At 35.9% G+C, this 288,358-nt stretch overlaps 1 protein-coding gene and 2 pseudogenes across 3 annotated transcripts; 1 reads left to right on the top strand and 2 right to left on the bottom strand.

Annotated features, from left to right (window-relative positions):
• The first annotated feature begins 6,554 nt into the window (after positions 1-6,554).
• Positions 6,555-7,402, top strand: LOC122683656 (annotated as a pseudogene).
• Positions 7,403-65,525: 58,123 nt separating this feature from the next.
• On the bottom strand, positions 65,526-247,965 carry CDH10 (cadherin 10). 3 transcript variants are annotated; one of them, XM_043887864.1, is made up of 12 exons: positions 247,679-247,965; positions 178,915-179,270; positions 115,415-115,709; positions 113,785-113,904; positions 113,192-113,359; positions 92,764-92,951; positions 91,192-91,445; positions 86,397-86,533; positions 80,950-81,071; positions 76,491-76,599; positions 72,279-72,530; positions 65,526-66,573 (listed from the first exon to the last, which is right to left on the bottom strand). In XM_043887864.1, the coding sequence occupies exons 2-12, from the start codon at positions 179,143-179,145 to the stop codon at positions 66,089-66,091; spliced, it is 2,361 nt and encodes a 786-aa protein (XP_043743799.1). In that variant the 5' UTR covers positions 179,146-179,270; positions 247,679-247,965; the 3' UTR covers positions 65,526-66,088. The 3 variants fall into 3 exon arrangements, with proteins under 3 accessions (XP_043743799.1, XP_043743798.1, XP_043743800.1); XM_043887863.1 differs by having other exon boundaries at positions 65,526-66,579; positions 247,679-247,964; XM_043887865.1 differs by lacking the exons at positions 178,915-179,270; positions 247,679-247,965 and having other exon boundaries at positions 65,526-66,579; positions 113,785-113,930; positions 115,415-115,500.
• LOC122684000 lies at positions 143,313-143,493 on the bottom strand (annotated as a pseudogene).
• Positions 247,966-288,358: the final 40,393 nt, after the last annotated feature.

Below are 288,358 nucleotides of genomic sequence, written 5' to 3'. Positions count from 1 at the left end.
AGACTTATAGGGCCCCATGTGCCCAGGGAGATCCCCTTCATTGGGCCAAACCTCCTGCAGGCTAGAAGAATGCAATCTAAAAGGAAGCGAATACCTTGAACCCCTGAGCACTATGCTGGAATGCCTGAGAGCACGGTGCACAGTAATATTGCTCATTTTCCGTGCTTCCTGCCCCAAGTCAGAGAAAAGCTGTCACCACGCCATCCCCACCCCCGTCAGGTATCCCATAGCCTCGCTAACGATGCCTGAATGCTTTTCCTGGCCTTTTGCTAGAACACGGGGGCAATACCAACAAGTTCAGTGGGAATACATTCTCTCATCATCACCATTTCCTGAACTGGGAGTTGCCCCGTTGACTGGGATTGTTGCTGGTATCTTGGTTTCCTTTTGTACTGGGGATCAGACAGTACGGAATATTTTGTCCATTTCACTGTCAACGCTCACCATATATTCCTTCTTGCTTTTCTCACTTTCCAAAGAATCCCTCTTCTCAGTGTCCCACAGGCTTTGCCACAGTGGCCAAACCTGAATCCAAAGCAGATTGTGCTCTCCATATGCTTCCAACTCCAGTATTCTTGGCTTCCCTGGTGGCTTAGATGGTAAAGAGTCTGCCTGCAATTCTGGAGACCTGGGCTCAATCCCTGACTTGGGAAGATCCGCTGGAGGAAGGCATGACAACCCACTCCAGGATTCTTGCCTGGAGAATCCCCATGGACAGAGGAGCCTGATAGGCTAAGTTTATGGAGTCACAAAGAGTCGGACATGACTGAGTGCCTAAGCACAGCACAGCCTCGCAAAATGGCAAGCTGAGGTCTCAGACATAATATCCTACTCTCCCATCTTGTTTGTCAGCCCCAAAGTTTGCAGAGTTCCCCTCTAATCTTAGCTCTTCTTCCAACTTTCTAACTCAGCCTTCAACCTCTAGCTGAGGATCTGTGGCCAGCCGAATAGCCTGTGGCAAAGGCCAGCTCCTTGCACAGGCCTTTATTTCCTCTCTTTGCCACAGCGTACAGTTCCTCACACACAGGCATCAAACCAGCCAACATTTTTAGAGCATCCACATAGTCTACAGACATCTATCCTAGGTGTCACAACACCCCATGTAGAGGTTCATGGCCTATTTGGGCTTCCCAGGTGGTAAAGAATCTGCCTGTGAAAGCTCGAGACACTAGAGATCCATGTTTGATCCCTGGGTTGGAAATATCCCCTGGAGTAGAAAATGGAAACCCACTCCAGTATTCTTGCCTGGACAATTCCATGGTCAGAGGAGCCTGGAGGGCTAGAGTGCATAGGGCTGCAAAGAGTTGGACATGGCTGAGTGATTGAGCACCACCATTGGGATATCCCCTGTGGATGCCTCTTTCCTAAGACCCATTTCTTCAGTCTCCTGGCTTACTTCACTATTGCTGGTTTGACACCAGTGTGAAATTCAAAACTGGTCCCTGTATGAGAAGGGCAAGAAGAGACCAAACAAAGAGTAGAAGAGGCAGACCAGTCTCGGTTAATAAGTGGCAGGCTTAATAAGCAAGGGAACTTTACACATGAAACTTGTCTTGGCAGCCACAAGACAAGTAGTTCTCAGCATCTGCCTATCAGAATCTTAAAAGTTTATACAGAGGCCTTAATTGGGTTTGGTCACATATTCAGTCCAGATGGTCTCAACAACACTTCACTCTCTCAACTCTCAAAGCTGTGTCTTTTAAATAGCTCTTAGCATTGGAATGATGGGTGGGAACATACATTCTGCGGGGAGGGTGGGGGGCTGGTGGGTGGAGAGAATCTCTGATTGCCTGGGTCCAGCTTGCACATCAACCAGCAGTCAAGTCCTCGCCATGACCTCCTCCAACAAGAAGTTTGGGAAATGATGAATACAGTGAGGGAGTGAGAACTTCAGAAGATCAGATTTAAAGTGAATATATGCTTGCTGAGTGCTAAGTCAATTAGGTTGTGGCCAACTCTGCAACCCTATGGACCATAGCCCACTAGCCTCCTCTGTCCAGTGGATTCTCCAGACAAGAGTCATGGAGTGGGTCACAGTGCCCTTCTCCAAGGGGATCTTCCTGACCCAGGGATTAAATCCATGTCTAGTATCTCCTACACTGGCAGGTGGGTTCTTTACCACTAGCAGCACCTAATATGTACAATTAGTGCAGAAATAAACCAAACATAAAGGAAACAGAATCTCAAGCCCCAAACCAGTATAATGTTCATTCATTAATTGTCTAACTTAAAATATCAAACTTGTGCTCTTGTTCATAATATGTTATCATCAGAGGGCCAAAAATGGACAGTTCCTTTCTTTTATTTTTTTTCCACTCTATTCCTAAATCCTCACTGCTATTTCCCTAACTCCAGGAGCACTAAGTCAGTCTCTTCAGTGTTTGCAACCCTATGGACTGTAGTCTGCAAGTCTCCTTCATCCATGGGGAGTCTCCAGGCAAGAATGTTGAAGTGGCCCACCACGTCCCTCTCCAAGGGATCTTCCCATTTAGACGTTCTGCTAAAAAAATGTTGTATGTCTATTCATATAGGCATTTGAACACACATATTTAGTTGTGTGTTTTAGCCTGTATGTAACATTTAATTTACACGAATATATTTTTCACTTCTTGATTTTTCTCATTCATCATTATGTATGCTAGTGCGACCTATGCTGCTGTGTATACATCTAGTTTGTTGATGACTATATTCTGTAGTGTATGTCTGATATTTGCATAAGATGAAATCCTAGGTTATTGCTAAATGACCTTGAAACCCCCAAATACATTACAGTTACCAATGCGAAGTGTTTTAAAGTACTTTTGTAATAACTTCTCTTGGATGTATACAATGGAGATTAGATAGATGATGGAAAATTTTGGTGAGTCTTGTGGTATACAAATAACCACTTTCATTGCATACTCTCAGATGACTTTCCAGGGTTGTTGACAAACTTATACTCCCATTAGAGATACAAGATGCTTTCTTTTTCTTTTTTTAATGATTGTATTTATTTATTTATTTTTTACTTTGAGGCCTTTTCTCTAGTCGCAGTGAGCAGGGCTGCTCTTTGGTTGGGGTGTGCAGGCTTCTTATTGTGGTGGCTTCTCCTGTCGTGAAGCATGGACTCCAGGGTGTGCAGGCCTCGGTATTTGTGACTCTTGGGCTCCAGAGCACAGGTTCAGTAGCTGCGGTTCATGGGCTTAGTTACTCCATGACGTGTGGGATCCTCCTGGACCAGGGATCAAATCCAAGTCTCCTGCATTGGCAGGCAAGCAGTATCCAGCACTGAGGCGCAAGGGAAGCCCGCAGGATGCTTTCTGTTTTCCAAATCGTCATCAGACTTTTGTGTAACTTAACTTTTTTAGTATTTGGGTCAATGTCATGAGTATAAAGTTTTCTCTTTTCTCAAATTTGCATTTCCCTGATTACTTCTGAGATTAAGGAGTTTTTATACTCTATTCATAAATTATGAGACAGCAAACAATTTAAGATCCACTTCTCCATTAATTATGTACAGTTTAAAAATCTGTCAATTAAATCACATGAAACAATAAATGTAAGCTACATGCAAATTGCAGGGATGATAGAAAGTGAAAACAATAATTGTGTATCCTTTAATGTGCTTTACTTATTAATTATCTGTTTCCCCATCTATGAATTGCCTAATTATATCTGTGGTCATATTTTTATTTGTTGTCTTGTATTTATCTTATTGAATTTAAATATCCCTTTGATGATCTAAATTATATGCCTTTGTCGGTAAAAGATGATAATATAAATAATAAGACTTAAAATAATAGCTTATATTTTAATGCATATTAATAACTGTATTTATTTAGATGTTTATATTCCATGCACTGTTCTAATATTACCCCATGCATGAACTTGATTAATTTCCATAAAAGTACAGTGATCAAAATAACACTGGAACATCAAAAAAATCTGATCCACAAAGACATTAAGAAATATGCCTATGACAAAAACGACAACAATAAAAATCAGGCATGTGCCAATATTTGAAAACAGGCAATGACCTATAGTCTGTGCCATTTTGCACTGCATTCCAATTATTTTAGACATTGTACGGATGCTTTACATATCATTTAAATTGTGTGACTATCTGGCTTTAATTAACATACTATAGAATTTTACATTGAATACAGTCACTGGTTTTTATACACTCTAATCATTATATTTTCTTCTTATGAATTATTCTTTTTAGCTTTCTAAAATCTGTTTTCCTGACTCAAGATTGCAGTTATTTGTCGATTTATCATCTGGAATTTTCTATAATTAGCCCCACAATCTTAATTCTTTTTACTTTTTTTTATAACAAAATATGGGCCATTTTTTTCTTGCATGTGGTGTGCCAGATTGTTCTAAATCAAATCCTAAATATTCCACCCCTCCTCACTTATTTCAGGTACCTTTATTGCTGTATCTTCCTGGGTGCATCTGTTTCTGAACTTTCTAGTGTGTTCCATCAGTCTTATTTTCCTGATTTTTTGGCAAAAAAAAGAAAAGAAAATGTTTTAAAAGATATGGCTCTGTAGTATATTTGTGTACCTGCTAAGTTGATTTCTGTTTCTGTTCTTATAAGAAACTAATTATCAAAGAACCTTTACTCTTTTAAAATTCCAAATGTACAGAGTTTCAAAAATACACAGTTAAATTTTTCTCTTGAATACAAACATGTTTACCTATTACTGGAAAAAGTGATTACAAACTTAACAATGTTAAAATTTATTATTCATGAGCTGATTTATCTCTGTTTTTATTTAGATTTTTTTATGTTACTTATTGACAGTTCTTCATAATCTCTTGTGACTTGTTTGTGTATCAATTCTTAAAAAATGCTTTCTTGATTTTTAATTATATTAATCTTGCTTTTGGTTTTTATACTAAGTAATATTCTAAATAAAAATCACTAAATTTTATAAGTTGATATTATATTTAGCAATTGTGATGAAGTTTCATCACTTTTTAATTTCAATTCTGATGTATTTTTAAGACTTTTATAAAAGATAAGTTTTAAGCAAAATTGGGAGGAAGATAATGAAATTTCCCATATGATTTCTGCACCTACATACATACATATTCTCCTCAATTATCACATCACTCACCTCAGTGCTAATTTTTACTAAGGATGAACCTACATTGATATATCATTATCATCCAAAAAACATTAGGGTTCACTCTTAGTGTTGTAAAATCTATCATACATCAACACTCACTGCTTAGATAAATGTATAAGGACATATATTCATCATGATAATATGAGAGAATATTTTCACTGTATTAAATATCTCTAGTGCTCTACCAATTAATTTCCCCATTCCTCCAACCATACCAGCCATTGGTCTTTCTAATATCTCCAAGCTTTGCCCTTTCTAGGGTCATACATTTGGTATCAAACCATATGTAGCTTTTTTAGGTTGGCTTCTTTCACTAAATAATGTACGTTTAAGATTTCTCCATGTTGTTCCATAACTTCATAGCTCATTTATTTTTAGTGCTGAATAATATTCCATCATCTGGATATACCACAGTTTATACACTCAACTACTGATAGACATCTTGGTTGCTTCCAAGTTTTGGAAGTTACAAATAAGGCTGCTATAAATATCCATGTGCATGTTTTTGTACAGACATAATATGTAACTCCTTTGAATACATATGAAAGAGCTTGACTGCTCAATAGTATAGCAAGAGTATGTTTAGTTTGTTCAGATGTGTCTTCTGTAAACATTTTAAGTCTTGACTTGTCTTTTGATATTGTCTTTTACGGGTTAGAAGTTTTCGATGTCAATGAAGTAAATCTTATTATTTCTTTCATGGATGGTACCTTTGATTCTATATCTAAAAAGGAATCGACAGAACGTCCCTGGTGAGAGCCCTTTAGACAGCAAGGAGATCAAACCAGTTAATCCTAAAGGAAATCAACCCTGAATATTCATTGGGAGGACAGATGCTGAAGCTGAAATTCCAATACTTTGGTCACCTGATTCCTAGAGCCAATTCATTAGAAAAGACCCTGATATTGGGAATGATTGAGGGCAGGAGGAGAAGGGGATGACAGAGAGCGTGATGCTTGGATGGCATCACTGACTCAATGGACGTGAGTTTGAGCAAACTCTGGGTTAGAGGGAAGGACAGGGAAGCCTGGCATGCTGCAGCCCACGGAGTTGCAAAAGGTTGGACACGACTTAGCGACTGAACAAACCACCACCAGTGGTTAAGAATACACTTTCCTAGGAGGGTGGGGTGGGGAGGGAGATGAGAGGGAGGTTCAAAAGGGAGGAGATATACGTATACCTATGGCTGATTCATGTTGAGGTTTGACAGAAAACAATGAAATTTTGTAAAGCAATTATCTTTCAATAAAAAAATAATAACGAGGAAAAAAAAAAAAAAAACACCTTTCCTGGTTGAGCGCTCGCTGCACTGAGGAGGTTTCCTCGGCGCCGCGCATCCCGCCAACGTCTCAGGGCTGCTCTGCCCTAACAGGGATGCGCCTCCGCCCTCCTCGCAGCTTGCGCCCTGCCGCTCCGCTCGCAGTAGGCACACACACCATGAAGAAGAGAGGCAAGAAGTCCTTCAACCGGAGCCTGCCCAAGTGGAAGCTCTTCATCCACAACCAGACCACCAGAGAGTTCCTGGGGCGCAAGGCCAAGAGCTGGGGTTGATCTCGATCTTCTACCCAGTCTTTTACACGTTCTTGGCTGCGCTCTTTTCATTCAGAATGTGGGCCATGCTTCAGACTCTGACGAAGATGGTTCCAAAATATAGTGACCAGATTCCTAGTCCAGGACTTATGGGTTTTCCAAAACCGGTGCCAGCGTTGGATTTTTCATTCAGCCTGTCTTATTCAGAATCCTATCAAGGGTACATGGATGACCTTAAGAAAGTTTTAAAGCCGTATGGCTTAGAAGAACAGAAGAATCTCACAGATCATACCAATGGAAGTTTTTGGAGCAGAAGGGTCCAGCATACACAGCATATGTTTCCTCTTTCTTTACGTGAAGCGTACGGTGGTATGGATGAGCCCACCTTTGGCTACCAATCAGGAAACCCTTATATTCTTGTGAAAATGAGCAAGATAATTGTATTAAAGCCTCAAGGAGAACCAAGGATAGACTGTATTACAAAAAGTGAAAACACAGCAGTTCTATCAACTTATCCTCACAATGGAAAGATAGATTTAAAATATTTCCATATTATGGAAAACAAAACAAAACTGCATGGGTGCTACGCGCAGCCACTAGTTGCTGTCCAGCTCAGCTTTGGTAGTGATGGTGATGTAAAAGAAGTAATAGTTGAGTGCAAGATTGATGGATCACCCAACCTAAAAACCCAGAATGACCATGACAAGTTTTTAGGACGAGTTGCATTCAAGATCACCATGCATGGAAGGAGTTAAGATATCTCCACAGAGTAAACGTTGTGTTGTCTGTCTTCATTTTGTATCAGCCGGACCTGCCATTCCAGAATTATGAGACCGCCTTGGAGAAAAAGGTGGAGTGGTACGTGACACTGGGATCACATAGTGTGCTTCCAGATAACAGAGGTCCGTGTCCTTTGAGGTAACTGCCTGTTGCCTCTGCTGCCTTTTGAACCATGTACAGTCACCAGGTAGGGACTGTGAACACCTAATTCTGAACATGTAGGTTGGGGGTCCTGTCCAATTTTTATGTGGTTTGATTGCCAAGTGTCTAAAACTTAATGTGCTGTGCTATGTAAATATTTTTAGAGATTTAACACTGGTTAACTATCATATTTTGATGCCAGCAAAGTTATTTTAGGGGATAAAATGGTACCTGACCAGCATCAAATGACTTTACAGATGCAAGAAATTCAGTGTGTAGAAAAGTTCCGTATGTGAGGAGGAAAAGGAAAATAAAAGTGGATTAAAAAAAAAAAACAAAAACATACACTTTCCAATGCAGGGAACACAGGTTAGATCCCTGGCTGGGGAATTAAGATCCCACATGCTGTGGGGTAACTAAGCCTCTGCCACAACTAGAGAGAATCCAACATGGTGCAATGAAAGGCAATGAGACATCCTGCCTGCTGCAACTGAGACTGACACAGCCAAATAAATCATACTAAAAAATAAATAAGTAAAAATAAAAAGGCATCCCTATACCTAAAATCACATAGGCTTTCTCTACTTCTAGGGGTTTTACAGTTTTGTATTTTACATTTAGGTCTGTGCCCCCTTTTGAGTTAATTTGTGAAGAATATAAGGTCTTTCTACATTCATTTTTGTCTCATATGGATGGCCAGTTATTCCAGCACCATTTTTTGCAAAGATGAAGAGACTATCTTTGCTCCATTTCATTGCCTTAGCTACTTTACAAAAATCAGTTCACTATATTTATGTGGGTCTACTTCTTGGGTCTCTAGTTTGTGACACTGGCCTATTTGCCTGTTCTTTCGTCAGTACTGTACTTAGTCACTCAGTCATGTCTGCCTCTTGGCGACCCCATGAACTGTAGCCCACCAGGCTCCTCTGTCCATGGGGATTCTCCAGGCAAGAATACTGGAGTGGGTTGCTATGCCCTCCTCCAGGGGATCTTCCCAATCCAGGGATCAAACCCACGTCTTCCGCATTGAAGGCGGATTCTTTACCGTCTGAGCCACCAGGGAAGCCCTCATCAGTACTACATCATCTTAATTACTATAGCTTTATAGTAGGTCTTGGAGTATGGTTGCATCTGTCCTGCAATTCCATTCTTCTCCTTTGATATAGTATTGGCTATTCAGGATCTTTTACTTCTCCATGTAAACTTTAGAATCAGTTTATCAGTATCCATAAAATGACTTGCTGCACCTGATGGATTTATAATGTGGCTGATAAAGTTTAAAAATAACAAAAAAAGTTAATTCTCTTCTCATTCTAACAGGTATTACAGCATTCTCATACAGCATTTTTTTTGTTTTAAAATATTCATAGGACTTAACTAAAAACAATAGCAGTAGTGACAGACATGCTTTTTTTATAAATTATTTTTTTCAAGTTTAAGGGAAATACATTTTAGTAACTTCATGAATTTTGATGATTGTTTTCAGTGTGTGTAATATAGACATCTTAAGGTATTAATAGAATGTTCCTTTGCATTCTTTCTGATTGAATATATTTTTAAAGTCACAAATATGAAATGAAATTTATTGAGATATTTTCTTAATATATTGAATTATTATCACTCCAATATTTCATGAATGTAACAAAATATATAATGGATTGCAAGTGGTTATAGAGCAGTCCAAAATTTTAAAAGTGCACAAAAAGATTTTCCATTGTATGTTATCTTCTTTTGTCAGCCCCTCAAACATGCACACTGTATCCTAGGATGACATTTTTTTCTTAAATGCCTTCTATTTCTAAAGAACTTTCACACAGATTTTTGTGTCAGTTTTGCAGATCCACATATTTCTATGTCATCTCAAGCCTGAAGTATCCCTATTTTGGGGGAAAGCCAGCAACTCATACTAGTTATTCTTTTCTTTTTTCCACCTACATGGAAATTTATTATGTCATAAATTTAACATTTCAGATCTGTGGGATAAATATTAGTTACTCAGAAATTCATGTTGTGTAATAGCTTCTGCATATAGGAAATGAAATTTAGATTTTTATTTTGAATACACAAAAGTCAATTGAAATTACAAAGCTAATAATCATAAATAGAAAAACTCAAAAAGTATGGGAAAAATGTGTTGTTGAACACACCCAGATTTAACTATATCAATACAAAAAGCAACAGTATAGAACAAAGGACTTACATATTCAAAGGCTTACAAATCTATATTTGAAGAAATAATTTGCAACGTATATAGTACTGAGAAAGGATTATTATGTAGGCCAAAGGTAAAAAAAGGAAAATATATCACGAGTCATTTATTAGTAAATAAAATAAGTAACAGAACTAAATTCCCAATAGCCACAGATTATAGAAGTATTTGATAGCCTTTTAAAGAAGAATGCTTAATTTATTTAAAACAAATAAATTAATTAAACATACAAGAAAAGCAAACATAGAAACCGAAAGAGAAAAGATCATTTTAAATTCATTTGTGATATATCTAAGCATGTTATAGATAAAACTTATAAGCTTATTACATTTAATTCAGTGGATTCAATTCAGGTGAAAAAAATAGAAATACCTGAGATTGCGATGCATATTACAATACAAGGAAAAATAGAAAAGAAACTATAATGAACTAGGGGAGAGCCTAGCAGGTGTTATTGAAAGCAGGAGGAAACAGAAAGACTGGAGAGAAGGCAAAGGAATAATTTGTCGAAAGAAATGACCTCTCAGATTCAAAAGGCACAAGAATTCAATAGGATAAATCTTCATGTGGGCATATCTTAGTGAAACTGTAGGTAACTAAATATAATGAGAAGTTTTTAAAAGCTGTTAGATCCTGGTATATCAATATGTAGACTAGTTATTGAAACATTAATCTTAGGGATTGGTGAGGAAAGAAATTGGTTACCTATTGCACTGTATCCAAGTCTGTGCTGCCCTGGAGTAGATTATTTTAGGATTGCACACATCATTTTTAAAATTTGTTAGCTCTAGGACTCTGCTGTGTTCTGCTCAGTCTGTGTGTGTCCAACTCTCTGAAATCCCATGGATTGTAACCCATTGTCCTACAATCCATGGCTCCTCTGTCCATGAAGTTTTCCAGACAAGAATACTTAGTGGGTTGCCATTTCCTACTCCAAGGGATCGTCTCAATTTAGGAATCAAACCCGCATCAGGTGGATTCTTTACCTGCTGAGCCATTGGGGAAATGATTTTAAAATTAGACTTAAAAAAAAATAAAGAACAAGAGTGTGTAAATTTTAAACCAGTATGTGAATGGGTGGGAAACTAAAGAAACATCCAAAATCCAAATATATCAGGGAGAAAAATAGCATAAATGACTGAGTATAGGAAGACACAAATTATGATAGTAGAAATTAGTCCTTAATACACTGAAAAGTATAAACAGTAAAATGGTCTAAATTGCCCTGTAGGAAGTAGTATTTTTAAAATATTATACTAAGAAAATTCTAAGTAAAGGACATTTTTCATTGTTACCATTAGAAAAAGCAACTTTAAATAAAAAATCTATTAAAAGATAAACTGAAGAATATTAGAATTCCTAGGATTTTATTTGAGCAAATATAATTCCAACCAGGCAAAGCAAACTGAATTTGGTTAGAACTCCACAGACAGAAACGAGATGAAAGTCTTTTACAAAGAAGACTAGAAGGCAAAGCAAACATTAATAAATTATTTGATTCACTATTGCTTAAGTGGTTGCCTTATTTAGGAAAGCCTAGTTGGCTGTCTGTACTAATTGCTCTTAAGTTTTGTTCCCTAGGATTCAAGTGTATTGACTCTAGCTTAGATTTTGTTTACGTAAGCTACCAATGGATTGGACCACTTTGGTCTAATGGCCTCTTTGCTTAATTGTATTCTTACATATCAGTAATACACAATTAAAATGTGTACTGAAAAATTCCATTTCAAATAATATTTAGAAATATTTCAAATGTAAACTGAGAAATCTATATGCAGTTCGAGAAGCAACAGTTAGAACCACATATGGAATAACGGACTGGTTCCAAATTGGAAAAGGAGTATATCAAGGCTGCATATTGTCACCTTGCTTATTTAATTTATATGCAGAGTACATCATGTGAAATGCTGAGCTGGATGAAGCACAAGCTGGAATCAAGATTGCCGGGAGAAATATCAAATATGGAGATGACACCACCTTTATGGCGGAAAGCAAAGGGGAACTGAAGAGACTCTTGATGAAGGTAAAAGAAGAGAGTGAAAAAGCTGGCTTAAAACTCAACATTCAAAAAAACTAAGATCATGGCATCTGGTCACACCACTTCATGGCAAATAGATAGGGAAACAATGGAAACATGGAGAGATTTTATTTTCTTGGGCTCCAAAATCATTGCAGATGGTGACTGCAGCCATGAAATTAAAAGATGATTGTTCCTTGGAAGAAAAGCTATGACCAACCTATACAGCATATTAAAAAGCAGAGATATTACTTTGCTGACAAAGATCCATCTAGTCAAAGCTATGATTTTTCCAGTAGTCATGTATGGATGTGAGAGTTGGACCATAAAGAAAGCTGAGAACTAAAGAATTGATGCTTTTGAACTGTGATGTTGGAGAGATGACTCTTGAGAGTCCCTTGGACTGCAAGGAGATCAAAGCAGTCAATCATAATAGGAAATCAATACTAAATATTCATTGGAAGGACTAATCCAATACTTTGGCCACCTGATGTGAAGAACTGACTCATTGGAAAAGACCCCGATGCCGGGAAAGATTGAAGGCAGAAGGAGAAGGGGATGACAGAGGATGAGATGGTTAGATGACATCTCCAACTCAACGGACATGAGTTTGAACAAGCTCCAGGAGTTGGTGATGGACAGGGAGTCCTGGTGTGCTGCAGTCCATGGGGTCACAGAGAGCTGGACACGACTGAGCGACTGAACAGAACTGATGCAAGCTTGTTGACAAAATAAGATAGGAACAGGGTATTAGCAGTCTTTACATATAGAACTATTTTGTGTACATGCAGACACTGGCCATCTAGGAGAAGAGATGATATGTAACTAGAATTTACATGCACAGTGAGTCAATAAAATTTATTCCAAAAAGGAAAACTACGTCAGTTTAGAAATTAGAAATTTAGATGAGTCAGGTAATGATTGGCTTGTTATATCAAGTTACCAGAAATGGACCTTATTTTCTTTTCACTACTGAATGAAATGGAACTTCAGCAATTTGGAAGACTGATTTAATACTTTCCAAGCTATATTTTAGGAAGAAGAGAATTCTAGTAGATGGATTGAAGCAGGGCTAGCCTGATGACAGGGAGCCCTTTTAAGTATATCTTTCTTCTATATAATTTTAAATTTATTAGACATTAAAATTATTTTCCAGTGAAATGACTTTTTTAATCTATAACCATTCAAGCTGTGTTACTCTTGGAATATGCATTAGGACAGGGTTTTCCTTTAGCATATTTATTTCTTTTGTAGCCTATAAACTTCTTCATATATCTTCTTAAAATGGCAATCACCACTAAGAATATTCTTTCATACCTTATTAATATTGCAATAACCATTAAGACTATGCAACATATATTTCAGTAATATAGCAATAACCATTAGCTTTTTAATGCTAATAAAATGTATAAACATGTCACTGTAATATACACTGCTAAGTTCATGCACATTCATTGGTTGATGACTCTAATAGTATAATGGAAAAGGAGATAAGTCAGAGAGAGAAAGGCGTGACCTTTGGAGTCAGGCCTGAACTTAATTCCTGACTCTACAGTTCTGTAACTGAGAATCTTTTTTTTTTTTCCTTAGATTTATCGATTAATCTCTTTACCACTGTGGATGGTGATGCCAACCACTCAGTGTGTTGGGAGGACTAAATGAGATGACATGTGTGAGATTCTGAGCCCAGTTACAACATATTATAGGCTCCAAATAAAATGAGTTCAAGTTTCCCTTAACATTACAGAATATAGTGAGAGGGAATAGAAGGCATGATAGCAAAGCCTCTGCTTCTGTTCCTGTGTGTGTGTGTGTCTGTCTCACGGAGGGAGCAGAAAATTTCTTCAAGCTGGATAATGAAAAATATTAAAATGAGAACTAAAAAAATTAATTATTCATGTCCAATATATTCAAATAATTGAAAGCATACCAATGATTGACTAAAGGTTTCAGCAGTTCTTATAAATCTTCATTAATATCCTCATGAGTTAAATGAAGTTTCTGAAAATAAAGTCTGCAAACTGATACAAATACTGAGAGAAGTTATCATTGTTCATGCCTATATTACTCACATAGTAATATACAATCAATAAAGTATATATCTACTTTCTTGTAACACCTGTTTTTATGGTAAATATGGTATTTATCTTTAGAATCACCTTTGTTTTCACAGGAACTTTAAGAGGATGCATGCTGTAACTCTTTTAAAAGAGGATTCGTAAGCCTGTGTGTGTGCATGTGTTTCCAGTAGGAAGATAAGAAGAATAAAGTTTGAATACAAGAAGACCATTGCGATTGATGAATAAGAAGGTAGCATGGAATGATGGTAATGGAGATAACAGTAATAACTAAAGCTACTGACTTATTGTTCTAAGGGCTCCAAGGTAAGAGGACCAGTGGGAACCGAAATGTTCACCAAGCTCATTCCTGCATATTGCTGTAAGACCCTGTTATATGTAGCCTCCCTGCTAGACAGAATTTGTCACCCCTCCATTGGAAGGACTGAAACTGAAGCTCCAACACTTTGGTCACCTGATGCAAATGATTGACTCATTGGAAAAGACCCTGATGCGGGGAAAAATTGAAGGCAGAAGGAGAAAAGGGCAACAGGAGATGAGATGGTTGGACAGCATCACCGATTCACTGGCCGTGAACTTGGACAAACTCCCAGAGATGTAAGGGACACAGAGGCCTGGCATGCTGCAGTCCCAGGGGTCGCAAAGAGTAGGACATGACTGGGCAGCTGAAGAACAAATGACAGTGACTCCTATTTTTACCTGCTGTCCCTGGACACAGGGAGTCCAGGATGTTCAAGCAGCAGCCAAAGTTTATAGTCTAAGGAGCCCCTTGCTCCTTTGCTAACATCATGCCCTTTTTGGGGGACCAGAGACTCCAACCTTATGGCGAAGACAATTCCAGGTACACAGACCACAAAACACTCCAGAGGTTCAGTGAATGGAACCACTGTTGTTTCTCCCCTTTGTTTCTAGGATCCAAGCATTCTTCCCGCTGATAACACATTAAGTTCTCAAATTCAATGCATTCACTACATCCTAAAGGATGGTGGCACATCTTTCCATGCATGCATGCTAAGTTGCTTCAGTTCTGCCTGACTCTTTGCGACCCCATGAACTGTAGCCCATCAGGTTCCTCTGTCCATGGGATTCTCCAAGCGAGAATGCCGGAGTGGGTTGCCATTCCCTTCTCTAGGGCATCTTCTCAACCCAAAGATCACCTGGGTTGATGATCTTGCATCTGCATGGGCAGGAGGGTTCTTACCACTAGCGCCACCTAGGAAGACCACATCTTTCTATAGTATGAAGTTTCAGCTTTAGAAGGTTGCTCTAGTACTCTGAGAGGCAGGCTTCTTATGAACAGTTCTGTGTATGTATTGACCAGTGGAGGCAATTTCCATCACTTCTTTGCTGTCAAGTAGCCCCTCATCTCAGATGCTACAGTGTGTCGAATTATATGAGCATGGATCAGGCAATTGCTAAGCCCCTAAGTAGTCAACTATTGCAGGCTCTGCAAGCAAGATGCACAAATTGCAAGTTTGTAAGAATAAACCCTTAGCTTGTCAAGGTCAGATGGAGCCCAAAGCAGTCAACTTGCAGAAAGTGGCTGGTTGGTCTCTCCTGTTTTAAAGAGGTACTGCTTTCATTTTTGGAGTTTTTATTTATCTCACAGTGATGGTATGTATGTATACCCTCAAATAAATATTTTCCTCAATTAGTGTTAGCCTAACAAACTCAGTAATGCTAAAACATAACTTAGTAAAACATTATTGGAAGTGTGTGTCCATATCAGCAATTCGAGATAAAGAGACTTCAAAACTAAAAGTGCAGTCTCTTGGAAATAAACCACTTTTAAACTGTTAGTCTTTTCTGGTTTTTTTGCTCAATATTTTATCTAAACCAAATTATCCATAACATTTTTTTATGCACAAAATAGTCTTTGTTAGTGCTTATTTAGTTAGGAACTGTGATCTACAATATAAAATCATGCTGGGATCATCATATTAAATCACTCTTAAATATTGCATTTGCTTTCATTCTAAAGGCAACATCTCCAAATTCAAAAAGATAAAAAGGCATACTTAGAAAATTGAATATTATGGGTTTCAATTGAATATAAATGCTATCATATATTTTAGAGTACATATATCAGTGTTTTTTATAATTGTGTGACATTTATTTTTCAGTACATTTATTAAATTATACAGAGTCTACAGAAAAAAAAAAAAACATATCATCTTTTTTCAGGTTTCACAAAGTGAGCTCACCATTGTAAGCAGAACTCAGGCATAAAAACATTTCCAGTCTTCCAAGGACTCTTACTTCCTCATTATGGTCACCCCCTAGCTCAACAAATTCTGTCTTAAACAATATTTAGTCTTGCATGGCTTTTCAAATTCATGTAAATGAAATAGTGCATGATGTAGTGATTTGTGCAGGTTGTTTACTCAACATTATGCCTGTGAGATTTACCCAAGTCATTGTGTATAGTCATATGTTATTTATTTGCATCTCTGGTGGGTATTTAGTTATGTAAATAACTACAAATTATTTATCCATTCCATAGTTATGGACATCTATTAACTTCCTGTTTGAGCAATTAAAAATAAGTTGCGGTGACACTTAGGTTCAAGTTTTTAGTGAACACATATTGGGGACACAGGCCGACAATTCAGTTCAGTTCAGTTCAGTCACTCAGTCGTGTCCGACTCTTTGCAACCCCATGAACCACAGCACGCCAGGGCTCCCTGGTGTGGACCAACCCCCAGAGTCCACCCAAACCCATGTCCATTGACTCGGTGATGCCATCCAACCATCTCATCCTCTGCCGTCCACTTCTCCTCCTTCCCCCAACCCCTCCCAGCATCAGGGTCTTTTCCAATGAGTCAGCTCTTCACATCAGGGGGCCAAAGTATTGGAGTTGCAGCTTCAACATCAGTCCTTCCAATGAACACCCAGGACTGATCTCCTTTAGGATGGACTGGTTGGATCTCCTTGAAGTCCAAGGGACTCTCAAGAGTCTGCTCCAACACCACAGTTCAAAAGTATCAATTCTTTGGCACTCAGCTTTCTTTATGGTCCAACTCTCACATCCATACCTGAACACTGGAAAAACCATAGCCTTGAATAGATGGATCTTTCTGGACAAAATAATGTCTCTGCTTTTTAATATGCTGTCTAGGTTGGTCATAACTTTCCTTCCAAGCAGTAAGCATCTTTTATTTTCAGGGCTGCAATCACCATTTGCAGTAATTAGAATTACCGAATTGATACATTCAGCTTTATTAGAGATACTGCCTATGGAGACTTATGATATTTATAACTATAAAGATTTGTCAAGTATTTTTTAAACTTTTCAAAAGAAGTGATTTTTCTCCATGTTTTTATTTATTTGATGAGTTTTTTAAATCTTTATTTCTTTTCACTGTCCTTCAGTTAGATTTATTTTTCTTCTACTACTTTTCTGATTTTTCATTTCCCCCATCTTTTAATACATGCATTTATAGCAATAAGCTTCTAGTTAAGCAATAATTTACTTGCCTCTTCAAATTCTTTTGTGACCCCATGGACTGTAGCCCACCAGGCTCCCCTATCCACAGATTTCTTCAACCAAGAATACTGGTGTGGGTTGCCATGCCCTCCTCCAGGGGGGTCTTCCTGACCCAGGGATCTAAGCTGGGTCTCCTGCATTGCAGACAGATTCTCTACCACCTGAACCACAGGGGAACATCCAGACTGCTCTTCCACCGGACAGTGTGTGTGTGTGTTTCTGCCGGAGCATTTGCTTTTACTGTTTCCTCTCCCTAGAATGCTAGCTGAATCCCATCCCTGCTCAAACTCCAGTCTCTATCAAAGGCCTGAAGGACACCAACTTTTCCCTTGCACAACTGATACTTCTCATCACACACTGCATGTACTGTGTTTTTTTGTGTCCATTACTCACTCATGCAAGAATATTTTCTTCCATATATTATGAATAATGCTGCATCCAGGAATGAAAATGAATCCATTCACAAAAACACTCAAAAATAAAATACTTTGTAAATGACTTAATTTTTACAAAGTAACAAAGAAAATGAATCTGCTTTCCCTTTCAGGCTGTTATAGGTACACTGACTAAAGGTTAAAAAGCAGTATTAACAGGACAGGTGATCTGAGAATAGCTTCTCTGCATTTTACTGATGAAAACACTGCCTGGCTGGAATAAAAGGAGCAGTGAAGGAAGTTCTCTGCAGGTGAACTGGACTGCTCCACCTAACCCTGGCAGGTGCTTATGGCTCCACTCTAACTCCTAAATTGGGAACAGAGACTTTTAAAGTGGCCTCTCCAGAGCTCAAGAAGCCAGGCCCTGGACTGGAGACCAGAGGGGCCTCTCTCAGAGAGGACGGCTTCCCAGGACACAAGGCAGAACTTCTCCTAGACCTTGAACGTGCATGGAATCCCTGGATTCCCAGCCTCCCCTCCTCCCACCACCAGTGTATCCTGATCTTGTTACCTTCAGGGTAAGAAATATTGTTACCTTCAACTAAGACAGAGCCAGGAGCTGGTTTAAAGATTACTTGGTAATAGATCATGTTTGGAAATAGATCAACATGTAACATAACGGTAAATGCCACCTTACTTGGAATTGATTTACAGGAAGATTTAGTGACATATGTTCACACTTAATTCAATCATATAGAACAATTTTTTAAAGGTTGAAACTTGATGACAGAACTCTCCAAATTTGAAATTAATTAGTATTTGGTTTGCTGGAATGAATATTAAGCTAATCCAATTTTTAATAAAATAATAAATGATAATTATATTCTGTAAGCACAAGAATATTCTATAGTCTTTTTAGACTACAGAGCATTTTTTTTCAAATGCCAGAGTACTGGAATTTATTGAGAAAAACAGACTAGCAGTTTTTTAAAATAACCCACTTTGCTTACTTTTAGTTTGAATCAGAATCTATAATTATCTCACAGACCACTGAGAGTGTTATATGATGGATGTTTTTGTGTATGAGAAGGAATTTGACAAGTTTAAATTCCATACGGTTACCATTCACAAAATGCTTTCAGATTGCTGTGATGATACTAATCCACAATATTGTTAAGGTGAATATGATCTTTGACATTCATATTTAGGTATTTCACATGTTGAAATTGATTTATTAGTTTAAGAAAATTTGGGATTTTTGTTTTGTTTTGTTCAATCTCCCTGTCTTATATTTTTTAAAAATATAGATAAACATTAAATGTATAATTTATACTGGGTCAGCTCTGGTTGACAAATAGCAAATGTAATTAGTGGACAAGGGAAGACATTTTAATACTTAAAGGAATAAATTCTGCTCAAACGACATCTTTTCTTCAGTAGTATGTATTAACTTTCATTCAAATGTATAACAAATACTCAGTGTTTCATTATTCATTTCCCAAGTCTTCAATTTTTGACACTTGAGTATAATTTCTTCATCCAGTTTTGTAAGAGAACAGTAAAGGAGTTAGGTTAATACAGTGATTCAAGACAAATGCCAAGTGTGTGTCTTATGAAACTTATATTCTCCATGGAGAGACTCACAGAAGCTTGGAGCATGGTGATATATGTGAGTGTGGCACCAAAGTTCCACAGATGGATTCAGATATATAGAGTTGGGCACTTAAAGCAATTGCTTTCAGTCATCTCAGTGATAAGCAGTCACAGATGAGATGTGTGCATTTGAGATGAAAGAGCTGGTGTAAATTTAAATCAAATCCAAAGCCTGACATTTACCTCATTTTGGTTGGAGAGGAAAGGAATATATTTAGGGCTGAGAAACAAATTTAAATACTCAAGATGAGTTGAACAGAGTTAAAAATTCTGTGAGAGAATCTTCACTTAGATTCACTATAGAAAAATAGTTGATGACTGCCTCATGTATTTGTAGTTAGTTAAAGAGAAGACTTCTTTGATTGTGGACTGATGGAAGATTAACATGTGAAGATAAAGGGCAGTTGTTTGATTGCTTAATTATGAGAGACAATCAAGAAGGGGGTCCATGATCATAAAGAAGTATGTATAGTGTTCTAGGTCTAGTCAGTATAAATCACACAACACATAGAGTAAATAGAACACTATGATAATTTAAAAAAAGAAAAAAAAAAACCTACTGCATCCTACTGAACGTAATCTATAGCAAAATATAAGCTTTTGCTTATGATAAACCACTGCAAATTTAGACTTGGCCAAAAAATGTATTTTTAAATTATGAATGTTCTCCTTTCATATAAAATACCACCACTATCCTTTAATAGGTATGTCAGAAAAAAGCAGACCAATGAAACAAGAAATAATCAGACATACTGATGTAACATTTTAGTTGGCTATTGAGAATCTTGAGGAATTTTCCCAAACCCAAAAGTGTGCATTAGAAATTATTACTCCATATTAGTTTCTAAAAATAATTTTAAACAATAAAAAAAAATAGTTGGGGTGGAGTTTGTTTATTTTTTTTAATTATGCACAACACCTAAAGAAGGACTTACAGGTAATATCCAACTAACTTCTTTCACAGGACAGAGGCTTTCATGGTCTGGACATTGACCTTCACGATAAATGTGACTAAGAGACAGAGGAGATGATAATGACCAATACTCAGCAGTAGTTTTGACTGTGGACTCTTCCTCAGTTGTTTCTTTGAGATGGGAAATTAGGGAGAATTTTTTATTTAAGATGTTAACTGAAACAGTGGAGTCTGCAGCAATTCCCGAAAATGATCAGTTTAATTTTAGCTAAGGTTTCCTATAGTAAAGAACACCCTTCACCTAATTAGAAAAATATAGGTCTATCATCTCTGGCCATTGAAAAATATTTTCCCATCAAAAGCAGATACTTTTGAAAGAAAATTTTTTTTCTCCTTGACCCAAAATACCTCTTATTTAGAAACAAGGACTTTTCTTACTCAAAGAAGATATTTTTGAAATATATAATGTAACCTTCTTCTAGTCACACTCAAAAGGCTATTATTTCTGCTTTCTATCATCAGATTTGCAGGTCATAAATTCATCCTATATGTGTTCTACTTTTATCATTCCTCAAAATGAATAATCACAAAAAGAATTTGTCATTACAGATATAAAGAACTGTGAAGTGAATCTGCCACAGTCTCACAGATTCTAGCAGAGAACAGGTAATTCCTGGGCCACAAATAAGGGAGTTTATTATTCCCTGAACAATAGGCAGCTTGATTTTATATTTACATTGGCTTCTACTTGCCTCCCAAGTCCCATTACAGTAACCTGGAAGTAGGTCCAGTTGTACGCTGCGCTTAGAATGGATAAGTGGATTTGTACCCAAGCTGAGGAACTCCAAGGTTAAGAAAATCCCCATTTTATGAGAAGGTTCCTAGCGAAGTTGCCCAAACTTTGCCACAGATAGAGCCATTATCTCTATTAGACTCATCAGGAAACACATCTGCATTCTATCCACAAAGGATATTTCTATCCATTTCTGTCTTTCAAGGCTCTTTGCTGTACAAACATCTTTGAAAGTAGAGCTGGCAATCAAAGCTATCATAGGACATGTAAACACACCATTGAGAATTGCCTCTGAAATAAGCAAAAATCAAAATATTTGAAAATTAACTAAGAAATAAAACAGTAGAGAGGGCTGCCCAGATAAAAATGTGAAATCAAGTAGGAGAAAAAGCTAATCCCTCTTCAACACTGCATGTGCCAGTCAGCTCTGAGTGGTAGTCATTATCTAGCGTCTCAGCAGCAGCTTTCTTCCTACGGCTTTCTTACTTACTTTTCTTACTTCTTTCTTACTTCTTCTACATTGCCACAATATCTGAGGGAGTCTTCTGCTCTGTTGATCTTTTATTTAATTCATTAGTCATACTAAAATTATCAACAGATGCCATTTATCACCATTGAAGTATTTTGTGGCTAATACTTGCACACGAAATGGTATAGATGTTGTAAACCAAAATAATACTAGTCTCAGTCATTTTTCAAAGGACCCAAATGGCAATCCCCTTCAGGATTCTTGCCTGGAGAATTCCATGGACAGAGGAGTCTGGTGGTCTACAGTCCATGCAGTTGCAAAAGAGTCAGACATGACTGAGTGACTAGCATTTATTTTCCTTAAAAAACATAAAATAAAGTACAGTCACAGGAAGATAGACATAAATATTAGAGAATATGCACAGAAGAAAATGAATTCAGATAAAATAGAAGCCACAGAAAATAAGTTCTCATTGTCATAAATTATTGCTTTTTTTTTTCAGAGAATTTGTCTTTTACAATAATCCAAAACAAGGGTTTTTTTTGTTTCAGCTGGAGACATTACCTGTTTCTCTTGGCTTGAGTTTGCTATAGATTTGTAGCGCCGACTAAAATATATGGTCTATTTAACCTTCATCAGCCTTATTGCAACTTTTCCCCATGGTGCCCCAGAATAGATTTTCTAAAATTTACAGCCACTCTGTTCTTGGTATATTGAAAGTGGCACAGTGTACAATATCTCAAACAGTAATTCCTTTTACCTAACAGTACAACCTGAAGTGAGACAAATCCATTGTCCCAATCGAGCATGACCTCTTAGGCAGCTCATGACTAATTGAAAGTTCCTGTGGCTTTGTGTTTCTCCCACCCTGGCCAGTGATTTGTAACAATATTCTTCTCAGTTTTCTTTGTAACTGACTTTACAATAAACAAAAGAAAAATATTTGCTTTTTATTTCTTCAGAGGTTCTGATGGAGATTTTATAATATTTCATTTACATTAACATTTGGCACAAGTATAATTTGCCCTTAAATAAGCAAGCTATCGCATTCAGTAAATTCCATGCCCCACTCTTGTTTCTCTAAGTATGTTTGTTTGTTTGTTTGTTTTCCCCTTTGTAGTTAATTGATCTTATGTTTTCTTGCTCTTTGGTCTCTTGACCCATCAGGAATGTTGAATACCTAAGTATTTTTTGTTTCAATTTCTGAAAATAAATATTGATATAATTTTTGGTGGGTTGATTTCTACACTGCTAAAATAGCTATATTATCTACACAGTATGAATTCACAAGGTAGCAGATCTTGCTTTCTGCTGTCTTAATCTGATTTTCAGGGACTTTACTAATAACCCCTGAAAACCTCTTACAGATATATCAAATGTCTACATTTACACTGTTTTACGTTAAAGACAAAATAGAGAAATAAAGGAACCCAACTTATTAGCCAGTAATTCTATTGTTGAATTGCTTTGTTCAACAATGAATGACATTGTTGAAACCAATGTCATCAATATAGATGTTTTCCTTTTTGTCTTATTCCCTGTTTTCTGCCTACCTCATTTTGTTTGATTTGTTCATTCTTCCTCAATGATTGATTTCAAAATATTGATTGATTACTTCTAATACATTCTAATTACTTCTAATACTTCTGATACATAGTGAGCATACAGTCTGGGCAATAAAGACACGATCCTTTCCTTCTTCTAGCTTACACTACAGTGGAAGGGGGGAAATGGCAAAATAAACAAATACAATGCAGGAAAACGTGTTCTAGAGGATCTATAGCAGTGTATACTAGTTTTCAAAAGGTCAGGAAAAAGAAATCTAGACTAAGACCTGAAGACTGAAAACTTCAGTGTCCTGCTCACCTCTCCTTCTCCTTTATCACCACATACTCCTCCTTTTTAATATTATTACCACTGACATAAGGCTATATTTGAGTCTCTACAATGCAATTATGAGTGACAGATTTTATTTTCTTAGGCTCCAAAATCACTGTGGACAGTGACTACAGCCATGAAATTTAAAAAAAAAAAAAAAAATGCTTGCTTCTTAGAGAGCATATTCAAAAGCAGGAACTTTGTACTTCGCCTACAAAGATCCATATAGTCAAAGCTATGGCTTTTCCAGTAGTCACGTACAGGTCTGAGAGTTGGACCATAAAGAAACCTGAGTAATGCTTTTGAATCGTAGTGCAGAAGACTCTTGAGAATCCCTTGGACTGCAGGAGATCAAACCATCAATCCTAAAGGAAATCAACCCTGAATATTCATTGTAAAGACTGATGCTGAAGCTCCAATACTTTGGTCACTTGATGTGAAGATCTGACTCATTGGAAAAAACCCTAATGCTGAGAAAGATTGAGGGTGAAGGAAGAAGGGGGCAACAGAATATAAGATGGTTAAATAGCATCACTGACTCAATGGACGTAAATTTGGGCAAACTCCAGGAGATAGTGAAGGACAGGGAAGGCTTGTGTGCTACAATCCGTGGGGTTGCAAAGAATTGGATATGACTTAGTGACTGAACAACAGTGATCATTATTGTGTTATTGCTGTTGTTCAGTTACCAAGCCGTATCTGAATTCTCACAACCCCATGGACTGCAGCACCATAGACTTCCTTGTCCCTCACCATCCCTTAGAGTTTACCCAAGTTCATGTGCAATGAATCAGTGATGCCATCCAACCATCTCATCCTCTGTTGCCCTTTTCTCCTTCTGCCTTCAATCTTTCTCAGCATCAGGATCTTTTGCAATGTGTCAGCTGGTTGCATCAGGTGGCCAGTGTCGGAGCCTCAGCTTTAGCATCAGTCCTTCCAAAGAGTACTCAGGGTTGATTTCCTTGAAGTTTAACTGATTTGATCTCCTTACGTTCTGAGGGACTCTCAAGAGTCTTCTCCAGCACTACAGTTCCAAAGCATCAATTCTTTAGAGGTCTGCCTTGTTTATTGTTCAGTTCTCACATCCATACCTGACTATATGAACCTTTGTCAGCAAAGTGATATCTTTGCTTTTAAACACACTGTGTAGGTTTGTCATAACTTTCCTGCCAAGAAGCAATCGTCTACTAATTTCATGGCTGTGCTGACCATCTGCAGCAATTTTAGAGCCGAAGAAGAGGAAATCTGTCACTGCTTCCACCTTTCCCCCTTCTATTTGCCATGAAGTGATGGGACTGGATGTCATGATCTTAGTTTTCTTTAATATTGAGTTTTTTTTGTTTGTTTTTTTATTTTATTTTATTTATTTATTTATTTATTTATTTTGTCATACATTGATATGATTGAGTTTTGAACTGGCTTTTTCACTTTCCTCCTTCACCCTCATCAAGAGGCTCTCACATTTCTCTTCATTTTCTGCCATTAGAGTGGTATCATCTACATATCTGAAGTTCTTGATATTTCTCCCAGAAATTTTGATTCAAGCTTATAACTCATCCAGCCCAGCATTTTGCATGATGTGTGTTGCATAAAAGTTAAATAAACAGAGTGAAAATAAACAGCTTTGGCATACTCATTTCTCAATCTTGAGCAAGTCAGTTGTTCCATACAGGGTTGTAACTGTTGCTTCTTGACCTGCATACATGTTTTTCAGTAGGCAGGTAAGATAGTCTGGTATGCTCATCTCTTTAAGAGTTTTCCAGTTTGTTATGATCCACATGGTCAAAGGCTTTAACATAGTCAATGAAATGAAAGCAGATTTTTTTTCTGGAATTCTCCTGCTTTCGCTATCATCAAGAAAATGTTGGCAATTTGATCACTGGTTCCTCTGCCCTTTTTAAACACAGCTTGAACATCTGGAAGTTCTCCATTCGTGGAATGTTGAAGCCTAGCTTGAGGATTTTGAGCATAACCTTACTAGTATGGGAGATGAGTGCAATTGTCTGGTGGTTTGAGCAATCTTTATTAGTGTTTTTCTTAAGAATTGGAATGAGGGTCGACCTTTTCCAGTCCTGTGGCCACTGCTGGGTTTTCCAAATTTGCTGACATATTGAGTGCAGCACTTTAATAGCATCATCTTTCAAGATTTTAAATAGCTCTGCTGGAATGCCATTACCTTCTCTAGCTTTATTGGCAGGAGCACTTCCTAAGGCCCACCAGACTTCACAGTCTAGGATGTCTGGCTCTAGGGGAGTGATCACACCATGGTGGTTATATGGGTCATTAAGATATTTTTTGTACAGTTCTTCTGTGTATTCTTTCCATCTCTTCTTCTGCTTCTATACAGTCTTTACCTTTTCTGCCCTTTATTGTGCCCATCTTTGGATGAAATGTTCCTTTGATATTTCCACTTTTCTTGATGATATCTTTAGTCTTACCCTTTCTGTTGTTTTCCTCTATTTGTTTGCATTTTTCATTGAAGAAGGCCTTCTTGTCTCTCTCCTTGCTGTTCTCTGGAATTCTGCATTTAGCTGTGTGTACCTTTTCTAGGCATCTGGTCCCATAACTTCATGGTAAATAGATGCAGAAACAGTGGGAACAGTGTCAGACTTTATTTTCTTGGGCTCCAAAATCACTGCAGATGGTGATTGCAGCCATGAAATTAAAAGACGCTTACTCCTTGGAAGGAAAGTTATGACTAACCCAGATAGCATATTAAAAAGCAGAGAGACATTAGTTTGTCAACAAAGGTCTATCTAGTCAAGGCTATGGTTTTTCCAGTAGTCATGTATGGATGTGAGAGTTGGACTGTGAAGAAAGCTGAGCACTGAAAAATTGATGCTTTTGAACTTCCAGTAGTCATGTATGGATGTGAGAGTTGGACTGTGAAGAAAGCTGAGCACTGAAAAATTGATGCTTTTGAACTGTTGTGTTGGAGAAGACTCTTGAGAGTCCCTTGGACTGCAAGGAGATCCAACCAGTCCATCCTAAAGATCAGTCCTGGGTGTTCATTGGAAAGACTGATGTTGAAGCTGAAACTCCAGTACTTTGGCCACCTCATGTGAAGAGTTGACTCATTAGAAAAGACCCTGATGCTGGGAGGGATTGGGGGCAGGAGGAGAAGGGGACGACAGAGGATGAGATGGCTGAATGGCATCACCGACTCAATGGACATGAGTTTGAATAAACTCCGGGAGTTGGTGATGGACAGGGAGGCCTGTTGTGCTGCGATTCATGGGGTCGCAAAAAGTCTGACACGACTGAATGACTGAACTGAACTGAACCTTTTCCTTTCTCCCTTGCTTTTTGTTTCTCTTCTTTCTTAAATTATTTGTAAAACCTGCTTAGACAACCACTTTACATTCTTGCATTTCTTTTCCTTTGGGAAACAACAACCATTGTTGTTTGTTTTATTTAAATATATTTATTCATGTCTCATTCATAATCACTGAGCTCCTGAAACTTTCAGCAAAACTCAAAATATACAATTCTTAATCTGTGATTAGTTTTAAAATAGTAATAGAAATTACTTAAATTTTTCTTTTAGAGCATTTGTCGGGGTGGATACTGCAAATATTTAATTCATGTATACTAATTGGACACAACTACATACAAGCAATTTATAATGTTTCAACATTTGGGTAATATAGGAATTCTTTGTCATAAATATCAAGGGAAACTGGCTTTCCATTTGATAACATACTTCATAGTCATGTAGGACCTCTCTCCATATAATCTTATTTATAAGAATAACTTTTCTATTAGGCAAGCACTAGATGCTTATTGTAAAAGTTTTGAAGCTAGAGTTTGAAATATATTACAAAAAATTATCCTTTCCAGAAAAAAACTATAGACAGTTTGATATTTTACAGTTGTAGTTAGTTTATAATGGATATATGTATGCTTATATATATAAATTTGTTGGTATATATGAGTATAAATATATATGTATATATATATATTTATATATGCCTTCCCAGGTGGCACTACTAGTAAAGAACCCTCCCGTCAATGCAGGAGACATAAGAGACGTGGGGTGGATCCCCAGGTTGGGATGCTCCTCTGGAGGAGGGCATAGCAACCCACTCCACAGAAAAATCAATGGACAGAGGACCCTGGTATACAGTCCATAGGGTCACAAGAGAGTCAGACACAATTGAAGCGACTTAGCATGCATGAATATATATGTGTATATATACACACAGATAATTTACATATGACACTTATGCAACTTTTCCATAATAAACTTAATAGTTGTATAGTATTTCACTCGAGGAATTTTTCTATAAAATTAATAAATAATTTTTTACACTGCAAAGATTTTATTTCTAAAAATTATCTTTATAAATGTTACTGCATTAAATGTTTTTACATGGCTCTTTTATTGTGTTATGATACATTCTTCAGATTGGTTAATGAGATAAAGGAGAAAACTTAAACTATATGATGTAGCCAAAGGTCTTAATTTTAAACATTTTACTTTTAATCCTATTTTGCTAACTTTCACTTTTTCTAATCAAATATTTAAACTAATGCAAAGAATTTTTATTTCTGATGAGTTAAAATCGTAGTTGAATTAATCAATTAAAAATGACCCCACCACTTCTTATATAATGTGCTTAGTCACTCAGTCATGTCCAATCCTTTGTGACCCCATGAGCTGTAGCCCATGAGGCTCCTCTGTCCATGGGGATTCTCCAGGCAAGAATGCTGGAGTGGGTTTCCATGCCCTCCTCCAGGGGATCTTCCCAAGCCAAGGATCAAACCCAGGTCTCCCACATTGCAGGCGGATTCTTTACCATCTGAGCCACCAGGGAAGCCCAAGAATACTGGAGTGGGTAGCCTATCCCTTCTTCAGGGGATCTTCCTGACCCAGGAACCGAACCGGGGTCTCCTACATTGAAGGTGGATTCTTTACCAGCTGAGATACCAGGGAAGCCCTTCTTATACAATAAACTGAAGAAAAGAGACATCTAATGAGATAATCTCTGGTTCTGAGATATCTGGTCAGAAATATTAGTCTAAATATTCTGAAACCTAGATCCAGTCTAGGACTACATCACTGGATATTCTTTGTCTTAGTTTGGGCTGCCATCACAAAATACCAAAGATTGGATGGATTGCACAACTGAAATTTATTTCTCACAGTTATAGAGTCTGGAAGTCCAAGATCAGGGTACCAGCATGGTTGGGTTCTGGTGAGAGCTCTCTTCCTGGTTTGAAGACGCCCACATTTTCCCTGTATTCTCACATGGCAGGAAAAAAAGAGAGAGAGAGAGATTGAAACAGTTTCTGGTCTCTCCTTATTAGGACACAAATCCCATCATGTCTATGGCACCCTCATGGTTGCTCTAAACCTAATTACATGCCCAAAGTCCCATCTCCAAAAGCTATCACTTTGGGAATCAGGGCTTCAACATAGGAATTTGGGGAAGGAAGGACACAATTTAGGCCATAGCATCTTGCTTCTTCAGATCATCCCACTGAAAATCAAGTTCCCATCCATGCAGACGCCTCTAGTGGGTAGCACAAAGGCAGTGCCCCCGTGGCACAGAAGGAACCACCGCCAACACATATCATGAGCCACCTGCATACCAAGCTGGAAGACTTGACTGTTAAGAATCAGTTGTTCAAAGAAAAAGTGTAGAGAAATGGGCAGAGGATTACCTGAAGGTACTGCTCCTTTCTTCATTTTTTCATTTTCTGTTTTAAGAATCTGAATGAGCATATCAAGAAAAGTGTTCCTTTGCCTTTATCCTTCAGATTTATTCAACAATCATTGGAAATGCCAAACTCAACCCTGTATTTTGTCTCTGAAGTTGGCAAGAAGGCTTGAGTTGAGACATCACCTTTCTTTATCACAAATGACTTGTGCTCTATCTGCATCTTATGACCTTATCAGAAGTCCTTTAAAATGTATTTTTTAAAATGATATAAATGAATGTATTTACAAAACAGAAATAAACTCACAGACATAGAAAACAAATTTATGGCTACCAAAAGGGAAAGTGTTAGTCACTCAGTCGTGTCAGACTCTTTGCAACCCCATGGACCCGGGCTCCTCTGTTCATGGAATTCTCCAGGTAAAAATAGTAGAGTGGGCTGCCATTCCCTTCTCCAGAGGATCTTCCCAACCCAGGGATCGAACTCAGGTCTTCTGTAATGCAGGCAGGTTCTTTACTGACTGAGCCACCGAAGGAAAGGAAAGGTATAAATTAGCAGTTTGGGGATAAAATATATTTGCTACTATATATAAATAGAGGCTTCCCAGGTAGCACTAGTGGTAAAGAGCCCATCTGCCAATGCAGGAGACATAAGAGATGAGGATTCAATCCCTGGGTTAGAAAGATCCCCTGAAAAAAAAAAAAAAAGAAAGATCCCCGGATGAAGGCATGACAACCCACTCCAACATTCTTGCCTGGAGAATTGCATGGACACGGGAGCCTGGCAGGTTATAGTCTATAGGGTCACAAAAAGTCAGACACGATTAAAACAACTTATCACAGCACAGCATATATACGTAGATAAGCAACAAGGACCTATTGTAGAGTACAAGGAACTATACTCAACATCTTATAATAACTTATAATGGAAAAGAATATAAAAAAAGGAATATATATATATATATTCAAACTGAATCACTTTGCTGTTATACCTGAAACTAACAAAACATTGTAAATCAACTATATTTCAAAGACAGTTTATTTAAAAATGTAATGCTTCAACCTTCTACAGAGACTTTTAATGATATTTGGATTAAGTCAGCTAATCTGAAGAATTTATGACTTGTTCTCCTCCCTCAAAGAAGTCTTTCCTCCAAGCACATTTGTCACAGTACCATTCTCAAAATCTAGCATAGCATATACTTCTAAGCCCAAGTTAAAACACACATACACAGTTTCCAGGGGATTTCAATATTTGTTCTTTTTAAAAAAAAAATCTATGTTGGAGTACAGTTGATTCACAATGCTGTGTTCACATGTACAGCAAAGTAAATCAGTTATACATCTACACATATCCACTGTTTTTTAAGATTCTTTTATCTTATAGACCATTACAGATAACTGGGTAGAGTTCTCTGTGCTATATAAAACAATGTTTTAAATTATTTTTTTATTCATTATAGTCCACTTTTTGGTGGTTATATCACTGGGATAATATTTTACTTTTGTAAACAAAAATTATAGAAGTAACATGATTAAGAACATTAGCAATATAAATGTAGCATTTTACTATTTTCAAACACTTTCATAGGGAATAATATTTTTTTGGCATTGATATCAGCTCTGTGAGATTTGAAAATAATTGTTCTTATCCTCATATTATGAATTTAAAAATAGAGGCATATTAAGGATATAGTGTGTCTTTAAGCCCATAAATATTAAAAGAAAAGGTCAGAAATTGAATTAGGGATATTTAAATAAAAGCTTTAAAAAATCATACTCTTGACAGTACTTCATAGGGCTTTCCTTCATTATCAGCAGTTTCATGCATTTATATTTTCACTAATTTACTGAAATTAAAAGAAAATTAAAAATATATTTGCCTGGAGAATCTGAAATCACTATGCACAATCACACCCCCAAAATGTCTGCATTTCTTTTATAATAGCCATGGAGTCCTTGTATTTTCACAAATCCATTTCTACTTTTTGGAATAACTAGGCTTATATAAAGTAGTTCATTAATATCTGAATTTTATGCTTATATAATATAATTACCTCACTGTAATTAGCAGGATGCTTATTTTTGCCTAAAGTTAGACATTTCATTTTTCTTCCTTTGTGACTCTTGGGTCAGAGATATGAAGTTAAGAAGAAATTTATATAATTATCCTGTGTGTTTCAAAAGTTCTAGAATGTCTAATCAATTTAAGTCATGAAATAGTTTTTTCTCTTTCTTCAAAATCTGTATATTCAGGAAAATATAAAGCCCTTCCAACATAATTCAATCAGAAAATAATCTTTTATTTCACTCTGCCTAACCTAGTTCTCATTATCAACATTCTTAGCCTATAGTAAAAAATTAATTAAAATTTTATTTTAATTGCTACATTGCTGGCATTTTAAAAAGCAAGACCTATTTCAAACAATTTTACAACTTTTGTTCTCAACCTCACTTCATTCTTGCATTCATTTATCAAATATTCATTCTATTCCACTATGTAATTGAACAGAAAGATAAATAGGGCATATCCTTGTTTTGCCTGTCTCTATAACAGATTCTAAATGAGCAGGAAAAATAGCCACAGTAAAATATAATAAATGTCATAATAGAGGGGTGTATGTGGTACTTCCATAACACAGAGGATGAAGAGGACACACTCCATCTTCAGATGGGTTGGTTGTCAGGGGAGTTTTCCCAGAGAAGGTTGCTTTCAATCAGAATCCTGTAGTGTTTGAAACAGTTTGCCAGATGTACCAGATAGGAAATAGGGAAACAGCACAAAAAATCAGATATTTTAAAGTACAAGGATTTTTCATGCAGAGTGAGTAAAACATTATTTAAAGAAAAGGAAAGTAAAGGTTATGGGCCAGGTGGCTTAGTTGGAGAAAAACTTTTAAATGTTAGATTTGAAAGGGACATTGAGGTATGGATGAGCTGTGGGCAATGGAGTAGGGCAGAACTTGGCTTGAATCCTGCTTCTAGCCTGTAATAACTGTTTCACCTTGGACAAATTACTTGACAGCTCAAAGACTTGGTTTCCATGTTGAAATATGGGCTTAAACTAATATATTCATATACCTTTATTGCTTTTTCAGGTTTAAGTAAAATAATAAAATTTATGTGGATGAACACAGTGCCTAATTGTACTCAGTTTTCAATGCTATTGTTACTTGTTTCACTTTAATATTATTAGATTTTTTTTTTTCCATCTTTCCAGCAGCTGTGTAGAGGACTCACTGGGACAAGAAGATGCTTCAGGCTGGGGAATCTCTTCGTAGAATCTCTTCATATAGTACAATCATCCAGTGTATAGAAGAAAGTTAGCAAAATAACAATATTTATAACAAAAAGAGAAACATTATCTGAATTTATTTAGTGCCTCATAGCAGGACCTAAATACATTCAGATAATATTGATTGAGTGGCTGAGCATGCACACACACACACACACACACACATACAGACACATATACAGAGAGATAGAGCCAGAGAAACACAAAAGCAGAGAAAGACAGACAGAAAGGGACAAACAGAGGACATAGACAGACAGAGAGGGAGGGAAAGACATTTATTTTAAGGAATTGGCTCTCTTGATTGTGGGGGCTAGAAAGTCTGCAATCTGTAGGGTAGCAAGCAGGCTAGAAACGCAGGAAGAATTTCTGTTACAGTTTTTGGCAGAATTCCTTCTCCTTCAGAAAGCCTGTTTTGGATCCCAAGGCCTTTAACTGATTGGCCTTCACATTATGCAAGATTCTGCTTTATTCAATATCCACTGATTAAAAATGTTGATCACATCTAAAAACGATGACTTCACAGCAACATCCGGACTGGTGTTTGACCAAACAACTGGACAGCATAATCTACCCAAGTTGACATGTAAAATTAACCATCACAATAGGGCTGATGAAACCAAGATTATTATGTTTAATTTATAATATGTGATGCCCAGTCCTGGCGAGACCTGATGCTGGGAAAGACTGAAGGCAGGAAGAGAAGGGGGATGACAGAGGATGAGATGGTTCGATGGCATTAACAGCTAGATGGACATGAGTTTGAGCAAGCTCCAGGAGTTGGTGATGGATAGGGAAGCCTGGCGAGCAGAAGGCCATGGGGTCGCAGAGTCAAACACTACTGAACGACTGAAATGAACTGAATGATAATATGTGAAGTATCCAAGAGTTTGTGGAAAGTTGGAGTTGACATTCAAGCCCCAGTATATCTGATTCCGTACTCAGCATGAGTTACCCATATGTGGTACCATCTCCTAATAGAAGATATGAAGGAGAGAAAACATGTGTGAGCCATGTCTGTAAGTGGAAAATGAAGAAGAAGAGGAAACAATAGGAAACAATTGCTTTCTATACTTTATTTTAAATCATTAAGTGGTTGGTAGAGAGAATCTGTTAAGAAATGATTGTGGAAGATGAGGAAATGGTCTCTTTTGAATCAGGTAAGTTTTAGTCTTACAGGACCTTAAGATCAACATGGTACTTCTCTAAGCAAAAATTTTCCATGAAAAAAAAAAAAAAATCATCATTGTTCCTTGCCTCCTTCCTTTGCAAATGTCATCTATGCTGCATGAAATGTCTTTCCACGTTTATCCATGCACAACACACAGCTCCTCCAAATTTTAGATGGACTAGAGTCTTTATGAAGCCTTCTGTGAATTTCCAGGCACATAGTCATGGTTCTCTGTGCTTTTATAGGACGTATCTCTGTTAATGCTGGCACTCTGTACAGTGACCTTGAGGTGAGGACCCTTGTCTGACCCAGCTTCGAATATCCAGAAACTAACAAAATACTAAGACTCCATCACGGGGCAATGAATCACTGCTAAATGAATATAGATTAGTCTTCTCATTTTATTTATATCAATATGCCTATGGTTGTTCTGGAGTATAAGATACTATGACAGCTTTATAGATCCTCTTAAATATCCAGCTTTAAATATGAACTAATAGGTGGACTGTCCTGTAAAGTACAATTGACATTGTAAAATGTTGTTCCTGGACTCAATCATATCTCTCTCTGTTTGACTAGTCTCAGCATTGACGCCAAATTATGTATTATTCTCAAGCCTATATATTTATGTGATTAGATGTGTTAGAAAAAATTACCATTGATACATGTCAGGGTTGTTTATGGTGTAACTTGAACTAAACCTAAAAACAATTAAAGGACTAAAAGCAAAGGTATGGACCACCTTAATATACCAGCATTTAAAAAGGTTTTAATTTCTCTAAATTAGCCTTATATACAATATTTTCCTTTTACTGGCTTGTAACCCATGTGTTCCTTCATTGTATTTTGTTTCTTATTTTTGAGTGGGGTGGAGGGGGTCAAGTTATTTCACTGAAGGGTTAAATATTCCTGTGCTACAACTTAAGATTTCATAATCATATAACTGATGTCAATTCTAACCATTGCAATTTAGTTAATGACAGTGACTTTAGAAGTATATCCTGCTTCCCCGGTGGCTCAGTCAGGAATCTTCTTGCAATTCAGGAGACCCAGGTTTGATTCCTGGCTTTGGAACAACCCCAGGAGAAGGGAATGTGACAACTTAATCTTAAAAAGCATAAAAAACCTTTTTAGGTAGAAGAATGCTTTTGATTTAAAATAGTAGGCAGAGTATTCTAATGTTACTGAATTAGTCACATTTGACCTAAACTGATGTAGGTGAAATATTTGTGTCTGTATCCTTTTATTCTTTCACTGATTCCTTGTGTAACATGTGTGGTTGATTTTAAGCCTCTAAATAAACTGACTTGCTAACCTAATAACAATCTGTGAAATAGTAATACAAAATATTTTCTATGCAGATCAAAACCTCACATTTTCTCTGTTATGTTAAATCATTCAATTATGTGGATAAATTACAAATTATAACTAGGTTATTATATCCACATCTTAAAATGAATGTGCATATTTGGATTAGAAGGTCGTGTTCTTAATCTCCTTTTAGTTTTAAAGAGTCAAGACATTTGTATTAACGTCTAGGAGTATGCTCTTAAAGAGTGCCTTCTGGAAGCTTCTAAGAAGCCAGGTTCTTCCCTATTCTCAGCTGTACCTTTAGGCATTTTAAGGTGCATTATGTACTCTGCTGATAACTGGCCTCATTTCTTGCTCTCCTGTATTTTCACAGCATAATTTAACAAGCATTTAGTGAGTGCCCACTAGGTGTCAGACAATCTCCTAATCATTGCAAGAAACTATCTTAACATTTGTGAAAAGAATGAGACAAGGAAGAAGATAGTATAAGAAAGAGCTGATTTCTGCTATTTTTTCTTTGAAAATGTTGAAGTAGCCTACTTCATAAACACTTCACAACTGGAGCTGACTTCACAATTAATTTAACACTATCTCTTTAAAAAGTGGTTTTGCGTAACAAAGTAATGCACAAGATAATGATTCTCTTAAAGACTCATTTGTAGAAGATGTCACATTGTTCACACGGAAGAAAATATAAAGAAGTCTGTAAATAATCTTGCTGTATTCACTCATAAAACATTGTTGGAATATCCACATAAAGGGCGATTCTGGGCACAATTTCTGTGAAAAAAAAAGGCAAATAAAAATATGATTCCTATCCTCAAGGAATTTTTACTGAGGGAAAGTAAATTAACATCACAATCACATTCAGAAATGCAAGTTGGAATGTGAACTCTACATACTCAATCTGCAAAGCCAGAACTTAGGTGACAGTATAAAGTTTGATAATCCATTTTTACACTTTGGGACAATTTTTACATCAAAAAGATAAATAGCATGGACTATAAGATTCTGTTTATTTAACTAAGAATATGCAATCTTAAAACAAAAATAAAATTTCAAATTCAAAAAATACTACTGGGTGTCTTGACAATGTGTTATAAAGGAGGTCTATTTTTCTTTCCCTTATGCAATACTGCTTTGAAGATACTTTGGCATTCTCTTAACTGAAAATAAACTGTAAAGTAAAAGCAATTACTTTATAAAATAATATATAAATTCTATACAGTCACCATAGATAATATACATGTTTCGATGCTGTTCTCTCGAAACATCCCACCCTCGCCTTCTCCCACAGAGTCCGAAAGTCTGTTCTGTACATCTGTGTCTCTTTTTCTGTTTTGCATATAGGGTTATCATTACCATCTTTCTAAATTCTATATATATGTGTTAGTATGCTGTAATGTTCTTTATCTTTCTGGCTTACTTCACTCTGTATAATGGGCTCCAGTTTCATCCATCTCATTAGAACTGATTCAAATGAACTCTTTTTAATGGCTGAGTAATATTCCATGGTGTATATGTACCACAGCTTCCTTATCCATTCGTCTGCTGATGGGCATCTAGGTTGCTTCCATGTCCTGGCTATTATAAACAGTGCTGTGATGAACATTGGGGTGCACGTGTCTCTTTCAGATCTGGTTTCCTCGGTGTGTATGCCCATATCACCAGCCCAGGTTGGATGCATGAGACAAGTGCTTGGGCCTGGTGCATTGGGAAGACCCAGAGGGATCGGGTAAAGAGGGAGGTGGGAGGGGGGATCGGGATGGGGAATACATATAAATCCATGGCTGATTCATGTCAATGTATGACAAAAACCACTACAATAAATAAATAAATAAAATGTAAAATTGAAAAAAAAAAAATTCTATGCAGTCCATGAAATTCTCCATGCCAGAATACTAGAGTGAGTAGCCATTCCCTTCTCCAGGGGATCTTCCCAACCCAAGGATTGAACCCAGGTCTCCTTCATTGCAGGCAGATTCTTTACCAGCTGAGCCACCTGGAAAACCCAATTTATAAATGTTGTCCATTAAAAAAAGGAGAATATTTTAAACTGATACAAAGTCCTACACATATGGAAATTTACATTACTTTGAAAACAAAAATTTAATCTCTAACTTCATATCCAAAGACATCTCTCTGAAGATTTTCATTATATTCATCCTAAAATCTCCAATTTCCTATCTCCATTCTGTTTAATTCTATTGGTTTACCTTGTTTCTTTAGTCTCATTTGAAAGTTTTTCCCCATATTTGCTGACTCATTTAATATATTATTATTATTTTTTTTAATATTTACTGCTTGGAAATCCTACTTCTGTTGTGATTTGCTGTGGTTGTTCCCAGGTGTCATATAAAATGGACATTATGTACTGCTGCTACTGAGAGGATATGCCAGGGTCATTTCTTTTGGATATGAGCTGTTCCCTATCTCCTGGGTGTAATGAGCTCCCAAGAAAGTTTCTCTGTCTCTTCATTCTCAGGACTGACACTCACTACTCCAGCTCAAGATCAAGTGCCACTTCTGCTAGCTCTGAGCGGAAACGGGAGGGACTTAAACAGTCTAGTTCTTCCAAATCTATTTCTCCCATTAGTCACCTTGACAACAAATGTTTCCGAGTCCATTGCTGCATCTTGCATGCATTGACTCAGCTTGACATACAGATGCTTCTCCTACTACTTTTGAAGTGATTATCTGTTGTACAAGTTCTGGGAAGTGGAAGTATTGTACAAGTTTCTTCAGGCTTGTACTTCAGACTCTTCTGAGTCTGTCTATTTTCTAAATTCTAGGGTTCCCATCAGTATTTTTATCAAGATATATCAATTTTCTTGTTTTGCTGAATTCGTATAGATTTATTCTCTTTTTGTGAAATAATCTTTTTGGTCCATACATGAGATGGTAAATAAAAGAGAGTGTATTTTTTCTCACTTCATTATTTTGTTCCAATATTTTAACAATCTCTACTTTGCTATCGTCTGTGTTGTAGGTTTATATTTTTTTCAACACCTTAAATATTTTACTCTTTTACATGATTTTTAACTTTAATACAGAGATTTTTATTTGAAAATATGCTTCTTTCCTTGATTCTTTCTTTTGTTTTCTCAGGAAATGGCAGCAACATTCCCCCATTCTTTACACCAAACTGCAAAGTCCTTGTTTTCTCTTTGAAACCTATTCTTTCCGTGTTAATTAACCACTGAGATTTTCTCTTTTTAAAGAAAAAAAATTATTTATTTATTAATTTGGTGCACTGGGTCTTAGTTTCAGCACGGAGAATCTTCCATCATATGTGGGATCTTTAGTTGCAGCACAAGAGATCTAGTTCCAGGGCCAGAGATCAAGCCCAGGTCCCCTGCGTTGGGAGCACAGTGTTTTAGCTACTGAATCACCAGGGAAGTCCTCACCTGAAATTCATAATCTATGTAACTGTTCTTTTCTTCCCGATGTGCGTGTGTGAGTGCTCAGTCACTTCAGTCCTATCTGACTTTTTGTGCCCCCATGGACTGTAGCCCACCAGACTTCTCTGTCCTTGGGATTCTCCAGGCAAGGATACTGGAGTGGATTGCCATTTCCTCCTCCAGAGGATCTTCCTGACCCAGGGATCGAAACCGTGTCTCCCACACTTGCAGGCGGATTCTTTACCGCTGAGCCACAAGGGAAGTCCCTTTTTTCCTGATATTTTTATGTTAAATATTTTCAAAATTTCCCTCACTCTTTATTCCCACTTTCACTTTTGGTTCCAATCCATCATTTCTTGACTGGCCTACTGCATTCACCTCAATGGCCACTGCCTTTTTAACATGCCTAACTAATCAGCTTATTTCACAGCAAATATTTATGGCAAAAACCACTACAATATTGTAAAGTAATTAGCCTCCAACTAATAAAAAATTTAAAAAATAAAATAAACAACTCACCAGAAGCCAAAAAAACAAAAATTACTTCTAAAGTATAAATCAGATATATAAATCTCCAATGGATCTGGAGAATGACCTGTCATCCCAGATGGAACAAAAGATTCTTCATGATTTTCTGCTCAGCTCTTTGATTTTTGGAATCCATTAAATTTGGAGTCTTTTTTTTTTTTTTCCCCTCCTCTGGTTCTCGATGCTCTTTCTTGTATCCTGACTGTCTTAATCAAGAAATCTTGTAATCCTTGTGTGTAAAAGGATACTTCTTCTGAAAGATATTTCTAAATATTTCTTGAATACATATTATTACAGAAACCAAATACTGAACCAATGGATTCTTGATGCCATTATCTAAAGTTTCCTCCTGTTTTTGTTTTTTGAAGCATTTTGCTTCTGGCTTCAGTTTTCCATATGCTTCTCAGTAAGCAAAACCAAAAGACACCCTCAGCAAAATGTAAGTAGTACACTGGGCTCACCCTTCTTTGAAGCTTTTTATTGACCATCATCAACCTAGAAAAATCACCTTGGTGCTTCACCCCCTTATATAAATGCAAATTAATATTAACTTGCTGATATTAGATTGAGCCATGCAAAATTAAAAGTTTAAAACTGTTTTCTTGGTCAAAAAAGTCAGAAATGGGCAACTTTATGTGATTTAACCTACTATATACAGTATTATATAATAAACCACATATGTAATTATATAAATTACATAAAGTTTCCCAAATCTGACTTTTTTGACCAAGAAAAAATTTTAAACTTTTTATTTTATATGGCTTAATCTAATATCAGCAAGTTAATGTTGGTAAAGATGCCTACAATGCAGGAGATTCCGGTTCTATTCCTCGGCTGGGAAGATCCACTGAAGGGATAGGCTACCCCCTCCAGTATTCTTGGGCTTTCTGGTGATTTCAGACAGTAAAGAATCTGCCTGCAATGAGGGAGACCTGGGTTCAATCCCTGGGTTGGAAAGATCCCTTGGAGAAGGAAATGGCTGCCCAGTATTCTGGCCTGGAGAATTCCATGGACTGTATAGTCCATGGGGTTGCAAAGATTCAGACATATCTGATTTTCACTTTACATTGTAATGTACAGAATAATTTCACTGTCCTAAAGGTGGTCTGTGCTCCACCTATTCACCTCTCCCTCCCTTATCCCAAGCCCTGGCAATTGTTTATGTTTTTTACTCTCAATAGCTTTTGCCTTTTGTCATATAGTTAGAATCATAAAGTATATAGCCTTTCCAGATTGGCTTCTTTCAGTTATAATAAACATTTCAGGCTTCTCTATGTCTTTATCATGACTTGGTAGCTCATTTCCTTTTAATGCATCTTAATATTCCATTGTTCAGATGTACCACAATTTTTTATTCATTTACCTGCTAAAGGACATCTTTTTTTTTTCCCCTTTATTTTTATTAGTTGGAGGCTAATTACTTTACAATATTGCAGTGGTTTTTGCCATACATTGACATGAATCAGCCATGGATTTACATGTGTTCCCCATCCTGAACCCCCTCCCACCTCCCTCCCCATCCCATCCCTTTGGGTCATCCCAGTGCACCAGCCCCGAGCACTCGTCTCATGCATCCAATCTGGGCTGGTGATCTGTTTCACACTTGATAATATACATGTTTCAATACTATTCTCTCAGATCATCCCACCCTCGCCTTCTCCCACAGAGTCCAAAAGTCTGTTCTATACATCTGTGTCTCTCTTTCTGTCTTGCATATAGAGTTATTATTACCATCTTTCAAAATTCCATATATATGCATTAGTATACTGTATTGGTGTTTATCTTTCTGGCTTACTTCACTCTATATAATAGGCTCCAGTTTCATCCATCTCATTAGAATTGATTCTAAAAGAATCAAAGAAAAGAATCAAATGTATTCTTTTTAATGGCTGAGTAATAGTCCATTGTGTATATGTACCATAGCTTTCTTATCCATTCATCTGCTGATGGGCATCTAGGTTGCTTCCATGTCTGAAGGACATCTTTGTTGCTTTCAAGCTTTGTCAATTATACATAAAGCTGTTTTTAAGTTGCATGTGCAGGTTTTTGTGTACACTTAAATTTTCAACTCATTTGGATAAATATCAAGGGCATGATTGTAGAATCATATGGTAGCAGTATCACATTTAGTTTTATATGAAAATACCAAACTATCTTCCAAAGTGGTGGTGCCGTTTTGGATTCCCACCAGGCTTTACCACTTCTGATTGCTGAGGGGACTCTACCATTCAGATAGAAGGTAGTTCTCATTTCTTTAAGAAACCCTCCTCATCGCCTTTAAAACTAGAAATTTTGTTCTCCACTTCACCATAAGTCTTGATTTTTTAAAGCCTATGTTAAGTAGACCCTTTGTTGTGCTGTGCTTAGTCATTCAGTCATGTCCAACTCTTTATAACCTCATGGACAAAGCCTGCCAGTCTCCTCTGTCCATGGGGAATCTCCAGGCAAGCATACTGGAGAGGGTTGCCATACTCTCCTCCAGGGGATCTTCCTAACCCAAGGATCAAACCCAGGTCTCCTGCATGGTGGATTCTTTACCATCTGAGCCACCAGGGAAGCCCAAGAATACTGGAGTGAACAGCCTATTTCTTCTCCTGGGGAACTTCCCAAGCCAGGAGTCGAACCTAGGTCTCCTGTCTTCAATGGATTCTTGACCAGCTGAGCTACCAGGGAAGTCCTAAGCAGACCCTGTGCTGTGTAAGCTGCTTCCGTCATGTCCGACTTTTCGCCACCCCAGGGACTGTAGCCCGTCAGGCTCCTCTGTCCACGAGAGCCTTCAGGCAAGAATGCTGGCGTGGGTTGCCATTCCCTTCTCCAGGGTAGTGAAGTGAAGTAGCTCAGTCGTGTCTGACTCTTTGCGACCCCTTGGACTGTAGCCTACCAGGCTCCTTCCTCCATGGGATTTTCCAGGCAAGAATACTGGAGTGGGGTGCCATTTCTTTCTCCAGGGGATCTTCCCGACCCAGGGTTTGAACCCGGGTCTCCTGCATTGCAGGCAGACGCTTTAACCTCTGAGCCACCAGGGAAGCCCCAAGTAGACCCTAAATGGGGCCAAATCTAGGAAAGGAAGATGCCCTTCCAAGGGTCACCTTTAAAAAGGTTATGGTATGTGATGGTGACTCACATCAAATGCCAGAGCTGAGTAATTGAGAATGACATGTTTTAGGGCAGAAAAGATGTGGATGTGGCTGGTGTCTTTTTAGACTCTGCCACATTAGTCTATGGTTACACGGAATGAGCTTAATTACAGGCTGCTTAGCGCTTCTACTGTGGGAACCTCGATGTACTTTGGCATGAAGCTCCTGTCTGAGCACCACACTGGGAAGAGAGACTTCCTCCTTTTGACACTGAAGCAGGATTTGGCAGGTTAGAACAGCAGAATATTCTAACACATGGTGCTTCCTGTCAGGCACTGGACACAGAGATGACATAATCAGCAGGGGTCAAGATTTTGAGGGAGGAAGGGACCCCTCATCTCAATTTTATCTTTTGAAATTATGACCTATGAACAAAATTCTTCAGGATATTTGAGGAGAACTTAGTGATGTCCAGAAATCAGCAGATTTATGCATAATTCTTGAGGGTTAAGAATTGACAAAAATTACTTAGGAAAGGTAATCGGTAGGGGAATAAACACCTCAAAATCAGCAGAAAGCAAATGCCATTGAAATATGACTAATAAATATGAAACAAGATCTACCAGTTATAGAAACACTTGTTATTGTCATTGTTTAGCTACTAAGTATTTTTCAACCCTGTGGACTATGGTCCACCAGGCTCCTCTATCCATGGGATTTCTCAGGCAAGAGTATTGGAGTGGGTTGTCATTTCCTTCTCCAGAGGATCGTCCCATCTCAGGGATCAAACTCACATCTCCTGCATTGGCAAGTGGATCCTTTACCAGTGAGTTACCAGGAAGGCCCCATAGGAATAAAGATCAAATAAAATAATGTATATTATCATACTTTGGAGTAACATGTTATATAAGGCAAAATATTATTTATCATAAAAATAAGTATCTTTTAGCTCTCCTGTGAAAAAATTTAAATAACTGCATTCTAATTGTTAATATTCTTTATTGTGTAAGATCGATATGAGAAAAAGCCTCAAAATTATTTTACTTAGTATGAAAATACAAAAGTACTAATTTCAATTTTGTATTTCCTGTAATATTCTGGTGTTTTTATGGGGGCGGGGACTTTGTTCACAAACTAAAGAATAAAATGAAAGCCCTCAAGAGGGCTGAGCTGTTATAATTTTAACTTTTCATGTTGAAAAAATGTTTATCACAAACTTTTAAAACTGTAGTCACATGTTTAAATGCTTGCCAAACATTTATTGTTTTTCTCATCATTAAACCAAGAAGCTGACAGGAATGAGGCTTTCTGCCAAGAAGAGACATTTGTTTTTTCTTCCTTAAGAACTAGGAAATAGAGATTAGACACCTTAATTCCACAAATACTAAAATTTCTAAGAGATTTTACAAAGATTTTTGAACTTTAGTACATTTTTGTAACATCTGACAGTGTTCAAAATGCTTATATTGCTTTATTTGTAATATAGATTTGTATCATATATATTTTCTATAAAAGTATTAAGTGATTTTATTCATGTTGCTGATGAGAAAAGATTATCATTAAATATAGGAGTGGCTAAGAACATCGATTCAGGTATTAAATTTTCAGTGTCAAATCTTATTTTGACAAATTTTATCTGAGTGACCTTGGGTAAATTAATAAGAGCTCTCTCACTGAAATATTCTAAGGATTTAAAGAGTTGACATCTGTAAATGACTTAGAATGATGCGTTTGACATTCAGAATCAATCAGTGTAATTAACAACATTAACAGAATAAAAAATAAGATCAATATAACCATCTTAAGAAATGCACAGAAATCATCTGACAAAATTCAAAACACAATTGTGAAAAACAGTTTCAGTGACTTAGGTATCAAAGGGAACATCTTTCATATAATAAAAGATGTCCATGAAAACCAATACCTAACCTAATACCTAGTGTATGGACCACACATTTCCTATGATGGGAACAAGGCAAGGACAACTACTCTCAGTATTATTCAACATTTTGTTGGAGTTCCTAGCCAATGCAAACAGAAAACAAATAAATTTGTTTAGTAAATATTGAAAGAAGAAATTATTTTGTTTTCAGAAAATGCAATTGCTTTTTGTATAAAAGACTAATCAGGAAAAATACTCTAAAACTAACACATAAATTTAGCAACATTGTAAGACCCAAATCAACATGAAAGAATTAATTCTATTTTACTACACTAGAAACAAACTATTGAAAATTGAAGCCATTTTAAAAATAATACTATTCACAGCAACTTCAAATAAAAAAGAAAATTTGGAATAAATATGGCAAGCCTACTACAATGAAAATTGTAAAATAGAACAGAGAGAAATGAAAGATTTGAATAAATGGAGGCATGGATCATGACATAAATTTAAAGAATTTAAGCATATAATGTAAATCCTTCCAAAAATAATATGCAAATTCAAAGTCAACTGTGGAGTAATCCAACAGGTTTTCTTAATAGAAACTGTTGATTCTAAAATGAACATAAAAATGCAGAAGGGACCCAGATAGAATGTGTAAACTACTTGATTTTAATACCACAATTACTATAAAGTATCAATTCCTCATTTGTATCCGGCTCTTTGCGACCCCATGGACTGTAGCCTGCAGGCGCCTCTCTCCATGGGATTCTCTAAGCAAGAATACTGGATTGGGTTGCCATTCCTTTCTCCAGGGGATCTTCCAACCCAGAGATCAAACCCAGGTTCCTGCATTGCAGTCAGATTCTTTGCTGTCTGAACTACCAAGGAAGCCCCACAGTTACTATAAATCTATTAAGTTGGGAGAATGCAGGATATGTGAAAGATCAATGGGAAAAAATAAAGCGTAGGAGTAGACATAACCATATATGAGCAATTAAATGTTGATTAAACATTAAGGTAATTAACCAGGGCAAGGCTTTCCTCTTCAAGAAATGTTATAAAACACCTTGGTGTTTGTTCAAGGGAAAATGAGGATTAATATTCCTACCTCAAATGATTCACAAACATTAAATTGAAATGGATAATCAAACTGAGCATAAATATTCAAACTACAATGTCTTAGAGAAGATTTAAGATTTTATCTTTGTGACCTCGAAGTCAAGATTTCTTATAAAAGACACTAAAATCATTAAATGTAGAAAGAAATGGATAAATTAGACTTTATCAAACTATACATTTCAACTCCTCAAAATAAATATTGAGAAAATGATAGGACAAGTCACAATTTTGCTGAAAAAATTTAATAAATGTAAAGCTGTCTAAAAGACAAAGAATGTTCAAACTACAGCACAATTGAACTCATCTCACACGCTAGTAAAGTAATGTTCAAAATTCTCCAAGCCAGGCTTCAACAGTACCTGAGCCATGGACTTCCAGATGTTCAAGATGGATTTAGACAGGGCAGAGGAACCAGATATCAAATTGCCAACATCCGCTGGATCATTGAAAAAGCAAGAGAGTTCCAGAAAAACGTCTATTTCTGCTTTATCAACTATGCCAAAGCCTTTTACTATGTGAATCACAACAAACTTGGAAAATTCTTAGAGATGGGAATATCAGACCTTCCGACCAGCCTCTTGAGAAATCTGTATGCAAGTCAGGAAGTAACAGTTAGAACTGGACATGGAACAATAGACTGGTTCCAAATAGGAAAAGGAGTATGTCAAGGCTGTATATTGTCACTTTGATTATTTAACTCATATGCAGAGTACATCGTGAGAAATTCTGGGCTGGATGAAGCATAAGCTGGAATCAAGATTGCTGGGAGAAATATCAATAACCACAGATATGCAGATGACACCACCTGTATGGCAGAAAGTGAAGAACTAAATAGCCTCTTGATGAAAGCGAAAGAGGAGAGGGAAAAAGTTGGCTTAAACCTCAACATTCAGAAAACTAGTCATGGCACCTGGTCCCATCACTTCATGGCAAATAGAAGGGGAAACAATTGAAACAGTGAGAGACTTTATTTTCTTGGGCTCCAAAATCACTGCAGATGGTGATTGCAGCCATGAAATTAAAAGACTCTTGCTCCTTAGAAGAAAAGTTATGACCTAGACAGCATATTAAAAAGCAGAGACATTACTTTGCTGACAAAGGTCTGTCTAGTCAAAGCCATGATTTTGCCTCACATGTATGCATGTAGTCTCACATGTATGCATGTGAGAGTTGGACTATAAAGAAGCTAAGTGCTGAAGAATTGATGCTTTTGAAATGTGGTATTGGAGATAATTCTTGAGAGTCCCTTGGACTGCAAGGAGATCCAACCAGTCCATCCTAAAGGAAATCAGTCCTGAATATTCACTAGAAGGACTCATGCTGAAACTGAAACTCCAATATTTTGGCCACATGATGCGAAGAACTGACTCATTGGAAAAGACCCTGATGCTGGGAAAGATTGAAGGTGGGAGGAGGAGGGGACAACAGAGGATGAGATGGTTGGATGGCATTACCTATTCAATGGATATGAGTTTATGTAAACTCCAGGAGTTGGTGATGGACAGGGAGGCCTGGCGTGCTGCAGTCCATGGAGTCACAGAGAGTAGGACACAAGGGAACAACTGAACTGAACTGAATTGAAAGCTGTCTAAGGACTTGTATTCAGAATATTTATGTATGTGTCTTTATGGTTGCATGTATATCTAATAATTCAATCAAAAGAATAATAAATTATAAAATTTGCAAACTACTTCTGAATCACATGAACTAATGTTTTACATAATAGTCTTCAGGGAAATATAAATTAAAGCCACAAAGATATGCTATTTCATATTAATTTTATTGACTAAAATTAAAGGCTGATAGTATTAAAAGCTAGTATGTGAAGCAACTGAATCACACATGCATTTCCTCTGGAGTATATGATGCTAAAATCATTTCAAAACAATTTGGCAGGTTTTTTGTTTGTTTTATTAAAGAAGACCTACGCTATGAGCCATCTATCCAAACTTTTAGATACATGGCATAGCGATTATTCTCATAATAGTCACAAAAACTTTTCATAGTAGTCAGAAGGGGAAAATGACACTAATATTCATTAATGTTTTAAATCCATTAATAGATAAAGAAATTATGGCATTTATTCACTTCATATCCAACAATACAAGGGACAAACAACTGATGTGTGCAATGACATGGATGAGTTTCAAAATTTTGTGGTAAGTGAAAGAACCTAGTTACAATATAAGACACATTGTGTAATTTCATCCATATTAAGTTTTAGACTGGCAGAACTAATTGATGGTGAAAGAAATCAGAAAGCTGTTTTGCCCTGGAGGACTTGGGAGTATAGATTTACTAAAACCAGATGAGAAACCTAGAGCAATCATGAAAATATTCTATAGGTTAATTGAGGTGAGGATTATACTGTACACATATATGGCAAAACCCTAAAACCTCGATACATAAATTACACATTAAAAAAAAAGCATACCTCAAAGCAAAATAATGGATTTAATCTATGAATACTGATCTACAACAAAAACTGCTACAAAGAAGTATTATGTGTAAAAATACATGCATAATTATCTGTGTGATTATATAGATATATAAAATTACATGTATGTATATAACAATTTTATAGTATACATATAATGGCATTAAATATGTGTTTAAAACTCTTTAACTGTTTCTAAATGTGTGTACATATATAAAGGTGTGTGTGTAACATATATATTTGTTAAGATATACCAATAAACTGTAAAGAGATTTCCAAGAATAAATTAAAAAATTCAATGTGTATTTAAATAAATTTTAAAGTCTGGATGCTCTCCAGTATTTCAATCACATGTTAATTTGTATATCAGTATATTCAACTACATCTTAAAAAACATGATGTTTACATATTTAAATATTGTAGCCATTATTCTTCCACAGCTAAGTCAGCCCTATCTAATTTTATAATTTAAAGCATATTTTTAATATCTTGGTAATTTTGTTTATGCAGATAAGATAGATTTGGGTTTTATTCTCAATTTAATATGTTTTAAGAAGTAGTTTACTTATTTATTTATTTTTTGCTTTGTATCATAATAACAGAATGATAGCTTTTTCCTCACTTATAAGACAATCCTAAAATAGTCTTGGTAATTATGGTCTTAAATGTACTTAAAAACTTGGTAGGCAAATATGCCACTGCTTCTTGTTTCTCTTCTTTTGCAAAAAGAATCAATGATTGACTAATATTTCCTTTAATCTTACTATTTTTCTATACTTTTAAAATATTAGAACACCATCTTCTTTTTTTAAGTCTTTATTGAATTTGTTACAATATTTCTTCTGTTTTTTTCTTTTTGGTGGTGAGATGTGAGACTTAGCTGCCAGACACCAGATCAAACCCACACCCCCTGCATTGGAAAGGGACGTCTTAACCCCTGGACTGCCAGGGAAGTCCCTTCCCTATAACTTAAATCCAATTTTCTCAAATAATTAAAGTTAAAGTTAGGAAATACTTAAGCTAGCATTGACGATTTTGACCAAATGAAAAACAAGCATCTGCTTTCAGGCTCCATCCTGAACCCATGAGAAGGAGGATTGCAATTATAGCTGGACCCTGAAAACTCTGTGGGAATATATAGTCACCTATGTGGACTCCAGCACTGGAGAAATCACTGCCCTGAAGAGGGGCAGGGCAAGAGGCCCACCAGTAAGGTTAGAGCAGGTTGGAGAAATGCTTGCTTGCAGAGAACCATCTTAGTGGGCCACAACGAAAGCGTGTAAATGAAATGAAAGTGAATTGAAACACTTGGGCATATCACATGAGTGGCACTAAGTATATTTTCTTAAAATATAAGTTAAACTTTTCAAATGTGTGCGTGTTGTTGCTGTTCAGTCGCTAAGTTGGGTTCGACTGTCTGTGATCCCATGAACTGCAGCACGCCGGGCTCCTCTGTCCTCCTGGATCTCCTGGAGTGGGCTCAGATTCATGTCCATTGAGTCAGTCATGCTATCTATTTTATCCTCTGCAGTTCCCTTCTCCTTTTGCCTTCACTCTTTCCCAGCATCAGGGTCTTTCCCAGTGAGTCAGCCCTGCGCAACAGGCAGCCAAAGCTTTGGAGTTTCAGCTTCAGCATCAGTCCTTTCAATGAATATTCAGGGTGGATTTTCTTTAGGGACTGATTTGATCTCCTGTGTGTGTATCTTTATCTATTTCTAGCTGTACATCTATACTTGTCTCTCTGTGTGTGTATAGTTACCATATATTTATTTTCTTGTCTAATGTTAGCTCCCTAAAGACATACCTTATTGGTCTGTTTTATTCAGTCCTGACACCTACAGTCAGATTGTGTTGGTGCACAATACAATGTATTATTATTATTCAGTGTTTATTGAATATCTGATATTCAGTGAGGATTCAATAAATATTTTCTAATAAATACAAGTATATGTCACTTTATTAAATACACTATGAAAAATATATTTCCATGATTGTTTGCAATAAAACAAAAGTTTGAAATAACATGTTATAATTTTAACTAAAAGAGAATAAGACAGGGCTTAGAAATGAATCCTTCCATTGGCCCCAGTTGGCTATAACTAGCTGGAATAAAGCAAAACTCCATGCACATTCAAACTGAAAACATGACATATGAGAAAGACAACCACAGTTAAATACCATGAGGAATATAAATCACCATTAAAGAGAATCAGAGGTAATGTGTGTGTTTATGTGTTAATATGGGAAAGAAAAAGGAAAAAGAACATATTGAAGACATGAAGTAGGAATAAAAAGCAATTTTAGAAATAGAAAGCAAACAGAGCTATTATGTATAAAGCTATAATTATTGAAATAGAAATCATCTAGTTCAAATTCCTTTTATTCAAAGATAATTTGGGACTAGAAACTGAGATGGGAATTAATTGTTTCATATCTCTGCATGATTTTTTGATTAATATATGAACACTTGAATTTGCATATGGCATATTTTGTTTTGCCTTTTTGCTGTTTCTGAGATATTTAGGAATAGCAATTTTATTTAGTTCTAAAGAACCATATTTTTGCTGTACTTAATGATTTCAATTTTATTTTAGCCAGTCTTATGTCTCAACAAGTACAGAAAAAAAAAAGACAAAAAAAAGATGGCATAGAAGGATTTGCCACTTAGAAAAACATTAAAATCCCTGTTAAAAGCTTTATCTTTACTAGTATATTGTAGTTTTAAGCATCTTCATCAGAAAGAATATCAGCTCTTTAGCTGTAAAGAATAAATATACAAGAAAACTTGGACTCTAAAAGATAATAATGTTTGCTTTAATCACATTTTCTCTATATATTCTCCCCATCAAAATCTTAAGACCAATGAGGGATAAAACACACACTTGCACACATCTGCCACACCTTCAGCATTACTAAGAAACAGACTATATGATGAAAATTCCATTACTTGTGAGTAGAGACATAAACACTAACATTTCATAGTGCCGCAGCCTGCAGGTAAAGAGAGCAAAGGTAATTATGCAGGAGAGGAAATTTAAGAGATTTCTTGAGAAAGCACAAGGGAAAGAGGAAAATTTCAGCAAATCATAAACTAAATTACCTTCAGTTAGAGAAATTCCAGTACTAAAGGCCAAAATACTGAACACATATCTGGGATTTGATAGTTTTCACAACACCAGTTGTAGGAAGGTTGCTTGAAAGAGAAAAGGACCAGAAGTGAGAGAATTGTGGAAACATTTCTCCAGAGAAGATAATAGATCAAGAAGAGGAAAAAAATGAATGAGGGGTGGATTAAGTATCCTACAGAAATCAGGTAGAAACAAAACTCACCAGCTGTTCACCTTCCCCTGCTTACGTCCGACATTGAAGAGGTCATCACTTGACTAATATAAACTAAACTGGTTTCCCAGGTGGCTCAGTGGTAAGGAATCCATTTGCCAAAGCAGGAGACACCGGAGACATGGGTTTAAAACCTGGGTCGGGAAGATCTCCTGGAGGAGAGAATGGCAGTCCACTGCAGTATTCTTGTCTGAAAAATTCCATGGACAGAGAAGCCTGGTGGGCTACAATCCTTAGGGTTGCAAAGAGTTGGACACAACTGCACAGCTGAGCATGCACACACACATACAAAGTGACAGAAGTGGATGCTTTTGGACGTCAAACCTGTGTAGGGGACTTCCCTGGTGGCGCAGTGGTAAAGAATCTGCCTGCCGAGGCATAAGACTTGGGTTTGATACCTGATCCTCTAGGATCCCACATGTTGCAGAGCAATGTAAACCAATGTACCACAACTACTGAGCCTGTGCTCTAGAGCCTGGGAATCACAGTTACTGAACCCACCTCTTGTGCTACAACTACCAGAGCCCCTGCTCAGTAACAAGAAAGGCCCCGGCAAGGTGAAGACCATGCACTTCAATTGCAGAGTGGCCATCCCTCACCTGAGTAGAGAAAAGACCTCAAAGCAACAAAGACTCAGCACAGCCAAAAAAAAAAAAAGTGAAGGCAGAATAATGGCTCCCTTAAGGTAAAAACATCCTAATCTTGCGTATGTTTCTTTAATTGACAAGAAGTTCAGGATGCAAATGGAAATGAGGTTACAAATCAGCTGACCTTAAAATAAGAGGTTATTCCAGATTTTCTAGTTGAGCTCAATGTGATCAAAACGTCCTTCAGTTCAGCTCAATTCAGTCACTCAGTCGTGTCCAACTCTTTGAGACCCCATGGTCTGCAGCACACCAGGCCTCCTTGTCTATCACCAACTCCCAGAGTTTGCTCAAACTCATGTCCATTGAGTTGGTGATGCCATCCAACCATCTCAACCTTCATCATCCCCTTCTCCTGCCATCAATCTTTCCCAGCATCAGGGTCTTTTCAAATGAGTCAGCTCTTCGCATGAAGTGGCCAAAGTACTGGAGTTTCAGCTTCAACATCAGTCCTTCCAGTGAACACCCAGGACTGATCTCCTTTAGGGCGGACAGGTTGGAGTCCTTGCAGTCTGATGGACTCTCAAGAGTCTTCTCCAACACCACACTTCAAAAGCATCAATTCTTCAGTGCTCAGCTTTCTTTATAGTCCAACCCTCACATCCATACATGGCCACTGGAAAAACCACACCCTTGACTAGATGGACTTTTGCTGGCAAAGTAGTTTCTGTTTTATAATATGCTGTCTAGGTTGGGTCATAACTTTCCTTCCAAGGAGTAAGCATCTTTTAATTTCATGGCTGCAGTCACCATCTGCAGTGATTTTGGAGCCCCCCAAAATAGTCAGCCACTGTTTCCCCATCTACTTGCCATGAAGTAATGGGACCAGATGCCATGATCTTAGTTTTCTGAATGTTGAGCTTTAAGCCAACTTTTTCACTCTCCTCTTTCACTTTCATCAGGAGGCTCCTTAGTTCTTCTTCACTTTCTGCCATAAGGGTGGTGTCATCTGCATATTTGAGGTTATCGATATTTCTCCCAGCAATCTTGATCCCAGCTTGTGCTTCTTCCAGCCCAGAGTTTCTCATGATGTACTCTGCATTTAAGTTAAAGAAGCAGGGTGACAATATACAGCCTTGATGTACTTCTTTTCCTATTTGGAACCAGTTCATTATTCCATGTCCAGTTCTAACTGTTGCTTCCTGACCTTCTTACAGATTTCTCAAGAGGCAGGTCGGGTAGCCTGGTATTCCCATCTCTTTCAGAATTTTCCACAATTTATTGTGATCCACACAGTCAAAGGCTTTGGCATAGTCAATAAAACAGAAATAGATGTTTTTCTGGAACTCTCTTGCTTTTTCAATGATCCAGCGGATGTTGGCACTTTGATCTCTGGTTCTTCTGCCTTTTCTAAAACCAGCTTGAACATCTGGAAGCTCATGGTTCATGCACTGTTGAAGCCTGGCTTGGAGAGTTTTGAGCATTACTTTATTAGCGTGTGAAATGAGTGCAATTGTGTGGTAATTTGAGCATTCTTTGGGATTGCCTTTCTTTGGGATTGGAATGAAAACTGGCCTTTTCCAGTCTTGTGGCCACTGCTGAGTTTTCCAAAAGGTCCTTAGCAAGGGATCATAGAAGAAGGGAAAGTCACAGTCATGTAATGCAAAGACTCAACCCATCACAGAGGGATTTTAAGATAGAGAAAAGGAACTATAACTAAGGACTGCAAATGATTTCAGAAGTTAAAAAAGTCAAGGAATTAGGTTCTCCCCTACAGATACCACTAAGGAACCAAACCTGATGGATACCTGATTTTAACTTTTTAAGATCAGTATGGATGTAAGAGTTGGACCATAAAGAAGGCTGAGCGAGGAAGAACTGATATTTTAGAATTGTGTTGCTGGAGAAAACTCTTGAAAGCCCCTTTGACTGCAAAGAGATCAAACCAGTCTATCCTAAAGGAGATCAGCCCTGAATATTCATTGGAAGGATTGATGCTGAAACTGAAGCTCCAATGCTTTGGTCACCTGATGCGAAGAGCTGACTCATCAGAAAAGACTCTGATACTGGGAAGGATTGAGGGCAAGAGAAGGGGACAACAGAGGATGAGATGGTTGAATGGTATCACTCAATGGACATGAGTTTCAGCAAACTCTGGTGATAGTGAACGACAGTGAAGCCTGGTTTGCTGCAGTCCATGAAGTCGCAAATAGTCAGACATGACTTAGCCACTGAACAACAACCATCAGGTCACTGAATTACTGAAGTTCTGAATTGCAAGTTAATAAACACTTGCTGTTTTTATGGCAGTAAATTTGTGATAATTTGTAACAGTAGCATATCAAAACCCTGTTCCTTGTAGTTTAAATTGACCAACGCTTCCTTAGCCTAGGAATCAAGCACTACACATGTGACCCTAATAAAGTCATGGGCCCACATCCTTCCCTACTCTCTCTACTTGTCCCCTGCATTGAGCCTCATGTGTCCTCTCAGGGCAGACTCTGTACTTTTTTTCAGGATCTATGAGTAATGGATTTCTCTATTTCACTTCCTTTGTTGAACCAAGGCTCACCACCCAACACCTTAGGACTTTATGTTACAAATATTACCTTAGCAAACTCAGAACAATTGGCTTTATGGGTAGAGTGGATCGAATCAGGCTTGCTATTACCATGAGGAATGCTCTCTAGTTACACATGCCTTACTGAGGGGCTTTCCCAGGTGGGTAACTCTATCTAGAAAAGGTCCACTCTTATTGGCCTACACGTACTATTTGTCACTGCATTGTACTGATTCTGCTGAGTTTTATCTCGAATTCCCATTCCAAAATGCAAAGTCTGAAAAAAGCAACCAGAATCCTCCTGAACCTCAGAGCATTGATAACTGGAGCTGGTTTCAGGTGCTACAGATGTGTTTTCCACCTACAGGAAAGGGAGTAATGTTCCTCAGCAGGTGTTAGACTTTAGGTGTGCTTCCTAAAGTTATACATGAACCCAAGTACCAACTCTTAGGACAACTGGCTAAGTTTTCACAAGGTCCAATGGTGTTAGTTAGTGGCCAAGAGAGAAAAGTGGCAACTTCCTCCCTCCCAAGTGTGGGGTATTGTATAAAGGTGCCAGGCAGTGACCCTGGAAGGAGGACGGGGAGGTATCTTTCCCTGAAAGTTGTGTTTTCAGACTGTACCAGGACACTGAGCTCTAAACCCTGCCAGGCTTCTCTGTCAATGGAATTCTCCAGGTAAGAATACTGAAATGGGTAGCCATTCCCTTCTCCAGGGGATCTTTTCAACCCAAGGATCAAACCCAGATCTCCTGTATTGCACACAGATTCTTTACTGTCTGAGCTACCAGGAAAGCCCATGAAACTCCTAACCAAATGGGAAATGTCCATAGAAGCAGCCTGGGCACTGCTCAGCACTCAGGCATACCCACATTCCAAAACCTTAATTCTTCACTCTCCAGGTCTAGATCTGAATGATCCTGATGCCATCGCTCTAGGGAAGGCTGACCACATCTCTGTGAGATCTATTGAAACATCCTGGAGAGGGAAGTGACTACCTACTCCCCCACCAGGGGATGTCCACTGCAGATCTTTTCAGGGACCACCTGTCTTCAGATGCAAAATATTTTAAAAGACGTGGTACAGAAGGAGAGGTGGGAGGAAGGTAGGGGGTTGACTGACAGTTGGTAGGATAGTGTTTAATACTACCTCTGAGCAGCTACTCACTTCCCCAGAAATGAGGCAATAGGTTTTTCCAAGGACCCCAAAATATGCTATGCTGTGCTTAGTCGCCTCAGTCATGTTTCTTTGAGACCCTATGGACTGTAACCCACCAAGCTTCTCTGTACATGGGATTTTCCAGGTAAGAATACTGGAATGCATTGCCATGCCCTCCTTTAGGAGATCTTCCAGACCCAGGGATCGAACCAGTGTCTCCTGCGTCTGCATTGCAGGCAGATTCTCTACTGCTGAGCCACCAGGGAAGATGACCCCAATATACATAACCTTCTAAAAGACTCCCAGAGCCTGAGGGCCAAATTCTTGAGTGATTACTGGTGATCCCCACTCCACCCAACCATAAGGGGCCACCCCAGGACCAGGTCAATGAGAATTAAAGCCAAGGCAGCTTCCACCAAGAATCCCAACACCATCACCAAGTCTTCAAATGAGGAGGGAGAATCCAAACTAAAGGCACAAGCCCTATAAGAGAGAAAATCCCTTCCCCTGCTTACTAGGAGTTTTATGACTTGTAGGAAGCTCCCCCTTCTATTACAGTTGTTACATCAAAAGCTCAAAGCCAAAGGAGAGATTGGATGAAGCATGACTCTCCTTAGGTTGATAAGGTCCAGAGGATCTTTCACTCTTTTTGAGAGAGCGACCCAGATGAACCAGATTTCATCTCCAATGATGAGGAGGCCCCAGTCAACTCTGAATCCAGAGAATTCTTACAGAGTTTGTGCTCTTCCCCTTTGTGGGGACTTCCTATGGCATTCGGGAGTCCATGGAGAGAATAGACATGGAGCTGCTGGAGCTAGTAGGTGTGCGACCACCATCACTGGATCCTTGCGCTAGACTTTGTTGATGGATTTCCCTTAAAATGCTCCATCTCATCAAGTGATCTCCTCAGCCAGGTTTGTGCTCATCCCCGTGGGGCCACCAGAATCGTAGATTCAAATCAAGGTCTCATCTCTTCTCCCACAATGCAGTCACTGGGCTCTAGATCACGAACTCTTGTGGAATTGCCATCTAGCTTACCAAACTTAGAGACAAGCACAGTGGTTTATTCAAATATTTGCTCTTCAAGCTTTTAAACCTTAAGTTCCCCCCCCCCCCCCGCCACAGTGGATATATTTACCCTAAGCTCTGTTGTTGTTGTTCAGTCGTCCAGTCATGTTTGACTCGTTGCAACCCCATGGGCCAGAAGAGGCCAGGCCTGTCTGTCCCTCATTATCTCCCCAAGTTTGCCCAAGTTCAAGTTCATTGCATCATTGATGCTGTCCAACCATCTTATCTTCTGACGCCCTCTTCTCCTTCTGCCCTCAATCTTTCCCAGCATTAGGGACTTTCCCAATGATTCAGCTGTTTGCATCAGATGACCCAAATACTGGAATTCCAACTTCAGTGTCAGTCCTTCCAACAAGTACCCAGAGTTGATTTCCCTGCTCCAATATTGCTTAATTTCTGGCTCTGAGGTCTCCAACCCTCACACACGCCTATGACTAGTATTCTCCAAGGACTCCCTTGCTCGTGCTTACAGGAAACTCCCACCCCTTTAACATTAAAAAGGATGTCATTCATGTACACTTACCAGAGAAATACTCTCTTTACTATTTCAATTTTTCAATGGTCTCTCCACACACTTGTGGCCCAGTTGAGGAATGGATTCTAGAATATGACCCTCCTATGTTAGAGAGCCCAAGGGGGTAAACCCCAACTAAACTGAGAGATCAGAATTACAGAAATTTTACTGGCCTGGATGATAGCCTAGTCCCAGCCATGAAGCTAAGGCCAATTGTGTGTGTTTAAATGTAACGACCTATTGTTTAATTAAAAAGTTCATTCTCTATAAACAACACTTGATAGAAATCTCCTCATTATCATTACTACCCTGAGATATAAAGATTTTATTATTTTATCCCTACCAAAAAAAAAAAAACTTAGGTTAAAGAGCACCAACCTTAGAACTGAGCCAATTGTATTTCCCAGCTCCACTGTATAAAAAGAGTAGAAACTTGGGCAATTTTATTTAATTCTCACTTGTATTTCCTGATATATAAAATAGAGATGAAGCAGACGAATGGATAAGGAAGCTATGGTACATATACACCATGGAATATTACTCAGCCATTAAAAAGAATTCATTTGAATCAGTTCTAATGAGATGGATGAAACTGGAGCCCATTATACAGAGTGAAGTAAGCCAGAAAGATAAAGACCAATACAGTATACTAACGCATATATGTGGAATTTAGAAAGACGGTAACGATAACCGTATATGCAAAACAGAAAAAAGAAACACGGATGTACAGAATAGACTTTTGGACTCTGAGGGAGAAGGCGAGGGTGGGTTATTTCGAGAGAACAGCATCGAAACATGTATATTATCAAGGGTGAAACAGATCACCAGCCCAGGTTGGATGCATGAGACAAGTGCTCGGGGCTGGTGCACTGGGAAGACCCAGAGGGATCGGGTGGAGAGGGAGGTGGGAGGGGGGTTCAGGATGGGGCATACATGTAAATCCATGGCTGATTCATGTCAATGTATGGAAAAAAACACTACAATATTGTAAAGTAATTAGCCTCGAACTAATAAAAATAAATGGAAAAAAAATAAAAATAACATAAAATGGAGATGATAGTAGTACTTACCTTACAGAGTCATTGTGACACTTAAAGGTATATGTAAGACTTTGAACAAACTCTGGAATATTAGGCACATAAATGTTACTTAAAATTATCCTTATTATCATCATCTCTATCATATTAATCATTGCATGTGTGCTAAGTTGATTCAGTCATGTCAGATTCTTTGCAACCCCATGGACTGTAGCCCACCAGGCTCCCTTGTCCATGGTATTCTCCAGGTAAGAATACTGGATTGGGTTGTCATTTCCTGTTCCAGGGGATCTTCCTGATGCATTGGCAGGCAAGTTCATTACTATTATCATAAATTAAACATAACCTTAATATTCTATATATAAGAACACACATTAACGATATTCTTATTCATTGATATTTTAGGTCCTTATGTTTACTACTTAAGAGATGCATCACTATATTTTAAATGATTTGGAGAACAACTTTGGCATTTGTTTTTATTTTTCTTACTTTTCAATAAAATTGGGAAAAAAATACATCAATGAAAGCATCAAGGCATAAAACTTAATTGTGTTCAATGCTTTATATTAATAAGGCATTGAGATAAACTTCACAAAGGAATGAAAACCTATTATGATTATCTTTAAATAAATTACTCATTTCAACAAGAATAAACCAGAAATGGAACTTTACTTATTCTATTCTTATCTCAAAGCTTATAAAAGTGTGCATCAAGTTTGCATTTCCTCCCATCATCTAAATGCTGTCTGCTCAGACTATTGCTTTTGGAAGATGATGTAAAAAAGTTTCGATATATAGCTGGCATAATTGTGCATAGCTGCTGTCAAGAATTCCTAGGCAGAGACTGTCATCTTAAAAGGTTACTGTGACATTTCTAGAATATGCTTTTTCAAATATGAATGAAACATGTTGCCTTTTTGGTTGAGGGTAGAGAAGGCATGGAACCTGACATTTTCCACAGTGCCAAAATTAGAAAACAAAGTATTAGAATGCCAAGATTAATCAATCACTCAACAAGTATTAATGTAATATCTACTTAGGTGTCCAATGCATTGGTTGGAACTAGCATTTTATCAGGTTTAAGTGTTTAACCAAATGCAACCCCAAAATTAAGAAGTTGCTTTAATATAAATTAGGTCTAGCAATAGAATGTTCCATATGTTGGCACTACTAAAGTGCCTACTCCTTTTTGAAAGACTATTTTCTTTGCTCAGAGTCATTACAAAGGCAGAGATAAATTCTACCTGTAAAAAGGTTTAACTATTTGAATAAACAAATATGAAAGTTATGCAGTTAAGATGTATACATATATCATCAATATGTTGTACACTTAAGCTTACACAATGTTATATATCAATTATACCTCAATAAAGATGGGAAAACATAAATAATAATTTCAAATAAATAACTTTGTAGTGCTAAAGCACTGCTCTTCTAAAAGAAAAGTAGAATATGCCAGAAGTACAATCAATCACTGTTTCACTGTTTTTCACAATGTTTCATTGACATTGACAAAATCATTTAGGAAAGATTTATTTTAAGCTATATTAATAGTGGGGATAATGGAAATAAATGTAAACTGTAACACAGTGGCATAGATTTTACATATTGATTAAAAACTCATTTAAAATCTTCTTGATTGTAAAAAGAGAGAGGCAAAGATCATGGCAAGAGTCTTAGGAGAGCTTCTAAATATTTCACATTGTGTAGGAGGTTTGTTCAGATAAATTTGGGAATGCAGTTGCTGTGCTATCCCTCCTGTGGAGTTGTAAATGTCATGTTCCAAATTCAGGATAGTTCCACAGCTGGAAAAGAGCTTTGACGGGTTGTCTACCAGTTTTCTTTTATGTTCTTATTAATTATTAATTCTTTCTTATGTAAATCCTTTAATTTAATAAAAAATGTCTACTGCACTACTAATTTATGCATATTCTAAAAGAATCACATCTATAATAGTAGTAGAAAGTAAGGTTAAACCAAGTAATTTTATTTGCTTTTTTAGTTTGTTTTTGCTCTTACTAATTTGAGTTGTGAAATGAGCCTTTTCTCCTCTTCTTTTGCTTAGCTGGTTTCCACATCTGAAAATGACTTAGCTAGTTCAGCATGAAAGTAAATACAATATTTGTAATCTTAAAGAAATAAAGATAATTATGGAAAGTGGATGAAGGGTTTAATACATATAAAAAATATTTGAGTGGATGAAAAATTATAGATTTTGGGGGGAGTTTTGCTGGCTTATTTTATTTGTTTTGAGTTCATATTTGTTTATATTTTTATTTTTGTCTTTAACCCTCAGTGTACCTTTGACTCCAAGTATCTTTGCTCATTCGCATTAATTGCCTCAGATCATTTTCTTTTTTTGGGTGAGTTCTTTATTCAGGGTTGTCTCCTGAATTTGTGCTTGCATGTTCAGTATCCTCAGTCATGTCCCACTCTTTGGGGACCTATTGTAGCCCATCAGGCTCCTCAGTCCATGGAATTCTCCAGGCAAGAATACTGGAGTGTGTTACCATGCCCTCCTCCAGGGGATCTTCCTGACCCAGGGATTGAACCAGCATCTCCTGCATTGCAGGCGGATTCTTTACCGCTGAGCCGTGGAGGAAGTATCCATGCCTAGGTCAATTTGCAGGCTGTTCTCTTTGCACATCAGTAGCTTGGTATATTTTTGCAGTTTCAACAAGTGAGATATTTAAAAGTAATCAAGAAAATACAAACAGAACTCTATGCTAGTAATCACAGACTGTAGGAAACAAACAAAAAAAGAATACAAGAAAGAAGCAGATCAATCCAAACATTGAACGCCAGTGCCTTTTGGCAAAGAAGCAGGATAGTCTTCCTCAGGGCTCAGGTCTTCTGTTCCCTTTCATTATAATCTTTCTCAAAACTTTCCCTGATCAACTGTCCCTAAATTTGAGTTTTTGCAATCTTAATTTCCTGAAAGTCATGTCCCAGACTCCAGTCACATCAGAACAGAACTTGAAGTTAGTCAGTTTTCTTCCTCTAGCACTTAATTTACTTTATGTCAATTCTCACTATTATAGTTTTCAGCACTTTGTAAATATTCCAAACACATTTACCATATAACTTCATTTAAAACATTGTTTTGCCTTTCTCAGATTTGTGTGTCCTTCTCTGCTTCTGTCTTTAATTTGATGTGATACATTGTTTTGGTTGAGGTATATAATGAATATCTGGCCTCGCCCAGATAAGTAACTGGAAAAGAGAGAAGTATCTTAAAAGTCTTTTCAGATAATTGTGGAAATTCTTCTTTGCTGTAATACTATACAGAAAATCAGTGAGTGGTAATTTCTCAAAGGTTAGCTACAACGTTGAATCTGAAATCGTATCAAAAGTAAATATATGACAAAATTTTCATATTAAAATTTTAAAAAAGATGCGCCTCTAGTTTCCTAGAGCTATTAGCTAAGATAATTATTGGCTAATCAACATTTATCCTAAAACAATTTCAAGTGCTAAGTACTTTATTAGTCTTGAAGTAAAATGGTTCCTGGTAAGTGAACAAAGAAACACCTCCTATAACCTTGAGTAGTTCACTATCTAAAAAGGAGGAGACAGAAATATCATAAGCATAATATGTACACATATACATTTAAATTTTTAGTATAATAATGTGTGATAAGTAGCACAATATTTATGAATTCTTCCAAGTGTTTATTGAATTCCTAAACAGACAGATATATTTTGTTTATTGGACAGCATGATGAACAAAACACAAAATCCATGCTGTCTTGAATTTCACATTCTATTTGAAAGAAACAGAAAATAATTAGAGTAACAAATCAGTCATATAACACACTAAAACAGTAGTATTAGGGAGAAAACCACTGCAGTGTAGGAGCAATGGGTCAGCCTAGGGAAATTCTACAACTCTAAGTAAGGTTCACAAAGAGTCGGACACGACTGAGCGACTTTGGGCTTCCCTTATAGCTCAGGGCTTCCCTGATAACTCGGTTGGTGAAGAATCCACCTGCATTGTGGGAGATCTGGGTTCAGTCCCTGGGTTGGGAAGATTCCCTGGAGGAGGGAAAGGCTACCCCTCCAGTATTCTGGCCTGAAGAATTCCATGGACTGTATAGTCCATGGGATCGCAAAGAGTCCAACACGACTGAGGGACTTCCCATTAAGTAAGGTGGACAGGGAAGACCTGAATTAAAATAGCATTTCATAAAGAACCTGAGGAAAGTAAGGACACAGTGGGAGGTAGAAGGAATGGCCACACACATGAAGTCAGAGGGGAACAGCAAAGAGTGAAAGTTAATAAATGGGAACTGGAGTAAATAAATGGGAGATGAGGTCAATGGTTCCAGAGAGGACTTTAGGACATTATAAGGAGCTTGCCTTCTACTCTTGAGTAAAATAAGGAAGGAGAGAGTTTAGAACCAGGGAACAATTAAATGGGAAATTCATTTAAAAAATATTTCTTTGATCTCAGTGCTGATGGTGGAGTGTGAGTGGGACAAGGTGATAGGAGAGAGAACAGTTAGGGAAGTTAAGTGCTGCTAATAATCAAGAAAGCAGGGGTTGATGGTTCAGGTCGGCAATGGAAATGGTGAAAAACGATGGGATTCTGTATTCGTCTTGAAGATGAAATGTTTTCAACTTCTTAGATGGGGAATTTGCCCATAAAGGTATGGTCCACAACAACTAAAAACTCTTGGTGTTGAATGAAACATTGGAATGAAGAAGGAAAGACTCAGTTGTCTCCAGCAGCTAAGCAAAATTAACCATATGCTACATCTTAACATTATTTTCATCCTACAGGATGTCCAAGCTGGAGCCCCCTCTCTCTAGGCCAATCCTGCACTCTCAGAGAGCAATAGGAAGGGCTGACGGCCCAGTGAAAGAAGACCCCAAGAGTCTATTTTACCTCAAGCTCAGGAACAGGGGGCATTTGTAGTAGGTCTGGAGGGGCAGCATGTGAGTCACGGAGGTTCCTTTCACTGCCACCAGCAACTTCAGTTGCCTAGTTCTTCAGAGCCACCCAGGGGTGCCCACCCATTCACAAGGCCACTGGGTAAGGAGCTACAGTAGAGGGTAAGCCAGTGGCCACAGGGAGGGCCGTAGCTGGTGAAGGCATGGTGAAGGCATCCGTGTCCGACTCTACCTGTGGAGTATAGCCCACACAGGATCCTCTGTCCATGGGACTTTCCGGGCAAGAATACTGGAGTGGGTTGCCATTTCCTTCTCCATGGGATCTTCCCAATCCAGGGATCAAACCCAGGTCTCCTGCATTGCAGGAAGATGCTTTAATCTCTGAGCCACCAGGGAAGCCCTCACTTTCTTTCACTTTCACAGTAGATGTGTTGATAAATGAACCTGAATATGTAGACATCCCTAATTCTCAATTCTTAATCTTAAATTTATTTATTTTAGACTGTTCTAAACATCTAATTGTGCTGTGCTTAGTCGCTCAGTCAAGTCCAACTCTGCAACCCCATGGACAGAGGAGCCTGGTGGGCTACAGTCCATTGGGATTCTCCAGGCAAGAATACTGGAGTGCTGCCATGCCCTTCTCCAGGGGATCTTCCCAACCCAGGAATCGAACCCAGGTCTCCTGCATTGCAGGTGGATTCTTTACCATCTGAGCCACCAAGGAAACCCAAACATCTAATTACTCATGGTTTATATGTTTGAGTATACCAAAAATGTCTGGAACTCTTGCAGTTGTGTGACAATATCTACTTATATATGGAGAAAAACTCAGACTAAGAGCATGACTTTATTGTTACATAGATTTTCTTTGATATTTTGTTGAAAATATAAAAAGGGGAACTGATTAACTTAATCACCATTTCTAATGACCAATCATTTGTAAACCATTTTATTTCTCTTATCTGAATATTTAAAACATGAAAAAGGACAACAAAATAATTACTTTTCATCGTGCTTTAAAAGTTAGTAATAGGTATTTTGTTACAAATTCTGTTTGGGTAACTATTTTACACACCCCCCCCATTTGCATTAGTAGAGAAATTACATGCATATATAAAAATCACATATGATTATTAATATTACATCTCTAGTATCTAGAATATTCTGATTTTTATAAGTGATCAAAATAATTGATGCATGAAGGAATATGTGCATAGTTGTCTCATAAAATCAGCATGTCACTGAGAGATGTTTTTCCCCACTATAAAAGAAATTGTGGACATAGAATAATCTATATATTGGGCATGCCTTTGGGAGAGCAAAGTGTAAGAGAAACTTACAGTCTGAGCCCATCATTGTAGGTATACTTTTTAGTTTCAGAATCTCCAAGAAATTAATTATATAACACATCACCTTCATTATCAAAAAATATTAGAGTATCTGATACCAAGAACTGTCTCAATACTTTTAAAAATGATTTCTGTGCAATATAGATTTTATATTGCCAAAGAAGCCTGTTAATCAATCTCTTTAAAAAAGAATTTTTGTAAGCCTGGTTTGAATGATCCTAGAGCTCACTGATTCTTAAAATATATAAAATTTGGATGACAAAGTAAATGGCAGAGCAAGTTAATGTCAGTCTGAAATTATCTGAATGAGGATAATTATAAATATTCAAATAAGAATTCTAATTACTGACATCTAATATTAATAAAAATAACTAATGCTGGAACTCTTTAAACTAATTTTCAATCAGATGAATACTATAGTTTGAACATAACTAATGTAAAATGCTCTTGAGATATACTTTCTTTAATTTTTTCCATTTTTTGCTGATTTTCTTTGAATAAAGTGTTTTCTCTTTAGTTCCACATGTATGATTAAACGTTCTTTTTTCCCTTAAATTTTGTCTTTCTGACAGTCAACTTTCTGAGTGTGAGAATGGGTTCTTGGAATATAGGAAGCTGACCAACTTAGGCTTTCCTGTGGTCTGATGTGTCACTTTTCTTTCTAATGTAACTGTAATTTTAATTAAAACATATGGGTTGTTTTTCTTTCATGATTATATTACTATGAAAACTAAAACCTCTGTGGTCAGAGGGATGTACGTCTTTTAGCCTGGAAGCTGGGGGAAAAAATCATTCAAGAATATTGAAAAAATTAATTCTGCATTAAGGATATGTCAATATTGCCCTCTGACTCACTCCAAAAGCATACCATTTTCACTAATTGGAAAGCACACAGATCTTTGGTATTGTTTACGATAAACTCAGCAGGGGATGTGACTTCTTAGTGTAGACCCAACAAAGTGCTCCATTTGTGAATAAATCATGTTTGGATCTTGAGAAAAGAGGCATCAGTTAGTGGTAGTTGGCTTCCCTGAATATCAGGAACTCTGGATAATTAACAGTTAGTACTTCTTTTCCTTTCTATTCAATCATTCATTGACAGAAAAACAGACTTTGTTACAAATATGTAATACGTAATGGATTTCTGGAAACTTTACATAATTACATTGCTGTATCTTAATGGAATATTCAGCGTTATTACTGTCATTATGAGCATTTCAAAGTCACTGTGGGAGGTAAGCATATTTTCCATTAAAAGATTATTTCAGTATGAAATCTGTCTGAACTATTATTGCCCATAAACCTGAATAGCACAAATGTCATACAAAAATAAGAAAACGTTTCATTCTTTCAGATATTTATTTTAGTGAGTTAAAAACAAAATGAAATAACTGCATTGCTGGTGTTTGGGGATATTTAGCATAAAGATGGCCATGTTTTAAATTTTCTTACATGGTAAATTTTTAGGCAATCTGTAAATGACAATCACTTTTAATGTGAAGGGTTTTTCACATATCACAGAATAGTAAGACTGATTGGAAAAATAATTCTTATGTAAATCATATCAATTTGGTTACTCAATAGTAATTATAACAACTTTGTGTTCTTACCTGCATTCAGTGTAATTTTGTATCAAAATATTTAGTCCCCAGAGAAGGCTTTCTTCCTAGGGGGGAAAAAAAGAAGCTAGAGACAAGGTAGTTGTAAAAACTGGTTTATTTTTTAAAAATAAATACAAAAATATAAATATAAAACATTAGCAGATAGAATTTGATGAAATGAAATTGCACAAACGTTTGTATACCAGGTTGCATATCACATCTACTAACACCACATATACATGTTTTTGTTTTATTTAATGTACAGAACAGGATATACTTTAAAATTTTTCTTCACCTTTTTAAAAGCTTCATTTGCAAGGGCAGGGCATGTACCTATCAGAAGCGGCTTGTCTGTGAGGTTGTTTAAGGGAGGAGTATCCTGTTCATGATTCTGAAATTATCTTTTATTTCCTAAGATGGACGACACTAAATTTCCATAGCTTTGGCTCTTGGAAGTGATTAAATAAAATGTCGTATATATTCCATGAGACATCCTACAGGGAAGAATTAATGTAATTAATGAACAAATTAAAAAGGAAATGGGGAAAGAAAACTGTGCTGAGTGGCAGGAAAATTCTCCTGGAATATCAAACATTGTGAAGTGGAGACGGTGTGGGTCAAGTTAACTTCCTCTTGCAGGAGCAGAACAGACATCCTAGGTTAAGCGTCTTTGTCGCTTTCCCCGCCGCCGTACATCTCTGCCAACTTGTTAAACCGAGGGCCCCATTCTCGGAGGTAATCGTAGTTTTGGTCTCCATCAGTGGTACCTGATTCCAAGGAACTGAGAGACTCAGCGATGGAGTCGTTCCCTTCGTAGGCGTAAGTAGCGAGCGAGTCGTAGGGGGGCGCCGTGGGATCCAGGTCGTGCTCCTTGAGCCTTTCATTGATGAAATCCCGGACGTCCGCGTTATCCGGGGCCGTCGGAGTCCTCCGGGGGATAAATAAGGTTTCTGGAATAATATCTCGCCGCAGCTTTTTTTCCTCAATAGCGGCCGGATTCCTCAAGGTGCCGATATCAAAGGCCTGAGTGTCCTCCTCTCCTCCACCTTCATCGTTATAGCTCACGATGTTGTCTCTGATGTCTTCTTTAGACAAGATCAGAGGCTCTTTCTTCCGCTGTCTCTTCAGAGCTGCGAATAGTACTACTATAACTTCAGAAAAGAAAAAGGGGAAAAAAAAAAGGTGCATTAGAGATCCGTCTGAAACACTCTATGAATAACAAGGGGAGGTGTTATAAAAGAGTTTAAGTTATTTAGGTTTTTCTGGAACAGGTTAGAATTTAGAATTAATTTTGCACTTCCTTAAAATTTTTTTTTTTTTTTTTTGCAGGGTTGGAGGGGGCCATGGTGAGAGGAGAGGGGAGTGTTGAAGGATTTACTAGCATGGTTAGAGTTTAAGAACAGTGATTCTGAATTATTTTTAAAGCAATGTGTAAGAGTTTTTGAAATATTGTGACTTGCCTATTTTTCTAAGAACGGTTTAAAGATAGTTCCTGATGGTAGATAACATTTATATTTTGCATTAAATAGTGACATAAGATGTTGTATAAAAAAGACCAAATCAAATTCAGTTTCAAATAAAACAACTAAGAAGGGCAAACATACGCCCATAGTTTTACATTTGTATGCGATATTAAAAAGGCAGCTTTCTTCACGAGATATAAAGTATTCATATCTGTTAAATAGCTTTGATGATGGATCTATGTACTTTTTTTTTTCTTGTGCTATTCCTGGAGCACCTTAATTACTGGGGGGGGGGGGGGGGGGGGGGGTTGGAGACCACATTATTTAGACATTATTGGCTTAGACATTTACCAGATTTTCCATGGAAATATATATGACTCATGAGATTAAAGAAAATGCTGGATCACATGATGGCAAAGAGTGAATTCAAATTTCTACACTGAATTAACTACAAAAATCATGTATGAACCTCAACTCGCCTGTTTGCTCAGTCTCTCAGTCCTGTCCAAACTTTTCGGCCCCAAGGATTGCAGCACCCCAGGCCTCCCGGTCCATTACCAACTCCCAGAGTTTACTCAAACTCACATGTATTGAGCTGGTGATGCCATTCTACCATCTCATCCTCTGTCATCCCCTTCTCCTCCTGCCTTCAATCTTCACCAGCATCAGGGTCTTTTCAAATGAGTCAGCTCTTCACATCAGGTGGCCAAAGTATTGGAGTTTCAGCTCCAGCATCAGTCCTTCCAATGAATAGTCAGGACTGATTTCCTTTAGGATGGACTGGTTGGAACTCCTTTCAGTGAAAGGGACTCTCAAGAATCTTCTCCAGCACCACAGTTCTAAAGCATCAATTCTTCGGTACTCAGCTTTCTTTATAGACCAGCTCTCACATCCACACATGACTACTGGAAAAATCACAGCTTTGACTAGATGGACCTTTGTTGGCGAAGTAATGTCTCTGCTTTTTGATATGCTGTCTAGATTGGTCATAACGTTTCTTCCAAGGAGCAAGCGTCTTTTAATTTCATGGCTTCAATCACCATCTGCAGTGATTTTGGAGCCCCCCAGAATAAAATCTCTCACTGTTTCCATTGCTTCCCATCTATTTCCCATGAAGTGATGGGACCAGATGCCATGATCTTAGTTTTCTGACTGTTGAGTTTTAAACCAACTTTTTCCACTCTCCTCTTTCACTTTCATCAAGATGCTCTTTAGTACTTCTGCACTTTCTGCCAAAAGGGTGGTGTCATCTGCATATCTGAGGTTATTGATATTTCTCTCGGCTATCCTGATTCCAGCTTGTACTTCATCCAGCCCAAAGTTTCTCATGATGTACTCTGCATATAAGATAAATAAGCAGGGTGACAATATACAGCTTTGACTTACTCCTTTTTCCAATTTGGAAACAGTCTGTTGTTCCATGTCCAGTTCTAACTGTTGCTGCCTGAATTGCCTACAGGTCAGGTGGTCTGGTATTCCCATATCTTTCAGAATTGTCCACAGTTTATTGTGATCCACACAGTCAAAGGCTTTGGCATAGTCAATAAAGCAGAAATAGATGTTTTCTTGGAACTCTTTTGCTTTTTTGATGATCCAATGGATGTTGGCAATTTGATCTCTGGTTCCTCTGCCTTTTCTAAAACCAGCTTGAACATCTGGAAGTTCACAGTTCATATATTGCTGAAGCCTGGCTTGGAGAATTTTGAGCATTACTTTACTAGTGTGTGAAATGAGTGTAATTGTGTGGTACTTTGAGCATTCTTTGGCATTGCCTTTCTTTGGGATTGGAATGAAAACTGACCTTTTCCAGTCCTGTGGCCAGTGCTGAGTTTTCCAAATTTGCTGGCATTTTGAGTGCAGCACTTTCACAGCATCATCTTTTAGGATTTAAAATAGCTCAACTGGAATTCCATCACCTCCACTAGCTTTGTTCATAGTGCTGTTTCCTAAGGCCCACTTGACTTCACATTCCAGGATGTCTGGCTCTAAGTGAGTAACCACACCATCGTGATTATCTGGATTGTGAAAATCTTTTTTGTATAGTTCTTCTGTGTATTCTTGCCACCTCTACTTAATATCTTCTGCTTCTGTTAGGTCCATACCATTTCTTCCCTTTATTGAGTACATCTTCACATCAAATATTCCCTTGGTATCTCTAATTTTTTGAAGAGATCTCTAGTCTTTCCCATTCTATTGTTTCCTCTATTTCTTTGCATTGATCATTGAGAAGGGCTTTCTTATTTCTCTTTGCTATTCTTTGGACCTCTGCATTCAAATGGGTATATCTTTCCTTTTTTCCCTTGCCTTTTGCTTGGAGGGCTTAAACAGACCTTGTGTGCACCATGACCCAGAGACCCCACAGAGACTGAGACAGACCTGTGTTTGAGTGTCTCCTGAGGAGGTATGGGTCAGCAGTGGACTGCTGCAGGGGCAGGGGCTTTAGTTACAGCATATGTGGGTATGGCATAAGCCCTCTTGAAGGAGGTCACCATTAAACCCACCATAGAGCCACCAGAACTTACACAGGACTGGGGAAACAGACTCTTGGAGGGCACAAACAGAACCTTGTGCATACCAAGACCCAGGAGAAAGGAGCAGTGACCCCAGAAGAGACTGACCCAGACTTGCCTTTGAGTGCCCAGGAGTCTCCGACAGAGGTGTGGGTTGGCAGTGGCCTGTTGCAGGGTTGGGGGCACTGGGTGTAGCAGTGCCTACATGGGACCTTTAGATGGAGGCCGCCATTATCTTCATTACCTCCACCATAGTTTGGCTGGAGGTCAATAACAGGGAGGGAACACAGCCCCACCCATCAACAGAAAATGAATCTCAACTAGATGTATCTTAATAATGTGTATAGATCCACAAGTTGAAGTTTGTATCACTCACACAGGCTATTCCCCTACTCCTATGGGAGGTTTTCAATAAAAATACACATTACTTTTGTAATCATAATAATGGTAAAAGTATGAAAGGAGAAAGTTAAAATCAATTTCCCGTTGGGTGTGTTAGTTTCCCACCCTCATTCAGCATTCCAAAACATTTTGATCATAATCCTTTAAAAATTATGATTTGGAAAAACAAGTGTGAATTCAATTAGATGAGGAAAGGAAGGGAAAAGATCTTACCAGGTACTTATATGAATACATATATATTCTTAACCTCATTAGAACAAACATTTAAAGGATATTGGATTTATTACAGGCCTAGACTTAATGAAGTGAACTGAAAGTCACTCAGTCATGTCCGACTCTTTGCAACTATACAGTCCATAGCATTCTCTAGGCCAGAATACTAGAGTGGGTAGCCTTTCCCTTCTCCAGGGGATCTTCCCAATCCAGGGATCAAACCAGGATCTCCTGCATTGCGGGTGGATTCTTTACCAACTGAGCTATCAGGGACTTAATGTGTCTCCTACAAATTCACATCTTAAAGCCTAAATATATTCCCAGTGTGATGGTACATAGAGGTGCAGTCTTTGGGATGTAGTTAGGTCATGGAAGTAGAACCCTCATGAGTGAGTGGGATTAGGTTCTTATAAAAAGGGACACAAGGACTTCCCTGGTGGTTTAGTGAATAGGAATCTGCCTGCCAATTCAGGGGACACAGATTCAGTTCCTGGTCTGGGAGGATTCCACATACCATGGAGCAACTAGGCCTGGGTACCACAGCTAATGAACCTGCTCTCCCAAGAGCCTGAAACAAGAGAAGTCACCACAATGCAAAGCCCAAACACCACAGCTAGAGAGCAGCCTCTACTTTCTGCAACTGGAGAAAATCCCCATACAGCTATGAAGACCCAGCACAATCAAAAATAAAATAAATAAATGAAATAATTTTAAAAATAAATAAATGAAATTTTAAAACTTAAAAGAACAAATGAGGCACGAGAGAGATGATTACTGTCTTCCATGTGAGCATATAAGATGAGACAGCCATTCATGAAAGAGGAAGTATGCCCTCACCAAACATAAAATCTCGGACTCGATCTTGAACTTCCCTGTCTCCAGACTCTGAGAAATAAATTTCTGTGGTTCAAGCTACCAGTCTAAGGCATTCTGGTGTGGCAGCCTGAACGAAGGCAATTATATTATTATGTAAAGTGGCATTAAGTTATGTTTTTCTCTTTTATTAACTTAGAACTGTAAGACTTCTAGCCCTCAAGCTGGTCTAAGAGAGCAAACAAGGGGCTTTTTAAAATGCAACAAAAAAGAAAGTTTTAATCCATTTACAATTGTTCTTGACCTTCAAAGTGATTAAAAAATAAATAGGCCACCACCAAGAGAAAGAAACTGTTTATTCTACAAGTTTTTGAGAAAATATGACCTTTTATTTTGTCTAAATTCATAATTTGTGCCCACACATAAACTTGCGATCTAATGATTTAAAACCTCAGACAGCTTGTTATCAACTAAATGATCTTACACAGTAAAAAAGTTTCTAATAATGAGGATAATTAAATTTACTAAGACTGGCTTCAAAATCCTAGTTCATTTCACTGCTTCTTAAAATGTCAGGTACAGTGTTTTTTTATTAGGGTCACAGGAGTACTCACAACAGTTTAAGATAATGCAACTAGAGCATAAGCTATCTGATTTTTAATTCAAAAGCAGTTATAAAGCAATTTGCTCTGGGTTATAGAATCAAATATTGTCGTTTTAGGGACAAGTGAGCCAGATAAAGGGTTTTGTTAACATTCAACAGTAAAGAGGTACCATAGTGAGGACTTCATCCAACTATAATAAGAAAAAAGTGGAAATAAACTTTACTGAAAAACTATGTACATAATGACAACAGTGAGGTGCCTGGCCTTGGCTTAGCCACACAGAAATTGTGTAACCTTGCAAAATGTTTTAAATATCGCCAACTTTCAGTTTCATTATTTAAGAAAGACAGGTCATGACTTCATCTGATCAGATGTATTTTAATATAAACAACAGCCTTGGTTAATTGATATCTGGCTTACCCTCAGGGGTTAGTTTTGGGGGAAATATTTTAATAGACGGGCTTTCTTAGTGGCTCAGCAGCAAAGAATCCGCCTGCAATGCAGGAGACCAGGGTTTGACCCCAGGATTGGGAAGATCCCCTGGAGAAGGAAATGGCAGCCCACTCCAGTATTTTTGCCTGGGAAATTGCATGGAGAGAGGAGCCTGGCAGGCTACATTCTATAGGGTCACAAAGAGTCAGACACAACTGAGACACTATCACTTTTACTTTCTTCACTACAAAAGCTTTAGAGGGATTCCATCTTGGTTATTTCCCCCAGTCAAGGGGAACTTAGGACTTAGCAACTAAACAACAACAACAGCAATTTTAATAGAAACACTTCTTACAGACACAGGGAAGTAAGCCATCTAGGAAATAAGCACATTTCCCCTAACCCTTCTTACCCAGCAGAATGATGATGCAGAGGAGAATGGCGATCAAGGCGCCCGTGCTGAGCCCAGCAGGCAGGAGCAGGGCCTCGGCGCTGCAGGACTGCATGTTGCCTTGGCTGTCGCAGGCACACACTCGGATGGTGAGCGTGCCCGTGCTGCTCTGAATCGGGTAATCGTTGTCCGAAATCACCACGGGCAAGAGGTAAGTGCTTATTTCATGTCTATTGAATCCATTTTTTCTGGTTAAAATTCTGGCAGTGTTATCTAAAATAAATTTTAACATATTAAAAATAGCTGGGGACAGTGGGTTTGTCTCATCCTGATCACCATGGTTTAACACATAAATATGATAAAATTAAAAAAAATTTAAAAATAAAAATAAAAAAGTGTCTTTTTAAAACACAAAATTGTTATCAAATGTATACACGACAATTTGAATATAGATAAGATAAATAAGCTAGTTTGAGGAGTCAAGGCAATTCAAATATAAATAAAATAAATAAGATAGTTTGAGGACTCTAATAGCATGATTACTTATTAAATGTTTAACTAATTCTCACACATGTTCAAAATGGTGGATTTTTATAACCGGATCATTTATCAAGACTATAGTGAAGTGAAGTCGCTCAGTCATGTCTGACTCATTGCGACCCCTTGGACTATAACCCACCAGGCTCCTCCATCCATGGGATTTTCCAGGCAAGAATACTGGAGTGGGTTGCCATTTCCTGCTCCAGGAGATCTTCCCAACCCAGGGATTGAACCTGAGTCTCCCACATTGTAGGCAGACACTTTACCATCTGAACCACCAGGGAAGTCTCGAGATGGTAGCATATGGTTTTTCAAAACATTCAAAAGAAAAGAAAAAATGCATACCAAAGAAAAAAATCATAGTAAATGGTTTTTGTTTACAAATGTATGTGTCCACACACAAAACACACACACATTAATCTTAATACTCATGAAGAAAAATATTAGGTAGTAGCACTTTTAGAATCAATAATACAGTCAAAAACTTTCAGAAGTCCCAATATATGAAGAACAGTGAGCTAATTACTTAATATTTTTGAACTTAGATTTCCACCCATTAAAATTAATTCATTGCATAACTTAAATAGCTGGTGGAAGACACTAATGTAAGAGTGCCTGACGGGCATACTGAAAGAAGTAGGGACTTAATCTAGCTTCCATCCTACTACCTAGTACATTGCTACTGATATTTCCTTTATCTGATAACTCATCCAGTATCCTCAAATTTGTGTTGTGAGTTAATAATATTTCTTCTAGCTCTATATAACAAATACTGAAAAATAAATATACATGGATGATAATTTCACACTCTGTTTGTCCAATGTGCTGGGTCTTGTTTAGCCACCCCACAGGACTGTTTAAGATGCCAGTGTAGGTAAGGGAGTGTTAGGCAATTGCTAAATCAAACAAGCAGCATAGCAAAATTGTAAAAGTAGAGAAGTGACAATATTTTTGCAATATATTGGTTAAACATAAAGTAATCATTTTCAAAATTTTAGCAAGAAGTTAAATCTTACTATATCAGTAGATTACTACATAAGCTAGGAAGTAGACTAGCAAAACAGATATTCACATGCAAATTTTAAAAATCAAATGTAACCCTGATAATTTTGCAATTTTGATTTCTCTTACAATAAGTGTTAGGATACAACTCTTCCTTTCACAAACCTACACTAAAATAAATCATTTATATGCATGTGAGTATTTTTATAATCTTCTTGCTTAGAATTATAACTTTTCAAAAACTTCAAAATCTTAATTTTGCCTACAAAAGTTTTGATATGTTAAAGAGCCTAAAGAAGTTTTACAATCCACCTGCAATGAGGGAGACCTGGGTTTGATCCCTGGATTGGGAAGATCCCCTAGAGAAGGGAAAGGCTACCCATTCCAATATTCTGGCCTGAAGAAGTCCACGGACTGTACAGTCCATGGGGTCACAAAGAGTCAAATACGACTGAGGGACTTTCAGTTTAACCATTCTATACAAATCATTTTATTAAGTATTCAGAAAATCATCATATAATAAAGCTTTTGATCTGTAAATTACTGAAAAGTGAGAGATTGCATGGGATACCAAGTGTAGTATCACAGAGGCAGGAAATGTATTTTTAAAAAGATGGAGAATTAAAAAAAATTTAAGATGAGGTTATAGATAAATGCAAGGGTATTTTCTCAAGAAATAAACTTTAAGGTGATGTCTGTCATTGGAATTTCTTTCAAAATTCACCCATTAATAGAAAATAGTGAATTTATGCAAGATTAAATCAAATATTCCATCAGACTTTACTGGTATTCTAGTTAGGTATGTTCAGGTTTGTATTCTTATGGCTTTAGCCATAGGATCAGGAACTCTACCTACTATAGGAAAATGGTACTATTTATCAAAAATTAATTAAGATTAGCCTTGAATTGTTTCCCCAGTAACTGTGAAATGCTGTGATAAGGCAGTACTATTTCAAGTCTCTATTCCTTTTTAAAATTGAGAGGTGGCTTGTTGAGATCCAGGGCTCAGTTTAACAAGAATATAAAATAAGTTAAAATACAATTAGAAAGAGGTTCAATATTGTCAACTCAGGACAAAGAATGCCACATCTAAATTCTATGTTTAAGTTACCAGATTCAGCAAATTAAAATGATGGGTGTTGTTTTCCTGCTATTCAAATGTAATTGGGCATTTTGCATTTTATCTACCAATTCTATGTTAATTTTTCCAATCACAGTTATTTTAGGTGTCCAGAGGGGTAGAATGGCTTTCCTGATGGCTCAGGCAGTTGGTAACGATAACCCTATATGCAAAACAGAAAAAGAGACACAGAAATACAGAACAGACTTTTGAACTCTGTGGGAGAAGGTGAGGGTGGGATGTTTCAAAAGAACAGCATGTATACTATCTATGGTGAAACAGATCACCAGCCCAGGTGGGATGCATGAGACAAGTGCTCCGGCCTGGTGCACTGGGAAGACCCAGAGGAATCGGGTGGAGAGGGAGATGGGAGGGGGGATCGGGATGGGGAATAAGTGTAAATCTATGGCTGATTCATATCAATGTATGACAAAACCCACCGAAATGTTGTGAAGTAATTAGCCTCCAACTAATAAAAAAATTAAAAAAAAAAAAAAAAGAATCTGGCTGCAATGCAGGAGACCCAGGACCCATTCCTGGGTCAGGAAGATCCCCTGAAGGGAATAGGAACCGGCTTCAGTATTCTTGCCTGGAGAATCCCATGGACTGAGGAGCCTGGCAGGCAAAGCAGTCCATTGGGTCTCAAAGAGTCAGACACAACTGAGTGACTAACACACAGAGGGACAGAAAACACAGACATTTCAGAAGCTCAAATTTAGTAAACAGATGTTACCAACTGATGCACTCTCTTCAGCTGATTTGTGCAAAAATCCTATGATATTAAAAATGAGTAGTTGCTCAGTGTAAAACTATCCATTATCCTAAACTGCTTTCTGACATTCTGAAAGCCAACCAGATGTACTATAGCAACCTCGCTCTGCCAGTGTACATATATGGAAGGTATTGTACATGTGCCAATGTAGTTATTATATTTCTTACAAGAATATATAATTACATCTATAGCAGCTCTAAAACAAAATGCCTGTTTCATTTCTGCTTTTGTTTTTTAAAGAATTCAATAAACGTGTATTTTTGATCACATATAAAATTCATATGTTATATAGGAAAATAGGGAAAATAGTGTATCTTGTCTTTGCCAACTATGTTTTTGTACTCAATTCCCTCACAGGCTAATGTGGCTGCTTTTTCCTTTCTTTCTTTTCTTTTTTTTTTCCTTTTCTCTCTTCTAGGCCTTTAGACTTTGGTGAATCTGTTGCTGCTAAATCTCATTGAAGTTTCCACAAGAGTCTCACCAAGACATTCATTTTCCTGTGTGTCCCACTATTTTTTTATAAGAACTGATTATTTCTGACCTTTCTGAAGTTTGCAAGATCCAGTCTTTTCATTAATACCCATATACTGTCTTCTTTCATGTATTTTATTACTTAAAATTCAACAGTGTAAATTCTATTAAGTAAGAAATTACCAAAATATCTTATTAAAAATCTAGTGAAAACAAACCTTTGCAAATAGATCTATAAATTAATATATCATGTATATGTAGCTGTTAATTTAGGGAAAATTTCTTGTTAAGTCACCTTAAATCATAATGAACACATTCTAAAATTTACCTTCATTGTCTTGTACTGTGAAGTTTGGGTTGACAGCAGCTAAACTGAAGAAAAATTTCTGTCCACCTAAAGGATCATCTTTGTCTACTGCACTTATAGTCTGTATTAGCTGCAGAAGAGAAAAAAAAAAGTCCATTTATCAAACTTCCATGGCTAGAATCTTCTTTATATTTAATTTTTAATATCCAATTTGTCTAACATTTTTAAAGACAATTATTTTCTTCCTTATAAGCATGCATCTTTATTTCAGTTCTTCTATCCTTTTATTACACAACAGCAACACTCTCTCTCTCACTCTCCTCAGTTTTGTTTCTGTCTCTTAAATTTTCTGTCAATGTCTCCTAAACACTATCCATTTTTTAATTAAAATAATGAGCAATAACATAGTATTCTTTATAGTTTTAAGAATTTAGATATAGCATTTGAAATAAGTAGGTATTTCATATATGCTTAAACATTTATCTATGAGTTATTTAATGTAGGAAAAGTTAGAGTTGTTATGATTATAGCTTTCTTCTTCATCAAAAATAGAGTGAAAACTATTCAAAGAATGTAGAGATTTTATAGAATCATTATGCATAACTTTATAAAGGAAAGACAAACATTATCTATTTTTAGAGTAATCATTCATTTGCATTCTCAATAGAATTATATATTTTTTGATTCAACATATACATACTATGGAAAATGGTTATTTTATAAGGGTTAGCTCTGACTTACTTCAGGATAAGAAAATATAAAAGGCTATCTAGTAACAAAGTAGAAAATTTAACACCTTATACAATGATCATATCACTACTTTGAATATATTATATAATAATTAATATTATGCCTATGTAACAGCTATATAGTTTTGCATAAACATATCAGTTTTTCCTTAACTTATATGTATAATAACATTTTATGTATTTTTTGCATATTTTTCAAGAAGGCTTCAAAGGTTGTTAAATATGTGTATCAATGACTATATAAATGGTCAAATTTATTCTTAAAGGAATATACTTTTCAATGTATTAATTCAACTTAATATTACATGGATATTTGATGGAAATGTTTGTTACTGGTGTTTTATTGATTAAAAAGGGAATTTTAAGCTCTGGGAGTTGGTGGATGGACAGGGAAGCCTGGTGTGCTGCAGTCCATGAGATCACAAAGAATCAGACACAACTGAGTGACTGAACTGAAATGAAGTTTAAAACTGTAAAATAATTAGAAAAATAAATTATTTTAACTATTCCATATTAAATTATTTTTCTCTTATAGTGTCTTATAAAACTAAAAATGCAAGCACTCCCTAATTATTTACTTTGAAGTGATATAAGAAATATAACTGGACCAAACAAAGATAACTATTTATCATTAGGAATAAGTAGCAGGAAAAAAATTTAAACTTGAAATAATTCAAAATATTTCTTTAAAAATATAACATCACTTTATCATTTTTAGTGGTAATTTAAGATTAAAGCAAGAATTTGTGGCTAATGGCTTATCCATTTAATAAAAACAAAAAGACGGTACATATATAAAGCAATTAATACAATCTTTCAGAGTTTGCTCAAACTCATGTTATTGAGTCAGTGATATTAAATATTATTAAAATATATTTTATTGACTAAAGAAGTAAGGCATGCCTGAGAGAAAATGGAAGAAAGAGAAATAGCCGGTCTTCTCTTCTGCCCTTTCTCAAGGTCCTCTGACTGTGAAATGGAAAAAAATGGGAGTCTAGTTGCCTCATTCAAGCATTGTTATTGTCCAGTTGCTAAGTCGTGTCCAAGTCTCCGACCTCATGGACTGCAGCACACCAGACCTCTCTGTCCCTCACTATCTCCTGGAGTTTGCCCAAGTTCATGGCCATTGAATCTGTAATGCTATCCAACCATCTCATCCTCTGCTGCCCTCTTCTCCTTTTGCCTTCAATTGTTCAAGCATAAGAAGGGACTAGTCATACATGTAAATTACATCCTTTTCCCAGGGGGAAAGTCTTCTACCCTTCAGATTGGGAATAGACAAGAAAAGAGCGCAGTGCGTGCTAAGTTGCTTCTGTTGTGTCTGACTCTGTGCAGTCCTTTGGACTGTAGCCTGCCAGGTTCCTCTGCCCATGGGATTCTTCAGGTAAGAATAATGAAGTGGGTTGCCATTTCCTTCTCCTAAGGAATCTTCCCTACCCAGACATCAGGGATTGAACCCATGTCTCTTATGTTTCCTCATTGGCAGGTTGGTTCTTTGGCACTAGCACCACCTGGGAAGCCCCAAGAAAGGAGGAGGGGTGGCAGTTAGCTTTATTTCTGTCTCATTGGGGCTTCCCAGGTGACGCTGGTGGTAAAGAATCCACCTGCCAACGCAGGCAGTGCAAGAGATGTGGGTTTGATCCCTGGGTAGGGAAGATCCCCTGGAGTAGGAAGTGGTAACCTGCTCCAGTATTCTTGCCTGGAAAATGCCATGAACAGAGGAGCCTGGCAGCTACAGTCCATAGGGCCACAAAGAGTTGGACATGACTGAGCAACTTAGCACACAAAACATACTCTCACTATGTCCACACCCCAAGTGAATGGAATTATGTTCCATGTTGTTTAAATGCTGCTCTCAAAGAGCACTTAATTCAGAGAAGTACTAGTTGGACTGAACTACTCTATAAATAACTAAAGCAAATCCAGAAGTCCCCCAAAGCTCCTACTTTCCTGGAAGGAGGGAAGACAGACTTAACAAATTAATTTCAAGAAAGGTTCAGTAAGGAAAGACTTTATCAAATAACGATTTGATTTTGCCTGCTAGAATGATGTAACCTAGAATTCCATCAGTGAGTATTTAATAGTTCAAGCAAACATGTTTCTGACTATGAGACCAAAATGACATCTGACAAGCTGGTCTTATTAAAATTAACTAATATAGGAGGGTTTTGCACATGCAGCCAATTAGACAAAAATTAATAATCATATTCTTCCTGTCAAGTTTGTCAAAATAGACTAATTACTTTTAAAAATTAACATCATCTTTGATTTGATTATTTTCCCTCAATATACCGACTTGTTTTTAAAAGTTCAAAGAATATGAATTTACTGAGCCAGATAAAGTTTCAAAAAAAGAAAAAAGGCATAAAGAAAATAAACAAACACAATCCTTTATTTTGTGTATTTCGAATACATTTGGCGGTGAATACTTATAATGACTCAAATGCTCTGAAAAGATATCTCTTGAAAATCAAATAGAATAACCATAGACGGAGCAATGTATGCAGCAGTTTCAAAGTGGGTAATTCATCTCCTACAGAAAAGGCTTCAACTTATATCATGCTGAGCCTGCCAAGCAGAGAACTATTTGGAATGGTATTTTTAGGGCACACTGTTTCATGAAGAAGTAGGTCGGAAGTAGCTAAGTCCTTTAAATATTCCAAATTAAACATTTCCATAACATTTTCAACTAAAAAAAAAGAATCCAATTGCAGCAATTTTACCACTTCAGACAATAGACAGGCTATTGAATTCCTGTTAGAATCTTCCGAAGGAAGAATTTATTTCACAATATATTTGCATAAAAATGTAACAATGACATTGATGTTTATAAAGAGCATCAAACGAAGTCTAAACACAATACAGTTTCGTAATGGCTTCTCTTTCTTTAATAAAACACGTTTGATTTCCAATTATTATTTATAACATGCAGCTCCCTTCTGTGAAAATGGCACTCAAACCAATTAAGAGCATTTCTTTCAACCATACAGGCTGGCGCTTTTCAAACAACAGAATGAGTCCACTGAGGAAAAGATTTGAAGAGTTATAAACAAAACCGGTATAGGAAGAATGTTTTAAAGGACGAAAACCAAGTCATTAGCACTTTATGTGTTGCTGTAATGATGAAACCCAAGTCTAAGCCTTAGGAGCGAGCTCTTTTGCCCTGCTCCAAAATTGTCTTTGCATATGTTGGAATAGTGATGGAATGTTTTGATGATCTCAAGTATTTGTGTTTTCCCCAATTTTCATTTCCTGTCTTGCAAGCAGTTACCAATATTTATCTAATGGCACATCAGCATTTCTTTTCCCTTTTGTTTATTCATTTGTCTTTGTTTTTGAAAGTTAAAAAGTTCTTTCCTCTTACACTTGAAGTTTTGCAGCTACCATTTCATATCTGCCTGCAATGCAGGAGACTCAGGTTTGATTCCTGGGTCAGGAAGATCCCCTGGAGATGGGAATGGCTATTCACTCCAGTATTTTCGCCTGGAGAATTCAATGCATAGATAAGCCTGGAGGGCTGCAGACCATGGTGTCTCAAACAGTGGGACACGGCTGAGCGACTGACACTCACTAACTTGGCTTTGCTATTTGTTTGTTCTACTTATATTGCTGGGACTTTCAATGAATGATTTTATCTCTGTTTGCTCATTCCTCTCAGGATTAGGAGAAGAAAAATATTTGAAGGGCCCATTAAAAATCTTCCTATGCTTTTAAATCCTATGGGTGCTTACCTGTCCTGGTCTGGCATTTTCACAGACAAAAGTGTCATAGAACACAGCAAATTGCGGGGCATTGTCATTAACATCCAAAATTCTCACGAAAACAGCCACTCGAGTCATCTCTTTGGGATTGTCTAGGAAAAGGAGAGGAAAAATTTTTTTAGGAAGACACATTTGTACACCAGATTTAATTTATATAAGCATCTTGTAGATATTAAGTGCTCATATTCAAATAAGCATCAACTTCATTCTACTATCATAATGAACAAATGCAATAAAGAAAATTACTACAGAGCCTAATTAAGTAGTCATGAATTCAGTTAATATTGGGCTCAAGAGTGCTATTAATATTTTGAAAAATCTTTTTAAAAGCACAATCCAATGTAATTGATTTCAAATAATATTTGTGTCTTTGCTCTCCAAATGCACAATGTAAGAACAAATATTTATTAAACCTTTATTATACATCATTAGATTTCTTAATTTATACCTTTTTTTTTTTTGACAAAGAGTGGTTTTGGATAAATCAGTAACTTGCCTGAGGTCATCTTCTATGTGGAAGTTGTTAATTACAACCTACCCTTCTGACTACTTTTATCACTAAAATATATTTCAACAGCTACTGTTAACTATCCTTTTGGAAATCTTACTATATACCCTATATAACTATATCAAATTGAATGGAAATTTACAATGAAACACAAGATTTTAAATGTTTCATTAATAAAATTGTTAACTGTACCATTTCATCAATACAAGCTCAATTCTCAATAACAAAATTAGTTCAATAGTTACATGTAGTATAATAATCATGATTTTTTTTGCCAAAATCAAGATCATCAAAGTTTTCACATAAAAACATGCATTTAAAAATATGTTTTGATTTGTATATATAATTTTAAAACATGTCTATTTAGCTTATCCTTGGGTAACAACCTCATATTAATAATAACTGTATTTTCCCCTCCAAGGATTTTTCCAGGAACTTGCACTGATATCCTGAGAGTGTTTGGGCATCTTAAATTAAGGTTATAGTCATCAGCCTTCATGATCACAAAATCTCAGTTTCTGGATATAGTTCAAATTCTTTGTGAACTTTGGCAAAATCAAACTCAAGATCAATATAAAAGAAGAAAGGAGTAATTAGCTAAAAATAAAGCAAAGCAAAAAAAAAATAGTTGATCTGGGGGATAGTAACCATCTTATTAAATGGCCTCTATCTACATGGGTTATGAATAATGATTTTCCCTTTGTGAAATTTATTTGAATTTCTGATTTTATCTAAATAATTTTCAGATACAAGGGTTAAAAAAATCTTCTCAGGTACAAACAGGGAGTATATTACTACACAAAAGAATTTATTTCTCCTTCCTTTTCTTCATGTAATTATAATGTAACTAAAATAATGAAATCAGCAGTTTCAAAAAATAACATCTAAGAACTAATTGTTTGGCAGGGAGGCAGACAGAATTCTAAATCCATTTGAAATGGATTTCCTTTCTTTCCTCTTTTCAAGAGAAGATTTAAAACACTTCCCCTCTTTAACACTATTGTTCAGTTCTCCTTCAACCTTCTTAACCCAAAAATATTCAGCTTTCAGGTTCTAATTTCATATTTGCTCATCTATTGCTACATGTTTTTCACTTCTTAGCATGTCAGGTGGTTATTAGAGTTTAGACTCTGGGGTCAGACTTGATTCCCAGGTTCACCATTCATTCAGTGTTTAATTTTGTCCAGTTTACACTCTTCCTCTAATGCCTCAGGTTACTGAACATGAATCAAAATAGAACTTCTGATCTTATGAAGTTATCTGAATCATTAGGTGAGTGAATACAAGAAAATTTCTTATCAAAGTATCAATTCGTTGGTAAACACTCAACATTAATACACCTTGTTATCAGGGGCTTCCTTGATAGCTCAGTTGGTAAAGAATCCGTCTGCAATGCAGGAGACCCCAGTTTGATTCCTGGGTTGGGAAGATCCCCTAGAGAGGGGAACAGCTACCGATTCTAGTATTCTGGCCTGGAGAATTCCATGAATTGTATAGTCCATGGGGTCGCAAAGAGTCAGACACGACTGAGTGACTTTCACTTTCACTACACATTGACTATTGTTATTAAAATCATCTTTATTATCACTGTTATGTCTTCTCCATTTCCTTACATTGTTTAAAAGCTTAATCTATCTTTCTCCATACAAAGCATCTACACAACAAAAATACATCAACTAGTTTTCTTACAGTTCATGTGTATCTCAGGAGGAGTACTTGTGGGGAAAAGTGGAGAGAAGAGAAAAAAGAGAAAAATGTTATTCCACTATTTTCCTACCTTTCTTATTCCTAAACCATTTGCTAATACCCAGAGGCATAGTGATTCACCTATAAATGAATCCTCAACTACCCAAAGTTACTTTTGCTATGGGGAAGAGTGGGGAAGTATGATTCATATTTTCTAGAATGTGCTCTTTAACCTACTTTTATAGTTAGTGGACATAAGCAAAATGTTTTCTTTCAATACAAAGTTTTGACATAAAAATAACTCTTTGTTGGTAGCAATTCACTCTCTAACTATGCCATAGAAGCCAAGAAAGACAGAAAAGTTTCACATCTAAAAAACTGCACTGTCAGTCCCTTCCCTAACACAATACAGAGATTCTCCAGCCTCTTTACACATAACTCAAGGCTCTTCAAATCAAAAGCTAAATCCACAGGGATAAACATGCTTTGTAAAGCATCAGGCCTGGAGTCATCTATTCAAAAAAAACAGTGCTTACACTAATCTTTTTACTGGCAGATGTGGCAGCTTATGTATAAATCAAAATATAAAGCCTTCCCAGGAAGCATCATACTGACTAGGAGCCGGCTTACATTTACCACCTGAGCCTCTCAGTCATCCGGCAGACTCTAGTGTAGCGAGAACTTGTGAGCAATATAGGATCTTAAAATCTATGTCCTAAGGTAAAACCATGCCACATATTCACAGGCTTTTCTATACCCCCAGGAAGAAGAAAATATAAATCGCCATCTAGAAATCCCAGGCTTTAGAAAGAAGTATTTTTTTGTACCTCCTTAGGGCAAGAGTTTCCACTAATAAGGAAGGAGGTATAGAAAATGGAGCCATTAGTCAGAAACTTTGTTCTACTGTTCTCAGAAAGTATTGCAATGCTTATAGTTTAATTCTTAGATATGGTTATAGGAACTTATTGATTTCTACAACCATGTGTTTTACAATCTCTGATTGTGACCTTAGTTTTAGATTTTATATTCTCTATATGGCATTTTTTTTTCCCCAAAAGAATAAATGACTCCATGGTATAATGCACTAAGTGATTGCCTAGAATAAAACTTGCCATATGATAGGATACACTGCTAAGGAATGTAGAATTAAACTGTTAGAGGCAGGGTCTGGAAAATCATTGATAAGAAGTATATTTTTTGTTCTTTCTGCACTGTTCTGGATGAATGGCACAGGTACCAGTGTTACCAAAATCTAGCAAAAACAATGCCCTATATGCTGTTTCCCTCTCACCCTCATTCCATTTAATCATCGGAACAGCATGATGGGCCCCTCACTGTGTGTGGTTTGGCAGGTAGGCATTTCCAGCAGTTACTCCATAGACTGGTTTTATTTAAGGGCAGAAAGTAGGTTTAGTTCTTAAAACGAAGAACATAATTGACTTAGCTTTTAACAGAATCGTAATTATTTCAGCTAGCTTTAGAATTTAAATTTCTCAAAGTACCTGAAATGGAAAATGCAGTTCCTAGCTCATTAGGCTTGAATAAGGAGCTTGACTAGAGCAGAGAGCACAAACAATCGTGATTCTGGAATAATCAGACTGGATCCTGTCAGGCGCATCTAACATTGTGATATGGATACAGATACAGAAATAAAAGCTTTCCTTAAGAAAACCTCAAAAATTCTTCAGTTCACCCTGAGAGGTACAGCCATTTATATTTCATTATGGAAAAACTGGATCGTTTGGATGGTAGGGTTCATCTATATTTCAGAGCCAGATGTAAGAAAAAAATTAAGTCTAGTACTTTCTCTTGAGGCATAAAGTTCCTTGCTGATGATAAGTCTAGTCCAGCTCCACCCTTCTGAGGCTTGCTGTTTCAGCCCCAGTGCCCTAACTTCCAAATCTTGGGATGATTACTTCAAATAACTTGACCTTGATATGTATTTGTGGATTCAGCTCACTTTTTCAGAACTGAAATGTATAGTCTTTTTTTTTTTTTAACCCCATGATTTAGTCCCTAATTAATGCTTCTATTTAAGACAGAGTTGCTTTATCCCATGCACATATCATAATACAGGAATCAGAAACCATGAACAGGTTTGCATGTGTGGACAGGCCTTGCTTCAGGGACATGTGCAATTTAGCAGGGCCTCACAATCAGACGGCCCCACTCTTATTTAATGCTCTGCTGTTGACATCTGAAATTTCTTCATCATATTTTAACATGAGGCCTAAGATTTTCATTTTACAGTGAGCTCTAAAGATTATGTATCCCAGTCCTGTATATGGGTAAGAACATTTGCAATTGGAGACAGATAAGACTTCAAATGGGCCACCCAGTTCTTTACCTCCTAGGGTAAAGAACCTGTCTGCCAGTGCAAGGGACACAAGAGATGCACAGGCTCTGTCCCTATGCTGGGAAGATCCCCTGGAGGAGGGCATAGCAACCCACTCCAGTATTCTTGCCTGGAGTGTCCCATGGACAGAGGAGCCTGGTGGGCAACAGTCCCTAAGGTCACAGAGAGCTGGACATGGCTCAAGTGACTTAGCATGCACGCATGACTTTGAATGCTGGCTCTGTCTGATACTAGTTGGGTGAACTTTTGTAAATTAATATAGAATTAAGTATTAGATCTAAAAACAGAATGACTAGTTTCAAATCCCAGTTTTATTACTTCTGGCATTGTGACTTTGGACAAGTTACTAAAATCCCTGGAGTCTTACTTCATTCTTTGTTAAATAAGGTCAATACAAATATTAGGAAGAAAAAGTTGATTTAAATTTCTTAGAATACCTGTTTAGAGTGCTTAATGTTAGCTATTATTATGGTTGCCTTTGTTTCTTTACCTGTTAAAAAAAAAGTAATCATATCTATCTCTGTGTTTATTGTTCAAAAATGGACTTCCAGCATTTCAGCATAAATTTTAATTCATAGTGTCCATGCGATGAATTTAATGTATTCCCCTTTCTCACAAAGAGAATATCTTTAGTTTCTAATTCTAGATCATTTTTATTAGTTAACACTAAACATAGATCTGTGGATGCCCATAGCTATTTCTCAGCATATATAGTAGAAACTATTGAAAAAAATTATAGGTGTTAAGGAGCCTTTTCAAATGTTAGATTAAAATTACAATTCATTTGTGCAATGAGATGGAATTATTCTTAATATAAAATAAAACCTAAAATTATGCTAAATACGATATACGTAAAATTCATCTTACTGATTTCAGCAGCTATAACAGTAAGATTGTGCCACTGAGATAGTTCACGGTCAAGTGGCTTTGATGTATAAAGGGATCCATTTCCAGAATGTATGTTAAAGATCCTGTCAAGGTCAGTATGGCGATCCAAGGAAAATCTGAACATAGAGGGCAGAGAAAAATACATGGCAGTATTATTGATGGCTTGCAGGAGAAAATGGTGAAATGCAGAGACACACATATAGTGATATTTAATAATTTTAGGAAAGTGCAAAGTACTGATCCAGAATGCAGACTGTGTCATGGATTTATCATACACACATATGCACACACACACACACACACACACACACACTTACACACATTGACCCTCTACCATCTCCCCAAAACCTCTTCCTAAGGCCTGAACTGATTTTTACTGTGCATTTAAATGCTGGTGTTCTGAAAATTTTATGTTATTAAGTCATTATGTATTGCATATTTAACTGATCCTGACGTATTTTTTCCACAAAGCTTAGAATTACAAGTTTTACCCTACCAACTGAATTTACCTAGTGATTGTTAATCCTATTAGAGAATTATTACATGGGTCAAATGCAAAAGATCATTCTCAGATGCAAAGTTTTGGAGTAAGAATATTGGAGATGTTAATTTCCTCAGCGTAGTAGGTCACCAATTAAGACAATGTTCCAAAGTTTCAAAATTTCAAGACGATACCTGGTTTGCTTCAGTTTCTTACCTACATGTATCACTATCAAATGTATACATTTTAGCCAGAGATATTTTGAGTAGAAAAGTTTGGGACAGGCATTTTTAGATATTTTATCAAATAAAATCTTAGTGTATGTAATAAAAAGACAACTATTCTGCAAATTAATTAAAGGCATAGTGTTGAGTGTTATTCCAAAACCTAACAACAGGTTTATCCATCAGGATGATGTAGTTGGTATAAATCCCATTATTTTGGAGATTGTCAGTCAAGGTTTGAAAGAGTAACTCTCATTGGTGGTTCCTGCCACTTCACACTCCTAGTGGTTTATGAATATTTTGAAATTCTGGAGGTAGCAAGCATAATCCCCTTAGTTAACTTTAATGTTCCCTATTAAAACATTTTTAAAATAAAGCAAGATAAACATGACAAAACTAGGAGTAATATGTTATGGCACGTATTTCCCTAAGCCACAACTGTCATTTATTTAAGGAAAGTATATGAAATAGCATTTTAAATTATATTTTATAAGTAATAATACAAAATAATTTTGAAAGTGCCATAAAACTCTTATTATTCTTTTCCTGTTCCAAACTTGTATAATGTTTCCAAAAAACAGTTGAAATATATGATCTTTATGCTGGATTTTGAATAAATTGCATTAGAAAAATAATTTAACATACCAATACAGTTAATGTGATTTTATGTTTGAGGATGGCTTATTTTAGATTTTTATTTCAAATCTGTTCTAAGTAGAATAGACTAGTAATTTACAAATTTCCTTAATAAACCCCAGCCCTTTCTAACAAAATAACATGAATTTAGTTTTCTATTCAAACTACATGTTTTAGCCATTCACAAATAAATCAAAATATTATATCTGAAATAATTCATAAATTACATTTCAAGTTGACAAAATTTTTACACTACTGAAAAATCCAACATAAATTTTACCTCCTCCTTGGAGTATTCCATTATTACCTGAAGTAGAAGCTATCTGTCCCCTTCCATCCTAAAGCACCTTGTCACTTACCATATTGTATTAGGAGTTCGTCTCACATCTCAAACAGGAAATCAAACATGAAAACAGCAAGCATCATACTTAGTGTCTAGTACATACTCAGTGAATATTACTTCTCACACTGAATCTACTTTCTTAACAAACTGAGAATTTCTTGAGAAACATTTTAGTAACTGATATGGTCACCCACAAATATTTGTTGAATAAAAGAAATAAGGACGCCTTTGGCATATTGACAAATAATAAATATCCTTATTTTTATAGATTTATGGCAGGAAATGGAAGTTTGTCAATCAATATAAAGTATCATTTTCTTTGCCAAAGCCATTTTATATGTTTTTTCTTTTTTTTTTGTAGTTCAGTTTAGAAAACAATGATAAAATGATATGTAAAATTATCTGGAAGATACAGAGAGACCCTTGTTCTTTTTCACAGTTGACATAATTATTGCTGACTCTTGAACAACATGGGTTTGAATTCTACGTGTCCATTTTTACAACAAATGCAAATTACAGTATGCATTTATTAAAATAAATAAATTTGAGGTTGACTCTTCATATGCAGAGCCATGGATTCAGAGGGCCAGCTATGAAGTTATACTCAGATTTTTCACTGCATGGGGGCAGGGGAGATTTATACCCCTAGTCCCCAAGTTGGTCAAGGGTCAATTGCATATTTTTCAATACTCTATTGATAAATTCTATGTATTATCTAACATTTTCATTTTAGAAATCAGTTCCAGAAGACATATTTTAGGTAAATCCTTTTAATTATTGAATTAGCATCCATGATATATGACATGGACAGTTTATAATATGACCAGTATTATCCTATTGTGTGTGTGTGTGTGCATGTGTGTATGTGTGTGCATTCAGTAGTGTCCGACTCTTTGTGACCCCATAAACTGTAGCCCTTTGGCTCATCTGTCCATGAAATTTTCCAGGCATGAATACTGGAGTGGGTTTCCATTTCCTACTCCAGGGGATCTTCCCAACCCAGGGATCAAACCTGGGTCTCTTATGCCTCCTGTATTGGCAGGCAGGTTCTTTACTGCTAGCACACCTTGGAAGCCCCATTATCTACTTCTAAATGCATTGGTTTAGTAAAATTACTTTATTTCTTTGATTATATATAAATATATATATATATACATATACACACACACACATACATATATATAATCTGCATGGTATATCAAGATTAACATCTAAAAATATTCATGTCCATTTTCTTCCTTATTAGTATAAATTCAAATATATAACAAAGAACATGGCTAGACTCTGTCATTAATAAACAATGAAGTCATTAATTCTGTTGCTTAGTAGATATCAATGGATTTTTTTCTCCTAGCCCATAGATTTGCATCCTGATGAAAAATTTAATTAAAAAAGAATCCACAGACATATTTTAACATAGAATAACCATTATTCTATAAGATAGGGCTTCCCAGATGGTGCTAGTGGTAAAGAACTCGCCTCCCAATGCAGGAGATGTAAGAGATGTGGATTTGGTCCCTGGGTTCAGAAGATACCTGGGAAAAGGAAATAGCAACCCACTCCAGTATTCTTACCTGGAGAATCCCTTGGACAGAGGAACCTGGCAGGCTACAGTCCCTGCAGTCAGAATCTGTTTCATTAAGTGGAAATAGATCTTTATATTGTCACCTTATAATGCCACTAGATATAAACTGAACTTTTTAAAAATACTATATTTTATTTTAAAAAGGCTCTTTGAAAACTAGAAACACAGAACATAGGCTGTTAAAGTCAATTAGGAGCATTGTCAAGAGAATGCTTGTTAAGTATTTAAAAGGGAAAAAATAAAAGTGTATATTCAATAAATGTCTACCAAATAAATGACAAAAAAAATCTTAAAAGAAAAAAAAAATCCAAGGAATGCAGCAATTTTAGTGAAGACAAATGGATGGGAGAAAAGACGTTTATGAGAAAGTCATGCTGGCAGGTGGGAACTATACTTGAGTACATTATGCAAGTTTGGGGTGCCAATATGTAACCTGTCATGCTGTATGTGACTATAAGAAAATATTTAGGTAAAATTATATAAATTAAATAGTAATTTATATACATATATATATATGTGTGTGTGTATATATATATGAATGACTGCACTTAAGATATGACAGGACTTAGAGAATTTAAACTTTGAGCTAGAGTCACATGGCACATAAAATTAGATATTCCCAGAATTCTGTTGCTGCATAGTTAGGAGTCAGAGAGGTGTGTACTTGGAAACTGCACAACCATTTGAACTTCTACTTGACTGGCCCACATTGTAAAAAGGGTAACCAAAACCAGTCTGCTCAGGATTAAGGAAGCAAACGGAGTCCAAAACAACTGATGGGGAATCCAAAACAACTGATGGACTAACAGCTTAAAGTAAGCAGTCATTTTGATGCTGAATATTGTACATATAGGTACCTGGTACATTTTTAAAAATGAGAGAACAAATGTCGACGAAAACTTTGTCCTTCTCATTTATATGTGTTTTCACATCTTATGTGTTTTTAGGGGCCATAAGAAAACAAAGCAAAACAAAAATTTGAAATGACTCTGATCTTTCTAGAATGTTCTAAATTGTCTGATATAACCAAAAGAACAAACAAAAACTTTCCTCTTTGCTGGTAGGAATACAGAAGAGTTTATAAAACCATAGTGCCTTATGACATTGTTATGATTATATTCGTTTTAATTACTAAAACTTCTCTCAACCTCACATTTTATTTAAGAACCCAAAAATACAAATAAATTTATTTGGTTACACTGCAAATGCACAGCTGAAAAACATCGCCTTTACCTGTATCAGGCATCAGTCAGAACAATAAATACCTTAAAGAGATGGGAAGATGATGCAAGCCAGTTTTCAGTAACTGGCATGATTAAAACTGAAGAAAACTGTGAAATTTATGCATACCTTGCCCCAGAACATAAACAATTTATTTTAAATACGTGTGCTCAGCAAATGTATGCACAGCTCTTTCAATGTATTAAGTGCTTTAAGTAAAATTTCATCATCTCTCCATTTACTTCAATTCCCTTTCTTTTCATTGTAAGCATAAGCATACTTACCTAATGGGGCTAGAAGTAGAATCTGGGTCCCTTGCCATCACAGTACCAATGATTGTACCCACTTCAATATCTTCATGAACCTCAAACAGATAGGAGGATCTGCTGAAAACAGGGGGTTCATCCACATCTTCAATAGAGATTTTCACAATTGTTGTATCTTTAAAAGGTCCTAGGTAATAAAAACGTGGATCCACATGGGTATTTTCTGCTTCAACCTTCAGAGTATAAAGCCTTCGGCTCTCATAGTCAAGTGGCTGTATTAAGAATAAATAAGTAAATAAATCATCAAATTAGATAGAAGGAAATTGAATCATATGTCTTTTCCAAGTTACAGTATGACTTTTAAAGCCTAGTTGAGTTCTGTCAAGTTGTTCATTAACTGTAAATAAAGTAATAAAAATATAAAATATAAAATAAAACTACTTTTACACATCAGGTGGAATTCAGTTTTATTTTCATGTACTTGAAATGTAGTACATCAGAACATAGGAAAATGAGAATCTAAATCTTAGAAAAATTGAAAAGGATATTAATATCTATCATATGTGATGGCAACCCATTATAAAAAATGGATTGGTGGATTGTGTGTGTGTTTGTGTGTATATTTGTGTGTGCTGAGTCGTTGGCTACAGCTAAATTTTTTGAAGCAAAAAATTCAGTCATCTTTTAAAATATTTGCTGTGATATTTCCATTCTGTTTAACAGACCCATGGTACTACATAAATTTGATGAAAGTTTGAAGACTAATACAAAACCTTTCAGCAGTTATGTGAAACACTGAAAATAAGAACGACCTTGGGTAAAGAGAAAAATTCTGATAGTAATTGGTAATTAGGTTACATTATGAAACAAAAAGAAATTTAAATATCGAGTTGGCCCCTCCTTTGCTGGTCATTGTCTTTGTTGTACTTCGAACTTTGTAATAGACCCTGAGGAGAGTTTTGAGATTAACTAGTGGTTACTTTATGCAAATAGTATGCAGGATGTTTCATTAGGACCTAAATTTTATTGGGCCTTACTTTTTCTTACAATGATGGTACTGATGCTACAATAAAAAACTAGTTACCTTTAAATTGTATCACTGAGCATATGTGAGCAGAAAAGCTTAATTTATGTAGCAGAAGGGAAAATGTGAACAATGAAATTATCTTCCAATCCATGCTGTCACTTTTCATTAGCAACTCTAATTATTGCTTCATACATCTGGATAGATGGCATGTTACTTTTTATGCCTCCAACTGTGATGATATATTGCTATTATTAGCTATTAACTATTTTTAAGGAAACAATGTTAATAAGGGACTTTAATTAATGTGACTCAGAAATACAATCACACATATACTAACTTGCCTTTAAATTTTGTAAAATCTCAGGTTTCGGGTTTTAATTAACAAAAGCACTGGGTCAGAACGTCCAAGGTGATCTTTTGTTATATGTCCCTTTATGCATATATTTATGCATTTACAATGGAACATGATAGGGATATTTCTTAATGGACAATACTTGAGTGGATAATACATATCAAAATATCTACTTTCTAAACAGATGATTATTTCCACGGCTGTTCTGCACCTTTTTCACTGTGATGATGCCCTCCTGGGTGTCCTTTTCAGTTATAATGTCAAACATATCAGTCCCATCACCATCAATAATTCGGTATTCTACTTCAGCATTTTTCCCAGTGTCAGCATCCGTTGCTTTTACACTTCCAATGGCTGTGCCAACTGGGGAGGATTCAAGAACTCGAAGATGGATGGTGTCTGTACAGATGACAGAAAAGAAGAGAGAAAGAGAGAGAGATTTCCTCAATAGAGCATTTAAAGGTAAAATGTGTATGAGAAAATATTATAAATCTTAAACTTTACATTAGATGTTTACTAATAAGTTGAATACACACAATACGCAAAATATATAGTTTTGGGACAGAAAAAGTAGAAATATAGGGTGCTTGATCTGTGCTTACTAGTTAAACAACCTATACCAAGAATTCTGGTTTTAAAAAGAGCATGTTGTCTTCTTTTGCATTTGCACAAGTAACTAGAGATTAGCTTTGAGTAGAAATATGTACCTGTGTGTGTTTATACAATCACAGCAAATCACAGAATATACCACAAGTATTTCTATATTTCAATGAACATATCTTTAAAATTGTTTTTCCTTTCTTGTTTTCAGTTGTTTATTACTCAGTTTATTGCAGCTGCAGAACAGAACATTACAAAATTCCATGCAATCAGCCATAGTGGGGAGGAACCCCACTTCTGTTTGTGACAGGAGACACAAAGATAGTCTGTGAGGAATACAAAGATGTCCTTCACAGTGTCAGTGTGAAAACACTAAATTCTGACAAACTCCCTTCCATTCCAGAGCAAAACAAGAATTTATCTAAGCCCCTGATTCACCCAGTCATGCTTCCAGCATGAACCAGCTCTCCTGCTAAATGAGATTTATGTTTTAGCACCTGATCATAAACTACATGCTACTGACAGATTAATTGACCCGAAGCACACTTCTGATTGAGCAGATTCTCGCTCATAAACCTTAATTCTCCTTAATATATGTAATAAAATCCAGACCTCTTAGCTGGTCATACTCTGGCCTGACTGTATCTTTCCTAATGTGTCTTTCATTCTGTCACTTCCAGGAAAGATTTATACCAAACTGGACTTTTCAAAGTCTTTCTCGTCAAAATTAATTTCCTACATCTCTATATGTTCACATACTATTTCCCTCAGATAAACTTCTTCCCCCACTGTCTTCAAATAATTATAACACAATTTACCAAATCTGAGAAAGTGGCTGTCTTATGTGTTGAGTTTTTGGGGGACTAGGGCCCTTAAGAGTCATATGTTTAACTCCCTAAACCCTATTCAGGATCTCAGAATATGACTGTACTAGAATATAACAGGTTTACAGAGGTAATTAAGGTTAAACAAGAAGGTTAGGTTGAGCCCTAATCTAACATGTCAAGCGTTTGGACACAATCAGGCACAAGAGGAAAGCCCATGTGAGGCCTGGAAGAAGAGGGCCATCTACAAGTCAGTGAGAACCCTCAGGAGAAACCGCCTTGATCTTGGACTTCCAGCTTCAACAACCGTGAGAAGAGAATGCCATGCAGACTGTTTTTCCTTGCAGGGCAGCCCTAACAAACTAATACAGAGGCCAACATCTTCTCAGTTTGAAAAGTCCTTTCCTAGGAGACATCATTAAGACTCAATTTCGACCACACCCTAGTCGGTCACTTAATGTGTACTTTTCTTTTTCTATATTTTTTTCTCTCCATTAATTTCTGGTTATACCATTTTGACAGCAACTCTCAATTCATTCCTTGGTTACTGTCTTACTGGCTCTCTTTGCCTTTTCTATTTCTTCTCCTAGAAACACCTATTCCTGGATAATCAGATGGTTCATCCTCTTTCTTCTTCAGGTGACTACTCAACTGTGACCCCTCGGAAGCTTAATATTTTACTGAAAAGAACCTTTTTGAGAAGGCGTCACTCTTCCTATCACTTACCACTGCTAGGTATTTTATGATTTACTTATTTATTTGTATGTACCATGAGGATGTTACACAAGACAGGGACGACTTTGCATTTTTTTCACCACCATATTCCCATTGCATTTCTTTGAATGTAATAGCTACTATGTACTTTTTCTTATATTGGATATCTGAGAAACTTCCTAACTCATCTGCCAGGTCTTATAATTGGCCAAATCCAATTAAATCCCTTATTCTTTGAGTGCACACTGCAGCCATATTACCCCTTTGAAAACAATAATTTAATCAATAGTTATTCAGAATTTTGAAACTATTTGACAACTCACTTTGACCTTAAAACATACATAGGCTGGCCCTTCATAGATTCTTATTTCCTGTCATTTTCACCCTTACTTAATGGTCTCCATACACTGGTCTTCTTTAGGTTTTTCAAGTACGTTTTTCCTCTTCAATTTAATGCACTTTTTTCCTTATGAAAGATTTTCTACACAAATCTTTGCCTGGCAACCTCTGTCTCTTCCTTTGATTACACATATGTGTATGGCCGAGTCCCTTTGATGTCCACAAAGGTTAATTGGCTGACTTCAATATAAAACAAAAAGCTTACAAAATCTAGGTGTCTTCAAACAGTAGAAATTTATTGTCTTACAGTTTTGAAAGCTAGATGTCTGAAACCTAGGTATCTGGCAGGGCCATTCTCTCCTTGACAGCTCTAGAGACAATCCCTCTTTGCCTTTTCTAGCTTCTAGTGCTTGCCTTCAATCGTTGGCATTCCTTGATTTGTCAATGCATCATTCCAACTATGTGGCCATCTTTCCCCTGTATTTTCACATTGTCTTCCCTCTGTGTATGTCCCTCTGTGTATTTAAATTGCCCCCTTTTAAAGGATACTAGTCATATTGGAAAAGGGCCCCAAACTTAAATACCTCCTTTTAACTTGATCACCTCTATAAAGACCCTATTTCCACCTAAGGACTTAAAACTATATTTTTATGGAACATAATTCAACCCATAATAGGATACTATGATGTGAAGTTAAATATTAGCATAAATAAAATCCACCAATGTTCTGAGAAGAATATTTGCAGAAATGCTATATGGAATTATTGTTTGTAAAGTTAAAAAAAAATAGGAAGAGAGTCTAAATGTCAAACAGCCTGAAAATAGGTAAATAAACTGCTACATTATCACACATCCCAACATAATATAAAATTGAAAAATATAAGCTATAGTTACATTGAAAAAAAATGGATGAATCTTAGTTGCATCATATTAAGTGGAAAAAGGCAAATTTCAGAAAATTATATACAGTGTGACATTATTTTTACAAAATGTAAACAAGACCTCAACACTATTCTGTTTGGAAAACCATAAATACTACATATGTGTGTGTTTGTGAATAATCTCTTTCAAACACACACACACACACACACACACAATTTGAGTATCTTGCATGTGAATGCAAACTATTTTTAAAGTTCTTGTAATGCTTTAAAGCAGTGATACTTATGTTCTCTTATAGTTACTGCATACTACATGAAAACATAAAACAAACAAGCAAACCCATATCCACCATAATTAATTGTCAAATACAGCTTTGTTTAAAAGTGTTATTAGTCTTTACTGGTACTTGATGGAAATAAATATCTCCTATTTAAATATCTAAATAAATATCTCCTATTTAAAATTCAGGGCTTCCCTGGTGGCTCAGTGGTTTAGAATGCACCTGTAATACAGGAGACGTGGGTTCAATCCCATATACGTAATAATACAAAAAGAATCACAAGTAGAGTAAGCAGGAAATGAAAAAAAAAAACAACAATAACTTTGTGAAAAGCAACAAAAACTTAAAACTTAAAACTCAAAAGCAAAATCAAGACAAGTAAAACACTTTAGCTGGATCATATCAACACAAGAAATAATGTAGAGTCATCAGGTGGAGAATATTTTTAAAATATACTCATTATGTTTTAAGGGATGAAAGTTATAAAATTTTTGCTAGAGAATGAAAAGTGTCTTCCTGTATTGATATGAAGCTAAATACAATATCTAGTAGCAGTCAAGGTTAAAACAGTTAAAAAATAATGGATGGGTTAAACAGAGAATTAAAATCACAAAGGGCAGTTCTGATGAGCTAGAGGACAGTGGAAGGAAGTCCACATGATTAAAAATTAATATATAATTGTGAGGTTGGGAAAAATAAAAGACATGGATCAAAATGTCAGTGGACCTTTCAAGGTAACCCCTGATCCTAGAAAGATACTGAGCAATGTCATCAAAATTTGATGATAAAGTTATTTTGAACCTTGAATATTCACTATAGCCACAGTATTAATCAAGTATGATAGTCCAATAAAGATAGTTTTAGACTCAGCAAATTTCTTTCCCTTTGGCCCTTTTAAAGTAACCTAATGAAGAATATATTCCAGGAAAACAAGAAGTTAAATCAAGATACAGGAATACAGAAGATCTAGAGAGCTATGTATCCGAATTAAGAAAGTGAAAAAGAAATGTCTGGGATGGCAGACTTTCCTGGGCTCCAGAGATTAGCCAACCCATGCTGAAGAGTGAATACTGATGAACCTAAGTTTATAACTCTGAATGTTGCTAGAATTAAGCTAGGTGCTATCAGGTTTTTTCATTAATAAATTTTGAATAGCACCTCTAAAGCGCAAATCTATAACATCTCAAAAAATACAACTTTACTAAAGAGGATCTTTGTCAATAGTGGAAATCACTCCATGGAAAATAAAATATCTGACTTATTTTCTCTTAAGACTTTTAAGAGCTTTAGTTTACAGTTTTGAACTATTCAACTTTTACATGTGATAGCATAATACTTTGAAAAGTACATTTTTAAAAATTATAAAGAATTTTTTAAGACATGGTTAAAAATTTCTTAGATATATTTACCGCTTCAGTGAAAATGCTATTGGGACAGAAAGAGAGGAAGGCTGAGAATGGTGGATATAAAAGAGATTTCATAACAGTTAAACTTGGTGAGATAAACAATAGAGAAATTTTGAAATGTATTATAATTATATTAAGGGGAGATCAGATTGAGATGCCACTGAGCTCCATTTTCAAGAATCATGAAAAGAAGTCAAAAGGCAATATACAAAAAAATTTAAAAATAACAAGAAAATATTACTTAATTACAGTTTAACTTAGGTGAACTAAAAAGAGTAACAATTTATCATTGTTTTCTATGATGATTTGAGCTATGGGGAGGAAGACTGGAATGGGTGGCTTATTTTCTATTTTAAAATTTTATCTATGAATTTAATACTTTGAAGCAAATTATTATTACTATTATTATTATCATTGGCAACACCATGTGGCCTGCGGGATTTTAGTTCCCTGCCCAGGGACTGACCCACGACCTTGGCAGTGAAAATGTAGTCCTAAGCAGTGGACTGCCAGAAAATTCCCTGAAGCAAATTTTTTTTTTTTTCCAAAAAATTGAATAGAAAATTGTCTTGATGAAATTGGAGATTATCAGGTTATGGTAGAAAGTTTCTGCATCATGGATCTTTTAGCAGGGAGAAAGAACAAAAGAAAAAAAAAAAGTGTTTTTTTGTTTCATTAATTTAATGTCTCATAGATTTCACTGGGAGTATTGTTTCTGGGAATTTGTTCTCCCACTTTTTATTTTTAGTTTGGACTTTTTTTCAGATTGTTGTAGTTTTAGGCACAGGCTTAGAGTCTGAAAATCTGTCTGCTTTGAACTTGTCATCCATATAGTTCTGGTCAAGGATCCAAAACCTTTTATTTCTTTGCTTTATTCTTTGGTAGGTGCAGAGACTGTTTCCATCAGAAGGTTACTTCACTTTCATGAGAGTAAGCATTATCCACATTAATTTTCAGTACTTTCTGAGGTTTAGTAGGGAAGTGATCATTCTCCATTGATTCATATTATGTTGCTGTTCAGTTGCTTAGTTGAGTCCTACTCTTTGTGACCCCATGGACTGCAGCACATCAGGCTTCCCTGTCATTTCCTGTCGCCTGAAGTTTGCTCAAACTCATGTCCATGAGTTGATGATATCATCCAACCATCTTGTCCTCTGTTGCCCTCTTCTCCTCCTGCCCTCAGTCACTCCCAGCACCAGGGACTCTTTGCAACCCTATGGACTGTAGCCTGCCAGGTTCCTCTATACATGCACAAAAATATATTTATTTTTTGACACACTAATCAAATTGTTTTCAAGGAGTTGTATTCTTTCCAGAAAAGCAATGACTAAGATTGAACTCATTCATTAAAATACCATAGATTTAGTTCCTCTGTTAAATAATTCAGATAGTCATACTATTAAAAATATATAAGTTGTATCCCCATATAGAACACATACATTCATGATTGTTTTGATTATTTGGCAACTTCAGTAATTCATTTATTCAATAAATCTTAATTCAGTGCTCATGATGCATAGTGAGATAGTGCTTTCTCTGGAATTGTGTTTATGCTAAGAAACATATTCAAGGATGAGATTTATGGGGTCTACTTCAAAGTTTAAAAAGTGCATTTCTATATTTTAAAGGCATGAGAGAGCTATTCATTTATACTCTTAAATTTATTTCCAAAACTCGTCTGTTGAACACAGCTATGCTAGTTTGTCAAGCAAACTGAAATTGCTTTAATGGAGAGCCTGCAAAGGTGTCTACCATGTAAGGGGGGCAGCAGGAGTGGATCCAAAAAGGAGACAGACTGCACTGCATTCACTGTCAAAGGCAAAGTAGCACCTGCCATCCATCTCACATGGCATGTTTCCTTAAAGGCATCTATTTGCATGCTTCTTATTTTTTACCTTACAGTTGATGAAGCTTTAATTATGTGGTACGCTTTCCTATCAATTCCAATTTATAGTTGTATCCAATTCATTCCAGGTGTCAGATTGAATCATTTGCTTTTCTTTTAATGTTTAGGGCAGATAAATATTTCTTCCCAGTGAGTATGTTCTTAGTTTGGTTATCGACTTAAGCACAAAGGCATGAAAGCAAGGAGGAGAAAGGCAATTGCCATTTCTAAATTACCTGCACAAATCTGCATTTAGAAATAAAAACCTAAATGGTGATATTGCAAAGAATACTTCTTAAGGACTGGTCAAAAGATAAGGCTACTTAAATAGGTGTATTCTGAGGCTATTATCGACACCCTCACACATCTAAATTTTCATTTATTAGTGATTTTAAACAATTGTGATGTACTTCTGTTTTTTTTTTTTTTGTTCTTTTTTTTGATTCAAGACTAAATATTCCAGGTCACTTGTGCTACTAAAATTTAATCAGTAGGACCTCTGAACTTGAGTATGAAAAACACTGCAGATTTGTGTACTAGAATTAGAAATAACTGACAGCTCAATATAAGAGAATTGGGAGGAAAGGCAGAAGATGGGCACAGTTAGATCTGTGACAGGGTGACTTCCTCAGGAACAGCAAATTAGATGCTAGAAAACGAATAGGGGAGCAAAGAGGGCAAACACAGGTTTTGAAGCGTGGCAACAAATAGCTGCCATTTGTTGATTAAAAAAAAAACCCAATAAGTTTCAAAGAGATATAATGTGACTCTTTCCTTTGTTTCCTGCCCTTATTTCTATTCACATTTACATTAAGAACCTCTCTACTTTTCCAGAGTTGTAAGAATAAAGCACCACACACGTGAATCAACAAAATAATTTAACATTAGTTTAATTTTTTTATTTGCTTTGCATATAATCTTATTGTAACATCTCTACGCCGCATAATCTCAAACAATACTTGCTCTAAGAAAAATGACACAATTATGCACGTTTATAAACCATTCTGTTGTATAATGTTTAAAAGATGTTTTTTAATGAGCTTAACAGGAAGAAATTAAAAACAAGATAAAGCTCCTGAGAGGAAACTGCAGAGTAGTTAAGGAAATTATGCAATGCTAAATGGGCATTTAGGAAAAGCAGAGGAGAGCTCAAAGTCACACCAGAGAGTGACAAGGGGCTGAGGCTTTGGAAATGAAGACACTCATCAGAGGAAAGGCGTAAACCTAAATCTGTGAACACTGGAGACATGATCACCAACTTAGCTTAAGGCATTTAAGTTAAATTAGAGCAAAACAAGATGCTGCAAAATGTCTCGGTTTCCTGTTCATGCCATTGAAGAAAGCAATGGGACAAAGCTTTTAGAGACGCTGTCGTTGATCCCCAGAGACTAGGGAATCCATCTTGATTCATTTCTTTGAAATTGTCTCCAAGTTAATTGGCATCAATAGATATATACAATTGCAATGTGTAGGAACATAAAATGTATATAGGATTGTGAAGGTTAAGATAACCTTAAATGAGTCATTCATAAACATATTGCATTGTACTAGGTACTCAGTCTCTTTGCAATGTGTCTCCTCTGAAATTATAGGCTTACTAAAAACTGTTAACAGCATTTGAGTCTAAACATATCTGTACAGCTAGCTTTATTTCTATAGATCTTTATACCTACCCAGGGTTATTTTCCAAGTGTGTTCTAGAGGACACCATAACACAGAGGGACTTTGAATCCCATTTAACAAAATGCTAAATCATTTAGTCTAAGGTAACTTTCTATAGGATTCACTGGAGAGTTCCAGGTGTATTTTTGTATAATTTCCACACACTATGTTTTTCTTAGAAAATTATATATTTCAACATACTTGGAAATTGTATATTTCCTCAGTTGTGTGCATACCTGCTATGTGCGTGCTAAGACACTTCAGTCATGTTCAACCCTGTTTGTCTATGGACTATAGCCAGGCTTCTCTGTCCATGGGATTCTCCAGGCAAGAACACTGGAGTAAGTTGCATGCCCTCCTCCAGGGGCTCTTCCTGACCCAGGGATCTAACCTGAGTTTCTTGCATCTCCTGCATTGGCAGGTGAGTTCTTTACCTCTAGTGCCACCTTCGAAGCCCATTTACTCAGTTATGTCACACTAAATGTTGAGTTTAGCTGAGATTATAGGTGTCTCTTCTCATGTATATTTCACATGTGTATATAGCTAACTATCTACTAGATACTTTAAAACCCACTGTATATATTGTTCACTGTGTATTAGGTATTTAAAACCCACTATCTTTCTGCAGGCATCTTAATTTAAAACGTTCGAATCAAACTGAATCCCTGCCTCTCTCTTCACACAAGCTCTTCTGGTAGAAAATGAGAATGTATCTTTTGCTCTCTTTCTCCCTCAAACCTTTTGTCGACCTAATTACTAAACCCTATGGCTCACCCACTTAACTGTATCTCAAATCCCTCCTCTCCTCTGATTCAGTTCAGACACATCAACCCTTGCTCTTCCGATCCAAGCAATGTGCTCCGTTGCTGCCAGAGTAATTAGACAAAATGAAGAATAGTATGAAGCTGGTGCTCTCTTAAAAAATGCTCCCTTAGACAATACAGGTAGCATTTTGTTTTTGTATCAACCCTCTTCATGATGCTGATTCTGCTATATTTCCACTCTTATTTCATACAACCTCTGCTACAAATCCTGGGATCCGGGCATACCAAATCACGTGCATTTTTCCAAATGTCACCTTTGTTCATTCTGTCCTTCCTAACAAAAATGCTCTCCCTCTCAATGCCTGTCTTCTTTCCTGGAAAATACTTAAATATCTTTCTCTTTCCTGGTCTCCTTACATCTGAAGAGTTGATCATTTTATTATTTGGGCATTAAATATATGTATAGTATAAATGTTTTTGTATCATTGTCCACTTAATATTTCTGGAAATAAGTTTACTTGCATATGTACACATATGTGCATGTATATTATATTTATGCAATTTATATATAACTTACATCTATAGACAAAAGCAAACAGAAGAGTGAAGCAGACAATGTGTGTGAGAGAATCTACAATGTAATAAAAGTGCATGTATATGTCTGTGAGAGAGAGAAAGAAAAAATGTTATGACTTTATAATCTTTCAAAATGCACATGACTTAGTAATGTTTTTGGTTTCTTATTTCTCACTATAATATTATTAGTTTGTTATTTTTTATCATACTTCCTTCCATGTAGTAGTAAGTGTTTAATAAATCAAAGAATGCTTTAATAACATGACTTCTTTGTAATTCTTCCAAATTATAGGTACTAGGACCATAGGGAAAAATCCTACAAACATATGAGGATATTTTTGTGATCACAGTAAAAATCAGAGCCATTATCTAACCTATATAAATAGTAGAACAGTGCTTTTGACTATAAGAATATCCATTTTTTCTACATTAAAAAAGGGGGAAAGAGACATTTTTAATTTCATTCCCTCCTTTCTCAGGCTAAAACATCTTCCTTGGGACACACCTGACTATTGCTCTACTTGAAATGTGCTTGATAATTTTAAAATATGCAGATCAGCCTGAGGTCTACATTACCTTAGAATCCCCAGTAGAGGAGAAGCTGACTATTTACAAAGTGAAAATCAGCACTTGTTAAATCACGCCTCCCTGGTACCAGGCAGGGATTATGGTCATCTCACAACTCACTGAAAGTATATGATTAAAATCTCTGTGTGTATCATATAGACATTTCCTTGAAAGACCTTGTCTCATGCAAACTTGTTTATTTACCCACCAAACAGTACAAGGATCCAATAAAGCATTCACTTGCGTTTGGTCCTTAGATATTGCAAAAGCACCTCAGGTATGCAGATGATACCAATCTCATGGCAGAAAGCAAAGAGGAACTAAAGAGCCTCTTGATGGAGATGAAAGTAAAAAAGCTGGCTTAAAACTCAACATTCAAAATACTAAGATCATGGCATCCGTTCTCATCACTTTATGACAAATAGATGGGAAAAAATGGAAATAGTATTTTCTTGGGCTCCAAAATCACTATAGATGGTGACTGCAGCCATGAAATTAAAAGATGCTTGCTCCTTGGAAAAAAAGCTATGCCCAACCTACACAAGGTATTAAAAAGCAAAGATATCACTTTGCCAAAAAAGATCCATATAATCAAAGTTACGGTTTTTCCAATAGTCATGTAGAGATGTGAGAGTTGGATCACAAAGGAGGTTGAGCACCAAAAATTGACGATTTCGACCTATGGGGCTGGAGAAGACTCTCGAGAGTCCCTTGTATAGTATGGAAATCAAACCAATCAATCCCAAAGGAAATCAGTCCTGAATATTCGCTGGAATGCTGAAGCTGAAGCTCCAACACTTTGGCCACCTGATGAGAAGAGCCAACTCACTGGAAAAGACCCTGATACTAACAAAGACTGAGGACAGGAGGAGAAGGGGCAATAGAGGATGAGATGGTTGGATGACATCATCGACTCAATGGACATGAGTTTGAGCAAACTCTGAGAGATAGGGAAGCACAGGGAAGCCTGCTGTGCTGCAGTCCATGGGGTCATGAAGATGCAGACATGACTTAGCAACTGAATAACAACTGACAAAGGTTTGATTTACCCGGGTTTGTATCAAAATGCATGGACATTTTATGAATTCATTATGTCCCATCTGAAGTTGTTCCCATTTACAGGCAACTAGTGAACCACTGAATTAACTAAAGGCAAGATTCATCAGGGAAGATAAAGAGAATCTTTGATGTAGCAATTTCTTTTTGAGTATAATGGTTAGAAGCATAGATTTTTGAGCCATCGAAACTGTTACTTCTTTTCCAGCTGTAAAACTATGAGCAAGTGACTTAAGTTTCATGCTTTTTTGAACTAATAAAAGGGGAAATAAATGTTATATTATTATAATTATACAGATATGAAGATTAAATGAATTAATTTTATATTATATTTACACTGTTTAATCTGTGTTATAACATTGTGCCTATTACTATTATTTTTATACTATTGCTGTATTTTATTTAAGTGTAGGCAAACCAGACAATCCATATTTATGTCATTTAATGAGCTAAATAAAGGTAGCCAATAAAGGTCATTCAGTTAAAGCAAACAAACATAGGTATAAAACCTCCTCCGAGTGATTCTAGAATTGCATGCTATGGTATCTGAATTGGCTGTATTTCTGTATAATCTTTAAACATAACTTTATGGAAAAGTGTTGGCATCAAAATACTCAGAAAACTAGTCTCATTAAGTTTATATGTACATCCAGTGTCCCATCATCTTAAAAAAAAAAACAAAAAAAAACTTTCCTGTAAGTGAAAATTCTCTGCTAATTTTCAGAACCAACAACCAAATGATGAAAACCTGATTTTTGTTACCATTCTCAATGTCACAGCAAAAAAAAAAAAAGTAAGCAGCAATAAATTTACTCTTTTGAGGGCACTTGGGACAGATCTGTAAGCTTGTGTAATAAATATATCACATTGTAACAAATTTGATATTAATCATCTATATACATAATATTCTGAAATATATTAAGAGATCAAAAATAAATAAATATAAAGAAGCCCATCACTCAATCATACTTTTTTGGAGCTTATAAATTCTCTCTCTTCATAAATTCCCAGCTCAACTAATACATAAATGTTTTTGATACTGATTCCTGACTTCCACTTGTCCATCTAAGCTGTCTGCAAAGAGGTCTGTGTCTTAAATAGACCAGGGGTGTGGTTCTAGGACAACTGGGTTTCTCTGGAGGCCATATGCATTACTAAGTAGATGATAAAATAATCTCTTTTCTTTGCTCTGTGTTACAATGCATGGAAAAGCAGCCACATAAGAATAACAAGCTGTAGTCTTCCCAAACTATGTTCTAAAGTTGGGTTTTTTTGCCGGATCTCAGTCAGATGTTTAGATTCTTTCTTATTCTTGAGTGTGTGCTTGCTAAGTCACTTCATTTGTGTCTGACTCTGTGTGACCCTATGATCTGCAGCCTGCTATGCTCCTCTGTCCATGGGATTCTCCAGGCAAGAGACAATCCATACTGGATTGTCTGGATTCAGTACTGGATTAAATTCATACTGGATTGAATTCATACTGGATTGAATACTGGAGTGGGTTGCCATGCTGTCCTCTAGGGGATCTTTCCAACCCAGGGATCACACTCAGATCTCTTTCATCTCTTGCAATTGCAGGTGGGTTCTTTACCACTAGCACCACCTGGGAAGCCCCTCTTTCTTGAGTTCTAGTGAAATACTGTCCCATCCAAGTACTAGAGCCAAGTCTTCTAGACACCAGCAGGTTGACTGGAACCCTGATCATCCATGTAGCTGCTTTTGTAAACTCTTTTTCTCTAGGCATGGACCTTCCTTTCTGATGTCTATTTTTTTTGTCATTCTGTTTCTATTTCTTTCTTTTTGGAAAGTATTTGAGAGAGTCTTATCATACAACATCTTCTTCTGTATTAAGGCAATGAGCCTAGCCTCACCTCTGCATATCAACTATTCTTTAATCACTGATTCTGATTCTAGAGGAAACTTAGTATCCTAGCATTTTTCCAGAGGTGCTTTTTAAAAAGACCATTTGGGCACAAATCCCACTGTCCTGGGTGTTTTTGCCAAGCCTACAATGATCAGGTTCCAGTACTTTAATCTCTTCATAATCCTTTTCCACAAAGCCTATTTTGTTTTCTGATTTTTAGGGAAAGAAGGAAGTACGTGGGGGCAAAAGAAACTAAAAATACTCAATTGAAAATACCAGGTGGATAGAATACAGGTGATGGAGTATAACGTTTGTCTATCCTAGCACAATGAAACATAGTAAAAGTTAAGGACCATTGAACGTTTGACTGCTTGAAGAGCAGGAACATTTGCTCTGAAGTCCTCATCCATGGATGTTCTTTTATTCATATGAGGTAAGTTCATTCATTTTGTTGAAGTTATAGGTACTTTAGACTTAAGGCACTTTTATTTACTTTTTGGCCATCAGTGAATAGCAGCACAGCATCAGAGCAAGAAAAACAAGATTAGAGTTTGCACATTTCTCGTGGAGAAGGAATAAGGAAGGGGAAGCAAATCATTATGTAAGGAGAAGCAGGAGGCTTGAGATGTGGGTTTGTTGCCTGGGTCGGGAAGATCCCCTGGAGGAGGGCATGCAACCCACTCCAGTATTCTTGCCTGGAGAATCGCATGGACAGAGGAGCCTGGTGGGCTACAGTTTATGGGGTTGCAAAGAGTCAGGCACGACTAAAGCAACTTAGCAGGCACACACGCAGGGAGAAACTATATGTTATAGTTACTACTGAAAACATTTAATATAAGTGACCTTATTTGTTAATTGCAGCACTCTAAGTACTGTAGACACAGGAACTGACAATTAGAGAAGCAAAATTGTCTAATTGCATGCATTTTCTATTTGCAAAATTATTCAGGCCTCCTTAGGGAGAGACCTCTCCTATTCATGCTGAAAATAACTAGTCCTTTATTCTTCTTTCTGTTCTTCATGTACTTACCCCATGGTCAGACATCATATTGTACTTTCATGTGATCATCACTTAATTTTCTACACATTCCACCAGTAGCTCATGTCCTTGGTTAACTGTAGCCCTAATTCTTGCTTTGAGTCTGGATAAAGGATGCTCTCAAAAATTATCTGCTGAACCACCCTTAATCTAGGGTTTATTTTTAACTATTACAATATATTCCTTTTCTATTTTATTTTCTTGTTCACCTAAGCTTTTTAAAGTGCAGGCATTATTTCTTTGATCCTCTTTCTGACTTTCTTTTATTCCTCAATTTACAACCCACCAGCTTCTTTAAATGATTTCTACTAAAGCCAGTTGGGGAAGATCATCCACAATTACCCCTATTATGTAAATTCCAATAGCTGCTACTCAAAACTCATTTTATCTGACTTTAAAGCAATTGTCACTCTTGTCCTTTTCTATCCTTTGTTATTCTGGTTTTCTTGTATCAAGTTATAAAAATAGATACAAAATAGATACAAAATAGATAATACAGAAAAGTAAACATTAAAAGCATCACCAAAGATAATTCTCACCACCACTTTGAAGCAATCTTTTACCATTTTCTTTTTCTACTTGCACAGAATATGTCCTTTGCTAATACCCTACATTGGTAATTTTGCTAATTTCCAACTTCATGAATTCTCCTTCTTTTCCTGCCCTTATGGCTTGTAGTAGTTTGCAGTAAGGGTTTATATCAAAAGATAAATTTTCTCAAAAATATCTTCCATTGTAAAGGATGCACTCAATTCTCCTCCCCTCTGTTTGGAAAAGTGCTGCTCCTCTGTTGGCTCATTAAATTCTGTCCCAAGTTCCCTTATCACATGTATCATTTCATATTGAAATATTCTCTCCCCTGCTAGACAGTAAGCCATTTATAGTCAGGATTCAAGATGTTAGAGAACAGTTAACATCCAAAAACACCTGACTTGGCCAGGTACAATAATAACTGCTTGCATGAGCTGCCTCACAACGGGAGATCCCAATAAGAAATCGGGGTTCTGGTGTGGAAAACTGGGAGAATTTGGGGGGGAAAGGAGGGAGAAATGCCAGCTCCTAATACGTCCTGTCAACCCCCCAGAAAACCTGAAGCTAAAACTCATCTTTGCTGAGACGCACGTACCACCAAGGACAAGCAAGATAACTGGCCAGAGGCAACCTAGAAAGCTGACCCCATTATCGTAAAACCTGAGACTATGTCCTGGGTTCCTTTTCCCCTGCTGCTCTCCACCTGGGGCCCCTTTCCAATAGACTTTTGCTTTGTCAGTATGTTTGTCTCCTCAGACAATTCATTTCCAAGTGTTAGTCAAGAGCCCACTCTCAGGTCCTAAAAAAAGCCCCCTTTCTGGTAACAAAAACTTATTAACCCTCATATGCTTAATTGCAAGCACCATGCCTATCATCGGAAGGAAAGCAATATTTTTTTTTCTCCGCTAGTTGTTTTTAAAATCAAAGTCACTTGAAACAACCTAGGATTCAGAAATAATTTCAACAGATACATTGTTTTGGTAGTGAAAGTACAATTTACTATCTGGATAAAAATCTTAAAATACTTTTGGAACTCATTTTTTAGGTGCACCTCAACCCTCTAATCCATTGCTTCTCTTTTAGAAACATGCTAAGGTACACATGTCTTACCAGTGTTCACATGCTTATATACCTCTAAATCCATAAGAGCATAATGATAACTTAGATCACACATATAGCTGTGGTTTTTTTTTAATTCCAATAATAATTCACTATTGCCAATGTTTCTGTGAGTGCAGGGCTTGCTGATCTATTCCCCCAGCAACCTTCTTGTTGTTTGGTATGATCCAACCACATTTCTTGACCTTCAACTTCCATTCAACATCATTCAACTTCCAATTCAGAGCTGCTCTTATGCCATTTCCTTTGCTTGAAGGACGTTCCCACCTTTGTGTGTGTGTGTGCTCAGTCACTCAAGTCTGACTCTTTGTGACCCCACAGACTGTAGCTCACCAGGCCTCTCTGTCCATGGCATTTCCTAGGCCAGAATACTGGAGCAGGTTGCTATTTCTTACTTCAGGGGATCCTCCTTACCCAGAGATTGAACCCGTCTCTTGCATCTCCTGCATTAGCAGGCAGATCCATTACCACTGCAAACTATTACATTTTGTAGTGTTTGGATGAAATATCACCTCATGAGCAAGATCTTCCCTAATCATCTCCCTTGGAACACTCATGTTTCTCTTTTTACCCAGAACTGAGCAAATACTGTGTATGTATAACTGATTTTTTTTTTCTTATATATCATTTGCCTCTCCCATCTTAATGAAAGATCATAGGGACAAAAAGCACATATATATACACACACACATATATATATATATATATTTACAATTATAAATATATATATATATATATATATATTTACAATAGTGTTTGGAAAAAGAGCTTCTTAATAAATATTTTTAAATAAAAGAATTTCTGATTTCACTTGAAGAGATACTCAAATAATATCAAAGTTTCTCAACCTCACTACTGATGACATTTTGGGTCAGATAATTTTTTGTCAAGTGACTTGCAGGGATGGTTAACAGCATTTCTAGCTTATATCCAATGGATACCAGTAATAGTGACCAGCTGAGACAAATAAACATGTCTTAAGATGTCTTAACATGTCTTAAGATGTCTTAAGATGTTAAGACATGTGGGCTTTCATCTGTTTCTGTTCCTTCCAAATGACTAAGATTTTTATCTCCTACAGATGTACCATATTGAACTTGGATTAACCTGCCTGGAAGTTTAAGTTTTAACCCTACCTTTATAATATTAGATAATAATAAAAATAGAGCAGTACTTACACACATTAACATAACTGAACACATAAATGCACTAGTAGCCAGCCACTGAGTCAAGTACTTCATATACTTAAAATTATCTGGTCTTACCACTCCACGGGGTATGCGCTGCCATCCAGTTTTACTAATGGCACTGGAATGGCTCTTTCTATTAAGAGGCCATTCAAATGGACCAAGGTGAGAAAACTTGCAAATGAAGACAGAGTTGGGCTCATAAGAATGACTCCATAGTCTGTCCTAAACTGTCTCATATGGCAGACACCAGTTAAGTCACTAACCCTCATGCAGTTATTGATTGCAAATGTCTGGCCTGAGTTTGAAATAACTGGAAAATACTTGATGAAAGAGGACATTTCAAAAATTTATGTGACAAAAGAATGTAAAACATCTGCATAAGTTTTATATTAATGATATGTTTAAAGGATAATACTGGGTTAAAATATATGATTACAATTAATATGTCCTGCTTATTTTAATTTTTTAAGTATGGCTGATAGAAAATTTAAAATTACATTTGTGGCACACAATCTTGATTTGCATTCTATTTTTATTAGGCAGTACTAGTTTGTTCTCTTTATTATTTCCACTCTGAACCTCCTTTACTTCTGTATATTGGGTATAATAATAATAGCAATGTGCGTATACAAGTAACTTGTGAGTGTCAATGATATGCCACATATGAAGGTCTTCATAACCTGTGGAACTCTTGCCAAACACTGCTATTTAATGAAATGAGATGAGAAATTGAAAACTAGTTTTCCGCATGTTAGGTAACTTAGACTATCAAGTAACATTCTAATTGCCATGACTGAGTGTTCCCAATAGTCAGATATGGTTGCAAATATTCATAAGAGAAAAGATAATTGAGAAAATAAAAATCCACAAATTATATTTCCATTTATAATTAAAAAATAATGAGACAAGATACAGGATGCTCTAAAACTTCTTCTAACATATTATGTTGTACATCTGGAGTTGGGCATGAATTTCAAACCACCTCTGCCATTACTTGCAGTTCATCCTTAATGTCTATAACATTCACTTTCTCATTTGTAGAATGGAGATCAAATACTAACCTCAGTGGGTTCTGATAAAATAAAGTAGGTCAATAAGTAACTTGATGCGTGGTGAAATGAAAACGCTATTCAGAAAATAAGCTATGCTCTTTCTTTTCATTATTATTATGTTATTATTATTACTATTACTATTATACCCTGGCTTGTGTGATATGCCTACCAGACACCAACCACAAAATCTGACTAAACAAAAGAAAACAATGTAATCAGTGAATGAATTAATAAAGGTATTGTAGTAGAAGAAAAATGATACAATGGATTTTACTGGATATTTTCATCTGTTCAAATGTCTATTTTTTCCATTTATTAGAATCTATTAATTTGTTTATCAAATGCATACTTTTTAAATAGGCTGTGTATTTTGGACACCTGTACATATATGTTCTTGAGAAGTGAAACTCTAATAATCCTGGAACTTCTCTGCTAGTCCAGTGGTTAAGAATCCACCTTCCAGACCAGGTGACATGGGTTCAATCCTTGCTTAGGGGACTAAAATCCTGCATGATACAGGGCAACTAAGCCCATGGGCCACAACCAGAGAGAAGCCTGCATGCCAAAATGGAAGAGCCTACATGCTGCAACTAAGACCTGATGCAGTCAAATAAATAAATTAATTAACATTAAAAATAAAATTTAATAATCCTCTTAATGGTCATCTTTTACTCAAAATACTTTTCTCACAAATACTTTTGCTCATTGTGGATTGTGCTGCTAGTTACAGTTTGTTTTTTCAGATTTGTATTCTGTTCTCTTGGTAAGAGGCTCATGATAAGAGGTGGTCAGAAATGTAAAATGTGAAATTTAAGTTTTAGTGCATGGGCATGTCTTTAGACCTGATCTGAAAGAACCATAAAGATTTATTCTTGATTTGCTTTTCCCTGCCAATACTAAAATTACTCTGAAGCTGAGGCCTGATAATTGGAAAACAGCATAAGCAGACACTCTTCCTTCTGTGTTTTGGGTCAAACACCACAATAGCAATGGCTGAGGGACACATAAATTAAATATCTAACAAAATATCATCAAAAATACATGAGTATATTATTAAGTTCACTCAAGATTATTCTATATGAATTTTATAATCTTTCAACACACATGATTTTAAACAATTTAATTAAAATCATGCACTAATAATAATCAAAGTTAGATAAAACTGGTACAAGAAGAGGTGAAATGCTTCTAAAGAGTCAAAACAACACAGTAATTCTTAGACTATAATTCTTTCTGTGTAATGGTCTTTAGCATAAACATATAAATATCATGTAAAGCTATTGCTTTTTACATTTTAATATCTTAACACAAAGTTACGTAAGGCAATTAAAAACAAAAAGCTAAAATTGGGAGATCAATTTAGAAGTTAATATGCAGCAAATGTTAAAAATTAAAAACATAAATCATCCCAAAGCCTCTGTTTTATACCACATTTCCTAACAATGTGAGCATCCATCTTGAAATAAAGAGTCTTTTAGATTAACAGGAAATTGACTGAGTCTTGGCAATGTCCTCTGAGACCCAGTATCATCTGCTCTAGCTGCATGTTTTCTACCAAATTTGTATAAAAAAGAATAAACAAATGTAATTATACAGTCAGATGCTAATGGTTCTTAACCTATTCCTGACCTGTTTTGAGAATTTGAAGGATTCATTTTAAACCACAAAATAAATCTATAAATAAATCAGAAATACAAACTGTTTTAGTAAGATTGCTATTCCAAACAAATGGAAGCCTAGCATAGTGATAGTAAATGGAAGTCTGATTAGTTTGTAAGGTTCTCCCTATGTAGTTCTTTTTGGTTAGGTCTTTATTTATTTTTTAATTTTTTTTGTCAAAGCTTTATTAATATGAAAAATTAGATATTTTACTAAAACATTTCATCCTCAAATTAGAATCCTCCTTGTTAAAACCTAAGTAGAAATAAACACAATCATTGTGAAAGTATAACTTAGTTTTTGGTTTGTTTTTTTATAAAACATTTCCTTTGCTAACTGATATAAATAGTTCTTAGATGATAATCATGGACGTAGAACATATAGGTACATATATATATATATGGAGAGAGTTTGTGATCATAGAGCCCTCTGTCTCTGAAAGAACTATGTTTGAAATATTTAATTTTTATCTTTTAATAACAATGAATTCATCAGCATATACACCTTTTTCTTCATCCTTGTAGCACATTTCAATCTGTTTTAAATGAAATGATTGACAGTTGCTTTTTCTCTTTTCGTTTTTCACTCTAAAGCTTTTGCCCTGCAGAAAGGCCATTAAAGAAAGCTTACTCTGGGGGAAGCGCGGAGGATTGTCGTTGACGTCTGTCAGCGTGATGTTGACCGTGGTGGTCCCTGATAAGCCTCCCATCTGGCCGCCCATGTCTTTGGCCTGGATCACCACCTGATATTGCTCCCTGTTTTCTCTGTTCATGTTTGGTAAAGCAGTCCTTATAATACCTTGAAGAAAAAAAAAGAAAACTTTTAATATGGCCATTAAAACCTCAATTGTTATTTGATTAAGCTCACAAATTGCAAATACAAAGTAGTGATTTTTGAAAAACAAAAATGTTTTCTCTATTGCTTTTTATTGTCTAGAGATTATAAAATGATTCTCAGTAAATATTTTCCAATTTGTTTGGTTCTTCTATTTTCTAAAGATTGTCATATATGCTGTCTAGTGCCCTAAACCCAGTTGGAAAAATATAAAAGCAGGTATATTCCCATTAGTTTGCTCAATCATTCAGCTTTGAGTTCTTAAATCTTTAATTGTGGCATCATCACCCTTCTGTGAGGATTAATGTTAAGGTGTTGTTCCTTTTTCTAAAACTTATAACGATCATAGAGACTATTAAATAAATAAACACTGATTCATGATTCCTGACCTGTTTCAGGCTCCACAGAGAAATATGGCTGCCCTTGAAGTATGCTGTAAATGACTCTGGCGCTGTTTCCATATGAAGGGTCATCGGCATCTGTAGCTGTGACTTGCACCACAGAAGTACCTGAAGTATCCAAATTCAGCTTAGTTCTGCACAGTACCAGAAGGAGGAGCAAAAGCACTGGTTTTCATGGAAGACTTGAATGATTTTTGGCTTTAATAATGACCTCTTAAAGAAACATTTGTATATAATTTAGATGAAAAAAATATAGAGAGAGTTATTACAGGTAAACTTTGAATTCAACAAGGTATTTTATTTAGCCAACAGGTGCATTTCATTCATGTAATAGATAATGCTGACAGTGTATCAGATTATACTAAAGGCAGACACTTTACAAATGCTCCGGTTTGGTATTTAAATTCACTTTCACATAATAGATTTGTTTCGTGTAAAGGGCATAGCTAATCACAAAGGAGTAAGGATGCTTTTCTTTCCCTCTCTCCACTAATTAACTATAAAAATAATTAACATCTGCTCCAGAATACAGTTTTATGAATAGATTAAATTCTAAATTTAGAAACAATCCACGATGATCCCAAGTCCCATGAACTATTAAAAGCTAGTTAATAAAGTTCAAAATATATAAAAGGCTTTATATTAAGGTGATTGCCAAAAGTCCTTGGGATTTAGTAAAGTAAATATTAAATAATAATCCCTGAACAATGCTTTTGAGAAAAGCAGTATGACATTTTCAATTGTAATTGTCACAAGGAAAATGTATCAGAATTATTTAATCAGTTTACTTCTCTTACATTTGAGAAATGAATCTGTTACTAAATCTGAATACATATCTCTAAAAATGTTATCATTGTTTCCTGATATTTACTTTCCTGTGGTTCTTTATTTAACAAAGAAATGAAATCAGTCTTAATTTTCTTTGCCTACCAACAACTTCTATTTATTTATTGAAAAGCAAATTCTATTTTCTTGAATGTTATACTTCCAGTTTTTTCACACATTCTGTTTCACAGCTTTTGCAACTTAATTTTGTAATTCTGTATCCATTTGTCATTAGCTGTTGATTTTTAACTGGTTCATTTGAATAAGAGATTTATATCAGGAAAGTTTTATATATAATGGCTATAGTGAAATATTTTAAAATATTTAATATGAATTAATAGAAAATCTAATTAATTTCATTGTTCATGTCATCTAGGTAATACAAACTCTTTAGACACATTACAATGAGAGTGCACATATAAAGACTCCAGATTGCATTTATGGTGTTCTAAGTATATTTATAGTATATTTGGAGTCAGAATTTTAAACAACTATTCTCCAAATATATGTGACAAACATTTGTGTTTTCATAGTTTTCTACTGAAGTTCAATGGTATTTTCTTGGATTTTTGAGGAAGTGTCTATTTATTATATTGTAGAAATTTACAAACCCATAGGAGGTGAAAAATGCATTAATCTTTTTTCTGACTCATTTTTTATTCATAAAATTAAGTACATACTCTTAGGAAGTCAAAGATGACTTCAGTTAATTGACCACAATATTCTAAGAATTTCTTGATTACTATTTTTTATATTTTTTGAATGCCACCATAAACGTTGTAAATGAACTCACCTACAACCGACATTTCAGGAACACTCGCTGTATAAATTTCCTCTGGGAACGTTGGCTCATTGTCATTGATATCATGGATTTTGATCACAAACTCAGACTCTGGTTCTACCGGCCTCAAAGTTCTCCTGTTAATAGCTTGTGCACGTAGAGTATAAAAGGCCTTTTCTTCCCTATCAATTCTTCTTGTGGCATGAATGTCACCTGTTTTTTCATCAATAATAAAAAGAGTACCAGCTCCATCTCCAGATAAAATATATTTGAGGGATCCATCTCCTTTATCTTGGTCTGAATGAAGCTAGGGGAAATAAAAATGAGCATATCCATGATAATGTCTAAAGGTACATAATGCAGTAAGAATTCAAAGAAGGTCTCTCAAGTCCCATCTTTGAATAATGGGGTCAGTTATCTCAGTTCTTGAAATGAGAGTTGAATAAGTATGATCGCACTCATCTATATACTTTAAACAATAGGACTAGCCATTTCCATATCAGTGTGATTTTTATTCTAAATGGAAAAAAGTAATAAAATAGACCAAACACAGCTCCTTCTTTGCTTAGCTTGGTAAATAACCATTTCTGTACGCAAATAACTCCTGACAAAGACATAAGTCATCAGTCTTGATATGCTGATGTAAACACTGCTGCTCTCATCTCTTGCTGTGAATGGAAAATCCTTTTACTCTCATATTATACACAGCATTTATCTCCTGTAAACTTATGATTAATTACTGTATTTCTGTTGGGGAATTCACAATACCTTAAGGATTGTAGGGCAGGCAAAGTTGCATGACACAGTTCTAATGATACATTAGAAAATTTACCCATCATTCTTTGATACATACAGAAAACAGCAGCTGCCCCAAGAAATATTTGTAGAGTTCAGAACAAGAGTATGAATAGATATCTATATAACACCAGATTATAAATCAGAAATACATAAATAACACCAGAAAGCTATAAATCAAGCTAATAAACAATTAAATAATATGTGCTCTATCTAGCTCTCTACATTGTCAAATCTATCTTTTTAACAAGCTCAAGCAAGTTTTATGCAGAAACAATGCAATACAGAGCAACAACACTAATCTTCCAGAATCTAGTCATCAGATCAAAAAGCTTTTCATGTATTCATGTGGATTCAGCCCTGTGCACATCCCATTCCAGTCCTAATATTGTCCAGGAGCCCAGGTATCATTTGGCGATCACCAGGCATCTGCAGTTGCCCTGCAGTATCCACGGAGGATTGATTCCAGGATCCCAGTGGATGCCAAACTCGGAGGATTCTTGAATCCTGACTTAAAATGGCACAGTGAAGTCCTGTGTATGTGTGTATTAGTCATCAGTCATGTCCATTTCTTTGCGACCCCATGGACTGTATCCCATCATGCTTCCCTGTCCATGGAGTTCTCCAGGCAAGAGTACTGCAGTGGGTTGCCATGCCCTCCTCCAGGGGGTCTTTCTGACCCAGGGATTGAACCTGGGTCACTTTCATTGAAGGCAGATTCTTTACCATCTGAGCCACCAAGGAAGCCCTCAGCCCTCAATATCTATCTATAGGCTGAGCATCCGTGGATTCTACCACCCGTGGATCGTGCACCATCTTTACCACCTGTGATTGGTTAAATCTCCCTGGTGGTTCAGATAGTAAAGAATATGCCTGAAATGCAGGAGACCTGGGTTCAACCCCTGGATTGGGAAGGTCCCTGGGAGGAGGGAATGGCTACCTACTCCAGTAGTCTTGCCTGAAGAATTCCATGGACAGAGGAATCTGGTAGGATACAGTCCATGAGGTCGCAAAAAGTCAGAAATGATTGACACTTTCACTTTTCACAGACACTGAGCTCACAATTGTGGACAGGTGACTGTATATTGTTTTTAACAAATTCACACTAGACCAGCGTCAGGATTAAAGCTTCATGTAACAACGGGTAAATCTAGTCTTTGGCAGCCTGACCTGGAGAAGGGACTCTTCAGGATCTAGAAGCAAGTTAAAGGATGTTTGGGCAGGGAATAATGAGTCCCAAGTATTTCAAGCATGGTCTGGAAATGGATGTGACAGTTTCAGATATGAAAACTCCCTTGCTTGTCACAGAATTCTTCCCCTGAAGGTAGAGACTTAGCCATAGGATAAATAGAGCATGGCTCTGTAAAACACAAGGATTGTAGGTTTTTCTCTAACTGTATCACCCAACCAATAAACATTTTTTTTAATACTATGATCATGGTTTGATTATAGTAAGAGATTATCATTTAAATTTTTATTTTGCTTTTTATCTGCTAAGAAATAGAAAAACAATGTGTAGATTTTTGAAGTTTTGGTAAAGCATGTAGTATTACTTAGACATCATGCCCATGTTGTCTTTTTAAAAACTGAAGTATAGTTTTGGGCTTCCCTGATAGCCTAGTTGGTAAAGCGTCTGCCTGCAATGCAGGAGACCCCGATTCAATTCCTGGGTTGGGAAGATCTGTTAGAGGAGGGATAGGCTACCTACTCCAGTATTCTTGGGCTTCCCTTGTGGCTCAGCTGGTAAAGAATCCGTCTACAATGTGGGAAACCCAGGTTCGATCCCTGAGTTGGGAAAATCCCCTGGAGGAGAGAAAGGCTACCCACTCCAGTATTCTGGCCTGATGAATTCCAAGGACTGTATAGTCCATGGGGTGGCAAAGGGTCAGACACACCAAGTGACTTTCCCTTTCACTTTCATAGTTGATTTACAATATAGTTTAGTTTCATGTAAACAGCAAATTAACTTGGTTATACATTCTTTTTTACTGTTTTCTATTATAGGTTATTGCAAGATATTGAATATAGTTTCCTGTATTAAACAGTAAGTCATTGTTGTTTATTATATATAGTAGTATGTATCTATTAATCCCATATATCTAATTTATTCCTCTCCCTCCTTCCTCTTTGGTTACAATAAGTTTTTTTCTATGTCTGTGAGTCTGTTTCTGCTTTGTAAATAAGTTTATTGGTTACATGTTTTTTGGTTTTTTTTTTATAGTCATATAAAATGTAGTCATTAATCAGAATAGGCATACTTACCTGTAGCCTAGAGAAATAAAAATTGGAGACAATATCCTTCAATTATGCAAAATATTATAGAATTAGATATTTACCTAAATAGGTTTGATGTTTTTGCTCTTTACTTAAACCAGCAAAAATTTTTATCTAATTATCTGTATAAATAGTACACTGATTATATTCACTTTAAAGTAGAATCTCTTCCCTTATTTGAAAGTTCACTTTGCTTTATAGGAGCTTATGTCAGTGAACTTGCCTGTGAAAGTATTTTTAAGTGGACATCAAAATTGTTTAAATTAAACAAATATTTAATTCCTCTCCCCCCAATATATTGCATTACTGGTTACTACTTGGTCTATAAAAGCAGTTTATTTTTCAGTTAATTATTTGTAGTAATCATCATTTAGCCATTAAATTTGGATCAAACTTCATTTTCCTGATTTCTGGATAAAAACCTCATTATTAAAGATACAACAGAAAAAAGAAAATCTCAAATGGATAGGTACTTTGGAGAAAAAGAACTAGAAGTCAGGTAACAAATACTTTTTTACTGCATTTTTAGCTATTCATAAACAACAAAGTAAGCTTGAGAAATAAGAAATATCTGTGTTTAACAAAACAGCTCTCAGAAGTAACATATGACTGTGTTGTCCAGGGAAAAAAAGTCACAAGATTGAAGCATTTTAGTAATTGAAAATGCACGTAGTTGCTGGGAAACTTTCCAATTATATGAATGTGCAATACAGCTTCAATTTTCCAAATGACAGATATAAGCATTGCGTATTTCTTGTTCTGTCTGGGAAACAAATAGTTCAAGAAAAGATTATTGATATTATCAATCATCTCATCAGAAAACTTTGTGATGTCTTTTAGATATTTACAGTGTTTACTGTCTATTCATTCAACAATTTTAATTGAGGAATATTTAGTTACTCTCATAAGAATCAAGTCTTTCTAAAAGGATATCAACAGTTCCATCCTAATGCTATGGGGGATTCAAACACAGTAATAGAAATTCACAGGAGAGTCCCCTAAACTAGCTTATGGGAATGAGTAGATTTCCTTAAATATATATCACACAAGTTTCATGGTAAAGAAGGAGTAGAGGTTTAAACCTGAGTATTTTTTTTTTTTCTGCATTTTACAAATTTTATATCTCATAAAGAACATTGGATGAATATAGAACATAGATTCACAGTGGAGACGGAAATAAAGCAAGATGGGAATCATTAAGACCAGTTCTGCTCTTCTAATCAGATAGACATACAAAAAAGAAGTTGCTAGTATGGTGAGATTTTAATTTTTAGAAAGCTCAGTTTTGGAATATGAATCACAGCAGGATTCTTACCTTCACTTATACTACAGAGAGTGAAAATTAAATCTTGTAATTGGACCACATGCTGGGGGAGTTTCCGTTGGATTAGAAAATTGAACATGATAGCTGGGAATCAAAGAGATGTCAGTTGGAAGCTGGACTGCTGGTTTCGTGATTCAGAAATGAAAAGACTTCTTCCCTCTCAAATGTAAGAGAAACAAATTAGATCTATGAATTTATAAGTGTTGGTTTTAAGAAACCAGACAGAATACATTTTTCTTGAACTCTAAGAACTTGCATAAAAGTAAAGAAAAAACATGTTCTTTTCTCACAGAGGGAAACAATGGAACACTAACACTAGAATAAACGGACAAAATGACCATATCTGGGGGCTTTGCATTAGTCTATGTTTAGTAAAATATTATTTAAATAGACATATGTGAAAATTGGACAAGTAAAGAGATAAAACAGATACATACTATGAGGCAGAAAGATGCATTTTTACATGTTCTGAGACTTGACAAGTTGCTTTTTACTCTAGATAAACCTGATGGGAGATGAGAGTTAATTAGTAAAGGGTATGACGATGATGTGAATTTCCTAAAAGTTATAGGAAAAGACCAATGGACAAAGTTCTTTAATTATAGTCCTCTGCCTAAACTATTTTTTAGGCTTCTATTTTTTAAGCTCTATTTTTTAAGCTTCTCTTTATTACCGTAATTATTTCTTTTTTGCATTCTCTTCTCTTCTTACCCTGCTGTTGTCTCTCTCCCTCATTTCTTGTGTGTGTAATAGAAATTTTATTTTACATTCCAACTCACTTATTATAATAAGCAAAGATCAGAGAAGATTTAATTTTTTATAACTGCAGTCTTCTCATTACGCTTACCTTTTTTTGGTTTAGATATTAGTTATCAATACTTGGATTTATTAAACATTTAATTAAACAAAATCAGTTGTTTGTGTTATTGAGAAGAAAAAGTGTCAAAAAACTTATAGCATCTACCCTGAAATAAATTTTATATTGATTTGACCTTGTGCTATTTTATTATGTGAGATATTAAAGTTTCTTTAAACATAGAAAAAAATGTCAGATTATTGAGGCTTTAGTTCCTCAGTAACACCTGTTCTCCAGTGTGAAACATTTGTGCCACAAATCTTTAAGAAGAATTTTATGTTAATACTGACCTTTTCTTTCCTTGAGGAAAGCCTATTAAAAATTCACAACCTGCTGTGTTCCTTGTAAACTCACAAGTAGATAAAGGACATGGCAAGATACATGACAATTAATGAAAATAGAACAACTGATACTGTGCTGTACATTTATAAGTCATTTTCCTACTATTTAACTTTCTAAATTTGGATGTGGTTATTATAACTCATTTGCTTATATTGATTAGTTTAATAATTAAAACTAAACAATCCATTGAATTTAAATAAATATTTTAGCAACAAATTATTTAATTAAAGACTAGTAATTTTAAATGTGGCAGACTTCTGATAATTTTAAAACATTTCATGTAAAGCTTCATGTTCATTTTAAGATACTTGTCTAAAACAAAGTTTGTAAGCTAAAAGGGGTCTTGTGGCTTATATAGATTAAGACCACCTTTACTATTAAGAGGAAGAAACTGAGATCTAATCAATTTTTGTCGCATAGGAGTTAATTTAAGATTATACTTCAGGATGAGTACTTTGTTGGTAGAAATTTTACTTCTTAATATCAGTCATTTTTATTTTTCAGTTTTTCACATAAATTTGGAAATATAAAAGCAATCAAAGTATTGGTCTATGAAGTACAGGGAATTTAATTGGTCACCAAAAGGATAACTAATGAAAGATTTTCTCTTGCATTTTCCTCCTTGGCTAGAAGAAAAATGACCAAATTTTAAAATGTAAAAAAACTGTATCTATCAATCTGCCAGTAAACGTCTGGTTACTAATTCAGAGGAATTTATATTGCTAGGTGGGATTCTTCCTCATTCAGAATATTGATACCTTTTTGGATATTGGTTATTGTTGGTATTTGGTTTGAGAAAATTAGAATTATACTTGCAGAATTATATTATGATTATATTTATAATGGTTAGACTACTAATAGTTATTGAAGTGGCTTCTCAGGTGGCACAATGGTACAGAATCTGCCTGCCAGGAGATGCAAGAGATGAAGGTTAGATACCTGGGTTGGGTCCCTGGGGAAGGAAATAGCAGCCCACTCCAGTACTCTTGCCTGGGAAATCCCACGGACAGAGGAACCTAGAAAGCTATAATCATGGGGTTGCAAAGAGTTGGACATGACTGAGCATACATAGATGGACTAGTTATTGAAGGACACATTTTGAAAAATGAATCAAAAGGACTATAAGAAGCACTATCTGAATTTAACAATTTCTCATTTGTGTGTGTTCATTAACTTCAAAATATCAGAAACTGTTGAATAGATTTTCTAATATACAGTGATAATTTTATGCCTGCTGTTCTTTCAAACAGCCAATATATTCTATATTTGTTTTTTAAAAAATGCAGCATGTGGCAAATATGCTATGCTATTCTGGTACCATCATCATTAGCATTTTGCTCTAATTGCTCTAGTGACTAACATAATAAAACATTTGATATTATAATATCAAATGGAAGCTAAGGCACTGAATCAAGTAACTTTAAATTTGCATCCAATTAAAAAAGATAGTGAAGATGGTCTTACACCAGAATGCAGCTGAAAGCATACTACAGCAAATGAAATCTGGCCAGAAATAAATAAGTAGTTACTCATTTTGTTGAAAGTAGGGGGGAAAAGGATGACAGGAGTTGCAAATCTTGAGTGTGCAAAGTTTACAGAGTAAGATTGACATTATTTTCCTATTAATAGAGAAAAATGTATAGAGAAAAATATACATAATTTTTTATGAATACCAATGAAACAATTTTTCCTCCAGAAAATAGAAATGGGGATGAGAAATAAAGCTTATCAATGGAATGGACTGAAAAACCAAATATGATAGTTTAAAAGTACCCCATACAGATGATTCAAATTAATAAACACTTTTCTGAACAATTTCTCTCTGGGACCAGAAGCAAGTATAGAGGATTAAGTGATTGATAGACAATGTTGTCTAAATAATTTAGGATCTGGAAAAAAGTTAAGTGGTTGTCGCCCGAATTTGACAGAGTCTTTAGAGAGTTCCTTCAAGTGTACAAACTCCAAGGGGTGCCCACATTCAAAAACCAAAGATTCCTCTTCCCGTTTGGTCTTTTGAGAGTTCAGCTTACTGAAAGTTATCTTTGTGCTTTTGAGTCACCTTAACTGGTGAGTTCAGTTTAGGATTATCTTGCATTTGGGGGGTCTTTCTTAGAAGCTTTTGGGAATTACTCAAAGCCCTGCAGCAGATTGGGCTTCTTAGCAGAGAGTGCTATTAAATTCCAGAAGACATCTCCTGCAAGGAATGATGCCAATTCATGGTCACATGGTGTCACAACTCATACATTTCTTTCCCAGTACTGTGAAGATACCAAGATTACATTGAAGGCATTTATTTAAGTTTTCTATAAACATACTTTTCTAGGGCATTATCGGCTTCACAATCTTAAATGGTATGCATAACCCACAGTAGACATGTTATTTCCTAATTATGTATTAGTTTTCCTCTCCAAAGAGAGTTATTGGGGAAATATTTCAGAGAAAGTTTATATTCTTTCAGAAGCCTGGCATCATCCTTCTTACAGTTTTGAAACTCACTAAATTATGCAAAGTATTCCCTTGTGGTGTGAAAATGAGATTGAACATTTCACACTATATGTTTCTCCACAACTTGAAGTCTTCTTAAGCATCTTAGATTTGTAATAAAGGAATATATGTAAATAATGTCTAACCAGGTGGCTCTAGTGGTAAAGAATCTGCCTACCAGTGCAGGAGACACAAGAGATGCAGGTTGGATCCCTGGGTCAAGAAGATCCACTGGAGTAGGAAATGGCAACTCACTCCAGAATTCTTAATTGGAAAATTCCATGGGCAGAGGAGCCTGGAGAGTTACAGTCCATGGGGCCACAAAGAGTCAGACACAACTGAGCGACTGAGCACACACAGTGAACACAAATACATGACTAAAAAGATTAAGTATGTGCAAAATATTTAAAACCAAGAGATCCATTTTTGATTAAAAAGGTCTACAGAATCAGAGAAGAAATAATGAAGAGTGATCATCTCTTCTTAATGAGCAACACAGGTGGCTGACAATCTTTCCCTCCTCCTTTTAATCAAGAAAGGTACAATGATATGAAGAGAAGGAGAGGCCTAGAGATACGTATTCACAGAAGGAGTTTATTCAAATAATTATTTCTTGAATTGGATTGAACTCAACTAAATTAAAGAGACTAATGAGAATTCTACGTGTGCCATTTTAGGACTTAGAAGTTTTGGAGACTTTGCTACAGAGGCAGTATTTGAAGCTGTTGGGTTTCTAAGGCTTGTAAAGATGCTTTTATCTTGAAAACTATAGAGTGACAAGTACATAATTGGATGCCCAAAGGAGAAGGACCAGGCAACTGCCTGCTGTCTCTAGGAGCTGTAGGCAAGGAGGGGAAAATGAAAAAGGGTTTGGATCTTTACAGTCGTTGCATTTTTTAAAGTACTGATTGAAATGGAAATCTGAAAAAGGGTTATGAATGCTATCGTCAATCCCCCTCCATCCCAAATTCGTTTGTTCATGTCTGTGTGTCTGTGTGTGTGTGCATAAAATACAAAAACAATGGATGTGCAGAATCAGGGGTTATGAATATGGCCCTAGACCACTAAATTTAAACCTTAAATTCTAAGTATTGAAAATGTAAGGAAAAGATGGAAAGAACAGATGAAAAATGGAAATGGAGAAAAGAATCAAAAGAGCTTTCTAAACCAAAAATACAGTATCTAACATTCATAAATCTATAGAGTTTTTACAGCAGATTAGGTTAGTAAAACACAAGATTCATATTTTGGAAGATAAAAAGAGATTGTCAGCTTAGAGTTAGGTATATAGATAATGCAAACCTGAAATGCAGAAAGAAAAAAATCATGAGAAAAAAATAGGATCATTGGATTCTTGTGAAATAAACTCAAAATTTGCAACACACATGAAATTGGTTATCTAGAAAAAAAAGAAAAGAGAATGGAATGAAATTATATTTGAAAGAAAAAAATGGATAAGAATTTCTAAAAACTGGTGAAAGATACCAAGAAGCAGATTTTGTAAGATCTGAGAAACTCTGAAAGAGTACATAAAAATAAAGTATTAGTCACTAAGTCATGTCTGACTGTTTGTGATCGCATGGCCTGTAGCTGCCAGACTCCTCTTCTGTGGAATTCTCCAGGCAAGAATACTGGAGTGGGTTGCCATTCCCTTCTCCAGGGGATCTTTTCAACCCAAGGACTGAACCCGGGTCTCCTGCATTGCAGGCAGATTCTTTACTGACTGAGCCACCAGGGAAGCTCAAATAAAAGTAAAACAACAAATAAACCCATTATAGTCACATTTTTGAAATTTGAAAACATAAAGAATACTAAAAGTTTTCAGGAGCAAGAAAGATACATTAACTTCAAAACAGCAAGTATTAGTCTAATTGCCCGTTTCTGAAAAGATATGATGGAAGCCAAAACGTGATGGAACGACATCTTACCAAAAACAACGAGCTACCTGAAATTCTACACTGTGCAAAAATAGGCTTCTTCTTTTTTTAAAAAAAAAAAAAAACAACACAAATTTATTACCTTACAGTTCTGGAGATCGGAAGTCCAAAATGAATCCAAAATAGGTCTCACTGGGCTAAAGTCAATTCTTAAAGAAAGGTTAAATAAATGTGTTTTTGGACAAAAACTAAGGGTATTTACCCCAAGGAGCATTCAGTTAAAGGAATGTTAAACTGTAGTTTCTACAGAAGAAAATGACGTCAAATAAAATTTATGAAGGGAATGACAACTTTAGAACTGCAATTATTTGGTAAACATAAATGACTACTGAATATACAAAACAATAATAGTATCTTTGAATGCTGGAATAAAGTATATGACAGTAACGTAATAGAAATGAAGAGGGAATAAAAATTCAAAAAATTCAAAGAACGGATATCATGGTTAAGGTAGAGGCCTTAACTAATTTCATTAAACAGGCCCTCTTAGACAGTACTAAAGCCATTCAAGCTTTGAATGAAGAACAGATTCAGATGAGGAAGGCAGTAATTCAAAATAGGATGGCATTAGACATACTCACAGCAGCCCAAGGAGGGACTTTGGCGAATGGTGTGTACATCCCTGACCTGTCTGAAGATGTATCTGCTGCCTTGGAGGATATGCAAAATCAAGTGAAAGCCATGTCTAATGAACTGTTGTTATAGTAATCTTGATCATACTGCTTTGTGGACCCTGCTTCCTACAATGCCTTGTGAATTTTGTAACCCAGAGGTTGATAGCATTCTCTCATGTGGGTGGCAGGAGGGCTAAGGTACAATATATCTCAATAAATGATGCTCGTTATGGAAACTAAGAGCATCAAGAGGGGGGAATGAAGAAGGAATTCATAGGGCCTGGACTCCATCTCAGGCCTGTCTGTGCTGATCGTGCGCGGCCACCTCTCCAGTGGACTCTGAACTCTGTGCTTAGCGCCTGTGGGAATGACAATGGAAGGATAAGACCCCCCTCTGGGCAGGGGAATCTTGAAGAAGAGAAAACAGACACTAATCACCCCTGCCTCCGGACACTATCTATCAGAATGTAAGCACAGGCTTATCAGTTATTAACTATTTGGAATGTAACTGCGGGCTTATTGATTATTGACTGTTTGAACACATAACACGTGAATGATGGGGTTATTGTAGTTGTATTTACCCTTCCTTTGTTTATGTAAGTCTCAAGGGAATTGGGGTAGTGGGTTTGGACACATAGGGTATAAAAGATTTTCACAAATGCTGGTCGGGGTCCTTGGCTAAGAGGAGACTCTGCCTTGGGCCCGCCGGTGTAATAAACTGCACTCCACTATCAACAAAAAAAAAAAAAAAAAAAATTCAAAGAATTCTAAGTTTAAACTGGTTTGTGAAAATATGTTGAAATGTGCAGTTTTAATATGCGTATTTTCCTGTGATTATTATTCCTCAGTTCAAAGTTAGCATCATTTATCTTGATATCTTCCTACCTTCCCTCTGACCCCACCACATTCACCCACCAAAAACACTTTGCTTTTAAGTCTGGCTATAACTCCCAAAGGAAATGGATGCCAATATAATGGAATATAAAGAAAAACACAGAGAATAATAAAGCAAAAAGTGAGCACCAGGGTTCCATAAATGTCAATATTTTGCAAATTTATGTTGGATTCTTTTTGCTTTAAGAAAGAAAATAAAATTAAAATAAACTGTAATTCATCTGTTGAAGCCTTCTCTGTTCTTTCATTCCTTTCCTTACACCTTCATACATATAATCATCTTGAAGTTTATGTGCATCTTTTCCTTCCATATTTTATATTTTTGCAAAGTGAGTAATAGTACTTATCCCAAACTGAATGTTTAATCTCTACCTTTCCCACAAATCAACACTTCTCACTTCTCATTTTAGTAAACAGCATGATTATCTAGCCAGGTTTTCAAACTAAAATCCTAGAGGCCATTGATTTATTTCCCCCAATTCTACCCATTTATTTCATAAGCAAATCCTTTTGGACTGCAAATATATCTCCAACTGCTTCTCACAGCCCCTACACTGCCATTCCAATACAAGTCACTATAACCTGTCACTAAATTGTCCACCTAGCCTCCACACCTCTATCTCCATCCTTCTATGTTTACTCTCCACCCATTAACAAGAGGCATCACTTAAAAATACAAGTCGGTACATGCCATAACTCTGTTCAAAATCCACCCATGGTTTCTCATCACACTTAGAATACAGTCTAAACCCCTTACCATTGTTCACAACATTCATCCTGACGTAGTCCTGGCCTGTCACGCTGGCCTCAGCTCTTTCCATTATCCCTTTAACCACTTGAACTCACATTGACCTCCCTGTTTCTTGAACATGCTGAGTTTTGTCCATTTCCTGCTTTAACACTTGCTATTCCTTTGAATGAGACACACTTTCTCACTTAATTTTCATAGGTGATTTCAAGTATCTCTTTTGCGCTTTCATCTCTTTTTTTTCCCTTTGTTTCTCTTGCTCTGTCATTTTATTCTCAATTTGTAACAAATTCTTTATATACCTGAATATTAATAGCTTCTTGGTTATATAATTACAAGTTTCTTCTTTTAGTCTGGGAAATTTCTTTTAACATTGGCAGTAATTCCTTTTGTCCTAGAGAGTACTTAATTTCAATGTACTTAAATTTATTAATAATTTATTTTATAGTTATTCTTTTTTGCATCTTATTCAAGAAATATTTCCTAACCAAAAGTCATACTTATGTTTTCATATAATCTCTTTGCTTTTAATGATTTTAAAGCTTTTTTTTGACATGTAGCTCACCTTTACCATCTGGATATTGTGTATGTGTGTGTGTGTGTGTGTGTGTGCGCGCGTGTGGTTAGGAACAGATCTAATTTTTTTTCTAGGAAGGATTTACAATACATATTTAATAAATCACAGATTTTAATTACAACTCATTGAAATTTTTTCTGCTTAGTCACTTAGTCATGTCTGACTCTTTGTGACCCCATGGACTGTAGCCCTCCAGACTCCTCTTCTGTGGAATTCTCCAGGCAAGAATACTGGAGTGGGTTGCCTTCCCATCCTAGGGATTGAACCTAGGTCTCCTGCATTGCAGGCATATTCTCTACCATCTTAGCCACCAGGGAAGCCCTTCCATATAAGCACAGATATGCTTTATTTATTTATTTATTTTAACCATTATGTAAACAGAACAGCATGGCCAAGGCCATGTTCATGCTGCATCAGGCTGCTGATGGTGACTACCTCTGAGCTGAAGACCATCACAGAGCTGGGCCCCAGCTCACCTCCTCCAGTTAGCTGATGCTAAGACTTGTGTGGGCTTGGTGCTGATCTTCCTCCTTAAGTACAACCTCAACAACCTCCCCGCCTAAACCCAGTCACGCCAAGCTGGACTTTCTCAGCAACCTGGCCACCAGTCTGATCTTCAGCATCATCCCAGTCAACTCTCCTTCACAGCCTCTGGCATCCAGAAGCCAGTGATGGGACATGGTGCCCCTGAATCATGCTAGACCACAGACATCCAGCCAGAGGAGCTGCCTTGCCCCTGAGGTCCACCTCCTCTAACTCTCTCCAAACTGCCAGAACCAGGCAGATCCCCACTGGACTACCTCCCAGGATGAGCCACACATGGCCGCCCACGTGGGCCAGCACAGGCCCGCTCTACACCTTGGCTGTTCCTCCTAGGTTGTGAGGCGGTGAGGCCCAGGGGCAGGACTGGAGAGCCCCCAGGAAGGGCTGTGGCCACCCATGGGCATGCTGCCGGCCCAGGGATGAGTCTCCAGTGCTCACAGCTGGCCTGCCTCTCAGGACATTTCCAGGAGGACAAGAAACAAAATTTTCTATATAACCAAGGGTATGTTTTTGATCCCTCTATTTTGTTCCTTCTGGCACCAATATAATAATATTACTGTTAATTGAATATTCACTCAATTTCTGAAGCTTTGCAAACGACTGCTAATATCAGTTGAAATAAGTACCCTTCCTTATCTGTCTTAAAAAATTGTCTTGGGGGTTCTTGGTCCTTAACCATATGTAGTTTTACAACAGCAGGTTACTTTCTGTTAAAAAGTAGAACAAATAATAAAGAACCAAAATCTTGCTAAAAAATTTATTGGTATTCCAGTGAATTTACAGATTAAATTGGAGAAAGTATCACTTTAAACATGAACTCTTCCTAGTCTCAAAAATTGCAGGTATCTCCAAAGCCTTAGCTTAATCTTAGAAATACCTGGTGAGATTTTAAAAAGCCCAGAAGCCTATACCATAACCTAAGTCAATTACATACAATTTTCTGGGACCTTCCCATGGGTCCTGAAGTTAATATAGCAAACTTCAGCTACTTTAGATACCTGGGGGCCTATAATTAGCATCCTAATCTCTGATTGCTGATATTTTAAGTGTTTTAATACCTTATGGAACTGTAAGTGCATATCCACAGTGGTTTCATGTTTCATGTTGATATATTGCATACTTTGGAAAGCTTTATGTATTTTATAATGACATATTCTATGCAGAAACTCAAAGCATAAATTCTATCAAACATCTGAATAAATCATTCCTCAGCTGGTATGTAAGAGAACTCCTTACCCCCACCATAACAAACCAGGAAAAATGGCCCACCTCAGCCTCAGTGGTAAAGAATCTACCTGGCAGTGAAGGAGATGCAAAAGACAAGGGTTCGGTCCCTGGGTGGGGAAGATCCCCTGGAATAGGAAATGGCAACCCATTCCAGCATTCTTGCCTGGAAAATTCCATGGACAGAGGAACCTGGCGAGCTACAGTCCATGGGGTCGCAAAGAGTCGGACACAACTGAGTGAGCATGCACATGTGCAGCCCCTCAGAATTTTCCCAGCTTCTTAAATATGCTGAGTGGGGGCGAATTGTACTCCGCTTTTGGAGCTTCACTTAGGTCGGCTGTTTCTTAAAAACAATCAGCTTAAAATAATAAGCCAAGGAGGCATATTTTGGGGTGGTGTATTTTGTTCCTATTCAGTTCCCTTCTAAAACTCAACTTTTATTTCCTTTAAATGAAATGTATGTGACACTGACCTTCAAATGTATATATTTAACTCAATCCTCTCCTCTCAACTTCAGCTCTAAATATGTATCTGTCTTCAATAGGATGTGTCATTGACATTTCACATTTAACAGATCCAAAATTACATTCTTGTTTCCCTTCTGTTCCATCAAAATAACAAAAATTAACACACAATTCCGTTACTCCCTTAAAGAAAAAAATTATATATATATACAGATATATATCTGCATTTATTAAGGATATATAGCTGCTCTTCAGCATAATTTTATATTTTGTTGTGATACCTAGCTCGCTTTTTCCATCTGAGTTTGTGGAACTCTGTTTGATCTCCAGTGATCTAAGGGCACTACTAGTTGAACTAGTTCATAAAGCCTCCTGAACTAAACTTCGATGGGTGCAAAACTGTTATCTATGAAGGACATGAGATTGAGATACAGGGCATTTATATGCTCACCCCAAGACTCCTTGATCAATTTTTTCCATCCCTCTCTCCTGAATGAAATAAGTTACATAAATTTCTAGGAGTAACTGGTTACTGCAGCCAATTTTTTTTTTAAAGTTTTTATTTTATATTGGAGTATAGCCAATTAACAATGCTGTTGGCAGTTTCTGGTGGACAGCCAAGGGACTCAGTTATACATATATGTATATCCATTCTCCCCCAAGCCCCCCTCCTATCCAGGCTGCCACATAATATTGAGCAGAGTTCCCCACAGCTAATGGATTCTTCATTTTGCTGCCCTTGCTAAACTTCCAATGCCCTCCTCCCACGTGGAGCCAGTTTCCTGAGTATCAGAGGTATTAATCCCCTTTGAAGTCTTAAAATTAAATTATCCATACCCCTCACTCCTGGCTTACCTAATTTTGACAAACCTTTTCATCTTTACTGCCATGAAAATAATGGAATTGCTGCAAGTATTTTAGGACAACCTTCTGCCTCTCAGATATACCCTTAACATATTTCTCATTCCAATTAGACGCTGTGGCATCTGGTGTCCAAACATTATTTCCAAAGGGGTTAATCCATGTCACCTATTTGGAACATTTTGAAACTTTATAAGGGTCAGGGGTAATGCTTCTTGTCATTTGTCCAGTTTCTTAACAGATTTTTCCTAAAGTCCTTTTTATGCCTACTGGCATCACTAAACCTTCTATTATTGGGTTAAGGGAACACTGTGGGAATTTACATGAACATTCTGACGCTAGGACTAGCTCAATACAAGAACTAACTAGTAACTTGGAGCATGTTGCCAACAGGTGAAAAGGGCACAATTTCCACTGATAGACAAGCTTTGCCATCCCTTTCAGTTAGGAAACTAGGTGTACATCAAGGCCTTTAGAGGAAAACATGCACTGTCAGCCAGTTAGGAAGGACCTTATGGGGTACTGCTAACCACTTACTCTGCCATCATAACAAGAAAAATCCTCCTGGTTTCATACAAGCCAGACCGAAATACAGCCAGGTCATCATCACCAGGACAACATGGAGAAAATATCTACAAGCGACCTTAAAGTTAGCTTTTCCAGATCTAGTTCCCAGTCTCCAGAAGCAGATGGTGTTGTGAAGCAGACAACTTTCCCCTAGATCTAGGGATCAAAAAATTTCACTTTCAACTATTCCCTGCCTTTAAAGTATCCCCATACACAAATCAAAAAATAAATACAACAAAACAAAGCAAAAGTACCTTTTCTTATTAATGAACACTTTTTTCCCCCCACAGTAATGAATCATTTATTAGAAAGCTGGCTAGAGGTTGCTTGCTTCCATCTATTCCCCCTCTATACTTCTATTATGGGCTCTCTTTCAACCTGTGTCTTGCTCTTATTAATTTTTTTTTCAACAGGTCAGGGGCAAACCAAATGCCCATTTATGTCAGTTTACTGACTCCTGGTCATGTTAAATAATCACTCTGATATCAACATCTATAGTACCAAAGAACCTGAACTAGTTTTAATTCCTGCCAATGTGAATACGTAGTGGACTAAGTATGGAAGATGGGGAACAGGGTATGCTCTCCATGGCTAGAAGAACAGCAGTCTGCCTCTTTCTAGTGAGTTATCTGGACTCAGAAAAACCTCTACAGATACTCAAGGCCGTTCCTTGCCCTGATAAAGACAATAGGTGAAAACTTTTTCCTTGATGTTGAAAACAGACCCACCACTGGACCTTTCCTGGGTGACATATCAGGGCAGCACTATAACCAAACTCTGTGGCTTAGTTATATAGATGGCATCTTCCAACCTGCCAAGGAGATGAAAAGTGACCCCAGGACTACCTTGTATGGCGCAGATGTTTGCCAAATCACCAAATGCCAAGTCAACCTTGTACAACTTGGGGTTTCTCAGCTGCTCCTTTGATTAGACTGTCCAATACCTCAAACTCTACTCAGATGACCTCAAAATGTGCACAAACTTAGCCAGATGATAAAACTAAGCTTTATTGTTGCCAAAGCCAAACTTCAGACCTCCTGTATCAGATATTCCACAATCTGTTCTGCTTTTACTAAGTGAAAGGAGTACATGAAAAGTAGAGATAATTAGTAGGATACGAGCATTACTAGTAGCATTGAGTTCTCAGGTCTAGGAAATTATAGTTTCTTTTCTGACCTTGCTTTTGAATCACACTATCTTTCAATCTGTCTGCCAATGCAGAAGACACAAGAGACACAGGTTGGATCCCTGGGTCGGGAAAATCCCCTGTGGGAGGAAATGCCAATCTGCTCCAGTATTCTTGCCTGGGAAATCCCATGGACAGAGAAGACTGGCAGGTTACAGTCCATTGCATCACAGATTGGACAGGACTGAGTGAGCACACACACAATGTCTTTATTATACAGCAGCAAGATATATAAAAGTTTCCCACCTAAGTAATCAGGATGCTCTGGACCCAGATACTTAGCTTCTTCTGCCACCAGAAAACTCTACCTGAAATACCAACTAAATTACAAACGAGCTCCTTTGTCCATAAAGGTCTATTACAAAAGTGGTAGAATTGGACAAGAAATCATAAAAAAAAAAAAAAAATCAGCTTCTATATCAACACCCCAAGTTGTTTTCAGTGTTGAGGACTTAAGTCCCAAACTTTGGAACTCATGAATTGAAAAAGGCAATCTTAAACCTTTCTACGGTAACAGAGCCAGTACTATGGGTACCTAAGCACTACTCCAGTGAGTAATAAACAGGTTAGCCTCTGTTGAACTCCAAATATTATGGTATTCCCTTAATAGATATGGACTTCGCAGGCAGCACAGTGGTAAAGAATCTGTCTGCCAATGCAGGAAACTCAGGAGACGCAGATTGGACCCCTGAGTTGGGAAAATCCTCTGAAGTAGGAAATAGCAATCTGCTGCAGTGTTCTTGCCTGGGAAATCCCATGGACAGAGGAGCCTGGCGGGCTACCATCCATGGGGTCACAAAGAGTCAGACATGACTGAGCAACTGAGCACACACTTAATAGATACACTGACTTCCAGTAAGGGAAGTATACAATCATTGGGGAAAATGCTGTTTCTATTAAAGCAAATGAAACAAATACTGTCTAACATATCTATTCAAAGAGAAGATTAACACTTTCCATCAGATAAATGAAGCAGAGCCAATTTTATTGGACTGATCTATTCCTAGGATTGGGAGGCTGGGTTAATGGGGTGTGGGGAAATGTGCTTCAATTTGATCCTTTTGTTTTTTTCATTCTCATTCTAATCAAAGTTCTTTTCTCCCTTTGCTGATCTCTTACCACTCAGCTACTAAACCAATTTTGTTTTCCACAGTCATCAGCTCAGCTTTATATATTCAGGACTAAGAAGGCTTTATAAACAAATCTTGCTACTTCTTCATTAATTTACTACCCAGAGCCCAAGCCCGTTTGTTTTTTGCCAATTCTTGAAAAAGTATTGTCTGTTCGTCTAAAAGGTATAAAAGCAGCTTGCTTCAGTCACTTCTTTGAACCTCATATCTTTAGGACTCCCTGGTACATCCAAAATTAAATTTGTTTTTCTCTTGTTAACCTGTTAAATATCAATTTAATAATTAGACCAAATAACCTAGGAGAAAAATATTTTCTTACTTTAAATCTTATTTTCAACCTTTCCTTGTAGATATGATTAATGTAGATTCTTAATAACACAGAGTTGATTTTGGTTCTAATCCTCCAGTCCCACAATGGTTAATTTTCCTTGCCAACACAATGTCTTTAATACTACTCTACTTTCTCCTTTCTTCACAAATATAAATTGTCTAAATTCTTTACTTTCTGTATTTTTCCCCCTTAAATTCAATCATAAACTCTTCCACCACTGCCTTAATTTCCTCTCAAGCTGCGAAGGCTAAATAGGTTTCATCTTTCTGAAGACAATTTCAAAGAACCTTCTTACATGTTTTGAATGGGACTGTTTAAGATTCAAAGTTTGCTTATATAAATAGCTGTTAGCCTCTGACTTTTTTTTTATCACAATCTTTAGTATGCTTTTTGTTTTTCATTGTTTTTCACTCTGATTTTGATGTGAAATCCAAATATTGAATGCACATGCACTTTCTTGTGGGACATGGAAATCAAGGCTGAGTTCTTCTTTTTTCTTGACAATATGGAATACAACACTCTATCATCTTCTTCATACTAGTATCACTGTTAAGAAATCTGCAGTATTTCTGTTGCCTGACCTTTGTATAAGACCCGTGATTCTGTGTTTCTCTGGGGGCTTGCAGAATCTTCTGTCTGTCCAGATTTCTGAAAATGCATGGTATTGTTCTTTTGTGTTTGTACATTTCTATTAAAATTGCAGGATGCACACCAGGCTCTTTCATTCTTCAATCCTATACCATTCTGTTTATTCTGGTGAATTTTTTATTGATATGCCCTCTCTTCCATTTTTTTGTGCTGGCCCTCATCATTTTTCCCTTTAATTGTTCTTTAGCTCTGATCTTCCTTCCATCTCTTGGTCTTCTTTCTTTACTTTCAACTTGTGTTCTGAATGTTACTCTCCATATCATCTAATGAGATTTTTATATTTGTTATCATATCTTTGAATTCCAAGTATATATTTTTCTTCTCTGTAAATTAATTTATTAAAAAAAGAATATCATGTATATGTAGCAGACAGTTTTTCCCACAGGTGATTGCAACAATATTTCCATTCTAAATTATCTTCCAAGAACTAACTTCTCCCCTGTCAAGAGGAAATGCCCAAAGCCCTCCTCTTGAATCCCTAACAAGAGGTCAAATCAAGTTCCTTGCTTTTTGAATCTTGTAATAGACAGACTGTAGTCCGGGTGATGATGTATGACTTTTAAGGCTGAGTCAGAAAAAGTGAAGAGACTTCTGCTTTGTGAGCTGTAACACTTGAGCCAGTGAGTCACTGGGTATGCAGTTCTGTTGTCCTGAAGCTACCAGACACTGAGGAACCCCAACTGGTCATGGTGAGACCACAGAGAAAAACACAAAGTCTGGGAACCAGACAGGCCCAGATCACCCCGGGTACCCTACTTTTCACCTATCATTTGCCTGAAGCTTCACAAGACACTCAAAGCCAGACACACCCAGTCAAGTCCTTCCCAACATCCTGAACTATAGAAACTATATGCCAAATCATAAAATTGTTGTTGCCATGGTAATTAAATTTTCTAGAATTAGGCAGCAATGGCTAGCCAGAAAGGTAATCTATTTTATGAGTGAAACATGTTAATTAATATGAATCATATATTAATATATAATAAGTCTGCATACCTGGAAACTGGTGCTTATTTGTGAGCTTTTTCTTTACATATTCTCTAACTTTTTCAAGTTGTTTTTTCTCCCTATTTTTTTCCTATGATTTATAGTAACAGCTTTCTTCAAATGTCTTGACGGATAATTTAACTAAATATATAATGTCATGTTCCAAATAATTTTTCTCTCAGAAAATTTTAGAAATTGTGACATTTTCTTTTAACACTCAATACTGTTATGAAAAGTTTACTCAGAACCTCATTTTCATTTAGTTGTAGAAAAAAAATGATCTGGTTATATGGTATTTACACTGAAGATCTTGTCCATGTAGTTTTAAAATCTTGTGATAATAATTCTAGAAATTAAGCTTCTTCACTTTAATGTTTTATGGGGTCTTTTCAGTCTGGTCATTGATATTTTTCCTCAGCTTTGTGAAAAAGTACTACATTGCTTAATATTTCATTATCTCTACATTTTCTGACCTCTCTCTTCTTCTCTCTCTCTGTCCTTTCTCTCTTCGTTTTCTAGGTTTTCCGTTAGAACCTTATTAGACATTCTGGATTAATCCTTGAGTGTTTTATTCAAATAATAAATTTTAAATTTGCTTTGACTCTTTACAATTAGAAATCATTTTTTTTCAAATAAGTCATTTTATAAAAATATCCTACATTTTCCCACTTTCTTAGAAGACAATTTCATTATTCTAAAGTACTCTACTTTTCTCTGACTTATTTCTTGTTCCCCCAGAGAATGATGCTCTATTTATTAAATGAGATTCTTCTCTTTTCTTTGTGCTGTGGGATTTTCTAAAGTTTTGGTGACATTTTGTTATTCTTTTACACTTGTGTAAAAGGTTCATTAGAGGCTTAAATGACTTTTTGTCTTCCTTACAAGCCTGACCATGAGGACTACACGCTGTCCAAATGAGACTGTCAGACAGCCAAGCCGTCTGCAAGCTGTGCATGGCGGCAGCTGCTAGGTTGCCTTGCCACACTTCCATAAATTTGGCCACTAAGGACACAATGAGCCCAAATCGACTTAGACAGTTTATTATTGTGAGTAGAGCAGAGAGCTTAAACTTCATGCTGTACAGTTCCCCTGGCTTCCCAGGTCCCAGGGCTGATGGCGCATCACAGACCCACTGTGCACATAGCGGGTCTGTGTCACAGCAAAGCCCCAAGCAGATTTCTTGGGATTATTATATTCAAGGATTATTTCCTTGGGATGTCAGCGAATCCTCATCAGGAATGAAAGGCAGAGGTTTTTACCTACTGTCCTGGAATATGACTGGGGAGTGAGCTATTTTCTATTTGTTCTGTTCTGGAATGTACTATTCTGTTTGTACAAATTAACTTAAGCAAATTGGCTGTTAATACTGGGAAGTGAAGAAACATGAGGGATTTATTTAAAAAAAAAAAAAGGTCTTCCAACAAAGATGAAATCTATCTGGATTAAGAAATCCAAAACTGTGCAAATAGGAAGCATGTAGGTGATGAGCTTCCATCTCCACTACTGTACATAAATATTAGGCATTAGTAAATGCCCAATTTGAGAGCCATAATCACTTCTAGGAAGATATCTTATTAGATGCCTTGCTTCTGTTTAGTAGAGGTGGGGATGTGGAGGGGTAGGAAAGAGAAGACATCAAGGGCAGGAGATTGTTGAGAAAGAAGTAAAGTAATTAACCAATGAGTCCAAATTAAAGTTGAAAGAATAATACATTCAAATAATACTTCTATCTCAGCTTTCTCCCTGCTGCTCTCATTAATGTGTGGACATAAATGGTGTCCATTCTGGACATTCCATTCTGGTGAAAAGGTGGGCCTATCATGGTAACACACTACACTTTTAGTAATTTTTGTTCATCAGAAATCTCATCACTTTGTTCTTTGTGTTTCTTCCATACACATATAATTTCATTTTCTTCTTCTTTAGGTGGGAAAGGGAATAACCAAGTGTGATGAGACTATCATGTTGAAGGAAACTTACCTTAAAAAATAGAGCATTATACGAATCAAATGAAAACTGTAGGCTCTAATTGCTCCACAAATAATTGTGGTTTACTTTATATTATTGAAGTATAACTGTGAAGGTTGTGCTAATTTTTTATTTTTTGCTATAAAATCTCCAAATTTGAAGGATGTTTAAAATACAAAATGTAGTTGTTTTGTATGATTAGTTCAAGAGGTCTTTTTTGTAAGGTTTAATTGAAACTATTATGTTCCATCTTTACTGAAAAATCTCTTAAAGTTCCCTTTAACATTAATGGTTAACAAAATTTTTGATGAACTATCTATTAAATAGTAATTACTTGAAAGATTTCTAAAAATTTAATGGATAAAAATTATAAGGAATAGATTTAAAATATTAATACAATTTAATAGAATATTTAATACAGCTTTATTACAGAGCAGCTCAGTGGTCTATAATAGAGATCAACATATGAAAGTACATGTGACAATCTATTATTAATTGAATATTATTTTTATTACTACACATTCATAATTATTGCACATTCACTTGTTTTTTAGAGTTGCTCACAAACCTATTTTTATATATGCTCTCACATAGCTGAAATGATTTAAAACCAAGTCAATAAATTTTTAATCTCAATATTTTTTCAAGTTTTTATTTTTAAAGTCATAACTATAAGCTATATGTGAAGGTATTCTTCTTTTCAAGTTTGTCTAAATCATTTCCTGTGCCTGAATCCTGTGAAAATGTTAATGCGTAGTTGTGGTGGTGATGTGGTGACAGAGTGGATGGCCTTCAGGCATTAGTACTGTATAGTACAGCTTTGAACTCAAACGAGAATGGAGTTATTAAAATCTATTCCTCATGGAAAAAGGAGCCTGGAGGGCTAGAGTCCCGTGGGGTTGCAAAGCGTCAGCCACGACAGAGCATGCACACAGCAGGAGCATTCCTTTTTTATTCTGCATTTAATATTTTATTTTCTATATTTCAATTTAGATATGCTTTCTATTTACCATTAATATTCTGAAATTTTTTTAAGTTGAAATTTTCTGCTTTTTTGGCATTACTTGTAATTTGATTTTATTGCCACTTACGAAAGGCTTGCTATTCGTTCTCCTATTTTTATATATTAAATTATCATTCCTATTTCCCACTGTGCTGTTTTCAATTTATAGCCCTTCTGTTGTTAGTAAAATAGAACTGAATGTTGCTTGAATAAAGGGTTCAATATATATCCATGTAATTTTGTGTTTAATTTCATTTGTGATCCTCTTCACCTTAAAATAAAAGCAACACATCATTAAAATTCCATAGCTTAATCTCATTATTCAGCTAACTTATTTGCTTGCATCCTTTAGTCATTAGTCAAGGGAAAAGGAAATGAGATAAATTTACAGAGCTTATTTCTAGTCAGTTAAAAAAAAGGACCTGAGGTTGTCTGTAAGAAAAAATAACTACTTCAGCTTCTTCAGCAACTGGATGATGTCCCAACTAAACCCTCCCTGATGAATTGAACAATTACTTAAAAATTGTTACAGTCACTAAACAAAATAAGATGAATGGAATGGATTGAAGATGCAATTAATGATGATTAGCAATTTTCTCAAGCAGGAATTTAACTTGTTTTTAACTCCTATGAAAAATCATTACATAAATTTTATATTTTGCTTAAAACTTAACCAACCCTAGAATTCAAGATTTTTTTTTTTTTTAACAAGAGGGAAAGTATACAAATAAAATACTCTTGTGCCTATTAGACTTGTATGTGATGTTAAGCAAACTAAGCATGGTAAAGGAAAATGAAAGTCGCTCAATCCTGCCAGACACTTTGCAACCCCATGGACTATACACAGTCCATGGAATTTTCCAGGCCAGAATACTGGAGTGGGTAGCCTTTCCCTTCTCCAGGGTATCTTCCCAACCCAGGAATCAAACCCAGGTCTTCTGTATTGCTGGCGGATTCTTTATCAGCTGAGCCACAAGGGAAGCCAAGTAAAATAAGCTAGTAAAAGGAAAAACAAGACAAATTATCATTTTTAAACTGAAAGTAAAAGAAAGTACAGTGTAACCAAAGATTGAAAAGAAAAAAAAAGTGGAAAGTCTATTGACTCTTTGAGACCACATTGCCAAGTGCCTCTGTCCATAGAAATTCCCAAGCAAGAATGCTGGAGTGAGCTGCCATTTCCTTCTCCAGGGGATCTTCCTGACCCAGGGATTGAACCTGGGTCTTCTGCTTGCCAGAAGCACTGCTTAAGCACTGACCTACCAGATTATTTAGATGTTAAAAATCTGTAAGACTTTCAGGAAATAAGGTTGAGAATTACTTACATTCCTGGGCAAATTTTTTTTGTAACTGAAACTGCTTAATACAATGAAAATATATTTTATTATTTCAGGATATTGCCTATAGAAAGGTAATGTACAATTTACATCACTCATTTTGTTTGAAACTTCACTGCTATAAGCTATGGTTGGAATTCTGAATTTTCCAGAATATTCACAATTTCAAATATTCTTCCAAATTATTACTTATATTTAGCAAGTAAGCACACTATTACAAAATAATTACAAGAATTTAAGTAAAGTAATAAAATCTATTGGGATGAAAAATTTAAAAATCATAGTTAGTCTGGAGGACTAGTTTAGAAAAACATGTTTTTATTTTAGATGACCACACTTTATATGGGCAACACTATTTAATCCTCCAAAGGAATACGTGTATGTTTTAAGAGAAAGTAAAATCCATGACCCTTCACAGGGTATGCTTCTGAGCCTGAACAATGAAAACAAATCAGAGTCAAGAAATAAAGATGTCAGCATAAAAAGTAGAATAGAAAAAGGAACAGAGAAGAAAAGAAATCAAAGAAATATTGTAAGAAGTGATATCTCAATTATTAAAATTTATATCAGTTTGGTTCAGTAAACTCATGTGCACAATGTTAGAATCCAGGTGTTCAATGATAGAGAAGACTTTATTTTTACCCTGTGGGGATCTGTCAATATGAAAGATAACAAATATTAGTTATCAAAATATTTTGCATTTATGTGTTTTAAGATACATTGTATTTTTTCATGAGCTTAGTTCTACCTCATTCAGCATCTTAGCACTTTTCTTTTATTTACTTAGTAATTTTTTAGTGCTTTTTTGATCTCATCCTTTAAAAGCAAACATTTTGCTTAAGCTGTGTAGTTGGGAGGGTTTACCTAGTATGAAACATTAACTGGTCTTTTTTAGTAAGATGGTTTTTAATAAAGACATACATTTGATTCCTTATTTTGTTTTACTAGTGCACACAAATAAACATTCTGTTAGGTAGTAATGGAATTATTTTTCTCTTGTTTAAACAGGCAAAGAAGGAAAGCTGAGGTCATTTGACTCTTCAGGCAATTCATCCTATAAACCTACTTAACCAAGGTGTATATCAAATCCAATTTTTGTAATAGACAGCTGTTGAAATTAATTATTTGATTGTGACATCTCTTAGCTATTAATCTGCATACACAAATATATATCTAGGCACTTAAGCTATCTTAATGAATTACCCTTAAAAAAAAAAGTAGAGCAACAACATGTATAGATTGACCCCAGATCAATATTCAGTCAACAAACAACACTTCATTCAGACATTTCAGTACTGAGTTGATTCACACAGGAGTACTTTCTTTACCTTAAGAAATGTGTTTATTGGAAGAGAAAACTCTAAAATTTTCTGGTTGACTGAAAACATATCAGGGGCAAGAAAGAGGAAGTGTGTTCTTAAAATTGTGGGTACAATATTGCAAAATAAGGATGAATCTGAAAACAAAACAGCAAATTTAAGAAACAAACAAACAAAAAAACTGAGTTTTTGCAAAGTCTGGTTGCAAAGTGAGGCTTTGAGAACAAGGTCTGAATTTCCTAAGAAAGAACTATTACAGTCTTGTTCTAAATTGCAGTTCAAAAAATGGGGAATCAAAATTCCCATTTGGAACTGTTTAAAAATGAAACAAACAAACAAAAACCAGTTCATTTTATAGGCCAGATTTCACTTTCTATATTGCTTTTGGACAGAGAACAAATTAAATTTACAGTCACACATTTATTTCATGTTTTTAAAGTAATCTAACATATGTTTAAGCCCATGTTGTAAAGTATGACTTTTTACTATTCTGTTAATTTCATTTGATTGCTGTTAAAGGGCTTACCAGTTTTCATTGCTTTATCTCCAAATTTATGACCATTGAACTATTTCTGTCTTCCTTTAAGGTAACATTTGTGTATGATTTTACCTTAGTAATCTATGATTCCAGCTGCTTAACTAAAGACAAGATTTTCTTTACTTTCTGTTGATTAAATTAAAAATAAGATGATGTTTCATTTGGAAATATTTCTAATTCTGTATCTGTATGTGTTTCAATACTCTTCACATTTCTTTTAGTTTCCATGTTTCCAGCATATTAAACAGGCCAGTAGGAAAGTATGTTGGGAAGAATACTCAACAACCAACCCAGCACATGGTCAATATGTAATTACTACGTATGCTGCCACTTCCATTTCTGGGTATTTCCTTTTGATTCCTCTTTTCATTTATGTAATTAAAACTGCACTGAATTAAATATGCCTTTCATTAGAAGCTGATGTGCTTTTTCATTAATGTGTGTCCTAAATTGCAATAATACTATGCACTTGAAAGGAGCTTGACAGATTTTAAAGAGTTTGCATATTCATCTCCCAGTTTTGATTTCCAAAATTACAACTCACATAAATAGATGTTATTATTTCCTTTAAAAATAGAGTGAGACTCTGGGAGATTAGGTCATATTTTCAAGGAATCTTGGCTGCTAATGTGCCCTGAAGTAGACACTCCAGGGTTCTTTCCTCTATAAATGGTTGTCACTATTTTAAGGGTAAAGCAATTTCAGGTTGAAATTTATTGCTGACAGACTTATGTATTCAATAAGAAGTCTACCCACAAAAATAAAATACAATGAAGTTGTGCTTTCTCTCTGATGTTTTACATCTATTTACTGATTTGTTATTGCACTAGACTGAATTAATCCAATTTTGTTGATAAGATAGGCTTCCCAGGTGGCTCAGATGGTAAAGAATAAGATAATGCCAGATTTGAATCCTAGCTGGAAAATTTATTAGTAACTAGATATAATAACTTACCTCTCAAAGTTTCAGTTTCCTCTTGATAAAGTAGGAACAGCAACTTTTTGTATTGCAATTGTTTATAAATTACAGTATGTAAGTTGCCTAGCAATAACTGGCCCACATTATGGCCTCAATAAGTGGAATTAAATGCATAAGAACAGATATTACACATGATCTTAGCTAAAAGGTCAAGAAGCTATAATAAACAGAAATTAGAACTATTTTTATTATTTAATGCTTAAACATATTATAAAAATTTCATTTTTGTAATTATAGTGCTAATATTATGTTTATGGGCTTCCCAGGAGGTGTGAGAGGTAAAGAACCCACCTACCAATGCAGGAGATGTAAGAGACTTGGGTTCAACCCCTGGGTTGGGAAGATCCCCTGGAGGAAGGCATGGCAACCCAATCCAGTATTCTTGCCTAGAGAACCCCATGGACAGAGGAGCCCGGCAGGCTACAGTCCACAGGTTTGCAAAGAGTTAGATATGACTGAAGGGACTCAGCACACACACAGCACACATTGCATTTATACATATAGTAAAAATATGAATAGAACAGAATATTCATGTCATTTTAAAGTAAAAAATAAAATCTCAGGAGGATTAGAATAGAAGTGACTATAGTCACTTCAGAAATATGTATTTGATATAAATTTGCATTTGATTTGATGGATCACAGACCTAAGTGTAAACACAAAACATTTAGAATATAGCATTGGAGAAAATGTAAAGAAGCTTGGGCATGTTAACAACATTAAGGTACAATATCTAAAGCATGATCCATGAAAGAATAAATTAATAAGCTGGATTTCATTAAAATCAAACACTTGATTTGCTCTGCAAAAGACAATGTCAAGGGAATGAGGTGCCAGACGCAGACTGGAAGAAAACATTTACAAAGACACATCTGATAAAAGTATAAAAAGTTCTCTTAAAATCAACAGTAAGGAAGCAAACAACAAATAAGCACATGAAAAGATCCTCTGCTTCATATGTTATCAAGGAATGCAAATTAAAATACCTTTGAGATGCCACTACACATCTATTTGAATGTGCCCCAAATCTGGAACACTAACAACAAACTTGCTGGTAAAGAGGTAGAGAGATAAAGAACTCCTACTCTTTGCTGATGGGACTGCAAAACAGTGCAGCCACTTGAAAGACAATTGGAGGTTTCTGACAACACTATACATACTTTCCTCATGTGATCCAGTAATCTGTGCTCCTTGGTACTTACCCAAAGGAGCTGAAAAATTATGTCCACACAATACCTGCACATGGATGTTCACAGAATCTTCATCTGTAATTGCCAAAACTTGGAAGCAACCAAGATAGCCTTGCTGGGTTGTTGTTCAGTCGCTAAGATATGTCTGACACTGCGACCCCATGGACTGAAGTATGCCAGGCATTGCTGTCCTTCACCATCTCCCAGAGTTTGCTCAAACTCATGTCCATTGAGTCAGTGATGTAATCTAATCATCTCATCCTCTGCCAACCCCTTCTCTTGCCTTCAGTCTTTCCCCACACTAGGATCTTTTCCAGTGAGTCAGCTGTTCACATCAGGTGGCCAAAATATGATGGGAAAATAAAGCAAATTAAAATCACAGCATAAAATGACATTAAAATCAATTAATCCCTAACAAATCCTGAAGAAGCTTAAGCTTGAAGCAACAAATCATAATATTTTAAAGGCATGGAACAATGACCACAGTGTTTATTTAAAAAAGAGATTCAGAACTTTAGGGAAGGCCAGGCTCATGTTTCTATTTCCATGCACAGAATCTTGCATATGAATTTAAAAAACCAAACAACAACAAAAAAAGCAAACATAAAGCCCATCTGACTCTTAATGTTGACCAACTGAATAGAAATCTTTCTGAGCAGGGCTGATTGTTTGTCATTTACTTTGCATTTTGGTAGATGCATGCAATGATATTGTGCAACAGTTAAAGAATTAAATTCAATACTATAATTATATATTACATATTAAATGTATGGTATTATAAATTGTTAAAATACATTGTATATTAAAAAGAAAAATATATAAAAAGAAAAACAACTTGGAAGAAATGGACAAATTCTTAGAAAAGTACAACTTCCCAAAACTGAACCAGGAAGAAATATAAAACCTTAACAGACCCATCACAAGCACAGAAATTGAAACTCTAATCAGAAATCTTCCAACAACAAAATCCCAGGACCAGACGGCTTCACAGCTAAATTCTACCAAAAATTTAGAGAAGAACTAGCACCTATCCTACTCAAACTCTTCCAGAAAATTGCAGAGGAAGGTAAACTTCCAAACTCATTCTATGAGGCCACCATCACCCTAATACCAAAACCTGACAACGATGCCACAAAAAAAGAAAACTACAGGCCAATATCACTGATGAACATAGATGCAAAAATCCTTAACAAAATTCTAGTATCCAACAACAATTCAGAATCCAACAACATATTAAAAAGATCATACATCATGACCAAGTGGGCTTTATCACAGGGATGCAAGGATTCTTCAATATCTATAAATCAATCAATGTAATACACCACATTAACAAATTGAAAGATAAAAACCATATGATTATCTCAATAGATGCAGAGAAAGCCTTTGACAAAATTCAACATTCACTTACAATAAAAACCCTCCAGAAAGCAGGAATAGAAGTAACATACCTCAACATAAGAAAAGCTATATATGACAAAACCTCAGCAAACATTAACCTCAACGGTGAAAAATTGAAAGCATTTCCCCTAAAGTCAGGAACAAGACAAGGGTGCCCACTCTCACCATTACTATTCAACATAGTTTTGGAAGTTTTGGCCACAGCAATCAGAGGAGAGAAAGAAATAAAAGGAATCCAGATTGGAAAAGAAGAAGTAAAACTCACTGCTTGCAGATGACAAGATCCTCTACATAGAAAACCCTAGAGACTCCATCAGAAAGTTACTAGAGCTAATCAATGAATATAGTAAAGCTTCAGGATATAAAATCAACACACAGAAATCCCTTGCATTCCTATACACTAACAATGAGAAAACAGACAGAGAAATTAAGGAAACAATTCCATTCAACATTGCAATGAAAATAATAAAATACTCAGGAATATATCTACCTAAAGAAACAAAAGACCTATACATAGAAAACTATAAAACACTGATGAAAGAAATCAAAAAGGACAGAAACAGATGGAGAAATATATCATGTTTATGAATCAGAAGAATTAATATACTGAAAATGAGTATACAACCTAAAGGAATCTATAGATTCAATGCAATCCCTATCACTACCAATGGTATTTCTCAGAGGACTAGAAAAAATAATTTCACAATTTGTATGGAAATACAGAAAACCTCGAATAGCCAAAGCAATCTTGAGAAAGAAGAATGGAACTGGAGGAATCAACCTGCCTAACTTCAGGCTCTACTACAAAGCCACAGTCATCAAGACAGTATGGTACTGGCACAAAGACAGAAATATAGATCAATGGAACAGAATAGAAAGCCCAGAGATAAATCCACGAACCTATGGACACCTTATCTTTGACAAAGGAGGCAAGAACATACAATGGAGAAAAGACAATCTCTTTAACAACTGGTGCTGGGAAAGCTGGTCAACCACTTGTAAAAGAATGAAACTAGAACACTTTCTAACACCAGACACAAAAATAAACTCAAAATGGATTAAAGATCTAAATGTAAGAACAGAAACTATAAAACTCCTAGAGGAAAACATAGGCAAAACACTCTCCGACATAAATCACAGCAGGATCCTCTATGACCCACCTCCCAGAATATTGGAAATAAAAGCAAAAATAAACAAATGGGACCCAATTAAAATTAAAAGCTTCTGCACAACAAAGGAAACTGTAAGCAAGGTGGAAAGACAGCCTTCAGAATGGGAGAAAATAATAGCAAATGAAGCAACAGACAAAAGATTAATCTCAAAAATATACAAGCAGCTCGTGCAGCTCAATACCAGAAAAATAAATGACCCAATCAAAAAATGCACCAAAAACTAAACAGACATTTCTCCGAAGAAGACATACAGATGGCTAACAAACACATGAAAAGATGCTCAACATCACTCATTATCAGAGAAATGCAAATCAAAACCAAAATGAGGTACCATTTCATGCCAGTCAGAATGGCTGCTATCCAAAAGTCTACAAGCAGTAAACGGTGGAGACGGTGTGGAGAAAAGGGAACCCTCTTACACTGTTGGTGGGAGTGCAAACTAGTACAGCCACTATGGAGAACAGTGTGGAGATTCCTTAAAAAACTGGAAATAGAACTGCCATATGACCCAGCAATCCCACTACTGGGCATACACACTGAGGAAACCAGATCTGAAAGAGACACGTGCACCCCAATGTTCATCACAGCACTGTTTATAATAGCCAGGACATGGAAGCAACCTAGATGTCCATCAGCAGATGAATGAATAAGAAAACTGTGGTACATATACACAATGGAATATTATTCAGCCATTAAAAATAATACATTTGCATCAGTTCTAATGAGGTGGATGAAACTGGAGCCTATTACACAGAGTGAAGTAAGCCAGAAAGAAAAACACCAATACAGTATACTAATACATATATATGGAATTTAGAAAGATGGTAATGATAACCATGTATGCAAGACAGCAAAAGAGACACAGATGTATTGAAATGTCTTTTGGACTCTGTGGGAGAGGGCGAGGACAGGATGATATGGGAGAATGGCATTGAAACATGTAAATTATCATATGTGAAATGAATTGCCAGTCCAGGTTCGATACATGATACAGGGTGCTCGGGGCTGGTGCACTAGGATGACCCAGAAGGATGGGATGAGGAGGGAGCTGGGAGTGGGGTTCAGGATCAGGAACACATGTACACCCACGGTGGATTCAAGTCAATGTGTGGCAAAAACAATACAATATTGTAAAGTAAAATTAAAAGAAAACTATATATTTTAAAAATACATATTAATTTTTACAAGGAAACATGGAATATGCAAATTACACCTCAATAATTTGAAAATAATTTTATTGGAAAGATTTATAGAAAAAGGTAAAGTAAGTGGAAGTTATTTTTTTTCTTATGAATGTAGATTTTCTTACTAGCATGTTAATATAGAATTACAAAATGCAAGCATGTCTCAAATTTAACCTCACCTACCTATTTTGCTTTTAGTCAAGATGCAACCAGAAACTCAATGGATTAAAAGATTTTTCCATAATCATAGTGATTATGGAAGAACATGGGTACAACATGTCTCATAATGCTCTCTCCAGAAAAATAGTTATAAAACTCTTATCCTTAACTGTGTGTTTTTATTTTATTCTTTCATCATAAGCAGCTTCAAAACCTTATTTTCTAATTATTCTATAAAATCCCTGTGGCTAATATCATATAAGGTATAAAAATGTATAATGATTTAACTGTAAGATCAAAACAGGAAATTTTCCATTCTCATCATCTCCATTTAATATCTACCTAAAGAAACAAAAGACCTATACATAGAAAACTATAAAACACTGATGAAAGAAATCAAAGAGGACACAAACAGATGGAGAAACATACTCTGTTCATGGATTGGAAGAATCAATATTGTCAAAATGAGTATACTACCCAAAGCAATCTATAGATTCAATGCAATCCCTATTAAGCTACCAACGGTATTTTTCACAAAACTAGAACAAATAATTTCACAATTTGTATGGAAATACAAAAAACCTCGAATAGCCAAAGCAATCTTGAGAAAGAAGAATGGAACTGGAGGAATCAACCTGCCTGACTTCAGGCTCTACTACAAAGCCACAGTCATCAAGACAGTATGGTACTGGCACAAAGACAGAAATACAGATCAATGGAACAGAATAGAAAGCCCAGAGATAAATCCACGAACCTATAGACACCTTATCTTTGACAAAGGAGGCAAGGATATACAATGGAAAAAAGACAACCTCTTTAACAAGAGGTGCTGGGAAAACTGGTCAACCACTTGTTAAAGAATGAAACTAGAACACTTTCTAACACCAGACACAAAAATAAACTCAAAATGGATTAAAGATCTAAATGTAAGAACAGAAACTATAAAACTCCTAGAGGAGAACATAGGCAAAACACTCTCCGACATAAATCACAGCAAGATCCTCTATGACCCACCTCCCAGAATATTGGAAATAAAAGCAAAAATACACAAATGGGACCTGATTAAACTTAAAAGCTTCTGCACAACAAAGGAAACTGTAAGCAAGGTGGAAAGACAGCCTTCAGAATGGGAGAAAATAATAGCAAATGAAGCAACAGACAAAGGATTAATCTCAAAAATATACAAGCAGCTCGTGCAGCTCAATACCAGAAAAATAAATGACCCAATCAAAAAATGCACCAAAAGCTAAACAGACATTTCTCCGAAGAAGACATACAGATGGCTAACAAACACATGAAAAGATGCTCAACATCACTCATTATCAAAGAAATGCAAATCAAAGCCACAATGAGGTACCACTACACACCAGTCAGGATGGCTGCTATCCAAAAGTCTACAAGCAATAAATGCTGGAAAGGGTGTGGAGAAAAGGGAACCCTCTTACACTGTTTGTGGGAATGCAAACTAGTACCACCACTATGGAGAACAGTGTGGAGATTCCTTAAAAAACTGGAAATAGAACTGCCATATGACCCAGCAATCCCACTACTGGGCATACACACTGAGGAAACCAGATCTGAAAGAGACACGTGCACCCCAATGTTCATCACAGCACTGTTTATAATAGCCAGGACATGGAAGCAACCTAGATGTCCATCAGCAGATGAATGGATAAGGAAGCTGTGGTACATATACACCATGGAATATTACTCAGCCATTAAAAAGAATTCATTTGAATCAGTTCTAATGAGATGGATGAAACTGGAGCCCATTATACAGAGTGAAGTAAGCCAGAAAAATAAAGAACATTACAGCATACTAACACATATATATGGAATTTAGAAAGATGGTAACGATAACCCTATATGCAAAACAGAAAAAGAGACACAGATGTACAGAACAGACTTTTGGACTCTATGGGAGAAGGCGAGGGTGGGATGTTTCGAGAGAACAGCATGGAATCATGTATATTATCTATAGTGAAAAAGATCACCAGCCCAGGTGGGATGCATGAGACAAGTGCTCGGGCCTGGTGCACTGGGAAGACCCAGAGGAATCTGGAGAGGGAGGTGGGAGGTGGGATCGGGATGGGGAATACATGTAACTGTATGGCTGATTCATGTCAATGTATGACAAAGCCCACTACAATATTGTAAAGTAATTAGCCTCCAACTAATAAAAATAAATGAAAAAAAATTAAACACTGTTAAATACAATAAAAAAAATTTAAAAGGTGATTGCTGTAAAAAGTTTATGAAAATAAAGTGTACAATATATTTCAGCAGAAAAAAAATAACAATATCAAACTGAAAATCTTAACCATCACAAATCATAAATAAAATTACAGTCACAGATGTACTAACTGCAAAAGAAATAAACTTGTTAAAACATTTTAAACACAGAAATATAGAAATTTGGAAATACGGGTATAAAAAATTATTTTTCTCTTAGCTATTTGAGTGTTAAGTTGTTAACTTACCAACAAGTGAATTCTCTTACACATCTCAAAGTTGGTACACTTGAGTTCAAACTTACCTTTAAGGTACAATAAGCTAGATAACACACATAATATACAAACAGATCAATGGAACAGAGTCATTCATTCATAAATAGGCTACTAAATATGGTCAATTGATTTTTAACTAAGGCATATGACATTTCAAACAGAAAAGTATTTTCATAAATTATGCTGGAACAACTCGTTCATTACATGGATCTCCATGTGGAAAAGAAAAACAATAAAAAACTACATTTCATGTGTTTATGATATACACAAAAATGCAAAAATGATTGAGAGGGAAAATATAAAACTATACATTTACAAGAAGAAAATATGGGGGAAGAATAACCTTGTGACCTTAAGGTAATCAGTATTCTGTTATACTCAGAGAGCACTAACCATAAAAAAAGAAAACAAAAAGATAAAATGGACTTCATTAACATTAAAAACTTCTTAACATAAATAAAATGAATGAACCAACCAGGAAACTGGCAGAAAATTATTTGCAATAACTATATAGCTGACAAAAAACTTACATACAAATATAAATAATTCAAGGCTCAATTATAAAATCTGAACAACCTAATAAAATAGTGAGCAAAAGTAGAAAAGAATTGCATAAAGGGATTTTATATATATATATATATATATATATATACACACATACATATGTTATATAATCATTAACCATTTTGTGCAGTCCCAGTAAAGATGCTCAACAATTCTTAGTCCTGAGGGAAATGAGAGAAATGGAAATAAAGGCCCATGTTGCAATTTCACTGCACACTCTACAGAATGGCTTAATTGGCAATGACATTGCCAAAACGAATGTCATCCAGAACATTGGACAACAGAACCTCTCTTAGTGCTATGGATTTAAAATAGTACATACAATCAGTTCAGAATATTAGGATTTTTTCACTAAGTTAACCATATACCTAATCCATGACCAGAAACTTCACTTCTATGCATTTGCCAAACACACACACACACACACACACACACACACACACACACACAAACATGTATACACAAAATGACCCAAACACTGATCAGAAGGTGACTGGATAAACAAGATGTGGCATACTAATACAAAGAACACCACTCTGCAATAACAAAGAATAGACAACTGATTAGCATGCAGAAACTAAAAAAAATATTATGCTGAGAAAAGTCACTTCCAAAAGAATATTTGCTTTATGAATTCACTTACATAAAATTCTAAATGAGGAAATATCAATTTTCTGTTGAAAGAAGTTAGAACAGTGGTTGCCTGTTGTGGGTAGGAGGTTGACTAAGAAGTAACACAGGGATTTTCCAGGGTGATGGATATTTTACAACTTCATGTGATTGCAGAGGTACTGCATTTGTCAAAATTCATCAAATCATGTTTAAGGTCAGTGTGTTTTGCTATAGGTAAGTAAATTATACTTTAAAATTAAAAAAAGTGCTTTTCTTAAGAAGATTTATTGATCAAGTCTAAATATGCCCACAAATATTCTCTTCATTCCTATAACAATGTAACTATGCATATATATTACTTCTTTTGCTTTTCATCTGTTATGTTAATATAGAATTATAGAATGTAATGGTATCTGAAATTTGTTCTAAACCAAATACTCCATTTTTAGTGATAATAAAACCAGAAACCCAGGGAATTAAATGATTTTCCCATAATCATATAGGCAATTAGTTGCAGAAGACAGATATCAACGTAGTTCTTGTGATCTACTCTCCCCTAAAAAGGCCTACCCGAGGTTGTTTGTCTTAACTGTGTATTTTTTAATTTTGTGTTTAGTGTGGTGGTGGTTTAGTTGCTAAATCTTGTCTGATCCTTGTGATCCCATGGTCTGTAGCATGCCAGGCTCCTCTGTCCATGGGATTCTCCAGGCAAGAATACTTGAGTGGGTTGCCATTTCCTTCTCCAGGAGATCTTCCTGACCCAGGGATCAATCCCAGGTGTTCTGAACTGCAGCAGACTCTTTACCAACTGAGCTACAAGGGAAGTCCCTTGTGTTTAGCATAAGCAGTTTCAAAAACCTTTTTAAAAGTAGGTGTGTTATAAAAATAAAGAATATAAATCAAAGGTAAAAATATTAATATTTGAGCATAGAGAATATATTCTTAATTGACAATAAAAATAATTCAAACTAAAATAATCTTAATCATTCCAATTAAAAATTGGCAAATAAATTGAATAGACATTTCTCCAAAGAATATACACAAAGAACCAATAAGTTCATGAAATCATGTTTAGCATCACTAAATCCTTGTACTGTGTTGTGTTGTGCTCAGTCATGTTTGACTCTATGCAACCCAATGGACTGTAGACTGCCAGGGCCCTCTGTCCATGAAATTTTCCAGGCAAGAATACTGGAGTGGGTAGCCATTTCCTACTTCAGGGAATCTTCCTGACCCAGGGATCAAGTCATGTCTCTTGTATCTCCTGCATTGGCAGGTGGATTCTTTACCAGTGCACCACCTGGGGACTCAGTGGTAAAGAGTCCACCTGCAGTGTATGAATTGTGGGTTCAATCTCTGAGTTAGGAAGATTCCCTGGAGAAGGAAATGGTAACCCACTCCGGTATTCTTACCTGGGAAATCCTATGAACAGAAGAGCCTAGTGGGCTAAGGTCCATGGGGTTGCAGAGTCGGACAGGACTTAGCAACTAAGCAACAACAGACACCTGGGAGTCCTTAGGGGAATTCAAATCAAAACATCTGAGATCTCATTAAGATGCCTATTATCAACAAAACAGGAAAGAAAACAGCAACTGTTGGCACAATGTGGAAAAATTTGAAACACTTTACATTGTTGCTGGGAATATAAAAGATGCAGTCCCTGTGGAAACAATATGTTGCTTCCTCAAAAAATTAAATACAGATTTATCATATGATCTAGAAAGTCCACATCTGGGTATATATACAGGAGTACCGACAGCTGAGTCTCAAATATTTATTTCTATAAAATAATTATTCACAATAGTCAAAAGTGGTAACAACCCAAATGTTCATTGACAGATGAATGGATAAATAAAATATGGTATGTACGTACAACAGGATATCATTCAACCTTACAAAGGAATGGATTCCCAAAACATGTTACAATATGATGAACCTTAAAAACATTCTGTTAAGTGAAATAAGCCAAACACCAAAGGACAAATATTGTGTGACTCATATGGGTTGCCTGGAATATGCAAACTCACAGGCAGAAAATAGAATAGTGCTAACTAGGGGCTCAGGTAGGGGGTAAAGGAAAATTATTGTTTCATAGATACAGAGTTTCAGTCTGGGTTGATGGAAATTCTCTGGATGGATACTGATGATGGTTGTTCAAAACTATGAATGTTTCTAGGGCCATTGTTTTGCATACTTAAAAATAATTAAGATGGTAAATTTTATGTTATGTATATTCTACCACAATAATAAAATAAATTATTTTAGAAGCTTTTTATTAGTATACTAATTTTAATATAACTGATGTGCAATGCTGCTTATACTTATGTGAAAAGAAATGCAATAAATGTATGCTTCTAAAATTTTATTGAGATATTTTGAAAATAAATTTTATTGTCAGAAACACAGCTTTGTCTCAGAACCATTTAAGTAATTTCTAAAATAATTTGTGCACATTTATATTATTTCAAATGACTCCATCCTTTTCCTAATTTCTATTACTTATTGTTACAAAATTTTAGTAGACTTACTAAATATATTTCAAATGCCTACCTTTCCCCCCGCCCCCATGGTTATTCTTTATTGTGGGGATATTGTTATCTGTGTGTGTTTATATGGGCAGATGTCTGCTTTCTTTGAAATATATTTTTGCCTGAAAAAAATCCAAATTTCTGCTGCACTGTGAATCCATTATTTTCTTAGAGCTATTAATCTGCAGAAACTTTTGCCTATGTTTTTAACAGTGATAGAATTCTTTGTATTCAATTTCATTTTCACTGAAAACAATAAGCCTAAAAATATTTATGTGGGGTTTGTGTAGAGTTATCAGCCCCAGCTCTGCCTGGAAGAAGGGAATGTTGCTCCAGCTGTATGAAGTCACCTTCAAGAATTGTCTCAACTTCAGAGAGCTATCTCACCCAAAGTCACATTTGTGAGGGAAGCTCACATTCCTAATCTGATGGAGATAGAGGTGTAAGGGCTGAGCCATTTCAGTCCTATAGCTGATGGGATATTTATACTCCAGAGATCCCAAGAGGTGGATTGAGGCGATAGGGCCTGCATCACTTACTGAATCTCTTCATTCTCCTCATTCTCACATCTGTCTTCCACAAGTGTTTATGCCTAAGAAACTCCTCACGCATGTTTTGAAAGGTTATTTCATGCAACATATAAAATATATACTATTTGATCGTTATCTGATTACTGCTAAAATGTTCTCTGAATTTTTATCTAATCATATCCAAAATCTAGAGGATATCTAGAAAATGTCTGCTTGTGATACATTTTTCGTCTAATTTGCTTTGGAACCATTTAAGTTTTGCCAATAAGGAAAAATACTACTCTTTTGAAAGGTTTGAAATAATATTTTTTTTTTATTTATTTTTTTTTTTTTTGAAATAATATTGATTTTGCCAAAGGAAGTTATGATCTGGCCAGACTCATGGTAGTGTGAGATGAAGAATTTATTCATAGTTGCTGATTTTGAAATCCTACTAGCTTATTACCTATTTTAATAAAGATCTGTTCCTGATCTAGCCTTTTTCAAAATGTGTTCTGAAAAGAAGAAAAGAAGCAGTGTCCATTAGCTCATTCCATCCAGGTTGCAAATTACTGGAAAAGGAATTTTGCATCAGAAAAGACTCAGTTTAAGAGTCTGGAAGGATAATCACTTTTCAATCTTCTTTCACTTTATTGTGGCATTCATCATAATTAGCATTTCAGTAGTCAGTTGTGGGTTGCATATATATGGTAAATATATTAATAATTTATATGCTTCAGCACATTTTACAGTGAGATTCATGATGAACCTTGATGTTGTAGAGATGAAGGGAAAGATTTTAAGAAGTTGGACAAAAAGATGTGAGAAATAATGGAAACAGCTTTAATTAAGCTAAAAAAAATTGATTAATGCTAAAAGCCATAGGGGTCAGCATTAAGAAAATACTTCAGAGAAAGGAATAAGTGAACAATGATATGAAAGGAGAATAAATTAAGTCAGAGGACAGGCAAGCATTATTAATCAGCTTTGAGTCAAAGTCAGTATAAGAACAATGAAAAACTTAAGAGGAAATTCCATGAGATCCATAAGAACTGAAGTTAAGACACTGGTTAGAGTACAGAAATAGGAAAGCAAGCAAGCAAAAAATGACTAATGTCTATTGAGTATTTACAGCATGCTAGAAAACAAATTTAATATATTCCATAAATTAATGTATTCAATACTAGCAATATGTTCATGAAAAGAATGTTGCTGCTTAGTGGTAATATTTAGCAACTAACTCTCTGGAGGAAGGAGGCCTGCTTGTTACAGTCTGCCAATTTCCATACTGTAAATACCACACCATGCTCAGTTTAAAACTACCACCAAGACATTAACAGGCATGGGATCTAGCAGGCATGAATTAGCTCCAGCATACTACTACTTCTATGTCTAGTTTAAAAATGAAAAACATAAATACAAATTATAAATCCAGGCAGACAAGGATGGACTTTATGTAAAGCTTTTCTGATTCAAAACTCCATGATACTTTGACTAAACCAGTTAGGAAAAACAAAATAAAAAAGAAAAAATTATCTAGAATGGGGTGGAGAAATCATATATTCCTAGTACTCCAGCTGGGCTAGAAGTTAAAATTAACTAAAGGCTTAAAAGCACTTGAGAAGCCCAAGAAATAGAGTTAGAAGAATAAAGTCCACCATACTTTGGACATCCGGAATGAAGCTTTTGAAACTTGCCTTACGACTTCTAGTTTAAAAAGAATAATATGTAGAAAGGATTTCCCTCTTCCTCTTCTTTAAAACATATAAATTTAGGAGATCAAGAAGGACAAATGCCAGACTCACATTTAAAGAAACCAAAGAATGCCCTAAAATTACCCATATGTGGTGAATTTTTAACTGACATGAGCAAGACAGTAAAAAAGAATACCTGGAGCTGAGTATCTAAGAAAATTTTGGCTGAATTCAAGTTGACAAAATATTTGATATTACATGACAAGAAAAAAATCAAGACCCTCTTATTTGGCAAAAACGGAATGGCTATATGGGCTGATGACAGGAGTAAAGAGGATCAGTTTTGACATACAAATAGTAGGTAAAATGAATCAAACAAGAAAGTCATAATTTGTAGGAAACTATGCTAGCATGAGACTGACGGAAGAAAAGAAATTATATTTTGAAAGGTCTGAGACCCACTAATTTGGCTGGCTGCAATGAAGTAAAATCAAACAAATGAAAGCCTTATCTCTTATTCACACCACAATCACATTTTGCTCACATCATACTCACATGTACACAGAATTCCTGACTTGCACTCTTGTCTCTGCTTCACAAATTGCCTGTAAATAACTGGACTAGGACAAACATTATAATCATTGATTAGTAGAAATAGACCAGCTTTAAATCTGAATAATTGTACTAGAATAAAAAAAATAGCAAAAAATAGGATCAATAGACAAATACAAAAAGTGGTTATCAGGATATTATGATGAAACAAGTATGCATTTTGTTTTGTTTTATGAAAATGATTCAAAGTATAAAGCAATTTATGTGAAATTCCAAAATACCATACAGATACTGATTAACATAATAAATTATTTTAAACCACATAAGAATGATGAACACAACACTCAGGATAGCAGGAATGAATTATTTTTGAAAAAGTAACAGAAAATGAGTTTCATGAAACAAGAGTCCAAATATTGACATAAAAGTTGATATTAGATAATCTAACAACAGAGAAAGGGATTAAATATAAACAGAATTCATGTACAAAGAATGAAGAGAGCAAAATGGAACAACAATAAAGGAAACAATGAAATAGACAGTAGAACTTGCTATAAACATAGTAGATAAAAGAGAAGACTATATCTGGAAAGAAAGCAAACCGAGTTAGAAAAAGTAGAGAAGATTTAGCAAGAATAAGTTGAAAAACAAAAAAATTATATGATCATATCAATATATGCACAAAATCTTTTGAAAAAATACAGCACCAATTCATGTTAAAAACTTTAAGTGCATAAAGAGTAGAGGGGAACTTCAACCTAATAAAGAATATCTACAAAAACCTACAGTTTACATCATACTTAAAGGTGGAAAATTTGAAGATTTCCTACTAGGATCAGGTATAGTGAGATGACCCTTCTCACCACTCCTTTTGACATGATACTAGAAGTTTTAGCTAATGCAATAAGACAAGACAAAGCAATACAAAGTGTACATATTGACAAAAAAAAATTGGATTATTCATAGATGACAAAACCATCTATGCAGAAAATCTGAAAGAATTAACAAAATATTGTTGAAACTTATAAGTGATTATAGCAAGGTTGCAGGATACAAGGGTAACATACAAGAGTCAACAATTTTCCTATACACCAGCAATGCGTAAATAAAATCTGAAAGTAAGGACATGATACCATTACATTTGTTGTTGTTGTTGAGTGGTTAAGTCATGTCCAGCTCTTTGGGACTTCAGGGACTGTAGCCTGCCAGGTTCCTCTGTCCAAGAGATTTCCCAGGCAAAAATACTGGAGTGGATTTCCATTTCCTTCTTGAGGGGATCTTCTTGACGCAGGGATCAAGCTCACATCTCCAGCATTGGTAGGCAGATTCTTTATCTCTGACTGAGACCCCAGGGAAGCCCTAATACCATTACATAGGACCTCCCAAAAAAAAAAAAAAAAAAAAAAAAAACCTATATATAATCTCAAAAGGACATACAAAATCCACAGAATGAAAACTAAAAACATTCTGAAGACTGAAATCAAATAACTAAATAAATGGAGAGAAACTGTATGTTCATGGATAGAGTCAATACTGTCAAGATGTTGATTCTTCCCAATTTTATCTAGAGATTCAAAGCAATCTCAATTAAAATCTCAGCAAGTTATTTTCTGGATAATGACAAATTGATTCCAATGTTTATATAGAGGGGCAAAAGACTTGGGGCCAAAACAAAACTTAAGGGAAAGAATGAGATTGAAGGACAGACACTATCCAACTTTAAGACTTATTAGAAAACTATAGTAATCAAGATAAGGAAGTATTTGTGAAAGAAGAGACAAATAGATCAGCGGAGCAGAATAAAGAGCCCACAAATAGACCTACATATATATTTAACTTCTCAGTGATATGGAGCAAAAGCAAGACAATAAAGATAATCTTTACAACAGATTGGTGCTAGAATAACTGGACATCCACATGCAAAAATTAATCTGGACACAGACACATATCCAACACAAAAGCAAACTCAAAATGGACCACAGACCTAATTGCAAAATCATACATCTCCTGGAAAATAACATGCAAAAAAACTTCAACGACCTCTGACTCAATGACCTCAATGTATGGTGATATATTTTGCATATAATACCAAAAGCACATCCATGAAATAAATAAGTAGCAAGCTGGACTCCATCTAAATTAAAAATGTGTGTTCTGTGAAAGAGAGTGGCAATTGAATGAGAAGGCAGGTCACAGACCAGAAGGAAATATTTGAGAAAATGATGTTTTTGATAAAGGACCAGAGCACATGAAGAACACTTAAACATCAACAGTAAAAGCAAAGAACTCAAGCATAAGATAGGTCAAAAATCTTAAGAGATATCTCATTGAAGAAGATACACAGATAGGAAATAAATATATGAGACAATTTCCCATATCATATGTTATCTGGAAAATGCAAATCTAAATGACAATGAGATACCACTATCTAGTAGACTGGCCAAAATCTAGAACACTGATAATACCCAATTTTGGTGAGGATGTGGGACAACAGGAAACCTCATACTTTGCTAATGGGAAAGCAAAATAGCACAGCCAATTTGGAAGATACTTTGTTGACTTCCTACAAAATTAAGGAAACTTTCACCATTTCGATCCAACTCAATATTTCAAGGAAGGAGTTGAAAACTTATGTTCACAAAACATGTAGGACACGGACGTTCACAAAACACCTAGACATGGAAAACTTACGTTCACAAAATACCTAGAGGCAGTTCTCTCTATAAATGTCAAAACTCAGAAGCAACCAAGATACCCCTCAGTAGGTGAATGGATAAAACTATGATACATTCAGACAAAGAAATATCATTCAGCACACACACACAAAAAGAGCTATGAAACCATGAAAACACAAGGAAGACACTTAAATTCATATTACTAAATGAAGTTAGCAAATTTGAAAAGGTTACATACTGTGTGATTCCAACTATATAACATTCTGGAAAAGACAAAACTGGAGAGAGTAAAAGGTTACTGGTTGTCATATTTAGGGGATGGGGAGGGATGAATAGGGAGAGTAGAGTCCCTATGATTTCATCACAATGATATGTATCATCATATGTTGCCCAAATGCATAGCATGTATAGCAAGGAAAGTCAACTGCAAAGTAAACTATGGACTTGGAGTGATTACAGTGTCACTGTAAGTTCATCAGCCACAACAAATGCACCACTCTGGTGGCGGATCTTGATAACTGGGAGGGTATGCACATGTCAAGGCAAGGGATATATGTAAAATATCTGCACCTTCCTCTCCATCTTTTTGTGAATCTAAAGCTGCTCTTAGAAAAGGCTTTAAAAAGCAAATTTAAATAAAAAGGAGATAATTTATGAGAATAATTTTATAGTGAAGATGCCATTTTAATCCAATAATCATAGTGATCACCAGGAATGGCACAAATTGAAACCTTGCACCCCCTGATAAGAGGCAATGAGAAGAACAGAATCACTTATGTGATTTCCTGCTAAAGATGCATAACCTAAATCTAGTCATGAGAAACCATCAGACACACACAAATTGAAGAACATTTCAGAAGATAAGTGGCTTGTAATCTTCAAAAGTGTCAAGATCATGAAATCAAAGAATCATTGAGAACTAAGTCAGAAGACAGAAATAAACAAAAGAAGCATGACAACTAAACACCATGTATGATTGTGAACTGCCTTGATTTTCCATAAAGAATGATACTGGAAAAAGTGGCAAATTTTGAATGGGGTCTGAAGTAATGTCTATAATGCACCAGTGTTAATTTCCTGATTTTGATGGTATGTTGTGGTTATATAAGAAATAAACACTAAATTGGAATAAAATGATTTAGAGAGAAATGAAAAGAATGAAAGAAGTTGCTTCCAAGAAGAGATCAGAACAAGGAGGGAAACAACTTAGAAAAATAAATAAATAAATAATTTAACTCCCTAAAAGTAACTGAATAATTTATTTACAGATACACACTCAAATGGTAAAACACAGTTTATACTAGGGAATATATATTTGCAATTCCTAATAAAGCTCATAGGAAGAGACCTTCATTTTCAGAAAGGGTAGAGAAGTTATTTGGAAAAATTATGTTAAAAACAATTTGAAATGCTGGAGAGAGTATAAACAGTTCTTTTAAAGTAATAACGACAAGGTGAGATGACAGAACCATGTATAATGGGAAATAAACACCTTAGGTTACCTATGTTTGTAAGTAGAATAGCAGATCATAAAGCTGCTTTTACTGTGTGAACATGTTTATAAGAGAAAACTTGTTTTTCAGGTTTGTTGTACTTCTTGCATAACAGGTACACAGTTCAAGGCCAAAGATGTAGGCTCAACATTCAAACATTTAACTGTTAAAACCAGTTGCTTATGCTATGGAATTAGAAAGAAAATTACCTTACTGTAAGCAAACCTGGAAGAATAGAGGGAAAAAAGCATAAGTAATTAAAGGTAAAGGAAAAAAAAAAAAACTGACCATGACAAGATGATCCTCAACAATATTTTGTGCCAGATTAAAATTTTTTAAGTAAACCAGAGATCCCTAAAGATAAAACTTGAAAGAAGTCAGATAGAAACATGTGAATTATCTTCAGAGAAGCAGAGGGTCAGCTGATTTCTCAAAAACAACAATCCATTCATAATCCAGGGAGTAGAGAAATGTTACTTGACATGGTTATCACTTTCACATTCTATAGCTACAAAAATTAACTTTTTAACACAAAGCCAAAAGTACCCTCAGATAAAATAAAGTTGAAGATACCATCACTAGCACATACACTCATGAATATACTTATTTCATAGCAAAGGCAAATGATCTCTTACTGAAAGTCTAATATGTAAGGGGAAATAGTGAAGAAAAGGTAAAATGTGTGAATAAGTCCAAACAAATAAGGAACATAAAAGTCAATGATAGTATAAGTCATACTGGAGGTGAACAGTGATAAAACATCCTGTGGTACTTTTACAATCCAGCCTCCAGGTAACATTATATATTAAAGGAACTCTTACAGATATTTCACAAGAAAAATACTTAGGAAGGAACATGAGAATTTGGCTAAGGCATAAAAAAAAGTTCATGTATATGAGGAAAAGAATGTAAGCACTATTCAAGCTTCTCTTTCTTTATAAAATAAAATTATTTAATTATCAATGTTTCTAATCTCTTAAATTATAGCATACTAAATAATATGCTGCTGCTGCTGCTAAGTCGCTTCTGTCATGTCCGACTCTGTGCAACCCCATAGACGGCAGCCCACTAGGCTCCCCTGTCCCTGGGATTCTCCGGGCAAGAATACTGGAGTGGGTTGCTGTTTCCTTCTCCAATGCATGCATGCATGCTAAGTCACTTCAGTCATGTCCGACTCTGTGCTATCCCATAGATGGCAGCCCACCAGGCTTCCCCTGTCCACGGGATTCTCCAGGCAAGAATACTGGAGTGGATTGCCATTTCCTTCTCCCACTAAATATTATGAATTTTATATATTTTTATTTCCTGTAAATTAATAGCAAATATTAGATGGGTTTTGAAGATCTGAAAAAAAATTCTAAGGTAACAGAACAGTTTTAATTTTCCTCATTGATTATTAAAACGATATTGCATGGTTTCAGCTTGCACAAACCTTTTTCTAGTCCCACATGACCACAGAAAAAAACGGACTTTCTGTGTTGTTACTCCTAAAAAAGGCTCAAACACAGGCTCCACATACTTTTGTGTTTGTGTAAAGAAGCAGAAAATAAATATTTTAACTTTGAGGGTTACACAATATCTCTGCACCATATCTTTCCTCTTTTTCCTCTTAAAAAAAATCTAGCCTTAAAAACATATATAAATTCATTTTAGACCATGAGCTAAGAAGCCTTCTAGATTTAGCCCTTCAGCCTATATGTCAAAATATTTAACAGATGCCAAAAATTAAATTTAGAAAAAAACTAATTCAAGAAGGAAAGAGAACCTGAGACATCCTATAACCATTAAAGAAAATAAATCAATAGCCCACATTTCCCTATAATAAAACAATTGTATCAGAGGACATTTCTAAATGAATTCTAAACAACATTCATGAAAGCATTAATACAATTGCATACACAAATTATTAATATATAAGGTAACAGAAAAAGTGGTAATACTTTCTATCTCATTTTACATGACTGTCGTAACTGATGTCTAAATATGATAGGAACAGTCATTTTACTGAGTGATATCTTGTATGAAAGTGAATGATATTATAAAAGTAGAAATTTTAAACAAAGAAAGAGCAAATGGAATTTGACAATATAAAGCTTTATATCATTATCAGTGGGGCCTATTTCCAAATCTTCAAGTTTAGTTCAAATAAGAAAAATAAGGTAATCCCTTGGCAACATACTGAAGGGAAAATAAACAGCTCAACAGATGGATACATATATCTGACAATATTTCATACTCATTTATAATTTAAAAGCATAGCAAACTAGGATGAAATGGAAATCCTTTAGTCCAATAAAAATATCTTTTAAAACAACCTTAAGAAACTTCACAATTAATGATAACATGTTGAGCACTGTGCTTTTGAACTGTGGTGTTGGAGAATGCTCTTGAGAGTCCCTTGGACTGCAAGGAGATCCAACCAGTCCATCCTAAAGGAAATCAGTCCTGAATATTCATTGGAAGGACGCTGAAGCTGAAACTCCAATACTTGAACCACCTGATGTGAAGAGCTTACTGATTTGAAAAGACCCTGATGCTGGGAAAGATTGAAGGCAGGAGGAGAAGGGGACGACAGAGCATGAGATGGTTGAATGGTATCACCGACTCAACAGACATGAGTGTGGGTAAACTCCAGGAGTTGGTGATGGACAGGGAGGCCTGGCGTGCTGCAGTCCATGGGGTCACAAAGAGTCAGACGCGACTAAGCGACTGAACTGAACTGAACTGTTGAGCACTTTATTAAATTAAGAACAAAATATAGTCCCTCTCATATCATCTATTCAATATTCTATTGGAGTTTTTTTCAATGCAGAAAGACAAGTCAAAAAAAAAGTTGATCTTTTTTTTTTTTTTCTTTGATCCCACTTACACTCTCCTCATCAGATAGTGCTACAAAAATTCCCTCCACTTCACAGCAAGACTCTAATGTTGCCTGTGTGTGACATTTCCAATTTCTCTCTCTCCATCCCCTTTGAGATTCACTACAGTAAGAATTCTGGACCCACCACATCATTGCAACCATAAAAATAAAGTTCACCTAGAATCTCCATAAAATTAAAGTCAATAGGACTCTCCAGCTACTTGATTTAGCAGCTTTTGACTCAGTTAATACATTCTGCTCTCCAAATATTTTCTTTGCCAGTCTTCTAAGACACTAAGCTGTTAGTTTTCCTCACAGTTCAAAGAATACTCTTTCTTGGTTGTATTTGTTATTTTCTGTTCTTTTGTCCCACCTCCTCCTCCTTCTCACACATGCATCTTAATGCGGGCTTGTTTTTGAAAGCAGCGTTATTTCCATTTATGACTACACTCACTTTCTTGATATCTTACAGTCCCATCTCCCATCTACATGCTGATGACTTTTAAGAGACCAGTTTAAAAATCTTTCCTGAACCCATATAATCACAAAAGTCCATTTATTTTAATATATCCAAAGATGAACTCGAGGTTTTACTGCTACTGCCCTACCACAATAACAGCAAGTCAATTTTCATTTGCTCAGCCCAAAATGTTTTGAGTCACGTGTAACAATGCTCCCTAACATCTATGCATGAAACTACACCAATTTCTACTGTGCCAACTTTAAAGCCAGAAGTCAGACTGATATTTTTAAAACTTACTTTATACAATGTCAATCTTCTGCTAAAAATTCTATAATATCATCCCATTTCAACTCAGAGTCAAAGACAAAATATAGTATCTTTTTTTTTTCTTTTTTTTTTCTTTTTTTTTTATTAAACGTGCCAGTATACACACAATTTCTGGCACAGTTTTAAACATGGTATACACTCAATAAATGGTAACTAATATAGTATCTTATGTCTTCGTTTCCTATAGCTGCTGTAAAATCACAAACTTTAGTTACTTAAACCACCACAAATTTATCCTCTTGCAGTTCTGGAGGTCAGAAGTCTAAAGCAAGGTGTTGGCAGGGCTCTGCTCATTCTGGAGGCTCCAGATGAGACTCTGTATCTTTGCCATCTCCAGCGGTTGGAGGGTCTCTGCATTCCTTGGCCCCTGTTCCTTTCTTCCACCTGCAAAACTTGTTACTCTAACCTCTGGTTCCATTGTGACATCCCTTTCCTTTGATTTTAACCCTCTTGCCTCACTCTTATAGGTGACCATGGGACTACATGGGGATCACATAGGAAATCCAGGATATAATCTACCCTATCTCAAGAGCTTCAAATTTACTACAGCGACAAGTCTCTGTTTGCAATTTAAAATAACATATACTCAAATTCTGAGAATCAGGATGTGGATATCTTTGGGTATCAGAGGATGAGTTGGCTGGATGGCATCACCAAAGCAAAGGGCATGAACTTGGACAAACTCTGGGATATGGTGAGGGACAGGGAGGCATGCTGTGCTGAAGTCTATGGGGTCATAAAGAGTTGGACACATCTGGGTGACTGAACAATAACAAGAGTCTTTGAAGGAATTATTCTGTCTACCACATTCTGTAGAATCTCTGCATAGTGTTAACCTTTCTGTCTTCCCCTTCTGTTGTTATTGTTGTTGTTGCCTCTTTTGCCCCAGGCACACATACCTCCTTGCCTTTCATTGAATATTCATGGGGAATCTCTCTTGATTTAGAATGTTTGTAGTAACTATATCATCTTCTTTTTTTTTTTTTAATTTTTTTATTAGTTGGAGGCTAATTACTTCACAACATTTCAGTGGGTTTTGTCATACATTGATATGAATCAGCCATAGATTTACACTTATTCCCCATCCCGATCCCCCCTCCCATCTCCCTCTCCACCCGATTCCTCTGGGTCTTCCCAGTGTACCAGGCCCGAGCACTTGTCTCATGCATCCCACCTGGGCTGGTGATCTGTTTCACCATAGATAGTATACATGCTGTTCTTTTGAAACATCCCACCCTCACCTTCTCCCACAGAGTTCAAAAGTCTGTTCTGTATTTCTGTGTCTCTTTTTCTGTTTTGCATATAGGGTTATCGTTACCATCTTTCTTAGAAAGATGGTAACGATAACTATATCATCTTGATGCAAAAAAAAAAAGAAAAATATATTCCATTAATAGCTGTTAGTTACCCCTTTCACTTCCTCCAAATCCTTTGCTTAAATATCACCTTTTTAGTGATGAGGTTTTGACCACCACCACCTGCTCTGTTCCACCCCTCAATATTTATTACCTTGCTTTCTCTCTTCTTTTCTTTTTTTTTAAAATATTTTCTTTACTTGGCTACCCTGGGTCTTTTCTGCAGCGTGTGGGATCTCATAGTTGCAGCATGTGAACCCTTAACTGTGGAATGTAGGATCTAGTTCCCTGATCAGGGATTGAACCCAGGCCCCCTGCATTGGGAGCATGGAGTCTTAGTCACTGGACCACCGGAGAAGTACCTCACTCTTCTTTTCTGATAGCAACTTTTATCATCTAACATACCATAAGACTAACATATTTATTATATTTATTTTTAATTTTCTGCATTTCCCACCAAAAAAAGAAAAAGTGAGCTTCATGACACAGGATGTGTTGTCTTTCATTCAGAGATGTAACCTGGTAACCTAGAGAGTATCTAAAAATAATAAGTGCTCCATACCTATTATGAATTTCAGAATGAAACAACCAATAAACAAAGAATTAATGACCTGAAGAAATGGTTGAAAGAACACTTGAAAAACTTGTTGACACACACACAAAGTTCATTGTTATTTAGGAAAATGCCAATTAAAACATCAGATTTTAAAAAAAAGAAAAGTCTAAAAATAAAAAAATTAAGTCTCTACTTAGAATAAAAGAAACCATTGTATACTGACAGTGGGTGTATGCACTGGTTAAAATTGAGGAAACTAAAATGGCAATACTTGGAAAAATTGAAGCTAGGCACACAGTAAAGATCAGCAAATTTACTCCTAACTAAATACTCTTTCAATGTACATAAGCAAGAGAGTGCTGTACAGAAACATTCACAGAAGTACGGTGAGCAAGAACCAAAGTAAGGTGAAGGGACAACACTGTATCTCCATTATTGATAATAATGGAAAACTAAATCCAAACACAGAGATCCTCTGCACAAAACATGGCTTAATTTCATAACCCCATTTGAGCATAAGACACAAAAGAACATATGAGCAATGATTACCTTAAATTTCAGAAACATTTAAAACTCAGAATGTTGTTTATGACTAGCTCAAACTATAAAGAAACACAAGGCATTATTAACCGCAAATGAATGTAATTGCCACTTTTATAAAGGAGAAATTATGTTGTTGCTAACAGACTGACACACAGAAGTTCTTAAGGACCACTAATTTTCCATTTCTTGACTGGGGTTGAGGTCATACACTTATTTGTTAAAGCTTTTATGTGTGTTTTATCCAACTTTCAGCATGTATTACAATGAGAATGAAAAAGAATTAAGGGTCAATTAATAAGGAGAACTTACAGATAAAAAAAAACTAGTTTAATAATAGAAAATTTGGTGAGGGATATAAACACTAATTTAAATGGAAAATACTTTAAACACGTGAAGAAATGGTCATTCTCACTTAAGAGAAATGTTTTAATTTACAAGACTGAAAAACCATTACAAATGTTGATAATACAGAGATTTAAACAGTTAAATAGTTACATAGATATGAATTTGAGCAAATTCCAGGAGATAGTGAAGAACAGGGAAGCCTGGTGTGTTGCAGTCCATGGGGTTGCAAATAGCTAGACATGACTTGGCAACTGAACAACAAAAGTTACTTACATACCTTGCTTTTTGCATGATAAATTCAAACAACATTTGGAGAGCGATTTAGCAATACCTATGAAAGTTTAAAGTTTCCAAAATTTGCTTCAACATTTCAAGTCTAGTCATATTCTTAAAGCTATACCAGCTCTGTGTGAAATAACATATGATTACATTACTTAATTTTTTTAATGAATAAAAGTCCTTCAGAAGGAAATGGTAAAATAAATTACAATATATTCACTGGAAATAATACTATAAAGCTACTAAATGTTTTAAAAAATGAAGTGTATCTTTTTGCCCTGAAATGAAATGTGTCAAGTTACATTTTTAAGTAAAAAACAAATCATGTTTTATACATTGTATAAAGTACACCAATTTATGTAAAAACAAAAAAGTAAATACTTGTTAAGTAGTTCTATAACGTCTTTTGGAGTATATATGTGAAAAAACAAAACAAACCAAAACAAAACCCAGAACTGATCAATGCAGTTTCTGAGGAAGAGAAGTATGGATCCTGGTGGAAGTTATAGTCATAGTTTTAACTATAATATACACCCTATTTTTCATTTTATATTTTATACAAAGTGCATGCATGATCAATTCAACATATAAATTAAATAACAAACATATAACAACTATAAAAATAAATTGACTTTTCTATGAAGTAGTAGAAATATTCCTGTTGCAATTTTAGTTTTGTGCTGATATTATTCAGAAAAGAAAGTCAGGTAACCTATTCACCACTGCACTTCCAGAAGCTCAGCTCTCAGGAATGCACATACTCAGTTCATGATTCACAACATTATCCCTCTGCCCCTCGGATCTCAGGATAACCCAACACTTACAAACTAGATTTGGTGCTAAGCTTGTGATGCTGTTTTGTACATAGCGGCAGAACTAGTATCATGGAAAATTGAAGGATTCAGTTTTCTTGGAGTTTTTTGGGGGTATTTGGGAGATACAACACTGAACTGAGGAGTTCACTGAGGGAATTTAAGCTAAACAGCAGTCAAAACAGGAAATGTTCCCTGAGATAAATGCTATAATAGCTTTTTCTTATTCATATAGCTTAATTTCATATTTGATAAAACAATTTTAATCCTGGGTTGAGATTTAATATCTTAATTTAAAATTCTAAATTTAATAGCTCTATGTAATCTATAAATGCATAAAGTATAGCTTTAAAAGTGAAGTTAGTGGAAGAAGGGGGAATTTTAAATTTGCATAAAGTGTTTTTGCTTCCTGTGGATTAGAGTTCTAGGGAGAAAACCGAAGGTTTGTATAGTATATCCCAGCAAAACCATTGTTCCCTTTTCTAAACTTAGTTCATCTACCTGCAAACTAATATGTTTTTCTATATTTTAACTTCTATTTATAATTACCAGGAGCCCATGAAATGCAGTTACTCAATTAGCAACACAGTAATACCACCACCAACAATATTAATAATGATAATACAATTAAGATTAAATCATATTCTTTGATAAAATGAAAGTAGAAGTTTAACTATATTGGACTTCCCTTGTGGCTCAGCTGGCACAGAATCCACCTGCAATGCAGGAGAGCTGGGTCTGATCCCCGGGTTGGGAAAATCCCCTGGAAAACGGAAAAGCTACCCACTCCAGTATTCTGGCCTGGAGAATTCCATGGAATGTATAGTCCATGGGGTTGCAAAGAGTCAGACATAACTTAACTACATTCTGTAAATATTTAAGAATTCTCTTCAGAAAATTTATTGAAGTTTACTGTCCTTTTCTATTCAGGTTTTCATAAGAAGCAAATGGGAATTTGAATATTTGAACATATTCCAAGTATGAGACATTGATGGGTAAGCATAATAGCATGCATCCCCTTTTTCATTTTCTTTACTGAAAAGAACATTATTGTTTAGTACAAAGGGGACAAAAATTTAATTGACTATATAATTGTATATTGTCTCCAAGAAAGAAAATGAGAGGGCTTTGGTAGAAATTCATAATGCCATAATAATAATTTCCTATGCTTCGTGGCCATTATACACTCACCTCTTACTGATTAATTATATTAAGATACTTTCTACAGAACAAATTCAAGTGAGATTTCAGTACATTTTTCATTTACAGAGATTTCTCTCAAACTTTAGCTAAAAGTCTGACTCAATTTTCACATAATCTTCATCAGAAGATTATTGTATTTCTTAAAGTTCTATATTTGAAAAATGATGGGTTAAATTGTAGATCTAGATTTTTCTTAACTTTTCTATTTTAAAATAATATCTAATGTTTTTAAGAGTTTATTTGGCACATAAAAAATGAGTCATTTAAAAAAAATTATTACCCATCTATTATTATTATCAAAGTACTTCTATCTACTTCCAACTGTTACTAATCTTTGTGAGTTAATTGGTCTAGAAGCATAGAAATAATATTTTTGAAAATAAATCCATAATTATCTATTATGTAAAACATAATCCAATAAAAATAAATTCAGGGGACCCAGCATAGAGATGCAGATTTTAAAAGATGCTGGGTGAGAAACTAAAGAAGCAGAAAAAAGAGACCACAGAGCTTCCGTGTGGAGGGGATTATAAAATGGTAAGTCTGAGAGAAGGGTATATAAAAATAAGGCTGGTGGGAAAGGAAAGATGGAAACATAGCTTCTCTGGGTTACTAAATCAACAGTATAAAGATGAGGGGAAAGATAGACTTCCCACAAATCACTAGAGTACAGTAAGGGCGGTGAGTGTGGTAAATTATTTAGGTGGTGTGGATGTACTGTTGTTTTGTGAGAATTATATGGTGATATAGCATGTTATGTAAGTAAGTTCATGGAAGAATTTAGTAATTACGTACCATCACTACTACCAGTAAGAACTTTTAAGTAAAAGAATTATTGAAGTTGTTTTTTATATGTGAGTATCCCATACTTAATTCCATTTATCTTTTTTTTTAATTCAATATTTGGCATTGGATATTTTACTGGAATATGCTAACAAGAAGTCTATTTCTCATTAGTTTAAATGGGAAAAAATAGAATGCTTTCACGGTAAACCCAAATTCAAAGTAAATAAAACATAGTAAAATCTCTATGTAAGAATAACATGCTATAATGTTAATACATAAAATGCTTAAATCAGTGTTACCTGATCACTTATGAGTTAACAGGAGTTAGTATGGCTTCCCAAAAAGCTTACAAAATTTTAGGTGAACATTCTATTTTACAGACTCTCTTATCTTTAAACCACCTATGGGTGGTTTTGAACTTCTACCAAGTGTATCTGGAACATAACTTAAGATCTTCCTGAATTTAACTCAGGATTTAACTATAAAATGTTATAGTGAGCTTTGAAGATGTGAGCATAATTTTCCAATGTAACTTCTAGCTGAAATATTGAGAGATACAGACATTGGATGCATTTTGAAAATGAAAAACCAAAGGTGGACTGCCTGGGAAACAGTATCAGGGTTTTGCAGGACATGTCTCTATTTAAAAATGCTTGAAGGTTAGTAGAGTCTTTATAAATTCAAATTCAGGTTCATCTTCATTTTATGGTGGTCTTGACCTATATCAACCTCCCTGGTGGCTCAGATGATAAAGTGTCTGCCTGCAATGCAGGAGACCTGGGTTTGATCCCTGGGTTGGGGAGATCCCCTGGAGAAGGAAATGGCAACCCACTCCAGTACTCTTGCCTGGAAAATTCCATGGACAGAGGAGACTAGTAGGCTACAACCCATAGGGTCGCAAAGAGTCGGACACAATTGAGCAAATTCCCTTTACCTATATTAGGGAAATAACGTCTATATTCACCTCAAAAGTCCAAATGTCTCATCAGGAAGGTTTTCATTAATCATTTAATCTAAAGAATTTTCTGTTGATGTCTATCAAGTCATCCTGATTTATTTTCTTCCAGGATATTTTCTAACTAAAATCACTCACTGTATTAATTTTTTCTGTGCTCAATGCTTTTATGGTTTTCATTACTAGGGGTCAGACAGAAAATAACTCTATCACAAGACTGTTCCTTCTCCCATCTCAGCACTAAAGCAAGCCTATATGTATGGAACAGCTAAATGTGCATGTGTGTGTTTTATGCAGGTTCTCTTCATCATGTTTGTATTTAAAAGAAGAAAGAAAATCACCCAGGAACATTTGGCCTCAAGAACATCACAGTTTTTAAAATGTCAAAGTGAATGCTTCTAACTCTCTCAACTCTGATATAAAGTTCTTCCACAAGTTCACCTGAGAACTTCCTCCATAGGAAGATTACAGTGGGGAGGTCAGGATAGTTTCTTCCACCTTAGTTCCAACTAGCCCTTCCCTGGTTGCAACTAGGTTTGATTTGATTGTACCCACATTATTGAGGACAAAACACATACAGTCTAATTTGGTGAGTACAGTTGGTTCTTTCTGACTGTGAATGTTTAAAGTCGGGTGATTCTCTTATGAATAACACTTTTTTTTTTTTTTTCAGTTTTTGGAAGATGTTTCTTCTAGAAATTTCCAGTGATAATTATAAACTGCTGCACATTAAAAGCTCCTTCCAAAGAAATAAAAAGACAAATAAAAATAACTTGCCTCTCCAGGCTCGACATTTAGTAGCATAGATTCATGTAATGAAATCTCAAATTAAGTCAGGATAACAAAAAATTATGAGACTCTTTTTATCTCAGACAGAGCACAAATCCCAAAAGCCTCAGACAAAATAGTAAGTGCCAAATATTGCCGTGTTTCAGGCTTCTGGGGTCTGTGTGGTATCTAAGACAGAAAGAGTCCCATAGCCTTTCGTTATCCTGCCAATTCAGGAGATGTAGGAGACACACCAATATTTTATAATAACCTACAAGGGAAAAGAATCTGAAAAAGAATATATATGTGTGTGTATATATATATGTATTCACTTTGCTATACACCAGAATCTAACACAACATTATAAATCAACTATACTTCAATAATAATAATAATAAAAAAACTATCACTGGGAAAAAAAGAATCTATGTGTCAAATTGTATTCTACAATTAGAGAATGATGACATCAATGAGACTATCAGGTTTGAATCACTTGGAGGCCCCAAGAATCTCTTTCATGTGTCCAGATGGTGTATTTTTACATTAAATCAAGAAGTTAGACAGTTGCCCTAACTGTTTACTAAAATTGTTATGTTTTTACTTCCTAGAGTGAATTATTTTACTGATACTATGCTGACTCAGAATCAGATTTATTGTTTCTCAATTATGTTATTAAGTTTTTGGTGTTTGGGGATCTTTCTCATTCTCTGCTTTTGATTAAAAATCTAGTTTTAACATGTTTTTCTCAACTTCAGAATAATTATTATATAAATTGCAAAACTTGGACAGTAAATAGAATTAGTAATTCACTTAGAACTGAGTGTTTATTACAGCTCAAAGTAAATTCAAGCATATCTAGCTTAATATCATTATTTATTTGAATATTTGGAAGCCTAGAGATTTGAAATTATTTAGAGCAACTGAAACAGGCAACGGAAATCTGTGATAAGTTATATGTAAAAAAAATTAAACTAATAAAAGTAGTTGATAAACACAATGTTTCTCAAATCTTAAATTGGGGAATTTAAAAATGTTCATAGGCAATTGAGATACGAATGCAGCATAGAGCAAACTAGATACTTGAAGTTCGAGTTTTAAACCCCTTGTTTTGGAAGGTAAAGAAGGGTTAGCAGACACTATCCCATCTTAAAGGTCAATATTGCGATTATTTCACTGAAAAAGAAAAAAAAAAACGTATTCAAAATGTATTTTGGTTTAGAATACTTCTGATTAAATTATTTAGAGGAAGATATTTTTTTGCTCATTGAGAGGTGAAAAAAAGAAATGCTTTGAGTTCATCATGGGTTTAGCTAGTTTATTAATAAAAGCCATGGAAGTGGCAATTCAGCCACTGGCTTTCTTCTTCTTTTTCTCAGTCTTCCTTTATTTCTTCTTATTCTTTTTATTTTTTCTTAATAAATGGGTATTAAATGCTTATACACTTCACATTTATAATGTAATCAAATAAAATTAAAAATATAATGTACATTTGTTGTTGTTTAGTTGCTAAGTTCTATCCAACTCTTTTGTGATCCCATGGACTGTATCCCACCAGGCTTCTCTGTAATGGTATTTCCCAGGCAAGAACACTAGATAGAGTAGGTTTCCATTTCCTTTTCCAGGGGATCTTCCAGACCCAGGGATTGAACCTACATCTCCTGCATTAGCAGGCAGATTCTTTACCACTGAGGCACCAGGGTAGCCTATAATGTTGTACATTAACATAATATGTACATTATAAATAGAGATATATAATGTACACTATAGGCTACCCTGGTGGCTCAGTGGTAAATATATAAATATATATTTATATATAATGCAAAACCACTGATATGATCATACAATAGATGAGAAAATGAAGGCCAGGAGAAGTTAACTGATTTAACCACTGAGAGAGAAAAATACTGGCAGTGGCAAGGATATTTATGAGTATTTAGACTGGCTTATTTAACTTCTATGCAGAGTACATCATGAGAAATGCTGGGCTGGAAGAAGCACAAGCTGGAATCAAGATTGCCGGGAGAAATATCAATAACCTCAGATATGCAGATGACACCACCCTTATGGCAGAAAGCGAAGAGGAACTAAAAAGCCCCTTGATGAAGGTGAAAGAGGAGAGGGAAGAAGTTGGGTTAAAGCTCAACATTCAGAAAACTAAGATCATGGCATCTGGTCCCATCACTGCATGGCAAATAGATGGGGAGACAGTGAAAACAGTGTCAGACTTTATTTTTTTGGGCTCCAAAATCACTGCAGATGGTGATTGCAGCCATGAAATTAAAAGACGCTTACCCCTTGGAAGGAAAGTTATGACTAACCTAGATAGCATATTAAAAAGCAGAGACATTACTTTGCCAACAAAGGTCCATCTAGTCAAGGCTATGGTTTTTCCAGTGGTCATATATGGATGTGAGTTGGACTGTGAAGAAAGCTGAGCCCGAAGAATTGACGCCTTTGAACTGTGGTGTTGGAGAAGACTCTTGAGAGTCCCTTGGACTGCAAGGAGATCCAACCAGTCCATCCTGAAGGAGATCAGTCCTGGGTGTTCATTGGAAGGACTGATGCTGAAGCTGAAACTCCAATACTTTGGCCATCTCATGTGAAGAGTTGACTCATTGGAAAAGACCCTGATGCTGGGAGGGGTTGAGGGAAGGAGGAGAAGGGGACGACAGAGGATGAGATGGCTGGATGGCATCACCGACTCAATGGGCATGAGTCTGAGTAAACTCCAGGATTTGGTGATGGACAGGGAGGCCTGGTGTGCTGCGATTCATGGGGTCGCAAAGAGTCAGACATGACTGAGCAACTGAACTGAACTGAACTGAGACTGACAGTTTCATGTTTTTCTTAAGCTTTCTTCTGCTTTAACCCAATGAGGACTAAGGGGTTCTTTCCCTTGCTTTAATTCTGTAAACAGTAATGGGTTTTTATCTAAGAAATTATATGGATCTATTTTTTTTTTTACAGGATCTATTGGCCATTTTACAGGCTTCCCTTGTGACTCAGCTGGTAAAGAATTTGCCTGCAATGCAGGAGACCTGGGTTTGATCCCTGGAGAAGGGAAAGGCAACCCACTCCAGTATTTTGACTGGAGAATTCCAGGGACTATATAGTCCATGGGGGTCACAAAGAATCAGACATGATTGAAGACTTTCACTTTCTCATTTTCTCACACTGGCTGCTTGGTATTTAAACGTTCCCCCTCTTCATGCACATGCTTTTCAGTTTTGTCCTCAGTTCCCCACTGTAAGTCTCTTCATTGGCTCTACTCAGAGCTCCCACGATGTTTCCCACAACAAAGGAGCCTGTGTCATTGTCTTCCCATGTGTCTAGTAATTGGGACAATTATGACTTCTACCTCTAAACTAAACTAGACATTGAGTCACTTGCATCAATATCACATATTTACTTTAAACAAAGTAAAAACTAGAACCAGAATTTCTGAAGGGATGAATATGTAATATATTTATTATAAGTAATGTTGGAAAGAATATCTATGAAATTTCAAAAAAAATTATACCTCATGAAGAGAATATATCTTAGCCCCCTATTATATTCATTAAAATGCACATTTATAAAATATTCTATATTGCATATCATCCTTTTTGCATACACACATTGATATGTTTACCTCTAAAATAAGATATTTATATAAATAATTAATGTAATATAAACATTCAATGATAATACACATATATACTATATGTGTGCACATATATACTATATATATTATATTGTACAATATAATATATATATTATATATATATAGACAAGTATATATAATACACATATATACTATAGACAAGGGAAATTTAAAGAAAGATATCTCACAGGTTGGGCTTCCCTCGTAGCTCAGTCATTAAAGAATCCACCTAAAATGCTGCAGACCTGGGTTCCATCCCTGGGTCGGGAAGATCCCCTGGAGATGGAAATGGCCACCCACTGCAGTATTCTTCCCTGGAAAAGCCCAGGGATGGAGGAGCCTGGCGGGCTACAGTCTGTGGGGCTGCAGGAGTCAGACGCCACTGAGACTAAGCATATACACGCATAGGTCACTACATGAATAAATGATAGAAATACAAAATGGACTTGAAATATAAGCTAAATAACAGGTGCTCTGAATATCAGAAGTAAAGTCAGAGTTACAGCATCGAATATATTTATTTCTGCTAATCTGGCAGCTCAGGACGCACAGAAGAAACTGGTGAGCTCATTCCTTAAGTTCCTATGACTCTACTTATTAAAGAGTTTTCTGACTTGCTTTTATAGAGCAGAGTATGGAAGCAGCATTTGAGTTGTTTATCAAAATGCATATGTCTTTTAAGTATTTACCGGCTTTAATACCCCATAGTAATGTAAATCCTACAATAGTGTTCCCCACCAAAGAGCTAAGTGGTACCAGACCACTCCGAGAATTCAGTTCAATACAACTCAGGTTAATCTAATCAACTGAATATTAAAATCTACTCTAAGAAACAGAGATATGAAGTTCTTGATTTCAAGTTATTGATATTCTTTGGAGAGAGAACAAATGAAAACACATCAAGTAGCTTGACTATCACAACAGCACATGATGCAATGATAATCAATTTAGCAACATTTATTACTCAGTAAGGACTCCATGAAGGAAAATCTATGCAAATAACTGCTATGTCTAGGAAGAACCAAATGAAATCATTTATAGTTTCTATGGATCAAATTTCAGTTATTATACTTTCATGTGGTTGGTTTCATAAACCGAACGTTGCCTGTTGCAGCAACCATAAAATTTGCCTCCACCTTCTGATCTCAGGCATTTGATCAGATGACACCTGTGATAAGCCCACTACTGCTCGCTTTCTGGTAAAATTGCTTAGGTTGCCATTTCTCTTTTTCTCCTCCCAGTCAATATGGCATTTAACCTTTAATGCCATCATTCTTATATTGCCAGAGATTTTAAAAGGACTGAAATAACTGGAACATGAAAAAACATACCAAAGTGTTTTAAAAATCATATATTTTAAAAATATATATGTTTTAACATATATTATCTCAAATTCTTTTTCTTAGAAGACAAAAACTTCAAGCATGATTTTAATTATGTGAATGACTCTACTGAAGTTTAGGTCGAAGCAATAATTGCTAACACAATCATGGAGCTATCATAATTTTATAGTCTTTGCTTGAGCTGTAAGAACATGTGATTATATGTTTGCCTTTTGTGAGTGTGTTTAACTTTTTTTTTTTCCTTTAACATAGTTTCATAAGCTGTCCATAAAAATAATAACGCTATTAAAGAATTCTTTCTTTAAGAAATTACCTAATTTTGATGAGATTCAGATAGTGCCAAGAAAGAAAACTGAAATTAATACAACCCAGTGTATAAGAGCATTCATTGTTACTTTTGTCACATTTATCCTTCCATTCGTAACCACAGATCATTTTCTTCCGAAACTTTTATAACTGAACAGCATGAAACCTCCTCATATGATCATATCCTGATTAGAAAACTACTTTTAACTGTTTGTCTTTCCATTTGTTTCTCCCTTACATAAATGTACCCATGGTAGGACTTTAGAAAAATAAGTAACATTAATATCTGGAATACATTTTCTTATAAGTAAACATTTTTTTTGGCCTTAGGTCATGTTTCTAATGACATTTTCTTTCTCATTCTGCAAAATATCAAAGAACTTCTAAATACATCTTTTTTTTTCCTCACTGAAGTCAACAGCAATGAGACTATATGTGTAATACTCATGCATTGTCAATTTAAGTGACTAGATTGACATGTAGTTTTCTTCCAATTATTGATTTTTAAATACAAATTCTGAAATTGCAATTTTGTTACCTCTAATCCATGAGGTAGTAGGCATAATTAATTCTAGTAAATGAACTCCTATATTTATCATTCCATATTCATTACATAGTTTTTAAATTATAATTTGTATTCCATAATAAAAAATTGCTTTAGGAATATTTAAAGAGTAAAATTTGTAAGAATGGTAATTTTTATAAACTTCAAGTATTCTTTATGAGACACATACACACACACACACACACACACATATATATAAAAGAATGCAAATATTTCCAATTTCAATACAGACTTACCTTGCCGACATATTGATAATCAGATCCTGTATATTCCTCCAATAAGAAAAATTGATTCCACATCCAACCACGCTTTTGACGATGAAGTATTTTTCCATCACTCCTCTGTACACGTGCACCTAAAATTCTTTTCTGGGGCACAGGAGTCCTTCTGAACATTATCTCTGGAGAACAGAAATGTGGCAGGCATACCCAGAGCAGAAATAGTAGCAAAAAATGATATACTGTCATAGTTCACGTCTTGACAATTTCCAACGTGGATGAAGAAAAAGCAGTCTTATTTTATTTGGCTGAATTTTACTGTATTTCAACTGGTTTCCAATGTTTCATCAATGTTTTGGACATGTTTCCAAAGGCTTCAAAAAACAAACAAATAAAAAAAAAATCAGTTGACAACATTATGAATGTTACCTGTCACTTTAAATTTAATGTGACAAAGATTAATTAATGATAGCAACCAAAATATTTACCTTCCTCCTCTTATATAAAGTAATTGCTAGTTTTGGAGACATGACTTGTCTAGTAAGATGTCTATAATTTAAGAAAAGATGATTGCAAATAATTTCAAACAAATTCCAAAGAAAAGACATATTAAGCCTTCTTTTTTTTTTTTTTTTTCCTTTTGGCATTTTAGTAATTTTTAGGAATTATAACCCCTGTATAGAGTGGTGATGTAGTTAATTTTACATGTCAACTTTCCCAGAGTAATTTAACATAAATTAAAATTTTGAAAACAAAATAGTGATTTTAATAACTACAGGAAATAGGCACTTATTATGCAATGCACAGAGAAGGCAATGGCATCCCAGTCCAGTACTCTTGCCTGGAAAATCCTATGGACGGAGGAGCCTGGTAGGCTGGTAGTCCATGAGGTCACTAAGAGTCAGACACGACTGAGTGACTTCACTTTCACTTTTCACTTTCATGCATTGGAAAAGAAAATGGCAACCCACTCCAGTGTTCTTGCCTGGAGAATCCCAGGGACGGGGGAGCCTGGTGGGCTACTGTCTATGGGGTTGCATAGAGTCGGACATGACTGAAGTGACTTAGCAGCTGCAGCAGCATGCAATGCAATATTTAAATTATTTTTTAAACAAGCACAGTTTCTTCAAACTTCATCCACCTCAAAGATAAAAGTAAAGCCAAAATTAAAAAAAATCTGAGTGTCTTCAGCTGAAGACTTTTCCTCTCTCTTCTCTTAAGTGGATCTGTGAAACAAATAGAGCTTCCTAGAGCAGAAAATAAAAATCACTACTACAGTAAATCAACATGTGATATAATTTACACTGTTGTGTATAAGGATTTAATCATGCTGAAAGTTCCAGCTTTGATACATTTGCACAGTGTATCACCACAGACTTGCCCCTATGCTGATCTGGAATTCCATGATGCTCCAGCCTTCTCACTGCTCTCCACCTTCAATTATTTTTTCTTAGCGGTGTATCCCTGGTAAATCCTGTGTGTGTGTATTACTTATTCAGTCGTCTGACTGTTTGCAAACCAATGGACTACAGCCTGCCAGGCTCTTCTGTCCATGTTATTCTCCAGGCAAGAATACTGGAGTGGACTGCCATTCCCTTCTCCAGGGGGTCTTCCCGACCCACAGATTGAACCCAGGTCTCCAGCATTTCAGGCAGAATCTTTACTGTTTGTTTCACCATTTGAGCTCCCCAGGAAGTCCTTTAGGTAATCCCACTGCAATGTAAATCAGATCATGTCACGTCTCTGCACAAAACACTGATGGCTTCGCACCTCATTTTGATTAAAACCCAGCATCTCACAAAGACCTACAATTGTGTATTCCATTTTATAACTGCTGGTCACCTCTCTGACCTCATGCTATACTTCAGTCCCTTAGGTCACTACTCGAAATTGACTCTTTTCCAGCCAAAGTGTCCCTTTTGCTTCAGCCTGCAACATACCTCATACACCCCTCTCTTCAACCAGGACCTCTTTACTTTTTCTCTCCACCTGGAATGTTTTTCCATGTAGTTATCCACATAGGTAAATTCCCTGCTTCCTTTGGATGTTTCTTGAAACCTCCCCTGATATTTTCTAGATCTCAATATACATGTGTTTTATTTATTATTTACTGTTCACATATTCTGCCTGTCATCATCCCATGAAAAAAAGGAATTTTGCTTTTCTTTGCTATTGTTTTCACAGTACCTAGAACAGAATCTTGCACATGGTAGATGCTCATTAAACAATCTGATTGAATGAATGCATGAATTATAAATTGATTCAAACATCTGAGCATCATTAACTCCTCTATAAAGTTAAGCCCAAACATTTAGGTATGAAAATAATACTTTCAAATCATATTTTTAGGTTATTTTTATCTAAAATTTTCTATTTTCTTTTTATTTTTAGTTAGGTATGCATTTTATTTCAGGATATGATAAAATACAGTAAAAAGTAGTTGGGGGACCAAAAATGTTACAAAAAGTGGTTCGAGGATTGAGTTTCATTTCTTTGATATGACAATGTATTCTTAAGGGCTCCAGCATTTACATGTATGGCTTCATTCACAAAGATTTCTATGCAATATGTTTACTTATTTGTGTGTTTGTTTTATTATTCAGATGATTTAAAGGTTAATGCAAATATGCTTCAGAAGTAAGATTAATGGTGAAGCAGTATTTCCCCAGAGTGTATTAAATGACCGTGGAACTCTCTACAGCACATGAAGCATTCAACATGACAGATATAACCTGTCTTAAAATCTGTCATGTAATGCTATACTTGGGAGCAAAGAAATTATCTGATGCATAAAATGGTTTTACATCACAAAGTACTGACTTTACAGAAACTCAGATTGATTGGATTCTAAGTAATAGGAACATTTACCAAAATGATATTTGACTTTTTAAATGCATCAGGACATGCTAGACAGTATTCTCCAGAAATTTATACTGTTCCTAAGAGTTAGAGGAGAGTTTGCATAATTGAGGGTTTCTTTTATCTTCTCTGAAAGCTTTAAAACTTATTGAAGCAAGATTCTCATTTCAACTCTTTTTTTTTTTCAATTTAAAACTGTTTGCTAGCACTTGCTATATTGATTATTTTCAATACAATATAACTTTACCTATAAGTTTAGAAGCTTAATTATCAATATTTTTAGGAAGGAAGATGAGGACATTGCATTTTTAAAAGTTGTTAGTGAACAATTGGAGAAGTATATATATATATATATGTATATATACACACCATTTTTCTTTATTATTTTAGTTTTGATTATTTCATAATATATCTTCTGAAGAGTCTATAGTTAAATGCATTTTAATACTGATTTAAGATAATTAAAAGATATTTAAACATATTTTCCATAAATGTTTTTGATAAAACCATCTCAAGCAATGACAAGATTAAATAAAAATACATTTAACCATGACTAATTAGATATATGAATTTCTTTCATTAATAGATCGGGCTTTTGGCCTCATATCTAAAAATCTCTGCATAACTTTAAGGTCAAAAACATTTCTCTTGTATTTTCTTTTAGAAGTTTTATAGTTTAAGTTCTTAGCATATATGATCCAATTTGAATCAAACTTTGTATATGGCTCAAGATATGAATTGCAGTTTGATATTTTGCTTATGAATATCCAATTTTTCTAGCACCATTTGCTGAAAAGTGCATCCTTTCTCTGCTAAATTGCCTTTGTAACTTTGTCAAAAATCAGTTGTATATTTATGTGTGTTTATATATTTTTGGACTCATATATATTTGCTTGTTTGTTCATCTTTATACCCATAGAACACTCTCTTGATCACTATAATTTGCAAGTCTGGAAATCAAATAATCTTAGTCCTCCAACTTTGGTCTTTTAATTTTCTTTTTTTTTTGTTATTATAGAACTTCTTGCATTTTCAATCAAATTTTATAGTTACCTTGAATTTTATATATAAAAATCTGTGGGGATATTAATGGGGATTGCATTGAATCTTTAGATAAATTTGAGAAAAATGAACATCATAACAACATTGACTCTCCCAAGTTATGAACACTGTATGTATCTCTCAGTCATGTTTTGTAGATTTCAGCATATAAGGCTTGTTCACCTTTTGTCAAATATAACCCGAGTGTTTTCATTTTTTTCATGCTATCACTTTATCATATTTTTGTTTTTAACCACTTTTTTGGATAAGATTGAACTACAAAGAGGTGAAATATTCATTGTGTACAACTTGATGAGTTCGGACATTGCTAAGAGGAAACAGAGACACATCCTAGTCTGGCATGAGTATATGATAACAGATTGAAAATCATATCTGATTACAGACTTGTATCCAGATATAGAAAGTATTCTCAAAATCAACCATCAACAAACACAAAACCCAATAGATTTGAATTGACACTTCACCTAAGAAGACAGAGGGCAAAAAGTATATGAAAAGATATTCAGCATCATTCATCATTTGAGAAATTTAAATTAAAATGACTGATGACTAGCATATGTTAGTAAGGATGTGGGGGAATGAGAACTCTTTTACACCTTTGATGGGATTGTCAAATAAGATAAACTCTTTGGAACACAGTGTAGTAAGTTGAAAAATGGCCCCTCGAAGATGTTTATATCCTGAATTCTAATATATATATATATTATATTAGACATATTATATATATATATATATATATATATATACACACACACACACACACACACTACTTTACAGGGTAAAGAAACTAGACATATGATTCACTGAATATCTTGGGAGTTTAGGAGATCATTCTGGATCATTTAGACAAAATCAACGGTGGCTCAGACAGTAAAGAACTTGCCTTATCCATTCGTCAGGGCTGGTGCACTGGGAAGACCCAGAGGGATGGGATGGGGAGGGAGGTGGGAGGGGGGATCGGGATGGGGAACACATGTAAATCCATGGCTGATTCATGTCAATGTATGGCAAAAACCACTACAATACTATAAAGTAATTAGCCTCCAACTAATGAAAAAAAATGAAAAAAAAAAAAAAAAAAGAACCTGCCTGCAATGCAGGAGACCTGGGTTCAGTCCCTGGGTTGGGAAGGTCCTCTGGAGAAGGGAATGGTGGCCCACTACAGCATTCTTGCCTGGGAAATCTCATGGACAGAGGAGCTTGTGGGGGCTACAGTTCACTGGGTCACAAAGAGTCGGACACAACTGAGTGACTAGCACTTTCATTTTCTTTCAATATGATCACAGGGGTTTCCCAGGTGGTGCAGTGCTAAAGAATCTGCCTGCCAATTCAGGAGATTTAAGAGACACAGTTTCAATCCCTAGGTCAGGAAGATCCACTGCAGTAGGAAATGACAACCCACTCCATTCTTCTTACCTGAAAACATTCCACGGACAGAGGAGCCTGACAGGTTACAGTGTATGTGGTTTAGAGAGTTGGACATGACTGAGGACACGACTGAGCAACTGAACACACACATACAAAGTAATCACAAGGGGCCTCATAAGAGGGAGGCAGGAGGATCAGTCAGTAAAAGAGATGATCACAGATGCTGGAGGTTAGAGTATCCCAAGTAAGAATGCAGTAACTAAGGATTACAGGCCACCCTGGAAGCTAAAGAAGCAAAACAATGGATACTCCCCTGGAGTATCACCCTTCCCTCCACCCAGGCAGAAATCTTGATTTTAGACTTTTGACCTCTTGCTTTTGTTCAGCTGCTGAATTTTGTCCCACTCTTTTGTGACCCTGTGGGTGACTATAGCCCGCCAAGCCCCTCTATCCATGGAATTCTCCAGGCAAGAATAATGGAATGGGTTGCCATTTCCTTCTCCAGGGGATCTCCCTGATCCAGGGAACAAGCTCATGTCTTCTGCACTGGCAGGCAGATTCTTTACTACTGAGCCACCAGGGAAGCCCTTTTGACCTCTGGAAATCTAATAGATAAATCTATAATATTTTAAGTCACTCAGTTTGTGAGTTGTTACAGTGCCAATAAGATAAGCAGATTTAGACATTTATGCAAGTGGAATAAAGGATATTCATCTAAAATGTGCATGTTTATAGCAATGCAAGAATATAGGGAAAGGCTAGAGAAAAGTCAATGTCACAGGTGAATGGATAAACAAATCGTATTATATGCATAAAATGGAATGTTACTAAGCAAATAAAAAAGAATGACATTTTAAGTTCACAAGCAAGGAAGGAGCTTAGAAAAATACCACTCCATCCTAAAAACAAAGATAACCTGAACAGACTTAAAAAATTAACAACACTTCTTGGATTCATAACAATGGAGGGGGACTCAGGGACTACTGCCTCCAAGGTTGACGATAGATAAATGAATAGAAGGAAGCGTGGCTTAACTGACCAGAGACTCATGAACAGAAATCAGCCAGAATCAGTAATGGAGTGGCAAACCTGAACTGTAATTGATAAACTGCTGGAGGTTCAGTGAGTATAACTCGGGGAATTAAAAACTCCAAGGTGAGAGTTTTTTTGAATGTTGAGTTTTAAGCCAGCTGTTTAACTCTCCTCTTTTACCTTCATCAAGAGGTTCTTTAGTTCCTCTTTACTTTCTGCCATAAGGGTGGTGTCATATGCATATCTGAGGTTTTGATATTTCTCCCCACAATCTTGATTCCAGCTAGTGATTCTTCCAGCCCGACATTTTACATGATATACTCTGCATATACGTTAAATAAGCAGGATGACAATACAGAGCTTTGACCTACTCCTTTCCCAGCTTTGAACCAGTCATTCATTTCATGCCCAGTTCTGTTACTTCTTGACCTGCATACAGGTTTCACAGGATGCAGTAAGGTGGTCTGGTATTTCCATCTCTTTTAATAATTTTCCACAGTTTGTTGTGATCCACACAGTCAAAGGCTTTAGCATGGTCAATGAAGCAGAATTAGATGCTTTTCTGGAATTCCCTTGCCTTTTTAATGGTCAACAGATGCTGGCAATTTGATCTCTGGTTTCTCTGCCTTTTCTAAATCTAACTTGAACATCTGTAATTTGATTTTGAGCAATATTTTGATAGTGTGTGAAATGAGTGCAAATGTACAGTGGTTGAAACTTCCCTTACCATTGCCTTTATTTGGGACTGGAGTGAAAACTGACCTTTTCCAGTCCTGTGGCCATTGTTGTGTTTTTCAAATTTGCCAACCTGTTGAATGAAGCATTTTAACAGCATCATATTTTAGGATTTGAAATAGCTCAGTTGGAATTCCATCACCTCCACTAGCATTACTAAAGGATTATTTATAGCAACTCCATCTCCCAGTGCATCACATCCTGCTATCAAAAAAATTACAAAGCATGCCAAAAGGCAAAAAAGTGCAAATTGGAGAGATAGAGCAAGCATCTTAATGAAACATAGTAGGAGTGCTGGGATTATCAAACCAGGAATCTAAAGCATCTTTGATTAATATTCTAAGGATGCTAATGGAGAAAGTAGACAGCATGTAAGAACAGATGATCAATATAAGCAGAGTCATGTAAATCCTAAGAAAGAACTAAAAATAAGTGTAAGAGATAAAAAAAAAAACACTGTAAGTAAAGAACACATCTGATGGGCTTATTGGTAGACTTAGTTTGGCTGAGGAAAGAATCTCTGAACAAGAGGATGTATCCATAGGATCTTCAAAAAGCTTATACATTTGTCCTTAAACATTTGTTCAGATCCATAGAATGCACAGCACCCAAGAGTGAACTCTAAGGATCTTGAAGATAGTTTAGAGTAGGTCCCTCCTTGGTAATAAAATGTTGCATTTTGGACAGGGATATTGATAATGAGCGAGGATATGCAGATATGGAGGCAGTGGGTATATGGAAACACTCAATTTTCTTGGAAACACAAAACTACTCCAAAAAGTATCTGCAATTCATAAACACACACAAAATGAAATAGAAATAGGAAATTATGCAAAACAAACCAGGTTAATTTGCTTAATGCTAATTCTCCCCAGGTATGTTCTATGTTGCTGGAAACCTACTTATTAACTTTTTCAAAACATTATTCCTTCATTATAAATGCTACAAATAATTATTATTCCAGTTTGTTGTTGTTCAGTTGCTAAGTTGCATCCAACTCTTTGCAACCCCATGCCAGACTCCTCTGTCCTCCCAGAGTTTGCTCAAATTCATGTCCATTGGGTCAGTGATGCTATCTATCAAACTCATCCTCTGCTGTCCCCTTCTCCTTTTATTTTCAATCTTTCCAAGCATCCAAGTCTTTCCCCATGGGTCGGTTCTTCACATCTGTTGGCCAAAGGATTGAAGCTTCAGGAATAGTCCTTGCAATGAATATTTAGAGTTTATTTCCCAATGCAGGAGATGCAGTTTCAATCCCTGGGTTGGGAAGATTCCCTGGAGAGGGAAATGGTCACACACTCCAGTATTCTTGCCTGGGAAATCCCAAGGACAAAACAGCCTGGAAGGCCACAGTCCATGGGGTTGCAAAAAGTCGAACACAGTTTAGGGACTAAACATTCCTCCGGTAACCGGACTCAAAATATAGAATCTCAGTAGGTGTCTCAGACAGTAAACAATCTGCCTTCAGTACAGGAGACCCAGGTTCTACCCCTGGGTTGGGAAGATCCTCTGGAGAAGGAAATGACTACCCACTCCAGTATCCTTGCCTGGAGAATCCAGTGGACACAGGAGCCTGGTGGGCTATACTCCACGGGATCTCAAAGAGTCAGACACGACTAATGGGATAACACACACACACAGACACACACACACACACTGATACTTCTGTTTAACCGAGTATACCTATTACATGGTCAGTCAATATAGTCCCTTGCCTTTTTTTTTCCCCTCCATGGCTCTCAGCTCTTCCCACCCCAATCCCCCACTTAATGTGCCACCAAACCTAAATGACCTTTTAAAACTAACACGTACAAAAAAAGATGTCCTTTTCATCATGGACTAGAACGCAAAAGCAGAAAATCAAGAGATACCTAGAGTAACAGGTAAGTTTGGCCTTGGAGTACATAATGAAGTACGGCAAAGTCTAACAGAGTTTAGCAAGAGAAGGCACTGATCATAGTAAAAACCCTCTTGCAATAACACAAGAGGAAACTCTACATAGAGACATCACCAGATGGTCAATACTGAAATCAGATTGACTATATTCTTTGCAGCCGAAGATGGAGAAGCTCTATACAGTCAGCAAAAAAGTAAAAAAGAACAGGCAGTGACTGTGGCTCAGATCATGAACTCCTTTTTGCCAAATTCAGTCTTAAATTGAAGAAAGTAGGGAAAACCACTAGGCCATTCAGGTATGACCTAAAACAAATCCCTTACAATTATAAGTGGGAATGACAAATAGATTCAAGAGATTAGATCTGATAGAGTGCCTGAGGAACTATGAACAGAGGTTCGTTACATTGTACAGGAGGCAGGGATCAAAACCATCCTCAAGAAAAAGAAATGCAAAAAGGCAAAATGGTTCTCTGATGAGACATTACAAATAGGTGAGAAAAGGAAAAGAAGTGAAAGGTAAAGGAGAAAAGGAAAGATATATCCATATGAATGTAGAATAGCAAGTAGATAAAAGAAAGCCTTCCTAAGTGATCAATACAAAGAAATAGAGGAAAACAATAGAATGGGAAAGATTAGAGATCTCTTCAAGAAAATTAGAGATACTGAGGGAACATTTCATGCAAAGATGGACACAATAAAGGATAGAAATGGTATGGACCTAACCTAATGGAAACAGAAGAGGTTAAGAAGGGGTGGCAAGAATACACAAAGGAACAATACAAAAGAGATCTTCATGACCCAGATAACCACAACGATGTGAAGCTCACTTAGAGCCAGACATTTTGGGGTGTGAAGTCCAGTGGGCCTTAGGAAGCATCACTACAAACAAAGCTAGTGGAGATGATGGAATTCCAGCTGAGCTATCTCAAATCTTAAAAGATGATGCTGTGTAAGTGCTGCATACAATATGTCAGGAAATTTGAAAAACTCAGCAATGGCCACAGGATTGGAAAAAGGTAGTTTTCATTGCAATCCCAAAGAAAGGCAATGCCAAAGAATGTTCACACTACCACACAATTATACTCATCTCACACACTAGCAAAGTAATGTTCAAAATTCTCCAAGTCAGGCTCAACAGTATGTGAACCAAGAACTTCCAGATGTTCAAGCTGGATTTAGAAAAGGCAGGGGAACCAGAGGTCAAATTTCCAAGAGCTATGGATCATTGAAAAAGCAAGAGAATTTCAGGAAAAAAAAAAAAAAAAAAACATCTACTTCTCCTTCACTGACTATGCTAAAGCCTTTGACTGTGTGGATCACAACAAGCAGTGGAAAATTCTTAAAAGAGATAAGAATACCAGACCACCTTACCTGCCTCCTGAGAATTCTGTTTGCAGATCAAGAAGCAACAGTTAGAATTGGACATGGAACAACAGACTGGTTGCAAACTGGGAAAGGAGTAGGTCTAGGTTGTACATTGTCACTTTGCTTATTTAGTTTATAGGCAAATTACATCATGTGAAATGCTGGACTGGATGAAGCACAAGCTAGAACCAAAATTCCTGAGAGAAATATCAATAACTTCAAATATGCAGATGACACCAACCTCATGGCAGAAAGCAAAGAGGAACTAAAGAGCCTTGTGATGAAGGTAAAAGAGGAAAGTGAAAAAGTTGGCTTAAAACTCAACATTCAAAAAATGAAGATCATAGCATCTGGTCCCATCACTTCATGGCAAATAGATGGGGAAACAATGGAAACAGGGACAGACTTTGGGACAGATTTCCTGGGCTCCAAAATCGCTGCAGATGGTGACTGTAGAAATGAAATTAAAAAATGCTTGCTCCTTGGAAGAAAAGCTATGACAAACCCATACAGCATATAAAAAAGCAGAGACGGTACTTTTCAACAAAGTCCTTTGCCAACAAATTTCCATATGGTCAAAGCTATGGTTTTTCCAATAGTCATGTATGGATGAGAGAGTTGGACCATAAGGAAGGCTGAGCACCAAAGAATTGATGCTTTTGAACAGTGGTGTTGGAGAAGACTCTAAAGAGTCCATTGGACAGCAAGGAGATCAAACCAATCAATCCTAAAGGAAATCAATTCTGAATATTTATTGGAAGGACTGATGCTAAACCTGAAGCTTCAATACTTTGGCCACCTGATGTGAAGAACTGACTTTTTGGAAAATACCCTGATTCTGGGAAAGACTGAATGTGGCAGGAGAAGGGGATGACAGAGAATGAGAAAATTGCATGGACATGAGTTTGAGCAAGTTCTGTGAGTTGGTGATGGACAGGGAAGCCTGACATGTTGCAGTCCATGGAGTCTCAGAGTCGGACAGGACTGAGCAACTGAACAACAACAGCACTGCTTTAAATCATCATTTCATACAAATGAATGAACATCCAGTAACAGGTTTCTTAACCTTAATCTTTCTTATTTAAAACATATCATACAGCATATTAGCTAAATTAATTTTCAAAAATCCACTTCATCAAGACCCAAATCAGCATTTTTAAAATGAGTCTGCTGCTGGGAAGAAAATACCTGTACTTGATAATTCATTAATTTGTAGCAATATCTTGAGCCAGATGAGTTTTAAAATTTATTTCACATTATTTCCAATTGTTTAATTTCAAGCCTGACATGTAAGTTTTATGTGTATAAACTTCTCTTCCACTAATATATAATTCTAAATTTTGCTGAGATAATTATACTTTATTGAATTTCCCTCACTGGTGAATAGGATGTTGCTGTACATATATATGTGTGTGTGTGTGTGTGTGTGTGTGTGTGTGTGTGTGTGTGTATGTGTGCGTGTGATTAAACATTTCTTGAATTAAGTAATTAATATGTTTATAAAATAGCCTTTCTGAATAAGTTGGGCTACTCACAGTAAAAAAACTAAAGCTAAATTTAGAGTATAAAAATATTATATAAAGAAGCTGTACTTGTTTGAAATTTTAAACAGTTATAATTAGAAGGAATCAATTGGGTTGACACTGCAGTTGAAATATTGCTTGGTGTTAAAAAAAAGCTAAAAATTAATTAAATTCTATAACTTCATATTTAGTTAACATATTTTATTTTGAAGAACTTCTTACAAAAACTACATTTATTTACTCTCAAGAATAATTTAATGCAAATACCACATGAAGTTTAAGAGCAATACATTAGCATCCCTTAGCATTCTGCCTTCCCACAATTCCAAACTTTAATGCATATTCATATCTCCTGGGGCTTTTGTTAAATATCCATGATCTCATTCAGTATGTCTTGGGTGAGGCATAGATTTTGCATTTCTAACAACCCCCCTGTAATGTCAATACAGCTGAACCACCTGCTTGGAAGTTCATCATCAAAACATTTGACTTTTTCATATTTAATGCTTCACAGGCCTGGTGTGTTGCTTATTACACTGATGGAAAAATAAAAATAACACTTAAGATGTTGTATTCCAATTGAAGGAAGACCAGAACACATTTTCTAAATAATCAATCATTTTCTGGAAATGTTTAACTAGAAGAATCTGTTTTATTCAAACCAACACACATTACAGCAATTATTCTCATGGTCATACTACACACTATGCTTTCCTCTATATGTACATTTTAGAGCATTTGTCCCACTGAATCTTATTCCATCTCTGCAATCACAGTCTTTATTATTCTTCTGAAATATTTATCATTACCGTTATTTTCTCTATAGAATGTTAATTTTATTACCTAAGAAGCCAAGAACAGCAGATCACAAAATAAAATAGGCATTTTGACTTATCTCAATTATTAACTAGGTTTCCACACATAACAGGTGATCAATTAAACTGCAATCCATCCTTAATAAAGGGAATTAGTCATTCTTCAAGTCAGTTGATTATGTTGATTAGGATCTTAATGTTCCAGTTTTTATTCCCTTTAATTTTACCATTTATAATCATAATAGAAAGTGCTAAAGATTATTGAGACCGAACCCAAGCCTCCATGGATGAACAATTTTAATCCTTTTAGAGTTTCATAGCACCAATACAATCTAATGAAATTTCAGCATTGAGAAATAAAGGAACATTTTTCAGGTGTGTTTATACAATTAAAATGAGCCAGTGCATACTAAATACTTCCTTTTTATGCAGCTGATACCATTTTATGCATCTAGTATGAAGCATTTTGCAAGATAATTGAATCAAAGCTTTACACTAAGGACTCAAATAATATGAGTCCATATGCTTGATCATATTTTCCAAGAGTTCATTACACATTACCTACTGTGCTCTAATGTCATAGAAAATACATAATTCTACACTGAATATTTATCACTCTATTTTAAGTATGTATTTGCATATGTATCTCTGTTTAGATTGTAAGTTTAAAGCAGAGTCTGTCTTGCATCCATAGTTGCTAATATGGGGATTGCACAATTGCTGTTTAGTCGTGTCCCTCTCTCTTGTGACCCCAAGGACTGCAGCCCATCAGGCTCCTCTGTCCATGGGACCTCCCGGGCAAGAATACTGGTGTGGGTTGACATTTCCTTCTCCAGGGCTTCTTCCTGAGCCAGGGATGGAAACTGTGTCTCTTGCATTAGCAGGTGGATTCTTTACCACTGAGCCACCCAGGGAAGCCTAGAGATTGCACAAAGTGTTCAGCATGTGAGGCTGTCACGGCTAACGCCATGACAGGCAGCCTAGATTAGGAGTAGGCCTGGTTTCCCGGGGTAACATAATTATCAGGCCTCCTGGAGCTAGCCAATCAACACATGCCTAGCAAGAAAAAGAGAACCTATCAGGGGAAAGCTGAAAGCCCCACGTTGGGCCAACAAAAATTACCTTGCAACTGTGTAACCAATCCGCTTGCGCCAACTACCTACTGTGTAACCAATCCGCTTGCGCCAACTACCTGCTGCTTACATTTGAATAATTGTACCCAATAAATACCCGAGAGAACTGGGCTCGGGGCCTTTCCGTCCTCACACCCTTGGTGAGGGCGAGAGGCCCGGCTCGAGTCAGTAATAAATTCCCCTATTGCAAGTTGCATTGTTTAGAGGAGTCTTCTTTCCCGACCGGGGACTCAGACTACGGGCAGAACAAGCAAATGTATTTGAACTGGGTTGAATATTATTGTTTTTCTAAAATATTTCAATGAGAAGGAAACGTGGTTCCTCCCCCTTAAAAAATAAAAAATCACAACAACATGTCAAGGACCATTTATACCATTTTATGCTTATATTCTCTTTATATATAACATCACAGCCCTCACACAAGACATTAGTCAAATAGACAATCAACATATCATTGTTGAATGAAAAATAAACTCAAAGATTTGCTAAAAAAAAAAAAAAAAAAAGATTTGCTAATCTCAGATAAATTGCCAAACATTGTGAGGATTATTGTCAATACAGACAGAATTCCAAAAAGCTTGATCCTTGCTATTCTTCTCAGATTCAGAATCTTCACAGATTCCCCATGCAGGAGAGATCTTTCCAAATTAATTTTATTCTCCAGGCACATGGCTTGCACATAAACCAGCAATACACTTCTCTAGCTATACATGCTCACATCTTAACAAGATAATTTGCAAAATAGATATAACCCTTATAAATCCTAGGCAGTGGCTGGAAAAAGCTCATGCCGGGGTAAAGAGAAGCACTGCCGAGTGAAACATGTAACTTGGTGAGGCCGCTTTTCTCTAAGATTCTTGTTAATAAGGTAAAGAATAGCACCCAAGAGTTTTTGCTATCTTCTTAGCAGCCTTTTTAACTTCAGCAGCCAGTGTGACAGTCCCAGATGTAACTTGATCCACGAACAAGTTAGCACTGCTGATACAGCTGTGACATTACACCTGCTGCTTCCTGGAAGTCTTATTCTGCTGTAGTAGGGTTTATTTCATTACGTGACAATTGGTAGCAAGAATACTCTCAGGGTAACTTGAAGATGTTAGGATAAAAGCCATCTGGTACCCAATTTTCTCTGATCCAGGATAACTTGAACTGTTTCTAAAAAGCAGTGAGTGAAGAGAAAGGGAAAGAGAGTCTGGGAGTTTGATTAGGAATTCCTACCCAGGATGGGTATCATTCCTCATTTTCACATTATCAATAGAATGTAAGAAAAAATATCCATAGCTGGAAAAGAGAACCCATTGAACATCATTCCCATTCAAATTTGTTTCTATAAAGACTTTCTGTGCATGCACTAATACTGTACAAACACACAGTGCTCACTTCACCTTACTTTACTATGTGAACGTGTAACATAGGTACTACACTGAGCATTGCAAAATGAGTTCTTATTGTTATACTTGAAAGTGCAAAAACTATACCTGATACTCATTTCTGAAAATTAGTCAAAATTAGTGCACACATGGAGATATACTATGGATCAATAAAATATACCTAAGATAAAAGTATAGTTGTTACATGAGTATAAGAACAGTGATAAAAGATAGATCTTGGTGGCACTGATGAGATAGATGGTCAGGCTTAAATAAAAGAAGCAGTACATTTTATCAACAGTACTTTATAACCCTAAATAGGCTTCAATATTTGCACATTACTAGAAAAGCTCAGCAGTGGCCACAGGACTGGAAAAGGTCAGTTTCATTCCAATCCCAAAGAAAGGCAATCCCAAAGAATGCTCGAACTACGGCACAATTGCACTCATCTCACACACTAGTAAAGTAATGCTCAAAATTCTCCAAGCCAGGCTTCAGCAATATGTGAACTGTGAACTCGCAGATGTTCAAGCTGTTTTTAGAAAAGGCAGAGGAACCAGAGATCAAATTGCCAACATCGGCTGGATCATTGAAAAAGCAAGAGAGTTCCAGAAAAACATCTATTTCTGCTTTATTGACTATGCCAAAACCTTTGACTGTGTGGATCGCAATAAACTGTGGGAAATTATTAAAGAGATGGGAATACCAGACCATCTGACCTGTCTCTTGAGAAACCTGTATGCAAGTCAGGAAGCAATGGTTAGAACTGGACATGGAACAACAGACTGGTTCCAAATAGGAAAAAGAGTACTTCAAGGCTGTATATTGTCACCCTGCTTATTTAACTTGTATGCAGAGTACATCATGAGAAATGCTGGGCTGGGAGAAGCACAAGCTTGAATCAAGATTGCCAGGAGAAATATCAATAACTTCAGATATTCAGAAGACACCACCCTTATGGCAGAAAGTGAAGAGGAACTAAAGAGCCTCTTGATGAAAGTGAAAGAGGAGAGTGAAAAAGTTGGCTTAAAGTTCAACATTCAGAAAACTAAGATCATGGCATCTGTTCCCATCACTTCATGGCAAATAGATGGGGAAACAGGGTCAGACTTTATTATTTGGGGCTCCAAAATCACTGCAGATGGTGATTGCAGCCATGAAATTAAAAGACGCTTACTCCTTGGAAGGAAAGTTATGACCAACCTGGATAGCATATTTAAAAGTACAGACATTACTTTGCAACAAAGGTCCATCTAGTCAAGGCTATGGTTTTTCCAGTAGTCATGCATGAATGTGAGAGTTGGACTGTGAAGAAAGCTGAGTGCCAAAGAATTGATGCTTTTGAACTATGGTGTTGGTGAAGACTCTTGAGAGTCCCTTGGACTGCAAGGAGAGCCAACCAGTCCATCCTAAAGGAGATCAATCCTGGGTGTTCATTGGAAGGACTGATGCTGAAGCTGGAACTCCTATACTTTGGCCATCTCATGTGAAGAGTTGACTCATTGGAAAAGACCCTAATGCTGGGAAGGTTTGGAGGCAGGAGAAGGAGGTGACAGAGGATGAGATGGCTCGATGGCATCACCGACTCAATGGACATGGGTTTGGGTGGACTCCGGGAGTTGGTGATGGACAGGGAGGCCTGGGGTGCTACGATTCATGGGGTCGCAAAGAGCCGGACACGACTGAGCAACTTAACTGAACTGAACTGAGAAAGGCCATTGTAGATAGCTTACTTTACCTCTACATGGAGGCCCGTTACATAAAAAGGATTAACTCCAAAATTATATATCAGTAGCTGAAATATACAACTGGCATAGCATTGCATCAGTTATATTTCAACTTCTACGGACAGAAAGACTATTCATCATTTATGTCCATTTTTCATAATGCTTGGCTCAACTCCTAAGTAGTAATTTCATCAAGTTTTCAACTGAACCAAAAAGAGAATATATTAAACATTTTATAAAGCTATCAGTGCCTAAGTATAGATTCTAGACTAAAGCATTCTATTTTTTTTTTTAAGTCCTTGGAGTATTATGTGATATTATGATGAACTCCTCAATGAACTAGTCACAGAAATTGGTGTGCATGTGTTTTTACCCATCTCAGTGGAGTAGGTTTAGAATTTTCATTCTATAAATGAGGCTACTGAGGTTCAGAATTATTCTCTTGGCAGTGTTTATGGAGTATTGTCTCTGTGCCTTATATTTTGCAATATGAAAGTTGTTACATTTCAGTGAGAAGCTAGATGGTTCTCAGCATCCAAGAATGAACAGTGTGGATGATGGGTGAAAGGAACATGTAATCTAAACACAGGTGGTCTGAGACATCTTTTTGGAGGAAATCATGACTTAGCTGACATAGGGAAAAGGAAGCAGGGTGTCATTGTGTGTGTATGTGTGTGCGTGGTGTGTGCACACACATACGCACCAGTTAGCAGATAAGTGCAGGAATTATACTGAACTGTGACAACACAGTGGGATGGAATTGTGTTCCAGGAATTAGAAAAATGGGTCATAAGTACATGATGGGTCATGAATGATGTGCAAAATGGGAAAATGTGCAAAGCTCAGAGGAAAAAAGAAGACTATGCACTGATGAAAGGAAATGATTTCACTTTGTATGATACAATTCTAAGACGACTAAGTTCATATCTAAATTTAGGCCCAGGTCTATTACCATGTGAATTCCAAATCTTCTAACCTTTCAGCCACAATTTTCTCCACCATGGCTAGGGCTGTGTTATGACTTCTATGGACAGTTGCCTTCATGGGCTTTTTTGTTGATAAAATAATATTAGAAAACATATTTTTCAACAGCATTCACATAAAGACACATATGTTAATATTTTTTATTGAAGTATTATCTTTGACTTAAAATTCAATTTTTCCTCTGACTTAAAAAATACAAACATTTTTCATGGCCCCCTTCCCCCAAAATAATGAGGATCCTAAGCTCTGTACCTGCTCTGCGCTTAAGTGTGCTCAGTCGCTCAGTCATGTCCAACTTTTTGCCACCCCATGGACTGTAGCCCTCCTATTCTACCTAATGGAGAAATCAGCCCTGACCTTAGCAGCAAACATATGATCAAGTACTTTCAAACTGAACTTCAGAGATAATTTTCTTCTCTTAGAATTTTAGCTGACGGATAGGGAAACAATTTCAAGAGTAATGTTATGTGATGTGCTCAGTCTCCAAGAGTTAGTGTCATAACCAGAAATATAACTCAGGTCACCAGATTTCCCTTGCACTGTTCTGAAATGTCCTGCATCATTTAATAATGAATAGATGTTATTATGATTAAAACTTACACTTTTAATGCTCTTATCTAGAAGACACCCTGGTTAGTTTCCAGTGTGCTGAGCACAAGTAAGACAGATCCATTGGGAATGCGAGATTTCTGTCACTGCAGGAGGTGTGGGAACTACAGACCGTGGAAGTATTAGGACACATGTAGTAAGATTCTGGGTGCGTGCATGCATGCTCAGTGGCTTCAGCTGTGTTCAACTGTTTGCGACCTTATGGACTGTAGCCTGCCAGGCTCCTCTGTCCATGGGATTCTCCAGGAAAGAATAATGGAGTGGGTTGTCATGCCTAAAGAATATTTAGTTAAAACGTTACTAAAATATTGTGTTGATTTATAAATTCTACCGATTGCTTTTAACTTGAAATACATCACTGACATGTTGAATTTTATGTATAAATTTATTATTCAAGTCCCCTTGAGAACAAAGATTCAACAGCTAATTTTTCTTTTCTAAGGAGTATGTCTCTGGAAAGCAAGTTGGAATTGGTTAAGACTGTAAGGTAGTTAATAAAAAGGGGATTTTTTACATATAACAGATTCACTTTGCTGCATGGCAGCAACTAACACAACATTGTAGAGCAACCATATTCCAATAAAAATTAACAACGAAAAAGGGCAGAAGTTTGAAATTTTCCTTTAAGAGCACGATTACAATCAGAGGGTGATATTCCCTGTCCTCACTAACTCATACCCAGGTCCTGGCCTTACCACCAATCCCCTCCTAGGTCTCTTGGAATCCCAAATGAAATGCAACTTACAATCTTTCACATAATAAGTTTTATGATTACCCAGTTAAGAAAATTTTGGTGTTTGTATATGTTTATATGACTTTTTTGGTAGCGTAAACATCAGTGGGGAAATTATTACCTGCAATTATTTTTAACCTTTACAGTAGCTTCACTGAATCATTTGATATCCAAATCAAATGGGAAAAAAAAAAATCACTATAACAAAAATCCCTATATTTATTGAAGGTACTAAAGCTGTAGCTTTCGGACATTAAAAGAGGTTATACACTGGCCCCTGAAACAATTATATACTTGACATATGTTCAGTCACAATCACTGTGGGAACCAGAAGGATTCATCATTTCAATAAGAACTCAGCGGGTTAAGACTAGTGTCAGAAAAAAGGCAGTATATCAGAGCTGGACCATTAGGACTCAATCTATAAAATGCCATCTATTCAGTTAATTGCAAAATATCATTTTAAGGCAGAGTGCTACTCAACCTTTCCTAGCTCCCTGGGATAATTGTTATAACTTCTATGTATACTCCATCCACGTGGACATGAAAATTTGAATTTTTGCATGAAGATACTTATTATATGGCATTATACCCTGATTTTTTTTTAAATTTTGTTTATTAATAAGAGGATAATTGCTTTACAATATTGTATGGTCTCTGCCATACATCAACATGAATCAGCCATAGGTATACATATGTCCCCTCCCACTTTGAACCTCCTTCCCACCCAATCCCACCCCACTAGATTGTCATAGAGTACCAGGTTTGAGCTCTCTGTGTCATATAGCAAATTCCCACTGGCTTTCTATTTTACATACCCTGACATTTAAATCATTCCTCTAAACAGGCATTCTGCATCTTGAGGAAATGCATTTTCCTACTGTTTTGTGTGTGTGTGTGTGTGTGTGTGTGTGTGTGTGTCTGTGTGTCTGTGTGTCTGTGTGCCATAAATGGCCCCTGATGGACTACATTAATCAAAGGAAGTATCAATATTATATATCATGCATTTCCATTTGGAGCCATTTTATTTTCCTGACTTCTACCACCACATGGCTTCCTAGTTAGTGAAAGTGGTAAAGAATCTGCCTGCCAATGCAGGAGATGCAAGAAACACAGGTTCAATTCCTGGGCCAGGAAGATTCCCTAGAGGAGGCAATGGCAACTCACTCTAGTATTCTTGCCTGGAAAATTCCATGGACAGAGGAGCTTGGTGGGCTACAGTCCATGGGGCTGGCAAACAGTTGGACAGGACTGAGTGATTTTCACTCACAATGATTATATAACAATAATGTATCTCACTGAAGGACATGTTTCTCATTCTTAACAAGAAACTTCAGAATAATCCTGTTATCTTAAGATGTATATGTGAGAGTGGGTCTGGTAAGACCTTTCTATTGCTAGTAACCAATTGAAAAAGTATGTAAAGCTCCACCCAAACTAGTAAGTTGGTCACTCTCCACCCCCCTTCTGATGTCTTTGTCAGAAGTTTTCTGTATCCTTTTTACACTGTAATAAAACTTTTGCCACACAAAGCTCTGAGTGACTGAAGCTGAATCCCTGGTCTTAAAGCAAAATTCTTTACTTCAGAGATCACAAATCCGACAACATTCACCATAAGCTATCACCATTATATCCACTACTGTGGGCAAGAACCCTTTGAAGAAATGGAGTAGTCCTCATTGTCAACAAATTAATCTGAAATTCAGTTCTTGGGTGGAATCTCAAAAACAACAGAATGGTTTCTGTCTGTTTCCAGTGCAAACCATTCAATATCACAGTAATCCAAGTCTATGCCCCAACCACTAATGCTGAAGAAGCTGAAGCTGAATGGTTCTATGAAAACGTCCTAAAACTAACACCAAAAAAATGATTTCCTTTTCATCATAGGTGACTGGAATGCAAAAGTAGGAAATCAAGATATACCTGGAGTAACAGGCAAGTTTGGCTTTGGAGTACAAAATGAAGCATGGCAAAGGCTGCAAGAGTTTAGACAAGAAAAGGCACTGCTCAGAGCAACACCCTCTTCCAACAACACAAGAGAAGATTCTACACATGCACATGACCAGATGGTCAACACTGAAATCAGATTGATTATATTCTTTGCAGCCGAAAATGGAGAAGCTCTATACTAGTCAGTAAAAACAAGACGGGGAGCTGACTGTGACTCAGATCATGAACTCCTTAATGCAAAATTCAGACTTAAATTGAAGAAAGTAGGGAAAACCTCTAGACCATTGAGGTATGACCTAAACCAAATCCCTTATGATTATACAGTGGAAGTGAAAAAGAGATTCAAGGAATTAGATCTGATAGACAGAGTACCTGAAGAACTATGGACAGAGGTTCCTAACATTGCATAGCCGGCAGTGATCAAAGCTTTTCTAAGTGGTCTATGTATATAAATAAAGAAAAACAGTAGAATTGGAAAGACCAGAGATCTCGTCAAGAAAATTAGAGATACAAAGGGGATGTTTCATGCAATGATGGGCACAGAAAAGGACAGAAATAGTATGGACCTAACAGAAGCAGAGAGATTAAGAAGAGGTGGCAAGAATACACAGAAGAACTGTACAAAAAAGATCTTAATGACCCAGACAACCATGATGGTATGATCACACACCTAGAGCCTGACATCTTGGAGTGGGAAGTCAAGGGGGCCTTAGGAATCATCGCTAAGAACAAAGCTAGTGGAGGTGATGGAATTCCTGCTGAGCTATTTCAAATCTTAAACAATGATGCTATTAAAGTGCTGCACTCAATATGCCAGCACACTTGGAAAACTCAGCAGTGGCCACAGGACTGGAACAGGTCAGTTTTCATTCCAATCCCAAAGAAAGGCAATGCCAAAGAATGCTCAAACTACAGCACAATTGCACTCATCTCACACACTAGCAAAGAAATGCTCAAAATTCTCCAAGCCAGGCTTCAACAGTACATGAACTGAAAACTTCCAGATGTTCAAGCTGGATTTAGAAAAGGAAGAGGAACCAGAAATCAAATTGCCAAAATCTGCTGGATCATGGAAAAAGCAAGGGAATTTTGAAAAGCATCTATTCATGCTTTATCGACTACACTAAAGCCTTTGACTGTGTGGATCATAGCAAACTGTGGAACAATTTTTAAAGAGATGGGAATACCAGACCACCCTACCTGCCTCCTCAGAAATCTGTACGTAGTTTAAACAACAAATAGAACTGGACATGGAACAATGGACTGGTTCCAAAATGGGAAAGGAGTACATCAAGGGCATATTGTCACCCTGTTTATCTAACTTATAAACATCATTTGAAATGCCAGTCTGAAGCACAAGCTGGAATTAAGATTGCCATGAGAAATATCAATAATCTCAGGTCGGCAGATGACACTACCCTAATGGTAGGAAGCAAAGAGAAACTAAAGACTCTCAATGAAAATGAAAGAGGAGAGTGAAAAAGCTGGCTTAAAACTCAACATTCAAAAAACAAAGATCATGGCATCCAGTCCCATCACTTCATGGCATATAGTAGGGGAAACAATGGAAACAGTGACAGACTTTATTTTCTTGGGCTCCAAAATCACTGCAGATGGTGACTGCAGTGATGAAATTAAAAGATGCTTGCTCCTTGGAAGAAAAGCTATGACAAACCCACACAACATATTAAAAAGCAGAGATATTACTTTGCCAACAAAGTCTGTCTAGTCAAACCTATGGTTTTTTCAGTAGTCATGTATGGATGTGAGAGTTATACCATAAAGAAAGCTGAGCAGTGAAGAATTGTTGCTTTTGAGCTGTGGTGATTCTTGAGAGTCCCTTGGACTTCCGGGAGATCAAATAAGTCAATCCTAAAGGAAATCAATCCTGAAAATTAATTGGAAGGACTGATGCTAAAGCTGAAGCTCCAATACTTTTGACCACGTGATGTGAAGAGTTGACTCATTAGAAAAGACCCTGATGATGGGAAAGATGGAAGGCATGAGGAGGATGGGACAACAGAGGATGAGATGATTGGATGGCATCACCGACTCAATGTGGTTTTGTGCAAGCTCCTGAAGTTGGTGATAGACAGTGAAGCCTGGTGTGCTGCAGTCCATGGGGTCACAAAGAATCGGACATGACTGAGTGACTGAACTGACTGATGTAGAATAAACCAGCCTCAAAACACATATATAGTGCATGATCTCATATACATAACATTCTTGAAAAAGTAAAAGTCTAGAGAAACATACGCCACAGATTAATGGTTTCTAGGGCATTCAATTCAGTTCAGTTCAGTCGCTCAGTTGTGTCCAACTCTGTGACCCCATGAACTGCAGCACACCAGGCCTCCCTGTCCATCATCAACTCCTGGAGTTCACCCAAACCCATGCCCATCAAGTCAGTGATGCCATCCAACCATCTCATCCTCTGTCCTCCCCTTCTCCTCCTGCCATCAATCTTTCCCAGCATCAAGGTCTTTTCAAAGGAGTCAGCTCTTCACATCAGGAGGCCAAAGTATTGGAGTTTCAGCTTCAGCATCAGTCCTTCCAATGAATACCCACGACTGATCTCCTTTAGGATGGACTGGTTGGATCTCCTTGCAGTCCAAGACTCTCAAGAGTCTTCTCCAACACCACAGTTCAACAGCATCAATTCTTCAGTGCTCAGCTTTCTTCATAGTCCAACTCTCACATTCATACATGACCACTGCAAAAACCATAGCCTTGACTAGACAGAACTTTGTTGGCAAAGTAATGTCTCTGCTTTTTAATATGCTGTCTAGATTGGTCATAACTTTCCTTCCAAGGAATAAGCATCTTTTAATTTCATGGCTGCAATCACCATCTGCAGTTACTGTGGAGCCCAGAAAAATAAAGTCAGCCACCATTTCCCCATCTATTTGCCATGAAGTGATGGGATCGGATGCCATGATCTTGGTTTTCTGAATGTTGAGCTTTGAGCCATTTTCACTCTCCTCTTTCACTTTCATATTTAGTTCTTCTTCACTTTCTGCCATAAGGGTGGTGTCATCTGCATATCTGAGGTTACAATCACCACAAATTGACACCAGGAAACTTTTGATGATTATGGCAACATTCTCTATCTTATCTGTTATTGTTGTTTTAAGTGTCTACATATTTGTCAAAATTCATAGAATTTTATATTAAAAAGGATGATTTTTACTGTTTGCAAATTATATCTTTGTACAAATGACCAGCAAATGAAAATGTGCTCAACATCATTGAAATCTCACCTCACACCTGTCAAGAGGCCTATTATTATTAAAAGGATAAATGCCATTATAAATGCCAGTTTTTAAAAAGGATATTTACCTTTATTGCACTTTCCTTTATGGCCTAATAAATATTTTATTAATTAAGCATTTAAGAATGTGCACTTGTATAAATTATTCAGGTGACTAAAAGCACTGCATAATATTTATACTTCTAAATATTCAATTTTTAGAAAAGGTTTTTTTCTGAAATTTTATTCTTATCAGTGGATCCTTTATTTTACTCTGAGAAGCTGGCATTATGAAAGAAAAAAAGAGTCCTAAATTCTATGCCCCATCTCGATTCCTGTTATTATTTTACTCTAGCTAGTTATCAGTTGTCAAAACAACAGGTTAAACCTAGCACCTAACAGTGTGCCAAATCTCTTTTGGAAAGAAACCTCCATAATCTCTTCAGGACTTTTATTTCCTCAGCTTGATCTGGACACTCACAGTTTCCAAAATGAGGGAGTCAGTGCAATAGTGCATAAAATATGAGGGCTCTGAAAGCCCATGCCTGCTTAGGGGAGTGTGTAATTTAATAAAGTGTTCATTGATGTCAGCACACTGACTCATCACACTTGTGTTGATGTCGCAGCCTGCAGCACAGAGACTCCTACTGCTAATTAGATGACTGAAGCAAGATTATCTTTCCCTTGGAGATAGACACAAAGGCGAGAGAGTTATTCTCAAAGGTATTTTCAATTTACAAGTATTTGATGGGACAGAACCAAAATAGGAACAGGCACACTGTAGGGGTGGCCAGCTAGGGAAATGAACTCGACACAGTTGCATTATTTACAAGAATGAAAGTTATAAAAGACACCACCAGGCTTCTATTGTTCCTACTTTATTCCCACATAGATTTCTAACATAAATTATGAAGAAGGAATAACATTTTTATGGCTTACATGCTAAGCTTTTTAACAACTCCTTGTAAATCCCAGAAAAATTCAAGAGCTCTGAGTTGAAATCCATATGTTGGACTTTACACTTTGTTATCTCGGAACATCTGTTAGTTTTACCTTTTATAATTATGCTCAAAAAAGTCAAATGAATGATATCTCAAAAGAAGTTGAATTATATATCAGTCACAGAGTTAGGAGAGGCTTTTCACCTAAGATCATACAAATGGAAGCTTTGCTCATATTGAAGCAAAAGCAAATCTCTGTGATAATTTTCATCAAATGGTTGTAATACTTTAAATATTTTATCTCATAACCTGACCTAAATATTAAAGATTATCTGGTGATAAAAATTATTTACTCAGTATTATTATAAAGATGATTTTATATTTTTAAAGCAAGCCCTCAATTTTTATTCATTTATTTTGTATTTGATAACATCAAATGGAAACTTTACTTGCCTGATAGTGTTTGAACCCTCAGTTTGCTATGAAATACTTTGACAAGAAATATTATTAGAAGAAAGGAAACTACTAAACAGTGTGCATGAGGTAATGTTTCGTATTTTTGTTATACTAACATGGACATATTCTTACAAAAGAGTAAATTGTAGATAGAATTATCCCATTTTTAAAAAGGCATTCCTTTTATTTTTTTAATTTTTGGCTGTACCACATGGTAAATATTGTTCCCTGATCAGAGATTTAACCTGTGTCCCCTGCATTGGAAATGTGGAGTCTTAACCACTGGACTGCCATGGAAATCCCCAGCATGACCCCATTTTAAACCAGTGCTAATGAGAAAAGGTATGGAATAATAATTGATTTGTTAGGAAACTGAGCCATCTCTCTTGACTTTTCTTGTTGTCAATACACGTTGCTCTCTAATGTTCTAATTTACTTATTTTATTTTGTTTTTTTTAAGCAAACAAGTTCAAAATAGTGCAAATTTTACTATTCTGATCTTTCAGTGAAAAGAAACCATTAACAGTTTTATCATTCTGTTACTTAATCATTTTAATGAACAACTCTTTAATATTATAGCTTGTAAAAACCAGATACTATATAAATAATCAGGATTTAAAAGGTATAATGATACTCTTTTACCTATGTTTAAAATTCATAAGGGAAAATAGAGGAAAATGAATAAGCAGCATTTTTAAAGTTATTAAACTTTGAGCATTTAAAAAATTCCCATTACATGTCCTCGTTGCCACACCCCAACTGATTTAACATTATTCTTTGGGCTAGAGATTTCAGGTATCAGGCTCTGAGGGTGTGGAAAGAATAAGATTGTGATTACTTAGCATGGAATTTTAAATTGTACTTTCCTCAGCAAAAACATCAGTATTTGCAAAATAAGTGCCTTGAAAGTCAGTAATTATTATATTTGCAAAGCTTTCCTAATTACCTCAGTGTGGAGAGAACTAACGATAAAATGTAGGATAATTCCCACATCACTGGAAAGGGGGAGATCACTGTAGATTCTGGAAAATGGCTCCTGTGATAAGAAATAGAATGTAGAATGATCAGTGGTCAAATAGTGTCAGTCTCCTGGCCCCTGGCTCCTTCTTCCTTTTCCATGATTAGGAAATGTGATTAATATTTAATATAATCAAGTTGTAAGTATTCTATTAGGGAAATATATAAAGTGTTTTTTGTAAGAATTTGTTGAGTGACTATGTGTTCAAAGATCCATGCTTGGTCCTAGGGATAAATATTAGAACAGTAAATAATCTAAGATGAAAAACAGCATCTAAACTACGTAGAAATGTGTTTGGCACATGATAGCACTCGGTCAGTGTTGGCTCTGAAGAAGCTTTTTTGTACTTTTTCTGTTTTCTTTTACTAAACACTAATTGTTGATCCTTCAGTGACAGGAGAGAAACATTTAGTATACTTTAAGACGTCCATCCTAAAGGAGATCAGTCCTGGGTGTTCATTGGAAGGACTGATGCTGAAGCTGAAACTCCAATACTTTGGCCACATCACGCGACGAGTTGACTCATTGGAAAAGACCCTGATGCTGGGAGTGATTGGGGGCAGGAGGAGAAGGGGACGACAGAGGATGAGATGGCTGGATGGCATCACCGACTCGATGAACATGAGTTTGAGTAAAGAGTTGGACAGGACTGAGTGACTGAACTGAACTGAACTGAACTGAGTGAGATCAGTTAAAGGCCCAGCACCCTCCCTCAATCTCACCTCTTAATTTACATTTCTTTACCTCTTTATCATTTCCCATCTTTCTTCCCCACCCACTAAGTGCAAGTAAGTACAAGGCACTTAAAATCTTGGGGTTTTGGACTGTGAAAAATAAAACCTTGAAAATAAGAATATTGCCAGGAAATATTTATTGATGTTAGTATGAAGATTTCACCAGAAATAAATCAATATATAACTCTATATTCAGGGATCCTAATTCCATTTGGTGGGTTTATTTAACTTTGCCATTCAGAAGAAATGTAATGTTTTATTCATAAGTGTTTTTGAAATAGAGGCCAAGCATTCATATTTATAATATGAAAAAACATTAATAGTTAAATATTTATCTCTAAATTTAATCAAATGCAATTAGCATAATGGAAGCAAAAATACAGATGACCCTAGTTAATATTTTCAGATGGACTATAAAACTACTGTTTATTGAAATTAAGATTATATAATTCAATTTATATTTAAGAAGCTGTTTAATATGATGCTATTTTCTGTAGCCCAACTCATGTATCTTGAAGATTCTTTGCCTTATTTCTCTGATTTATATAATTAGAAATTAATTTACAGTAGTTTAAGAATGAATTGAGACTTCTCTGGTGGCTCAGACGGTAAAAGCATTCTGCCTACAATGCGGGAGACCTGGGTTCCATCCCTGGGTCAGGAAGATCCTCTGGAGAAGGAAATAGCCACCAACTCCAGTATTCTTGCCTGGAAAATCCCATGGAAGGAGGAGCCTGGTAGGCTACAGTCCATGGGGTCACAGAGTCAGATAAGACTGACAGTGATTTCACTTTCACTTTCATTTTTCTTTTCAAGAATAGATCTAGCACTTGTGAAAGTACCTTGCTCAATAGTTCAGTTCAGTTCAGTGGCTCAGTCGTGTCCGACTCTTTGTAACCCCATGAATCGCAGCACGCCAGGCCTCGCTGTCCATCACCACCTCCTGAAGTTTACTCAACTCATGTCCATCAAGTGGGTGATGCCATCCAGCCATCTCATCCTCTGTCATCCCCTTCTCCTCCTGCCTCCAATCCCTCCCAGCATCAGGGTCTTTTCCAATGAGTCAGCTCTTTGCATCAAGTGGCCAAAGTATTGGAGTTTCAGCTTCAGCATCAGTCCTTCCAATGAACACCCAGGACTAATCTCCTTTAGGATGGACTTCTTAAAGTATACTAAATGTTTCTCTCCTGTCACTGAAGGATCAACAATTAGTGTTTAGTAAAAGAAAACAGAAAAAGTACAAAAACATATTTCTTATAGCAATTTAAATAGTAATTTTTTGCCTTTGTTCAGGTATATTGGTGTGGTCCCATTTAATCAATATAGTGAAACTGATGTAACACAAATTGAACTTTGGGAATAACAAGATAGTTTTGTAGTCCATCAAAAACACATGTGGTAATAACTTCTGATGGAATACTACCCTTATATTTTTGAGCCTTTTTAAAAGGATGATTGGATTTCTTTATCAGGACTGCACAGTACCTATCTGCAAAGCATGAAGACACACCCCTGAGAGATATTACTCACAGCTACTGTTTCTGAGACAAACTTCAAGTAACTGACAGTGGAACTCATTGCCATCATCTAGGATAATCCTATAGCTTTTCCATAGAGACAAAATGCTAAAGAGTGCAATATAGTGATTTTCACTCTACCCTTACTGGAGGTATCTGTTTCTCAAAACTAAAATGGATAATTGAAGTGCAAATCAGCAGTAGAAAATTCGTGGAGATTTGCTGAGGTATCAACACCAAATCTTTACTACTTGTTTTGTTTGACTATGCAATTAGTGAAAGTACCTTGAAATAATTCAGGAGAAATAATACATTTGTACTTGCTGCCGTTAATACATCTATGAGCAAGTATAAATAAATGGGTGGTTAGATAAGATTCATTTTCACTGCAGTATGATTCATTTTTATAGCCTTTCTTGCAAAGAGAGAGACTAAATCATCTTTATTTTCTATGTGTTTTCTTTTCTTCAATTTTCAAAATTTTGTTCATTGTTTTCATTGTATTCTTCTTGCTATTGTTTGGTTTGCAAGCATCCTCTTCACTGAAAAAAAAGGAATTGATAGTTTTAATCTACCACAAAAATGAAAGAATATCCTTGGAAATATCAGGGGTAGCTGGTGAAGACATTCTTAGTATTTAGGAATTGGGCAATGTTGTTACCTAGGGCATCCTGGTGATTACCTCAAACTTTAAATAAACTAATTTGCGGGCATATTATTTAATGGCATTCATGAATCAGTCTTTTATGAAGATACAATACACAGCACAGATGAGCTTTTTTTCACCATTTTTTTTTTTTTTTGACATTTGCAGAAACCTGTGAAATGGGTCATAGATCAATCTCACCATATTTTCTCTGCTGTTGCCTTTCACAACCTTCTCATTGTTGGGGCCACCATCTGATGAAGCAAGAATTCAGCTTTGTTTTCCAGACAAGGTAAATAGAGAATCAGGCACATGTGTGCTCAGTAGCTAAGTCGTGCCCAACCCTTTGCAATCCTATGGACTGTAGCCCGCCAGGCTCCTCTGTCCATGGGATTTCCAGGCAAGAATACTGGAGCGGGTTGCCATTTCCTTCTCCAGGGATATTCCCCATCAGGGATTGAACCCACATCTCCTGTGTCTCCTGTATTGGCAGGCAGATTCTTTACCACTGAGCCACCTGAGAAGGTTAATGGTGTCTACGATAATTCTCTCTGCCTGCTAGACTAAACTGTTGTATATGTGGATGGATCCTGGGAACCTGTTTAAACTGAGGTGTAATGCAAAACTTATGTTTACCATCATTTTCATTTTTTCATTTGGCCACTGGCTGGTTCTGTGAAAATACAAGAGAGTAGGGCTCATTTTCTGTAGTGTCCTCCCTCATTTTCCTACTGGCTAGAATAATAGCTGAAGATGTGGTCTTTGGCTTCAACCATCAGGTCACCTTCAACTGTAGGATCAAGTGTCTGCAGGTATTTGCACCTTCTGATGTCACTGGTACATGTGACCACCTCCACAACTCGTTAACATTCATTCTTAACTCTACTTGCTTTTTTTTTAAATTAACTTTAGTGAGGACACATTAGACAGAAAATTTCATATATCTAATGCATGCATTTTGATGAGTTTGGACATATGCATACATCCATGAAATCCTCACTGTGAACAAGATAATAAGCCTATCCTTCACCTCCAAAAGATTTCTAGAGTCTCCTTGCTTTTCTTGTGCGTATGTGGTTAGAGCATGCTATCTGCCTCCTTAGCAAGTTTTTAAATGCACAACACAGCATTGTTAACTGAAATGGCAACCCACTCTAGTACTCTTGCCTGGAAAATCCCATGGACGGAGGAGTGTGGTAGGCTACAGTCCATGCAGTCGCAAAGAATCAACACGACTGAGCGACTTCACTAGGTTGTATGGCACATCTTTAGAAGTTACCCATCTTGTATAAACGTAACTTTATACCCATTAAACAGCTCCTCATTTCTTCCCCTGCCCCATCTTCTCAGAATAGACAAGTACTCACAATGCATTATAATACTGTTCCTGCCTGTTTCTCTATATTCATTTCTCATCTATTTGTGCTAACTGATCTTCTTCTAGTACAGTGGACTCCATTCATTTCACCCAATACTTCAAGTCCATTTTTCTATCAGGATCTTTACACTTGCTGTTCCCTCTGCACTGAGAGCTCTTCTACTCACATTTCACATACCTCACATTTCACATTTCTCATCTCAACTTAAATATCACCTTCTCAAAAATGTCTGATGATTCTACTTAAAACTGACCCTCAGAGACATTTTCCTTCACTTCATATCATTCATTACTTTTATATTTTTCATCACAGGGTAATATATTATTGTTAATTTGTCTACTGTTCATGTATTATCTGTCCCTAAAATGTATTCTACACAAATACAAGAAACTAATGTTTATTATGTTTTGCTTCAGCCACAACACACAGAGCAGTCTTGTCACGTTTGCAGAACAATGTCTGTTAGCAACAAATCAAATAAAACAAAGAAAGGAAGAATAACTGTAATTCTTTTCTAAGGCCTGGGAGCTTCCCTGAAACTTTCAATATTTATCATGGATGGTGCTTCTGAGACCTCAATCTTCACTTGATTTCCGATTAAGTGTGGATTCACTTTCAAGTCTACCCATTAGACTGATTCTTTTTATACTGTTTATGTGATAAATTGATTCATTATGTAATTCAACTTAGTGGTCAAGGTTGAGTAAGCCATATCCTTTGGAAATTATGGCTTGAAGCAGTAAGTGGTTCTTAACTGTGATCAGGCATAGCAGATATTCACTACCCAAATGTTTGGTAAATACAGATTATGATTTGACTATAGAGTTTTTAATTTATCTTTTCACATTGCCAAAGTACAAGCATGCTTTCTGTTTTAATTACTCCAGATTATATCCATGGCAACTATACTTTTTAACACAAATGTTACTTATAATTATCTGTTATACTTTTTCACAAAAAAGTATATATTCCATTACAATGCATGGACTTAGGCTTTCTTTGGTGAGTTAAAAAAAGAGGGAGGATCTAGTTTTGGTAATTTGTAATAGTCATCCAGGTTGAGGACAAAGGTGTACTTTAGTTATTTCATTTCTCTGCTGCAAGCAATATTTAAATGTTCACTAAGTTACTGAAAGGAGAATGATTTTATGTGTTTTTTGAGGATAGTGAGCGTCAGAAATTTGTTTCTTCAGCAATACATTTGTATTGTGGTTAGTATTATGGTTTTCAAGAGGTTTTTTTTTTTTTGCACTTTAAGGGAAGAACACTGAATACATGTTCTACACTTCAGAATTTCTTAAAGATGAAAGACGATAAAACAAAGAAGAAAGTACACAATAAATCAATATAAAAACAAGTCTAGCCCTGATAAGTATCAATGACGTCACTAGAGGGTAAGAGTTATTACTAGGTTGGAATTGCTTTGGAAAATCTGAACATAACTAATACTTTCCATGTTAATAAAAAAGTATTGTATAATCAATTGCTATTCTGTGAGAATTTTGATGTGAAACAAAATGAAATTTATTCTCCAGAATGTTTTGGTAGGCATTCAGATGCTTTAATTGATTCCAGATAAACAGGAGTATCAAATTTATATATCGAATAGACCACTGGACTAAGGCCAAAATTTTGTGTTTACCCATTTGTATGTCAGCTAAATTTACTCTACGCTATGACCACAGATTACAGTGATGCTCAGAGTACATGCATCATTCATTCCTCTAGCATCTCTCTTATGAGTCTAAGCAAGATAGTGATTTTAGAAAAACACAAATCTCTCATATTATGATTCCATTTAATTTAACATCTCCTTTTTTTTTTCTGAGTTTCTTTTAAAAAAAAACTAATTGCAATGTCTTTTTCTTTTCAAAGGCCATGCAGTATATACATACATATATATGTATATACATGTGTGTGTGTGTGTGTGTGTATATATATATTTATTTATGTATTGTTTTCAAATGTTTACAATGTTGTGTTGGTTTCTGCCATGCCCTTCCATGCTTAGTTACTCAGTTGTGTCTGACTTTTTGCACCTCCATGGACTGTAGCCCATCAGACTCCTCTGTCCATGGAATTCTCCAGATAAGAATACTGAAGTGGGTTGCCATTCCCTTCTCCAAGGGATCTTCCCAACCCAGGGATTGAACAGGGGTCTCCTGCATTGCAGGCAGTTTTTTTTTACTGCCTGAGCCACCAGGGAAGCCCAAACAACAATGCAAATCAGTGATAATTATATGTACATCTGCTCTCTCAATAGCCCCCCTCCCCTCCCCCATCCCATCTCTCTAAGGCATCTCATCCTTTTAAAACCCATATCCCTTTTGTGCAAGGCCACTCCTGAAAAGAATGGCAAATATAGCCCCTTGCAAATGCAAGTTGTGTATGCCTAGAGGGTCAAATACAGCCCCTTGCAGATGCAAGTTGTGTATGCCTAGAGAACTTATAGCAGTTTTTCAACAATAGCACTGGTGATATTTTGAACTGAGTAATTCGTGGTTGTGGGAGGCCATTCTGTGGAATGCATCCCTGGCCTCCAAACCCTAAGGCCAGTGGCAATGCCCCCCTGCTTAACTGTGACAGACAAAAATATCTCTACATAGTGCCAGACATTCTCTGGGGTAGGAGGAGGAAAACTGCCCCCAATTAAGAACCACAAGATTGCAAAATTGCCTAGAATATTTATATTTAGATGCATAATTTAATTAAGCACTGAAAGCAAACTCTAAGCAAAATGTGCACATTTAAAGGAAAAAGAAGACTGAAATCAGCACCTGGCTAAAGTCCTGAAAAGAAGCAGGCCTTAAGCACATGTTTGTTAATTAATTTGTTTGCAATCTTACAGTGGAAGCCAATATTTTTATAGGATATTTTTCTATTTTTCCACTTCTAACCTATTTTCATAAAAGCTTGCAATTCAAAATGACCTCAGGATTAATCTAATCCATATCAGTAACTGTACAAATGCAAAATATGAGTCATCAGTCCCCAAAGGTTCCTACTAGCATAGCTGATCCAATCACCCAAAACTCAAGACGCCAGTCTCACACTAAAATTCTTGAAACATTCTGTATACCCTCAAGCTTACAGGTAGGATCTCTCCAGGAATACAATAAACCAAAACTCAGGAAAATACTGAAAAGTTTCTTTACACTAAAGTGTATGGTTGCTAAGGCTTAGTAAGGTTCTATTCTGTTTTAATTGGCAGAAATACAAGATGCAAAAGTTGACAGGAAGTTTTATGTGGGAGAAGGCAGAGTCAAGAATGCGTTAGGTTAGGAGGGGTCCAAAAATTCACTTTCGGTGACTTTCAGTAAGCAACAGCATACAGAATACATTTATTAAAGGTTTTACCCTGACTCAGTCTCTACCTTTATTTTCATCTTGGTTTTCATTGAAATGCATTTACTCAACAAGTGAAAAATTATTGGTTTTTGGTGTTGGGGAATAATGACATTAAAATATCTTTTGTGGTATTTTTGATGACTTAGTGATCTTGGTTTATTTGATATTTTTCAATACTCATAAATACCTTCCCAAATTAAAAAAAGAAATAGTTGATACTAATTTAAAGCATGAAAAATGCATACATGCATTTAACTTGGCTGATAAAATTAGTTGATTATTTGAAATAAAATTAGATCTTCATCACCTAGGAATGTCAACAAAATCTAAATGACTTAAAGAGTAAATGTACATGAAAGGTTTTGAGAGTAAATCCTAAGAGTTTTCATTGCAAGAGAAATTTTCTTTTCTTTTATTTTGTATACATATGAGATAATGGACATTCCTTAACTTACTGTGATAATCATTTCATGATGTACATCTGAATCATTATGCTGTACATCTAAAATTTACACAGTGCTGTCAATTACATTTTAATAAAACTGGAAGAAAAAAAGAGTAAAAGGAAAATATTGTTTAATATTTTTCAGATTCACAGAATGAAAATGGAACAAAAGAATAGAAAAACATCTAGCTATAAATTAAAGGAAGACGGTACAAAGGAATAATGAAATAATTATTTCTAAGTTTTCAACTGCTTCTTCTATTAGGACTATACCTATATATCTATACCCTCTGCCATGTACCTCTAGAAAGAAGTTGTTGGGTTAATAACACCCACATCCTCACCGCATTCACTTTCATCTTGGCCATGTAACTTGTTTAGGTCAGTTGCCCTTAAGAACCAGGAGCAAGAAAACTACTAGGATTTTGTCTTCTTTACACAAAAACAACAAAGAAATAAATATAAGCTTTGGCTATATTTCCAAATATACATTAATTTCATATCAGTAGAAAAAAGATGACTGGTACTTTTTAAGAGACATTTGGAGAAAAGAACATAACACAACTTAGTATCTTAATGGAATCTAAATCAAAATAAATCAAAAGGTAATTATGAAAATAGCATACCACAAATACAGTTAAGGGATTTTTAAAAGGTCTTTAAAGAAAACTTCAATACATTAACTGACGAGATAGTAAATGTAAAAGTTTTAATAATAGCAAGCCTACACATTTTAAAGACAATGTGCACACTGGGGAAAAATACATGTAAAATATATGATAAAGGAGTTCGTATCTCTAAGGGACTTTGTAATTCATTCAATGAACTTTGACAAATTAATAAGAAAAAAACAATAAGGATCACAATGAAAAAATAAGTAAAAAATAAATAGACAATGCCCAATGGAAAGATAAGAATCAGGGTATTAAATGTTTGTCATTATTTTTGCTGACAAGTTTATTTCAAATAGCCTTCCAATGTAGACTGAATATCCTGCTTTATAGTTCTTGACTCCCAAGGAAGAATTCCAAACAATAGATTCCTTAGCTTCTTCTACAGTTCGGAAAACCATATGTGAATTTGGCTCTACAAACTTGATGCATCAAAATTCTCAGTGATACACACATTGGTAGGAGTGGCTGCAGGCAAAAGAACTTCAGGGCAGTAGAAGAAATGTCCACTTTATTACAAGGCAAGACACAGCTGATGGCTCAAAACAAAACAAAAAATTGGCTGAAATTAAAAATAAAATTTTATCATCCTACAGTTTGCAGTAGCAAAATTAATTAATTAAATTATGACCTAGAGTAAAATGCCCATTGAACCACAAAACTTTGAGGGATCAGGTGGCTATTCTCAGAGAACAAAATTAAGAAGGAATGTGTAAACTGTGAAGGTGAATTTGTTGTTTCAAGCTATACTGACAGCTTGAAGGAAGCAAATAACAAGCATGAAGCCCTAAGTCTTAGCTGACGGCACAGAGAGAAACCATGGGAATTTTATGATTGATAAAATAATCTTGTATCACCTATAACAGTAGACTTAACTTGGAACTCCAAACTCAAAAGTTTGATCCTACCAATTATAAAATTTAAAAGTTTGCTGCATTCACAGTCTCATTAACCGCAGTATGCCTGCATGCTAAGTGCTAAGTCTCTTCAGCTCTGTCTGACTCTGCAACCCTATGGACTGTAGCCCACTAGGCTCCTCTGTCCATGGGATTTCCCAGGCAAGAATACTAGAGTGGGCTGCCATGCCTTCCTCCAGGGATCTTCCTGACCCAGGGCTGGAACCCAAGTTTCCTGCATTGGCAGGTGGGCTCTTTACCTATGGCACCACTTGGGATACCCCTACCACCACAGTATAGGAAGGCTAATGGACTGATATAGAATAAGAGAGATTCTGAATCCTGGAGCAGAAAAATGTGGTAGGATCTAGATGACTCAGTGTCCCCCAAAATCCCAAACGTCTCTGAGTCTTCCCTGTTAGCAGAAACAGCCTTTCTTTCCAAGTCCAAGAAGGCCTCTTTTGCTTAAAATCCAATAACAACCTCATCTGAGAGAGTTACCTTAACAGGGAAAACTATTCTTATTATTCCCATCCTCCACCACTTCTAATTATCTCCTGATCTAAATTAAAATCAGAACTCAACATGCCGCAGGGAACCAATTACAAACTCAAATTCTAGAAGAGATGATGAATCATGAAAACACTGTAATAATTTTGGATTTGTATCAACAGAAATCTAGAAAATACATACAGGAGTACATTTTGAATGTACTAAAGCAAAGACTGCAGTACATCATTTTAGAATGCAACATTTATTAATATGGTTGCCTTTCCCAGAAATTTAGAATTGGTGTGCTAACCTCAGCACATAATAAGGTTTGCTTTGTTGCTTAGTTAGCTAATTAAAATATGAACTTAATGAAGACTCTGAGATAAGCCCAAACTCTTTGACATTTTATATATTAAAAATGTCACTTAATTATAGAAGTAAGAATGGTAGAGCAGTTTTCTTGTGTGTAATTCACTCAACCTATTCTTTAAATCTCTTAAGAGAAAATGGCAAATGCTTTCTATCCTGTGTATTTAGAAATACATGGATGATGGCACATCAACATCTTTTAAAAGTATTGTAGAGGTTGTTCTCCTAGCTACAACTGTTTCTAAGAGATTCTGCAGTAAATAGGTTCACTTAGTCCATGGCAGAATGAGATTCTTGGGTGTTGAGACCAAATAATATCAATAAACCATCAGATGCAAAATGTAATCTCTGTAATTAATAGTGGTGCCACAAGAGAGGATTTTTCAATGGCTGGTTGATCATAGAATCTCTAGAACTGAAATATATGTGCAGAATTCTAAAGTTCACACAATTTATATAACAGGGAAACCTTGTGGTTGGTCAGGCAGAAAAAATGATGCTCCAACTAAAACAAAGATGTATAGCTCTTCAGCCAAATTGTGGACCTGAGTCATTTCAAAGTTTCAGGGTCCGGGGAATGATTAACTATTAAAGTACACCTGAGTGATAAACATGGTAACAGCACAAATATCTGCTCCCTAGATTTCTAAATGAGACTGTGGACATTTTCTAGGCTAATTATGAACTAGGGAGACAGAAATAACTGGACATTTTGAGACTGTTAATAAAAGTTTCAAGTTAGTGATAATATCTTGGTACCTAAAAGAGTTTTGGATCTACTGGCTAAAAGTGTTAGTTGCTCAGTCATGTCTGAATCTTTGCAACCCCATGGACCGTAGCCCACCAGGCTCCTAACTCCATGAGATTTCCCAGGCAAAAATACTGGAATGGGTTGCCATTTCCTTCTCCAGGGGATCTTCCCAACCTGGATCAATATATTAAAGTCAACTTTTTATCTAAATTTCACTTCATGATCAGCTCAGTGAGGCCTCAAACCCAATCCAAAAGCAATGGTGACAGATTCTAGGAATGTTAATTGGAATAAACATGCTAAAAAACTATAAGAAAATTTCCAACAGCTAGCTAGCATTCATTCTTTTACCACTTTCTTAATCTCATATTTATATTTTTGTATATCACACCACATCAGCTCCTGTCTCACAGGCAGAGACTTCACCACATTGAAATTTATAAATTCCTGTAATTCCATGTCCTTAACTCCTGACTGATTCAAGCATAGGATTCTGAAAGGATCTCATCAGTTCTTAGTGACATCTCTGGTTGATAGATCCCAGGGTCTTATCACTGGAGGAATTCAGAACAGTGAGTGGAAGAGAGCCAGAAGAACATCCCTCCTTGACTAGCACAGAATCCCTACTCTTGGCAACTACAGAGTTGACCTATCTCTGGCTTTCTACTTTACTGATCCAATAGGTTTTCTTAAGAATCTAACTATATTCACTAACTGGAGATTGACTAAAACTTGAAAACAAATCATTTTAACTTCCTGTGACAAGCTCCAGATGTATAACTGGAAAGAAAACAATCTTTGTTAGTTTAGTTAGCTCCGTATAAAATTATTTTTTTTTAATTTCTGAATTTTTCCCTTTGTTCTCAAAAAATTCAAAAAGTTCTGTTCACAAGAAAGCAATTTTCTCATTAAGCAAAAAGAATGCTGGCCATCTTAACATAATACTTTGAGAAAAATCTTAATATCATTTATTACTTGGTAAGTGTGAGATTTTTCTAAATAAATGTCCAGCCACAATGACATTTAATGCTCACTTCAGTGGAATTAACACTTTCTAAGAATTTGCCATTTGAATCCCTGAGGATGTGTTTCAAAACAGGTAATATCTACCTCATTAGAACCAGTAGTATTAAGTTATTCCCAGGACATTCTGTGAAAGTTTTTAAATTTATTGGTGGACTTATTAACATTTTGTCCTAAATTTAACCTGTTATTTGAAGATTTAAAAAATCATTTTAAAAAGGCATAAATAAGGACTTGAAACTTTGGATATTTGAATATTAAGTTTAAACCACAAATTTTATCCAGCCAGCAGTTTAAATCCTACAAGTTCATTAATAAAATTTATATTTTTAATACACAATGACAACTATTTTAAGCTAAATAATTTATGACTATGTTTTCTTCCTAAAACTTACATGCTCACATATAATTTATATTCAGTTTCATAGAAGAGACTATAATGCACATCTTGCTGAAATGTGCAAATGGGTGCTTAGGTATTTTTCTGTGTTCCTGCCCTTTCAATTTAAAGATGTAAGTTAACATATATTTGAGGATTGGGAAATTAACATTATTATTTTATATAACTGATCTCATGAATTCAAAAATAACTCATGTTTTGACTTAAAGTTTGAACAATCCTATACAACATACTAAAACAAAGAATAACAATTACAAAAATTAAAATTTTTAATTTTTATAATTAAAGAGTAAGACACAAGTTAGTGACTGAACAACAGCAACACACTTTTGACAGAGGCCTTTGAAGTTTGCAAATAACTCAAAATTAAATAATCAAGTAACTATTTTATCAAATACATATTGAGGATGATTAAGATGATAGGAAATTTATCACTGGCATGACAAAATGCCTCTAAATACTTATAAATATGTCATTTAATTTCAGTATAAAATAACCTCTACAAAGGAACAAGAAATCCAATTGAAGAAAAGGGTGTGTTCCTGTAGACACTAAGTTTCAAGACCATGGGTAAACATTTGATTTAACTGCTGTAATACTCAAGCATTATTTAGATAATTACACAGTATAATTGTTCTTCTTTGTGATTCTATGTAGTGGCCAGAACTAGTCAGTTAGGTGGACCAGTATCCCTTTTGAATTACTATGTCAGAATAAAATTAGGACAGGGTTTAAAAGATACAGTTAATAAAATTTTAGAATTTTAATGAAAATATAAAGTTAAAAAAAAACCTAAAGATTTCTTGCTTATCCACTTGATACATGCACATAAACACAGTATAGTCATGAGTTTTAATAGTGATATTTAAATTATTAATTAAATATCATGTTAATTGAAAGGATTTTAAAACAAGTGGTAAAAAAATTATGAATAAAAAATCTGGAAAAATAATAATAATATAAAGTAAAATAAGGTACAAAGGATATAAACTTTTACTGTCAATGACTTTAACCCCTACCCTCACACACACACACAAAGAAAAATCACTAAAAGTTTTAATATTTTTAAGCATCTGGAATTATTCTCAGATGAAAATTGAAGACAACTTTAGAAACTATAAATATTTCTCCTTTTATGCCTTTAAAAAGAAAAAAATATATATCTTAACATTAGAATTAATGTCAGAGTATAAGAGGTTATAATATCGGTAATATTTTAAGTTAAAATATGGGATGTGCATTGGCATCTAGAAAGCAAATTATGTTTCAAGTAGAAATACAATTTTATAATATACTTCTATATGTGATCATAAATACTTTGGTAAAAGGAAAATCTGAAATTTCTTCTCAATAATATGCATAGAGAAGAAGTTATACATATCTGGAATGCTTAATAGTTAAAATTTTGGAACAACTTCTAAAAATGTAATATGATATTGTCCATTCATTCAAGTATGGTTATGTTAACAACTATATTTTAAATATAGCAAATGCTGCAACAAAATTTCAAATAACCAAAAACAATGTTTTACTAGACCTGCTAGTAAAGCAGCATATTTGCTTCAGAAGTCTCTTTTTTTTTAAACCTTTTAATTAATTTTTTTTCATTTGTTTTTATTAGTTGGAGGCTAATTACTTTACAATATTGTAGTGGTTTTTGTCATACATTGACATGAATCAGCCATGGATTTACACGTATTCCCCATCCTGATCCCCCCTCCCACCTCCCTCTCTACCCCATTCCTCTGGGTCTTCTCAGTACACCCAGGCCCGAGCACTTGTCTCATGCATCCAACCTGGGCTGGTGATCTGTTTCACTATAGATAATATATATGTTTCGATGCTGTTCTCTCGAAACATCCCACCCTCGCCTTCTCCCACAGAGTCCAAAAGTCTGTTCTGTACATCTGTGTCTCTTTTTCTGTTTTGCATATACGGTTATCGTTACCATCTTTCTAAATTCCATATATATGCGTTAGTATACTGTATTGGTCTTTACTTTCTGGCTTACTTCACTCTGTATAATGGGCTCCAGTTTCATCCATCTCATTAGAATTGATTCAAATGAATTCTTTTTAATGGCTGAGTAATATTCCATGGTGTATATGTACCCAGATGTCTCTTTCTAACAAATCAAAATAAACCTTATTCCAAAACCTTATTTTTCTTCTCCTTCTACAAATAACCAGCATCTTTAAGTGGTATGTGTTTATACGCATCTTTTTCTATTTTTACCAAAATGTGTATATCCAAAAACAACATGTAATTTAATATTGTATTCATTCCACTTAAATAATACCATATGGGGATTACTATTATTATTGTTTTAATCTTAGTTGAGGTTAAATCTTTGTTGAGGAACGGACATTGAGGTTTGTTCATTAGCAGTACAGTTATAGCAGTAAATAAAGTATACTAACATGTATTGATACAGACATTTCTCCAAAAATACATCATAATTTCATTTCTTTTCAATCTTACCTTACTGTCACAAACATAAAGGCTTTATTTCTCACAGATGCTAGCACTAAATTTTCCCCACTCTATACATAGCAATAAGTTTTCTAATATTCCTGAATTTAGATTTTTTCCTGTTGTCTTTCTGTCAGACAGTTCAAAATGCGGTATTTAGTTATTTACATCTACTACATTTTAAAAAATTTATGTACATTACAAGAAGATTCCACACTCCTATAAGGTATGAATAATCTTTTTTTTTTTTTAATAATCAAGCCTCCAAATACACAGAGAAATAATAGTATTAAAAAGCAAGCTTCATTTCTAAAATGAAGAAGCTTTATTTATGAACCAGTTAGGATAAGAAACACCTTGGGGAAAAAAAAAAAAGAAAACACCTTGAATAAGATATAAAATGTGTTCTTCTCAAAATCTGGCCTTTGAATGAGGGAAAGTCTCTAAAAATGCAGAAGCACATTAACACTGCATCTTATTTAAAATCATATAAATCCAACTATTTTTTAAGGTGAGTAGAAAAGACAGGACAAAAAATTGTCAAAGTTGTACTTTTCTGACCTTTATATATTGTTTAGAATTACTCTCAGTAATCAATTATGAATATGCCAGTTATATATTATCAGAGTTGAGACGAAGGAAAAGTTTTTTTTTTTTCTCCTCTCATTGCCATAGTTTTGTAACTGGTCCCTGTAGTAGTCTGTATTCATATTAGACATAAATAATTTTGAAAGAAGAGGCACAGAAAAAATATACAAATCCCATAAAGCAGCAATTAATTCAACTATCTGACTAGCTCTGGACAGTTTGCTTTAACTTTTGAAGGTTTATGGAAGACTCTTTTTTAGTTTCATCCTATCATCAAGGTCTAGCTGCCAGCATAATATACAAGACATTTGGACCTATCAGCATTTGACTTAATAGTCTGAGGTTGAAACTAGGATATATCTGCCAGCATGCAGCAAATATTGGTAGTTCTGATGCATGCAATTCAGGAATGAGCCTCCAACATCAGCTGTCTACTCAAGAACAGTAAGAACTGCTGGGTCAGGGGAGCCACTCCTTAGGGGGTCCATAAATGCCCTGGCCACTCACCCCTAGCCCAGAAAACTGACAAGTGTTAGAGCAGTAGGGAGGAGAAAGAAAACCAAGGAAGTGATCTGATCTCCTTGAAATCTCCAGGATTGGTTGCCATTTAGAAATCCAAACAGAACCTATTTGATAGTTAGTTAGATCTCTTTGAGGTCATTTCAGTAAGGATGACAGCAAGGAGACATAAGAAAGCCTTCCTCAGTGATCAGTGCAAAGAAATAGAGGAAAACAATAGAATGAGAAACACTAGAGATCTCCTCAAGAAAATTAGAGATACCAAGGGAACATGTCATGCAAAGATGGGCTCAATAAAGGACATAAATGGTATGGACCTAACAGAAGCAGAAGATATTAAAAAGAGGTGGCAAGAATACACAAAGGAACTATACAAAAAAGCTCTTCATGACCTCTACAATCATGGTGGTACGACCACTCAACTAGAGCCAGACATCCTGGAATGTGAAGTCAAGTGGGCCTTAGGAAGCACCACTATGAACACAGCTGGTGGAGGTGATGGAATTCCAGTTGAGCTATTTCAAATCCTAAAAATGATTCTGTGAAAGTGCTGCATTCAATATGTCAGCAAATTTGGGAAACTCAACAGTGGCCACAGTACTGGTAAAGGTCAGTTTTCATTCCAATCCCAAAGAAGGGCAATGCTAGAGAATGCTCAAACTACTGCACAATTGCACTCATCGTACATGCTAGTAAAATAATGCTCAAAATTCTCCAAGCCACGCTTCAACAGTACATGAACTGTGAACTTCCAGATGTTCAAGCTGGTTTAGAAAACCAGAGATCAAATTGCCAACATCTGCTGGATCATCAGAAAAGCAAGAGAGTTCCAGAAAAACATCTATTTCTGATTTATTGACTATGCCAAAGCCTTTGACTGTGTGGATCACAACAAACTGTGGAAAATTATTAAAGAGATGGGAATACCAGACCACCTGCATGTCTCTTGAGAAATCTGTATGCAGCCCAGGAAGCAACAGTTAGAACTGGACATGGAACAACAGACTGGTTCCAAATAGGGAAAGGAGTATGTCAAGGCTGTATATTCTCACTTTGCTTATTTAACTCATATGCAGAGTACATCATGAGAAATGCCAGGCTGGATGAAGCACAAGCTGGAATCAAGATTACTAGGAGAAATATCAATAACTTCAGATATGCAGATGACACCATCCTTATGGCAGAAAGCAAAGAAGAACTAAAGAGCCTCCTGATGAAAGAGAGAGGAGAGTGAAAAAGTTGGCTTAAAGCTCAATATTCAGCAAACTAAGATCATGGGATCTGGTCCCATCACTTTATGGAAAATAGATGGGGAAACAGTGGAAACAGTGTCAGGCTTTATTTTGGGGGGTTCCAAAATCACTGCAGATGGTTACTGCAGCCATGAAATTAAAACACACTTGCTCCTTGGAAGAAAAGCTATGACCAACCTAGACAAAATATTAAAAAGCAGAGACATTACTTTGCCAACAAAGGTCCATCTTGTCAAGGCTATGGTTTTTCCAGTAGTCATGTATGGATATGAGAGTTGGACTATAAAGAAAGCTGAGCACCGAAGAATTGATGCTTTTGAACTGTGGTGTTGGAGAAGACTCTTGAGAATCCCTTGGACAGCAAGGAGATCCAACCAGTCCATCCTAAAGGAAATCAGTCCTGAGTGTTCATTGGAAGGACTGATGTTGAAGCTGAAACTCCAATATTTTGGCCACCTGATGCGAAGAGTTGACTCATTTGAAAAGACCCCGATGCTGGGAAAGATTGAAGGCAGGAGGAGAAGGGGACGACAGAGGATGAGATGGTTGGATTGCATCATTGACTCAGTGGACAAGAGTTTGAGCAAACTCCAGGAGTTGGTGATGGACAAGGAGGCCTGGTGTGCTGCAGTCCATGGGGTCACAAAGAGTTGGACACAACTGAGCAACTGAACTGACTGACTGAGTCAAGATGAAGACTCCAGAAAATGTCAGCACAAGCTCAAAATCAGGAGTCAACAGCTGACCTTTGACAAAACACATCACTTGATTTGGTGAATGCGTGTATGCATGCTCAGTCACTTCAGTCATGCTCAACTCTCCGCGACCCTATGGACTGAAGTGCACCAGGCTCCTCTGTCCACAGGATTTTCCAGGCAAGAATACTGGAGTGCTATTCCCTTCTCCAGGGGATCTTCCTGACCCAGGGATCGAACCCCGATCTCCTGCATTGCAGGCAGATATTTCTGAGTCATCAGGGAAGCCTCAACTACAGCATAGAGGGATCCAATAAATTAGTCACAAAGACTCCTAGTTCTGTTTCAAAGGTAAAGATTAGCTTTACATACATTCTTGAGCCTGAGGGTTGCCATGCCCTTCTCCAGGGATTTGGTGAATGACTGATGACCAAATTTATTCTGCTTCTGAAAGTTGTGGGCAAGAGTACACATAGTGGGTTAAGAAGATCCTCATCATAAGAGGGCTGTGAGAATTTGCCAGGAGGGAGTGGATAGGAGTACGAAGAAAAAAAGGAACATTCTCCCAGATAAGCTACATCAGAGTCATTAGCTCTGTTGATACCAAAGGATGTATTCTAGTCAGGTGCAAAATTTGGAATACATTAGGATGGATGAGAATGTGCAGAATCAGAAATGTGCTTTAGCCAAATAACTCTAGTTTCTGATTAGAGAATGCATTACCATTCCAAATCTTTGCCAGTTTGACAGTGATAATCATGATGAACTTTAAATCTGGCAACATCAACTTTTGGACACAGACTCTGTATAACTCTCTTCAGGTTCCCAGGTCTTTAAGTTTTAGGACAGAAGAGGTATTTATTGGAGGTGAGAGTATGGCATCTTTCAATATTCATGAGACACCAAACACTGCTTCCTATATTTTAATGACAAAAAAAAAAAAAAAAATACAGGTAGTTGGGGGAAAACAAATCCCTCTAATGTCAGGTTTATATTTTACCCTCATATTTTTCAAATAAAATACTTGCTTACAATCATTTCATTTTGTAAAACTCAGAAAACACACACACATACACATAGATCATCCAGTTCAATTCTTTGAGTTCAAAAAGAGGATTCTGAGCCAAATAAGTTAAGCGACTTGCCTATTTGACCTTAGCTCTGGCACGTTTGAGGACATAAAAAAAATGAGATATAGCTTCAAAGTGTTCAGTGTTTATAATGTCAAGTGTATGGAAAAGAAGAAGGAAAGAAAATGATATGCCTCTGCCAGAAATGAGTATGATTTCAGCTTTCCTGTGTCACACAGGAAGCAGGTACAGGGCTGAGAAACAGCGACAGGCTCCAGGCAACATGTGTTCATTCGCAGCCAGCTCCCAGCCAGAGGTTCCTAAAGACGCAGCGAAGGCAATCACGCACACTCCTGACGGGAGGACTAGTTTTATTTAACAGTTTTGAACAGCTGGAGAGCACACAGCTAACGACCACTTGAGCATGAAAGTGTCTGATGATTGCATATAAAATATGCCATGCAATGAGGAGAAAAGGTAATAACAATATACAACAGAACAAATGTGCAGTGACAGTTCAAAACGTGTAAATTGCATAACAAATTTTGAAAGAGAACCATCGTTGAGCATGCTGATAGTAAGATATTTCTTTCAAATAAGAAATAATTTAAACAATCAGAGAAATTCTCTCTTCTCAATCTCCTCGGAGCTATATGAATGGAAAATGATGCAAAGTTAGCAACAGAGAATCAGAAAATCCCAGAGAGATTTACAGGTCTGACAGGAGCTTTTCAACAACGTTTAAGCATCATGTGAACAAAAATATTTATGAGACGAAACAACCCTCTGGTCAGAGTATCTCTTACCTTGCAGAAAAGGAAAGCTATCAACAACAAAGCAAGCAGAAGGCAACGCTAAATTCCAAATGCAATTGCAGGGTGAGCTGTACTTTTAAATAACCGCATATGTGTTTTTAGAGATTTGTCTCACGGCTCATGTCTTATTTTTTTTTCCTTCACCCAACTGTCAACGATATCAGTGATGAAAATGAAAAATGTATCACTCAAAACTATTTTTTTGTTTGCATTTTCTGAATTGTACCTTATCTAGTGAGAATGAAAGTCCTCTCTTTTTTTTTTCTCAGAAATATATTTCTGTAAGATTTCTTCACTATCAAAGTACAGGAACAACTAGAAGGAAAAAAAACAGGATGTAGAGAGATAACCATATAGCAACCATTTTTTTGAAGAACTCACTAGGTGCTCCAAGGTATAGTAAGAGACAAAAACCCAGTCATAAAGAAGCAGCATCCTATCGTAAGAAAGAAATCACTTTTGATCAAATAATACCAGCTTCTCTGCATTGTCTCCTCCACAGCATTTATTATAATCAGCCATATTAAATATTTTTGTTATTCAGGTTTTGATAGTCTGAACCCCATTTTGGAATGTAAAGTCCATAAAATCAGAGATTTTATTTTATATATGGATTTTTTTCCATTGCTTCAATCAATATTTAAATGGGTCAATAAAAATATCAAATACTGATAAGATTATTTAATCTAATAGTGAGAAAACAACATAAGCAACTGGGAAGGAAAACATAAATTGTCTGAGGCATTTAAAGACAGCTATGATGAGGTGACACATTAAGGATGAGGTACGATAGTAACTGGGCTGCCCTGGGGGCTCAGAGGTAAAGAATCTGCCTGCCAATTCAGGAGACTTGGGTTCGATCCCTGGAGAAGGAGACAGCAACCCACTCCAGTATTCTTGTCTAGGAAATCTCATAGTCAGAGGAGCCTGGCGGGCTACAATCCATGGGGGTCACAAACGAGTCAGACACAGTTCAGTTCAGTTAAGTTGTTCAGTCGTGTCTGACTCTTTGCGACCCCATGAACTGCAGCACATCAGGCCTTCCTGTCCATCACCAACTCCCGGAGTTTACTGAAACTCATGTCCATTGAGTTGGTGATGCCATCCAACCATCTCATCCTCTGTCCTCCCCTTCTCCTCCCACCTTTAATCTTTCCCAGCATCAGGGTCTTTTCAGATGAGTCAGCTCTTTACATCAGGTGGCCAAAGTATTAGAGTTCCAGCTTCAACATCAGTCCTTCCAATGAATACTCAGGACTGATCTCCTTTAGGATGGACTGGTTGGATCTCCTTGCAGTCCAAGACTCTCAAGAGTCTTCTCCAACACCACAGTTCAAAAGCATCAATTCTTTGGTGCTCAGCTTTCTTTATAGTCCAACTCTCACATTCATACATGACTACTGGAAAAACCATAGCCTTGACTAGACAGAACTTTATTGGCAAAGTAATGTCTCTGCTTTTTAATATGCTGTCTAGGTTGGTCATAACTTTCCTCTCAAGGAGTAAGCATCTTTTAATTTCATGGCTGCAGTCACCATCTGCAGTGATTTTAGAGCCCCCAAAAAATAAAGTCTGCCACTGTTTCCACTGTTTCCCCATCTATTTGCCATGAAGTGATGGGACGGGATGCCATGATCTTTGTTTTCTGAATGTTGAGCTTTAAGCCAACTTTTTCTCTCTCCTCTTTCACTTAAGAGTCAGACACAACTTGGTGACTAAATAACACCACCACCGTGGTGATAACTGAGGTATGAAATTCTTATGTCAGTATACAAAATTGTGTTAGTATTTCCATATTATCTACTACAGGAAGGCAAAGTCTAAATCAGTTCATTGTATTCTTTGTTGTATTATCTACATCCAAGTTATAATAATTTTGTAATTTAATTTCTGAGATTTCAGATTTGGAAAGGAACTTAGAAGTCATCTCTTCTAAATGCCCAATTTTTGTTGAAAGCAAAACAAACTCAAGAGTTATTAAGATAAGTGTTAGAGTTCTTGATTGACGAAAAGGGCAGAATTAGGACATATACTCTGAAAGGCTTACTCCTTCTATTACGAGCTTCTATGAACCACTTGCTTGAATGTTCTCACACAATGCTGACTGCATTACTTCAAAGAAATACAAAGAAACTAAAAAATGCTCACAGAAAGACAACTGAACTATCATTAAAGAAATGGAACCACTCTGTATAGGAAGACTGCAATGATTAGAATCTTCAATCTGGAAACTTTGACATCTATTAAATCATGAAGAAGGTGGATAGTGTGAAAGCCAAGCTCTCTACACACTTCAGTTATACTAGGTCTGAGGGCACTCTTTGAAGTTTAAAAGAGATAAATTTAGGACAAATAATGGAAAGTGCCATACTACTTTATTTATTAGGTGGAGTTCTCATGGAAGTAACACAGGCTGAGAATATAATAGGTTCATAAAAGCTTTAGATAAAAAACATACAATAAATCAATTCTAGACTATTCATGGGAAGTGTCCCAATATGCCATTAATATGACTTATATCTTTGCCACAGTACAGGGCTATCCTTGTTCCATAGTTATATTTGAAGTGATTGAGCTTGAACATTTTCACGCTGAAATTAAAGAACCAAGTGTCTTAGTAACATGGGTTAAATAGCAAGAGTTGATGGGGCGGCAGGTTCTACACATAACAAGGACTCAATGGCTATTGAATAAATTAATTTTCTGCAGCCAAGGTAAAATTTCCAAATGAGCATTATGAACATACAATGTGTATATGTATGGGTGTATATATAGATAATGTATATATAAATATATACATATATTCACAAATTTCACAGACATGAAAATGTACCAAAGGCTGTCTCAACCAAAGAGACATTCTAGGTACACAGAGAGGTTTGTTTTGAAGCATCTTAGTCTCTTGCTGTTAGGAATCTATCAAGTTCTCTTATACTATGCATTCCATCACATTTTTAAATGTCAAATTTCATCTTCAGAATAAAATACCATCATTATGTATTACTTTATCTCAGTAATTTTTTAATGGAAACATTTTCCAAGTATTGAAAGATCACCTCAAATTTATCAAGGGCATTTATGTTGAATCTTGTTCTCATATCATGATACTTGCTGCTTCACTGATGTGAATGATTTGTAGAATAATGATACTGGATATGTATAAACTAAGCATAAGAGCTTATACACATTTTTCATAAAATGATAAATATTTGTGTTTATAATACAACATAAAAAATAAATAATGGTAATCAAAACTCTCAAAACTAATAGCATTCAAATTAATATTATTTTTAGGTAACAGATACTTTTGGTTCACCAAAACTAAGTGCTTGATAAGTGGATATGGCACCAGAATTAAAACAAAAATTCTTTAGAGATTAATACACATACAGTGAAGTAACCTCTTGGTTCAGTTTTCTTTAGGTGGCAAAATTTTCAAATAAATTTCATATAATTCATTGCAATATTGTTTGAAGTTCATTTGGCAAAAGTCTATGAGATACAAAATATTTCTTCATGCTTTTTTTTTAGAAACTTAAAAATGATATGAAAGCAACAATGATCACAACAGAAAACTGGATACTGAAATAACATGAGTATTTCTTATAAGATAGCTATTCACCTTAAATATATTATTATATGAACTATATTCAATTATCATACAAAATCTCACAGCCTTCAAATTCATATAACCTGAATCAGGTTTGAAAAAAACTGGTCATGTCACAGCTTTAACATGGTTTTATCTGAGTGATTTAAAATAAATACATAAAATTTTATGATTAAGCTATGTCGGTAACAGATATTACTGAATGCTTTTATAATTTTCTATTCAGTTACTAAAACTCAGTGACTAGTATCTGCAGATACAAGCACTTTCTAGTTTTTCATTGTTTTATTTTGCTTTATATAGAGACAATGAATAGATCAACTTATGCTATAAAAACAATTTTTAGAGTTTGGAATCTTTCATTTTTCATGTTCTCAATACAATTCATGATAAGTGACAAGCTTTTTTAAAATTAAATTTTTTCCCAAAATTATTCCACTTTTATGATAATATTTTCTAATGAAATTATGTGTATACAATGAAAATGGTTCTCTATCAACATATGAACCCCTTACCTCTCTTAATAGAAGCAACTGCTGTGACTATTTCCAATGTATACTTGAAAAAATACTGTATGTAATTAAAAAAAATCATTATATGCCTTATTTCTCCAAGAGGGAGAATTTAAAAAAAAAAAAACACTAAATAATGCTAAGAGAATGTTGTAAAAATCCACTAAGAAATTTATGGCTACATTGTAAGCTATGGTTATTTTAAGTAATTAAGTTGTTTTAGTGAACTTTTTCCTACCTACAAGGCAAGTTTTTATCATCCACAAATTTTGACAACTGAATTGCACATGTTATTAGAACAGTGCTAAAATATAGCACATTTGTTGTATCAATATTTTACATCCTAATCCCTACTTATTTTTAGGCCATGTGCATGCTAAATCACTTCAATCATGTCTCACTCTTTGCTACCTGCCAGGCTTTAACTGTCCATGGGATTCTCCAGGCAAGAATAGTGGACTGGGATGCCATTCCCTTCTCCAGGGGAAGGTGGGGATCATATTCACGTCTTCTGCATCTCTAATGTCTCCTGTATTGGCAGGCAGCTTCTTTATCACTAGTGCCACCTTGAAGTGAAGTGAAGTGAAGTGAAAGTCTCTTAGTTGTGTTCAACTCTTTGCAACCCCATGGATTATATAGTCAGTGGAATTCTCCAGGCCAGAATACTGGAGTGGGCAGCCTTTCCCTTCTCCAGGGGATCTTCCCAATTCAGGGATCGAACCCAGATCTCCCACATTGCAGGCAGATTCTTTACCCGCTGAGCCACCAGGGAAGCCCAAGAATACTGGAGTGGGGATCCTATCCCTTCTCCAGCGGATTTTTCTGACCCAGGAATTGAACTGGGGTAAACAATTGGACACAACTGAGTGCCACCTTATCTTACTGAAAAACATAGTTTTAAAGTAATAAAATTAAGTCATTAATAAATAGAAATTTTATAAAAAGATAGGAGTAGAAATAAAGATGATACATCTCCTTGAAGGAATGCACACATGACTTACATAAATTTGGGGTAGAGGTGAAGAATAGAAGAGAAGGGACCGTATTTTCAAAGTCTGTATTCTGGGTCTCTCACTAGCTTTGTAATTTGTGAAAGTTATATAAACTCTCTGTGCCTCAGTTCTCTCATCTATAAAATGGAGATTATAATATTAACTGTTTCCTTTATCAAGTGATTTAAAGAAATAATAGATGTAAACCATTCTGTACAGTGTATAGCATTTATTAAGTTCTCAATAAATGACAGTTATCTATGAGTATTATCAATATTTAATCATTTGCTTTAAAACTTTGTAATAACATAACATCTCTTACAAATAATCATTGTAGTGAAATCACAATGATAGCTTTAATTATTATATTAAGAGTATGTCCTGTATACCATATAACACTCTATTGCATGTATTATCTCAGTTAATTATTAAAAAAAAGGTAAGGTTATCACATTAATATTGTCTGAGCTTTCATTCTGAAGTAAGGAAATATTTGATTATTCCCATAACCTTGTAATCATAACAAAGTTCTCTTTCGTATTTTCCCAATAACTAGTTAAGTGACTAAGAACAAGTTTTCTCAGGAAACAAAGCAAAACAAAACAAGAGTTTGATATAAATAATCCCGTCACACAAATAAGCTTATATTAAAGGAGAATTTAAACAAAACTATCTGATACATCAAAGATGCTAATTCATCAGCGTGACCATCAGCTTGAGACATCAGAATATTACGAGCAAGCACAGACCAGAAAAATTACATTTTTATCAGTAGGAGAAAATGTTAGAGAGCAATCAACCTTGAGGAACTCTATACGAAGTGGAGGACAGTAGCAGACATCAAATGATAACTCACAGCATATATGTATTTGAGAGCACATAATGAGAAAATTAGCTCAGTAGTAAAGAATCTGCCTGCCAATTCAGGAGATGTGAGTATGACCCTTGGGTTGGGGAGATCCCCTGGAGGAAGAAATGGTAACCCACTCCAGTATTCTTGCCTAGAAAATTCCATGGACAGAGGAGCCTGGCAGGCCACAGTCTTTGGGGTTGCAAAGAGTCAGACATGATTGAGCAACTGAGCACTATGAAAAAATTGTTAGGGATGGAGAATGGGCAGAATCAGATATGGTATTATTAGCACAATTATCCTGTCACTCTCACATTGGCTTTCCTTGAGGAGACAACAGTTTTTGGTTGACTCTGAGACATTTGGATGCATATCAACCCCACCATTTGAGGCATATAAAATGCTAAGAATAATGGTTGAGTTTTTTTAATCTTATTCATCCTAATGAATAAGATTGAGCTAATGGTAAAAGAGTATCTTTTGAAATGAACTTTTAAAAGGGTCTTTTAATGAGCTTTTAAATCATATGTAAACTGCTTAACCCAATATATAAGTTTCTCCACAAATATAGTTCTTCAGCATAGACCCACTTTGGTTCTTCAGTGACCAACCATACCCCATGTTTGTTCCTACCACTGCTCACAGAAGCATAAGTTCTATAATGCCTGCCCTTCACACACACTCTATACATCTTCCAAGCCAAGGTCAAGTAACAATTTCCTCTCCCCCATTACTTCAGCTTTCTGACTTCTACTAATGAATCCTAATACTGACTGGTTTAGAGTCATTTTAATGCTTAGTTAGATTTCACAGCCCATGCTATTTTGTTTATCAATAACAATGCTTTTTACTTAGTCTATTATATTCATTTCAGTGTATAACACAAAACTCTGTACATATATGCTTAAACCAATAAGTGACTATGCTGCTGCTGCTGTTAAGTCACTTCAGTCGAGTCTGACTCTATGCGACCCTATGGACAACAGCCCACCAGGCTCCTCTGGACACAGGATTCTCTATGCAAGAATACCAGAATGGGTTGCCATTTCCTTCTCCAATAAGTGGCTATAAAACGAATCAAAAAGGAATTAAATAAGAATCCGCATATTTCAAAATGAGTAATGTCCCCTTTAATGCACCTGTCTTCAAGAATATATTTTAAATGTATTTATGAAAACTTCTTTCTAAAAATTGATTTTATAATTAGTGCATGGATTCAGACATAAAAAACAGCATAGCAATTTCTAGCTGCAATTACTTTTCTGGTGTGCACATTCAAATCATTCAGCAAAAATTTAAAAATATATATGGCCATTCCTCTAATTAGTATGTTGAGCATCTTTTCATGTGCCTTTTGGCAATCTATATGTCTTCTTTGAAGAAATGTCTATTTAGATCTTCTGTCCTTTTTTTTTTGATTGGGTTTTGTTGTTGTTGTTGTTGTTTTGATACTGAGTTGTATGAGCTTTTGTATATTTTGGAGATTAATCCCTTGACAGTCACATCGTTTGCAAACAGTTTCTCTCATTCCATAGGTTGTCTTTTCTTTTTCTTTGTCAATTCTACTAAGTGCTTCATAAGTATAGTTACATTTAATACTTTCAGCAGGTTTAAGAAGTAGCCACTTTATCCCATCTTTCAGATAAGGAAACTGAGGCTAGATTAAATATCTTGGCCAAGATTCTTAAGTAGGACAGAATACTCTACATAGATCTGCCCAACTTTGGAGTGAGAACAATTTACCACTAGGCAACAGTATCTTTCAAAATGAACTTGTGCAGGAGAATTTTTGAGCTAGTGATCACATACACAGAATGTCACAGCTCTAAGGGCTTAGCTTTAATCTCATCCCTGAAGGAGCCCTTTCTTGCACTCAAACAATGGCATATGCCCACATCTTTAACGTCACAGTGCCCTGCGCTGACAGTATTCCTTGTCAGTACCAGGCTATACTGTAACTTCTGTTTTGATTGTCTCTCCTGCAAAACACCAGAAGAAAGAAGTTAAAAAGTTTGAATATGACTTATTTTCCATCACATCTTGGTTGTAAACATGCTTCCTTCTCCACAATGGAAAATTGATAAGTATTATTGAATTAACAAGTATATGAAAAATAAATTAAGAAAAATATATTTTAGGAAAATCCCTGGAGCTGGGAATGGCTACCCACTCCAGTAATCTTGCCTGGAAAATTCCATGGACAGAGGAGCCTGGTGGTCTACAGTCCATGGGGTTGCAAAGAGTTGGACACAACTGAGCAACTGATACTTTCACTTTCAGACGGGAAAAAGAGAAGAACAGTTAAGAGGTCTTTGGATATGCAGAAAGTTATGTTTCTTGTTTCATTAATTTCATCTCTTAATAAGCAATGAAATAATTTCACCTTTCAAGTCTCCCCCAGGATTAAATTTCCATGTTCCCCTGTCCACATTCCCCTAAAATTTCACCCATCCTACAAGCAAAACACTAATTTATAGTCCACCAGGCTCCTCTGTCCATGGAAATATCCAGGCAAGAATACTGGAGCGGGTTGACATTTTCTCTTCCAGGAGATCTTCCTGACCCAAGGATTGAATCTGTCTCTCCTGTGTCTCCTGCATTGCAGGTGAATTCTTTACAGTTGAGCAATTTACAACATATTAACCTTTGAATGTTGCTCTTTCCTACAATATTTTCATCTCATTGAGGAAGGGATCATATGATTTACAACTGTTTCTCAAAGTTCCTAGCAAACCTTGGAATATGTGTTAAGAAATCTAAAATATGGCTGAATTGTGAAGGAAAGATGTAATTTTAACCTCTCCTATAGTATTGAGTTGAAATTTTAAAAACACCAATTTTATATTTGTTATATGGTTAGAATTAAAAAGATTTGTCAAATAAATATATTTGGGGGTGGAGGAGACAAGATCATTGACAATGAATTTTTAGCTCTAGGACAGTGAAGAAAATTTTAAGAGGTTTAAAAATCATCTCAGGATGAGGGTTAATTACGGAAATCTCCCTTATCACTTGAGGCTAAATTATCTCGGGTAAATAGATATGCTATGTTTTAGACTAAAATTGAGAAGGAATTTAGAAATGTGGTTAAAGTGTCTTGGATTAATTCTTGGTTCTTACTCAACAGAGGAAAGAGTTCTATGTGTTTCTTTTGATATCTATGATTATCCATTTACTATTTATTTTGCAAAAAAGACTTAGCCATAAGTAAAACTGTGCTCAGTTGCTAAGTCACGTCGGATTCTTTGCGACCCCGTGGACTGTAGCCGACCAGGCTCCTCTGTCCATGGGATTTTACAGGCAAGAATACTGGAGTGAGTTGTCATTTCCTCCTCCAGGGAATCCTCCCAACCTAGAAATCAAATGTGAATGAATATGACATCATCACAGGATTTTTTCTAAACTTTAAACATTTCTAATCTCTTAAATACATCCATTTCAATTTCTGTCTCCCTTTTGAATTAAAATATATACTTTATATATTAATATTTTTAAATTACACAGTGTGAACCATTGCATAGAATGAAAACCCTATCAGTCTTTTGAGAATAAAGCAAATCAACAGCAATATCTCTTCTCTTTGTTGACAGAGGGAACGTGGTTTAATGGGAATCAAAGTAATCTTTGCTTTCAGTTAGACTGTTGGGCTTTGCATGAGAAATGATGTGCTCTGACCACTTGTTTTACATTAAGAGGCAGTTTAGCATGTTCAAAATAGAGAAAATGATTTCCTTTATAAAGATGGACAACTCATGGCTTTAATGCAGAAAATACAGATAATCTTCACAAGATTTTTGCTCTTTTATCAATTTGTCTTCAGTTTCCATTAATCTCCATCCATTTAAAGTTAATCAGTTAATCATCCCAGTGCCCCCAAAGAGAGGCAATTCAGGAGCTGTTCACACTGGAGCCTGTAAACGTGACTAGGCTCTTTTTTGTTCAGTCTTGGAACTGAAGTCTTATCGAGGTTTTAATGATGATGATGATGAATGGTAATAGTTTACGGTGGTAACCACGTATGTCTAGACAGAGAGATAGAAAGAAAGGGAGGGAGAGAGAGGGAGAAACAGCTATAGATTTAGCAATAAATTAGAGAACTTCTGCTCATCTACTGCTATGGGTGATCAATTTTTTTTTTTTTAATTTTTACCCTCAGATAATAAATTAGACAGTGAAGAGTAAGACCACGTAAGAAATCAAAGAAAGTTCTGGATTTAACTCTAAAAGTGACTATTCTGAATTTCAAGCAAATAATAGTATTGTTTTATTTCTAAATTCAGACATTTCCTTGTAAAATTATAAGAGAAGCACTAACCATGGGCCCTGCTCTCCTGTGTTAGGTTACAAAAAACCCTAGAAAAAGATACATTTGGCGAATATGTACATTGCACTGTACAAATTATAAATTACACTAATATTTACGTAAAATGAGAGCTAACAATTGTCCCTCTGAATTTCCAGTGAGCCCCCTGAAAAACACATTCAATGACTAGGGGTTACTGGCAGCAGTCCCATGCTTCTCATGCAGGCTGAATATTTACATTTATGTTTTATAAAATGCAAAAATCACAATAACACAGCCCCTGGTTTCTTTGTGTTGCACACCAAAGGATGCTAGAAGGAATTTTGCTTTGAGAATGTGAAATGTGTAAGGAGTCATTAGAGTCAACTTGCAGCTGCACAGTAAAAATATATTTTAGTTTAAAAATTATATATTGCCTCAAAAGGCTTGGTTAAAATATTTTGGTTAGACTTTTGAAAAACAATATTTTTGTAATCCATGTAGATATGTAAATATGAAGTTGCATCAGCCTAAATAAGAACCACTTGTAATGCTATTGTAAAGCCCTTAATATAAGTCCACAATGTTGATTTCAATGCTCCCAAGTGCAACCTTCATTTGGAGAGAATCTGGAGGGAACATTGCCTAATATACTATGAGACAGCCACAAGGTGGCTCCAAACACCTAAGTATGTTTTACCTCTTATAAGGCGAATAGAATTTTACCAGAAACAATAAGCAGCAATTTACCCTAAAAATGGGTCAATACTTCAGAAACATAAATGCATTTCAACATTTTGATTAAGTTTTGAGGTAGAATTTATATTATTTTCAAATGCAGTCTTTCAGAACACATCAAATGGCTGAAAACCTTGAAGAATCTGATGGATTTTGAAAGGAAACAATTTAGTCTATATACGTGTATGACATTTCATTTCTTAGGTTTTAAATTAATTTCTGCTATAGTTTTGCACACTTTTATTCTCACTTGATTCCCAACTAAGTAAAAAGAAATAAATATACAAGTTAATAAACTTTTTCTCTTGCATAAAGAATTTTACAACTAAAGGAAAATAATGCCTCATGTTTAGCCCTTGGGTCTAACGTGCATGCCTTTAGAAAATCAAGTAAAATAAAGTATATCTTATTAATAGAATATTTTAAATTAGCCATTCTAATCAATCAGCCATGAAGTTAAATCATTTAGTCAAATTTATAGTGAAGCCATGACAAAAAAATTATTAAGTGACCACAGCATTAAAGAAGATGATATGAAGACTATGACTTTGATTAAATAGTAAACAAATATGTAATAAATTTAAATATATAGCTAAGATAAAAAATGAGAATTATCTTTACTTTGTTCACAAAATTGTATTTGTTGGCTAGGTTTAATAGTCTCTATTATGACTCACCTAACCTTTACATGTGGGTGGATTAAAGTGCTAAATTTATTCTTTAAATATGTTAATTTCTAAAGTAAACATTATTAGTCTTGAATTATAAATAAAACTGAATAAAAAATAAAAATAAAAAATAAAATTAAAAATGTGCTGTAATTCTTGATTTTTAAAATGAACTTTTAAAGAGAGAGGAACTTATGGACTCACAGTGTGCATATTTTGTAATCTTAACATCCTGATTTCTTTATGTAATTCCAGAGACCTTTTAATAGCCATATTATATACAATCACAAAAAGCCCCAAAAAAGTTATTTCTTAATTGATTTTCCTATGTCCTTTAATGTGAAGAATTTTAAAAATGAATTATATAAGTAAAATCTGTTAAAATTTTCACATTTTGCAGCAGATTCTGTCTCTATCACAAGGTTTCTTGAACCTAGTTTTTCAGCTTGTTATGTAGACTTTCTGACCCACTGACCTTTCAGCTTGTAATACAGACTGTAGAACTATTCTTGAGATTTATAGGTATCAAAACTTTAATGGGATTATTTCTGCAATGCACTGCCTCTGTTCATCATTCTCGTTCTAATTTTCATTACTCTGACCTCAAGAAGGAGAATCTGTGAAAGGAACCGTTACTGCAGTATATTCAGAAATGGTTCATGTTTCACCTGAGTGAGTTTATGTGGCTTATGGAACTCACAACACTTAGTGTCCATCTTTCTAATGTTTTCTCCCTCCTCTGTCCCCTTTTTAGGTCCTTCACATAATTTTCAAAACTTGTATCCATTAATTCCCTAGTTCACGCAGTTAACTGAATGTGATTCTGAGAATGTAGTAGCTTAAGTTTTCAGGTTATGCTCTCTCGACACTTTCACAATCATTAGGGAATGACAGCATTTTAACAGTAATATATTGAGTCCTTTCCACTTTCAATAATAGAGTGTATTAGCCCTTTCCAGTTGGAACAATAGATAAACTGTGTCCTTGGAAATTATATGGTTCAAATTCCCATTTAATAAACAAACAAAAAATCTGGAATGAGGAATTTATGATATTGGCGGTAGAATTAGTGATAAAATCAGACTTAAAACGCTATGTAGCTTTCACCTCAACATAAACACAAAATTGTCATTACATGATACATGTTAAATACAAGTTGCATCGCATGCTGTAGTTAAAATAAAACATACTCAATGAAAAAGCATAGGTCACAAATTTACAAATAAGTCATAATAATGCCAATAGAATAATAGTAATAATAATACATAGCACTAGAACACTTATTGTGTGACAGGAATTGTTAGTACTTTAGAGCTATTGTTTCTTACCATCATGGCAACTGTACTATCACAGAAGTTCAATTATTAACCCCACTTCACAGCTGAAAAACTACCAGGAATATTAAATACAGGGTAAGTGACACAGGATTTGAACCCAGCTGGGTACCACCTTTCATGTTTTTATCCATCAAAAGTTCTTGTGAGTATATTTAGGTAAGAGTTACTATATTTATTAAGAAAAGCAATCTCAGTGCTTCTGGCATATAGCCGTATGATTGTGTTCTCTCTCTATTAAACAATATTATACGGAACAAACTTTTTGACAGAGTGACCAACTTTGAAACTCAGTGGCTTCTAAGTAGTGAATATTTTAATTGCTTGTAGGGGGTGTGGAAACTTCTGTTCCTAAGAATTTTTAGCAATATAATTTGAGGATTTACCTGGTTTTCAGATATGCTAGCTTTTCATTTAGGCTTCTTGTTTGGGATTGTAATGTTAGTCTCAACTTTGAGGCCTTGCTTCAAGAGGACAATTGGCTATTGTACACATAAAGCTCAAACGTGGATCACCAACCACCATGGCTGCACCTAACTGACGCTCCAACTCAGAACCCACCCTCGGGCCTCCACTGACTGAACCTGAAGCTATATAAAAATGCATCTTTTTTTTTTAATTTATTTATTTTATTATTGAAGGATAATTGCTTTACAGAATTTTGCTGTTTTCTGTCAAACCTCAAAAATGTATCTTGGACTAATCTACTTACTCATTTTGATAGTTTCCTGAATGATATCATGTGGCCTTGAATACAATAATATGGCTTAACAAAGTAAATTAGATTAGAGCCTCATATTATCATCTGAAAAGTAACTGATACTCATCATTCTTATATTAATCAAAGCTAGAATATAATACCAAATAATGTGAGGAATTATTCAATGAAAGTGAAAGTGTCAGTCACTCGGTCACGTCTGACTCTTTACGACCCCATGGACTGTACCCTGTGAGGCTCCTCTGTCCCTGGGATTCTCCAATGTAAGAATACTGGAGTGGATTGAGATGCCCTCTTCCAGGGGATCTTCCCTACCCAGGGATCAAACTCAGGTCTCCTAGCATTGCAGATGGAGTCTTTACCATCTGAACCATCAGCACAGCCCACCTCACTGCAAAAAAAGGTTTTGTTTTATCTTTCTCTCTCTTCAATCTTGTATCTCTGGCTGCTGGCACAGTCTGGCTCATGGTAGGTACTTAAAGTATAGTGAATAGAAAAATGAAATAATTAATTAAATAAGACACTGAGAAGTTTATTAGGTAGTTTGCATTAAAGAAAATAAAAACTAAAGAATCTGTGTTAGGTGGAGGAATAGCTAACTGCCCAATGACATTCTGCTAATTTACTACTTTCCCATGATAACTGACACATTGAGAACATAAATACTGATATTTCTATTATAAATCATATGATATTTATTGTGAACATCTCACATTAAAACCTCTTTTTCTCAGGCACAAAATTTATATTAGATTTAGCCTCTGGGTGTGGCACTAAGGGAATGGCTGATAGAACTTCCCCCAAAATGAATACAGTTGCTTAGAAGCTAAGAAAAAGATTGAGCAAGTGATTGTTTAGATACCCAGGAGATCATTTAAATTTATTAAGTAAAAGGCAAAAGAAAAATGTTATACATGTACAAGAAAGTCATATTTTAAGTATATATGAAAGCTTAAAATCAAAACACAGTTAAACTAATGATTGTGAATATTTCACTATAATAATTTAGTTTGTTAATACTTTTAACAATTGAACATTTCTCTTGAGAATTTTTGGGGGGGGCAGTGGTTTATATGTGTGCTTCAGTTTGCTTCTAGAGGAGATTAGGCTTTTATCAATCACACTTTTTTCATCTTGAATCTACCTAGAAACTGGTTGGATCCAAGCTCTACCTATAAAATGGTGAATTAATGTCTTTGCTCTGAAGTCAAGGTAGGGGTTGCCATTTCTCTAACTTCACATCCCCACTTGACTGGCTGTCCAGGAGAGGTCATATACCTAACACTGACATAGTTTTGTCTTAAAAAAGAAAACATGTTTTTTTTAACCTACTTTGTTCAGATACTCAATTATGAAGGACATCCAACTATAAGTATAGCCAAGAAATCATGTTTCTTAACTTAGATAGTAGGGACATTTCATGTCCCTAGTAAGTAATTTTTTTTAGTATTAAAAGTGAATACTTATATCTTATGTAGAACTATCTAGTTAGTAAACATTGAAAAATTAGAGCATATTTTAAAAGACATAAGAGAATCTTAGAAAAACATAGTTCTCTTTAAAATGCATCTATCCAAAAACTTGGTCAGTAGGTTAAAATATAGAAATTCTATAGAAAATCTCCATTCTTCACTCAATCAGGAAAAAAATAAATAAAAGGGGAAAAAAGGAAATAGAAAAGGGTACTTCTAAGTATTAATATTTGCCTGGAGCTGGCATTCAATTTTCAACAAATCTCCAAAAGACTAACTGAAGCCTTGTTGAAGGGAGTGGATAAAGCAATAAAGACTTTCCATAGGAACTTATTCACTGGGAAAGGATTTTATTCAAATTTAGGAAGCTAGATGCAGACAGAATAAATGTGCACCTTTCTGGTTTTCACTCTCTGAGACTACACATTAAAAAGTCACTCCGGCACCAAGGCTACAGAACAGGAACAACCTCCAATTTAGAATGTTCCAGAAAGAAGTAAAACAAAATATTATAGTTGACTAGGCTAATAGTCACTGCATACTCAATTTGATGAAGTAAGTTGATATACACCTGATTTTATTCCAATGGTACCTTTTCCTTGTGTCACTGCTAAAGCAAATAAATATCATTGTTAGTATGAAAAGAATATGCAATTCATAGTCTCTATTTTATTAGTAGTAGATTGAAACCAGCAAGTTTGAGATCATAAATCTTAAACTCTGATCTATTTAAAGCAAATATTTTAAATAAAATAATTAATTAACATACTATACACTCAGATTTGGAGAAGGAAATGGCAACCCACTCCAGTATTCTTGCCTGGAAAATCACACGGACAAAGGAGCCTGGTGGGCTACAGTCCATGGTACCGTAAAGAGCCAAATGCCACTGTGCAGCACACAGATTTACTTGGTATACACAAAACCATTAAGTCCCTCAGGTGGTTCAAATGCTCTCAAGTCAATCTATATATGAGGCTATTAATTTCAACCTGGTGCTAAGAAGTCAAATTATCAAGACACACTATGGTACTTCATCTAAATTTGAAGTCTGATCCAAGAGTTATGGAACCATTCTTTACATTTCCTTTTAAAAATCCCAGAAGTTACGATGGATATCAAATGGAGTTGACTTAACTTGATTTTATTAGGAGTTGAGTCACAAAAAAGAGGAGAATCAGTCATTTTTTAAACTTATGATACTAGCATTATGCAAAAATGCACTCAATAGCCTCGGCAAATACATTGATAGCCTTTGATCTACTCAAATAACTATGCCAAAATTCAACTTCAATTCTTGTGTTTATAAATACCATGTGAACACAGCAGAGAATTACTAGGATAACCCAAGTCAAAACACTTTATTCAGTTTACTGATTATTTAAATCCACTACATGATCTGCTTAACTCGATCAGTTGCTCAGTTGTGTCCAACTCTTTGCAACCCCATGGACTGGTCCATGGAATTCTCCAGGCCAGAATACTGGAGTGGGTAGCCATTCTCTTCTCCAGGGTATCTTCTCAACTCAGGGATCAAATCCAGGTCTCCTGCATTACAGGAGGATTCTTTACCAGCTGAGCCCAGGGAAGCCCAAGAATACTGGAGTGGGTAGTCTATCCCTTCTCCAGCAGATCTTCCCGACCCAGAAATCGAACTGGGGTCTCCTGAATTGCAGGCTAATTCTTTACCAGCTGAGCTACCAGGGAAGACCTTGATTATTGTTATGGTTTTTGTTTCCCAGACTTTCAACTGGAAAGAAGTAGGAACAATGATAATTCTTTACAATATCTAGAATAGACATTTCCTTATTTTTAAATCAGCTTACATTTTTACATTACACCCTGGTAATATCTGTATTTTGCAACAAAGAAGAACCAACATATCTAATGAAAGACTGCTTTCTGAAAACATGCTTGATGTTTAATCTACATTTAAAATCAAGTCTCTTTCAAACTGTTTCAATATCCTCCGTTCCAGTAAATCAACAAAGATTCCCAATCAATAACTGATGCACTGAGTATAATAACTCATGCCTATGCATTCCACATTCTGATACATTGGAGAAGTCATTTCATTAATAAATGTTGAATTCCCATACTGTGTTGCTACTGCAGTAAACTACATTGGTGCCAATTTCAATTCCTTAAATGCCTAGGTGCTATAATGTTTATAAAAATTGCTTTCATTTGAAAGGACACACTCTAGTCAACTGAATTGTCATATACTTTATGGTATAATGCAAAGGATAATATAATAAATCCAACGTATAATGTGGCAGATGATAGAATACTGGCCATAAAAATCACAAGATTTACAGAAATCGTATTTCCAATAGGATAATATAAAAAAAAGGAGCTCAAGAGAAAACTTATTCAAAGATGTTTGTAATTGTCATAAACTGAGGAAGAGGAGAAGGCAGGAAGGGAGAAGAAATGGGAGAGGGAGGAGGAGGTGATGGGCGGGAATGGAGAAGAGAGATCAGCAGGGCTCTGAAATGCTTTGACACATCCTTTAATAGTGAATTTCCTGTTGTGAAGCAATGTTGTTATATTTTCCCAGATAGCCTATTGCTTAATCCTGTCCTGAAACTGAAAGTGTAGTTAAACTTCATATTTCTGCATCATAGAGTATGTAGTATCAAGGCTGCTTCCTAAAACGACAAAAGCAGGGGGTGGTTAACATTGAGATCACATGGTTTGACGAAGTGCTTATACTGCTACTGACAAACTCTCTAAGGACATATTCCCTCTATTATAAGGGACTGCTCTACGAAGGCACTTCAGCCTGCCACAGTCATTATTCTCAAGGAATGTTACACTTTGTATCATAAAATGTAACGCTATTTCACTCATTCTTATTCAGTTTTCAGCTTTCCCTTACTTTAAATCCATCACCAGTATGGTAATATTTAACAAATGTCTCTTAGTGATATAGAGAAAATCACATGTATGGCAAGAGAGACATAGGATAAAAGTAAAAAGACTTTGGTGAAAACAAAGCACTTTTATTCTTTAAAAAAAAAATCAAGTTACTTTTTTGGCGAGAAGTTGCATTGATAATAAAGAGTTAAGCAAAAGTTATGCTGAAACATTATTTTAACTAATCAATGCTAATATGACATTAAAATAATGCATTCCCAGAAATATATATCTTTTAATGCGATAGATGTGATTTTCTTACAATGTCTGCCTCTTGAGTTAGTTGGACAAAGAAGGTATGGCAAAGGCAAAAATGGCCTCATTGGTTTTAGATACCCTTATGAAAGACAGCACAACCGGATTATAAAAAGGCTTGAGGTCTCATACTGAAACATCAAGTGAGGTGAAGCTGCTGAAGGATAAGAATAGAAGAGGAAAGAGGTGACCCCGAGCTGATACTGTTATCTAAGAAAACAGACGCTCCTTGTTGATTGAAATTTTTTCATTCAGATGTGTGATAAAAAATCTGTAATTTTGAGTGTTGAATATTATTAGATGTAAAAGCATGGGCTGTTATACCACTATTCTGTAGACATAATTCTGATGCTTTAATTAGGGGGAAGAAAAAGGCAGACTTTAAAATGCTTAAATTCAGGACTCTTTTTTTTTTTTCTTTTTCTATCTGCCTATTTTAGGTTATTGCAATTATGAAAAAATAAAATTTTCTTTATGAACTCACTGTGAAGAAAAGGAACATTATTTTTATGCTAACTTTCATTTCTCAATTATGAATTCACAAGCTATTCTTTGGACTCCGATTTTTTTTTTCAAAATATTCATAACAGGGACCACACACTTAATACAAGACCTAATCTCCACTACCATTGCTCGGTATAAGCCTAACTAGAATAAGGGTACCTTTCTTGTTATTTGGGTTTTAACTTCAGGCTATTTCAGACACGACTGTTAAACATAATATGGTGAGTGAAGTCACTTTTCTGAAGCCCTATTCCAGAGAACGATTTTGGGTTAATCAAAAGTAGAGTTTGCAAAAATAGACTTGGAACCTGGAGACCAAATAGCTGCATACAATAACTTATGATTGGCATAAATAAGTTGTATATTTCTCTACTTAATACTTTGTTGTTTCAGTATTTTACGAGTACTTCTTAACGTGGCAACAGTATTAGAATGTAATTTGCATGGCAGAAAAAAGACTAAATTATGGACAATGCTTTCGAAACTCAAGAGCTAAACTAGAGATAGTTGGTTTTACAGCCCTGCTTTGTATTAATTGCTTACTATGCAACGCTATTACCAATAATAACACTTAAAAATATGGTTCACTTCGCTGCTGATTCAGCATCATTAGGGCAAATGCTGTTCCTGTGCTGCAGCCTAGCGGAATGATTTGGTATAAAAATGACATATTCCAGGAGCACTGGCTTATCACTTGCTGCAAAGTAGGTTAAGAAACATACGAAAGAAGTCATATGCCCAGAATTCCCCAGATAATACACAGTTTGCCTCAGTCATTTGTTTACATGTGATATTAAGTGAAGATCAAAAATGCATTCTAGACTCTGAACAGAGTTCACACAGCTGGAATTAACCTTTTCAGTCTCAAACACTCTCTTTCTTCCAACAGAAAAAAAAGCCTCTTTCCAAAACACTAACTTTCTTACTATTTTGCCAGTAATGTATATCTCTCTAGATAGAAAGTCAATTTTCTATCTTTTTTTTTTCTTTTAGAAAATCAGTGTAGGTGAAAATATAACAGTATAATACTAAATACCTGCATAGTACCATTCTTATCAATAAACAGCTAGGTTTTATAAACATCTAGGTCTATCACCTGAAGTATTAATCAGGAATCAAGCAATTTGACCACTGACCTCACACATATACATACAGATGTGGATGCCATACAGATTATGTGCTCCTTTCCTAAGTCCCTGGGGTTTCTCTCTCTCTCTTTTTCCCCCCTTTTCAGGCATCTAAGTGTATGGAATTCTATTCTTTGATTGGAGTCAGAAAAGGCACACGCATTCACCAGGGAAGTCAATTTGTTAGCAGCAAGTATTTGAAACCAAAGTATCTGATTTAATGAAAGCAGACATTGACTCATACTTTAAAAACACATTAAAAAAATTTTTTTAAGTGAAAGCAAATGAAAGAAGCATTTCTTTATGTTTTCATGATCAGAATGGATCTGTATTTGTTGTGTCCCTAAGCCACAAATACACTCTGCTTAGATTGGAGCACTCTCCAATGCCTTTGCTCCACAGCCCACCCCCACCCCCAGTCAATCACTATTTCCTTATGCATTACACATTGAATACAAACGTGCCACCTTTACTATGCTGTAGGGAGGGGGCAAGAAGATTAGCTATACAACTTGTCATTTATCTCTTTCTCTGTGATACAGCCCTCTTCCTATTTTCTTCATCACTTTAACTAAAAATGAATCTAGAGCTCTTGTCAGTGACATAATGTTTTCATGAAAGTTCTACTAATTAAAAATCCTCACCATACCAGACCTAAAAAATGAGCACACTCTTGCCAAGTGTTATTCACCACAGAGAAGCTCTTGTAGTTACATTTTAAAGGAGGACCCAGAGGAAGATGCTGCAGAGGGAGAAAGTCTACTAACATATACATTGAGGTTTACCAGTTGTCAGCATCAGAGGGACAGACTATTTCTAATAGAGATCCTTCAAGAAAACAACAACAACAGAAAAAAAGAAAAGAAAACATGCATTTCCAAACAGCTGAGAGTAAGACATGTGCATTTTCGGATAATAGAAGCTTTTACTGGAATGAAGAACCACAATTACAGGAAATAGAGCTGATTTTTGGAAGCAAAAGATGAGAGGTCAATTTTAAATTGAAGTTTGTCTTTGCACCTGTAGACTTCTCTTTTTAATGATATGGAGATGGTAGGTTTTTATTGCATTGGCATGAAAACACTTTCAGACTATTGCTTTTGCCCATACTTATAGTGCCATCAATAGTTACTTGTTGGGGACATGCATTTAGTCTTGCAATGTCCTGCATTAATTTAACAACACATAAAATATGGATTTTATTGCAGCAGAGACAATAAATGCTGCAACTGCTGACTACATGCATTTCATCTCCCCTCTTCATCTTTCCTCTCTCATACTTCTGACTCAGACACAAAATGCGAATCTAGGAATTATGCCTATTCTATTTCTGATAAATGCCAATCTTTCTTATTTATGTAGATGCTTAGTGACGATTGACAGGTTCAAGGAATCTGTCTTCTGCCTGTCATTTCTCCTTATATTGAACCTACAATGAACTATGACTATAAATAAGTGCAGAGGGGATCCATTCATATGGAATGCAAAGTAATGTTCGATGATAGAGTTCAAAGCAACAATCTTCTCCTCAAGGGATTTTTAACATTAAGATGAACAAGCATGAGCATAACAAATTACCCTCCATAATATATTTTTAGCATTTGATCAGAGTGAATGAATTCACAAACTCTAACAACATGACCCACTGTTGAGCATAATATGTAATTTATCCAGTTTCACATTACCTCTTCAGCTATTCAAAGCAGTGGTTTCTAGAATACAATATATAGTCTTATGCTTAATATTTTTTTTTACATATTAAAGATAATCATTTAAAAATAACTGCTGAATACAACTGAAAAACAAACATTTTCCCCCAGGGAGAGAAAATAAGAGACCTTAAGGGAGTTAGAAAAAAAAGAGAGAGAGAGAAAGAGATGAAGTCTTCCTACCTTTTTTTTTATCAGCTTCTGGATAACGGAAGTTGGTTCCAGCCAGAATAACCCTGGAGAAATTGTCACTATATCCCCTTTTTGTTTGTTTTCGGCTGTTATTTCCTATCACTGATTCTACTTCAACCTAACTCAAGCTTTCTCTCAGCATCACTTTTAACTCTGGACGGCAGGGAACCGAAGAAAGCGGGGGGCGAGTTCTCTCTGATTGGCTTTCATTCAGCGCTTCTGATTAAGGGGGGGAAAAAAAGAAAAGGAAAGGAAGGAGGGGGGAAAAGCCCTTCCTCACTCGGAGAGAAAGGTTCTGCTGATAGAGCTGCAGCACTCGCCATGGGAAGGTTAGAGACTGGGGAAGTGCTGGCTTTTGCTCGCACACAGCGATTTGCAATTGAATACGAGGGGAGGGCTCATCCGAGAGGAGGGCTTCGGATGAAAGGCGTCCCCTCCCCCGCAGGGCAGAAAGACTCTCTGTTTCAAGGCTAAGGTAATCAGCCCGATCTAATCCGGCTGTGCCCCTAATGCAATCTCAAGAACGGGACTGCTTCTTGCAATTCTTTTTTAATAGATACTTCTTCATCTGACATATATATTCCTGCACCATCCTTAACTCCAGATCGCCGAAATCCATGAAGCGAGTGCCAAGTCAAATTGCAACCAGCTCTGAATGGTTACCAGAGTGATTTTTGGTTGCGGTTTGAATTATTATTTATTTTTGCTTTCAGTGAACTTTCTCTTCCTTGATTCTCCAAATACCTTATGTTTTTATCGCTTATGGTCATAGGAGAACATACCTTGCTCGTCGTTTGGGAATGTTCGTGAGCTAGTCTTGTCTGCTTAATCTTAATCTTACCTGCTTTGCCTTTTGATTTTATAGGTAGAATATTTTATTCACAATGTAAATATGCAACTAACGCTATTAAAATATTTAGAATTGGGGCTTGACATCATCTCCTTTCTTCTTGTTCCTTTTTTTTTTTTAACTTTTTTTCTCAGAAACTTGAGTGTCATGCCCAAATGTGGGGGGAGGAGGACAGATAGTACATTTGGGTGGTTCTGTTTACTTAACCATCTAACTGTTCATCTATTTATTTATCTCGACATTAAATTGGAATCAACCAAAACCTTACCAAAGGATGTCAGCATAGCTCCACAAAATAATGAGCGTCTTTATATTTTTCTGGCTTCACGTAGATTCCTTTTTAAATAAATAAATTATATTAACATACTATAAAATAATAATATAAAAATAACTGTAAAGCTGAGGGAGGATTATGAAGATAATAACTTTTTAGAATACATACTACTGCTCAAAAATAGTAACTGATATACTTAAGGACACAGCTAACTCGTGACAGAGTAAAAACTAGAATGACAGTACATATATTATATTTATATAGACATATTAAACATATAGCATATATACTTATGTGGATTTATAATTTCAGTTTAGTACTGCTTCTGAGATGTCACAGTACTGCCTGGGTACATATTTTAGTATTCTAGCATCTGTAGGCCTCTCAACATGTGTGTGTTTGTGTGGGTGCTCAGCTACATCTGACTCTTGCAACTCCTTGGACTGTGCAGGTCGCCAGGCTCCTCTGTCCATGGAATTCTCCAGGCGAGAATTCTGAAGCGGGTTGCCATTTCCTTATCCAGGGGATTCCTGCCCCAGGGATTGTACCTGTGTCTCTTGTGTCTCCTGCTTTGGTAGGAGGATTCTTTACCACTGAGTCATCTGGGAAGCCTCAGTCCCCTTGTACAGTTAGCATAATGGAGAGGGAAAGCAACTCAATCTGGGGGAGAAAAAAGGTGTGGGGATACTATTAATAAAAAAAGATTTCAAAGAAGGTTTAGTATACTACAAAGTTATGATAGGACCAATGTTGCCAGCTAGTTTTTTGAGGTTACCCTGGTGGTTCAGTGGTAAAGATTCTGCCTGTGATGAGAGACTCATGTTCGATTCCTGGGTTGGGAAGATCCTTTGGAGAAGGAAATGGCAACCCACTCCAGTATTCTTGCCTGGGAAATCCCATGGACAGAGGAGCCTGGGGGGCTACAGTCCATGGATTCACAAAAGATTTAGACACAGCTTAGCAACTTAACCACCACCAGCAGCAACTAAACTTAGAGTCAGATACAAATTCCATTTTTTTCTGTAATACATTTGTGTTAATAAGACGTATGTGTTTGTTCAATATGATACTGCCTTTGATATATTAAAATTGGTTGTCGAAAGAAATTATAGAATCTCTTAGCCTATATATAAATTTTTATAGTGTTTAATTAAATGCAACAGGTCAGGTGCATACATGATGATGATCTCTTCCTAGATTAACTATTTTTGTGTATTTGTCTTTAGTTTGATAATAAATGACTGCATAGTATGAGGAGTTGCTTATGTTACATTTTAATTGGTCCAGTTGAGAAAATAACCATTTCATTTATTAATGAAAATACATGTTGAAATGATGTATTCCCCAAATAATAGTTTTGTTTTGTTTAAACAAGATAGAAGTTAATTCTTCTCTGACAGAAATTTCTGAGTTGTTATGATTTCTGTGTTCTGTGAAGTCATCAGAAATTTGGGTTACTTCTCTCTTTATGGTCAACTACTCTTTTGATAGCAATCACACCCACACCTGCTTTCTAAACAGAGGAATAAAATAAAGAAGGAAAGGACGCCCTCTTCATTGGAATTTGCTATGGTTTCATTAGCTGGAAATGAGAGAGTTGACCACAAATTGTTTCAAGGGAGGCTTGGAAATATAGTATTTACTCTGGAAAGCTATTTGATAAGCTAGAAATCACTCATACTATTAGAGAAGATGACAGAATTGGATAAAATAGCAGCAGTGCCACCATATCTATGTACCATATGGCAGCATATTTTAAAAGTATTTAGAGACATAAAATTTTGTTTGGTTTAAAATTAAAATCCTGTCATGATGTTACAGAATGGTATCCATTGCAATATGCATTTTACTAACATTTAAAAACTTTGAGGTATGAGACAATGGTGTGTGTGTGAGGTCACTTCAGTCATGTCTGACTCCAACTCTGTGGTCTGTAGACCACCAGGTTCTTTGGCCCATGGGATTCTCCAGGCAGTAACACTGGAGTGGGTTGCTATTTGAAACAACGATATTGCCAGTTGTTGCATTTTCCACTTTATGGTCAGGTACTGTATTAAATGGAAAAGGAAGTGGCAACCCACTCCAGTATTCTTGCCTAGAGAATCCCATGGAGAGAGGAGCCTACAGTCCATAGGGTCGCAAAGAGTCAGACATGACTGAACGACTTCACTTTCACGTTTCACTGTATTAAATAAATAATAAACAAAACATCCCTGTATCCTAAAATTCAGGATGTACAGAGGCAGATATTAGAGAGGATGAGAGAGAATTTGAACAATGAGTATTTTAAAACTTATCCTGTTTTTTTTAATGCCTTCCTTGTGCAAGAGAGACTCTTAAGCTATCCTATTGAATAAAAGCTTTAGTAATAAAAATTGAAATAAAGCATAAACAAAACTGGCTAAAAATTAAAACTTCTGATAGTTTTTGTTTTATTAAGCAATATCATTTTCAGTTCCCTTTCTTTGTGTCTTTTATAAGTGGTTTCAACTTGGGATTTTGCAAATTTCTCTTTCTTTTGTTTTCTCTGGAAATGTTATGCAACATAGTCCTGTGAACTGGGTAAAGCTTCCTTATGGTCACCAACCTTAGGAATGTTACCCCATAGAAAGTCAGAAAAAGGAAGAGTAAACTCTGTATAAATGGGATAAATCAGTCAATGCCTCACAAAAGTATCCCTCAATGTGAGGAAAGGCCACATGACCATTATAAGCAAATAAGTTGATGAAAACTTAAAAAAAATATTTTTCCATACTTTTAAAGCTAAATGTGAAATTACACAGAAAATTCCTTACTTCCTTACTATAATCATAAAACACTCAAGAAAGTGAAGAGCATGCTACTGTTACAATAAGGGACCCTCTGAAGGCTGCCCTTTCAGTGCAAATGTAAAAGACACAATCTGGTTGAAACCAATTAAATAAAATAACCTTCCATTCCATGTGGAATTATATGCCTAAAAGTTGTCTCAGTGTTACTAAACAATAAGCATCAATCCTTAAAGTGCCACTTGCTAAACAGCTACATACTTGTTTTTAAAACAATAGCTTCTCAGCCACCTTTTCCAGGTTTATTTTAATGGTGTTGGAGATTATATCACTTTCCACTATAACAGGAGGTTAATCAAACCTGGTTCTCTCTCTACAGCTATGAAATGAGAATGGAGATTGTCTACACTGTTTCACTCTCCACAAATACACTGGCAGAAAAATAATCTGGCATAGTATGTTTGAAACATTTTTTTCTTGTCTCCTACCCGTCTGGCTTATTGGACTTTAGAGGCTGGAAAATTTTAAAGTACAGTGTCCTGTGATGAGTGGTCTAGGGTGATTCATATTCTGTTTACTCAAACATCTTTAGTTATCTTTGAGCTAGAAACTGAAGTGAATAAAGAGAAAAGCAAGGTGAGAGGCATTGATTCAGCCACTGTGGATAATAACTGAAGAAGCATGGTTTTGTAGTCACCCTTCCTTGAGGCAGTGTAGGCAGCTGTTTGAACCACAGCAATGGATGTGTGATTTGGGAGCTAGAAGTGCTCTTCATATTCACCTAGTCCTCCCTTTCTATTCGTGTTGTAAACTACCATCTATCACTCAAAATGAAATAATAATAATAATTTTTATTACTATTTTGTTTAGTTAGTTTGCCTGAAGTAGGTACTTCACTTGAGTGGATTCTGTTATTTGCAACTGAACTGTTACTAACACCCACTGGTAATGATAATCTCTTGTTACTACTAACCATGTGTCAACATTTCTTAAATCATCTAATTTGGGAGTGGGACAAGGGAGGCTTGAACCAGGGAAAAAATAAGGTATCACATAGTCAGTTATGTTTCCAAAAATGTAATTATTTTGAAAAACAATCAAGAGTTAATGAAACAACATCTAATTTAAATTTATTTTGACCCTCCTGCCTCCTTTCCTTTATAAGCCGCTGTGTTCTATTTGCTTTAGGTATAAAGGTCAGGGCTGGTTTTCTTTTTTTTTTTTTTTTGGTTTTCTTTCTTAGATCAAATCTGAACTGCTTTGCTTGACTTTTTTCTAACTATTTTTATTAAAAAAAATTTGGTTACATATGAAGAGATTTACAAATAAATTGAATCTTATCATCTTTGCAAGGCATAAAAAAAAATAGATCGAATAATTCTCATGTTGATTGAAAAGTGAATTCTTACTTAATCTGACTGCTTCCAGCTCTACCTGAATAAGGATAGTAGCTTATTTTACATTTTAAATCACTGGTAAAGTGAAAGTATCAGGACTGAATTTTCCATTGTTTGGCTGTGATTTAAATTCATGCCCGAGAAAGTGAATAAAGGAAAAATATTTCAAATAAAAAAGTGAAAAACAATAAGCAATTCTTATATGTTTGCAATTGCATTTAATGAACAAAAATATCTCATATGTTTAGATTTTATGTTGTGTCGTTAATACAGAGACTAGGTCTGAGTGGTAAAAACTACATTTTAATTAATATTTTCACTCTGAGAAGCCATTCTAAGAATTCTTAGAATCTTTTTAAGAAAAGATTATTATTTTAAAATAAATATCTGTTATAAAAGCCTAGAAAAAATCACAACTACTTTTTTATTTCTTCTTTCAAAATATTTCATTCCTCCTCTTCCTTTCCTTATTATTTGTCAATAAATGTTAATTTTGTGATATTTCACCCTATGTGTAAGCTATCAAATTAGCTTGTGAGCTTGATGGATGTTGACAGTAGAACAGGACTCCTAAGTCAGAGACAAAAGGCACAGGCAGCAGCTTAGCCAACTTATCTGTGCCAATTTTCTTTATCCCGCATCTCATTTGGGTAATGCCTGAGATGCGCAGGTAGATGTTGCACAGGCAGTGAGTTGGCATTATAGCTGAGGAACACCAAGTATAGGGAACCCTGCTTTTTATATAAAGCACTGTGAGCAAAACTGCCTGAACTCTAAAGGGAGATGCCTTTATGTGGCTGGACAGCATGCAAATCCCTCTGCACTGGTGGGAACATTAACTCATGGTTCAAGGGTGTTTCTGTACAAATGTCTTTTTAAGATAAAGAAAAGGGAGTTTATTCCAAAATGGGAGAGAGGCATATGGAAAATTGTCTCCAAAATTAGTATTTGTTGAGTCATTGAGAAATATCAGCTGGAAGCTCACCTGTATGAGCATGTGGCCACCCTAGTCTTTAGGAAATTTATGCACATGACTGGGTATTCTTCCTATAGAACCAACTATGTGGTCTGTGACAAAGACTGTCACTAATCAAACTTTACTCAGCTCCTCTGAACACTTTTACAACCAGTCCTGCCTTTTGGACTTCTGTTTTCATCTCTGCATTGTTCCATTTCAGCAAGAATCCTGCTGAGTCAGCTTAATCAAAATCCCCACCCTCATTTCCTGATCACCGTCAATTTTTGATTCAATTCCTCATGCTCCATCAGCCCCCAAGTGATGTCTGATTAGTCTTTTCTACCATCAGTAAGAATCACATTAGGTCAGTTTAGCCCAAATTCCAACTTATCCCTAGTGTTTCCTCTTAGTAATCTTCCATCTCCTGACCTCATCCTACTTCTTGGCTATAATTCCCACTGAGACATGCTATATTCAGAGTTAAGTCCAACCTTTCTTCTCCCAGCAGACCCCATTGCAGTGGTCCCTACATCCATCTTGATGGCCCCCTTGAATAAAGACTTCTTTACTGTACTTTATCCAAAGGTATCGTTGGGTACCTTTTTCTGTTAAAACTTTATAAGATAAATAAGTTGTAGGGTTGTCATGTACAGCATGACAAATATAATGAAGACTGCTATAGATTACATCTGAAAGTTAAGATAGTAAATTCTAAGAGTTCTCATCACAAAAGAAAATACTTTTTTTCCCTCTTTCTTTAATTTTGTATCTGGATGAAGTGATGAAGTTTCATTAACCTTAATATGGTAATCATTTCATGATATATGCAAATCACATCATTATGCCATAATACACCTTGGTCAGTACTGTATGTCAATTACACATCAATAGAACTGGAGGAAAATTAGTAATTTTCTTTTCTTTAAACGTCTAGAACAACAGTTCATATAATATAGTCTATGGACCAACAATATCAGTATCACCTAGAACCTTGTTATAAAGGCAGATTCTCATTGTCTCAGACCTACTGACTCAGAAACTATGGGGGTGGTCAATACTCCATGTTTTCAAATGTCTCAAAGTGATTCTGAAAGCTGAAATTTGAGAATCACTGACTTAGAGTTGCTATAAAGCAGTCTAGGAAAGAAAGAAACCCCAGTTTAAAACTCATGATTTATAAATGAGAGAATTGTTTATGCAATCACTTATTATTTTTAACACATATATATTATATGCAGAAGCACTGCAAAGCATTGTGCTATTTATGAGAGTGTGGGGAAGAGCTATAATCATGATCCCGGCTAAATAAGAATTTAACCGTCTAATGAGAGAGACAGAAATGAAGACAAGTGATACAGGAAAACAAATGAAGGGAAGAAAGGGGGAACTTTGCCAAGTGTGTGATGAATGTGGAAGTAGTTCCTCTCGAGGTTTCAAAATATAGTATTACAACTCTGATAAATGTCAGTTTTGGTTTTAATTTCAACAATCAACATGTTAGGGGGAGGATGGTGGTGAAAATGCGTGGTGATGATGTTCCATCCTGGCAGCATGTTGATTAAACAGAGTCCCACCAGAATTGCCAGGAGAACTAACAGAGGAGAAAGGGTTCTGAACTCTCTTCTTACACTCTCCAGTGAGGATGGGAGCTTGCTTCGCATACAAATGTCTGTTCTTACTCAGTCCCCTTTGTGATTACACTCAGCCTTGAGTAATCCTTCTTGTGAAAATATGGAAGAAGAAGAGGGAAGGAAACTAGGAGAGGAAACGGGAAGGAAGAGGAGTTTCATAGAGTCAGATTCCAAAACTAAAGAAAACTGAAAATGTCTTCTTCCTTATACAGAGGGTTGGTTTTGTGGGTCTGTAGCCTGTGTGGTCATGCTTAGAAGAAGCACTCACTTGGCTTAATGCCCTGCCAGTGCAGTCTTGAGTTCCTTGATAATTTCTGAACAAAAGGTTCCACATTTTCATTTTTCTCTGGGGTCCGTGATTTTGCAGCTGAGCTACTTATAATTCTAATGCATTATGATGTCATTCATGAATTGAGAAGTTCCCATCATAGGTGAGTGTTTGAACAGTAATCAGTGTTGACATTTAACAGACAAACACATCAATAAATCTATCTGCCACTAGTAAACAAGGACAATAAAGTGTACTTGACTCCTGTTAAGCTGGGCTTGACATTTGCTCTCTAGTGTCAAGGAACCGGCATCAAGCCTTAAAGATATCAGTAGGAAAATGTCATTCATCCATGTATGCAGCTCTTCATTCTCCAGCTACTCATGGAGCTGCTACAAGGCGTCATATAGTTTCCTTATCACTGGTGATACAGTCAATTGCTCATTTAGTTCTCAGCTACACAGAGCTCACTCTCTAGTACAAAAAAGAATCATTGCTTAATCTCACAAATGATTATATTACTGCTCACTGTGATAAGTGTTATGAAAGAAGACACAGTTCTATTGCATCTTACAAGGGTCTTAACTGACAAGGGCTTGAAAGACCATCAGAGACATTTCCTAGATGAGGTTGAGGCTTGAGGTGAAATTACAAACTTGAGGGGATGTCCTTTCCTATACTGACTGTTAGAAGAAAGCACTGTATGGGCTGCAAGGTGACACTTAAAAATCACCCCCTTCTAGTGCCTAATTGGCCAAGTATAAATAATTTCCTTACTGCAGATATATGTAACCACTACAACAAAGGATTCCCAATTTATCAGACATTTTAAGCATGTTGACCCAAGAACATCGTGTTACGAGTCATTAGGTCAGAATAGTTAGGAGGTCAGAAGGGGGCGCTCTCATGCACTTGCCGTTAGTTGTTCGGTGGCTGAGTTGTGTCTGACTCTGTGACTCCATGCATTTCAGCAAACCAAGTTCCTCTGTTCATGGAATTCTCCAGGCAAGAATACTGGAGTGGGCAGTTATTCCCTTCTCCAAGGGATCTTCCTGACCCAGGGATCGAACCAGGATCTCCTGCACTGCAGGCAGATTCTTTACCATCTGAGCCACCAAGGAAGCCAGGAATATAGACCATTGGGATAGAACAAAACATACTTGAGCTCCTGCAATGTGCCAAAGGAGTACTTTAATCTTTGCCAGGTTTTCAACCACTTTTCAGCACAAGCAAAACAACACACAAAAACAAAAGCAAAACATCTACTGAACCATTTGTTAATTCTTGGGTATTAGATCATATATTATGAAAATCATGGAGAAAAAAATGTATATACATCCGTGTTGGGGCAATTCAATCATCTAGTGACTATACCATTGTTTAATTTTATGTGAAGATTTTTTTACTTTTAATACCACGATCCGTGAATCAAAATATCCTTTGGCTGAAAAGTCACCAAGATTTATCAAGTATTTAGATTTTTAAAAACACAATCTCACTCAGCCTACAGTTAGACCAAGAAGCAAAATAAATGCACCCTGATTAGAAGAGTTTTATTTTTAGATAAAGATTTATATTTCATAAATCTCTTCATTTAATTGATACAGCAACTATTCAACTAGATACAAGATTTCAAGCTAAGTACATTTGCTTAACATTTTGCATTTCTTATCCTAGCTCAATTAATGCAAATGATTCAACGTCATTGCAAAAAATTACAAAATCAAAAGCAATTTCTAGGTGATTTGTTAACATTATTAGCAATTCAATTACTGCCTACTCTAAGTATTAAATTCAAATTTAAGAAACAAAATAAATCAAAGCATAAGAATGATTACTTGTGAAATTCCTAATTGTTTCTGTAAATACTGCTACAGGAGAGGACATTTTTTATGTGTATTCTATATCCACTTTATTTTTGTTATTTGTCATTATTTTCATATAGTAAAATGGTCTCCATGAAGTACAAACAAAATAATCAATATTTAAGAAAAATAAGAGAATGACATCATTTAATAAAATAATTAGTGCTACACATAGAATTCCAAAACAATGGGAAAGATTTAAAATGCCAAATTATTCATGACTTTCAGCATGAACTCATATCAAATGGTATTGTAATAGCCCTAATGCTTTTAAAGTGTTTGTACAGGGGTGAGAATTACAGTATCATAATCATCAAAATATGTTTAAACTTTATTATCTTTAATTTTTATTTATCAAAAAGAATTCCTTCCTCTCTTTTAATCCTGAGCTGCCTTTCTCTCTCTCCCAAACACCTCCCTTCATGTCTTCCAGATCTATTTGATATATTTTTGAATAAGTTCCCGATTGCTGCCATATTAATTAACCTGGATGTATTCAGCTCCTTTATCTTGCACTGGGGTTAAGAGAGGACAGTAGTGAGGCGAGAAGGCCTGCATTGAGGTGCATAAGCAGGGGCCTAGAAATGGGAGAGAACTGATTGAATCAAAGTGCTAGGATAAGGAGGCTTCCAAACTTGACGTCATCACCGGAGGCTTCTTTTTTTTTTTTTTTCATTTATTTTTATTAGTTGGAGGCTATTTACTTTACAATATTGCAGTGGTTTTTGTCATACACTGACATGAATCAGCCATGGATTTACATGTATTCCCCATCCCGATCCCCCCCTCCCACCTCCCTCTCTACCCGATCCCTCTGGATCTTCCAAGTGCACCAGGCCCGAGCACTTGTCTCATGCATCCCACCTGGGCTGGTGATGTGTTTCACCATGCACTGGAGGCTTCTGATCCTGGCTTGGGACAGGTGGTTGTCACAACAGTGGGCTGTTTCCCCTCATTAAACCAAGATATAGGATAAAAGTGCACCAAGTTAAAATAAGGATTTAATCCTAGCATTTAATCTTCATTCTACCTACATTCTTTAATATCTCTGTCTCTCTGATCAATATACTCTGTCATTTAGTTAATTCTCTTCTTCTGTGAAGGGAGAAAATTATACATGAATAGAAACCACTAAAACAATTATGCAGTTGGTAACCACATACAGATTAGAAAATTTAAATCTTTATTATTTTAGTAGTATTGACACAGCTAGGTGAACTGTATATAATATGTGAATGTATTTAAATTTAGCACAATGTACAGTCACATATAAATGGCTATTTGCTGTCATAAAGGGAAATACATTCCAAATATTAATTACTAGAGCTTTGAAAATCTTTCCCTGATATTGTTACCTTTTATCCTGTGTTGTTCTTAGCTTACAATGTACAGCACAAGTAAGATTATAAATGCCCATTTTTTAAGCCAATAGAAATAAATATGTAGATTTCTGTTTACATTCAATCTCTGAAAAATATAATGTTGCTTATATGCGATTTCTCAAAAAACAAAATATAATCAAGAGTTAAATGATAAAATTTGAAATAGATTTATAATTACAGCCAAAGGGGGAAAGTTCAGATGATAATTATTTTAATAAGTGTTAGCACTTTTCAATGAGAAGACATTGAGCCTCTATGCTTGTAGTATGAAATGTTTAGACTTCATTTTTTGTTCTCCAGTGACCCTACCAATTATCCATTTATACTTTAGAATCTTTGGTGTACTATCTAGCTTAGTAGTTAGTACACTATTGTGGGTTTTGTTCTTCTTACATAATGAAAGTGTCATCTGATTGCTGACTTTCAATATAAGATTTGTTCATTTTTCTGTATTTAGCCTACCATTCCTTGAATAGACATGTGAGGAGTGGTGGTCTGCAGGCAGATTGTTATACTGAAATATGTATTATTTCACTTTACCTTAGAATTCTGTTCTTATACTCAAATAAATCACAGATTTCTTAATTTCAAAATCAAATCTTCTATTCCTGCTCATAAATATCTGTTAGTTATCAAATGTACCTGACATTTACTATTGAACAAGCATTTCTTTAATGCCTCCAATATCCCAGGGACTATTCTAGGATTTGGAGATAAAGCAGTAAAGAAAATATAGAAAGGTTAAAAGAAAGTAAACAAATAAACAAGCATATAATAATGCCAAAGATAGTGATAAGTACTATAGGTAAAAATAAGACACCCAGAAGAATGATACTCAAAGATGTCTAATTCATTTGAAATCTATGAATATGTTACCTTATAGTAAAAGGTACTCTGCAGATGTGATTAAGTTAAAGATCTTGAGATACAGAGTTTATCCTGAATGTTTCTGGCAGACAATATAGTTACACGAGCCTTTAAAAGCAGAGACTGTTTTTTAGCTCAGAAAGCGATGTGAAAATAAAAGAAGCGAACCAGTGATGGTGGTATGAGAAGATGCATAAGCCAAGGAAGGTGGTCAGCCTCTGGAAACCAGAAAACACAGGAGAAGAGATTCTGTCCTAGAGAGTAAGGAACATAACCCTTGCTGATGCCTTGATTTTAGTCTAGTGAGACTCATGTAGAAATGCTGACCTATGGAAAATATGAGATAATCAATTTGTGTTGTTTAAGTTATCAGATCTGAGGTACTTTGTTTTAGGAGTGATAGCAAACTAATACAGGCAATCAAGAGAAACTTTTTGCATAGCTGTTAGAGAAGGAGTCTTTGATGATGTGATGCTTGAGCAGTGCTGAATGAAGTGAAGCCAGCCATCTGACTACATGTGAGAAGAACTCTCCAGGTGGGAACAGCCAGTGCAAATGCCCAGAGGCAGAAGCTTGCTCAGCTGTTTGAGGAATAGCCAGGAGACCATCAGGCCTGAAAAGCAGTAAGTTGAAAGTAAAGAACTCTGTGATGAGATGACTTCTGGCATCAAGGAGTCAGGTTTGCTGGGGCTGGTTACACCCAGGCATTTTATTCTAACTGAGACAGGGAGATTTTGCAGATTTGGGGCAGAGAAAAAACATCATCTGGATTAGATTTTAAAATGAGTCATTTTGATCACTCCATGGAGAACAGACTGTAGGCAAGAAAACAGTAGAACTGGTCAAACTGAGAGACAAATAAAGACTTTGGTGATATTCAAGTAGAAGATGATAATATCATGAAGGAACAGCTATATTTTACATAGACTATCAATATAAATATAATATGACTTGCTGATGAAATATATGCTAGTGTTAGGAAAAATTTAAAAGAGAGATGACTGGCTGAAAAATAGAATTGCCATACTGAGATGAGAATAGAGGGAAAAATTGGTTTGAGGCCATTCAAAATATTTGCAAATGTCTATTTTGCTATTTTTACATGATTCTTTTCCATACCTCACATATATTTCATTTACCTGTCTTTTCCTCTGCATTCAATATCATGCATGACTGTTATTGTTTTCATTAATTTAAAATTTTCAGAATAAATAACACTTTAGGAGAGCCATCAGTATTTTCATGCTGAACGCATCCCTTCTGTGGTCTTCCAGGTGGCACTAGTGGTAAAGAACTGCTCTGCCAATGCAGGAGACATAAGAGACATGGATTCTATCCCTGGGTTGGGAAGATTCCCTGGAGAAGGAAATGTCAGCCCACTCTGATATTGTGGCCTGGAGAATCCCATGGCAGAGGAGCTTGGTGGGCTATGATGCATTGGGTCACAAAAAGTCAGACACAACTAAGCGACTGAGCATGCATGCATGCACCCTTTCTGCACTGCTCACCTGGAAATTCATAAGTTCATGCCTTTTTGGCTTACCTTGTCTTCCTAACCACCCTGAAAATTATACATTTTCATTTGATTAGTTTGCAGTCAAAGCTTTTTTAGACAAAAACTAATTTGAAAGTCTAAATAAAGATGATATTTGAAGGTATGTGAAAATTCATTGGGACAAAATTTGAGATTTACAAAATTCTTCTCTTTGATTTTGTTAGCCATGGCAATTGGTTCCCAGGTGAGAATGAACACTTTTGTCTTATTAGGTGATAGGTTTCAAACATTAAAAATAATTATTATTGTTTTCATGGGTTAAAAAAGTCAGCATTATATTAATATGCTACAAAAATATTGTACTAGGAGAGGTTGGCATATATTTGCATGCATGCGTGTGGGCATATGTGTTTAGTCCTGTCCGACTCTTTGTGGCTCCATGCACTGTAATCCACCAGACTCTTTTGTCCATGGAATTTTTTAGGCAAGAATACTGGAGTGGGTTGCTGTTTCCTTCTCCAGGGATCATCCTGATCCAGGGATCAAACCTGTGTCTCTTGTATCTCCTGAATTGGCAGGTGGGTTCTTTACCAGCTGAGCCATCAGCGAAGCCCTCAGATTTGCAAACTTACTATTAAATAGTAAATTAACCAGAATAAAGTCACAAGTAATTTGTAGTTAATTGAAACATCTACAAGAATTGTCAGTTGTTGAAAAATAGTTCTCAATAGTAAACTCTCTCCAGACCCATATGAAGTACCTAATCACGTAGACATAAATTTAAAAATTATACATGAAATAAGATTTATTTTAATGTAACTGAAATGAGAATATTTCTTACTATATTTTAGTAAACTAGTATTTTTAAACATTCACTGATCAACATAAACACTCATTACCTCGTCAATTGAGAAAATATTTTTGATGACATAATGAAATTATTTTGATTGTAAATTGTGTAGATTATCATCAAATATCCTAAGTATTACCAAGAATGCAGAAGTTCTTACAGGAAAAAAAAACAATAATATTCTCCCTACTTGGGAATGTGAGCCTTCTGCAGGCTAATATGTATTCATATAAGATTCACTGACCTTTCATGATGTCACATAGGCATATACATCTGGGTGAATTCTTGTAAGTATATAATATGAAGAGCACCATGTAGATTAAAAAAAAGAATATTCTATTAAATAATCAACAGTTTATAATAAATATTACTATCAGTTGAGTCATTACCTAGGTACTGAATTAATAACATAATAATAAAATATGTTCACTAGTTTATGTCTAAATATAAAAATATAATTTATACCAAGAAAATACTTCCTTCTGTTTCACAACAAAACATGGATATTCTACAAAATTCAGAACTTTCAAAAACAATAATTCAATAATAGAATTAAATTATCATTCTGCTAATTTGTTGAATTCATCTAAAAATATAATAACCCAGAATAGCTTCTATTAACCTTATTGTGTTTTAAAAATTAATGTGAGAAGTGATCAATAGCCATGCGAGGGAGACCAAAATTTTACCCACGTTAAGATTACCATTAGTCAACATGGTTTATTCTTCTTTTTTTTTCTTGGAAACTAAATTTAGTGATATCAAAATTAAAATGGTCAGTTTTCCTCTCTAAATATTTAATAATTGTTATGTATAGGCCTTTTTCCACCAAACTAAATCATGAAGTTACTGATTTTAATTTATTCCATATGTTTGTGATAGGCCTTTTAGTTATAAATGAAATCATTCAGTTCAGTTCAGTTCAGTCACTCAGTAGTGTCCGACTCTTTGCGACCCCATGAATCGCAGCATGCCAGGCCTCCCTGTCCATCACCAGCTCCTGCAGTTTACTCAAACTCATGCCCATTGAGTCGGTGATGCCATCCAGCCATCTCATCCTCTGCCGTCCCCTTCTCCTCCTGCCCCCAATCCCTCCCAGCATCAGGGTCTTTTCCAATGAGTCAACTCTATGCATGAGGTGGCCAAAATACTGGAGTTTCAGCTTCAGCATCAGTCCTTCCAATGAATACTCAGGACTTATCTCTTTTACGATGGACTGGTTGGATCTCCTTGCAGTCCAAGGGACTCTCAAGAGTCTTCTCCAACACCACAGTTCAAAAGCATCAATTTTTCGGCGCTCAGCTTTCTGCACAGTTCAACTTTCACATCCATACATGACCACTGGAAAAACCATAGCCTTGACCAGACAGATCTTTGTTGGCAAAGTAATGTCTCTGCTTTTTAATATGCTATCTAGGTTGGTCATAACTTTCCTTCCAAGGAGTAAGCATCTTTTAATTTCATGGCTGCAGTCACCATCTGCAGTGATTTTGGAGCCCAAAAAAATAAAGTCTGACACTGTTTCCAATGTCTCCTCATCTATTTCCCATGAGGTGATGGGACCAGATGCCATGATCTTAGTTTTCTGAATGTTAAGCTTTAAGCCAACTTTTTCATTACTTTTATATTAGCATCTGTCTATCACTTTAACTCAAAATTTTCCTGATGTCTTTTGAGAAAGGACTAATTGTGTTATTTAAATATTCTCTGATTCCTGCATGATTACTTTTTCTTCTAATTTTATTCTTTGACTACATTATATGACCTTCTTTGTATCATATTAACTGTTAACTAACTCACTAAATCATAAAATCTTAGGTCAAGTGGGAACCTTGAGAGGGACCCTCTCCAAAATCATTGTTTGAGAGTTGAATAAGCAGAGTCAGCAAAGTATTACTACTTGCCTGATATTAAAATGCTGATTTTTAGCAAAATCAAGACCTACCAAACAACTGGATACTTTAGGATTTATTTATTCTTGTGCATGCTACCACAGAATTATTTAAAAGCACACTAAATCACATGTCCTTTGGGTCTAAGGCACAAGCCAATTTGGAGTCATCTGCTTGAAGTATAGGATTAAATCTTCAAGAACATGTGTGTGTGCAAATAATGCACACTTTTGTAGAGTCCTTGAAGTGATACTCATCAACCCCCTTTCATAGACTTTGCAGTTTTATCACTTTTTTTTTTTTTTTAACGAAAGACTGATGATCTATTTGCACACTTCCACTTAAACTCTCTTACCTCATTCCCCAAATTTAAGAAGAAAAAATATTTTCACACTTTGAAGCTCAGTTTCCAAGGTTAGGGTACTGCACTATAGCTGATGGGTGAAATTAATGGGACAGTAGAAATCAAACCAATGACTTCGGCAGTTTTGTTCTGATTTAATGTGACCTCGCCAATTGAAAACCAGTGTTTATGTACTATGCAGAATTATTGTGGCTCTGTAAGCTGTAACTTATTTGACAAAGGTTAAGGTACATGGGTCAATGTAGACTAGAAAGTAGTGTTCATATGATAATTTTCCCCTGAAATAGCATTTTAAAGTATCATTTTGGGTGCACGGTATTTTCAATTCCCTAAAGAAGTTTTTATCATTAAGCATAGAATAATAAGTCCATAAGGAAACAAAAATAATACAGAGTTTTATCTTAAGGTAATGCATCTTCCCCCCCCCCCAAAAAAAAGCAAACACACAAAGCACAACAAAAAAAAAATGAAGAATTCAAGAGGACACTGGCCTTTGTTTTTCATATATAAACTGGAAAGCAGCCAATGGTGGTTGATTCCAGTTTCTTTACTTTCATGGCTTGCCTAAGAAAGCTCACCCAAATCTAGGTTCTGAAAGTTTCTAATGTGTTGGACTGAATAAAGAAGCTAGGAGCTATAATGAAGACCTGTGGAAGATAATTAGTTCATATTTGGGGGTTTGTTTGTTTGTTTGTTTTCTCTATGTTTCAGTATTTTTTTTAATCCACACAGAGTTAAGAATTAGAGAGACTTATATGAAACTATTTTTCAGTACAATATTCTTATGGCAGACCCGTATTTAAGCATAGAGTTATTTTCAGATGTTTGTATATCAATATTATTATCATAATAAAAGTACTACTCATTTTCTGAAGGGTTAATACTAATAAACTTTTTAAATAATTTGCTTTCAATAAAATTTTAACAAAAGCAATTTGGAATGCTCCATATGCATGCCCTCAGGAAAAATTTCTTCTAAGATAATTCCTTCCAAATATTGTTTCATTTATAGAACACTGCATGGAAAAGTTCCACTATAAATTGATCACCATCTGACAACATTTTATAATTTTTTCTCTCATTTACATTTTCATTACTGGTCAATTATAAATGTAAAACTGCCAAACAACCACTTACTCACTCAATGACACTTTTAGGGGATTGAAGAGATTATATAAAATAACACAGTATGTAGAAAATATTATATTATGTAAAGTGATGTTTTGCTGTGTTAAAATATACCAGCTTGTATACTGGGGACTGGATGAACAAAAGAACACAATAACTACTTGAAATTCTTGAAAAAATACAGTCAACTATTTTTCCCAAAATGTCAAACAACATTTTTAGCAGCTTTTGAAAAAAAATTCCACTGGATTTTAGTCGTGTGTTTTGCAAATTTTGATTTAATGTAAAAACTGACTGGGTCTATATAGTTAGAACAAGCATGTTTCACTTAGGCAGGTCTATTCTGATTAAGGCATTTATATGTGTCTTTGTTGCTTAGTTGATAATGTCTGAACTGAGATATGTTTGGGAGATAAGGTATCAATCTCAGTATAACTGGAAAGATAAATATATTATGCAGAGCTCTGTATTATTTTTCCATGTCTCTTTTTTTCTCTCTCATCTTGGAAACAGTGGTAGTGATATAATGGTGGTGATTAGAGTTTATCAGGTCAGATGGGAACCAGGTGAAAAGTTTCACCACGGTACCTTACTTTAGAGGATAGGTACAATAGGTCTCTCCTCGGCTTTAGGGCTTTGTCATGCAGTGGCTTCAAGACATTGGGTAGGTGACTTAAACTCTCTCTACTTCTGTTTCCTCATCTGTAAAATGGAGGGGAAAAAATGTCCCTATCTCAGTCTGGATTACTGCAGCAATGTTACTGCTTTTAAACCACAACAGATGCTCTGGAAAATAGTATGGAGGGTCCTCAAGAAATTAAAAGTGGAACTAGCATATGAGTCAACAATCCTACTTCAGGGTTGTTGAAAAGAAAAAGAATTGAAATCAGGATATCAAAAATATATCAGCAACCCCACATTCATTACATCACTATGCACAATAGCTAGGAGGAGGAAATAATCTAAATGTCCATCAAGAGATGAGTGGATAAGGCAAGAAGTGGTATATGTGTACAATGAAATATTATTCTGACTTAAAAAAGAAGAAAATTCTGCAAAATGTGCCACCATAGATGACCCTGGAGGACACTATGCTAAGTGAAATAAACTAATCACAGAAAAATAAGCACTTATGATGTATCTAGAATAGCTAAATTCATAGAAGATATAGAATGGTAGTTGCCAGAGGGTAGAGGAAGGCGAAAGGGAGTTTCTATTCAACAGGAATAAAGTTGCATTTATGCAAAATGAGTAAACTCTGGTGATCTGCTATACCAAATTGCACCTACTGTCAACAATAATGTATTGCAAACTTAAACATTTGAGTGTAGATCTCATGTTAAGTGTTCTTACCACCATAAAATAAAACTTAAAACATTGCAAAAGCCTGATAAGATATTTGAAATCATTAGAAGTTTTGTGGGAATGAGCCAGGTCATTGCATTGGTGAAAAATAGTGTCGCTTTCATAATATGCTTGTTAATCTCCGACTTCCTGAAAATCAACTGCTCCATTGGAATATAGAAAAATTTTCTAATATTTTGGCTTACTTGAAAATATCTTTAAGCTCATTTCAATAGTCTTTGAAAATAAAACCTAGTATACTATTTTTTGAAAACACATAATTATTTGTGTTAATAGCTTCTGAAAACCAAGGTAATTTTATTTCTGATTTCAAAAATGACTATATGAATACTAGTTATCAGCAAATCAAATATATTTTTAGTCACTAAAAGTGAGTTGTCATTAGTATTTTAAAAGGATTTTAGATTTGCTTTATTTGACAGAAGATATAACTATCTAAAATCAGTATTTTGTTTAAATAAAATAAAATATTTAATTAAAGGATATATAACCATAACAGTTTGTTTCTTAGAATTCTTGGAGGAAAAGCCCTTAAATATCCATGATTAAATTATTTAGATTTAAGAGGACTACATCATATATATTTCCTTGAAAAATTATTTTTATATTTTACCATATATTCAGTTTATGTTTATACATCAATATAGCCAAATATAACCTTTGTAATGATTAGTAACACACTTCCTTCCAGGAAGGGAGCTAATTTTGTTGGATGATTATTATTGTAAACTAGTTCAGAGAGGCTTCTAATCTGGTGGTTCAACTGGGAACTAGATCTGAAGAAGCTGAGCATGAGCTAACCTGTATAGAAAGAAACAAGGCAAGAATTCACATTTAAATCTCTTTGGAGGAAGATGCCCTAGACAGAGATGGTATGAGGTGGATGCCTAATGAGATTTAGATGGGAAATACTCTTTTGTGTAGTAAAACTCCTTTCCCAGATTTGCAATGACACATTCACTCAAATCGAAGATTTTCAGTAATGACATGTAGACAGGATTTCACATAGGAAAACGTTAAAGATGTATGCTCCAGTGTTGGCTTAAAGAAGAAACAGGAGTTTTTTGGGAGTGGAGAGCCATATCTGGCTGTCAATGTGTGTGTGCATGTGCATCTATATGTGCTTTCCTCCTGCAGTTAGACATCAGAGTGTGTTAACAAGATACAAAATAATTTATGAACGACTCTATGCTTTTGCATATATGTATTAAAACTAAAATAAACTGATAATTGAGAGAAATATTTCTTAAATTACTGTTTTTCTTTTTCTTACATGAATTCCCCTCGTATTCTGTAGTTACTTATATATGCCCTCAATTACCCTCCTAATTCACCCTTATTCACAAACATCTTTCTTATTTTTGCTGTTGTTATTCTTGTTAAGTCTTGTCTGAGTCTTCAATTCCATGGACCTGAGCACACCAAGCTTCCCTATCCTTCACTTTCTCCCAGAGTTTCCTCAAACTCATGTCCATTGAGTCAGTAATGCTATTCAATTATCTCATCCTCTGTTGCCCCCTTCCCCTCCAGTCTTTCCCAGCATCAGGGTCTTTTCGAATGACTCATTTCTTCTCATGAGAGGGGCAAAGGATTGGAGTTTAAGCTTCAGTATCAATCCTTCCAATGAATATTCAGGACTGATTTCCTTTAGGATTAACTGGTTTGAAGTCCTTGCTGTCCAAGGGACTCTCAAGAGTCTTCTCCAGCACTACAATTTAAAAGCATCAATTCTTTGGCACCCAGCCTTCTTTATGGGCCAACACTCATTCATACATGACTACTGGGAAAACCATAGCTTTGACTATATGGACTTTTGTTGTCAAAGTAATGTCTTTTGCTTTTTAATAGACTGTCTACATTGGTCATAGCTTTCCTTGCAAGGAGAAACCACATTTTAAGGTCATGACTGCAGTCACTGCTGCTGTGATTTTGGACCCCAAGAAAATAAAATCTGTTACTGTCTCTACTTTTTTACCACCTATTTACCATGAAGTGATCAGACTGGATGTCATGATCTTAGTTTTTGGAATGTTGAATTTTAAACCCACTTTTTCACTCTCCTATTTCTCCCTCATTAAGAGGCTCTTTAGTTCTCTTTGCTTTCTGCCATTAGAGTGGTATCATCTGAGGTTGTTGATATTTCTCCCGGCAATCTTGATTCCAGTTTGTGAGTCATCCAGCCAAGAATTTCTCATCATGTACTCTGCATATAAGTTAAATAAGTAGAGTGACAATGAACAGCCCTGATATACTCCTTTCTCAATTTTGAGTCAGTCCATTGTTCTATGTCCTGTTCTAACTGTTGCTTCTTGATCTGCACACAGGTTTCTCAGGAGGTAAGGTGGTCTGGTATTCCCATCTCTTTAAGAATTTTCCACAGTTTGTTGTGATCCACACATTTAAAGCCTTTAGCATAGTCAACAAAGTAGAAGTAGATGATTTTCTGGAATGCCTTTATTATGGTTCAATGGATGTTGGCAATTTGATCTCTGGTTCCTCTGCCTTTTCTAAATCCAGCTTGTACATCTGGAAGTTCTGGGCTCATGTACTGTTGAAGCTCAACTTGAAGGATTTTGAGCATGACCTTGCTAGCATATAAAATGACTGTAACTCTATGGTAGTGTGAACATTTTTTGCATTGGTTTTCTTTGATATTGGAATGAAAACTGACCTTTTCTGGTGCTGTGGCCACTGCTGAGTTTTCCAATTTTGTTGGCATATTGAGAGCAGCACTTTAATAAGAGCATCATCTTTTAGGATTTGAAATAGCTCAGCTGGAATTCCATCACCTCCATTAGCTTTCTTCTTAGCAATGTTTCTGAGGCCCACTTGACTTTACACTCCAGGATGTCTGGCTCTAGGTGGATGAGATTGTGTAACCACACCAGCTTGTTTTTTGGGGCCATAGAGACCTCTTCTGTATAATACTTCTGGGCATTATTCTTGCAACCTCTTCCTAATTGCTTCTGCTTCTGTTAGGTTCTTGCCATTTCTGTTCTTTCTTGTTCCCATCTTTAGCTGAATGTACTGACAATGCATTTTCTCTTTTTCTTCTTCATTATGACATTTGCATATATCTTTTCACTTTAATTAGGGACATGCCAGGTTAAAAAATAAAATTACCAAAGTATCAATCCTACTGGCTAGCAGTTTTATGAACAGTTTTATGCATAGAAGAGCTTCCCTGGTGGCTCAGATGGTAAGGAATCTGCCTGCAACTCAGGAGACCTGAGTTTGATCCCTGGGTTGGGAAGATCCCCTGGTGGAGGGCATGGCAACCAACTCCATTATTCTTGCCTGAAGAATCCCCAGGGACAGAGGAGTCTGGAAGTCTACAATCCATGGGATATCAAAGAGTTGGACATGACTGAGTGGCTAAGCACACAGACACACACACACATACACACACATAGAAACAATCAAATAATGTTATTTTTCAATCACTTTAGCAGCCTAGAAGTCTCCCAGAACCTAATGCTACAGGAAAGCAAGAGTTTCTTCAATCCCACACATCATGGCCTTTCAGCATTTAGCTTCTGTCTGTTCGTGCTTGGCAAATTGTTCTTTCAGAGCTCATGTCCATGAAAAGCCCACCTACTCTTAGGAAGCATAATTAAATGGTGAAAAGCATGGATCCAGAAGCCAAAATACCAGAGTCCAAATATTTGCTTTGTGTTAATTAGTGGTGAGATGCTAGAGAAGTCATTTATCTTTTCAGCAACTTACTTTCCTCAACTATAAAATGGGAGAACATAATAGTCCCTACTTCATAGCTTTGTTTTAAAAATGAAAAGAGTTAAATTATACTCAGAATAAAGTAATTAATGGAAATAAAAAGGAAGTATGTAAGCCTGTTTTTACCACACACAACGTCTGAAAATTGCCTGTTATTAATATCAGTGTAATTTTTGTTCTAGTCAAGTATAATTTTAGTGATCTATTGTCCAAAGAATAGTGACAGAAGAAAAAAATGTTTCTTTATTTACATTGTCTTCCAATTATACAACAGTATAATATGTGTGCATGCTCATTCAGTTGTGTCTAACTCTTTGTGACCCCATGGGCTATAGCCCTCCAGACTCCTCTGTCCGTGGATTTTTCCAGGCAAGAATCCTGGAGTTTGTTGCCATTTCCTAATCCAGGGGATCTTCCCGACCCAGGGATTGAACCTGTGTCTTCTGCATCGATAGAAGGCAGATTCTTCACCACTGTTCCAACTGGGAAGCTCCATAGTATAATATAGCACTCCTCAAGCAAACTGATAAAAGTGATATTTATCATCATCATCATTATTATCATCATTATCTCCCTTTGAAAAAATCCGCTTGGCTATTTCTCAGCTTAGAGGAAAGAAAAAATGGGAAGAACAACAACAAAAAAGACAAGGAAAAAAAAATTAGTCAGCTTTTTCTGTTCAGTAACAAAATATACCATTTTTGTTTAAACAGAAGGAGGAAGATTTTCTATAATTAATGACTTCAAAATAAAGTATGTTCTAGCCTTATCAATTATCCCTACATGTTTTTTAATAGTTATAAATGCATTGATCAAGATCTAGTACATCTCCCTGAAGTTTTCATTTAGTTGTATTCTGAATGCTTGCAAATTTCTGTTTGATTAGAATTTCATAGAATTATAAAGATGCACTAATCCAAAAAATATAATTTCATCATCCCATTTCAGTAAGCATGAACATGACTATGAAAAATTCTGTTTTATCTTTCTATAATTGACAAGATATGGTCTACACATTTTTCCAGATTTGTTTTCACCTAAAAAAGATCAGTAAGAAGACTGCAATAACAGCGAGATATGGTAAAATATAGGAGGATATTATGACAACACAACTAAATCAATTGAATGTTTTAAACTTCTTATCTAAATCATAAGCTAAATGTAATATAGCATTTGTGCAAATAATTTCACACTTTTCAGATGCTGGGTAAGTCAGTGTCTTGGTATAAAGCATATTCCATATAAACTTATTTAGCATGGTAATCTAAATAAAGCATCCTTCCATTTTCTCTGACTTTAATTATTATAGTTAGAGATTTTACAATTTAAATGGCTTGCATAATAATTAAGTGTTTTGGGGGAAGATAAATAGAAGATTGGTTTTCTCTCCCCCACTTCCAAGAAAAAATTTCCTAAGGGAAAATGTCTAAATTTTCTAAAGCTCAATCTGTTTACTAGAAGTCAGACGTTTCATCCATATATTTGAGGCAAAGTACAAAACTGATAAAGCCTGGTATAATTTCAAAGCAAATTTAAAGTTTTAAAAATTCTGTTTCTCACCATCCTACTCATTTCACATTGAAATTTTTCAGCCACAGTGGTGTAACCAATTTCATTTCCTGTGAAGATCTTAAAATAGCTATGTAATCTTTATTGTTGATATCAGAGATCTATCATTTAGCAATATTATTCAAAAAGTATGAAATTTTGGTTGTTTGAAAGTGTTTCAATAAACAGAAGTACACAAATCTAATTAGCTTTGGGTATTTACAACACAGTGGAAAAAAAAAAAAGAAAATAGAATTATCACTCAGTCAGCAAAGATTATTGAAAGCAAAGTATGTTTGCAACATTAAAGTATGTTCCTATAAAAATAATAACATAGATAAGCCAGTCTGCAGAACACTCTTAAGTACGTTGTTCAGAAGGGGAAACTGAGCCCAGAAAATTTAGGAAATATGTCAAAGTCACAAAGCCAAGCATTAAGTCAGAGTTGTGATTTATATCTAAGTATAAATTTTACTCTCTTTCACTTCCTCTATGAGCCATTTAAAAAAATAGCCTTTAACTTTGCCATTATCATGAAGAGGTACGTTCTCAAGTTGAGGTAGCATGAGTAATGTATATGACTCAAAGAGTGAGAAAGCTAACCCAATACGAAAAATAGTGCTAAATCATGTTTTAAATATCAGTGAGTGTTAACAGTTGTTGAATTATTCTTTATTTGGCAGAAATTGAATTAGATCTTAAAGGAACCAATAATTTGAATAGTTTAGAATGTATGATTAGGCAAAGACCAGCTGTACTTATTTTGAATAGTGCAACTTGAATGGCATATAATAATTTTAGTACTTCCTCAAAGTGCAGCTGTATGACATTTCCTTTTTACTAAAGAGGCAAGTGTGTATGTATGTATATGTATATGTTAAACTTAGGGACAAACCAAAATATAGGATTTATGAATATTTCTATTATTACCATAATTATCTAAATACTTGTTAGTATGTTATATGAAATGCCAACAAGATGTTGCTACCAGTAACAGCAACACAGCTCAGTATACACTGATATCAGACAAACCTACTCACAGATAGCAATTATAACCTCTGGAAAAAATACAAGATTAATTAAATGAGTAAATTAATAAAATGTACTATTTGGAGGAAGGAAATAGAAAAATCACTAAAAGGAAAGCACTGAAAGAGGGAGACATACTAAGTGAAATTCTTAAAATGCTTTAAATTTGAGTGAAATTCTCAGTCCATGGTGTACAAATTGATTAGAACTCAAGCAGAAAGATGCAGTCTAAGTTTTTTAAGGAGTAAGGATATAGAGTTCTTGGCTCCCAGATTGGTTGGAAATTGAGGAAGGAAATTCTGTAAAGAAAGAAGCCACCCAAGAGGAGCAGTTTTATTATTTACATAGAAGTCTCTTTGAATCCTTAAATGGATCCTGACCTTCACAAGTAAAAGAAAGACTTCAAGAAACCCATGCAAAGATAACCACTGGAAGGCTAAAATTTCTAAGGTGTGGAGAGACAAAGTACGAAGTGTGAGCCCCAAAACTTTGGAAGGGACATGGTAAACATTTTGGATTTATTACTTAAGACTCAGAATTCCCATACCTTAATATCAAGACTACATTTTCTGACTAAAATAATTGTTCTAAAATAAACAAATAAAACAAAGGTTTAATACCAAACTTCTTAAGTTCAAGGTGAAAATCAGTAAGGTAATTTCATACTAGAACAAACATAAACATATGTCCAAAGAAGACAGTAACATTCAGAATCTGTGTATCCTATCACACATACTATCCATAAAAATGTGATCAAAGTAAATAGAAAAAGCAATCAATATAAATAGGATTGAGATAATATGGGTTCGTTAAGATGAACAGACAAGAATTTTTAAACATGTAATAGGTAATAGGTAGAACCCTAAAATGGCCTACCAAAATTTTTCATCCTAATTTCTGGGACTATATTTATGGTATAAAACAATAATAAGATATAATGACAATGATTATATCATGAAGCACAGCAAAACAGATTAAGCAGATAAAATTAAGGTTAAAGGTTATGGTGATTCAGTTTATATATTAGTTTAGAGGGAATGTCTGAATGAGATAAACATTTCAATTAGGGCATGCTAAGTGGCTTTAGTTGTGTCCAACTCTTTGCAACTCTATGGATTGTGGTCCACCAAACTCCTCTGTCCATGAGATTCTCCAAGCAAGAATATTGAAGTGGGTTGCCATGCTCTCCTCCAGGGAATCCTCCTGACCCAGGGATCCTGTGGCTCCTGGATTGTAGGCAGATTCTTTACCACTGAGCCACCAGGGATTTGTGGAGTTTTGAGTAAAGCAGATTACCCTCCCTGATATGGGTGGGCTTTGTCCAATTAGTTGAAAGCCTGACCTGAAGAAAAAGACAGGCCTCCAGAACAAGGGAGAATTATCCAGGAGACGGCTTTGGACTTTATCCATACTATTGATCCCCCTCAGTCTGCAGAATTCTGGCCTTCAGATTGAGACAACATCATTAGCTCTACTGTAGGGCCACAAAGCAGGACTGGACTTACTAGACTATAACCATGTGAGCTAGTTTCTTACAATGAAGTTCTCCATGTTTGTGTATTTACATTTACATATCCTATTGCTTGGAACTATTATAAGCAAAGTCACCCTTGAAAAGCAAATGGTTTTATACTTGCTTGATTTGGAATAAAAGAAAGATTTGACACATCACTACTGCCTTTTAAGATGGAAGGGCCACATGAAGGATTGGAGTGGCTTCTAGAATGTGAGAAAGTTCTCTAAAAGCTAGAAAATAGCCCTAGGCCAGGAGCTAGAAAAAATGGGTAGTTCTGTCCTACAACTATAAATAAATTATTATGTCAAAAGCAAGAATGAACTTGGAAATGGATATTTTCCTAAAAACTCTGGATAAGAGTCCAGTCCAGCAGGCACCTTGATTTCAACTTTGTATCTAGTACAGAGCTATATAGGCCCTATGTATCTAATAGAAGTTAACAAAGCAAACCCAGGTTGATGACCTACTGTAAGATAATGAATGGGTGTTAAAGTAGCTAATTTGTAGTAACATGTTATGGAGCAATAGGAAGATAATACAAAGTAGGTATTATCAATTCTTAAATCATGAAATTAAATTATATTATAGGGTCTTCCCTGTAACTCAAACAGTAAAGAATCTGCCTGAAATGCAGGAGACTTGGGTTTGATCCCTGGATCAGGAAGATCCTCTGGAGAAAGGACTGGCAGTCCACTCCAGTATTCTTGCCTGGAGAATCTCATGGACAGAGGAGCCTGGCAGGCTGCAGTCCATGGGATTGCAAAGAGTCAGACACGACTGTGCAACTAACACTACTACTACTATAGTAATAATAGACTATTTCAGAAAAGAAGTATAAATTATAACAATCAAATGAAAATTGTAGATATGAAACCTATAATGTCTATTTTTTTTTTAAATGCATGGGCTCAACAGGAAATAGCAGGCACATTGAAATATTGGAGATGACAAACATAAGGAATATGAATTTGACTGAAGACCCAATGCAAAATTAAAAGAGAGACTCAAAACAAAAAGTAAAAAATAGAATGGAACAGAACCTCATTGAGTTGTGACTATCAACTGGGCTAACATTCATCTAATTGGATTAACAGCATAAATAGAGAAAAAGGGGACTGGGAAAGAAAAAAAAAAAACTTATTTGAAAAAAATAGTTACTAAAAGCCTTGTAAATTTTATGAAAATATTTTATTGAAAATCAAAAAAGCTTAGTAAAACTCATATAGGTTGAAGAAAGGAACATATAAGCAAACTGCTGAAAACAAAAGCTAGAACTGTTTTTGAAACTGACTTTTTACAAAAGCACATAATATACTAAAAACAGTGGTAGGAAAGACAGTAGATTTTAAATCAGAAATGAAGCAGTACACAATAGAACAAAACAAAAGGTAGCCGGCATCCCAGAACACAGGGTCCAATAATGACATTCTTCCAAAATGAATACAAAATAAAGACAATTTAGGAAAACCAAACGTTGAAGAAATCCCTGCAGTACAAAACATGCTAAATAAAATTCTTCAGAATAAAAGAGGAATTGTACAAAACAGCCATTTGGACTTAGAGGATTAAAATGAAGAACACTCAAAAAAAATAAATATATGGATAAATATAAAAGACAATACTTTTGTTTCTTTTAAATAAGTTTTTTGAAAATAAATTAAATATTGAAATATTTTAAAGATTCTGTGATGACACTGAAGTACTGACCTAAGATTTGTAAGCTTGATCAATGAAACAGCAGAGACTAGAAATAGCTCACATTTGTATAGACAATTGATTTGCAACAAAAGTGCAAGAAGTTTAGGATGAAAGAATGTCTTTTCAACAAATGATGTGGCATCAACTAGATAAATGTTGAAAAAAAGACTCTAAATCCTCACCTAATTCCACACATAGCAATTAATTTGACACAGATGACAAACTTTAATGTATACATTAAAGCTATAAAATTTCTGAAAGAAGATATAGGAAAGACTTTTCATGACCTTTGGGTAAACAACGATTTCTTAAACTGAAAAGAAAAGTATATAAATTTGGTTCTATAGAAATAATTCCAATTTTGGATTTCAGTTCCAATATGTAAAGAGCTTGAAAGTCATCACATCTGTATTTATATCAAGACTTAAATTAACAAACCAAAAATAAATAATTTTTCTTGAACCTGTCAGAGGACTGAGGTTGAAGCATAAACCGCCCACTCTGAAATTTAGAAAAAGACAAATCTAAAGATTCAGAGCTGAGATCTGCTTACTTGGAGCACAGTCACTGTAGCCATAATTTGAAAAGACGTTTAAAGGTAATTTTGGTGAATTTTTGGAGTTTAAATGTGGACTAGCTCGTGAATGAGAAATACCTGGGGCTATGGTCTTGGTTAGTCTCCACAAGTTTGTAAACTTTATCTTCAGAAAACTCACTAATTCCTCAAAGATACCCTTATAATGCTGACAGTGGGAAAAGATTAGTCATTGTGAAATATGCCTAGAGCATTCTCCATTACAAAAAAAAATTCTCCAGGGTAAAATATTTTTTTATCAGAGCCGTATTTCAGTGAGAAAAGAACTTTTCTTTTTTTTTTTTTTTAATTTTTTTATTAGTTGGAGGCTAATTACTTCACAACATTTCAGTGGGTTTTGTCATACATTGATATGAATCAGCCATAGATTTACACTTATTCCCCAACCCGATCCCCCCTCCCACCTCCCTCTCCACCCGATTCCTCTGGGTCTTCCCAGTGCACCAGGCTGGAGCACTTGTCTCATGCATCCCACCTGGGCTGGTGATCTGTTTCACCATAGATAGTATACATGCTGTTCTTTTGAAACATCCCACCCTCACCTTCTCCCACAGAGTTCAAAAGTCTGTTCTGTACTTCTGTGTCTCTTTTTCTGTTTTGCATATAGGGTTATCGTTACCATCTTTCTAAATTCCATATATATGTGTTAGTATGCTGTAATGTTCTTTATCTTTCTGGCTTACTTCACTCTGTATAAGGGGCTCCAGTTTCATCCATCTCATTAGGACTGGTTCAAATGAATTCTTTTTGACGGCTGAGTAAAATTCCATGGTGTATATGTACCACAGCTTCCTTATCCATTCATCTGCTGATGGGCATCTAGGTTGCTTCCATGTCCTGGCTATTATAAACAGTGCTGCGATGAACATTGGGGTGCATGTGTCTCTTTCAGATCTGGTTTCCTCAGTGTGTATGCCCAGAAGTGGTATTGCTGGGTCATATGGCAGTTCTATTTCCAGTTTTACTAGAACTAATCAATGAATATAGTAAAGTTGCAGGATATAAAATTAACACACAGAAATCCCTTGCATTCCTATATACTAACAATGAAAAAACAGAAAGAGAAATTAAGGAAACAATACCATTCACCATTGCAACAAAAAGAATAAAATACTTAGGAGTATATCTACCTAAAGAAACAAAAGACCTATACATAGAAAACTATAAAACACTGATGAAAGAAATCAAAGAGGACACAAACAGATGGAGAAACATACCGTGTTCAAGGATTGGAAGAATCAATATTGTCAAAATGGCTATTCTACCCAAAGCAATCTATAGATTCAATGCAATCCCTATCAAGCTACCAACGGTATTTTTCACAGAACTAGACCAAAGAATTTCACAATTTGTATGGAAATACAAAAAACCTCGAATAGCCAAAGTAATCTTGAAAAAGAAGAATGGAACTGGAGGAATCAACCTGCCTGACTTCAGACTCTACTACAAAGCCACAGTCATCAAGACAGTGTGGTACTGGCACAAAGACAGAAATATAGACCAATGGAACAGAATAGAAAGCCCAGAGATAAATCCACGAACCTATGGACACCTTATCTTTGACAAAGGAGGCAAGGATATACAATGGAAAAAAGACAACCTCTTTAACAAGTGGTGCTGGGAAAACTGGTCAACCACTTGCAAAAGAATGAAACTAGAACACTTTCTAACACCATACACAAAAATAAACTCAAAATGGATTAAAGAACTTTTCTTTCATGCAATTTCATCTCCCATAGACTTCCCATCTCAGATAAGGAAAGAAAAAAGCTATACTGCTTAACAACAACGACAACAACAAAATACTGTTAAAGCCACAACCCAGACACAGAAGCCCACTAAAACTCAGAGTTAATCATAAGACTTTAGAATGCTTCCTTTCCCTCACACTTGACTATCCTACCAACAGGCTCTAGCACAATGATAGTATACTGCAACTGAAAGAGGAGCAAGAAAACAGACTGTCTGTAAGGAGGAGTAATAAGGGAAGCTCCAACTTCAACAACAAAAGCGCTAGAGGTGCTTACAGCTTTTGGCATTTACAACTACAGCAAATACTAAGCATGATCTAATTCCCAGCCTGAAAACATAAATCCTCATAGTAAAGGCCAATTAATCTCAATTTCGAGGATCCATTAAACACATCTAGCTTTCAGTTAATATTAGAAAGCATGCCAAAAGACAAGGAAAAGAAAAATAAAATCTGGAGACACAGAACAAGTATTAGAACCTGACTTGGATATGACACAGATGTTGAAATTATCAGACAGAGAATTTAAAGTAACCATGACCAATATGATGAGGGCTCTAATGGAAATATGAAATCAGTAGTGGATGGGTAATATAAGCAGAGAGATAGAAACTGAGAAAGAATCAGAAGGACATTCTAGAAACTACAAGCACTGTAACAAGTTGAAGAATGTTTTGGAGGTACTCATTAGTGGACAGACTTAGTTAAAGAAAGAATCAGTGGGTTGAAAGAAAGTTCAACAGAAACTTTCTAAACCAAAATGAAAGATAAAATATGACAAATAAGAAGAAAAAGAACAGAAGAAAATACACAAGATATGTGGGGCAGTTTAAAATGGTGGAACATATAATTGAAACGCTGAAGGGGAAAACAAAATTGGAGCAGAAAAAAAAAAATTGAATTCATAATGGCCAAGAACTTTCTAAAATTAAAGAGATACCAAATTACAGTTTTAGGAAGCTCAGAGAACATCAAGCAAAATAAATTCGAAACAAAAAAAATGCACATAGGTATGTATATTCACAGGGATTCCCTGGTGGCTCAGGAGTAAGGAAGCCACCTGTAATGCAGGAGATGGGGTTCAGTTCCTGGGTTGGGAAGATTCCCTTGAGAAGGAGATGGCAGCCCACTCCAGTATTCTTGCCTGGGAAATCCCATGGACAGAGGAGCCTGGCAGGCTACTGTCCTTGGGATAGCAAGAGTCGGACATGACTTAGTGACTAAACAACAACAAACACGTCTATTCACATTGCAGAAAACTAATGTCATGGAGAAGACCTTAAAAGCCAGGGTAAAACAAACCTTACCTAAAAGGAAACACTACAATGGATCTCCTATCTATCAATAACCAAACAACTATGCAAGCCAGAACAGAATGGATTAATACATTCAAACTGTTGGATAACATAACAAAAAAAAATACTCTGTCAACCAAGGAATCTGTGAAAAAATAATTTCTGTTCAAAAGTGAAAGAGAAATAGACTTTCTCAGACAAACAAAAACTCAGAGAATTCATGGAAAGCAGACTTCTTATGAAAGAAATGTTTTAAGAAGTTTGTTAAGAGGAAAGAAAACAATATGTCAGAATTTCATAAGAAGGGCAGAATGTCAGAAAATGGATAAATGAAGAAAAATAAAATCTTTTATTTTTATTCATAATTAATCTAAAAGGTATTTAAGAGAATAATAGTAACAGTATATTGGGTAACTATAGCATATATAAGTGAAATGAATGGCAGTAATGTCATAAGGCATTGGAGGAAGGAATTAATAATTCCAATTTTACTCTGTTATAAGGTACTTGTACTTTATATGAAGTGGAATATTGCCAGTTGAAGGTATAGTTATATTAATTTAAAATGTATAGTTGAAATTTTAGAGCAACCACTAAAAATTTTTAAAGTTATATAATTGTAATGCAAAGAGAATAGATAAATGGAATAATATAAAAAGCTCAAATATAATCAGACAAGGCAGAAAAAATAAAAGGGAAAAATGAGCAAAACTAATGAATAGAAAGTAGTTACAACATGGTAGATACTAGTCCAACTATGTCAATAACTATTTTAACTGTGAATTTTCTAAATATATCAGATAAAGGACATTATCAAAATGCATAAGAAATAATAAAACCCAGCCATTTGTCTGCATGTGACTAATAAACAAGTTAAAGTAATGCAACATAAAGATATACCATGTACACTCTAATAAAAAGAAACTGTAAGAGCTATATTGATTTCAGACAAAGCAGACTTCAGAAAACAAACAAACAAACCAATACACAAGACATTATATTATGACAAAGGGATCAGTCTCCAAGATGGCAAAACAGTCTTAAACATCTGTGCAACTAACAACAGAACACCAAATGCATGAGGCAAAAACTGATTGAACTGAGGGAGGCATAAAGAAATCCTCTATTATAATACAAGACTTCAACAGTCTTCTGCCAGTAATTGATATATAAAGTAGGCAGGACATCAATAACAATACAGTTGACTTAGCACCATCAATCAACTAGATGTGATTGACACTTATAGTATATATTCCATCCAATAAAAGCAGAATGCACATTCTTTTAACTAGCTTTAGTATATTTATACAATGGATTGTTAATAGCCCAGGTGGTGCTAGTGGTAAAGAACCTGCCTGCTAATGCAGGAGATGTAAGAGACCCCTGTTCAATACCTGGGTCAGGAAGATCACCTGGAGGAGGGCATGGCAGCCCACTCCAGTACTCTTGTCTGAAGAATTCCATGGACAGAGGAACCTGGCAGGCTATACAATCCATAGGGTCACACAGAGTTGGACAATGCTGAGTGATTGAGCACACACACATAAGTTATCAAACCACAAAAAAAAAAAAAAAAACCCAAAAAACTTGTCTATTGGTAAGTGAAAGAAGTCAATCTGAAAAGAGTGCATTGTAGCCTGTATAATTCCAATTCTATGACATTCTGGAAAAGGTAATAATAAAGAGATAATAAAAAGAACAACAGTTTTAAGGAGTTTGGAGTGGTAGTGAGTTTTAATAGGTGAAGCACAGGGGGCATTTTAGAGAAATGAAACTATTCTGTGTGATACTGTAAAGATGGGTGCATAACAGAGTACATTATTCAAAATCCCAGGGCTTTACAGCATGAAGAGTAAAACATTTATACATGCAAATTTTGAAATATAATTGAGAAGTTCTTAGTATCTGAGAATGGAAACCAGAATGTGACCAAACAATCTACTTGTATGACAAATATATGAAACAACTTCACTGAAGGGAGTCAGGAAAAAAGATAAAACTACTGAGAAGTAATTTTGGAAACAAGTGAATTCTTTAAGACTACAGGCAAAACCAACTGTGTATAAGCATTTCACTCTAGCTGACAAAATTGTTTCACATGGAAGTAATGGTTAATGATTTTGATACCCCCTATATAGTGTACTGTAATTGAACAGATAAGTATACTCTTGCAGATTGTGGGAGCCAGTTTTCGAAGTAGGAAGTTAGAGCTAAAACAAGGGTGCATATGTGCTCAGTTGCTAGGTTATGTCTGATTCTTTGCAACCCCATGGACTGTGCCTGCCAAGCTTCTCTCTCCATGGCATGTCGTAGGCAAGAATACTGGAGTGGGTCACCATTTCATACTCCAGGGAATCTTTCCAACCCAGAGATTGAACTCACGTTTGCTACCTTGGCAGGTGGACTCTTTTCCGCTGAGTCACCAGGGAAGCCCCTAAACAAGGGTTGTTGCTGTTGCTCAGTCTCTCAGTTGTGTTCAACTCTATGCGACCCCAAGGACTGTAGCATGCCAGGCTTTCCTGCCCATCACTATCTCCTGGAGCCTGCTCAAACTCATGTCCATTGAGTCAGTGATGCCATCCAACCATCTCATCCTGGGTTGTCACCTCCTCCCACCTTCAATATTTCCCAGCATCATTGTCTTTTCTAAGGAGTCAGTTATTTGCATCAGGTGGCCAAAGTATTGGAGCTTCAGCTTCAACATCAGTCCTTCCAGTGAATATTCAGGATTGATTTCCTTTAGGATTGACTGGTTTGATGTAAACTCATGTTAGCTTAACATATGTATTGAAGATTACATAGAGCAATCAATACAGATGCATATCTATATAGGTTAGTATAGACATATCAATGTCCTTCTTCTGTCAGCTGTGATGGCTTAGAAGCAGTGATACTCAGTAGTAACAGTGTGTCTTACACCCAGATCTTGGTTTCTAATACCATTATCCATTAATAAAGAACCAGGGTTCCCTGGAGGAACGGCTGATTCTAGGACTTAGGCAGAAAATGTGTAAGGTAAGCCTGAGAAATCCAGTAGTGCCAGAAAGTAAGGCAGTGCTCAAATATACATATATAAACATATGAAAAGATGCTCAATATCCATATATCTTTTGGGAATTGCAAGCAAAACAACCATGCAATGCTACTACACACTTACTAGAATAACTAACATCGAAAACACGTATAAAACCAAATGCTGGAAAGGATATGGAGCAGCAGGAATTCTCACTTGCTGCTGATCCGAATGCAAAATATTATAGCCACTTTAGAAGTTTGCAGTTTCTTACAAAGCTAAACGAAATTTGGAGTTTCTCACCAAAGGCTTTGACTGTGTAGGTCACAACAAACTGTGGGAAATTCTTTAAGAGATGGGAATACCAGACCACCTAATTGCCCTCCTGAGAAATCTGTATGCAGGTAAAGAAGCAACAGTTAGAACCGGACATGGAACAACAGATTGGGAAAGGAGGATGTCAAGGCTGTATATTGTCACCTGCTTATTTAACTTATATGCAGAGTCATCATGTGAAATGCTGGGCTGGATGAAGCACAAGCTGGAATCAAGATTGCCTGGAGAAATATAAATAACCTCAGATATGCAGATGATACCACCCTTATGGCAGAAAGCGGAGAGGAACTAAAGAGCCTCTTGATGAATGTGAAAGACGAGAGTGAAAAAGCTGGCTTAAAACTCAACACTCAACAGATGGCATCTGTTCCCATCACTTCATGGCAAATAGATGGGGAAATAATGGAAACTGTGAAAGACTTTTAGTTTCTTGGGCTCCAAAATCACTGCAGATGGTGACTGCAGCCATGAAATTAAAAGGAGCAAGTCTCCTTGTAAGAAAAGCTATGACCAACCTAGACAGCATATTAAAAAGCAGAGATATTACTTTGCCAACCAAGGTCCATCTAGTCAAAGCTATGGTTTTTCCAGTAGTCATATATGGATGTAAGAGTTGGTCTATAAAGAAAGCTGAGCACCAAAGAATTGATACTTTTGAACTGTGATGTTAGAGAAGACTCTTGGACTGCAAGGAGATCCAACCAGCCTGTCCTAAAAGAAATCAGCCCTGAATATTCACTGGATGGACTGATGCTGTAGCTGAAGCTCTAATACTTTGGCTACCTGATGCGAAGAACTGACTCACTGGAAAAGACCTTGATGCTGGGAAAGATTGAAGGCAGGAGGGGAAGAGGACAACGGAGGATGAGATGGTTGGATGGCACCACCGACTCGCTGGCCATGAGCTTGAGCAAGCTCTGGAAGTTGGTGATGGATAGGGAAGCCTGGTGTGCTTCAGTCTATGGGGTAACAGAGAGTCAGACTCGACTGAGTGGCTGAACTGAACTGAACAGGCTAAATAGATAGGCTTAATGTATGATACAGGAATCATTCTTTCAGGTATTTATCCAAGTGTACTGAAAATATATTTCTACACAAAAGCTACATAAAAAAAAACCAACTTATAACAGGTTTATTCATAATTGCCAAAAGTTAGAAGCAACCAAGATGTTCTTTAGTAAGTGAATGAAGAAACAAACCATTGTACACCCAGCCAATAGAATGCTATTCAGTGATAAAGAGAAAAGACTACAGTAAAAAAAAAAAAAAAAAATACCATGGATGAATCTTAAATGAATATTAGTAAGTGAAAGAAGAGTATCAGAAAAGCCTACATACTTTATGATCCCAACTGTATGATGATCTAGAATGGGAAAAACTGTAGAGACAGGAGAAAAATTTGTGAATATTCAGGTCAGAGAGTGGGGACAAATAAATGGAGCTCAGGGAATATTTAAGAGGGTAAAACTATTCTTGATGAAGCTGTAATGATGAATATATGACACTATGCATTTGTCAAAACACCCAGAATATGCAATGCCAAAAATGAACTCTATTGTAAACTATGAGGCTTAGTTAATAATATATCAAGATTGGCTTATCAATTATAACAACATAACTCACCAATGCAAAATTTTAAAAGTAGGGAGCACTAGGTAGTGGTTGCAATGAAGAATATGAGAATTCTCTATGCTTTCTGCAATATTTTTCTGTAACCCTAGAACTGATTTAAAAATAAATGATATTAATTTAAAATAAATAAGTAATAGACCACACACACACACACACACACAGAGGAACATGTCAAAGGGAAATAGAGGTCAATGGGAAAAGTTTGCAATAACCAATGATAGAACATTTTTAGCAATGAAATAAAATATTGCCATATTATAATCAAAAGTATTAAACGTATGTCCATGAATCCATAGCAATAAAAATAAATCATCAAATCAATACATAGGAAAAGGAGGAGAAGACACAAATCTTGAGTGTCAAAGAATGCCAGATATAAGTTTGCACTGTTTATAGTGAGTGTCTTCCAAAAATATAGTAAGGAATGTGTAGGATGAAGTGTGTAAGTAACTTAACAGTGGGGGAACCTGATGAATATTACCTCAGCCATGTCATCAAAGTCACCATCAACAATAACAAGTTTGGTTGATAGCATGTATCTTATGATGTGATGCAAATAGTACTTTATGTTCCTTTCCTTCCTCTGACACACATAATTCTAGTATAATTATGAGAAAAATATTGGACAAATTCCACTTGAGGAACCATCTGCAAAATCCTTGACCAGTGCTTCTCAAAACAGCCATGGCTATCAAAAACACCTGAGAAACTGTTATAACCAACAGGAGCCTAAGAAGACACAGCTGTAAGATGTACTGCCTGGAGTTTTGGAACTGAAAAAAAGATATTAGGGAAAAACTAAAGAAGCAGTAGTGCAGTGATATTGCTTCATTGATTTTAATGAATATGCTATGCTATCCTAAGTCACCTCAGGCATGTCTGACTCTTTGTGACCCCATGGGTTGTAGACCACCAGGCTCCTCTGTCCATGGGATTCTGCAGGCAAGAATGCTGGAGTGGGTTGCCATGCCCTCTTCCATGGTATCTTCCAGACCCAGGGGTTGAACTCGTTTCTCCTACATCTCCTTCACTGGCAGGTGGGTTCTTTACCACTAGTACCCCTGAAAGTGAAAGTGAAAGTGAAGTCGTGTCCGACTCTTTGTGACCCAGTGGACTGTAGCCTACCAGGCTCCTCCGTCCATGAGATTTTCCAGGCAAGAGTACTGGAGTGAGTTGCTATTTTCTTCTCCAGGGGATCTTCCCGACCCAGGGATCAAACCCGAACTCCCGCATTGTAGGCAGACGCTTTGCCGCCTGAGCCACCAGTGAAGTCTTGTTATTAATGGGAGAAACTGGATGTGGAGTTCATGGAAATTCTTATACTATCTTCACAATGTTTATGCATATCTTAAGTTATTCTAAAATAAAAATCTTCTTTTAATAAATTTTTCGCTGTTTTTCAAAACTCTATTAAGTAAATGAATAAACACACCAAGAATATATATGTCAGATATTTATAGTTAGGATATATAAAGAGTTCCTATAAACTAATAATAAAAAATAATAAAGTTGTCCAAAACAGCATAGAGGAAATTATATGAAAGCCCAAAAGTATATTATATTAATATGAAAGACCAATAAGCAACTGAAAAATTACTCAACATTATTAATCATCAGAGAAGTGCAAATTAAATGATCTCAAATCCATTAAAAAGGATACAATTTAAAATGCTATATATGCCAAATTTTTATGAGACTTAGAGCAACTAAATTTCACAAAATTTGCTGATGAGAATGTAACAGGGTGCAACAACTTTGAAAAAGTGTTTAGCAGTATCTTATAAATTTAGGAAGCATTTCTACTCTATAACAGAGCAAAAGCACTGCTGGGTATTTAACCGAGTGAAATAGACTCCTAAGGCCACTACCAAGACTTGTTCATGAGTGTTTACAGAAAATTTGTTAATAATGGACAAAACCTGGCAGCTCAAAATTCCTTCAACATGGTAATGGCACATGGACAATTTTCATGACACAATAGAATAGTCCTCGGCCGTGAAAACAGTGAACCTTTGGATGAATCTCAAAACATCATGGTTAACCAAAAAGTTAGAAACAAAATAATACATACTCTAATATCTGTTTATCTGAAGTTCAGGAACAAGCAAAACAAATTCTGTGGACATAGAAATAAAAATGGGTAACATGAGTGGATGGGGGAATTGATGACAGAGGAGCATAGAGGAACTTTCTAGAGAAATGAAAACATGTTTTATCTTACTTGTTTTGGTCCTTACATGGGTGTCTGCATTTATAGAAACTCATCAAATTAAGTTTTCTAAAGTTTATTGTATGTCAAATTTATCTTTATGTACCATTTGTCATGGGCTTCCCTGAAAGCTCAGTTGGTAAAGAATCCATCTGCAGTACAGGAGACTCAGGTTCCATTCCTGGGTCAGGAAGATCTGCTAGAGAAGGGATAAGCTACCCACTCCAGTATTCTTGGACTTCCCCTGTGGCTCCGCTGATAAAGAATCCACCTGCAATGCAGGAGACCATTTATAGAAACTCATCAAATTAAGTCCTCTGCAGTTTACCATATGTAAATTTATCTTTATGTACCATTTGTCATAGTAGATGAAGAGTTATTTAACTATGTGTTATTTATAGATACCTATGGTAAACACTGAGAAGCAATTTCTTTTTGCTACAGTTTACTTGATTCTTCTTTGAGTCAGTTGATGACAGATTCCTTTTTTTTGTTGTTTGTTTGAAGTTAGTGAGTTAGTGAAGTTAGTGGACTTCCCTGGCGGCTCAGAGGGTAAAGCGTCCGTGTACAATGAGGGAGACCCGGGTTCAATCCCAGGGTTGGGAAGATCTCCTGGAGAAGGAAATGGCAACCCACTCCATTATTCTTGCCTGGAAAATCCATGGACGGAGGAACCTGGTAGGCTACAGTCCATGGGGTCGCAAAGAGTTGGACATGACTGAGCACCTTCACTTTCACTTTCAGTGAGACATGGCATGTTCACTTATTTTTATAAATCATGAATTCACAAGGGATGGTGTTTAAAATGCTTATACATCGATATGTACACATTTCTGGTTTTGTTTTGTTAACCTCAATGCAATAATGATACCTGAAATGTGCCCATTTTTTTTTTTCCTCTAAAAAAATCTTGCAATCCACACTGAGTGACTGAAGGCACAAGATAATAATAGGTGAGGTG

Source organism: Cervus elaphus, chromosome 25, assembly GCF_910594005.1.
Source record: "Cervus elaphus chromosome 25, mCerEla1.1, whole genome shotgun sequence".
NCBI classification, from domain to species: domain Eukaryota; kingdom Metazoa; phylum Chordata; class Mammalia; order Artiodactyla; family Cervidae; genus Cervus; species Cervus elaphus.
Note: the sequence above shows the minus strand (reverse complement) of the source record. Positions and strands in the feature narration are given on the sequence as shown.

Coding starts and splice junctions, on each gene's coding strand:
- CDH10 (XM_043887863.1), bottom strand. CDS start 179,145: ATGACAGTATATCATTTTTTGCTACTATTTCTGCTCTGGGTATGCCTG. Junction 86,534..91,191: donor TCTACTTCTAGCCCCATTAG/GTAAGTATGCTT, acceptor CTCTATGTTCAG/ATTTTCCTTGGATCGCCATA. Junction 81,072..86,396: donor TGTTATAGCTGCTGAAATCA/GTAAGATGAATT, acceptor TCCTTTTCCTAG/ACAATCCCAAAGAGATGACT.